This window comes from Gavia stellata, chromosome 1, assembly GCF_030936135.1.
Source record: "Gavia stellata isolate bGavSte3 chromosome 1, bGavSte3.hap2, whole genome shotgun sequence".
Lineage (NCBI taxonomy): Eukaryota > Metazoa > Chordata > Aves > Gaviiformes > Gaviidae > Gavia > Gavia stellata.
Window position 1 is genome coordinate 97,185,064 of NC_082594.1, and position 288,358 is coordinate 97,473,421.

Sequence of the window (288,358 nt, forward strand, 5' to 3'; positions counted from 1 at the left end):
TTGTATCTCTGGCAGCAGCTTCTCAGAACATCAGTCTGCCAGTGAAGAGGCCTGTGTCTTACGGGCTTTGAAATAGCCTGTTACCACAGCCTGCACACTGGTAAATTAAATATGAAAGCAGAGAATGTAACCGGTTTTCCGATGTACTTTACATTTCTCCTTGCTTGAACTACAGAAAACTCTTGAAATTGTGACTGCCATGACTGCTTTTGTGAGCTGGTTTTTGGTCTAGCCTACTGCTCCTTTATGTCCACAAGTGCTTTGCAAAGATTTTCTTTTATTTTCCTCTCTGTGGCCCCCAACTAAGTTTATATGAAAACTCATTCTTCCAACAATTGTTACAAATTGTAACACTGGTAAGCCTGAGAAAGAGAAGTCCCCTCATGAAGGCACACAGTAAGGACAATAGCAGCAGATAATACCTACAGGACCTCTGCGTAAACCCCAGCAGGAGGGGACGGCTGCTATGGCAAATGCTATCATAATTTGGCCTCCCTGTAATTCAGTCCCTCACTTTGACTGTGTGCCTGTCGATACCAGTTGTGCTTTGGTTCATTAAATGGAGATTTGTTCCGCAGAAGAAGCATCCACTGAGACACTGAAAAACTCTCAGTCCAATTCCTCTAATCTGTATTAATATCTATTGACCTGCTCAGGATTTATCTGAACAATCAAGAAGGTGAAGGCTGAAGGAATTATTCATGGGATTATTCAACCCAGGCAGCTTCCAGCATGGCCATCCATTTCATTCAGAACATTTCATTTCCAGATTATTCCTCCTTGCAGGTTCTAGCAACCCAAGATAAGACATCCAAGCAAACACTACACGAGGGGCACAGGCACGAGGTTTGGCAGCCTGCAGGGGTGGGTACGAGAAGCCCAAGTTCTCTCTTCTCCCAACAAAAGCAGAGCTTGAAAATTCAAGAGCTGTGCACAATTCATAAAATCCTGCCCCTCAAGCATATTTTAGCTGCTCAATAACGCTCACATTGACAGCCTTTTCGGGCCTTACACACAAAGAAGAAAAGGAAAAATTGCAGTCATGTAAGCTGAAAAATACACTACAAAACAGCAAACACATAAAAACAGGCTTTCGTGTATTTCTGGGCCATGGCTCTTACACTGATGGCAATGAGCCCAGGCAAAAACATTTTGCAGAACCGGTTTTGGAAGTAACTGGTCACCATGACACTATAACAAGGCTACTTTCATGAGTCAACCTACTGGGTCTCCCTCCACCCACCAAAGCTGCAGATGGTCAGCATTAACCAGATTCAGCTGCCATAACTAATTTTTGGGGGTAAAATTTTGATCCAAGAATATTTGGGGCTTGCAGAAAGTAGTTATTTGCCCACTTAATATGATCTGGGATAAATGCTTTGACTTCCTCTATAGCAGGAACATGTACATCTTCAAAAGGAATGTAACTTTGCATGGGGTCAGAATACATGCCCTGAACACAGACTGTGGCTGATCTAGTATGTAGTGCCCTGTGAATCAGAGCTTTGAGAAATATCTCATGGAAATGAAAGTTTCTTGGGAGACTACTTGTCCTACAATAGACCTTGAAAGGTTATAGCATACTAAAGCAACACTCTGAGTCTTTGCAAAATCACCAAGACTAAATTACTTCCCTATAAAAAAAGCTACTAACAGCCCATGAAGGGACAGGGTATCAGAGATCATCATTAAAATGTCAACATCTGACACTAACCACCCCAGGGTTCTAAGATCTTGTCCCAGAAAAACCCTGTCCCATTGCTGTGTCAGTGGGGTCTCATCAGCTTTCCACTTTCGCTGTCACCATTTGTAGGAGAGACTACAAAAAAGGGCAAAAGGAAGAAAGTTTGTTGCTGTAACTTAACATTTCCATATCTGGTTACTGGACAAAATTTACGGATGTTTACATTAGAGGCAGCCTAAGGTGACCCCAGACTCAGCATTCGAGAGATTTCTAAGAACTCTGTAAAGGAGGTCCTCAAAGCACTGTAAGGCCACAGTTCCCCTTCTACATTTAAGGGGGGAAGCAATAGTTAAGTATTTCTAGAGTCCTCTGGAGGTCTATTTGTGCTTAAGTCTTTGCTGCAATGATTACCAACAGATACAACACACATGAGAGAGCAGGAGCAAACACTACAGCAAGCAACAAGCTGAAGCACTGGTTTTGTCCCTAAATGAAAATTCTTAGAGTGGGAGACTTTTGACACCTCTCCCAGCCATTCATACAACTCTCACACAGAACAGGATTTGCACCCCCATTTTTTTCTAAAAGCATCTTATTGCTACAGACAAAACGCAAATACAGCAATGTGGGGGAAGATTTCTTTCTTACCACCACCACTGGGGACCACTTCTGGCACCTGGCAACACTCAGAGCAACAGGAGAATTCCCATCTCCTCCCTCCAGGGAAGTACCACTGTTTATGTTTCAAGAGATTTGCTTTCTCATTTGCCTATAAGCAAAAAAGACATTCTTCAATATTTTTATCTTCATTCATTTTGTTTAGAAGCAAAATACAATGCAAACAACATGCAGGTGCTAGCCCAGGTCTCAAACTCTTATTAGTATTACCCATCTCTCTCTTTTCTTTGGCGAAAACACCCTACTTAATCCCTCTTCCCATGTACTAACATTACACACTGCTCCACAGGTACCAACCACTATTGCTTTCAGAAGGTCTAACTGGCACGTATCTACAAAATTAAAGGCGAGTGTTCTCAATTTATATTTAGTAGTGAAATTGCAGCTTCTATTCAGAACAGAGAAAGGGCTTGCATACTCAAGAACTAGCCTACTTTTCCTAGCTTTACTAATCAGCATAACAAAAGCTATTTCTTTTACCTACAAACCTTGTCTTGATAGAAGTTACTGAAAATGAGGCAGAAGCAATTATTCACTCCCCAAACACACACTTAATCCCTATATTTTATTAAGAGCGGTTTTTATGATCCTGAAGCAATTAAGTTAATCATTATTTAATTTTAGATTACTGAACTGAAGATTTACTTCAGACACAAGCTCACTTTCCACATAATTTAGTCTCAGTAATTAGAGATGTACTTTACCCAGAGGTGTCTTGTTAAAAGCATGTTATCTAATTTCACAAGCCTTATGCCATGAAAGTTTTGTGCAGAAATCTACAGATCAAACTTCAATAAAAAGAAAACCTGCAAAGAAACTCAGATTTACCAGACTGCACATTTGTTTTTCCTTAAAAAAAAGGAAAAAAATATTCTTCAAACATCTGCCCAACAAGTCAGATGTATCACAAAAGCTAATATAAAGCATTTCTTCAAGCCACCACTACCTTTAGCGAAGTTTAAAGCCATAACAACCAAAAATGCTCTTCTTGCACAAATCACTTCATTTACAACTTATTTTAACCAGGATGTAAGGTCCACAGGAAAATGTACATGTCTATTGGGATGCTCAGCAGGTATCTGCCATGGGATGTAACCAGTACTGAATCGCTCGGACACTTAAAGACTTCTGTGACGGTGTCATCAGAGGAACAGAAATAAAGACCAGGAATGTAGGATCATACCATGTATATTTACCCTGGCTATCATACCATTCGAAAACTGCTTTCCAACCTACTTCAGACAAATTTGTGTAAACATGCTGTTGAAACCAAACCATACTAGGAAATGCCAGTTAGCCATTCAGCTAACTACTACCCATCTAGCTCAGCTTCAGGTCTGTATACAGTTAATGGCATCACTAGGTGCCAGTCCATCTGGGCTGGCACATTGCCCAAGGCCAGTTTTATGTCAAAACACATTTGCTGGTTTTTTTGACACAAAGGGTATCATCTTCCACCACTGCCATTAGAAAGAAGGAAAACAGATGACCAGGCAAGCATTTAAAAAAACAAAAAAAACACACCACTTTTTGCAACTCTGTCTTCAAAATTGTCCAACAAAAACACCACACACAACTGCTCAACACTCAATTAAATGCAACCATATTCAAACCAATAGAGAACAAATTTTATAAATGTGGAAGTTGTAGATTCAATTCAAGACTTTAATGCCAGTAGTGTCTTTTCCAACCTTAGTGAATCTGTGATACTTTTATGATCCAGTTTGACTTGCCACATAAAAGAAAGGCTACACAACTCATTTCAGCAAAGATTGACAAAGAAGAATAAAGTCATACAGCTACAAGGAGATCAGAACACAACAGGTTTGCTGAAGGGAGATAACTCAAAATACATATAAGTAAGTCTCAGCAATTTGAATTTTCAGCAAACATTATTAAATACTCTTCCATGTGGTATTGCATTAAATATGCAGAGTTGGAGACCAGTAGAGGAACTGTGACACCAGTAAAGATCCTGCCCAAAAGAGATGGTGACAGACAACATGGGAAGAAAAAGCTGCAGACATCTTAGAAGTTACTAATGAAAACACTAAACAAAACCCAACAATCAGTCTTCTGCTTCATTTTTAGCTGATTAATGGCTTGCAAAAAAAGTAATTATGGCAGCTGATGACACAGTTGGGAAGCAACTTGAAGATGACGGTGTACTGAGTTGTTATACAACAAGCACCATGAACTTAAAGACTGGAGCCTAAGAGTAGGAGGAAAGTCACTAATATACAATGCACAATCACATATATAAAATAAACAAGCCCCAGCTAGACACTGGAGGATGATCAGTGTCTGAAGCAGAAGGGCCTGGATGTGCTAGCCTATCCTAGCACAAAATGGCTGTGAGTCACCACCCAGATGCAGCCGTGAAAAATGCACATGCAATCCTAGGATATATCCAGAGAAACATTTGCAACAGAGGTAAGAAGTACAGGGAAGTATATAGGAGGCACTGCTAAAATCCGATCTAGAACACCACGCAAGAAAGGTTGCCCATGTTCAAAAAGGAGGCCCTAGAAACACAGGAAGGTGAAGGAGGATTTCCAGCACTGACAGCATGCATGGAGACTGGCACGTACAGCAGAGGGACGCAGGGGGATTTACAGGGAATGCAACTGCTCTCTGTAAGACAGTAAAAATAACCACTAGGAAGGAAAATAAAGCATTAGAGCAAAAAAAGGCTGCTGATACTAGAACAAACAGGTATCAACTGGCCAGGAGTAAATTTAGGCTGGAGCCTGACAGAACAGCAAAGCTCTGGGAGAAACTTTTGGTGACAATAAACCTAGGTACTTAAGGAGGCCCTTGTTATGAGAAGGACATTACGACACACTACCTGCTTTCTACAGCTCCAACCATTTTTGTAGCTGTTCCATCTAAACATTCATTGAAGGGTCTATGGAACTATCACCAAAAGCAGGTGGTTCAGTTCTTGGTGCTGGTGAAAGAAGGTGGTACATGGTGCATGAGTTACAGGGTGGGGTGGGGGGAAGCTGATGTATAGGGGAAAATGTAAATAGTTACTGTAATCTTCCTGCATACCTAGAAGCCAAACCGATATCTCCTAATTTAAAACAATATTAGCCATTTTGTTTACATTAAAATCCTCGCATGCAACTATAGCAATAAAAAAGCATGCATTAAAAAAGCTCAGCAAGCCATGAACAGCATCTAATCCTGCTTCCCAATATTCCACAAAATGAGATCTGTAGAACCGATGCAACAGAGCATGCCACAGTTCAACAAATCGCATCATTCAAGCCAAGCTGCTCTTTGGAACAAGCACGTTCTCTGGTCTTGAAGCGATTCTGGAACACTGCCTTCATGGCATAGCAAAGGGATCTTTGCCTTTTCATTGCCTGTGTATAGCATCTCTCACGCAGACATTTTACTAAAACTGATAAAACCGAGGTCAGAGTTCCCAGAATGAAACACTGCAACTGGGAGGAGAATAATTTCTCGTTCAATACTGAAACACAGCAGTGTTATGCAAGAGAACAGTATTTGAAAGCATTGTACTGGTGCCTGCATAACAGGTACTTGAGCCCTAAAGAAAGAGAGAGAAGCTTTTCCCATTTAGGATCCTCATCTTCCCCGCTTCAAAAAAAAAACCCAACCCACCATGAACTGGAAACTACAAGTTGATCAGATTGCTTTTCTGATGTCTTCTAAGATTGAACAAACAGATTTAGGCAGCACATTGAGGATAAGAGAGTCACACTTAAGTACACACATATTTTTTCATTTCAAAAAAAGTCCCCCAATTAAATATAAATGCACGTGCACACACTTAAACACGCAGTTTCTCTCCTGCATAGTACCTTGCATTGAATTCAATATGATAACCTCCAAAACCATGTTTCCATTAGCTACTTTGATATTACTGCTTTGAAAATATTCTCAGTGCTCCAACATTTAGGACATACAGGACTCTAAAGTGGATATGTACAACTGTCTTCAGCATCATCTCACAAGTGGAACATTTCATTCCTTTTTGTCTTTTTATTTTAAAATATAACTTATTAGAACTACTGAATCCATTTTCTGGTCAGTTTCCTTCCCTCACCATAGGAAGTATCTGTATCTTTGAATCCCCTGATTATCTGCTTGACCCACAGCTCGGTCCATTCCCTAAAGACCATCTTCCATATAGCAATACCTCGAGGTTGATGGAGGAATGGCAGTTAGGGAAAAAAAAAAAGAAAAAAGTAAACAAAAAGGCTTGATAATGTATTTTTAATCACAAGTTAACTTTCTCCCTAGATGGTAAAACTGGTTTCATGGCAAAACCTCTCTCAATGTCTTAAAGAATCATACTGATATTAACAGAATGGCTTCCTGCCACCATCCTACTACTGTGCCCATCATCTCTTAGAAAGAGAGACCCTAAAAACTAATGATAATTGGAAATGAATGACTCTGCAAGTGCTTTCAGAAAAATAGGTCTTCACTCATAGTAGGAAAAAACTAGGAGAATGTCAATAAACTATGAGGAGTTTACAACAAACAATCAGAAGTGTTCCCCCCCCCATAATGCATAATTGAACCGTGAACCTTCTTGCCATGGCTGTTATAGGTGGCATAAGTAGACTTAAAAGAGAGGGACCAGAATTATTAATGAAATGGAAATTAGGAGGATATGACAGAGCAAATAGTAGTCATTGTGTTGACTGTTAAATCCTTTTGTAAGGCATCCATTATAATAAGCCAGACTACTGACCTAGACGGGCCAACGACAGACTCTCTCCCTTTTCAAGATGGAAATTAGACTTCTGCATTTAATTTTCTATTGCAACTTGCAACCAAACCCTTCAGTTTTGAGCTTATCTTTGTAAGATGGTGAACAGATAAGCAAGAATGAAGTGGATGAATATATCTGTGGCCTCATAACTCTGCAAAGTTCTCTGTTCACTCATCAAGCGAGAACTTCGAGCACCAGCAGAAGACCAGTTACATCTAACTCTGTCCACAGCCTTCTATGGAGCCAGAGCTCTGATGGATAAACATCCTCCAGCAGGTTCAACTGTGGCAGCCTAAAACATTACTGCCCCCTCTTGTCCATCCCAGCCTTCTGCTAGGGATCACTGCTTCATAGCTGGAACACCTTCACAGCCCACACTTTATTTGCTCCAATTCACAACTCAGTGGGTTAGTTTAAACCCCTGATGAAGGTGGGTTCTTGCCATGACTCTCTTACTTTTTTTATTAAAGGCAGCAAACTCTACCAGGATTTTCCAGCTGTGAACTGCTGGGATTGAAGCACCTGCACATGGTCCTTTCTGCAGTGCCAATGGCTGGTAACGTCTGGAGGAGCAAGCAATGTCCGAGATCACTGCAGCAAGACTTTGTAGACAATCCTAGTCAAATTTGAAGAGGCTGAATTATTCTTGGTTAAAGAGGTTATAAGGCTTCTCATACTTGACACCAGAAACAGGAAAGTCCTCACCAAGTTAACTCATATGTCTGTATAGCACTATAGTGCTTAGTTGGAAAGCTTTTATCTCCCTCCTAGCTTCAAATGTGACATACAGGACAGGAAACCATGGCCACATGGCCATATGAAATGATGTAAGCTGGGAAAGCCACAGCTGCCCTAAACAACATCTTTGAATCAAGTTCAGTGTGCCCTGCCCTGGGGAATGTTACCCCAGTTACAGTCCAGACAGGTTTACTCCCAAGAAATCTAGTAATCTATCTGCCATTTCTTAGAGACTAGTTACCTCTGAGGTTTTGCCACGGCTTAACCCCAACTAAAGGCCTAGATAAAAACCAGCATAAAAGAATAAGAGGGGAATTTGAGCAGGCTCAGGCAAGGTTTCTGTATTTCTGTGCTTGGGTTTTAGTTGGGTTTATTAATGAAATTTAAATTGTGAATAAATCTTAAATCTTGATGCAAGCTCATCCTTGCTTTATAAAAGAATTGCCTAAACTGGCTTCTGGGAAGAAGTAGGTTCTGAAAGAGGACCTAAATTATTTTTGTAAATGGCTCTTTAATTGTAAACGTAAGTTTTTCCTACCACAATGTACTATGTAAGTCTGTCATGTTCAGAGTAATTCCAGTGATTTTTTGTTTTTCTTTTAAACACTGGCATATTCTTTTGCTTAGAATATGCCCACTATAGAAGATGTTTATGGCAATAGCAGAACACAGTTCTGTCTAACACAGAACTACATAAAGAACCGCCTTCACAGAAACAAGGATAGTTAAGTGCTGTATTCAGTGCCTAAATATTAGAGACCTGCTGTGGAGTGAGCATGGAAAAAGTACACAGGAATGATCTGTGGGATAAGCTTGATTTCCTAATTCCCCTCCTTCTTTCACTTTTCAAGTCTTTAAAAACCCCAAAACAGTTGCAAACACCCTCTGCTGATTTCCTCTGGCTGACCTTTATAGCGGCACATTCCTCTCACTATGGTGCTCCTCCACTGCCTTCATTTTGTGCCCTGCCCCAAACCCTGGGGCTGACGGTCCCCACATTGCATTCAGGGGGAAGCCTCCATCGCACAGCTTCTCTCTCCCATTGCCCTGATGTTTTCTTTTGTGTGCAATAAATTTATAGGTAACTTTTAGAGCTGTAGGTCTTTAAATGGCCTTCAGTCAGGAAAAAAAAATAAAATCCCCAAACACAATTCTTCACCTACTAATGAGAAGCAATTGATCATTAACTTTCATGCTCTGATCTTCCACAAGCAGACTTTCCAGGTACTCCAAATTAATCATTTTCTTACAAATTCACAGATAAAGTTAATAGGAAGGAGTTACCTCGTGGGATTTGAGAATTGCAGCAAGTCTTTGGCAGAAATACCTTTCCTTTGTGGGCCTTGAATTTGTAAGGTTCCAAAACAAAAACATGGATAGAAAGCGTTACTCACCTCAGGATAAAAACTCCCAGCAACCTGTGTGTGCCCAGCACGCCAGACTCACGTCATCTCCTTGAGCTCACCCATACACACCCCTTCCCTGTCCACATTAAGTCTCTTTTAGCAAGAGACAGCCACCAGGGTCATGAGTCAGGCAGGCTTGGCTAAAAAAAGATTCTCCAGCATTGTCCCTTATCTGCCTCGCTATTGCCCACCTCTGCCTTAACGCTGGAGATCCTTCAAGCTTCTAAGTTGATTGCAAAGCGCCTGCTACTATCAGTGCTAGCACCAGCAAACCTCAGGAGACAGCCACATCCTAGCACTGGGCACAAACCTGTGTGGCAGCTATTTGTAGCTGAGGGATCCTCCTCCACAGTAGTTATTTTACTCTCCTTGGTTGGACTAAACTAACTACACGTGTTTCTGTTTATTCACTACTCAATTCAAATACAAGTGAAATTAAAAGGATCTAGAATGGCAATCTAATTAAGAACTTTAATGAATGTGAATAGCATTTTAGGAATAAAGTCTATTATAAAGCACTTGAACGAACTAAAAGTTTGCTCCCTACCCAAAATGCTTAGCATTCAGCATTAAGAAAGTAAAGGCTTTTTAAAGAAAGCTTTAAAATTCTGAACTGCTGCAGCTAAGATCTGAACAGGCAATGGTAAAACTAGCCGCATTTGCTATCCTATCTCATTCAGTAGCATAAACAAGGAAAGAAGAGTTAAATACACCTATATCCTGAGGAAAAAAATTAAATTCTTCTTTGTTATGGGTGGAGCCATTTTGCAGTGAACGAGGTGATACTTTTGGATGTTCCACATACTCCTTTCCAAGCAACAGTGGCCAACAATAAAATAATTAAAATAGTAATAATAATAATAATCTTCAGAGCTGACTGCCAAGGCAGAGGAAGCCTAACTTATCTTGTCCGGAGAACCTGTGCACTGGACCTTTGAACTAATGTCTTTTTTCCCTTGTTTACACAAGGAAAGTTTTTTAATACCATCTTAATAGCATTTTTAATTAATCAGAAATATACATAAATAATAGATTCTCAGAAGCCTGATGAAGCTAGAGCTGATTGTAACCTAAAAATAACAATGTAATTCCTAAGAGGATGCATTATCTTTACATTGTCCTAGCTTGGTCTTGGTCAAACACAGCAAGAGAGTAAATTGCTACATCAGAGGTTAAAAGCTGAGGAAAAAACCCAAGTCAAATAGAAGGGCACGCGGCTGAGGAGACAGAAAATACTTGCGATCAAAGGGTGACACAGCATGGGTGTTTTATTAATCTTGCAGGAGTCCAGCCAGTGACCCTGCCAAGGGGTTGTCCACGCTCCTCCCTGTGGTTGGGGCTGCTCCACCTGTAACAGGCGGAGAAAATCTCACCAGACCGCTCTCGCTCACGCCAGCCCCGGGGCTGGCATGGGTGGCAGCAGGGCCCCTGCTCACCCCTGGCCAGCGTGACTGAAGCAGGTGCCAGCTATTTTTATGTCTAAACTGCGATTTACATCTGACCTGTTATTAAGTTCAAAGGGAGAAGCAGACGCAGCAACGCCACCAGGAAGACAACACGATGTGCTCCCAGCTCATCGGTGGGGAAGGGGAGGCTATGGCTGGGAGAGGGCATGCAGTCATGACTCTGAAACGCCTGGCAGGCTGCAGAAACGGTCTGCAGCAATGTTCTGCTCTGCCTGCCATAAACCAGCAGCTGCCTGATGCTGCACACAACCTGTGAGATGCCAAAAAGCCCTGACCCCTTATTCCCCATGCATCATATAATCCACTTCTGACAGCACCAGACTGTGAGTGGCATGCACGTGCTGGGGCTGATCTCAGTTTCTGGATACTGAAACACATGCAAAGTTTGTAAATAAAGGAGTATGGCACTGAATTAATAAATTTTGAAGTTCTACATGACAGGGCACTGAAGTAATAGTCTAATCTTAAACTGATTTAAAAGTGTTAACTGATTCATCAGTTCATTTTCACACCGTGGATCTCAAAGGACTATTCAGAACGTAATCAAGCAGCCAACTATGTGCAAGGAATCATGTCCACAGCAGATCATCTGCAAATTGAGAATACTTCAAAATCATTTCAAGTTTTCAATCATTCTCCTGCTCTGAAAATCTCAGCTTCTAAGATTAGAGATCTTTTGGAAAATTATTCATTCCTTCATCTCACACTTAAAAGGATGCCAGAATTACTATATCCTGGACTGTAACTGAAGCCATTCAAGTGCAAGCAACTTTCCTATCAAGGGACCATCTTTTCAGTGAGATAGATTATCTATATCTTAGGGTTTGAGTGAAGCATTTAGGGTTTTTTTTTTCATAAACGCAAGAGCTGAGCAGTCTTCTAATATCTGAGATTGCAAATGCCCAGCTTCTACAGCTGCAGTAATTAAACCAACTTCTCATGCCATTACCCACATGAAGTCTCTTCCTCAGAATCTGCTCTATTCCCACATTGTACTCTTAAATCAAACCAAGATAAGCTATTTTCTAAGATCAGCTGACTTGTCTCTCCCTCGAAATCACTGCAGCCAAAATTATTCTGAGCAGATATGAAGCATCTTGCTAAATATCCAAAAGGTCTCTTTTAAAGAAAAAAAAAAAGTAGACGTCAATGCAAGTGGATATTTTTAGCACCTGAGTTGTTCTATATTTATTCCTTTATGTCTATCTAAAAAAAAGCATGATCTCTGATGAAGCATTACCAGAAAATATATTCTACTGGAAAGTCTGCTTTATGAATCTTAGCTACATGAGCACTGCAACAAGTATATTACACCACCCGTTCAACCATACAAGTTTAAGGGTTAGGAGTGTCCACAAAATAATGTTTCCTCAGTTTCAAAGAGGTGCTTAAAAAAAAAATTAAAAAAAAAAATCAACAAAGAAACAAACCAACCCAGAAAGCAAACTCATCAGCATAATCTTTTTGTCATTCTGCTTAGATGCAACACGTCAGCCTCATGCTTAAAAACTACCACTTTGAAGTATTTCTAATTGTCTAACTCCCAAAAAACTCAAGACACCTTGTGGGTTAGCTGTTCAAACAAAACAAACCCACCACCCCCAACTCCAGGACATGCCATACTTCACAAAACCTCAAGTCAGCAGCAACAGCAGCAGCTCAGGTCATATAAATATTCAGGCAATAAAAGAATACTTATCTCTTCCTTATCCTGTTTCCTTATAGCTATCACCTTCTTGCCCTGAAGACCCCTGCCCTGTTACCTCCAACGTGTTTACACTACCCCAATAGCCTCATACCTCTGATCTTATGCAAATTATTGGAAGATTTCTTTTCAAGGGCAGGATACAGGTTATCAAAGGTGTGCGTTATTTGTGCAGGAAGAGATACTTCAGATAGACAGGAAAAGAACAACTGTGTCAAGGAAGCTTCTCCCAGTTGTAGTAAACTTTCATTAAAAGAGAAAGAAAATAAAAGTAATTTAAGACAGGGTCTTACATCCACAAAAACTGGAAGATAACTTGTATTTTGAAGCTAAGGGTGTTTGAATTTCCTGCTCTAGAAAGATACCTGTTACCTACCCACAGTTATTTTAGATTTCTGAGTTATGCTAGATCTCTTAATGTAATCACGAAAACAGCAAAAGGGCAGAGGGGCAGATGGGAAGATACTGGTAAAATACTTACCTCTATATAAACTTGAAACTCCTCTCTCTTCTGACCTTGAAGGACTGTCTTCCTTCCAGATATTCCCTACCTAGAAGACAGACATGTCTCATCACTCAGGCATACGCTCCAAGTATTCTTCCAACTGGCATTACCTACACATTGACAGCTCACCCATCCCAGGGTAAACAGACGACAGTTGAGGGACTCCAGCATACGAAACTATACCAGAAACATCTCAGCACACACACACCAGTATCAAATGAATAAGTCTGGTCAGTGGCAGGTTATTACTACTTTCATACAGTACAAATCACCTGAGTCTGCAACTTGCCACAAGGTAAAAGTATGTATTTTCAAAAAATTACAGGCCTTTCCAAGTTAAAAATATGTGTCTCAATTACCTCAATCTCAGACTGACCCTTGTATATTTGTCTTTGAAGACCTTGCACTGCATCAGTATTGCACTATGGAAGGTAGCAAGACTTCAGATGAATTTTACGCAATTTTAAAACAAGCTGCTGTGAAGACTTTTAACTGAGTGAACACACCTAACTTTCCTACCCAGTTTTGAACTGGTTTTTTTTCCCTTCTGATTAAAATGTTTCCCATCCAGCTGTGGTTGCAGTTTAGTCTCCTGTAGAAAACTAAAGACAAAGAAATAGCTAGCCTGAATTCAAGAATCCTCTCCTCTTAGCCACATAAAATTCACAAAAAATGGAAATTCTCTCACTGTTGCCAGCTCCTCCCCTACTATCAAAAAATAGTATATCATTGTAAAGTACCACAAAGCAAGGCAACAAAAACCATCCAAAACCTTTGGAAGACAGAAACCAAATGCTCTATACCCTCTCTGATTATTAAAAACAAAACAAAACCCAACCCACATACTCTAACAGAAACAAAGTTAGGGTTTGCTTAAGAGAAGTACATTTGTGGGACAAGGGACAGCATATCCAACTTATTCTTATTTCCTGGATTAAAAGCCATTAAGCTCACATGACAAATTTTTTTTAGACAATTTGACTACCTTTTGTAAATTGGATAATCCCCTTCTCAAAATAGATTAAATTCCAGAATAAGCATGTCAAGAAAAAATTGTCCAAAAACATGCATTGTGAAGAACTGGGTTTTGCCTCTGGCAGTCTTCCCTTCTGCTATATTAGTCAATGCCCAAATTAAGCTGTTTTGTGGCTTTTGTTAGTACTCAGGTGTCAAGCTGACCACATAAAACCTGTGCACTTAAAGGCCAATAGGCAGCTAGGTATAACCCATTTGTAATTACAGTGTCGCTCACATACCCTTCTCAGCACTAAAGTTGTCTGATGTGCTTCTCTGAGCAGACCCATGCAGACATCCTGCAGATAAGAGCTGGTTCCTTAACGTGAGCCACGAACACAAGACTCACAAGGACACATCCAAACAAACAACTTGAGAGGTCACTCCCAGAACAGCCATGCTGCAATCAAGAGCGCACGAGCCACAAAAATAGCTTCCTTCAAAGTAATTAAGACTCCAGCAAGACTTCCAGCACCTGCCCCTACTATGAGAAGCTGGAAAAAGCAAAAAGGGAAGTCCAGCAAGAACACCACTGAGTTCTAGCCATAGCCAGCATCAAAGGCACTAGGGAAGCCGCAGGCTCAATTGATCTAAAATAGCACAATCCACAGCACCAGTCTGCTGTTGAAAGGAATGCCTTATTGCTTCTGTGACTTGGACCACAGAATGATTTTGGTGTGCACAAGCCAGATTCCCTTTGGATGAAACCAAATCAGAAGATCCACCTGGAGTGTCACTTTAAACCCCACTGGTGACACAAGCATCCAAAGCAATGGGCAGGCTGCACCTCTGCAAAGCTCTCCAGCATGTCCCAAGCAGCAGGAGACACTTCAGCTGTCACGAATTTATGCAATACCTGGAATACCTCAAGCTAAACACAGGGTTAAGTAGAGCCCTTTGCACTTTTGTAAGTAATGTACTTTTGTATTTGATGTTAACCACCAGCTCTCAATTCTTTGTGATCCACTTTGCCTTCCACTGAGACCTCTCTTGCCTCAGTGCCATTTCTCTTTCCTCAATACCTGCCCTGCCTTCTTGTGCCTTCCTCACCATTGCTGAATGCCACCACTTCTTTCAGCTTTATTTTGTATTGTACTCCTTCCAAATGTCCTTTCCTATGGCAAAATCAACCTCCTTCAGGCTCACAGAAGACCGGTGGCACCTGGAGATGCGAAACAACACTGCCCATCAAGCAATGCTGAAAGGGGCATGAGGCTTCTCCAGAGGCAAGAGGAGGCTAACCAAACAAGGAGCAAGAATGCTGACTTGCAAGTGCAAGAGGACTGGTGATGGGTGTTACAAAGATCAGGGGGATGAAGGTTGCCTTCTTAAAGGCCACAGGACATGGGGGCAACATGGCAGGCATACCCTTGCTACAGACATCTTCAAACAGAACTTTGGGCACATCATCAACCCTACCCCCTATCACAGGATGTGCATGTGCTGGGGCCAGGGTCATCACATGGAAGATAGTATAAGACAGCACAGTCTCTATGTACACTTTCCATTCCCAGACCCTGCAGGTAACTCGTATAAGATAACATCGATGTTCAGAGAACAGACACTTCCCTTTGTCCATTCTCCCCCATGGCCAACACCAGCAACCTCCTGCATTAACATCTCTGATTCCAACCCAGGTAAGTGCATTGCTTTTCTACACCCATTGCTAGGGAAGAAGGATGTGTGCACACGAGTCTTCAAGCTAAATTACAGCGTGCTGATCTTCGGTCTGCAGAGCGCCAAACAAACATCAGCAGTCTGACTGGGAAGGCTGTCATGCCTTTAAAAGCAATTCCACAAGGGCAGAAGGTTGCTTTTGCTCATAGCATGGCAAACAGCTAAACTAGAAAGCATTTCTTCACTCCTTGCCCTGTACAGGAGCCTCACTCAGTCCGGCTGACCGAGTGCACCTGCACACAGCATATTCTGCTAGGACAGCCCACAGAGGCCCTGAGTATGGCCCCCTCCTTCCCCAGTGTAGCAGCACAACCCCAGAAGCACACATGCCTAGGTCACCCCTTCATCCAGGTGTGCTGTTGTGTGGCATAGAGCAGACTCACAACAGTTACTGATAGGATGCCCTCAAAGGCCACCAGATATTCTGAACTAGCTCTCCCTTCAGTGCAGGCCAGCAAAATAAAAAAAGCCCCCAAGGGATCAAGGTTTTTGGAGGAGCCCTTTTCCTTCCTTTTTGCTCTCTGCCTGTCCCCTTCCCCCTGCTTCTCTGCCTTCCCCTGCTGCAAATTTGAGCAGGTTGCAGGACAGATTAGTGCACTACAGCACTGGCCATAGCAAAGAGGTAATTACCATGCATGGCAGGATATCCTGTTCAGAGCTGAACTTCACCTGTCCCTTACAGGAGGAGCAAAAATGTATCTATGAGTTTATACTGCCTTTCATCTCCTTCTGCTGCTCCCACTATGCTGCAGAAATCTGTCTTTACAAACCTGGGGAAACTAGTCAGAGCTTTGCATTATATCCATACAGCAAGGACCAGTGTGTTTTTCTCTCCTCCATAAGGTCCTCTGATGTAGAGGAGGTCTCAGAGGCAAAGACAGCCCCTATTCACCAACCCCAGGCATCTTATCCTGAAGCTTCTGCAGGCAGGGGGGCAATGTATGCAGTAGCAGGCCAACCCACTGTAGCACCTTTAGTCTGAAGGGATACTTAAGAGGGGAGGAAGACAGAAGAGAGGAGGGAGACCCTGGTCTGGCAGAGGGACTCACAGCAGGCCCAACAAAGGGTTTTGGTTCAGCTCAATGCCAGATGGGCAGAGCCTGGTGAGGTGGCAGCTGCTGTCAAGTCCTTCATCTCCATCCAGAGTCCCCACCTCACAATCACTGACACCAGCAGGTACAGCAGTGCAAGAGCGAGGGGAAGGCTGTCAGCCCCAGTGGCAGCTGATGCGTCCCCCCCAAATCCACAGAGCTTCTACCTAAGTTTTTAAGTTGGGCCAAGAAGACACAGCGCAACAACAGGCTCTATATAGTGATGACTGACAAGATTTCTTCTGTTATCACAGCTCTAGAAGAGGTCTCTGACCTTCTAGTTAATGTTAATAAAGACAATCCTGGCCTAATTCCCTAAAGGGAAGCTTGGGATATGGGACACCTGTAGGGTTTGTCATATTCCTTGACTATCCTCATCCTAAAAACTCTAGGTACCACTGCCTTCCCTCACCAAGCTCTTCCCTTGAGAGGGCAGCAAATACAGATCTTGCCAAACTTGCCTTCCCTTCCCCACCCCAGCAAAGCAGAGAGACACTGCCCCTCAAACCCATTCCCCTTCCTCTGAATGGCAAATCACTCTGTCAGATGAGGTCTCCTCAAAGGAACGTGACAGCAGTCACAGGCACAAACCTGGACACGAGGAAGCCCCAAAGGGCTGGAGGCCCAGCAAAAATGCTGCAAGACTAATCAAAAGGGACAAAAAGGGATGATTCATCTGAGCGCCACCAGAAACAGAGGGCACAGACATGTGTACGCACAGGCATGCAAACATGAGGAGGCCAGGTTAAGCAGATCCAGAGTAGCATCGGGAATCTCTTGCTTTTTATTCAGCACAGACACGTTCACACACTAGTAAGTCATGGCACATAGTTTCGTTCCCCCATTCCACTCTGCCTGCTCCCAGCCACTGATCATGGTGGTTTTCCTCTGTGATAAGTGTCCTAGATGAGTGTCATGCTGGGTGCTGCAACTTTTTGAAGCAGATGTGGGAGGCTGAAATTACAGCCTCAGAAAAGGTTCACCCACATCCTCAGTGTCCATAGCAGCCACCTGTGATCAGAGGGCACTGGAAATACTCATGTCTCATCTTTTGTGCAGGCAGAACCAGGCAGCACATTTCACCTCAGTAAGGCAAGATATGAGGCCATGGCCCGGAAATACCCTTCCATGGTCCAAAGCTGGCACGACTGCCAAAGGGCTGCCCGCACTGTTTACCTAACAGTGGTCCTGGGCCAGGCACCAGGCTGGATTCAATACTGCTCACACTGCCTGAGGGTGTGCAAAGGGCAAAGGCCCGGGTTATCTTGTTGATAACTCCCATTACATGGAGGTAAAAGGTTTGGCAGATAGCCTTAAAAACCTTGAAGTATACCCAGACTGGAATTGCTCACCCCACATCAGCTCACCAGTAGTGGTAGGAACTGAGGGTCATGAGACTTTACAGATGACAGTCACTCTTTTGCGCAAGGTCTGGGCTGCTAAAATTTCGTTCGGTGACAGCAGCAATGCTGTACTATCTGATGGCAGAAGGCCTTGACTGTGCCTCTTCATACCCAAAAGCTCTGTGCCCACTGCTGGTCATTTCATGTCTCAAGAGCAATGGCATCCTACCAGACCAAGCTTCTCGACCAGGGCCAAAGAAAAAGCAGCTGCAAAATTTCAGAGAAAGTTCTTACTTATTCCTTCTTCCCCAAACAACACGATGTCCCGGACGGTGAGAGTCTGGTCTTTTGGGTGTGCTTCTGGAGCAGTTGATGGAAGAAAACACCCATCTCCCCTGACATCACTAATCTCAAGAGGGGATACAGGCAGTAGGTTGCATAGGTTACTCAAGCAAGCAGGAAGAGAAATAAAGTTTGTTCCCACACGAAGCTTACACAGACACTACTGACAGGGCAATGACGTGCTAGCACCATCCCTGTGAAACAGGAAAGAGGACAATTTGACACTTCCTGAAGCAACAGTCCAAAAAGCAGAGGTTAGTGGGACAGCTTTCCTTCAGAGAGCTCTGCAGGACACAAACAGGGAGGACAGTCAGTCCAGGAAGGAGGCTAACTCAAACTCAGAAGAACTTTAAGTAGACAAAGCACGTAAAACTGAAATCTGATCTCCTGGCCTGCTCCTGCTGCACTGCACGTGCGGTTAATGCGGACACGGCCAGCCACAACTCCCCTGGCAAAGAGATTCTCTCCCCCACAGTGAAGAATCCACAGAGAGCAGCTCCAAAATCCCAGCCAAAGCCCACCCTGGCCCTGCAGGGAAGAGACACCTTCTGCTAAAAAGCATTACGAGTATTATGTGCCATACTGCAGTATGGTTCTGTTGCTTGGGGTTTTTGTTTGTCTTAACTTCTGCTTCAGGTATTGTGTGACAGATACACTTGACCCCTAGCCGTACTTTGGTTCGGGCTAAGGAGCAACAGGCCTCATGCCCTGTGGTGAACCTGCAAGCTGGAAAGCTCCTGGCTCACATACAAGGGAGTGAAGATGCCTCGGAAAAATATTCTGAAAGGTGGTTTCAAAGCCCAAAAATGCAAGATAACCAAAGTACCGAACAAGATGCCAGAGCTAAAACAAAGACATCTATCTTGTCTATACTATTGACTAGCAGCCAACTACTTCACTCTATAAATATTACCATCAGGATGGGCCCAACTGAGCTCTCCCTGAAATGCAGCTGGACTGCACACCCGCTGACTCTCCCTTTGAGCAGGGACAGCTCTCAAGGTTTGAGATTCCTTACCTGAGACTAAGAGATCCTTCCTTGTCCAAGGCGGACAGATCCCTTACTTGTGACAGATCCTCAGTAAGTGACTGGTGGCATGCTAAATTAATACTAATGAAACATTACTAATCCATGTAGCTACTCAATATTATTATAAACTTGGTATAGATAAATCCATTAGACAAACTGTTGTCCAAGTCTGAGACTAAGCTTGGACCTAGCTCCACAAGGAGTTTAGAAAGCAAGGGGGTCCACTCTGAACCTTGTGACTCAATGGGAGGGTCTTCCTTACCCTTTGCATCTCCGGTCTCTGTGTGAATCATTCTAACTTGATTCTAGCTCAATTTTCCTTTGTATGTTTCTTCCATGCAGTAATTAATAAGGTGAACCTTGCCATCAAACTTACTGAGCCTCGATAAACCACTGTTAAACTTCGTTAAATTCAATGGAATTTACTGAACTCTGCCAAATTATTATTCTACCTCAATAAAACATATTGCTGCTTCTCTAGAGTGACGTGCATTCCACTCATCCGTGATAATCTGATGGACAGGTGCGTTTTCAATCTTCCTTTCCCTCCAATACGTACCTTTGTTACTGTGGTTATAATCACCACAACTACTAGAAAAAACAGGGACTAGCACATTTATTTGAACAACTGATAAGGTCAGAAAAGCATACCATATAATCCTTTGAGTTCCAGTTTGAGCAATATCCTGAGTCTGAACATTTCACATGGCTGTATTTTCCCCCTTCCTCCTCCAAACACGACATTCAAAAACCCAGAGGTTATCAAACACAGAGCTAGTATTAATCAGCCTCTCACGATCTGAATCCTATGGGCTCAGGTCAAATTGATGTAAAAGCCTATTTCTTCTTCAGTGGACTTTGTGCTGATTCACAAGCCACATGAAGCGTTTAAGGCAAGGGTAGGACTCCATTCTGGCACACACCCTGCCAAGCAATGCAGCCACTGCTACTTGAGGCACTACTCTACAGCTAGACCGATGCTGCTAAAGGCCAGAAGGCCAAGCTTGGTCCACAGTAAGTCAGGTGGCAAACCAACAGCTAAGCAGGGTGAATGACAAGGACTCCAGTCCTTATGATCATTTTTTGGACCTCTTCTGTAGGAGTGTCCTCTTGGGTCCTCCAGGAGTCAGAGCACTCCAGCAAGTAACACCACCAAGTGCTTTGCTTTGCGTTGGGTTGATGGTTGGACTTGATGATCTTACAGGTTTTTTCCAACTTTAATGATTCTGTGTGTGATTCAGTGATCAACCCCCTGCTTCCCGAACGTGGCCCCTTTCCACCTTGCCATGAAGCACCACCAGCCTCCCACACAAGGACTCCTCTACAGACATGCAGGTAAGATGTCTACTGCCCTGGCCCTTCCTGTCCTCCACAATTCTGGATGAGTACCTAGATACTACATAAAGGAGATATCAAGGGATTGAGGGAATGTTTCCTTACTTCCAGGCTCACCCTGACATGAGGGGATTATAAGGGCTTTCCAAAACTGAGGGAAGTGAGGAGCAATATTTTAATCGAGGGGTGAAAAAACCCCAGACCTCTATCATTATTTCTAGAGACTGGAATATTTTTTCAGTAATTTCTTCTTCTGTTTCTGTGCTTTCCCAGCTCCTGCACTAGATGTGCATGCTGACCTATCCTTCCAGCCAAGAGCATTTATTAGCCACTGAAATCTGAGAGATAACAGATCTCACATACTCACACTATCACACCTAGATGTAAATCCTCTGGTGGACCTCAGTGTTTGCTCCCCAAAGAGGGAAGAAACAGCTGCAGAACAAAAGGAAAAATACCTTTATCAGGCAGCTCACTTTGCTTCTAAGGATTTGAGTAGCAGACAACAGGGAACAGGCAAATTGGGGGGCAGGGACAAAAGGAATCAAAAAGCTCAATGTAGGGAACGAACTAAGCAGATCTGGCAGCTGCCTGCAAAAGGGGACAGAAATGGTTCCACCTCCAAATGGGATAAGAGCACCCTCAGAAACGCGAAGGATAAATCCCGACCACAGCTGTTCACTAACACCTTAGCACCATCTACTCCTGGTCATGTTTGGACAATACTCTGAAGCCTGGGGAAAGGACTAATTTGAGCACAGCTAATCACTGGGCTGATGAATCAGCTCACCACTGTGCATTCTCCTTAGGGAGAAAAGAGAGAACTGGCAGAGGACAGCGCTGCAGAAGATAGCAATATGAGGAAACAGCTCCTGAATTTGATGCAGGAGCAGCCTGTCGTGCGGAAAACATTTTGGTGCAGTGTTCTTGGCCAAAATAATCATCCCCAGTCAAGCACATCCTACAGCATGTAAGAAACAAGCACATTCCCTTAGGAAATCCACAGGATTTCCAACTCCAAAATGCTGGAATAGCAAAACCCAAGGCTTTTGCTACTGTACATGCAAGTAACAGCAAGTCAGAAAACATTCTCTATCACACGGCAAAGATCAAGGGAAACCCATATCGATGCAGTCCTCTCAATGATAGTATCAATCGTGTGCATCCAAAAGCAATGAGCTTGTGACATACCTACACCTGTATTTCACAAAACCTGTACTAGTTTGAGGATAGTTTTTGCAGCAATTTGTGGTCCACTGGCTTAAAGTCTGCACTGGTAACTTCACTCAGTGACCTTTCATAAGATTAAATGCAAAATGAACTTCAAGTATTTTCTATAAAATTATTTTATAAAAACCTTAAAAAGCCCTCAGACTAAAACAGGAGTGCAAAGCCCCAGGTAAGAAAGACCACTATGCAGTCCAATGGACTTGCTGCAATTTGCAGAAGCAGTCTTCCTGCCTCTTCATTGTGTTGCGGAGGTTACTGCACCTCTTATGCCAAATGAGGCTTCCACCTTTCCCTTTTCCCACTCCCCTCACAGACAAGCTCGAGCACCGGAAAAGCAGCCCCTAAGACTGCAGCACCAAGCCTTGCCATGAAAGCTCTCCCTACAATCCTCCAGGCTGCCATCCGCCTTAGAAAAACACTGCTTGGGAAACACTGAAGTCAGGGGAATGGCAAGCAAGCCATTGCCCAGAGCAACCATAGGAAAAATGTCTTTCTACAGAAGTAGTTCTCTTCTTGTTGATGAAGATGCTAGAACGAGTTTGAGGATCCTGACATCAAGGGCGTCTGCCAGTGAGCGGATTTCCGAAAAGATTAAGGCCAATTCTCTACTGACACACCAGGAAGCCTGGTTGGGAAAGGCAAAGCTCAAGGCTAATGGCTTTATCAGTGGCCCCAAGACACTCTTGGAGCCACTGCTGCACTAATGCCCTTCAGCATACTGCCAAGCAGCTCTTTACATCCAAAGTAGACACTGTACTGGGAAGCAATGGATCAGGAGCAGTGATACACAGCAATTTCCCAGGCAGCGATGGCTGCACAGAATGCCAGGCAGAGGGGAACTATCACATCTGTGTGCTCCTGCGCAGAGCTCCCCTGGACCAGCACCAGCGCTGCCAAGCTGACCTTCAGCACGCAGAGGCTGTGCTCCCACCGGCAGCTGCCCTTGTCCTGCACAACTATTTCTCCTGATCAGGCCATGCTCATTTCCATATGCAAAAACATCTCCAAGAGAGACTGCTGCAGGTAAGGGCATCCAAAAGCAGCAGTTCAATTTCTTCCTCCATCCGGATCAGCCGTGCAGCCGTAGCAGCCTAACAGCCTGAACAACCAGGCTGTGCAATCACACACACACATGCCGCAGCTTAAATATCTTCATGATTCTCAGGATCGTGCCACCAAGCAATGGTTCCACCTTGCTGCCTGACAGCAACCCACAAACGGAAACAGAAAGGATAGAAGAATCACAGGAACCAGTATTTGAGCTCACACTTGCAAACATCTGGCATCCTTAGAAAAGCTTCCTACAACACACTGGAAAGTGAATCTCAGAGCACAGAGAGCAAACAGCAGGTAAGTGAAGAGCCCACAGCTTGCTCATCTTGCAAAACCAAGCTGCCATGCAAGTGTGTTGATTCAAAGAGAGGTAGGTTAAAGCCATCAGGTGGACATGTTCTGGATTATTTCACTTTTATGACAAATTTTGTGCAAATACTTGCCTGCACAGGAGTATTTATGTGGAACAAGCCCTTATCTAGAATGTATTATCAGTACTTCATACGAAAATCTACCACCACTATTAAAAAAAAAACTGCACAAGGTGAATACTTTACTCATCACACAAGACAAAGCTCCCAAGTACTCCTGTCTGTAAGAGGAAATTTGATAAATAAGCACTGTTCTCTAACTAGCTTTTTTTTTGGCTACAAAGATTTGATCAGCATCCTCCTGCCCCTCCAGCCAGGTCACAGATCAGTTACATTAGATCCATAATAAAAGGTACAAGCCAGCTTCAGCTTTGATGGTCTTTATTTCCAAGCTGCCTTAATGGGACAGAGAAATCTTATGGAACAAAAACTGTGTTTCACATTTTTGTTCAGCAAAACACTAGTTTACTGCTGGACTACTACCATCTTCCCACCTGCAACATTCTCAATGACTGATAATATTCCACCTCCAGGACTGATGTACTCTCCATTCAAAGGCAAAGAACCACGCAATGAAAAATTGCAACCGTGAACGTACATATGCTCCAAGGACTTTTCACATAATACAATCTATTTCACCAAGCAATTTCAGACTGAGGAACAAAAGTGGGCTTGTATTCCTATGCCAGACTGGCAGATCCTCTCCTTTCTTTGAAAAGTAAGTAAAACCTGCTCTCAATTCTGTCAGCATAGAGATAAGGATCTAACTTCAGCGAGAACTGCAAGTAACCCGACCTTTTAATTTTTCCTAATGCTTCACATGTGTCCCATCAGTGGCATACTAAAGTTTTACTTATTTGTTCTTTTTCTGCACAGCAGAAAAGAGCTTTCAGTCTGTGTGAAAGCTGATGCCTCGGGTGCTCCCCATGGGCCTCTTACTTATTGTTCACTGTAACTTCTTTCTCCTGCTGGCAACTGGAGACTCGTTCACCAGATTTCTGTGATGACAGGTATAATAAGAGACAAGCAGATATCGTCTATTGCATCTCTGGACACCTGCTCCGAAAGAGTTGTCTATTCTTGTGTGCTGTTATTTGAATACGTGAATGACCTTTCCAAGGCAAGCGACAGTTTTGCCCAGAACAGGCTTAGTCTGACTGTCAAATTGAAGGGTGGAAAAAACCCACTTGGTCTCCTCAAATATCTTCCAGTGCTACCTTTGTGAATTGAGTAATCAACAGCCTCCAAAACTTATTTCAAGCCCCGCAAATTATACGGCTTAAAGCAAATGGGGGCCTTACTGTTGTAATACAAATAAAACTATTACACTCTACCTATCTATCAAGATTTTAATAATACTGAGTCCTGTGTACGAGCCCTGTTGGTTTTTTCACTGTTTTTCTTCCAGGTGACCAAAAGGACTACCTTCCCCACAAAAGCCTTGACAGGCACCTGGAAGTCAAGAAGAAGCTTTTTTAAATTCTAAATACTGAGCCACTGAAAACAAAGGGAGGGCTCTATGAACATAGCTCATTCCCGAGCCTAGTGAGACTCATGACTTGGGATCATTGCTTCCTCCAAAGCCAGCCTGGAGAGTAGAACCATACTAACAGTCTTCCTATATTTGCTCAATGGCTTTCAAACCAGTCAGTCCTTCTGCCCAAAAGGTATAAAAATTAGGTCCTGGTGAAATGGTGAAGAGGAAAATACACGCATCATCAGACGCTGGGACAGTCCTTGAGCGAGGGGAAGCAGAGCAGGTAAAGGACATTCCATAGGAGAGGCAGGAAAAGAAACAAGAGCAAACAAAGGTGTTGAAGATGGAGTGTGGTGGCCAGGAAGCATGGGGAGGAACGGGAGGAAGATCCAGGACCTTGCTGTAGCAAGCGGCTGATACAAACAGGAGACAGTGTTATCACGCATCCACATCGCCACGTCCAGTTCTGCCTTCAGTAGTTCAAGGATTATGTTCACAGACTCAAAAGTGTGCATGGAAGAGCTTCACAAACAATTTCAACCACCAGAAAACAAGTCTTCAACAGGAAACTCAACAAGGACAGCTGTTTCCAGTTTAAAGAAAAAAAGCAAAAACAGAAAACCCACAAACTTGATCACAGTCTAAGTCCCCACATGGAAACAAGTTTTACAGCAGATTAAACCTCAGCTGCTGGAACGAAAGCTTGGTAAACAAGAGCCATCAGCTTCTGGATGAAACCAAAAAAATTCCAGTCACAAGCCAGGTACTTCAGCAAAGATCACCAGCCGCTGGAACAACTTACAGAGGACCAGGATAGTCCTCATGACTAAACCATTTTTAAAATCAAGTCTGGAAGTTTTTCTTGGAGGCAAGTTCTAGTTTCAGTACAGATTTATGAGACACAGGGTTAACCCTGGGATAATTCCTACACCCTCTGCCTTTGGCTTGTGATCCGAGAACCCAAGAGGTGGGTGTGTGAAGGGGCTGGGGAATGAAAAAGGGTCAGGAAAAGAAAGTAAGAGAGTACAGAAAAAGATTTAGAGGGAAACAAAGAAAGCATACTGATAATGAAGTAGAACAAGTAAAAGCAGCCTAAAAAGACAAAGCAAAAGGATGTACATAATCATTTTATTTCTTTTAGTTGAAGATGCATGCGAGAAAGAAAAGAAACAGAACAAGAGAAACCAATTCTGCGCAGGAGAGCAGGTCTGGAGAGGGGGCAAGGAGGGGCCATGAGGGAAAAGATGACAACTTTGTTTGTTTTCTCAGATCAGTGAGTACATCAAGGATGAGTTTTCCAAGCGCAAAATTTCCCATACCAGAGAACCCGGGTCCAGCTTGTCATGCGGTACTCTGACTGGCCTTACATTATGTAGGCAGTACACGATGCCACGTGACAATAAGCCAGAAAAATGCTAAACCTAAAATGTGTCCCCAGTCACACTCACACACAGCCTGATTCTTTCAGGTGACAAATTCTTACACTTAGTGATCCCCTGTCCAAATGAAACATGGAAGCAGATGCTCTTTTAAAGCCACTGTATTCCTTTGCATGCTGCCTTGATCAATACAACCGTTGTTTATTTACTTTGTTGTTTCAAGCTCCATGACAAGGTACAGCAGCGAAACTTTACCTGGACACCAGCTCTAAGGGGGATCAGGTGTGTGCGGGCGTTGTGATCTATGCAAAAGGAAAGGAGACACCAGGACACCAGGTATCAATACACCAAAGCACAGGAAGCAAGGGACTACCTAGCTGGGCTCTCTGTCAGCTTCTTCAAGCAACAACTACAGGATCAAATAACAATAACCAAATTAAAAGGGTTTACCACATAATGATGCAAAGATCTGCACTTTATAGTCAGGGTAGCTAAGGCGACAAACTACATAGGACAGATCAAAACGTACTGACCAATTCATTAGCCACAGGGGCTTTAAACCAGCCTGCTTTGAGTCTCTTACAGCACTATCAAAGAAGGCAATCAGCCTCCCGAAACACAGCAAGAAAGTTTATTTAGGGCAGCACAGCACACTTCTCTCACCTCTGCTAGGCGTGGGATGGTCACTTGCTGGGGAAGGCAGACAGAGGGATCAATTCCCTCATCGAATCCGAGTTTACCTCCGGTCTAAAAATCACATCCAGCAAAACACACACAAAACAGAAACTTCTAAATGGATAAATACTGCGTAAAAGCTTACATCTTCTGCAACTGAGCACTATCACTAGGCAGAAAAATACACACAGCATCATACATGCATACAAAAAGTCATGGGCAAAACTCAAACTCAGGGAGAATAAGCCTCCTAAAAGCCTTAGGGAAGTAAAAACAGAGGGTTTTGGTACATCCCCTTTTACTTCCACCTACATTTACCTTTCATCCCCACAATTTCTTCCACTCAAGATTTAAAAAACAAAAACACAAAACAGACAAAAAAACCCCAGTAACCACAGACATTCAAAGACATGTTTCCCCACCACCACCAATCCCAAATAGTCTCTTTACAACTCATGTAATACTACTCTGGATCAGCTCAGTGATCCCCACACTGCACGTGTTCACTCCAGAGATATCAGGAAGACAGACAGAAAAAACCTTGCTAATGTATAGATATACTCGACTGACTCCAGAATGGACTCAGGGAAAGGGGAGTAGTTCTTCCCGAACACAGACAGCCAACAGTTTACTCATGCCCCATGCAGAAAAGTTTTTAAATGTTAAACAGCATAGTCATAAAGAGATTTATTCCTTCTCATGTGTGCACTTCCCCTTGCTTCCAATCTCTCCGATCCTGGGAGCTCTATTACTGGTGTGAAAAAGTATTCCTTTTTAATCTACCTACTGCTTTTCAGATTAATTTCACAGCATGGTTTTTAAAATTTTAAAATCAAAGAAAAAAGATAAGACAACATTTGACTGTAAGAAAACAACACTATCCAAATAAGCCAGTTTTTTAATACAGAGAAAGAAAATAATAAAATTAATTTTTTAAACACAAAGAAGGGCAACAGAAAAGGAGATATTAACAAATACCGAGGAACCAGGCTTTTTTTTTTTTATTTCAATGTGACAGATTTGTGTGCCGCAGTAAGACTGTCTGCCTTCAAGCTCCAAGAGAGTCACGGCATCTACATATCAGAGGCCTGTTTTCACACCTCGTTGTCAGCCTCAGCATAGGGGTTAGGTTTCCTCTCATTCTCATTTCCCAGATTCCGCAAGAGGCTAAAATGGAACTGTAGAGCCACTTCCTACCCTACTAAAAAGCTAAAAGATTAAAAAAAAAAAAAAAGAAAAGAAAAAGAAATGCCTTTCTACATCCATCACATGCATTTACTTCCAGATATCATGGGAGGCAAAAACTGCCTCCTTATTATCCTCATGAGAGACAGAAATTCATATGTAGAGACAGCATTTCCTAAGTGGATGAGAGATTTAAAAAAGAATTGCTGTTTCAGGAATACAGAACCCATAAAACAATATGAATAATTAAAGGTTAAAACATTTATTGGCACATGGAAGATAAAGTTCTATGTTGACAGAGCATCCTAAGCATGGCGTGTTCAGCGGTAAGCGGATTAAGACCTCACACACACTTCAGTGGAGACACGTAGGGGCGTTACTGCTTTTCTTTTGCGAGTTCCCAGCTTCACCTGGCCCCCCCAGCACAATCATCCCTTCGAAATATCAAATCCCAATCCACTTTTAGCAAACTGAAAAATAAGGTTGCACCAGTCATGCTAGATACCAGGTAACCCTGCAGCACCAAAGACCTGCAGCTCCTAAGCAGACAGGCTTGGGCCCCCAGAGAGGTCCGTGAGAAGCGCTGCCGGCCGACCCGCTGCAGGGGCTGCTGCTCCAGGAGCAGAGGACCCGCGCGCAGCCCAGACGGGCCAGGGCCTCCAGGCACAGGCAGCCAGAGGAGCCTCCCTGACTTCACCTACGCCTGCACCTCACACGGCTCACGAGACTTAACCTCCCACCGCTCAGGCTTACTTGGCCCGAAGGGATGGCCGACTCCACGTTCACGCGTCCTCCTTAATCCAGGGCTCTTTCGCAGACGAAGCGCCCCACGGCATCACTAGCACAAGAGACAGCTGGTCAGACGCTTGCGTGTTTGCACACCCTGTTACCGCCAGATGTGTCCAGCCACACACGCCGCTAGTATGTCAGAAGATTAGGAAGGCATTGCTAAAATGGCTGGCGCCAGCCCATGCTGGTGCGGAGCCCGTCCAGAGAGGAACAGCAAGTATTTACTGACCCTTATATGTGCACACCACCACTCGCATCCTTCAAAGATCCGGCCGCAATCTCATGTTGCTTAAAATATAAATACCGTTTGGAAAAGTCACATAATCATGGTAAAGTGCAAAGGTAAAGCAAACATACAAATGCCCTCTGGATCGCTGAGGCCAACCATGGCACTGCTCATCCGCAGGCGGATGAATTTGAGAAATACTGTCATAGACTTCAGCAAGTTTTACTGACCGGCACAAGTCAGTATGAGCAGATTTCTCTTTTTGAGTGCTTTTTACGGTCAGAAGGAACGGTTATGATTTCTCACGAGTGCATTTCACCAGGTGCCACACTTGGCTTTTCAATCCGGTGTCCTGCCCCACTGCCCAGCCCTGACCACAGCGCTGCAGCTCCGCTGCCGCCTCCTACCCAAGCTACATCCAGCCCCTGGAAACAGACTCAGCCCCACAGCCGCTGGTTTGTTGTGCCACCAAGCAGCATTTGATTACAATCCTCAAACACGCTTTGAACTATTTAGAAAGTGCAAATTATAGTATTATTTACCCATTTCATTATAATGTTATGACATGCTGTCATAAGAAAGACTTTTTGCTTTTCAATTTACATACTGGTGACTAGAATGTATTTTGACCCATATACAAAGTACTCGCTGATTTTTAGACAAAGAAATGGTAAAAATAAGCACACAGTTAACACCTTCTTCTGAAATCAGACACGTTAACTACAATTGCAGCCAGCATTTGATGCACTCCAAAGGAAAGGATGTTTGCTTTTCAGCAGTGCAATAACCTGGATTAAACATCATTTGAAGTACTGGTTACTACAGAGATGGGCATGAGTTACTGAGCTGGGGGGAAGGTTTCTAATTATTTATCTCTAGGCTTAAAGCTATGCCTATTGCTTGATTCTTAAGAACAGCCAACTATGCTCCTGTCTTTCTCTTGGACATGGAAAAAATTAAGATAAAAGTAATATATACTTAAAAAAACCCTTCTCTCCTTCCACTGTATGCCTTCTCTCCTGGAAAGGTATTTAAAACATTAAATGCTTACTCAAAATAATGAGCAATTGAATCTACATAGACCATTTACTACATACAAGGAGTTTTAATAAAAACTGAATGCTTAGTGACCAAGAAACTTGCATCACCTTCATTTCAGATAGGCATTCAGCTACCAAAATCAACAACATAACAGACACTCCATGAATCTTACCCAAATTTGCACCATTGATGTGACTGCTTTTCAGAGGCTGGACTTTCTCTTAATATCCACACTAATCATTCTTTCCACAGCTCAAGATGGTTGTCGTATTTTCTATTCTAAGGTGGTTTTGCAACTGTGGCCCCTTTATGAAAGTCCAAAATACTGTTTATGAATGATGATAATAATAAAGCAGCTTCATTCAGGACATATGGGAATCTTGAAATCAAGAGGACTTAAACATGTATCTGAGTGTTTTGATGAATAAGAAGAGGATTGGAAAGCACAGAATTGCAAGCACTTTTTGCTAGGGAATGGCTTTGCTCTTCACATGACAAATATTTTTGCAAAGCTGGAAACCTCCGGAGATGTTTTCTTGCTTAGAACACCAGATTTATTACAAAAGCTATCACATAGTTTTCCAATGTATTTACGAGTTTGGAAGTATGGTGCTAAAGGACAGTAGCTAAAGTAGTAGGAAGTGGGAAACTAGGGGAAAAAAAATTAAAAATCTCACCATACCAATCCATTCACTACCTTACTCATTTTGCCTTCATCATAGCAGAGACATGCTATTTTATTAAAACAGGTATGACACTGTGGCCAGGAACAGGGAAGAAAGCAAACAATCAGACATTACTTTGCTCAGCTGCTTAGAAACTATTTAATGCATAATAAAAATCTTAATATTTTCATTCTTGGCAGATCAAGGTTTACAGCACTTGCAGTCTCATACGTATATAACTTTGAAGGCACGTTATTCATACATTTACACATGTGCATTTTTGCAATGTTGAAACCATGGAGCATTCCTTTATTATCGATTACTCGGAGATCTTCATTTCAGAGTGATTTTAACGAGTCTTATAGTAATGTAATTACATCTTCACAGGAGTCAAATAATCTCAAACTGAATTCATACACTGATGTACGTGTGTGTTTGCTTATTGGCACTTAAAGGTTTTGGCTTTAAACACATAGACAAACACTGAGGCAGGAAGGTGAAAAGACAACTGAGGTTTGAGGAAAGATCTATCAGTTACAAAGGCTTCTAGGTTAACAGGCAGAAAGAAATTGTTCCTTGAAATTCTTACCAACACTCATGGAAGAGATCTAGGTTTCTAAACACTGGCTGTTTCCAAGATACATCCACAGCATGACTGTCATATGTGACACCAGACCACCGGGAAACCTATACCCTTTGAGAGTGGTGGCTCCAGGCCAGGGGAAATACCCTAGAGTGCCTAAAGTGACATTAGATGTTTAGATACCTGAGTCCGCCCCACTAGTCTCTACAGCATTTAATTAAAGCAGGGACAATTACAACTATATTTAGAACCAGTCCGGTCCCTCCATCCTACCTCCTTCCAGCCAGTTCGTTTGGTGGACGACCACATGATTTCAGCATGCAGAAAAGAAAGTGGCTTTCTCAGAGTAAATATTTGGAATACTTTGCATGGTATCAGTCCAACAAATAACTGAAGAAACTTTTGAGAATAGCGACCACGAGAGGAAGCGCACACGCTAAAACTGAGCCGTGCAGAAGGCAAATAGAAGATAGCAGCATGAAAGCACTAGGCTTTCAAAATACATCAAGCTATTTACAACGCTATTTCCCACTATCACTTTATGAGAGATCATGATGGTTTCTCTTTTTGTTAAGGAAAGAGCAAAATCAGGCTCCAATATGTAAGAGTATACACTATGAACTCAAAACCCTGTTTTTTAGGTATTGAAGGTGTTAAGCGTTTTCTACCTGCACAGAGCTCCTATCCTGTTCTCCAAGGCCACTGTGATTACTGATGGGAACCACCAGGATACCATGAACAAAGGTGACATTAGCATGGCTAAAGAGTCAAAGTACTCCACCTTATCTTACCCAAGTGTTTCATTAAGTTTACTCTGCTCACTGGCAGGACTTCAAATTTCAAATTCATACTAGGAATGAAATAGGTCAAAACAAGCTGATTTATAGATTTATAGACACGGCTGATTTATAGAAAATACACTAAGCTAAAAGGAAATGTTTTTGTTCCCCTTTGGGCTTTATTACTTTCACCAAAGCATTTCTGTTAGTCAAAAGTACATTCAATACAAAACAGAAATTAGTGTTCAGGAATCTGAAATGAAACCACGTCGGGAAAGCCATTCATTGCCAACAGGAAAGACGACTTGTAAAAATTAGTTTGAATACTTCAGTTCTTCCAACTTCTACTGTAAGCAATGCCCAGCAACCAAAACATACTCATACACAATAAATCGGCCTCGGCTGCAGTTTGATTTTTGACCCGATTACATTCTTCTTCCCAAAATAACCTCTCAAACAACTAAAAATACTGCAGTCAAGAACTGGCCAATATAACTGGGTTCTTTAGCGAGCTTACACAGCTCCCTCCACACGCAGAAACTATCACTTCCATCACAAGAACTGCAAAGCTGTCTGTGCGAAGTTAACATCTGAACAAGTCTTAAGATAGGATCTCTACATAAATTAGGATTGCATCCAGACCTGAAGGAAACTAGGACTCCTGAGAAAAAGAAGAGATATTACCATCCTAAAAAATGGGCAGCAGCTCTTCAACACCTGTGAGAGCCCTCCAGAGAGCAGTCCTAGCCTCTCACCCTCTGACGAAGCAGCAGAAAGTGCCTCGGCAGGGTACAGCGGGGAGGAAGCAGCAGAAACAACCCCATGAGTTCATGGTGGAGGAAATAAAGAAATTTGACAAACAGCAAATTCAAGATGTGAAAGACAGATCCCGGGAAGCAGTAAGCGAGGCCGGGAGAGATGTGCTGTAGGAATCTGGAGCAAGGCAGGCAACGGGGACTCCCAGAACGTGACGGGTTGAAGAGATGAACCTGCACAGCTCCCTCCAGCATCTCCACCCACACCCTCCTCTATTTCAACCCAGACCCTTTCCAAAAACCTGCTGGCTTAGTTCATTGCTGAAATAATGGCAGCATCTACCCAAAAGTGGACCTGTTACATTCAGGTCTGCTGGCTACCTACAGGATGGACTCAGGAGAGAAGAACCACAGCCCCCACCCAAGGCAGACACACTTACGTAAATGTAAAACCAAGAAAACCCAGGAATAGTTAAAGGCCCTTTTCACTCCCTTCATGCTCCTCCTCTTTCCCCTCCCTTCCCCACATATGTCTAGTATAGAAGAAAAATGGTGAGAGGTACAATAAAGAAAACCTGATCTAATTACACTGGATGTACAAAAATGAAATACACAAAAGATTAAGCGTTGCTAGTACAATTACTTCTCGATCATGCAACGCAGCATTAAACTTACCTGCTCCGTTACTGTAATTTGGCAACTGAATCAAATGCTTAAAAGGAGCCCTGACAAAACCCACAATAAGTGGAATGAAACGAGGAAGAAGAGGAGGAGGTAAACAAGAGAAAATTACACCAAGAGATCAAGATAAATTGGAGATGCCCAAGTTCAACTGTCTGAGAAGATCCACCCACTTCTAGAGAAGATCTGCAAGCTAATGTTTCAAGCAAAAAACTCGGTGGGGAAAAAAATCCCCACTTTGTAACCAAGTTGTATGTGCTTGGCACAGCTAGAACTTGTTAAACACAGTTGCTGTCAGACAGACACCCCTGCAGAGAGGGCCCATATCACTGCTGTGGGTTTTTAATTTGTCTAACAATTATTCTTAGGTTTAGAAGCACATAGCTGATGAGGACTCGCTGGCAAGCCAGAGCAAATGTGGTATTGCAAAGTGCAGGTACTGGCTTTCTGCTGTTTATACCCTCTCCCATACGTGTAATTCCACCAGATTACACCAGATTTGTGAACTCCAAATACTATGTTATCTGCAGAAGATGGAGTCTTCCAATATACGGGGTCCATTTACCAAATAGTAACATGCAAAATGCTTCCAACGTACAGAATCCCATTTTAACGTTCTGGAATTAAGGCAGAAACACAGCAGGGCTACCCTCTCCTAAGAGCATATGGCATTTTAAAAAGCAGTGCATTATGAATTCCCAACAGCTATTGAGTCATTCAATGGAGGCTCAATTTATCTTAGTTCGGTCTCTCCTACCTAGGCACACACTCCACGGTCAGTGACAGGAAGACTGAAGTTCCTCATGGTCATAAGGAGGCCAAGTCGTGTCTCATTTATATTAAAGATATACACGGTTTTGATGAGTTTTTCAGACGCAGTTGATGACAGCTCAGCACCGCCAAGGTTAAGCACTGGCCATTGCTGGGGAGAGGACTCAAAGAACAAGAAGTTCCTTGTGTGCAGCATCCTAGATCGCCTGTGTTTTACCAACACGCAAAGACCGTATGTCCTGCCAAACAATTTTAGACATACCACATAAAAAAGAAAGCATTTCAGGAAGCTGGATGGTATTTCTTTTCTGTTCATACAGAGTAACAGACCATCACAGTCCATAAATTTTCTGGTACTTCGTCTCTAATACTTGCTAGTGAAGCGTTTGCCAGTACAGGGAGCCAGGAACTTGACTCAGATTTTAATTCATTGCTTATCATTCTGCAAAACTACTTCAGCACCCACCAGCTTCGTGCAATGGCTGTAATACCAAAAAGGCAAGCAGTAGTCTGTTGTAGAGAGAACCCACACTTGCATTGAAATTCTGCAGGCACATACCAGCTAGCTTCTGAATGAGGTTTACCCAGCCTTTCAGCTTTTGTTTAGTGCCTTCCACACATTGCTGGTAGTTACCGCTTCTGGCCAGAGCAATGCTAAGGTACTTTGGCTGGTCATCAGGAATTAATTCTGTGCCACAGAAATTCACTGAGAGCTGAATGGCTGAAAAATAGCAAACCAAAGGAAATGGGCACCACGGCCTTTGCAGTACCTAGGTTTAGGGTCCAGTTTTGAGGCTGACCTGTAAGGCCAACATCCTCAAGGATTTGCTCTACCTTCTGCATGGAACAAACGTGGACACAAGTGAATTGTTTTCACACACTTAAACAGGAAGATATGAAGCAGCCACTAATTAAAAGGACCCCTCGTCAGAAAAGCTAAAATACCAATACCCTTCCCAGGGTCAGTCAGTCTGATGCACAGATTGATCAGCATTGCCCTATGCTGGAATTCGCAGCACACAAGGCTCCTAGAGCAGAGCAGGCTTGGAGCATGAGTCTCTACCAAAATAAAATTGCAGTGTGTGCTGCTGAAGGGGATTTCAAGAGGTCACCTAACCCAGCTGTCCCCAACCTTTGACAGCTAAGCTTCTTCATCACAAACACTAATTTCTTGTCCCCCAACCCCTTCCCACCCATTTTTTGCATGGCAACTTAAGGGATGAACAGGGACAGCCAGAACTTACGTTCTTTGGCTCCTCCCTGCCCTTTGCCCACATCTTGTAAGGGTGCATTTCCCACCAGGGACCCAGCACTTCGGTCCCCAGGACAGGAGCACCAAACCCCAACTCTTCCCACAGGCATCTGCCAGGATCTTTTCTTTTTGAGTTCTTTCCAGCAACAGAGATTTCACAACTCCCATTTGGCACTGGAAAGCTTTTTCCAAAGTTTTCCAGCTCTCCCTTCTGCATCTTAAATCCATAAATTCTTGTGCTCTCTACAGCAGGCACAGAAAGCCGTTCACTCCCTTCTCCTCTTGCAGCAGGCTTTCAGGTGTTCTCTACGTATAACAACCTTCATTCTGTAAACCTTCCTTTTAGTAATGTTTTCTAGACATCCCTGTGAATTTTTTCACTCAATTTTTCTTACAGCTTTGTCTGCAGGAAAAGGTATTTCTTAAAAGGTGATGCCTTCAGTTGCATGCCGTAGTCCAGCTCATGCCAAGTAGAACCATTTTGCAGGAGTGTGTATGCATCCCCATCTAGTGTGCATGCGTCCCCACCTAACATGCTTGCTTTTTTCTTTTGGGATCAGAGAGAAGGGAAGGGGTTGGGGTGTTGTTTTTTTTCCTGAAACCACCTAAGACTGACTCACATTCAAGGTTGCAAACTGCTAAGTGGAAGCACTACATTTTTGGTCATTATCAAAACAGGTATTTGGTAGGAAAACAGGCAAGCCTAGGGCTTTCTTTCCCCTTAGATGTTTTGCCAACCTAGCTGTGTTAATGAATAGCATTAAAGAAGAGACTCCAGTGTAAGTACAGAGGCACAAATGAACATAGGCCATGATATCACCAAAAATTGAGGCTGTTGTGGTTGATCTTGTTCAAAGAGAGGGATTAAGAGTACCAGCAAACAGACTCCTCCCTTCCAGACGAAATTGCAATCCCACTAGAAAAGATGCTGCCAACCTTTTTTCAGTGTTGACATTCCTCTTGCGCTGGGGAGGAGCAAGGAGCCAACTAGACAGGAGGTAAGCAGCCAGTTTTATCTGCCCTGTGACAAAACGCTCCCACCCAGGAGTACTCCGCTATTCCACTACTCCCCACACTGGATCAGGCAGAAACCTGAACACACAAGGATATGCCTCCTTCCCTCTTTAGAGACCCAGACCGCAGGAAAGTTAATGCTGATCAAGAAAAGGACAGGTCTGCTGGAGGGGGCGGGAGGGGGGGTGGGAAGGAAAGCTGTAAATTGGTTATTTTAGGTCACCCAGTAAAACCAAAGCATCTACGTAATGCTGCAAGGTTCATATTTAGAACTGGATTCATGAGGTTCAGAAAGGGAGCTTACAAACACCACAGTATGCCTTAGAGCATTCTTAAAGCTTTTTGGCCTGAACCCATCACTTTAAAAGCCAGCAATTTTTTCACCCAGCCCACCCCTCCCACACACCTCCTTGTCACAGAGCAGCAATACAGTAGACATTTCTCTCCAAACAAATTAAATCCACTTTTTCTTGAAGGAGGGTCAAGAGGATGAGGGCACCATACTTTTAAAAAGGACATTAAAAAATAATTATGCCAAACCACATATCAGCACAAGTTAAAAAGAGACAGTAAAATGCTTGCTTTAACTTGCTTAAATATTCAATTAAAAAAGCCATCTAGGCAAGGTTTTATTAAAATAAATCAACTAAGGAAATGTTCATTAAACTAATCTGAAACCCACATTCTCTTTGGATGTTCCTTCACTGAAAAATAAGTCTTCACTCTGCCATTATAAAGCCGATCATGTCCTCCACGGGTGTTCCTTCGTTCGCAGCAGCAGGTGTGAAGAGCAACCAGTGGTAATTTCAAACACAACACCAAGTGCAGTAAAGCTTCTACCTGTTTCCCTCGTACAAAAACACACCCTCTGACTTTCTCAGGCCCAGCAAGCCAAGCTATCCATAGCTAACCCTTCCTGGTAGTTCATGACTTCCTTTGGGATTCATCAAGACAGCTTTTAAATTGGTGTCAGAAGAATTAGTGCAGATGGATGTAAAGTACTGCTTTTCCACCTGTAATGCCCTGAAAGGAAACCAAAGGTTCAACCTTCAAACCAGACCTACCATATGGGTGCTTGACAAATGTCACTGCATTGGTAGAAAATGTTTAAAGGTTTAGGACATATAAAAATTGACAGGAAAAAAACCAATGCAAGAAAAAAAGAAAGAGGACTATACCACTTTCTTTTGCTATAGAGAAAGGTACAGGCACGTTACCTGAATGAGGTAAGGCTCATAGTGGGTTGTGTACAACAGGTCCTGTTATTTCAGTGATGAAGAACAGTGTCTATCTGGTTTTTACTGTGAAATATAAGCAAGATGATGCTGTGAATGCCAGTTCATCAAGTAAACAGCAAAACAAGGAAACTTGTTTTTTTCCAGTAAAGCTAATGATACCTTTGGATCCTGGAAAGCTACAAAGCCTGCATTCCAAGCTACTCCATAAAATTCCCTTTAATATCACCACTACTTCAGTCAGCTCTTTCTCCAGCATCATGCTCCTACTGAAAAGCTAATATACTACTCCAGCAATGTACTGGAGTGTGCCATAAAAAACCTATAGTACACAGACCAAAATGAAACTTTTCAGTGAGTAAAAGTTATTTCCTTATTGGTAAGTTGCTAGCAAAAGCTTATAAATTAAGAAAAGTACCATCAAGAGGGCTTTGGTATAGCCACAGCTACACCCAGGAGAGCTTACTAGCGATATACATCTAATAGCATAAGCGTATATACATGTTTAACAAACACATCTTCATTCTAAGACTATATGCTCAAAAAACCTCTACCATGAATTAAGTTATGGTCCTCAGTTCACAGCCACAGCTACAGCTGCAACAAGCAAGCTGAAGCAATGCCAATTTTAACCAAAATTTTCATTTCAAATGCAAGGCTGAATGCCTTTTCTAGGGCTGAGCAGGACCCAGGCAGCAAACAAGCACATCTGTACCAGATCAGAGCCAAGGTCCACCCATCTCATGAAATGTACCCAGCAGTAGCCAGCAAGTGATGGCCAGGGAAGAGCAGAGGACCAGGGCAAGCGTATTGTGACCCTGCTGCTGCCTAACCTCCCAGCATCTAGCTATTTGCAGCCAATGCACTTCTCTAGGTAGAAGTAGTGCCGCTGCCTTCAGAGTTCAGCTTAAGACATGCTGCTGTAAGGTTGTTAGAAAATGAATGCAAACTCGGTCCTTTCAGAGCAGGCAGAGGGAAGGGGCTCGTTGAGTCTTTTCTCGTGAGTATTTGGGCAGGAAAGCTTGAAAGGTATCCAGCAGCAAGAGGTCTCATACCATCACAGAAAGACATTGGGGAAAAACGCAACTGGAGAGTTACACTAGCCAGTTCAGTTTCCACTCTCAAAACCAATTCAAGTTGAGATGACAAAAAGCAAACTGAATTACTCAAAGAACATCATATTTCAGATTAAGCCATCCCAATTCTTAAGAGAGATCACGTAAACATCCTTGTCGCAGTGCTAGCTATATATGAAACACATCTATTTTCAAAGAGTTGTCCTCTCCACAGATAAGAGCAATACCACACACAAATTCCTTGTGAAAACATTTACAAGTTTCAGAAGAGTTAGTTATGAGCAGAGACTGCTAAAAAGGCATGGCACTGTCCCCCCCTGCCATGGGTTGGCCAGGAAAGCAAAAGACAAGATTAAAACCTCAAAACACAAAATACCAAAAGCCACCTCAAACCCATGATCCCAGTGATGAAGATATTTCACTGGAAATTGGGGTGGGGTGGAAATCAGTAAGGATCTGGAGTCTGGCCCAAATTCCCTCTGCTTCTTTTAATTTTAGCCAAAGGTACTTTACAGGCAAGGTGAATTTAAAAAAACACCAAAAACCTTGAAATAGAGATGAGAGCCTCATTCTCCCTCGGAAGAGAGTGGCTCCAATCCTCTATACTGCGAGCAACTCCAGGAAGCTGTCTGAAGAACCAGAGGCATCACCCTCTTCCATGACCACCAGAAGGAAAAAAAATACTGTTCAGCAGACCTGGGTGGTTTGGGTCACAGCATCTTCACTGACCTTCAAGAAATAAAAGCCTTTCTTTCCCTTTGGTTTCAGCCCTCTCACAACTCAAACTTAAAGCAGAGGCTGGTTATATGGTTAATAACCTGGGGACCACAGGCACCAGATGGATATGAGAGGAGAAGTTCAGCTCAGACACGCTGGTAGGGAGCCCAAGAGTGCAGGAAGGCATTTGGAGCAAGGAGGCCCACTGAAAAGTACGCACTGTGCAGCATAACGTTGGATCAATCAATCACAACTGCAACTAGGAGATGAACGCTTGCATTTGGCATTAAAAGATGCATGTGTCAACCGTATAGCCACGCATCTCTCTCCAACTGGGAGGAGGAACAACGTCCACACTGAAACCTGATGGAAAGCTACCAGTCAGGCTAATGGGTTTAAAAACCTACCTTTAGCAAATAAACTGATTATAGCTGTGTTACTTAACAGTGTGTCAGCCGTTATCAAAATTTGGGTCCATAAGCATTCTAGCCCATACCACTACCAGGAACCTGAAAGCTGACCCAGAAGGAGAAAACTGGTAACATAATTCATATGATGGTTTAGTGTTAAGAGGAAAGACAGGCTGTTTTTGAAACAGCACGTAATGCACGCATTTCCACCATTGCGTTCCCCTGAGAAGACCAAATCTGCATTTGAAGTACCAACAACTTCGAGTCTCCAGGGAAAAAAAAAGCGTTCTTTGTACAGAGTCAACTTAGGCAAATCTCGCAACAGTAATTACAGACACTGCCTCCCCAAGCCATCTGCTGTGGCATTTATAACTCCTGGAAGGGCAGCAGGCAGAGCTGGTGGAGGAGCAGAAGAGACAAACATATCTCAGCAACCAAAGCCAGGCTGTGCAGAAAAGCTGCAATGCTGGTCTGACCCAAACAGGAACTTTCGTCCTGGTTATCCAGACCTCCTTCAGCTTGCAGGGACCAACAGTGTTCACGTAGCAGAGGAAATAGCTGCGCCTGCAGCCTTTTTGGATCAAAGGGAGTTAGGAGACCAACCTCAAGGCAACTCGTCACCCTGAGCAAGCCCAGCATGGCAAGAGCCCAGCGGGAAGCGTCCGACCGGGACCTCATCCCACAAATGAGCAAACTTGTGCTCTGAAGTCAGTCTGAGCAACCCAACTTTGACATGCGGACAAACTTCACAGTCACCAGCGCAGCCAACAGCTCTGCACACCTCTCCTCCAAGAAGTGATGCCAGTAACATGGGCAGAATAATTTAGAACAAGCTAAATTCATCCTTTATGAGGATGCGTAGGGTCCAGCCTGATGTATGCACCTGCATGCTGATGACCACTGCATCTGCAAAATTATTTCATTGGCATAGCTACAGCTAGAAGAAGATGCAGAAAGATGTCCTCACCCACCCCTTGCTCACACAACCACAAGTTTTAGCGGCAGGCCAAGCCGCGGGCACTTTGAAAACCCCACTTTCGCAGTACAGCTGGAGACAACGCCAATTAATTGTTTTGCCATCCATAAAAAATTACTACAATACTCACTTCATAGGGTTGTCACAAGGATTATTTAACATCTCTGAAGAGCTTTGAAGAAGAAATAGTGGCTATTGTTCTGAGTACCATAGAATTTGGAAAGATCTTGCATGAATTTTGCACGACCGCACACGTGTGACAGCTGCAGCACCAACAGATTATCTTGCTCCACAAAAAAGCCTCACAGAAGCTCATTTAGTCTGGGCAACACTTTAGTCAGAAATGTATTTTGGTTTGCTCATTAATATATCCTAAATGAATATCACTTTGACTATTTAATTAATAGATTCAGGTGCTGTTTCTCGTCTTCCTTAATTAAAGGAAACATTGCATTTTTGACAAAGAACTCAGTTTAGGCTGTCAGGGCTCCTAACAAACACACTATAATTACCTAAGTAATGCTAACGCACAAGAACAACAACAGGAAAAAAGAAGAAAAGCAACTAAAAATTTCACTGAAATCCCATTTCCTTTACAGCAAATGAGAAAGCCTGTCTGCACAGAGAAGAGGTGCTACACACAGAAAGAGGCCAATGTCATACTGCTTACACCTGACCATTAAAGAGCTCTTAACACTGATACAGAAACATTGTAAAGGTTTTAAATACACAAATACAGAGGAGGTATTGGATTCTAAATGTTCTGCCATACACTCGGATCTACCTCTTCCATAAGGAAAGTTTCTAGCATGTCGCTCCAAATGTATAAGGAATTTATATGCCCCTTCATCCTCATAAAACACAGGGAGCTCAACACCTACCTCAAGGGCAAGCTTTGGGGTTTTTTTTTTGAGCAGTCTCAAACTACAGCAGTAATCACAATTAGGCAACAAGGTTGTACCCAGGGTAGAGACTGATCTGGCTGAGAGAACTACCATTTCCACTACACAAAGCTTCGAAGGATCTTTAAACTCTTTGGGACATACATCACATCTTTTGTTTGGAAAGCAAACACCACATTGTTGATACTACTGCAAGATAAACTACAGTATTAGGACTAGTCAGTACACCGGCTTTCATTCCCCATCCAAGATACAACAGAAAGCTTCTTCTCTTCTTTATTTCACCCTATTTCATTCTCTTTTTTTTTTTCATCCTTTTTTTTCCTCCACCAAGGAACTGGCACCTACAGGTGCACAAAAAATGCAGCATTGCAGTAGCAAGCCTTACAGAGCCGAAGTCCCAAGTTCCCCGATTCCCAGGGGAACCAGCAGCCCAAAATTATGTGCTTGCTCTCCCTAGAAAATGCATCAAGGAAGTTGCATGCCTGAGAACAGCAAAGAGAAGAGAATTAAAAAAAAACAACCAACCAAACAAAAAAGCCACATGAGCAGCTGAGCTGATTTACCAATAGCACACAGCAAGGAGATGTACGATCAATCCCAGCTCTCCCCAGGTTTATGTCTGATAGAGATCAACAACTTTAGGGGAAAGTTCAGGGTGCCAAGACTATACTGACCCCCTCATAAAACACAGGCACGAAACACAAAGGCGAGAGCGATCGGCTCCTTTGCCCACCAGTCTGATGGGCAGCATCCTTGCCTAGTTTGAGCTGTACATCATTTCAATACAGCTTTCCCTGCCTTTTCCCTGGAAGGTATCATAACCTTCACCCAGCACTTCCTTGGAAATGCACCGGGGTACCCTGGCACAGCTGGTCACTGCCCTCTCCTACTAAAACTGTTTCGGCTTTGCATGGTCTTACAGACAGAAAAAGAGCCCCTGTGGCTCTCGGTTCTTTTTTACAACACTGAATACTCATTTGGACAAGAACCCAAGCCTCCTGCTTCCCAAGATGAACATCCCGTCTACTACACCGCACAGTTACGCTGTCTATCCCATGCAAAGTTAGACAGCTACAGATAAAGACGCAGCAGAAAGAGGTGCTGTTGTGAAGGACTGGATCCAAAGGTAGTACTCACAGATTGGTCTTGACAAAAGAGACAATCATTTATTTTATTTTTGCTGTGACTTGTGTGTAACAGCTGTAAGTGCGCACTGTCATCTCTTGCACACTCCTAAATGTGTCCAGACTGGGAGGCACAAGGAAATTTTACAGGTAAATCATAGGTATCCACTGATTTTAGGAGCATCAAAAAGATATGTAACTAAGGGTTTGTTTCCTTTTCAGCCATTTGAAATTTGGAATTCTGCAATTAATAAACCAAAACAGGAAACAGAGATTATTGGTTTGGTGCATCAACAAATTAAACACTTCCTAGATTATCCTGATTTTACCTATAGGTGCCTGTGTCCTAGCAATAACCAGTCCTCAACTTAGGTGCTGACTCACTCCTGGAATCCTGACGTGATCATGCATCAGATGGCAAATTGATTTTCATGTAACACATACAAGAGTATCTTCATGAAGCACACGGAAGAGGCCTTGGGACTAGTGTTTCTTTTTCTCGTTTTATGTTGGTTAATATCATAGGTAAGCAAGAAATGTGGATAATGCCCCTCTATTCCTTTCCTTTTAGTTTTACTTAAAAAGATGGTATCAGTTACTTATTAAGAGCTACCCACAAGCAAAAGTTCCCTGGTATTAGCCTGAAACGCAAGCGTAGACAGAGAATCCTTATTACTAGGGGCTGAGCACCAGAAGGTGGTGGAACAGTCTGAGATACAATGAAATTTTGGGTTCCCTTTGCTTTTTGTGATATCTTTTGTTATTTCTCTTGTAATACTCAAGGTACCGATTGCCCAGCCACCTGTTCTTTGTTCAGGCACTGACTATAACCAGACTAATACGCATACACCAACGCTCAGTATTAACACTACCAAAACCCACTGAAAGAACAGTACATTTTTAGTCATTACAGCTGATAATTACATTTCTTTGTCAGGATCTTGGCCATTCCTATCAAGAATTATGTTCTCGTAAGTCAAATGAGCAAGACAATGCAACCTTTCTTGGGGTTTTTTGTATTTGCATAAAGCATAGAAGCACCCTACCATAATTTATGGCTATCATAAATTTAGTATAGGTGAACTTATTACAGTTAACAGCAACACTTTATTCATACCGGTTCCCCACAAAATGTAAGCCTCAAATCCAATTATTCCGTAATAGTTTTGTAAGTAAACAAAACACCATTTGGGATTTGAAAACAATGCATCTTTCTGCAAACAGAGGCAGAAAGAAAAAAAAAGGAAGCTAGCACAGGACTATGCAACAGTTTCATTTTGTAAGGAGATTAACATAGAGCAGAAAGCTTTGGCTCTGGATGGGAAAAGAACATACACTTTGTGCTAGTAGAGTTCCCTGTAATTGTAAGTGGAATTTTGTCCTGTTTGCTGATGCATCTCTTCAAAGATAAAAGAAATTACCCTGGGAAGAGGAAATAGCATCCTTATTTCTGTCTAACATTACCTCAACTAAAGCCCATTCTGACTTCAGCCCTCGTCAGGTACGACTCGCGCAGCCTCGACTGAGCTATCTGCAATGTATTGTTAAACTGCAGTACAAAGTTTTGATAAGTGGTCCTGCCATTTCAATCGTGCTCAGCGGAGACAATCCGATCAGGTGTTTTTCCTGTGCTTGTTGAATTCAAGCTATATTCGGAGACCAACTGATTTTAATCACGAAGGTTCAGTAACAATAGATGTGAAGGGGAAGACGACTAGGGTACACAGAAGGGAACCTAAAGCCAAGACTCCTGTGAAAGTTACAGGAGAAACCAGAACACTTATGTTTAAAATCCTCAGCACGAGGAGCTCTGTAACAGCCCAACGCTCACCACAGCAAAGCAAGTTCACTGCAGGTTACAACAACAACTCCGTTTAACTTCATCATCTCGTATACAGCTGCAGTCGTGAAAGAAAATTAATGGAAACTGTACGGGTTTTACTGCTTGTAGAATCAAGCTTGGGAAAAAAAATAGACACACCTATCTGTGATTATGTTGAACTTCACCCAAACAACCTGTAGTTCAAGCAAAGAGCCTCAAGTGAAGAGCGTCACCGTGAAAGGAACACTGCCAAGACAAGTGGAGAGCTTACCGCTTTACTCCCAAACATGCTTGTACCTATCAGCAATTCGCTGATGGCAAACATGCGATCTTGGACTCTAGCCTATTTCCATTAGAACGGGAGAGGGGGAAAGGCCATGAAGTTTATTCTGGACTTGAAATTAACAAGTTTGATAACATGTTGAGCTAATGAGATTATTATTGCGCTGAAGAAAGAGCAGCAAGATCACTACAAAGTCTACCACTTCCCTTTCTCATTCCACACCTGCTCTCTGCCTAATCAAGGAAGAGAGATGAAGATTCAAAGAGGAAAAAATATTGGAGGGGAAGAATATACAAGTGCGGCATCAAAAAGGTAACACTCGGTCTCAAAGCAAAAGTTCCTTTAGAATACAGTGTATTAAAAGTTGTAAGGGGCTAATCAATGTGCTTATTGATTTAGATGCCTACACATTAGGTTAGCAGCTTATTAAATCCATCAGCATCATCTGAACAGAATCCAGGCACGACAGCATCCTATTTGGTTGCCGCTCTCAGATCAATAGGATTTGCTCTTCTCCATTTTGCACTCGCAAGCTGTGCACCCAGATGCAACCTGGCTCTTCGGAAACGGGCTTCCCTTCTATTTTTCGTTTGTTTTAAACCGCTCTCCCACTTTTCATCCATCCTTCCTCCCTCCCTCCCTCCCTCCCCACAGGCTCGGCGGAGAGCCCAGCTGCCATCCTCCCAGCAGCGAGCCGCCAGCCTGCGCCTCCTTCCCTCCGCACCCCCCGGGAGAGCGTCCATCTCACCCGGGAGGGGAGGATGCGTTCCAGCCGGGGCCCGGCCGCGCCGGCGGGACCATTGTGCCCTTCCCCGCACCGCCGCCATCCCCCCCCGCCCCGGGTACCCCCCGCCGCCGGGCCCGGCCGCCCCCCCGCGCCCGCCAGCGCACAAAGGGCTGCGCCTGCCAGCGGCACCGGCACCGCGGCCGCGAGACCGAGCCGGGCCCGGCGCGGCTCCTCCTGTCGCCGCCGCAGCGGGGGGCGGCGCGCTGGGGCCTTCCGAGAGGGGCGCCCGGCGGAGCCGCCGCCACCGCCCGCGCCGGCAGCGTGCGGGAGCGCCCGGGCGGGGGGGGGCGCTGCCCCGGCCGCGGAGGGGCCGGCGCGGCGCGGGTAGGGTCCGCCGCCCGCCTTCACGCCGCAGCCCGGCACCCGCGCCTCGCCGGCGGAGCGGCACCAACCTGCAGTCCCCGCCGCCGCCTCCTCGGGAAGAGCCGGAGCTGCCTCTGCCCGCCTCAGCCTCCAGCCCCGGGGCGGGCGGCCTTGCCCGCCTCCGCCTGCTGCTGTCCGCGGTGCCCCCCCGGCGCAGCGACGGGCTGGCTCGGCGCCACTGCCCTCGGGAGGCGGGGAAGGGGCGAGCGGGGCGGGCGGCGGCGGCTGCGGGAGCCTCGCTCATTGAGTGCGGCAGCCCAAGCTGTCGCCGCCGCTGCTCCCCGCAGCCGCTACTTCCTGTGCAGCGATGGTTCAGTTCCTCCCGGGCCGCTGGGGGCAGGAGAGCCGGGCGGTGGGGGGCGGCGGAGGAGGGGAGGGGGAAGGTCGGGTCAGATAGCGGGGGCGGCAGCCGCTCCTCCCGCCCGGGCCCGCCCCGCCCCGGCCAGCGCGGCGGGACCCCCGCCGGCCGCTCTCGCCGCCCCGCAGCGCACCGCGGCGGGACGCGATGCGGCGGAGCCGCCCGCCCCGCGGCCAGCCGCCGCCTGCGCCCCCCACCGCGGCGCGGCCGCCAGGGGGCGCCGCCGCTCCCGCCCAAGGCGCCCCTCACCGCGGCCCCGCTTCTCCGGCCATCGTTGGCGGGGGAGGGGAGCCGGTGTGCAGCGCCGGCGACTGTGGGGCGATCCCCCGGCCCGGGGACGGGAGTGCGGCGCCCCGCGCACCCATCGCTCGGCCGGGGCCGAAACCGGCTCCCCGCCGGTGAAAGCCCGCTCCCGAGCCTCAGGGAGCGGCGGCGGCGGCGCCTGCCCCCGGCCCCTCCGTGAGGAGGGAGAGCCGCTTCGCTCGGGCACGGCCGCTCGCCGAAGCCGTGGCTCGCTTTCCCGCTGGCCGCCCTCAGGGAGAGCGATCTGCGTCCTCCCGCCTGCCCGGGAGCGCGTCCCACCACCGCCGCGGCAGGGAGGTGCGGGGGCCTCCCCCGCCCGCGGGCCTGGTCCCGCCGGAGCCAGCCGGAGCCCGGCGTTGCCGTCCTTCGGGGCTGGCAGCGGGCGGGCGGCCGCCGGGCAGGTGCACGCGGAGCTCCCGGGTACGTACGCAGGGACAGGGGATCTGTGTGGAAGAAACGCGGAGATGGTACCGAGAGGAATCAATAATGGAAATTCTCAGTAACGCAGGAAACTGCTACGTAACGCTATTAATAAATAAATACACAATCCCGGGTCGAACGAAGAAAAAAGCGGTAAAGCGGGGGCTCTCGGCTGTAGGGCTGACGCTCCACATGCAGTAAATCGGATGCCCTGCCAAGGACTGGACTTGATGGAAGCTCTTCATGAAAGGAGCCTGATCTCACCTCGGTTATTTGATTTCGAACAATTGTAACGCCATAGACTGACAATATCTTTGTGTTCCTATGTGTACCGTAAAGAAGCAGGTCAGAACATATCAAAGGGAATACAAGATTGGTCTGTTTTTCAGAATAAGTCTTGAAAGATAACTTTTTTTTTTTAATCTTACTTGTTCTCAGGGTGTGACAGGACTGCATGTGGGGGCTGCAGCAGCAGCCTTTGTCCTGGCCAGAGAACTTCAACTCAGTGAGGCTTTCATGGGCGGTAATGAGTAGGGGTAGGGAGGTCTTCCTCTCCTTTCTTGGGTGCAGTATGAGGAAGTGTCAAAGCTTGAAAGTTACAGATCTTTTATAAAAACCCCCAACTTTAAAGTTGGAACTACATTTTCGAATACTAGTATCTAGCGTTATCCTTCAAACATCTTACTGATGCCACTAAATAATTGGGTTTACTTTTCAAGGTAATGGGACCTTGCAACTCTCAAAGCCTTCTAATAGAAATTGCGTATCTTCATGACCTCTGAAATCAGTTCCTTTTATTTGGTTCCAGAATACAGATTCTGGGGAAGACTAGTGTTAGGCAGTGACATTGAAAGACAGTGGTCATAGTGCTCTCTGGATCATCACAGTAAAGCAGATGCTACCCTCAGCAGTTATGGGAGACCTGTAAAAAAACAGTGGTTTTATCAGTTATTTAGGTTCCAAATGTTCCCCTCTTTTGCCTATGGTATGTGACATTCAGAGCATCATAACTGGACCTACTTTAGAAAAGTGCACACAAGTAATATCTAAATATTTATGTTCTGTGTTTACTTGAAGTGCCATTAAAACCCTTAATTGCTGTGCTTTTACTATCATCGCAGAACTCACTACTGGTTTCCAGTTGTACGTGAGTTCTATTACGAGGCAGAGATTCTGCCCTTAGGTCAGATGCTTATGCTGCTTTTTCTTCTCCCTCTATCTCCTCCAGCACAGCCTCTTACTGGCAGTTCTGATCAGCCTTATCTAACGCAGCTCAGCCCATGCCGGCTCGGCCAATCACAAAATCTTTGGCCTGTCTCCTATGCTGGTGTAGCTTTATAGTAGGCTGCCATAAATTACAGCAGCCTCCGTGGCTTCCTGGAGAACATCACAGGTGATTTCAGTCCCTTGCGTAGCTCAGAACTGAGAGAGGACAAAGGCAATTTAGCATTCCTCTATGGGTCCCGGTGCTGAGCCTCTTGTTTGTCTTCATTTTCCACACTGGTAGTACACAGCTATTTGCAGCTTATTTTTCTGCAACTTCAGGATTTGTACAAGGATGCACATAGAGTACAGCTTCCATTTTTTTCTCTGTATGAGCTTTTAGTATACCTCACAAGTCTGTTTCCAAATAAAAAATAGCTCATTCAAGGAAATGATCTAATAGAAGTAGCTTATGATGGTTTGATTGCAGAAACAGAGCATGACAATTTCTTCAGTCAGAAGACTTTTCCGATTGTTTCACTAACAGGAAGGCAGTTAAGCTTGCCTGACCTGTTTCTGGTCCACTCAAATGGACAAAATATAAATTCCCTGGTTTTTTTATATACTGGCAGTCCTACTTCGCAGTGCTTATGTGCTTATAATGTCCACTGAGAGTGTTGTGCATGCAACAATCAAATGATCAAAACTAAAATCTGAAAGGATGGTGCATTCATGGGGTATTTTAGCATGAGACAGATACAGAAGAAAAAGAGAAAAAAAAGAAAATACATTTAAAGTTTGGGAATAAAAATGGCGAATACAGAAACAGCATGAAAAAAAATCCCAAAAGGTAGCACCTATAAAGTTTGCCAGGAAATTCATTTCCACCTTCTGGCTCAGCTGTGTTCTGACATCTTACTGGCAAACAGCATCTTGTCCTTCTCAGCTGGTCAGAGAGCTCTCTGAAGGGCTGACCAGTACCTCTGGAATGAAACTGAGAGCAACCGTCTTGATATTCATCCATTATCAACCCCAGTCTTAAAATGAGCTGTTCCACAGGAGCAATGTTCGCTATGTGCACAAAGTGAGATTTCAAACAGAGCCCTACTAGCCCTTTCTATTGAGCAAAAACCACTTAACGTATTGAAGTGGTTGAAATTTACTTAAGAGCGTCAGGAAAGCAGCTATTTCAGATCACCCCAACAGGTCTGCAGGGTCTGCTGGAAAGTCTCTTACATGGATCTTCACTTCTCTTGTCAATTTTTCTGAGAGTGTTAATATAATTAAGAGAAACAGATTTTCCCTCCACCTGAAGAGACTCTCTTTTCAACATTAATGGGGGTTCAGTTCTCTCAGTTTTTGAAATGTATCCCTTTTGTAGCCATCGCACCCTGCTATAGCCCTCCCTCCCCCAAATTCTCATTCTGGTTTCTCAAACTGTTAGTCAGAAATCACTGGAGGACATTTCCATATTAGTTTTCAAGACTGAGCCATGTCTGAGTTGTGTTCAATACCTCGGTCCAAAGGCAGCTCCTCATTACTTCCCATCAACTGCAGTGAAGCCCTGATTAACTTCTGGAGCGAGCAGAAGCCAGGCAACAATTTGCAGTTTTGTACAGCAGGTACTGCACGAGCTGCAGTACGTCAGCTGCTGAAAGGTCAAGGAGACTTGAAGAAGATGCTGAATTTGGTATCATCTGTACTTGAAAATTCGGGGGCGCTCCTGCAAGTACAGATACATAGCTTTGGGCACATACATAAGTGAAAGCATGACCTAGCAACAACACTGTTATTTTCTAGTGCTGACACATCCTATCCTAAACAGAAGCTCAAATTCCTAATTAATTTGAGGTCTCAAAAAAACCCCATGCATACACAATGCATTAATGTGCATGTGATACAAAAGATACAGAAAGACAGAATTCATCTCCCTAAGAGGTTAATACTTTAAATCCAATGTAACTGAATATCCTCTTAGCTTACCAAATGTTCAACATTTCCTTTATAATGATTTCCACAGTATTCTCAGCTTTGTTGTGTCCACAGTAGTGTTGTGCTGTTGATTTTGACAATTGAACAGAAACCTGTACTATGAACATGGCTTTCTAACACTTACTTGAAAATTAATTACTGTTAGAGCTGAAATTTCTCAACTCATAAAACATTTTTTTTTCCTTTGGGAAGGTGTAGTCAGCTTTCACTTGGTCACTTTTGAGTTATACGAGCATTAAAAGAAAGCTCTATTACCATAATTACAAATACTTTCAGTATGTTAGAAGAAATATGACTAGAAATAAAGAAGCCACAAGCTAAAAATACATATATAGCAAGCATTTCAGAAGGGACTGCAGATTTGGAGTGCCTCACTGTGCATACATTAAGGGGCCAGCTTTTCAAAAGCTGTTGACTTTGTATAAACAGTATGCTTCCAGATGTCTCCATTACAGCTTGACTTTTTTTCTCTCTTCTTTCAGTTCTGGTGTTGGTCTCCATTAGGAATGAACTGAGAAAGTCTGATAGTCAGCGTTGCTTTATGAGACTGGGACGCAGGAACTGCTGTTTTAGGAATGCCAGATCATTTTATCCAGAGGTGGCATCCTTAGATTTTCATCTCCATGTGCATAGCTGAAAAAACTTCAGGCAGCTAAGCAAAACTTAAGCAGAAACTTAGGCACCAGAGTGAGGTGGAAGGCGGCCTAAATTCCCTTTGTGCACTTTAGATGCCTAAGTGCTTAACTGCCATTGTGGTGGGAGATGGACTTTAAATCATATTAAATCCAAGTGTAATTTAATTTGGATTTTCCTGATGCCTTGTACATTTTTTGAATAAAAACTTAATGATACTGCCAACAACAGATAAGTATGTGCATACTCTTTACACATAACTTATCTTTCAAAAGGATTATAAAGTTTAAATAAATAAAAAGAAATGCAACATTATCCTATTTTATTGGACAGAATTAAGGAAAATCAGATTTGTATCTTTTCCACTGGAAAATTAATTCTACTTCTTTACAGAAGAGTCTTCCAATACAAAAATCACATGATGCTGGGAAATAGGTCATGCTGCTAAGCAAAGAACAAAACCTCGCACAATACAAATACACAATCCACATTTTGCTGTAACTACAGATCCCTATACTTTCTCTTGAAATTGCATTCGTTATCTTCAGAAGCCCTGAGGTGAATTTTTGTTCTGTTCTTCTCACAAGGCACTTGGAGCCGAACCAAACACTCTTGACTTATATTGAAATTGCATTTTTTTCCCTGTAATCTAAGGGCTGTATCTCTTGCATCTTCTTACTGAAAAAATACCCATTAACGTTACTGGGAGTTTTTCCATACAAGGAAAGCAGGATCATAGTCATATACGTAATAGATCTGAGGGAATGTTGGATAAACGCTACTTTGATTTAACCCCTCTCTTAACAGTGTGTTTTCAACTTCAAAAGCCGGAGCAAGGCTTGCTCTCCTAGCAAGGCCCGTTTCCCACTGATAACACAGGGACCCCAGCTCAGTGTAAACATCTGTACTGTAGATGTTGAGTGTTAGGTGAAATAAACCCAGCACATGCTGTGTTGTGTGGCTGCAGAAGTGTAGGTCTGCAAGGGGCCCTGGAGATCACTTAGCCCAATGCTCTTTTATCTGATCCAAGGGCTACATAACCACCTCAGCTAAAATGAAGAGAGCTTTCCTTGTAATGCACCCACACTGGTTTTCATTTACAAAGAGAAAGCCTTAGGTTCAGCTTCAAGTATCTCTTTACTAAGTTTCCTTTCATGAACTCGCTTATTTTCTTGCTTTCATGCATGGAAATATGCATGTATGTTTGATACTGAGTTTTGGCGGTCTGTTCCATCAACCACTTTCTGACAACTTATGAGTCATGCATGGTTCCCAGACAAAGTGTGGAAAAGACTGGTCCAGTTGGTCTGTAGAACACATCTGTACAAAGAAGTAGGATGGGGTAATGAAAACCCCACTTAACACATAGAATCAAGGAGGCAGAGCTGAGTTTACTGGGGATTCTTAATTCTGAATTTTCTGATGATTTCCATAGGAAACAGATTTGACATTATTTGAGCCTTTAAAGCAATTATGGAAGTTTAGTCAATTGATTTTCCTTTTCATTGCCAGAACGGTGGATGGGGGCCAAAATGTGAATGCCAATGACATTCCTCAGCTTCAGGACTGCATTAGGAGAGCTTCTCTGTCAACCACAGTACCTTGCTTTCTAGCTGTAGTGGCATTCACGCACCGTTCAGTTTTGTTACATTTTTAATGGCCATCAGCACCGTAGGCAGTGCCTCCATACTTAGAGCTGAATGTTGACAAACCAACATACCTATTTCATGTGCTGCTCCAGCAAAAACCAACCCACTCGGAGCTAAGCCATTGCTGTTGGTTTTGGCCAGAGCTGCTGGTAGGCTGCCCTGTTATGTATAAACATGTAAAACACGAAAAGACAAAAGGCTGCAATCTGCCAGATCCCTAATATAGACGAAAACTTGATTTCCTACCTCTGTGTGGAAAAAGTTGCTTTTTCCTGGTTTTGGAAGCATTTGCAGTTCAGTAAGCTGCTGTTACATGGAAGGGGTATGCTTTCCCACAATGGTTTTGATATACTTCAAAATGCTGTTCTGGAGTAATCCGTGGCTTTGCCAGCCTGAAACTCAACAAACACGGTTTTAAAAGGACAAGGATTTAGTGGTACTACTGTATGTATCATAAAATAAATCTCCATTGATTTATTAATGTATGAATGAAGACAGAGAAGATTGTCCAATATTATCTGTCATCATTGTATACAATCCCTGATCTATGGACCTGAGTCCTTGGTTTCTCAGGTGTGGTTTGGTCATGTGAGCGAAGTCAGACTGGCATTACAACGATATACACAAAAGGAAAACCAGACCCTATTTGTGCCATCAATTAATGTCGTAGGCTAAGGGTATTAGATAAGCCCCCAAACCCAGGTGGGAACTAGTACGCAAGGTTGTAGCAGCATTTATGTTAGACAGGCTTATTTGTATGTTTTTTTAGTCTTTCTGTATGTGTTAATCTTTCCACATGAGTAATTTTCCCAAGACATCACAAAATGAAAACTGAATGTCACAGTATCTGTTTGGTCTGTACATCTGTTACTGATGTCCTGGTTTACATAAGACTGGTGAATTGTTGTGCAGTTTAGAGTACATACCATTTTTTATTGCAGATTTCAATGTAATTGCCACATCTGAAGCTAAGGAGAGAAGAGAAAGGAGCCAGTGGACATTCCCCTCCATCTTCCCCGAGAATGAGAAAGGCATTTATAATTCACACAGCCTTAGAAATCCCATGGCTGATGTATCGTTGCTTCAAAATCTACATTCACGAACAACAAATTCTGAGAAATGCTAGTTTTGCAGTCATGTTACTGCCTGGATTTGCCAGAAATGGAAATGAGAGTAAGGTATGGCAGATTTTGTGTCATCAGCAGTGGTTTAGCATATCTGCAGTTGGGAAGAAATGTTTGGATGCATTTGTGTCAGAAGAGAAAAGCGGCAGTTACTGATAGGGAGTCTCTGAGGCAGATCCAAGTGGATCATCGTGTGAAGCAGACTGTTTCTGCTGTCAGGTGGAAAAAAACCCCGTATTTGAAAGAACCAGGGATTCATGAAGTGCTGGTTAAGTGTAATACACAAGAATCAAATACTGTGGTGGTGCATTCCTTCCCCCCCGCTCCTTTTTTCCTGGGCTGCTCTCAGGAATTCCAGCTAGGCCTTGGCCTTTGTGCAATGAGTTGGGTGACTAAGCATCCCTTGACCGTACCAGGAACTCTTGCATGCCTAAGGTGGGGAGTAGCACTGACTGTACCAGGCATTCCTGTTACCTAGCTCAAGGTGGGTAATGAGAGCGGGAATAATCAGTCATACCCTGACAGCTCTGGAACATCCCTTACGTGGACTGTAGCCCAAGTGAAATGGTACCAGTGTTACCAGAATTCCAGTAACTTTCCGGTAACTTGCTGATGACTAAAGCTAATCATCTTACGAACCTATAAACAGCAGTCCCAAGTGAGACCCTTTGAGCTCTCCTGGACCACAGCGGGCTGCGACCAGCATCTCCCTCTGAGTGGGACGCCTCTCAGAGTTTCACGAACTCTCCAGTTTGTGAAATCTGGAGAGCTGCTGCCGAAAGCTGGTGACGGGACCTGGGCCGAAACCCTCTCCCCCTTGAGGGTCAATCCTCGCCCATTGAGAAATGCTGAGACATTTACAGTGAATATTTCACAGAACTTGAGGGGAATTTTAAACAGGTATACCTTTATGTCTCTCTCTATATATATGTATCTCTCTCTGTATCTTTGTGTCTCTGTGTGTGTGTGAATCAATTTATGTGTGTGTGTGTGAATCAATTTATGTGTGTATGTGTGAATCAATTTATGTACTCAATAGCAAGTATAATACTATCATTCCAAATCTGAAACCAAACCACTGTTGTGATTGTAGTTAATTCTATCAACTCACTTTTGCAAATGTTTAACGAATATTAAGTGCTGCTAAGATTTTATGATTTACCTTAAACTGTGAATGAACCTTAGATAGCTAAAATAGATATAATCCTTTAGATATAAACCGTTGACCAAGTCTGAGACTAGGATTAGACCTAGCTGCACCTAGACTCCTCTCTGAGAAGGAGTTCAGAAAGCAAGGGGGGTCTATTCTGAACCTTGTGACTCAACGGGAGGGTCTTCCCTACTCTCTGTATCTCTTCCACTAGTCATAAACTGTTGTCGAAGTCTGGGACTAGGAGTGGACCCAGCTGGACTTCTCTGAACCTCGTGACTCCATGGAAGGATTTCTTTGACCCTTGTACCCTTCCTCTCCTTTAGACATGAACTGTTGACCAAATCTGAGACTAAGTCTGGATTCAGCCACACCTAAACTCCTCTCCGAGAAGTTTAGAAAGCAAGGGGGCCCATTCTGAACCTCGTGACGCAACAGGAGGGTCCTCTTTACCCTTTGCTTTCTCTGGTCTCTCTGTATAAATCATTCTGATTTTCCTTTATATGTTTTAGTAAGTAATAGAGTGAACCTTGCCATCGAATTCTGTTAAGTCATGTTTTTACAAACTTCTATTAAAATCGATTTTGCCGATATCCTTGATGGTGATTCTTTAAGTGGCCTAAACCACTCATTCATGACAAATGCCCACGTAAGAAAATCTGCTGCAAAGAAAATGGACAATAGGTGCTTCACAAGTTTCAGTAGGCAGATTGGGGCTGCAAAAGCCTGTTATCATTGTTCTTGCTCCCATATATACACTGAGAATGAAGAGATCATGATAGCAAAAGAAGTGTGGGACTGATAATCTGGACTCTAGATTAGAAAGTGCTCCTTATGCAAAAATTTTCTGGTTAGAAGTAGTGTATCCATTAATCCAAGTGCAGAAACTATAACTGACTTCACAGTAAGACTTATACCTCTGTGAAATCATATATAAGTCAGTAATTAAAGGATTCATGGAAGAAACACTTCCCATTGAAAACCAGAGACTGAATTTGGAGAACTACCCCTAAACACCCTTGTTGAAACAAAAAAAAAATGCATCCAGACAACTTGTTTCTAATATGCTTGCTTTCAGACCTCAAACCAAGCAAATCCAAAGTAACATACAGGCAAGAGGTTTTGAGTAGATTTGCACTATGGCTAAGAGTTGGCTTCACTCGTAATACCATGTGAATCACTATGAGAGAAAGAGGACAGGCAGAAGAGGACAGGCAGAAGAGAACAGGAGGCCAGCTGAAACCATCCCAGGAAATAGCTCTACATTACAGAATGAATCTAATCAAAAGGATGAGTGGCTATTCACAGATCTTCCAGAAGATCTCTGCGCATTAGCACTCCAGAAGGGAGGCTGGAAGTTGTAGATTTGACATGGCATTTGACATTTGCCAGGAGAGACCAATAAAGGCACTGCAAGAAGCAAAAAAAGATACTTCTCTTCTGTAACACACCCACAAGACACATGGTCTAAGAACAGAGACTTTTTTTTGTATAGCCGTATTTATAAGTCAGGATTCATCAAATTATCACTTGAAGAATTGAAAAGATATTAGCAAGAATCTGCATGACAAAGTTCATTGTCCCACACATGAATCCTTCTGCTTCAGTCTCACTGAAGACCACTGAGGGGAAACTGAGCTTCCTAACTCATCACAGGAGGCCACACACAGATGTACTACTTCTCACTTTCTCCAGGATGATGGGACCAAATCAGTTGTCACTAAAGGTACAGAAGCCTTGTACGGTGCCTTGGATTCAGCAACGCTGCACTGCACTGGAGTATTGGAAAACTACTGCTGCTTTCTTGTTTTTTTTCTGAAACACAGTACTGGGCAAGATTCACTGACAATAATAAGAATAATGCATATTCCCTGATGAGTGACTTTTGGGATGATCCAGCTCATAAGTGTTTCTGCAGGCAGGACAGCATCAGGAGCCTCGCTATTTACAGACTTTTTGCAGGCTTGGATAATCATGGGGCTTCCCACCAGAAACTGTGGGATTCCCATGTCGCAGTGCAAAATGCAGTGGCTGGTGCCACTGGGCGCTGCTAGAGACTCACCTGTGCCAAATGCAGATGTGGGGAGAGCCAGGAGTTAGGAATTAACTCCAACCACTTACTGCTATGCAACAGCTACCAGCACTCAGCATCCCTTGAATGGATGCTTGGAAGTGGGAAACTGGAGACAGTCCCTGGGATGGGACTGGCTGTGCAATGGCCCCTTGAGGTACACGCAGGCAATGTGAACCCTGTGTGACAGGCTCGCCACAGACCAAAGCCACCCTCAGGCTGATGAGATGGGACAGTAACTGATGAACGTGGACACCTTAGCAAACAGACCAGAGTGCACCAAGCTATGCAAGATGTCAGTCCAGACCAGCACAAAGACTTATGATAGACAGTGGTATAGTGTGTTCACTAATTAATTTCAGTGGAGTTTTGAAGGAAAAGAAAAATTACAGTGTTGCTTGAAGTATGCATCTTGTGTCATAGAAGTGCCTTGCAGTATACATTATGGGCTCTCACCAAGGGAAAATAATATGTCATTTGCTTATGGTGCATTTAAACGGTGAATATAGGTACATGTATCAAAATGTTCTCTTTTAATTGTAAGTGTTTGCAGTTTAAGCATTATTGCACCAAATACATTTGTCATTGAGGGGAGGATGTCACCATAAAAAAATATTAATCACTAATAAACTACTAAAAAGAAAAGGTTATAATATCTAAACCAAGCCTGAAAACATAGATGTCTCCAAAAAAGCATCTTTAGAATTTGCTGCCTTTAGTGATACCACGAGTTGAAATTTCCAAACTTGTCTCTTTGCATGACCTGTAAAGTGTAAAAGAAGCAGTGTGTTGTGGCTTTGCTGTTATTGCATTACCATCTCAACAGAATTTCATAAAGAGACACTTTTGCGACACTTTTGCCCTTGTTAAAATTGACAGTATCCTCAAAACAAGAAACAGGGAAAAAAGGCTACATGGCAAGATATTAAAATCAGCAGCTGCTCAGTACTGGAATAAGTGTCATTGAAAGATTTTCTTACCGAGTGACTGAATAAAGTCTTGGCAAATTCATAAAATGTGAAGTAGTCCAATTACTTGAGCACCTGGAACATCCGAAAAAAACCTTCTGAGGTTTTTAAGTGAGAGGAAAGGAGTGGGTAATCTTTCCTTTCTTTAATAATTTAAATGCAGACAGGTACCAGTGAAGGTTCTACAGCAAATAAATCATAAATATGAAATATTGACTTCCCACATTTTTAAATTAGTTTCATGCTTTATCAAAAGTGCTTGGCACAAATTAGTATCAAATTACTTTTCTTTTTTTACTGACATTGTATCACTCAGTGCATTAAGAATGTAAAAATTAAGCATTTGGATAAATGTATGTTAAAGTAGGTAATTATTTTAGTAAGTATATATACAGATTCTGTTTGCAAGAAAGAAGTATGAAGTAGTATAAAGCTACATATGATTGCAAAATGACCTATTTTTATAATTTTAATGCAATAATAATCAACTTCTCCAAATGAAAAGAGCAAAAAGATAAAGGACAAAAAAAGATTAAGATTGATTATATAAATCAGTGAACATCTAACTATGCCTTAAATCATGATTGAAATGACTGTGGATTCAAAATAGAATATTTGAGTACCACAGTTTCCAATCTACGAACAACTTTTGCCTATAAAAAAGGACTTTTTTCCTCATACGGAACTTGACATGGGAATATTTCTTGCAGCAGAGCTTTTAAAATGCTAACTGTTGAAATGCTGAAGATAGGTGGGATACAGGCACGTACACATACACCTGAATATATGCAGGTACGTTTTGCTTGGCTTGCAGCTCCCCAGTTACACTTCAAGACAGAAGAAATCGGTAGGCTGGGGGTGAGCAAACCGCATCCCCCACCTTGCAGGCAGCCCAGGCAGCCTCTCGCCTGCAGGCTATAGAACACAGCCCAGGGAGCCAGCCGGGGCCCAGAAAGGAAGGTTCGGATGCGCGGGTAACACAACAGCCCGCGCACCTACTGCCATGTGCTGCGGGGAGCCTGCAGGGAGGACTGCCCGCTCTGCTTGGGTTTGCATCACAGCTCTGGGGAAAAGAGGTGTGACAAAGCGAGAGAGAAACTAGTCAAAACGAGCCATCAATTGCAACCTCTTGTGCTTTCCACCTGGCTGAGCAATTTCAAGTCAGAGCTGAAAGCTGAGCTGTGTGCCATGGTTCCTGGCACACTGAAGGGTCATCTTAGAGGTCCAGTGCTGTGATACCATCAGCTTTTCCCAACTTACTTAAGTGGCAATAAAACACAAAGGAGAAACAAATCCCTCAGGTTTGGATCCTGAAACAAAAAATCATTGCCCTAATGTCATATATCAACCTGCTTTTGTTTCATGTGTGTACAGAGCAGCTTTCCAGTTGCAGGATTAACTGTTGAAAGTACTGAGAAGGTAGAGAGTAAAAGTTAATATCCTGATTTATTTTGTTCAGATCAACAAGTTATTACTTCCTTACAATATATTCCACCGTGCAGTTTGCAGAACAAGTACTGATGATTACAGCGTATCATAAAACAGTCTGAACACAGGTTTTTGGGAAAAACAGTAGAAGTTGCCATTTCCAACTGGGAGACAGCTCATCAAAAGGCATGAGATCAGCTCAAATTCTGCCAAGAGGGAGAAACAAGAAGGCAAAAAGATCCCAAGGTAGTCTGTTGCTAGTATGGATTATTTGCCTTGCTTGAAATTTAAGACATATTTAACAAAGGGGATGTTTTCAGTTACTCTTTGGAGACTTTAAAAAGTAATCTACTCTGCTTTCTATATTTTTTCCTTGGGTTTAATTGCTCAGGACTCCTGGGTTCTGCTGTGATAGCGGTCATTAAATCAGTGGATGATGCACACCAACATCTCAATGTTGGTTTACCTACTTTGAAACTTGCGAAGGTTTTCCTAGTTTTTAGTGGGCGTTAATTATTTGATTGTAAAGTACAGTGGGATACCTGAGCCTGAAAAATGCCTCTTGTGCCATTTGATTGCCTTTTAAGTAAACTCTCCCAAGCCTCCCCAGTGTGGCAACCTCACTAGTTAAACGGAAAGGCAATCCTAAATTCACTCAAGGATGTTCAATGTACTGAACCCACCCTTCCCTGCTGCGTTTCTAGCTGCTGGTAACTGGCTTGTCTCACCAAGCAGCACTCCACAGCCTTGGCCCTGTCGCCAGTACTTATAGACAGCCCTTGCTTATGGGGGAGGGGGAATACAGACACCTTCTCACAGTGGCTATCTTCATGGAGGTGGGTTTTACCTTGCTGCATGGAGGTGTTTTTTACCCAAACTCCCTCCTTGTAAGCCTGATTCAACACCTATTAAAGCAATAGGAACCTTTGTGTTGACCGTAATTATGAGGTGCAGCAGGCTTGGACTGCTTGGGTTTGGGTTGTTAATAGGTTTTCAAAGCTTCACCAGCAATGTTGGACTATCAAGTGCTGTACTTGTGTAGGGAGTTTCTGGCTGTCAGCATGGGATGACACAGAAGAGAGGAGTTTTGCTTAATTTGTGCTTTGAAATGTCACTGAGAAAAGAGGAAACATCTGCAATCTTGAATTAAAGGTTTCCTAGGCTCGCTGCCTGACGATCATGTGCATTTCTGATCATAATATATAGATATACAGAACTAGTCCCTTAACGGTGTTCAATTTTATAGCTGTTGTTTTACAAAACCTACTGTTCAAAGCAGTCTGAAATTATTATCAGGAGTTTAAAGGCAGCTTCTTTCAGAAAAAAACCAAAACCCAGCAACACAGACAAATGTACTGCAGAAAACCAGAAACAATTAAGATAGGTCTTAAGAAAGATTAATTCAGTGTAATTGCCTTGTCAGAAAGAGGAAGAGAATGTCATGTTCATGTCATCTTCTCTTCCCCTAAATCAGAAATGGAATTAAGTGGAACTGATGCAATCACGGCTCCGATTTGGCCATGATCTTGCGGCTGTGCCAAACAGTGACAGCTGTAATCTCTTCCATGCATAGGGCCATGGCACAGTGCAGGGAGTGAGGGAGGCAGTTCCAAGGAGCCCTGTATTACAGCTCTCTCCAAAGAAAATACCTTCATTTTCCCTCTTGTCCACTTGTCCCTTTCCTTCTTTTCCAATTTGTGTACACTAAGCATTTTGCATGGTAGTGTTATATTCTATAATGTGTCAGAAAATATGCACAAATATTTACAGTAAATACACACAGTATATGGCAGGTTTGTTTGACATTTGCCTGAATTCATCCACTAGTTAAAAATAAGATAAAGTTCATATTAAATTGAAGGGCAAAAGTTGCTTTCTGAACACTGCTGTCATCCCAAATTCAAGGCACAAAGGAATGAATCATGGAGAGAGGAGGGCAAGGAGGTGGTCTTGGCAGCCAAGGGGATGAGGCAGTGTTTTTTGTGGTGGGGGTGAACAGAGGCCCGTGAGCTGTGGGAAGATGGTCTGGGGAATTCTGCACAGCCAGAAGTCATTATTAGGAAGCAAATAACTGATGATACACTTGATCAAAGACAGTGGAGAGTGGCATGGGATAAAATTGTCAACGATTGCTCAACAGAAACCATGAAATAGTCAAGTCTGCTTTCAAAACGGCAATCTGGCTACCCAAGAAAGACAGGCAATACTTGTTGGGAAGTTCACTCTAAGAAAAAAGAAACCAACATCCTGCCCAAGGCAAACACAGAGACCACAGAAGTGGTGCTCTTCCTCTCCTGGGGCTGAGCCTTGTGAGATAACTCAGATCATACAGCCTTCCAAAATTAATAGGCCATTCATGTGTAACGGTGCACACCAGCATTAGCATCACAGCCTCACATGACACGTAACAAATCTTAGGACTTTGGGGGAATTTGGAAACTACTGAAAGAAAATAATTTCTGAATTAGGAACAGGAGCGTGGACAGGCAACAGCTATGGAAGCGAGGCACACCTAGCAAGTGTGATGTGGGCTGAGGGATTCGGTTTTGATGCTCCAACTTGTATGTAGGCAGAAACCTGTGCAGTCAGAGTGGCCTCATTGCGGAAGAAGGAGGACCTGTCTTCTGAGGAAGTAAACCTGACTGAATCATTCAGGAGGGCAACATGGTAACAACTAATGGGAAAGAAGAAGAACAAATAAGCATTGGTCTAGCATAAAGCCATGCCTGAAGACAAATTGAATCAAGACACCACAGGCATGACAAGAAGAATGTCTTCAGTTTCCTGTACAACAGCTCTTGATGACTGGGTAATAAATAAGGTTTGGGATTTCTGAAGTAGCTCACACTGTTTAGCTTAATAAGGAAAGAGTGATAATTAGATTATAGGCTGTAAATATCTATCTACAGGGGAAGAGAAATCTGATAAGCGAGGGCTCTTCAAACAAAAAAGTCCAATTGACTAGCTGAAGCTATAAACTCAAACTAAAAATGACAAGCAAAATCTGAAATGTGAGGATAGATAACCATTACCAAGCTGTACTAATGCTGGATTTCCTGTTTCTGGCAATCCATTAGAAAGCTGTACCACTGGCTATGGTGGACTTCCTGCTTCTGACAATCTTAAAGTTGAAAAAAAAGCTGTGTTTGGGGCTTTTTTTGAGTGGGTTTTCCCCCAAAAGGCATGGTTCTAACACGGTTTTTGGGAAGGTGGGTTTTGTTGTAGAGATGCTCACTCTACATAATCACAACTCCCTGTGGTTTATAGTGTGCAAATCCCTCTTTTGTGCAAACTCATCTGTTCAAGGTGCTTAGCAGGGTCTATCACAGGTTAAAGTGGTAAAATTCTGTGGGAACTACTTGTCAAAATATTGGCAGCCCCTCACTAAGGCATCCTCATTAAATATAGCTCCCTTTGAAATCACAAATGTGTGTGAGAAAGACCCAGAACTATGCAGACCATCACTGTTAGAATTATGATGTTCTGTAGAGATTTTTCTTAAACAGAAAGAAACTTAAATCATTCAAAAGACGAAGGGGAAGGTCTGCAGTTGAAATTAACTGTCACATCCATCGAATCTATGGATGTAAACCTGGTAGTTTACACTAAGCAAGAATTGCTCCCAAATTCCCACCTGTCACAAATGGATAGGCTGGTCTAAACAGACCATAATGTGAGTAACAAGAGAATAGATGAAATTGGACAAAGGGTGAAGGGAAGGCTAAAAGCTTGATAATTGGTGTTTTAGAAAAAGAAGAAAAGTTTCAGCAGAGACTGGCCAGTAGCTTAATCCAGTCGCAGTATAAGTGAATACATCTCTAACATCCTGAGGTGAGTGATGTGGATGATGCAGTTGCGCCATAAGATGGACTAATAGCACTGCCTGGTCATGCAAAGTGTGAACATGTCTGGGATTTGCCTTGCTGTGCAAAAAATCAGGGCAGATATACAATAAAAAGGAGAAGTTTTCTGCCCCTATTCTCCCTTCCCATCTGAGGCATGTGGAAGCATGTTGCTACAGAGTCTAGAGGCCAAGGGTTTGGGCAAACATGCATGACCATCACTGATATATGAAGTGTATGTTGACATTTAAGAACAGACTACCCTGTAGGACTGCCAAGACATAGAGTGCGCTCCTTGGGTTATTTCTACACTTTATTTTTGCAGCTTTTCAGAACAGTACCAGAGTTTGACCTCTTCTCTTATAACTAGCATGTATAGCCCTCTTCTTAATATGGATTCGGTGAAAAGCAAACTGCTCTTGTTTTTTTGGGAAAGGGATTTCACAACTGAGTTTCAGGCATACTGATTTGAAATCTCAGACTGAAGTCACTTTCCGTGAGATATTTTTCCAGACTTGAAGCATTATTGATTGTGCATCAAGGTTCAAAATCAAATCAAATGCATTGATTTGCTCCCAGAAAATTTGTGTACAAAAAAAGCTGTTTCTCTAAGTGAGTCTTCTAAAATTAAAACAAAACAAAACAAACTCCCATTGCTTAATAAAAACTCTTCCTATCTGACAGAGTCTTTGTCTCTTTAGAGAGAATTATTTTTAACTTTGATTGTGAAGAATACTAGTGGAACAGCTCTCATGTGAGTCACAGCAGGTAAGCAGAAATACTAAAAATGTAGCTAGGATTTTGCTGCGTTGCTGGGATGGTAACAAAGGTGATGTTTTGTCACCTAGGAAGATAAAAATTATGCACTTTTTACAAATTCAGACAAACATGTGATAGCAGTCAGATTTTGATAAGGAACATTTCCACCCATTGTATCAAACTGAAGCTCATTTTCTACCCTAGTACAGTCTGGTATATTTTGGGATATTTTCTTACCAATCTTTTTTATCTTCTCCTAGGAATGTAACAAACCAGTCAGCTTACAGCATTATACATCAGCAGCCAAGGAGAGAACAGGGAATAAGACATTTCTACCAGCTCCTTTTGCAAAAGTCGTATTAATCAAAATCAAGCACTGTGGCGTTTTTAAGCAGCCATGGCTGCTGAACCCTGGAGCTTTAGCTTGTCATTTAAACAGTGGGGTTACTGCTTGTGTAAGCAGTCGTGTCTGAGCTCTCTGTAATTTGGGAAAACAAAAATGTGAAGTCAAACTCCCATTTTATTTCCCTTATTCTCTCTCAATTAAAAGGGCTGTGATTCCCAGGGTGAGATCCTGCTGAGCAATGCTGTCGTGGTATTTGCATTTCATTCAGCACAATTAATAGATGATTTGTAGCAATCCATGGTGGTGAGGGTGAGTTCCTCCCCACTCACTGCCCAAAACCTTGCCCCAGATACCAACCCTGTTTCTCGGAGCAGAGCATGTGTCCTGAACCCTTGAATTAATGCTGACGTTAGCATCAGAGCATTATTTCCCTAGAGATATGGGAACCCCTGCCCCAGCTGCCACAAAATCCCCACTGGAAGGAGTTCTGGTGGGAAAGGGGTCAGTTGCAGAGGGTTCCCACTGTGGGCAGGGGACAGTCTTGTTTGGAGGAGGCCTCGGTAGCAGACTATGCCTTTGGGACCTGAGCATACGTATAAAGAGAAAGAGAGGTTGATCAATGAAGAGGTGTGGGGTAGCTGGAGAAGGGAGGTTCAAAGTAGACACAGAGGAACAGGTGGATGAGGTGGGATGACACAGCTGTGACATATAAAGAGGGAGGGGAGGCGTTCATCCTCCTTCTGCCCCAGCCTTCTGCATGGCTGTGCTGCATCACCCTCAGCTGGGGTAATGCAGCACACCCAGGCAGAAGGCAATTCAACTTCCTTCTGTACACCGGTGGGGACTCTCTTTTTCACGTTAGAAAGCATGCTGCCCAGGGCCTAAATTGAACTTTAATCTGCAATTGAGCAGCACTATAGGGGCTCTGCTCTAGACTGGAGTATCTGGGAATTACTGCAATGTAAACAATAATTTGGTAATATTAATGTAAGCGTGTTGTTAGATTGCAGAGTCACATATTACCATTTAACATTCCTGGCGTAAGGTTGCTTAGGCGTAGTCTTGCAGAGGGTTTAATTGGGAGGGCTAGATAGCTATGAAGGGTTACTCTGATATTTCCTCTGAGGGTAATATGGGTTGCACTGCCTCCAACCCAGTAGATCCATATGGAGGATTCTGCATTAAAATTGGCTATTATTCAAGGCTCCTCAGAGAATTTCTCTGCTTTGCTTTTTAAATATGGACACAAGAGAAATGGAAAAAAGTATCTGAAAAATTTCTCTGTTGTCACTTGTGGGAGTATTTTTTCTTTCATTTTGCTGTAGCTGCACACTATTTTCCTCCTTTGTAAAGTAGTTTTAAAATACACAGGCTAAAAAGTGCAGAGAGTGTGTATTTTTATTAAGTATTACTAGTTACTGCAGAGAGCTTATGATTTGGATAAATTTCCCAAGTGAAACCTTGACCTCACAGCAGTCAGTAATAACTCTCCGCTGACTTTATGGGGCTGAGTGGAGGGAAAGCAATCCAATGGTGTGGTATTGTTGGTGTGTCCTCTTTTCCAGAGATACTATTTCAACACAACCCGCATTGAGAAAAATCTAAGCAAACCTTAGCTTGACTTTTGGTCTTACCCTTGAAGGTCACAAGCCTCAGTTTTGTTTAATCTGCACATGGACCTACTTCTAAAAACAGTGGACTCTTCCCACAAGCTCATTTGGTGTCTTATCTCTGATGTCCAGAGAACGAGCCTTCCCCACGGCTGTCATACTGCTATGTTAATAAGGAGGTTTTGTAAGATACCGAGAATGAAAACCATACATGACTTTGTTAATCAAAAAAAAAGAAAAAAGATCTTGCACTGTGTCTATAAAAAAACACCCCAGGAAGGTAGCGTAGGTGAAATACTGAAGGGCTGTGGAAATCAGAGGACTCCAGAGGGCACCAAAGCTATCATGCTGTAAAACTGATGGATGTCAGGTTTGTGTACATCGACCTTTTGCTTACCTGTTATGATGGCTTTCTGTTATTACCTATCACGGTGTTGCAGATATTCCCAAATTTGAGTAACAAACTAGAAGTTGTTGCTGAACTTCAAGGAATGCAGCAGTAATCAGTGAGATTCTATTTCCACACTTTGCCTATTTTGCGTTAAAGCAATTTCTGTCACAGGTTAATTACTTCTTTTCTTTTTCTAATGAGTTAGTTCAACCATCTTGGTAAATTATATGTGCATGTTCCAAATTCTGCTTATTTACAGCACTGAATGGACAACTCCATAAATGTATAGCTTAATTTTGCAGTGAGTTACGGGTGGTGGAGGCCACAAGTTGTCCTTTATTAGCCTCGACTCAAAAGCTGTGACAGTGATTGCTGTAAGGCAATAAAGACTGAGCAGGATGTTGTAAAAACACAACAGTGGCAATAAGAAATGTAAGTATTTATCAATAGCTGGAGACCAGATTGTCTGTGCAGGCACTGTATCGTGTTATATACATTTGTAATATTTCTCTCTTTGCAACCCATTGCCTGCAGGAAACTTAAGACTACAGAAAACTTGACTCTAACTCTCAGCAGGTCACTCCTCCCCAAAACTGCAGCAATAATTTGTGCTGCTAATAGTGAATAAATAACTCATAGAAGAAAATAAGTATTAACAGTAGAAATATTTGAATGGAGGCCGGGTAACAACCCACAGCAATGCTCACAGTCTTTGCAAAGAACCTGCCTTGTTACCATGTTAAAAATATGTGAATGACTCATTTCTTACGCTCTTTCCCAAAGTATCCACTATTTCGCAGAGCTGGAGACAGGGTATTAGGCTAGGAAGACCTTTGGTCTGACTCACATACGTGTGCTTACACACAAGCACCAAAGATGCACAAACCGTTCCTCTCCGCTTCCTGTTTGTGCATCCCTCGCTCCCTTCCCACCTTGTTTACAACCCCTTTGTATGCACTAGCCCTCGCTCCCCACAAGCATACACACCTTTGTTGAGGAAACAATTAACTGTGGTTAGAAAATTGTCTTTCAAGAGGTCTTCCCAACCAGCAAGGGGGCAACTAGACCAGGACCTTGCAGTCAACAGTGAGCAGGACGTCGAGGAGCTTGACGAGACACAAAGCAGACCAGAAGTCAGGCAGAGTAATCCCGAGAGTCTGTGCGTGCTGCGTGATGGGTGGATAAAAGTGGAGTCAGTGTGAGCCACTCTGCCCTCTCGTCAGCTGAAAAGAGCAATGTGAGCTGAATAGCTAGGAAGACTATGAAAGAAGACCAGGAAAAAAATGGGTATCATTTGTGCTCTTCAAAAAAAGCCAGAATCTCATCACTCCCTTCTTGTGGGATAGGTGTTAGTGGTAGATCTATAGCCACACTGCTCTGCACAAGACCCGGAAAGTCAGTCTCTTTTTCCTAATGTAGGAAGTTTCCTACGAAAGACAAAAATGCAATAATTTGTATCTTGTTCCAAACCTACCAGCCTACTGCAAGCAAGACAAGCGTTACTCTGGAAGAGCTAGAACGGTGCCTCTGCACACGTAGACAAAGCTTGGCAGTGTTAGAGACCAAATACCTCAATTTTGCTGTGCCTCTGAGTCATAAGCCTTAATGAGGTACAGGCTCTGTAGCTGCAGCTCCCTGAGCTGACATTAAGGAAAATAAACATTGCTCTGCAAGAAGCAGAGCTGAGGAAGCTTGCTTTTCTACAGTCTTGCATCCTACAACCCAACTCTCTGCTCTCCACGCAATATCATCTTCTTCCTTCCTTATGTCCCCTGTGATTCACCCTTTCCCTCTTATTTCTCCAGCCCCCCTCACACCTACTAATTGCTGCATCCCATGGATGGGCACATCCTACCTCCAACCTCTTCCCCTGTGACTGTCTTAAGTCAGAGGCAGTTTCTGTTGTGGACAGTCCCAAGCCACAGATGTGCTGACCGCTTGGGCAGGATGCATCTGCCCACTGACTGCTCCGCAGGGCAAACAAAACCACTGACTGCCAGTGCAGGCTGCAATCTTTCCCAAAGTGGAGCACACGTGGGAACTTCAGTATCTCTGTGTTTTCAACTCATCTCTCAGATTTGGATGAACCTGGTCAGTTTTTATGGGGGCAGTGACAGACAGCATGATCTCATGAGTTTTAGGAGACCTGTCTAGAAAGTACAAGAGGTTTTGCAGTTGCAGTCATGTAACTGGGCAATGCCAAGATCCAGGCCCGTGTGACATTATGTAGCCAACCTATCTGGTTTTCTTTTAAGCCTTCTTAAAGTTTCTGCGTCCATATCAAACACCCCCAGACCTCCGAGGCCGTGGTTGCACAGTCACTAGCAGAACTGCTTTAAGCTGGCTTAGTACTCCACGGTGGGGTCGCCCTCATCCCTGTCTTGTAACATCTGTCCTCTTGTAGCAGCCCCTCAGGTGGGGCTGACTCAAGTGTCCATGCAATCGTGTGAGGGACTGAACCTGGAAGCTGATCTGACTGCAGAAAAAAAAAAAAGTCAAAATGGGGTAGGCACAAGTGGCCCAGGAGCAACAGAGTATGTGGCAGTAGTTGCTTAAGCCAGCACCACTGCCAAGGAGTTGTTTGCCAAATATGCCCGAAATGTAGGGGCCCAATCCTCGGAGCTCAGGGAGACGAAAGCTGGCCTGATACTGGCATTGGTCATTTGCCCCAAATAAGAAAGGATGGGCTGCAAGCATCCCTGCCCTTCTACAAGTCCCTTGGCTGTGAGAGGCAGGGGACAAAGCAGCACCATGCAAAAGCAGCTGTCTGAGCCCATCTGCCCCCTCTGTACGCAATGATAGCAAAGGGAAAGAAACAACACCACCACATTTCAGTGACTGAGAAGATGATACACGAAAATTCAGCATGTTAGCTGTTCTAATGCAAACCCTGGACTATTCCTTAGGGGAGAAGAAAAGTGGCTGCATTCCTGCCCATTTTGCCACCCAGGGCTTTGTGCACAGAGGCAAGCAAGTAACAAGACACTGCAGAGCCTTCATCAGCGTTGTGTTGTGCCTAAGCTAATAAGCCTGACTGAGAGACTGAGCTTGACCTTAGGCTCATTGCTGCAGCTCGGAGCATGTGTGAACTCAGCTCACATCCATCTGCAAAAAAGGCTGCATGGGTACACTCAGGCTTGAGAGCTTGACTTGCAGAGCAGCTGCAATCACTGCTTAAAATGGAGGTGATTATCCTCAAGCAGATGAAAAAAAATAAACCAATGAACCAACAAAAATTCCCGCAAAAAGCCCAGGGACTTCTCTAAAACATCTACTGGGAAGTGGTGAGGAATCCAAAAGCACACAACATGCCCATCACCAAGCAGAAGTTACTCCTCTGTGGAGGTTTGTAACAGAAATAACTCTGTTCTGAATGAAGTATGAATGGAAATGAGTGTGTGAAAGCAGCAGAAAAAACAGCAAAACAAAGGTTAAAAGAGTAGCCTCTACCAAGGACAAACTGACGCAATAATACACTAACGAAGGTGTTGTTTATGCCAAGACCAGAAGGCCTGTGCTCAGATAAAACCACAGCTGCGATGGTTCGTCAACAGCAGATCCCACAGGAGGGAGGCAACAAATTTACAGGATGTTGCATGGGCCATTCCTCTTGGTGGTACCTCTAAGATACTCCAAATGTGGAAGCACAGACAAAGCGCATGACAACATTCGTGGAGGAATAAGTAAAATTCTGCAGCAGAAGGGTCATACCGTAGCTGTTGGCTTCTAATGGGTATAAAAGGCCTGTCCAAACCCAATTTGCCATCACCAGTGAAGAAGAACTTCTAGCCTCTGTCTATTGTTCTCCACGTTACACACAAGTAGTCCTTGGCCAGACTGCTTGAGCACATGCATCTACCTCACTGTGCATGACTGTAACAGAGTGTGAGTATAGTGGGTGAAATCTGGCCAAAAATGAGTGTGAGTGAAATTTTGTTTAGTATAAAATCCCTTATATTTCTCTTAGACCTCACTTGGAGGTCTGCACTGGTTTCCTACACCTGAAAGCATAAAGACGAATAAAGAAAAAGATTTGTAACTCTCAGACACGATCTATTCACCAGCTAGTCGCCTCGCTCATAGTTTTATGGTCTCATAAAAGATTACACTTACCAGCTGATTTCTATATTAGCACTTATCTTTATCTATAACTGGAGTATCTGAAGAAGTGGAAAGGATTTTAAAATGGAAAGGGTTTAAAAGTTGGCATCTTTCCAAGTCCGTCTCTTTCATCTCCCAGGTCTTCTCTTCCTCTTCCATCTGCTGCTTTACTAGAAGGGGTGGGCCATGTCCCATGTTCCAGATTCTCCTCCCTAATCTCAACTATAGACCACTGTGGTTGGGAACTGTCACAGCAGTGAGGTAAATGATCCTTTTCTCCTAGGAGTTTCCCATTTCTGCCTTCACCTGGTGACAGCAGCAAAAAATGGAGCTGCAAGAAGCCAGATTTCCATCAAGATGACTGAAGCATCAGGCTGTGACCTGTCCAATTCCTCTGAAACCTTCTTTTAATTGCCTTTCAAAACAAGCACTTCCTGCAGAGTCCCTTCTTACATTCAATGCCTACTCTGTTTTGACCTGAGTCTTCCTAATGCTTAATGTAATCTCCAGTACCCCATGATAGTTACATACAAGACACAAACCCCATTTCTTGGGTTATCGGTAGTTTTTCTCCACTTAACAGGTACAGAGCTGCTCTTCCCTGTTCTGCAGGAAGTTGAGATTCAGGGTCATTAGAGAACAACTATCTTCTTGCTGGGCATCTTGCCATCTTTTAATGCGAGGCGTGAAAGGGCTTTTACCATGAAGCGGTTAAAGCAGAGACATGGCCTAGCTGGGGTGGGACAAAGGCATTTAGCAAGGGTCAGAACTGACTGAGACAAAGTGGGACATCTCCCCACCTAGGACCCACTGCGCTGTGCCCAGCTGCTCGCCAGAGTGACCCACAGCTCCCTGGGCTCTCCACTGCTCTTCCCCTCTCCCCTCACACCTTAGGGCGATCCAGAACCAACCACCTCTCTCGTCTTTTTGAAAGAACGAACTGTGCTGTCTCCCCGTTCCTCCCTGTCCTCTTGAAGACCTCCACGACCAGCCTGAGACCCTGCACAGTTTCCTGCCCTCTTACCTGTAAACCTAAGCTAAGGGTTTTTCTTGCTGCCTGGTGGAGTACACTAGCGAGAAGCCAAGCCGAAGTCTAGGCAGAAAATCACCTATGTGAATCCTTATTTGTATGCCTACCGGGGGATTTTGAGCTTTATATCTGTGCTGCAGCTTCTTGTAAATAAAATAGTAAGAGCAGGGAAAAAGCCTCACGATTCGATCCCACCTTTTCACAGACTTGCTTTGTGACTGTGTATAATTGAACCCATCAGTGCCCCCCTTTGCCTACTGGTAAGAAGAAACAAATAATACATGTGATATTTGGGTTTCAACCAGCACGAGCTTGCAGAAGTGTGAGCAGTCTGGTTAAGGAAAAGGCTCTGTGAGTGCAAAATTATGGTTCCCAGTAGTCAGCAAGAAGAATTGTTTTATGGCTTTACTTGCCAGGTGCTTTGTAGAAACAAGTTCTGGCTTTGAAAATTGCTGTGTCTGCTCAGTAAAAGTGGAGTATTTCTATCACAACAATGATAGGCCTTCCAGAAAGAATGGCAACGTTCACGTTTCATCTTAAATATTTATCTATGCATGATAGTACATCACTTCAGAAGAAAATGTTGATACGTATTACTAAACAAAGGTACAGCCAGGGCTCAACTTGGCCAAGGCATTAAAGCTAATGCCTCTACAAGCTGAAGGCAGTTCTACCTACTTTTATCTGAACCTGTGTAAATTATGGAATAGTTCAGCTATGCAATAGTGTTACTGAATTCTCATAATCCATATTATCACTCTGGACCACACAGTCATCTGTGATAGCTATTGTACTTCTGGCTAAACAGAGATCTTCTTCCCCCTCATATTATTCATGTTATATGGAAGGAAAAAAACAACTTTTCACTTTTCCAACAATTTTCAGAAGGTGAGAACTCCTCTGCTCCACAAAAGACAGAATCATCCTTTCAGCACTCACATTTCTGGAATAACAGGATGGATATATTATTTCTTGCAACTGTTTTACACCATGTGTTAGCAAACCTACACAAGAGGAAGTTGCTTATTCAAAAATCAGAGATGTGATGTAGGCTTGCTGATACAATGAGAGGCATATCTTCTATGTGTGAGGGGCTGTTTTTTGTTTCCTTTTTTTCACTGCTGAGTAATATTTGGATGCTAATTGGAGAGGTCTGGACAGAGCGTTTTCTGTAGCTGAGTTGTTGATAGCTTTCCTATTGTAGAAATCACAGTTGATCTGCAGCAAGTCTATACAGCAGAGGGTCAGTGACTTAGAAGAGCCAGAATATGAACATGCTCTGCCTCATTCCTCTGCATGTACTACAAAGAGCAACAGGCTATCCCATATGATTTTGCAACTCAAATCACTTTTCTCTCATTGGACACTCATACCAGTGTTTCTCAATATTTTTTAATTAAAAGGCTTCTTCGTGCTTTGTGAAGGAAAAAACCCCAAGCACCTGGACAGGATCTCTACAAGGACTTTCGTTTCCAGCAAAACTAAAATGCACCTATTTCCCTTTCACCCACTCCTTTTTCCCACTTACTGGAATGCATTGGTGTGTGCATGTTTTATTTTACTTCAAATAAACCCAACCCGTTCGATTATTTTTTGTACCACCTCGGCGCATTTTAAGACCAACCAGTGGCCTGGTCTGAAACCACTGATTCATACAATTTGGCTGTTTCACAGTTCAGACATTAAGACTGTTAGAATACTGCTCAGAAAGAATTACTGCAAGCCTCTCGCACTTCTCTGAAGAAAACAAGTACTTGGCTGCCCCAGCTCTCATCAGCATCACAAGGAACTTTCCCTTAGACCAGCTGGGTTTCATTTGTGAACAGTTGAACTGTCACCTCAGTCTTAACACAAAAAAATCATTATTCTTTGTATAATTATATTCTCTGTCGAGAAGATAAGTGTGTTTTCAGGTAAGAAAAATTAAGAGAGAGCCATTATATAATCTCAGAGTGTTTTCTTCATTAAAGATAATTTTATCTTCTTTAAAATGCATCAGGAATTAATTAAAGCCTAGAAAATTATCATCTTTGGCACGGGGAAGGGGCGGGGGGACTAGTCTTATCATTTAGATTTAAAAAAAAAAAAACAAAAAAACCAGAGAAGAGGCAAATCATATACGGTATTGCTGCTTATTATGGAAAATCAGAGTTATTTCTGCCAGCATCAGGATCCTGCTGAGCTGGATAATGCTGGGCAACAGAGATACCAGGCAGGAACTTTCAGACCCAGCAGGATCGGCTGCTCTGCTGTCCTATTAGTCAGGTGGATGAAATGCTAGGACTGCTTTCCTCCTTTCTGGAAAAGGAAAAAGCTGCATTATCACATTTGCCAACATGTGAATGCAAACCATAAAACTCCACACTTTAAGTGCTCTTATGGATTGATGATGGCCTCTGGGGTGTGCACCCTGTTCTGACAGCTATTTATTCTCCAGAGCTGCCTCAAGACTCAAATGTGAAAGAAAATGGTAAAACTTTTCTGCAAAGTTTCAAGACTCTTGCGTAAAGGGTTCCTGAAGCACGATGCCCTCAAAAACCCATGGCTCTCAGAAGAAATCCTTCTACTCTTTTAAAATCACTTCTATGGGAGCAGGGAAGGAAAGAAAGACAGATTTAAAATATCCTTGAATGGGAATTTTGCCAACCCTCAGCTAGGGCCCAAGAGCAAAACCCTGTGAATGAGATACCAGTGGGACTTAGGTGCCCAACTGTGGGTCACCTGTGACTTACCTTCTGCAGTCCCACCTGCAAGGCACAGCACCTCTCTCTTTTCTGGGTGTGCCAGCATCATAGTGAGATTTGTCCTGGGTAGATTTGTAGGAATTCTTAGGATGAACACCTAGGGATTACTAGGAATTAGGAAAGCATCCTGGTTCCCCCTTCAACCCAGCCCATTGCTGGTCACTGGCTCTCCTGGCAATTCTCGTTCAGCTCCAAAGCTGCAGTTTTCCATCTAATACAGCATCGTACCCTGCAGCACTCCAGGTAGGTCTGCTGCTTTGCCCTTGGCTGGGGAAAACAGCCATCTTCCCAAGACGGCTGTCAGGGTAGTGTGCTATCATGTAACGGTGATGAAGGAGTGTTGAGCTTTGCTAGAATACCATTATGTCTCTCATCATACTTATCATTAAAACAAACCAAATCAAACCACCTAAAGTCTTGTGCACTGTAAGGTCAGATCAGTAGATCCTTTCTTTTTGTTTTGCCTTTGCCCTGAGGCGGGATGTTCAGAGTTTGTGTGCCATTTCTTCACCCAGCTCAGACACCACCGTTCCCAACATTTCTTGGAAATAAACATGCTGAGCAACTTCTAATTTGCTTTCATCTGAGAAAGGATAGTCTTCTGCTCCCATTCCTACTAGTCACTCTGCTTTTTCCTTATTTGTATTCCTCCCTGGTTCTTCTGAGAACAAAAGCAAAATATTAATTTCATTTTGGTGACAAACTGGCTGTATTTATTTCCATCCTGCCCTCATCACGTGACAGCCCCACTTCTTCACTTTCCTGATGTCTGAAGTTTTTATATTGTTTTTGCTGGGGTTTGGTTGGTTGTTTTTTTTACTATTTCTATTAATATCCTTTGCAACATCTATCTCAGCTTGATTCTTGGCAATTTTTACTTTCTTCCCGCACTTTGTTAATCTCAAGCCATCAGTCTTGCCGTAGGCTGGCTGTTTACTCTTAATATCTGTCCTGTGGCTGTTACTCTCCTCTGATGACCTTAGCTTTTTCTTAAACATCTTCCCCCATTTACTCGGATCCAAAGTCCGCATTGTCATTAAATCAAAGATGCAAACATTTTCAAAGCCCACTCTGTAATTAAGCTTTCAAGCACACCACAACAGCCAGCTTCACAAAAATTGGCCCTTTAAAATCAAAAGCATTGTTTCTATGCCTGTTTTTCCTTTCATTTAATTTGAAGAAATCACTTGATCCAAAGTTAATTTCTAAAACCAGCGCATTATAATATTCTTATTTTTTATGAAATCAAAACTTCAATGTATCCACACATTTAATTTGTTCAGTGGCTGTGTGGAAAAGAATAGGTTGATTTTTACTTCCCAGAATATCTGGATTCTACTGTAATAACCAGCATGTACTTTAATCTGGCAGGTTAGCAACAGTTCTCACTAGTATTCATCCAGACAATGCTAGAGAGACCGTTAGAATCATAGAATAGTTTAGGTTGGAAAAGACCTTTAAGATCATCAAGTCCAACCGTAAACCTAGCACTGCTATGTCCCCCACTAAACCATGTCCCTGAGCGCCTCATCCACACGTCTTTTAAAAACCTCCAGGGATGGTGACTCAACCACCTCCCTGGGCAGCCTGTTCCAATGCCTGATAACCCTTTCAGTGGAGAAGTTTTTCCTAATATCCAATCTAAACCTCCCCTGGTGCAACTTGAGGCCATTGCCTCTTGTCCTGTCACTCATCACTTGGGAGAAGAGACCAACACCCACCTCTCTGCAACCCCCTTTCAGGTTAAGACAACCTTCACTCTTGTGACAACTTGGTTTATTTAAGGAAGTCACTTCACCAGAAGCTTTGAGGAATCCAAGTACACTGTGTCTACTGGATTAGCTTCATCTACGTGCATGCTGATTCTCGCAAAACAAACTAACAACAGATTTATGAGCCATGGTTTCCAAGCTGTGCTGACTCTTCTCCATTATTTTGTATTTCTCCATATGCCTACTAATTCTCTTCTTTATAATGCTTCTCACAAATGCCCCTCAAATAAAAATCAGATTTATGAGTATGTAGTTCCTTGGGTTCTTCTAGGGACCTTTTCAGAAGTGGGCATCACATGTCCCACTTCCTCTAACCTTGAGGCTAATTTAAGCAAAGCCAATTTAAGCAGTGGGTTATTCGCCACAGTTAATAGTTTGGCATTTTCATATCAGAGCTGCTCTGAAACTCCTGTGTGAGTGCCATCTGGTCCTGTTGATCTGTTGTTATCCATTTCATTGGTTTGTTTTAAAAAGCTTTTTAATGTCACTTCAGTTTGAGACCTTTCATCAGACTTGCCCAATTAAAGTTTTCAGTATGGTAACTCCATTGAACTCCTAAATTGGAGCAAGCACCAATGCAAATAATCCCTTTGGCTTCCTGCTATTGCTTTGCCTTCCTTTTACACTTTGATCATTTATCAGCTATACTGAGTTTCTGCCAGCGACCTTCTGTTTCTGACATGTTTGAAAATTTTCTTATTATTAGTTACATGCCTTTAGTGTGCTGCTACCAAGAACCTTTTTATTACCTATCACTTTGTTATGGTTTTACATTTCCTTTCCCAGAGTGTGTATTCTCTTACATTTTTCTCATTTTTACCTTCCCCTCTGTTCCGCAAGGTATCTTTTTTCTTCCATTTCCTTCACTTTGCTTTTTATCTGTGCTAATGCTGAAAGTCTTTTTTCAGCACATATTTCCCTACTCTGAATTTTCAGTATGATATCTTTAAATGTGTCCATGACATCTGCGAGCATTTTATTTTTTTAACTGTGCTGTTAATTTCTAAAAAGTTTTCTCATTTGTAAGTTTTTTTCCTTTCTGAAGCTTTACACTGTGGTCTTTGTGGGGTTTTTTTTGTTCTTGTGGACTTGCTGAATTTTGGTGCGCTGTGGTCACCGTGCTGAAATGCTTGGGTGATAGTTGTGTCCACAGCAATGCTCTTCTCAAGGCTCAGGTCAAAACCAGGTGCTGTTTTTTCTCAGTTGTGTTCTCTGCCTAGCTGCTGCAACAAGCAGTTAGTTATGGCATCTGCAAATATAATCTCTGCCTCATACTTTCTCATAACATTTACCCAGGCTGCAGGACATCACTGAGACCTCCAATCTCTGTTTTCTGCCATTTCATGCTTTCTCATTACCCTTCCCATTTCTCAGTCAAGGTCACCAGCCCGGTCAGGTGGCTGAGAGCATCCCTCTGTTTGATATTTTTCCCTTTTAGGCACAGTATTTCAAACCGCAGGGATTCTCCGTTACCTGTATGCCACAGATGACTTATTTACCTGGTTTGACTCCAAGCTCTTTTTAAACACAGACTAGCACAATGTAATCTGCAATTCCTTTATCAGTCGCAGCCTACAACTATGCTATCCCGTGGCTCAGCTTATTTTCCGAGTTTCTGGTATGTCCATTGCATCAATATCATCATTTAAAAGTCCACTTATTTTAATTTTAGCCTCTACCCATTTAAATTTTGGACTTCTAGCTTTTGTAGAAAAGCCAGCACATATCCGTTCTTGGCTTTGATGATCAAGGTTTGGGGCTTTTTATTCATGACTGCTCCTCGCTGTCTCCCTCATTAAATTAATCAGCTTCAGCCCTATCTTTTTTAGTTGCTGTTATTTTTCCCAAGTAGGGATGTAATTGAGCACTGTATATGGTCAGGAAAGATCTTCAAGTAAACCGAGAGAGCTACAGGATGTTTGCTCACTGATGTCTAAAAAAAGCTGGAGAGCACTCTGGCAGTCCCCGGCTCCTGCAGTGTGAGCTGTTACAGTTTTGTGGTATTACTTATTAATTAGTAGCACAGAACTGGGCAAAATCAGTCACATCAAGAAGCAAACCAAGCAGGATAGTTTTTCAAATGCTCGTGCTGTATCCTCAAAATGGACTACTAATGAAAAACAGCTATCAAAGTACGGACGTATCTCCAATGTCTGGGCTCCCAGCAGCAGAGCCTGAGAAAACCTGCAGCTGCGTGACAGGAACACAAGCAGAGCCAGAAAGCTGATGCTTTGACAGGTTGTCATCCTAAACCAGAGTCTCAGGGCTTGTTCTGTCAGAAAATCTCCTGGAAGTTGGGTCACCAAAAAGTAAGAAGGATTAAATGTCCAAGAAACCCCATTTAACACCAGAGACATGATCACACAGCACTTGCTATCCTGCCAGATCTCGTTGCCCCAGGGTAAAAACATATTATTTACCCTTACATGACAAAGCCTACAGATTTTAACAGATTACTTTCACTACGGCAGCAGGAACTAGTTTTGTGCACCATCTGTCGCATCTCCACCTGAGTGTCAGCCGGCTGCAAGCCATCATAAACGCGTTATCATTATTCACCTTCCATGTAACAACAGCAGCGATGACCCTCCCACAGACCAGAAGCCCACTACAATGGGGGCTGTATAAACACAAAATTATAATGCCAGCCCCCCCCCGAAGTCTGCAAACTGTGGAGAGTGCAGGCCTTTTTATGGGTCGGTGTATTGCAGGCATATAACGCTCTTTAAATTAACTAACTTGCTAGCTAGCTTTGACCAAATTCAGCGTGGGATGCAAAAGGCCCTGAGAAACTCATCGAGCGCTCGGGAGGTTGGACCACATGAGTGCTGCTGTGGTTATTCTGCTCCGGAGGAGCTCAGAGCTGGCCTTGGTGTGGTTACGTTGCACCCAGCTGAGCGCACATGTACTCGCCAGCCAGGTGATGCTCGGTGGTCGTACACAGAGGAAGGATGAGAGAGAGTCAGCAAACACGACTGACAGTCGTCTTGGCAGACCAATGATCTACTTGTTGTCAAGTTCATTTTTGGCAAAAGAGACTTTGCAGAACGTGGAATGGATTCATATGTATTTGCTGGGAACAATTCCTCATTGTGAGGAGAGGTATGGGGGAAAACACATGAAAGGATGTGTTTTTATAAACTACTGAGATCAGATAAAGTCTACCAGCGAGTATCATGACTCAAAAAAATCCATTAAAAAACTCACAATGTGGCAGTAAGACAGTCTTCTGTGGAGAGAGAAGAGCTGAACTTGCACCTTAACACATTTTCGCCCTCCAGTAATGAAGCGATTCCTCCTTCAGACCCAGACACCTGTGTAAGCTCCACAGCTCATGAAATTACTGTCTTTTATAGAGTGAAAAAAGACAGAGGAGGAAGAGGGAGGAGGGGGAAGAAATAAAGGAGCTGAGCTGAGGTCTTCTCATCCCACCCATTCCATGATAGAAATACCGCCGTGAAGAAAAAACACTCCCCAGGAGCATCCCTGCACAGAGCTCTTCTGGAGTCATGTTGCCCACAGCACAGTCACAGTTTCGGGTACAGAGGCACAGGCTGGACCCTTCCATCAGCACAGAAGGAATCTGCTAAGGGACATCCTGGAGACCTTGAGAAGCAGCACTTGCTCCAGGCTTTTGGGCTGTCCTCTTTTCCGTGGTGAAATTTCAACACCAGAAAGGGGCTGTCCCAGGTCTGGAGCTGAGGGAGTGTTTAATGATAAGAAGGTATTTAAATTCCCTTCCTAAACCACCCTCCTCCCAAGTGCCTTGTAAAGAGGCTCCTTTGCATCTTCCTTTTTATGGCCAGACATGAGTACAGCTAATTTAGAGTCTTCCAGTTATTATTTCTCATTAGTTTTTAATTCAAGAGAAAAAGCTTACAGTCTGTTAAATGCTTTACTTGCTGCCTTGCTGAGACTCTCATGTGATTTACTGATGGGTTGTGAAGACATTCTTATCGATTTTCCTTTGCCCTTTTATTGTATTACTCTAATACAATAGTAAAAAGATTAACTGTGATCAAGTGGTTAACACAATTAACGTGTTAGCAGAGGAAAGAGAAGCCAGGCTAGAAGAAGACAAAGCCGTTCTGGAGCCACCAAAGGAGCTGGTTGAGGCACTCTTATGGCTATTAACATTCACTTTTGAGACTCCATCAATGACAGGTGGGAGACACTATGAAGCCTGGAAGAGGACAAAAGAAGAAAAGAGAGAAGCCAGGGACTGGCCAAAGCTTCACTTCACTGAAATGAATGATGAAAGCCTGGAAAAATGTTACAACCCTGTAAAGATACAAAAATGAGGAGGCTGATTAAAAAAAAACCAAAAAATGTATACACATTTTTAAATCTCGGAGCTTTGTATTATACCTGTAGTTGTAGAGAGAGTGTAAAACAAAAGTTTCTTAATACCTGGGTGAGTCAATACTGCCGACATCAAGGGACAAGGTAACCTCACATTCACTGTGTGCCTGGGGAAACGTGGGCTACCGGGCTGTTTCTTTATCTCCGAGATGCGGATATAACCATCTCCTTTTGCTTAGTGAAGTCCTTTCCCATGCAGACCCTGCAGAGAGCACACGGTCAGTCTATACATTAATTCCCAGTTCTATTTTTTCTTTTTTTTTGTTAAAGTTGTACCAAACACCACACAGCTTTTGTTCCATGCAGAACACAGACAAAGGAAAAGGCAAGGGGACATCCCATTTGGGACAAAGGAGACAAATCTGGGGCAATTAAAATAGACACCTTCCTCCACCTGGAAGCCTGGGCAGCTAATCCATACTAGCAAAGCTGTAATCAGGGAAAAGAGGGAGAAAGAGACTTTTAGAGGGAGGCAAATAAAAAATATAGCAGCAAGCTGCAATTATTGAACTATCTGACCAAATAATAATGTTTTTCCCAGACCAATTAGTATTCTGTTCACCTCAAGTAGCAGTGAAAAAAAAAACACCCCAACTCTGATGTCCCCTCCACTTCAAGCTCCATTTGGCTATTTATAGCATCTCTGTTTTCAAGAGTGCACCAATTACAACAGTTCTGCCACGGCCTTCGTATTTCAGCGAAGCCCTGAAGAAGGGAAGCTGGCCAAAACGGAGTGTCACAAATCCTGCATCTTTTGCTCTGCTTGACCTCATTAGTGGCAGGCATATTTCATACCGTGACTTTTCTGAGATAAGGGATGCTTTGTGCAAAACTTGCAATGCAAAGGAGAAGGCGACCTGGCTACTTCGTTTTGGCTCAGACCCTGCTCCCCAGCTCTTGCCATCCGTAGCTAAGCCCATCTGAAGGCTGCCAAGGGCAGCTGCTGGGAAGCCAGGCCAAGGCAGCTGCTCTAGAAATCTCCTTGCCTCCCCTTCTCACTTCCTTGCACAATCCCCCCGATGCAGCCCCAGAGACGGTGCGTGGGGCCAGGGCAGCTGCTGTGAGGCAGTGGTTGAAGCTTCTTTGATAAAATAAAACTAAAGAGAGCTCTGAGAAAGGTGGGAATGTCTTTCTTATCCATATCCCCCGGTCGAGAGTTGGAAAGTGTCTTAAGAACGTAACCAAAAACAGTACAGAGTTTTATGAATGAAAGCATGGTGTAGGGCTTCATTTTATGAGCATCCTTGTTCCTCAGAGAAAAGTATCAGATATTGATTAGAGGCAGTAACAGTTTCCAAGAAGAAACATAACTTTTGCTTTTTCTGACTTTTCCATGTTTAGAACTGACTTCTGTAACTCAAAGGCAACGACCCTTGCTGTAGGACTGTGTGATTTAGGGTATATTTACTTTTTTTGTAATGTTCATTTTCTCTAGGGTGGGAAACGTTCACGTGAACACCTACAGACTGCAGACCTGTTAAAACCAGTTGCTCAGCACCACCATGTCCTGCACGCCTTGGAGGATAAAAAGGATTGCAACAACAGTATTTTGACTATGAGGACAACTGCTGTTTCTCTCTTACTTACAGTGCCCAGAGCACCCCCAAAACCTGACTGTGAGCATTGTAGTTCATCTTCTTTTTAAAGTCAGTTTTGGGGGTAGCATCCCAGTCTTCACACCAGGAGGCAGCTCGCCCAGGGAATCCTAGTAGAATGAAAACCTCTAAAGATCACGACAAAATATGCAGCAGCAGTTCTCCAGATGTAGTATTTGGCAACAGACTTTTTTAGCATTTCAGCTCACTTCAGCTCAGAAAAATCATATTCTTTTCACCAAATAACTGTTGATTTGATAGAGCTTCTTATGCTCACTTCATTCAGCATTTTGTGTGCTATTCATTTTAGAAAGACATTCTTCTGCTCTTGGCAGATGGAGAATCCTGTAGCTGAATAGTTCTGGATGTTATCCCAGGCCTTTTTTTCTGCCTTTCTCATTCTCCTTCTTTCCTACATCTTCCCCAGATTGAAGCAGGCTTTGCACATCTTTGGAGGATTTTTAGTTTCACAGTGTGTTTGAAAAATAAGAGTGACTCAGGGGATACAAAACATATGAAATGAAGCAATGACTTCAACTATAAAATTTTGAAAGCCAATGCCTTCTCATGCACCACCTGCATTAATTTGGTTCAACAAGTTACTGGTGTTTTCTGTATTCCAGCTATTCCTACAGATGCCTTCCTATCACAATTCCCAAGAAAGAGCATAAGTAAATGCATGAATTTTCAATTATTTCCTCTTCTGCATTTCCTGAGATGTCCTGTTGTCCCCTCATCTCTTACCTTCACCCCTGTAATGGCTAGCAAGACTACCCCTGGGCTCAGAGCTAAGCCTGCAGAGAAGGGTTTGCCAGACTTCAGTTTCTAGTCTGGTGTTAATTCATATAAGTGTAGAATACACTGCAGGTACCTACGGGCAGCAAATTAGAAACAACTGCCGTAGTTTTAGTCTTGCTACAGTGACAATGGCTCTAACTGCTTTGTTTAATATCTTTTGGATTAGGAGACAGCTTCTCATCTCTTGCAAATTGTGGGACATGGTTTAGTGGGCATGGTGGTGTTGGGTTGATGGTTGGACTTGATGATCTTACAGGTCTTTTCCAACCTTAATGATTCTGTGATTCTGAATCTGTGAAAGGGACATGTCTCTAAGGTACTCAATGGAAAGAGTCTGAATTATCCCAACTAAGCAACTATGCCTGTATTTTATGGATCAGAGAAACAGCATTTTCTTCAGTTATTTTCCTTCCCCTTTTGTTTCTATGAATTTCCTTCTGGCAAACGTTCCCTCTACCCACATTTTTAGAGCAACTGAATATCTCTCTCACACATATATTACTGAATGTACCTGTGCCCATCTCAAATTTCCCAAGATAATTTCCTGAGACATTCCTTCTGAGTGTTTGTATTCCATGTGCATTTTAATATTTAAAAAGAAAATAAAGTGAGAAACCATTTACCCATCACCTCCACATACCTCATTTAATGCCCTTCTCACTCAGTTCGCTGAATATTGTCTTCAAACTTCCTAAAGATTAGGGACAAACAATCTTCTTGTCCAGTTAACTGACTCTGACTCTAACAGCTTTTGCTTTCACCTTTTGTTACAGAGAAAAGCCATGGCAAATCAACCCATCTAGAAAAAAAATAAAACAAAATAGGGAGGACAATGCCCCAGAAGGACAAAGAGCCAAGAAAATACTGTTTACTTGAACACACGTGTTTTTTAGCAATGTGTTACTGCCATTCAGGAGCTCTGGCTCGAAAGCCATCATTGAGGGGCTGCATCATGCAATGCCTGTTTGAACCTCCAAGGAACGCAAGCAGACATGTCCAGCATCTGTAGCAGGAATCTTTCGTGGTCAGTCTCTGCATCCAGGCAGGCTGATGCCCCAGCAGTGTCCGTGTAATGCCCCTCCAGTGACTCAGTGTCTTCTCCCTGCCTTGAATGTCATCTGTTTCTCCAGTCCCGCGAGGGGAAGTCCCACAGACTGACCACAGGCATCAAACTGAATCCCAGAAGCCTCCCAAAAGTTACTTGAGTGATGATCAGTTATTTACCCCTCATAGCAGTTGACCAGATTTGACTGCAGGCTGAGTTTTGACCATCTGGCTTGCATGACATGACATTAGTGTTGTCCTTAGCCATTAAAAATCATACTGTGCAGTTATTGAAACCCATCCTATCAGCCCACACAATACACCCTGCAGGGGCTGTGTGATTACCATCAGAAACCTCCTCCTCCTACCTTCCACATAGCCCAAAATTCCTAAAAATAAAAGGTTTATCAGGTGAAATGAGTACTATGATATCTTTTTGCAGGTAGGCACTCCCACACACCTGCGCAGTTTCCCCCTTCAGAAACAGGCTTCCTCTGAAAGGACGTTCCCAGTTGCTCCACAGCCTGGGACAGCCAAGGCCCCAGTCTGTGCTTCCCTTCTTTCCCTTGTTCCCTTATTTTCTCCCGCAGGATAAATCCCTTTCCTTTTCCTCTATATTGTCCATTACGAATGCACTGTCAGAAAGCCACGGTACGAACAGCAAGGGATGGCTATTGCATGTGGCTGGTCCTCTATCCTGGGCCCTCTGTCCCTTTCTGGAGTTGCAGAAAGGACAGAAGGAAAAGAAAGAGAAAACAAAGATTCAGAAGTTACCTGTGACCACCACCTGAGGAAGAAGGGGGAAATGCAGACAGGCATGTCGCTCTTTGGAAGCAGGCTTGTTAAGCACAGTGCAGTGGGAGCCCTGCCTAAATGCCTACAAAAGTTGGATAGGAGAGAGAGGACCTGGCAGGAGGGCACCACCGGGGCAAGCAATCACTAGGCATTGTGAGGACAAAGAAAATAATACCTGCATGTTTTTGTCTCTAATTTTGAACGGTGTATTCAGTAGCCTGTAATTTAGAAAGGAGCGTGCACCACGCCATAGGGCCGTTGGCGGGCAGTGCGTGCCAGACACACGCTGCCGCTGGGCTTTAAGTGTCGAGGACGGCTTCAGTTGTGTCTGACTTACCAGCCACAAGAGTCACAGTAAGAAAGAGTTGTGGAGTCATAGGAAACATATAGGTAACATATGCTTCTTATAACAAGATATGGTTTACCGAGGAAGCCCATTCAGGAAGCCAGCCAAAGCCTGGCAGTCAAAGATGAGTAAAAAGGGGTGCATGACCTGCACGGCCGTGGCGTGCTGGTGCAGAACAGAGGGAATAATTCATTCTTTTATAGAAAGCCAGTGTGGGTCCAAGATGGGGGAAAGGATGTGTAGAAAATAACTTGCGGCTATTTTAAACTTAATGCTTGGTTCCCCGCTTGCTGAGCAGTATGCTGATGAAAACGACCTTACTCCGGCTGCATGCTGCCCACTGAGGAGCACAGCGGGGAAACCCCAGATACCAAATAATTGTTTCCTTGTGCTCAACGTTTCATGTCAAAAAGACATTAGGTAACCCTCCTGATTATTCCTGCCTTTTCAATTTCTCCAGGCATCTTCATCTGCAACTACTCCATTGATTTTAATGCTGGGCAAAGGTGTCAGAAGAATAGCTCTAGGGAACGACATCCCTTATACGACTGGGGAGCAGTACCTGTGTAGCCTTCCTTTCAGTGCAAGATCAATGAGCTTACCCAAAGACGGATGACAACCACCAGGGCTAATGAGGGTGGCTCGCTCCCTCTGCTCACACGTTCCTTGACTTCTTGCCTGAGATTAAAAAGAAGAATCACACAGAAACTCTGATAAATGGTTTTTTTTTCATCCTGCCTTGTTTGCTAATGCCTAAATGCAAGAAGCTTAGCTGCTGGAGCTTGCTGTTGTTCCAGGCAGTCAGGCCCTGGGTTTGCTTTTGGCTCTCAGGGCAGCCCTAGGTGTTTTATTCCGATGACAGCGTGGGAGCTTTCTGGGAGCCACTTGAAATGCACATGGCTTCCACTTCACCTTGCTATAATTTTTTAGTAATGGGAAGGGGTATCAGAAAATAGCTCATTCTTACATTTTGTAGAATTTTCTCAGTTATTTATATAAAGATTCCTGATCAATCAGTCTTGATCTCTCATTGTTTAGACCAGCATCCATTGAAACAAGTCAGTTATGTGGGAACACCACCAAAGCTGTGCCTTTGCCTGGAGCTGTGGTTACGGACACTCATGCAGAGTTTCATGACCAAGTCACTAGAGAAATTCTTTCCTCCAGAAAACAAGAAAGTGCTGCTATTGAATCAGAAATTAGGAAATGTTTTTGAAAGGGTAATTTGATTTTCCATTTTCAGATTTGACATTCTTTTTTTAAAAAAAAATATTGTGAAAGTCTCTCCTGGTACATATTTTTTAATCTTAGAAGTACAGTTACCTTTGCTTTTGGTTATCACTTTCCAGGGCTGAAGTTGAATTTATAAGGATAGGATCTAACATTTGATATCAGCTTATAGTTGCAGTACATTTGAAAGACCAGCTGTCCAAATGAACCACATATGCGCACTTGATCAGTTCATTTTAAAGTACATGTGAAATGTAATGTATATGTTTCATAATTATTTTGCACATTGAATAGAACTTAAACATGCTTTGCATTATTTTAACATGATCTGACTTGACAAAAAGTAACTGGTTCAATATTAAAATTACCTAGACACTATTTTCCAGTAAGCATACTTACCCACTTTCTACTACCTCTTGGTAGTGAGAATGTTTGGTTTTTCCACAGAAAATTTTTCTTATGAAAATAATAACTTTTCCTATAAAACGCTTTGAGCTACAAGTTTCATTTCATAGAAATGTGCACACACTGAAAATAAACGTATTAAAATGAATGCAAGTGTTAAAGTGAACATGGCAACAGTCAAGAGACATCTAGAGACCTGCACACAGACACCATCCTAGGAAATACGAGAGGCAGTTACACAAATGACTGAAAACTTACAGAACTTTATAGAGAATAATACAGTTTTTGTACCTCTCCTTAACCAGCCTAAAGCCACAGGGATGTAGTGAGCCATCAGTAAATGTCATAGGCATTTCTGGCGGTGGCAAACTTTGTTTTGTTTCATTTAATTAGCTCTCCTCCTAACGAAAAATAATTTTGTACATTGAAATACCTCAACAGTATTAAAATATAGCTCAGCATTCTGGCCTCGCTAAATCAAATGGCAGATTTCCAAGGCAGATTATAACAGGACCAATATCTCATTTCCAGATAGAAAATAAAATCCATCCAGCACCTCAGTTTTGAGTCAGACATTTTTAGGGACCTAGAAGATAAAAAAGAAAGACCTTAGGTGAATACTAGTGCATCAGATTTATGCCACGTGGCAAAGCAATGAACAAAGTCTGTTATGCCCGGGCTGTGTCTGAGGCGGGGGCTTGGACTGCTGTGAACTCCGCTTATTCACATCCGCTGGTGAGGCCTCTGTGGCATCAGGGTGCTGCAGGGGCGTCCCGCGGGAGAAGAGGAGGGGAGCACGTCCCTGTGCGAATGGCCCGATGACATCCCCTCCTCCGGAGGCTGCATGTCTTTAGATCAGAGGGGTAGGCAGGGGTCGATGAGGAGAGACGAAAGCACTAGATACCCAGCTTGGCTAAGGAAAGATGTAAAACTCCTCAGCTATTTAAAGTATGGGCTTGGCAGTGAGGGAGGAGAATTGCCTGTTTTACCTTGAAGGATGGAGCATAAGCAGAGTCAGCTGATCATAACCAGAGTGGAAAGCAGTGAAACATTGTGCAGGCTCCCTGGGGAAGTTTTTCTTCTTCAGGAGTTACGCAAAACAGGTCTAGGCACGGCAATGGGCATCGCAACTTTGGCAACTTCAGTAGCCACCGGGGAACCGAAGGGGAGAAGGGTGGACTTGGGAGGGGACAGGGGCGTAGGCAAAAGCAGTCTAGATGAAGCCTTCGCATTTCCCAGCTAGCAGCCATCCATCCATGGGTTTCTGCATCTTTATGGTTTGCTCTGAGCGCCAACACACAGGCTGGGCTTTTAAAGAAAAAATAAAACAAGAAAAAAATGTTTGAGCACATTGAAGAGAAGACACGTTATTAAAATACCACCGGAGGTCACAGAAAAAGGCGTTTTGAAGCTACCCAGGCTGCCCCGTTGTAGAAGCTGCCAGGTTTTTGCAGCGCTGCCTCTGCGACTGCGACCAAGGCACCGCTGGCAAGCGGAGCCTCTGAAGCTCATTGTGGGCAACTTGGCAGCGACGGGCGGTTTCTGGCAGGTGAACAAAACTCTTGCGGTTGGCAGGCCTCTATCAAGACTGTGGAAGTAGAGGATAAAAAAAGAAGACTGTTTTCGGATCAACCGGAGACACGGGGCTGCGCTTGCAGACAAGCTGCCGGTCGCCCGGCAGTGCGGGAGAGCTGCTTCCCCGAGGCGCTTGGCAGGGATGCTGGTGGGAGCAGGCTGAGACATCCGCTCTTCGTCGAGCCAGGACGAGGTCTTCAAGGGTTATTACTAGAAAAAAAGAAAACCGACATGGCTCTTCCAAAGTAGCTGATGTGCTGTGAAACCAGTTATGAAAGTACTCTTAATTTTATGTACGACTTGGCAACAAAATCTTATACTTTAATCCTCTCATTTCAAAGTGCCTGGGGTAAAGAACGAGGTCTCCTGAGAAAAGCTTCAGTTTAATAAATTTTATGGCAGCTCCATCAGGTATTTAGGTCCAGTTAGTTTCTTATAAGGTAAGAAAATTTCCACTGACACCTGGATTCCCGTTTTCCTCCCGCAGGCACACTGTGCCCAGTCTGTGCTCTCATCATAAAAGTTTGGAGCAGGTTGAAAAAAAATCACCTGCAGACTTGTGGGTGAGGAGGCAATCTTTGGTTGAAAAAAAAAATTTTTTTAAATGGCAGCCTTTCCCCCAGCTGAGCTCTGAATCAGTTAGTGGTAGTTCTCATCCTCAGCTGGCTCAAGAACCCCCTCCTGAACACTTCAGGGCTCTCATTTCCCCATGAGAAGGATGTATCGTTGCCACTACATCATTTCTTTGACAGATATCATAGGAAAGGCTTGGGTTTTCATCACTGAGTGCAGCAGACCACAATTAGGCTTCTGGATAGATCCAGCACCCCAGTCTTTTCTCATCTGCTGTCCTTTTCGACCAAGTGAGGTGCTCAGGTTATTCTAGTTGTGAGAAGAAAGAGAGACCAGCATCAGATGACTTTGATGTCAGCTTATTTGTTAACAAGACCACACAAAGTCCTGCTTTGATGGAGAAATCATCAAGCTTTCCTGCTAGCCATGTTAAATCCCCTCTAGGCAGCATCCCGGCCCCTCCCAGGAGGCCTGTTCTTTGGGTCACAAAAACTTGTTCAACCTCCATCAAACTCCTTTTCACATACTCATATGCGATACTTACACATCCCATCCCCTGAATAATACTCAGCTAAAAAAAAGTCTCTCCAAAGCATTAGATTCCTCAGCATTTGCCTTAACTAAGCCCATCATGAGGACCAAAACCAGTTTGCCCAGTAAACTCTAGATAACAGTGTTTGAATTCAGAGTCAGCAAGGTATTCAATCTGTAACAACAGTGAAGACAAAAGATCTAAGCTCTCCTCTGAAATTCCCTGTTAATGAGCACATGCATCAAGAGGCAGAGTGGTAGACCATGCTACCTGCCAGACTGATTGCTGCTGCTAATGAACAGCCCTGATTAAAAGCTATTCTTTTCTGTCCATAATAGTATTCTGAAGGAAGTTCCTCTAGTAAATTAGATCTTGAGCAAAATGAGCATTAGAGGGTGTAGGTCATTAAAGTATATCGGAAAGCTGCTAAAATGGGGGTAGAGTTGAAAGTACGTTTAATTAATTTAGGGTCAAAAAGTCCCTGGGATGTCAAAGTGATCTGTCACTATCCCCCCCAAAATGACACCTCCAAGAAATGGATGAGAGGCACCAGGATTTATCAGCTAACAAGCGGCAGGAGGTAATTAGCTGCTCCACTTCTAAAGAAGAGGCAGCGGAGAGCAGCACGCACACTCACACCAGCGTGCAGAAGGTGTGCAAGCACTGACAGCTGGGCTGCCTCCGCTCGGGTTACCGTGGGCTTCTCGCTTCAAAGCCTGCAAGTAACTTTCAGGTGCCGGAAGGCTCCCAGGGGCTGGCTGGGGCTCGCAGCACTTGCCAGCCCCTTGGATCATCAAGAGCAATACAAAATAAGAGACTTGAAGTGGTAACGAGCTGCAGACCTGACACTATCTGTAGGTACAATGTGGATCTAAGAAATGTGGACAGCGGTACCAGGGAGTCGTTAAAAACAAATTCAAAGCTTCAGGGAAGAGTTGGCATGGGAGGTACCACTACGGAGTTGAAAACGATCAAGGAAACAGGAGAGAGCTGCAGGAGAGGACCGCTCTTGCCCCAGACTGCCCAAGGCGAGCTCTTCACACCGGAGTTGTTGTAGTGACACCGTGACAGCGTGCCACGAGGGTTTCAGCACGCCCAGGCACGCGGATGAGAAAGGGCCTTTTGCTTGCAAGGGAGCTGGGTGAAGGGGGTGTTTCATGAACTCCATGGTTGTGCAAAGGAGAGAGAATGGAAAAGTAGGAACTAAAACTGACTTTTCATTCCTCAATAGAGCCAACACAATCCCATCTTCTCCATGCTGGTACAAGGGGTGAGGAGTGAGATGAGTCGGTACAGGCTCCAGAAAATAAGTTCCTTGTCCATCGTATATGTTTGAGATCTGAGGGAAAAGTGATTAAAATGCCTAGATTTTTAAAGGTTTGAAGAAAGTAGCTAATCTTGCATTGCAGGATAGCCTCTGGGTTGTACTGGAAGAGGCTGGGAGCCTGCCTGAGTTTTTAGCACCGCGTTATGTTGAGGAATGAGAAAATAGTAACATCCGTCCCACTGCAGGCGGGGAGTGCCCCTATCCTGTGGTCCTTTACCCCTTTACTCAATCATTCCCGTTTTACCGAACAGAGGGAATTTACTTGCCTTGCACTGATTATTTGGATATGTTAATAAGTTTCCTGTCATGGCTAGATAATTGCAGGAAGCATCTGAGACCTTAAGAACTGCATCTATAAAACCAGATGCTTAGTTAATGAGGTCTTCAAGAAAGCCAGCTAACAGTAATTAAACAGATAACAAGTTTAACATTTAAGAGCACCAATTACTAATTTCTTTCTTTAGCAAATTATTACTAAATTAGAAATTGCCATTGCTTTGCTCTGTGGATATTTTTTAACTCAAAATGACAACTGGGGGGAAAACAGGCAGCTCACGAAGCCTTTGCTTGTCTCAGTTTTTAGTGTGGATGCAAAGCAGGGAAAGAAGGGAGGCCAAGTAAACATCACCAAATTTGAAGTAGAGTGATGAGTACCTGGGCACGGAGAGGAGTATGTGGAGAAGATCAAATACGAAACTGCAGGAAAGTATTACGGAATTACAGTAGATTGGGTGGTGGTCACTCAAGGAGAGCAAGATCTAAGTGCTCCTTATGGGAATTACCAGTGGCTGATGACAAATACATCCTCAACAGGCAAAGGTGGTGGCACAAGGAGAGGTCAGGGACTCCTCTGAGGCTGGAGTAGCAGGGAGGATGAACTCTGAAATACGCAGCAGGGCACTTGCTTGGTGTCAGGGTTTCAATTCACTGCCCCAACATACACATTTCCCACATCATCTCAGGCAACTCACAGACCTCCTCTGACTCAAAGAGCAGCCATGGAAAGGGGATATGGTCCCTTCCCAGTGCACAGGGTGGTACAGCATTTTTGGGACATCCACGTACCTTAGTAAAGCAGGAGGGTGGGCATGGGAGAGCAGGAATATAAAAATTAAAATTTAAATTCAAAATATATCAATATTACAGAACAAAGAACAGCATTAACACTGCTCCCTATTGACAGATCAAAGCAAAACCTAGGAAACACTATTTTTAATTTTTTTCGCCATTTCTATGACACTATTTAATATTGTTGGTACCCCACTGGAATGTTACTATATCATTGGGGGCTATTACTGGAGAAGGTAATGAACCCGCGGAATTTCATGAATGAGGGAAAGGTGGTGCTGAACAATGAGTTGGCTTTTTTTCCTACCAAGTTTCCCATAAATGATGAGACACCTGCCTGGGAGAAGGAAGCAAACACAGGTCCCACGGCCCTCAGGACTCCTCATCAGCTTTCCTGCTTTGGGTGGCACGAGTCCCAGCTGGCCAGAGACAGGGAAGTATTGACAAGAAAGTCTGGCAATTTTGTGGACCCTCAAACAGGGAGCAGGTGGGTCAGTCAGATGAAGAGGAGAGGAGTTTCTTATGCAGGCTGGTTTAGTTCTTGGCCTTCCCAACAGAGACAACAACCAGTGCCAGCTATGGGGCAGGGAGCAGACCGATGTGAACATTGCCCAAGTAGGACCGAAGGCTATTTACTTTCAGTTTTCTTTTTTCAGTTAAGAACATAAGGTATGCTAAATGCATGACATGAAATACACACAAAATAGCATTTTTGTAGAAAGGCAAATGTTAAGACTAAACAAGGAGAAGGAGGGCTGTAAACATTCTAAAGTCAAGCAACTCATTGTTTGGTGGGGACAGAGTTGTTTCTATGAAAGCATCTTGGAGAACCAGAAAAGACGGTACCTTGCTACTACTAGTAATAAAATATTGAGAAAAAACCGTTTGGTGGAGCAGTCTGTCTGTAGTTGTCTTCCCCTGCATCATCAGTGGAAGTTCCCAATGTATAAGCACGGGGGAGACAGGCTGCAGAGCATTAACACCTTCAGCTGGTATTGCTAAATACCCTGGCAGAACAATACTCCGCATCCCCTTCTCTGTCTTTTAACTGTTTCCAGCCATGCATCCTGCTCCCCACCCGGCACTGCACCAAATCAAGGGCTCAGCTGCCCTACTCCATCTCCTCTGGGGCCCGTTCTGGCTACTGGGAGTAGCCCGTGCGCTCGGGCATGCCACCACCCTACCCACGCTACGGTTTGCCATGGGCACGAGGGCTGCTGATCACAGGTTGTTCTTACAGGGGAGACTTCCCACGCAAGGGATTTAGCTGTGGCTCCAGCTGCTCTCACCACTGGAGCAAACGCCAGAACCTGGTATCACGCCTGCCAGCTCCTGTTGGTTTCTCTGATCCTTACTCTAAATGTACTCTCCCCTACTGCAGATCTAGACTGCTGGGACCATCATCAAGTGCTCGACAGCTGTGCATGTTGCCCTGTCCTAGAGGCTACATGGCCACGACCAGCCGGTTGTCTAAAGGAAAAATTTGATCCAGAGTCCCCAAAAATACAGGAGTCATTCTCCATATCACTTCAGTGACACAAAGCATAGACAGCTACAGCTATTTACTAGCACAGAGCAACATGGAGCCACACAAGCTCCCACCAGTAGGTGAAAAACAGCAAAAAATTTAAATGGAGGGAGCTTAAGCAGGTAGGCAGAAAACCTGACCCAGGACAGCTTCTGGATAGGATACCGCTGTTAAAGTGCTTATGCTTAAAATACTGCCTGTGGTACTGTATCGATCAGTTTCAAGTGAGAATTGTCTGGTGTTGATGATGCTCAGCAGCACAGCAGGTCCAGGTGCTAGCGCCCAGCCATAGTCACTATAACTCAGTTATACTTATAGGCTCCCCGAGTTCTTTGTGCCCCTCATTTCTTTAAAACTGCTGGGCTTCAGTTTCCCACATTATTGTTTAGTCCATTCCTGGCTCCTGGCTCAATCATGGGACTAAACACCCCCATCACCTCAGAGCACATGAGAGCTCAATGAGGTGAGAGAGTCCTTGCTCCAGTCCCAAGGTTGGTACGAAACAGCACCTGAACCACTTGCATGTGTTTGAGTGGGCAGTGAAAGAATAGCAGAGATTTCTCTTCACTGGGCATCTTCTGGGCAGCATTATTGTAGCACCTGAGCAGAACCTGCTGGCTGCAGCCACGACACTTACGAGACGCAGCACCGGAGGTACCTTCCACATGCATGCATAGGCATTGGCAAGATGATGCACATCATTGTGATGGTTTCTGGCTACTCCATCTTCCCTCCCTGAGGTTTATGAACAATTTCCCTAGGCTGATCCCATGGTTCTGAGGTGGGGTAAGAGCCCTCAAGAAAAAGATGAAGAAACCCCCTGTCATTTAATAATTAATTAAGACCAAAATTAATTTATAATCATTGAGGTCATGAGTTAATGCCTTGAATTATGAGTCACTCACTTACTTAATTTTAAAATGGAAACCCCCTTACACTTCTCTCTCAGCCTTTCCTTGGCCTTTTGCAAGCCCACAGTCTGTGTGGCAGCTAATTAAAATGTCACTTTGGGATGCAAAAAGTATAAAAGGACTTTCTAAAAGCCAACTTCTCTCTTGCTCCCCAGTATCCTCGTGCTACACTGCAGCTCCTGTGCTCAGGACAGCACGCAGGACCATACGGTGTCAAAGTCAGTGCTTTAGGATAAGGTCCGTTAATTGCTGAACCACAACCTGAACTTCTTGACTACACAGCACCCTCAAGATGCGGTCCAGATTCCTGGACTGCCACAGTAGGCACCAGCCAAGTATCGGGATTTCCCATGGGGGCTGAAGCTTTAGACAATTAAGTACATGCTTTACACATCAAGGTCATATTTGATAGATAGACTCACTTAAGTGAGCTTTCTCAAAGAGCGGGGGGGAACCTTTTACTTTATTCTAATTTATCCTGCTTTCTGCATCTCTGATATAATGACAATTTGCTATTTTTAGATTACTTTTGCACAGTCTTGGGCAATTTCTTCAGTCAACTAGTTAGAGCCCTTTGACATTTTCCCCCCTCTGCTCTCAAGCACTGGCAGGAGACCTCCAAATGACATGAAGAGTTTATCAGTGTCAGATCAACACAATTAGCCTATACTTCTAATGATAACTCTGGAGGATAAACTCTGGCTCCACTCAGTAGCAGTTCTCCCACATGCACTAAAATTTAAACCATTTAATTTATCATTTGCACAGGTTCCCTTAAAATGTGCATTCACCATAGATTAATGAAAGTTAAACAATAAACAAATTGCAGTAAGAGTACCCAACCTGGTCTACAGCCAAACTCTTTTTCTTCTGAAACACAAGGGCCTCCAGTGCCTTAAAGAAATTTGCTGCATATGGCATGAAGGCACAAATGCCTACATTTGCATGCATATACGTGCACGTTATTGAGGTACCCGAGCATCCCAGAATCATTAGTACAGCTATGAGAGGCAAAGTGTACTCATTTCACAGAAAAGCCGAGGTTACAGAATCATTACAATAGAACAAGAGATGGTTCAGATACAAACCTCCTTTTGCCACCTAATAGGGGTAATAACAAGAAGATGGGCACAGCAGCACAGAGCAGTGCTTTCTGGCAAGCTAGTCCAGCCTGGCCCAAAACCCATGCCAGCAGAGCTGTCCTTAGTTTGCTGTTTGAGTGAGGTAGATCAAAACCCAGTCCGAACAGACCCGAGGGGGACATCCCAGGGCTGACCAGCTCTGGTTTCTGCTCTACAGCCCAGAGAAACGTTCCCTTTGACTTCGTCAGGCTCAGGGGACACCTCAGGAACACGTTAGTGATGGCAGTGGGACTCGACCCTGCGTGGGAGAAACCAAACCTGGGCCACGGCTCTGCAATGCTCAGAGGGAGGCAGCCGACAGCTGGAGGTTCATTTGCTCTTTCCCGTCTTCTTCTGGCAGGGGACCATAACCCACCACTGCTCCCTCTTGTCCATCTGTCTGTCCTGCCTCGGGCACTGCAGGGTCTGAGCCCTGCACAGACACAGTGAGGTGTCCATCTGGTCAGCGCCTCAGCTAAAGCGTCTCTCCACATCACCAGCGGGTTGAACTCACCTTTCCATGGCTTTTTCTCACTTGTTTCCTCTTCCAGAGCATGACTCATGCCCCCCAACCTGTTGCCCGCTGACGGACATCTCAGTCAACAGGAATCAAGCGGAGGGTCCTCATCTGCCTTTTCAGCAGTCGAGCAGAAAAGCAAACCAAACCTCAAGAGCTGCCTAAGATCCGGGTGGAGGTAAGTATCCTGCCAGCAAGGGCGGGTGGACATGCAGCGGGTGGCTGTGCGGACAGCCTAAGCCCCACGCCAGCACAGACAGACGTGGCCCAGCGCAGGGAAGGGTGGGAGAGGGATGCAGCTGGGGGACAGGCCCCCAACATGTCCTTCAGTGTGCACAGAGCAGCCGGGAGGACGGGGCAGGCAGCCCCAGCGCGAGGGCTTGCGGTGAATCTGCACAGCCATGCCACCAAACCCAAAGAGCGGGGACCTGTTCGGCACCTCCTGTCGCACAGCAGACAGCGAGCACGTACCCAGCTCCATCCTGCCTACCTGAGGAGTGACCACTGACTCCTTCCCAAGTCCCCGGCAGTGATGCTGCCGTGGCTAACCCTCCAGATGACTCTGGAAGTAATATAAAGGGATGGAGTAAACCCTGACCGCAGGTGGCAGATTTAAGTGCCATAACAGTGAGAGGGGGGTTAGGGGGGCTTTTGTTCTTTCACAGGCTGAAGATAGGAGGATAATGTCTGAACAGCTGTACTATGAAATCACCAAAGATGAGCAAAGTCAGGATTTCCTTGAGAAGAGGGCATCAATCACAGAATTCTGCGATTCTGTGATCAGACTTGCTCACGGGCTCCAAAATAAAGAGGGTGAGGGATGGTACCCCTAGCATACCCTGACACCACAAACCTGTCCCACTGACTGCCACGTTTGCTCGCCTGCTTGCAAATCCCTCATCTCTTTGATGTTCAAATGTCTTGCACAGAAGTGAGTTTACCCCAAAGCTCTTCTTTAAGACACAGAAATATTACTCCCTGTCTACAGACACAGAAGCAAGGAGGCACAGAGACAACACTGACTGCCCAAGATCACACAACTGTTACCTTCACAAAGCCACCAGAGTGGGGCACCACATCTCTGTTTGGGAAGCAGCAGGAGGATGATGAAGAGCACCCCATTGCACCTGGGATGCTGTGTGGTGGTGTGCAGGGGCAGCTGCGCGCCTCCCGTAACAGTGTTTGGCCGTGCACCAGACACCCTCTGCTCACCCGCCCCTGGGCACCTGGGGAAGGGTGAGCAAGGGAGAGGGGAGAATGTGGTCTGAGTGCTGGGTCAAGATGAGGGGGAAGAGGGAGAAGAGTCAACAGAAACATGCAACATAGCTGAAAAAAGAAAAGGTGGAAAAATACGGGAGGGATGAAACAAGGAAGAAAAGAAGTAGGAGGTGGGGGGCAGGAGAGGCAGCTTCACCCAAAACCTGACTGACTGCTTCAGGGTGCGGTAGCAAGGGAGGTAGGGACTGCTCCCGCAAAGCAAGAGCATGTCACTGAATTAGTCGTCACCGGTAAACTTCAAATAAGTACCTGTCACTTATAAATAAATAAACAGAAGTTTTAAAAAGTAGGTTTCCTTTATGAGGAAGCTTTAAAATCCTTGCTCCTCTGAAAGTTGCCGGCAGGTCCGTGCTCCCACACCAGGCTCAGCTAAGATGCAGACCCTGCAGACACACACACACACACGTGCTCAGCTTTATGGCGGGGAAGAGCCATTAACTTCGCAGGGGAAAACTCACCAGCTTCAGCTCAGTACCATGTTTTTGTGAGACTTTGGGAGGGAAGAGGGAAAGGGTAGGTGGGGATGACCTGGACATACCATTTTTACCATGGAGGGAAGAAGCCCAGCATCCCCACCTCCCTTAGGAAGAGTCGCCCAGCAGGGATGCTCAGAGGGGAGCGGCAGTAGCGCTGCCACCAAGCCCCGAGCCCCGAGCCCGGCCGTGCTGCCTTCGCTCTGCGGTGTGACCAAGGTATTTCCAGCCTTCGTGCAAGTGCAGCGCCACCGTGACAGACCAGGAAAATGCAAACTGACTCCTCTGCTACATTTTCCAAAGCCATTAAATACACCATAATAAAGGTAATTTTCTTTTAAACACTTGGAAACAAAGCTCAGACCTTTTTTTCTTTTAAAACTGCTTTTTCTTTTTCGCTTTTCTTTTCCTTCTGTTGCATTTTTGTCTGGTTAACACTGTGGAGATTTTCTCTTATATTTCCAGTGCGCCATGCCCCTGTTTCAAAGGTTATTCCCACCCACCTCCAACACCTCTGGGTTTCCGGGTAGGCACCTCTCAGGGTTATCCACAACCCTCCATCTCAGGCAGTGAGGAGCACCCCTCGCCTTGGGGAGGGGCAGTGCTGAGCAGCCCAGTATTTGGGGGGCTCCTGGGGGTCTCTGAGAAGGGGGGAGCAGAGAGGGAGAAGCTCCCCAGGCTCTCCCTGGGGCACCGGGACCAAACCAGGGAATCCATTTGGCTGCTGGGTGCCTTGCAGGGGGTGGTTAGCTCAGGTTTGGCAACCATCAGAGCTCTTTGCCATGGCAAAGGTTAAGTCAAACATTTCCTACTTAGCTAATAAATCAGCGGCTGCATTATTTCTTCGCTATTGCATCATAATTATTTCATGCCTTACTCTGCTCTGCAGGAAGCCATTTAACAGGCAATAAAACAATCCCTGGGGAGCGCGGGGGTAAGTCAGCTCCACCCAGGCTCTCTCACAATATTCCCCAAAGGCAGGGCACCTTCCTCCTCCAGTGTCACCCCAAAATCACCATGTCCCTGGTCCCAAAAGAAAGGCAGGAACAACCCACTTCTTAACCCCATCTATCTGCCTGTATGAGACGAGGGTCACACTATACGTCTTTACATGAAACGCCAGGATTACCGCAGAAAGAGCCTTTATGCTGAGAGTTGAGCCCCCGGCCCAGGGCCTCCCAGCGAGCTAATGAGTTGTTAAGGGCTCAGCCTGGTGTTGAGAATAGTCTTTATCCACCTGAGTCTCAGGTGAGCCTGCTTGGGCACAAGCCAAGAAATGCTAGCTACTTTGAGGAGCTCGGGGCAGACTCCCTGCTGCTAAGGCTGGGCTGGGGGAAGGACTTTGAGGAAGCTCTGGCTTGTACCCCACAAGCAGCTGGAGGGTGAGGCTCTCTGCTGGGTGTCCTCCTGGGCACCTCCCAGGAAAGTGTGTGACAGCTCCTCAGCTTGCTCCAGAAGAGGAAAACAAGCCTCTCAGAGATGCTTTGAGGGTAAGGTCGCAAGCAATTTCTTACATGTCTGTGATGGCTTTGTTTAAAGACCTTTGTAGCTGTGCTGACTATTTGGGCTTCAATAAACAAACACCTCTCTCTCCTCCTGGTGGGAGAGTGGTTTCTGATAAATTTTCCAGCTTCAAAGCACATCACATATAGATGCCCATTCTCACATGTGATGCTCCTCTGTGTGGGTTGATTTCAGCCCCAGTGATGAGGGGAGCAAGGAGGTGGGAAAGGGTCTTTGGTGAGGGAAGGTCAGGAAAGGACTGTGGCGTGACGTCAGGTAGCAGGTCGCACAGCTCAGCGGCACCGTTCTGGCTGAAGCCTGGGGCACCTGGTTTGATGCATCGGTCCCCATCTTGGTCCCCACCTCCGCCAGGATGCTGCAGTCAGTCCCTCCTTGCTCTCCTTCTGCCCCATTGCCCCTGCCCTTTTGTGCCGGTGCTGCTCCTGGCAGTGTGGCAGCTCAGGGAACTGATCCAGCCGAAAAGCAATCCCATATTTCGTTAGTGGTGTTTTCCAGCAGGATCAGCTCCTTGAAACAGCTCACCCTGGGCTTCCTTGCCAGCTGAAGGTAGAGCTCTGGGGGGTAGGGGTCGGTGGGGCCACAGCAGCCCTGCACTGGATCCACCTTCGCTGACGTGTAGCTGCATATCCTCAGCTGCTTTGAACCATATGCATTTCACTAGCAGACCACTTGGAAAATTCACCACACACCTGAAAACCTTGTCTCTCCCTACCCACACCACCCTGACCCCTCCGAGGAACATACAGCCTGTTGCAGCCAGTGCTGCTGAACTGGCTGCTTGCTCAGAAGCTGCAAGAGCCTGAATTGTGACAGTGGGGCAAAAAAGCCAAAGTCTTGAGAATTATTCAATTCCAGGGAATAACTTTGGTGACCTCTAAAAGCGGGCCTTAGATTATTTTGGCATGTTTGCTCTTACTGACAAGGGCACCTGTTCTTTTGCAGTACTAATTTAGTAAAGCTTCATATAAATATTAAACACAAAACTTAACTTCTACTAGCATTAGTAATTTTTTTTGCATGCGGGCAGGCTTGCTCCATCAACAGCACAGCTTAAAAACCCCAGCTGTAGGAGCCCAGGCTGAAGATACCCAAGTGGGTTAGTCCTGTATCATCACCCTCAGCACCTGGGACCCAGCCATGAAACTCTGGACGCTGGGTACCGGTGAAGGGAGTGTTAAATTCCTCCCCGGCTTCCCTGCCGTTAAGGTATTGCTGAAAGCAGGAGATTTAATTGCCTTTGTCTTAGCAGGCGCAGCTAATGAGCGTTATGAATAATGCCATGGCTTTCCAGCCCTCCTGCAACCATTCACCTGACCTGACACATAATTCAGCTCAATTCAAAAGGCTGCCAATGCTGTGTATTACCCTTCTGTTCATTTTTTACACATCTTTGCTTATTATTCAAGCTAGTCTTTGGGATAAAAGGGGGGCGAGGGGATGTGGAGGTGGTGGCAGCTTTTATTATTTCCTTAAAATTCCTCTTGGTTATGTGGCCTGCAACAATCTTCTGCTGTGTTCGAAACTAACCTTACTTACCAGAGGAAAATGGGGAAAAAAAAAAAATATTCACCATGTTTCTATGACAGGGCTAACCAGCCTGCTCCATGGAGAGGGCTCGGCTTTGGGCAGCCACAGTCCATGGCTGGGACAGGAATGTGAGGATGCCAGCTCCTTTCATCTGCAGCAGCGCTCCTGGGGCACAAATAGGACGAGCAGAGCTCAAAGGCAGAATGTGACCTTTCTGTAGCAGTTAAACTCCCTGTTCAGAAGCTGAGTTACATCCAAAAATACTCCCCGGAGTCATACCTACCTCCTGTGTCTTTTCCTCCTTTCATTTTGTTCCCCCTCGCTGCCTGGTCCTGTCACAGCTCCCGTGTCCTGCCATCTGCGCTGCCTCCCCCCCACTTCAGACCGCTCAGACGACGAGTGATGCGATGGCTCAGTCCCTACGCCACAATGGCAGCATTCAAACCCGCAAAGGAGGCAGCAAGAACTGCGTTTGTCACCCCACTCTCAGCTCTCCGGGCTGCCGGCTGGCTCGGGAAAAGACGTGACTGCCCTGGTGACCTCCTGTGCATTCATGAGATGCTCTTTTTTTTCAGGAGACGCTCCTTCTTTTGGGACACAAGAGCCCTGTGTCTTGTGTCAGCCACACAGATCCCCCGGAGGCTGGCGTGCCCCCACGGACCCCCCAGATCATATTGCTGGCATGGGGGGGCAGGTGGGACTGGGCAATGGAGAGAGCACATGGCAGCCCCCACTGCTGCAGAGGGACCTGCTGGAGGCTCTGCTGGATTTCCCCAGGAGGAGGTACCACTCTTCTGAAGTCTCTCCTTACTTTGCACATGCTCCACTTCTTTTCCTAAGCAAATTGCAAAGGACGAGAAGAATACGAAAGGGCCACTGCTTATGACAGGAGAGAGCCCCAGCTGGTGCGGTGCCCCATCTTTGAGGGCAGCAGGGCTATGACGAGGACAGCAACTTCAGCACTTCCCCCTAAAACATTCAAATTGCCTTTTCAGCCTCTTTCCCCAGTTCCCTGTCTCTGTCCCCCCCCAAGCCAACAGCTGCCAGAGAAAATTGGGCTGTGCTCCCCTCCCCTCTGCACTCACTCCAGCCATCAGCTGGAGAAGCCAGCCAGGCTGGCTCGACACGTCTCTCTTCCAAAGGCTGTGGCGACAGGCTGCTGCCGTAAATCAGGCACAGGCTGGACCGTGGGCTGGTAGAGAAGGGCACTGTCACCGTGCTGTCAGGCCGTGGTGACAGTAGCGCCTGCAGGGTCAGCACCGGCTTTGGGGAGGGAGCATTTCAGGAGGACCCTGGGGTTGGGAAGGTTGAAATTTTCTGGCTGGGTTAGACTGTTGACAGTATCCCCGATGAAAACATAGAAAGCAGCTTTCTAACATGTATGAATGAGAAGTACGAGAAAGAAGTATGAGCAGTATGAGCAACAAACAGGATGAACTGGAAGTGTGGGTCAGCTCCCAGAGCTACGGTATCATTGGTATCAGTGAGACTTGCTGGAATGAGTCCCACGATTGGAGTGCTGGGATGGAGGGCTACAGGCTGTTCAGGATGGATAGGCAGGGCAGGCGAGGTGGAGGTGTTGCACTATACGTAAGGGAGAGGTTTGATTTTACAGCCCTTACTGTTAGTGATGAAGTGATTGAGAGCCTCTGGGTGAGGATAAGGGGGATGGAGAACAAGGGGGATGTTTTAGTGGGTGTCTACTACCAATCACCCAGACAGGATGTAAGCACTGATGAGTTACTCTATAGGCAATTAGGAGAAATTTCTGGATCAGTAGCCCTTGTCCTTATGGGAGATTTCAACTTCCCAGACATCAACTGGGAGTATCATACTGTTGAGATGAGCAAGTCTTGGAAATTCTTGACGTTTGTGGGAGATGATAGATAACTTCTTGTCACAGGTACTCAGAGAGCCAACAAGGAAAGATGCCCTCCTAGACTTGCTATTTGTGGATAGAGAAGGACTCATGGGGGATGTGATGGGAGGCGGCTGTCTTGGCCACAGTGATCATAAAATGGTTGAGTTTAAAATTTTCGGTGTAACGTGAAAAAAGGACAGCAGAGTTGCTACCCTGGACTTCAGGAGAGCAAACTTTAAGCTATTCAGGGAGCTATTTAGCAGAGTACCCTCAGAATCTGCTTTTGAGGGCTTAGGAGTCCATGAATGCTGGTCAGTCTTTAAGAACTACCTTTTAGAAGCACAGGAGCAGATAATTCCACTGTGTTGTAAGTCAAGCAAGCAGGGCAGAAGACCAGAAAAAGAACAGGGAACTCCTCATGGAGCTCAAGAGGAAAAAGAAATTGTATGATCTCTGGAAGTGAGATCAGGCTTCACAGGAAGACTACAGAGCCATGGTTCATATATGCAGGGAGAAGACACTAAAGGCCAAAGCTCAATTAGAGTTGAAACTGGCCAGTGTTGTTTCTGGTAACAGGAAGGGCTTTTTTAAGTATGTTAATAGCAAGAGGAGGTCTAAAGAAAACATTGGACCAATACTTGTAGAAGATGGTCATCTGACTAATAAGGATGAAGAAAAATAGAGTCATTCAATGTGTTTTTTGCCTCAGTCTTTACTAATATTGATAGACCTTGGGCTGTCCAGTCCCCTGAGTCGGAGGACCATGAGTGTGGGAACAGTGGCTTTCCATTTGTGGACACTGAAAATTGTAAGGCACCAGCTGTATCAGCTGAATGTTCACAAGTCCGTGGGGCCTGATGGGATTCATCCCAGAATACTGAAGGAGCTAGTGGGTTTTATGGCAGGATGCTTCTCTATCATCTACCAAAGGTCTTGGGAGTCTTGGGGAGGTCCCTGCTGACTGGAAGCTAGCCAATGTTATTCCAATCCACAAAAAGGGTCTGAGGAAGACCCAGGCCACTGCAGACCTCTTAGTCTAACCTCAGTTCCTCGAAAAATTGGAGAAGAATGTGGAGAAGATTATACTGACTACTATTGAAAGGCATTTAAAGAACAATGCAATCATCAGGCACGGTCAACATGGGCTCACAAAGGGGAAGTCCTGTTTAACTAGCTTGGTATCCTTCTATGATAAGGTCACCCACCTAGTGGGTGAAGGGAAGGCGGTGGTTGTAGTTTTTCTGGATTTTAGTAAGGCTTTTGATACTGTCCCTTACAGCATCCTTCTGGACAAGTTGTCCAACTGTGGGATGAGCTGGTTCACGGTGTGCTGGGTGAAGAACTGGCTGAAGGGCAGAGCTCAAAGGGTTGTAGTGAATGGGGCTACATCTGGCTGGCGACCGGCCACCAGCGGCATTCCTCGGGGTTCAATTCTAGGGCCACTGCTGTCCCATACATTTATCAATGATCTGGATGCAGGGGGTGAATGCACCATTAGCAGGCTTGCTGATGATACCGAACTGGGAGGTGCTCGACTCTCTTGAGGGACAAGAGGTCTTGCAGAGGGATCTAGATAGATTGGAGCATTGGGCAATGATTAATGGGATGAGATATAGCAAGTCTAAATGCCAGATCCTGCACCTAGGATGGAGTCAGGCTGGGCACAAGTATAAATTGGGAGAGGAGTGAGTGGCTGGAGGGCAGCCCTGCAGAAAGGGATCGGGGGTGCTGGCTGACAGCAGGCTCCGTACCAGCCAGCAGTGTGCCCCGGCAGCCAAGAGGGCAAACCGCGTCCTGGGGTGCACCAAACACGGCATGACCAGCTGGTCAAAAGAGGCGATTATCCCGCTGTATTCAGCGTTGGTGCGGCCTCACCTTGAGTGCTGTGTGCAGTTCTGGGGCCCACAATTTAAGGAGGACGTGAAGGTCCTTGAATGCGTCCAGAGGAGGCCAACAAAGCTGGTGAAAGGGCTGGAAGGAATGTCCTGTGAGGAGCGGCTAAGGACCCTGGGTTTGTCTGGTTTGGAGAAAAGGAGGCTGAGGGGTGACCTCATTGCTCTCTACAGCTTCCTGAGGAGGGGAAGTGGAAAGGGAGGTGCTGATCCCTTCTCCCTGGGATCCGGTGAGAGGATGCATGGGTATGGTTCAAAGCTGCACCAGGGGAGGTTTAGACTGGACATTAGGAAGCATTTCTTTACCGAGAGGGTGGTCAAACACTGGAACAGGCTTCCTGCAGAGATGGTTGATGTCCCATGCCTGTCAGTGGTTAAGAGGCATTTGGACGGTGCCCTTAACAACACTCTTTAACTGTTGGTCAGCCCTGAATTGGTCAGGCAGTTGGACTAGATGATTGTTGTAGGTCCCTTCCAACTGAAGTAGTCTATGCTATTCTATTCTAATACTTTTTTCTCTCCCGTGGTGATGGATGTAGTCAGATCATTAGCAGGGAGACACCTGGATCATTCAAGAGCCCACCTACACCTGGGATTAGCATTCACAACGTGTCTGGAGTAGCCATGTAAATAAAATTAAATAAATCAAGGCTCACAAGACAGGATCAGGAAGGCGCGTAGCTGTCATGGTACTTCTCCTCTTGGTCTGCTGTTCAGGAGACCATTCAGGAGACCTAACCCAGCAGCAGCCAGCTGGCTAGTCCCCCTTCTGATGCTGGCCTGAGATTTACTGCCCATTCTTACCACATAATTTACAACCAGTGAAACCTCAATAACTGCAAGCAGGCTCTATTTAAATACCTCAAATCCCCAGAGGAATCCAGCGTGTTTTACCTAACCTTATTTCTCACAGTGAGGTTTTGAAATGTCCCAGCACAAGCAGGATTAAATACTTTCCTTCTGGGTTTTAGACATTCTTCATAACAATTACTTGAAATTACCCAGAGCTGCAGGAACTGGGGGGCAATTGGCAGTTAATAGCAAGGCACTGCATCAGGGAGTGAGATATCCTTGGGCGGGATTCCCGGGAGGAAAGCTCCAGCTGGCCGGCTGCAGAGGCCACCGCCCCGTGCTGCAGCTCCCAGAGGTTGAAGGCAAGCGGAGGAGAGAGGTAACACGGAGCAGGATGGGCGCAAGCTCAGCTTCAGGTAACTCACAGGAGGCATTTGCGAGAAGGGGGCAAATGCCAGCACGTGAATCCCACAGTTATCATCTCCGGTAAAGCTGGGCACTCCCACTTAACTGGGGAAAGAGAAACATCACCAAGGAAAAAAAAACCAAAATAGTTAGGAAAGGAAATGTATTTTATTGTGAAAAAAAAAATTACATTTCACTTAGACACCATGAAAATACTGAGTTGTGTGTTATTTTCATAAGAAGAGGTTAAGACTTTCACAAGAAAACCACATTCTGTATTACAGGGTTACTCCACGAGATGAGGCTCTGGTGGCATCTGCACTGAGCGTTTTCACTAAACAGTAGAGCAAGACTAAATGTGCTTTGGGCAAAAACCCTAAATATTGGCCTCTTCCAGATGCTACTCCCTGTTGAAGACATGGCACGCATTTGGTCAATATTGAATTATTTCTGAATTGGAGACAAAACTCAAATTTTCTCTACTCACTTAGATCTCAGGCAAATTCACGGCTATCCCTCCCCTCCATTTTTAACAATCTTGTATTTCCCATTTAGCCAGCTAAAAGCATATTAAACCAGCGTATAGGCTGTCACCCTCCCATCTTCCAGAAAGAAAACAATACTGGAGGGGATACATTGCACTAACAATCACTAACAGCAAATTACAAGATCACTGGATGGTCCTAAGTCCTCCAATGTTTCCTTCCATCATTGCATCTCCAGCAACAAGCCCTACATTTCTTCCCTATATTGCATATTAGGCATGTGAATAGATGTGCTGTCCTAAATGCTGGCCACAGGACAGGAGTACCTGTCTGCAGGTGGTATCCCAACACCATTCGTCACAGGCGTACCACAAGAAGCGTGCTGTGCTCCCAGCCAGCTGTGACAGGCTCTATCACATCGCTTGGCAAGGCATCTTCTGAAAATCCCTTATGAACTAGAGACCTTTGCTCTGGTAAGATTCAAAATTCTGTAGGCAAAAATAAACACTAATGCCGCTTAAACTCCCAGGTAACTTCCCTTATTTATTTACTTGCTTATTTTTGTGATTTCTTCCTTACTTAAAGGGGACAGGAAGGGAAAGAGCCAGACCTGGACAATTCTGACCCCACGCAAGTGCTGTGAAAGCGGACTTGAAACTTTCTCCACCTGGGTCTTCCTACTGTGTTCCCTAGTTAGATAACTGCTTTATTCTACGCTATTTTCTACTCCGCTAGGCACAAGCATCACATAGATCATTCAGAACAGTCACACAAAATCTTCCAGTACTATAATGTTTTTGCAACACAGGGGATGGGCTGGATTGAGAACAGCAAACTGATTACTAAACCTGCAGCTCTTCTCTCAAGTACTTAGCTGACAAAGACCTCTTTTTTCTTACCACTAACAGTGCAGCTTTGCAATTAGGTTCTGCTTACCCAGCATCTCACTGCCAGGAAAAGAGGCAACCCCATTCTCCCCCACTTCGTCCAGCTACATCTTCCCAACCCCTCCCTAGCAGCAGCACAATCGCTTACCTGTTCCCAGGATGAAAAAGTTAAGGCAACTAAAGGAGAAGAAAACTTCAGGGGTTTTGGCTGGATAAATCCCACCCCACTGGTTTTAGCTCCTTCACTTCACTTCACTCATTACGGGGACAGGCAAATATCAGGGCCAGCAGAAGTGATGGGAGAGGAAGGCTATGGCGCAGTTTTACGGTGTAGCTGAGCTGGACAAGTTAGATCTATCGTAGCAGCTGATAATTCTCTACCTTTCTGTTCCAAAACAATAGCCTAGCCTAAATCATCTGAATAATTCACTTTTACAGTCTCTTGTTCTCCACGGCCTATAGATGAAGTCTAGGGAAATTGCATGGCTAAACCAGGTTCCTTAAACAGGGAGGAGAATGAATACCCTGCCACCTTATGCCGCAGCCAGGAAAGCAGTATGCTGTTCATCGCACGCTTTAAAGTGCACAGAGAGTTGTGCTAAACCAGAGCTTTGGTGCCGCGCTTAGAAATGAACAGCCCAACAACTTCACACAGACCTCATCTCCCACTTGCTCAGAACAACTCCTGCGCACTTCTCCCAAGGGAGGGTGCAGGCAAAACAGTCACTCTGCCACCACCATGGGTATACCGCACCCACAGATTCCCAGGAGAGGAAAAGCCAGGCAGAGCAAAGCATGCAAAACATAGCTGTTCCCTTCCGTAGCCTCTCTCCTCGACAATGCATTATTAATCTCGGTGAAAGAAAAATATTCTTGCTAGCTCAGCAAATCAGAACTACTTCTCTTTTAATAGATGTAGAACTCGGGAACTCTTGAGAGAAAAACTTCTGATAAATTCTCCTCTACTTTTTGCAGTAGTGATTTATTCAGAAGCGTGGTGAGGATGCTGACATGTTTCTTAAGACAGACATAATAAACGATGCTCAGTTTTTCCAGATCACCAACTGTTGCAATAGGAGCACAACATTCAGCAGAGGGCCACACTCTGCAAACTGATTTATGTTGCAGACCCTTGCACTTTATAGAGAGCCCCCAAATGACAACCAAAAAAATAAATATATATGGACAGTTATGCTTTAGCCCTGGTCTCCCAGCCTTAAGAAACAAAGACTCAAGTCAGTATAGCAAGATGAAAAAATCATGCGCTGATTTTCAAACATGCTAACAGCTTGCCTTTTGACTGAGTGGGATTTTGTTGGTAACTCTTCTGAAAGCTAATATATTTATGAATTTAAATTCAGATCACCCTACTAAAATTGTTCACATTATTACAACTGACAAACTACAGAGAAAAAAAAAAATCTTTACATTCTCCTGTTCAGCCTACTCATTTATCTCTTGCACGCATTCAGCACCAGCTATGAAGTTAGCTCATCCAGGTTCATAAAATGTGAAGGAGCTAGTTTTGTTCCAGCCTCCTGGCTTGTCTGTTTATATGTTGCTATTAAGCACTTGTAAGGTCTCCCAGTCTTATTTAATTAAATAACCAAATCCCTCACCTATTTTTAACCTGCCCTAGATGTATTTGATATTTTATTCCAAGGCAAAATCTAAATTTCAGGCTTATGCCACAACTTACCTGATTGTATAATGGATAAGGTAGCAATATTTAGGGTTTTCTTTTTAAACAATGGTATCTACCATCCTATTGCCTCTCTCTACAATCAAGCATACAAGCCTTACTGCAGAAAGAATACAACTCAAAACCGCCAACCAGAAAAATACACAAATACTACAAAAGGCTACAGTTTCATTAGAAATTAAATAATTTGCTATTACACAGAACTTCATTGTTTTTCTGGCATAAAAGTCATTGAATTACTACATACGCCTCAAGGACAATCATTAAGATGTGTAAACATATAACAGGTCCACCTACTCAGTACAAAGCACCACACAAACTTTAAGTACATAGAAAGTTTGCTCATAAATATTTCTTTGTTTAACAATTCAGCACTAAAAAAATATTACTTAAAAAGGCATCTTTTATTAAGTTATTCAGTTTGTCCAGGGCTGGTGGGGTTGTACTATCCCTACGATATTACAGCCACCTGACTCTCTTTCCAAACCATTTTACTTTTCTGGAAGAAAAGGCTATGTGTGGCTGGGACCCGAAGCTTCAGCACAATCTATAAAAATATAATTCTTTAAGACCTTCTGCTCACATCCTGAAGGCCTACACAGCCAGCCCCCAAATTCTGTTTCCCACCCCCACCACATTGCAAATAAAGCTTCAACATACACACACACAGAGTACATATATTACACTCTTCTACACACAGATTTTTCTAAATAGCAATGCAACCACAAGGGCAATAGGTAAGGAGTACATGTGATTTCAGTGGTAACATATGGCACAGCCTTCTCATATTGCTGGTTTTCCATCTCTGAATAATGTGCTGCCTTATTCACTGCACTGCAAATTGTGCATTTATTACTTTTAGTTGCACTGTGGAGGCACTAAGTCAGGAATGCGTGCTTATTTAGGAGCATACTTGGGAGCATCCCATTTGCCTCGAGGTCCATTGCTGCTGGAGCAGTAAAAGCACCAAAGTGGTGGCTGGTGGCGCTGGGGCTGTCGCCTGGCACTGGTTTCCTGGTGAAGCAGACGGCAGCTTTCCTAGGCTGTTGAAAGCCAAACCACACTCCTCCCTTCTGGAAAATGTGAGAACTAACTTGGGCTCTCCTGAAAAAGCGTGCCGACCATAGCAGCTCCCTTGCATTCCACGTTCAACACCCTTCGCCAGGCATTTTGGGCACATTCCTCCAGTTTCTGACTGAACCTCGTGGATTTACCTTAAATCTGCTCCTCCATGCATGTATGAACTTGCTGTTTTACTCACTTATTTAAAAGAGAAGAGCTATTTTCAGGGCTGTGATTGAACATCTCGAAGCTTAGTTTCCATGGTTGATATGTGTCTTTAATGGACGTGTTTTAGAAAGCTACAAAACTGTTCAGCAGAAGGCTCTCACTTACCAGAAGCAAATGTCTTTCATGAAGAACAGCTCTCTGAATAATCTTATCCTGTGATTCTAATAGGAGTTGAATGACTAGTCAGTGAGCCAATAAGGCTGCAATGGGATGTAAAAGAAGGGGTTGTGTTTCCATTTATGAAGAAATATTTTGGTTTCAGAGTGACCAAAATTTGTAACAGTTAGGTCTCAGCTTCTAAAAGTACTCTTTAAATAGGCAAGGACCTTTACTCAGGAAAGGTGGTTTTCTTTAGTACAAATATTAGCCAAACTTCTCCAGAGGGCATAAGCATAATGACGTAGCACATTCTCAGTGCTCTCATTAAACTGGATACCTGCTCTCTTCCTCTTGCAAAACACTGCCCTAGCAGAGACACTGCAGAGTGCTGACAGAAGCACTTGTTCTCATGCACAGGAACAATTGTTTCCTACTGTATAGTCTTATATGCTCTAACCTACGCAGTAAGATAAAAATTACTCTGTGAAAGGGAGTGCAGCTAAACACTGCGCAAGAAACAGACCTCAAAATGAGTTGTGGTTCTTATTCCAAGCCCCTTGTCTCACCTTGTATGCAGGAATAAAGAGCACAACACAGAGAGGTCCTACACATGCAAGTAAGAAGCATACAAGAGCAGCGGTGCAGAATGCCAGCAGTTGTCTTCCCATGAAACTTCTTTAAAAAAAAAAAAAAAATCAAGACAACAAGGATGTTACTCGCTTCCACATACCTACTATCTTACAATGAGATGATACAGTGCACAAATGTGTGCTCTTCCATTATTACCCTTTCTCTATACTAGGCTATAACTAAGGAAACCTTTAATTACATCCTCTTTATTCAGCAAGACTATCAAACTGTTCTTGTTCTGTTTAATTCTGAAATTATTAACATATTCAAAAATAGGATCTAACAATTTGTGTGTGGACGGTATATTAAATGTAAATGCTTTTATTACAATCTTCCTTGCCACATACTTTAAAATAAAATAAATCAATACAATCACCATAAGTATCTCAGACAACAAATTAACACCATCCAATCAAGACACAGTTAAGATACTCAGAAAGGCAGTATGAATAGCTGGAAACCTTGGACCTCTGATTCTTTTGTATAACACATGATTATAGATTTCTCCTGCTTATGATAAAAATCAGCAAACAAATATTAACGTTAACAATTCATACTGCAGATTTCTTACATGTTTGTATCAAGTGTGAATAGCATTGATTTTAGCACAATGTCTTTATGCACGCCTCCCAAAGAGGTACATGGGAATTTTAAGCACGTAGAGACTAAGCCAGGCCCAGAATAGAGTAGATCATTTGTAAACAACTTTTGGTCTCTCCTGCATGATGGGTCCACAAATGAGTAGGCCTGCAGTAATCAAAATGGCTGACCACAGACACTGCAAAGTTCATTCCAGAAAAAAGGGATCCAACACAAATTACTTCCAGTAAGTGAAAAGAAAGAATGGTGGGGACGGCGACTGGACACAAACACAAAGCATTTCCCACTCCCATGCGTACGTGTACTTCAGCATGAGAAGCGTCCTTCACTAACTACACACATACACATGGGAGTACGCGTGGCAGTGAAGTTAGCAGTCCCTAACTTGTAAATGCTGGACCGATGGGTTACAGACACCTTTCATGCTGTTAGGACAGTCATGGAAGATTATTATTATTAGTTATTGACTCCACTCTCTGTGCTAAAGTGTTTGTTCTTCTGTAATGGGCTGGGACCTAAACTAGTTTAGAGTAACCATTTTTCTTTACCTAATAATCTGCAAGTGGATCAGACAACACTGATAAGTCTCCTCCAAGCCCTTAAATAAATAGTGGGCAGCTATCTAATACTGAGACACTTTCCAGCTGCACCAGAAAGACAGTAGGAACTGAGAAATAGATACAGATATTATATGCAGGAGGAGAGGAGGGAATAAAAGATTGGACAGGTCTGTGCTGTCTTTGAATTTTGTTCTGCAAATATTAAAAAAAGCGCTGTTTAACTCTGAACAAATAAAAATGCATCCAAGTATTAAGTATGTATACCTTGACATTTAAAAATACCTGTTAGCCTGTTGTGACTACAAAACGTTAGCTACAGAATATATTTACAGATGATTTCTGATGTTTGTTCCTGGTAAGAGATGTTAAGCCCAATTCTTCATTGAAGACATAAACCTGACCTAATTTAGATCAGATCAGTGGGAGTTTAAAACAGGTATCACATGAGCAACTCCCAGGGACTTAAGCAGAAGCAGCTCGCAGCCCATTGCTACAGGATCCAGCTACTGCAAAATACGAGCTTTTGCAAATTGAGCACGTAGTATCATTATCCTTTTTTTTTTTTAACATAGATACGTCACAGATTCTAAGGAAGGTGCAAATTACTGAACTGATCCATTCTTTGAAGCAGTGGGAAAAGATCACACCTGACAGGTATAAGCTGCTCCAACAAACATACCACTTTCTCTTTTATGGCAAGATCACAGTTCATTACGGTTTACAGATAAAACCTTGTCTGCAAGGTAGCTTTAAGTTTCCTAAATTCCAAGCTTCTTTATTTCAGAGAAAACCAGCCCTTGCCTTTCTCTCAATTCCCTTGTGAAAGTGTATTTTTTTTTTAGCGGTAAAAAAAATTGTACGGTCTCACACTTACTAAAAGGGCTTTTCTGTAGCACATGGTTACAACAGGTAGGGTTTCTCTAACAGCAAATTTTAACAGTGCATACTTATTGCTGCTTAAAAAAAAATTAACAGGCCAGTTCTGAGCTTCTCTCTCCTGTTGATCCCCTGACGTGAAGAACTGAGGAACCTCGATTTTGGACTGCACTAGTGCAGGGATGGCCACCATATGGCGCTCTCAATTCAGCCCCATGCAGCTCCCACGCCAGGCCGTGTTACGTGACTGGCTATGAAGCTAATGCTGGTGCAGGGGGTGCTGGACAATCCACAGCTTTGGCTATAGGAGACAGTGCACCAGGAGCCACTTCCAGACCCAGCTAAGATCTGTGCTGGAGGCATGGGACCGTAGACATCAAATGTCATTTACTGCACGTGAACTGCTCCTGGGATTCATCTAATCCTTGGCAATCTGAGGGACACAGTTGAGGTCTCAAAGCTTGGCCATCTGAAAGATTTTTGTATGTGATCCGTAGGAGCTGCAAAACTGGATACAGCTGGGTAAGGGTGTCAAGCATAATGCCACAAAGTCAACCGTAATATATACAGGCGGGGAAGTTCAGTATGTTGATCCCTTCTTCCCAAGAGGATGGTAGGGATTATACGCTTCCATGTGAAAAAGTCTATTTTAAAAGATAAACTCATAGTTATGTTTGGAATATGGCATGCAACACTTCTTTAACCAATGCTAGAAACAGTTAAAATCTTTTTGTGTTCAGCTGTTGAAATGCATCACCAGCTACAGTATTTAAATATCTTTGCTGAAAGCAACTATCTCAAAAAAGGCAATTGTATTCCTGGCACAACTGCCCAAGCAAAAAGCAGCCTGTCTAAAAAGGGGGCAAATTATTAATACTGAGCTATTTCCCAGCCTATCTGGAAGTTTGTGTCTCAGGAAGGAAAAAAAATATTTGCATCAATTTAAAAACACAGCGCTGCAAAGAAAGGCAATTGCACTTCACAGAGTCACAGAATGGTTCAGGTGGGAAGGGACCTCTGGAAACCATTTAGTCCAAGCCCACTGCACAAGCAGGGTCAAATACAGCAGGTTGCTCAGGGCCATGTTCAGTCAGGTTTTGAATATCTCCAAGGATGGAGACTCCACAACCTCTCTGGGCAACCTGTGCCAGTGTTTGATCATCATCACACTGAGTTGTATTTTTTTAATGTTTAAATGGAATTTCCTGTATTTCAGTTTGTGCCCATTGCCTGTTATCCCTTTGTTGGGCACCACTGAGAAGAGCCTGGCTCCTTCTTCGCTGCTTTCCATCAGATATTTATACACACTGTTAAGATAGTTCATGTCTTTTTACATGTTGGATATCAGCCATGAGCTCATCTCTGTTACTGACTGTTAATTTTAGCAACTGTTCACATCACCAAAATTATTATTGCTAGAACATTATTTCATGGCAGTGGTTACTAAAAACTGTGGCAGTAGAGTCACGTTTTGTAGGTCATTTCTGGGGTTTTTTTTCCCCTTAAAATTCTTAAGTCATATGAATTTTTTTTTCATTTTTAATGCCAAATGCTTGAGAGGAAATAAAATTATGAGTAGTTGTTGAGAGTGAAAGCCTGAAGTTTGCCTCTTACATTTACTGCAAAACATGTTAATCTCTTAAATTTCATGTGCTTTCAGAGATACTGAAAATGAGGGATTTCAGAAATGTATTTATTATTAAATCTTACTCTATGAAAAAAATCTATTCAGTTAAAAATTCACTTTAAGGACAAATTACTCTTCTACTAGGTGAAATCAATTATCTTTTACAATGGCAGAAAATCCACAAAAATGGTGGGATAAGTGAAGGCTTCAGTGGCCAAAGCAATCTCCAAACCAGCTTTTCTGGGGTCTCCCAAGCTATGCAAGTGACACTATCAATTAGGCAGGTGTGATGAGGAAGATGCAGGAAAGGTACCTGGGAGATACCCAAGAGTGAGTTTCCTGAGCATACTCAGGTAATCAAGAAAAACTCAGCCCTTTCCTCTAATGCAAATTTGCTTCATGTCACTGCAAGAAGAAATGCAATTTTAATCTCCCTAAGCCATCTGAGACAAATAAAGCTCATGAACTGAATTTGGATTTAACAACACACTAGATCTCATCTTGGGAGAAGCAAGAACCTCAGTCCCATACAGAAATCATACAGAAGTACGAGTGGTCAGTACCTGTCAGCGTATCTGCCCTACTGGTATAATATGTGGCTGTGATGTATAGGATGCTGAAATTATTAAGAATCCCATTTTGAAACCTTATGAAGCAGAATTTTGCAATAAAGATGCATTAATAATAATGCATTTCTGGCATCTCTAATCAGCATAGGCTGCAGAGACTTACATTACGAACAAACTAATTTTGTATGTTTCACTGAATTCGGTAAACATATGTAACTTACTAAACCTTACTAAACTAAAAATATTAAGTTTCACCACACTGCTTCATTGATAAGCCTGCCAATAGTGCTCATTATTGTTAAGTATAAGTACCCTATGTAGTTTGTAAATACATCCACCTATGAAGAACAAACTAGGGTAGCCAGCTTTCAAAGTAAGAGCTGCTTTCTCTTTTGTCCTTACAGAATGTTTGTCCTTAGTTAAAAACTGAAAAAAGAATCAAACCTGGCCTCAGAGGTAGAACTACAAACTTCTAACCAGTGCTACTGAATAAAGATATTATCTTATTAATGAAGATGTTTCTGGAGCAGCTTTTGGAAGAAAATCATATGCGCACCCACAGACATTAGAAATAAGCAGCCAGTACCTGCAAAAACTGCAGCTGTTCATAGACAAGAAACAGGAGCAGTTATCAGTAACATGAACAACACCTCAAGGTCACTTTAGAGTACTTAAATGCCAAACATCTTTAAAGTACTCCTACACACAACCAGAACTTTGTGTGTAGTTTTAACCCTGCTTAGTTTCATAGCAGCTGAGATACTCAATACCAGTGTAGGTAACCAGATATCTCCAGGAAAAGGGAGCATGGAGCCAGCTCCATCGGCACTAGATGCCATCTTGAAATACATTTTTCCAGTCAGTCAAGCATTCCATTAGCAAATTCACATCTAAAGTCTTTGGCAAGGCAGGAACACTGTACTCTCTTGCCCTGGATAACTATACAGACTTAAGTGAATTTGACAGCCATTTTGATACCTGGTAATATGCTTCAATGCACACTAACTGTTTTGTTTTTAAAACTGAGCAAGGCCAGCACATATGTCTGAGAGTGGATATCTGCCTATGCTGGGCACTATTTCATGAAAGTCAGGTTTCTGTCACAGATCTAAGGCAAAAATTACAATTTACAGGAAAGAAATGAGGACATCAATACATTGTGCGTTATTGGAGACGTATAGCCTTTATAACACAGTGGCTTTCACTATGATCTCTGGGTTTTCTATGTCCTTTTTGCTTTGGACCATTCTCAGTTCCAGCTGGGCTGAGTTTGGTTTGCTTCCTTCTCCAGCTTGTGCTAAAAAGATGACATCAGAATGTCATTAAAACAGCAGTATAAAAAGAAACAAGTTACATTGTTCTGTTACCCCACTGTTGTTTCTGCCCTCCTCCCCTCCCCAATTTCCCTTACTACCCCCTGCTAAAGACTTCCAGGATGGAAGATCCAGGTCAGCACTGTGATTTCTTCTCACCCCCATTCTGCACCTCTCTCCAGGAAAGAAACACGGCTCTGCTGTTATTAGAAAGTGACACAGACATACTCCCAGACCACAGATCCCATATAGATCTCCCTAGGAACTGAAAGACATGGGAACTCCAAGGGGAGAGAAGCTGGGGGGGGGGGGGGGGGGGGGGAGAAATCACTCCTCACATGGCCAACACAGCAAACAGACAGTTTATTATTAGTTGATAAACCTCTCTCAATACTAAACACATGCACTCAAGGGGAAAGTGAGTGAGCTACACTTAAAACAGCAGCTCTCTTACATCTTACACATCGAACTCAGCATTTCCTCAAGTTCTTCCACCCCTGTTTTGCAAAGCAGTCAAGTGCAGTCAGCACGACTGTGGTCCCCCTACAAGCTGAACAGTGACATCTTCAGTTGGATGTTGTCAAAAATAGGCTTGGAGGACAGTAAGGAACATGCACTGACAAGACTACCAAACTCTCATTCTGTAAATTCTCTGCCTGCTTCTGCACTGAGGGCTGCCTTTAGTCAGGAAACCCAGAAAGCTCTTTGAATGTTTCTTCTGATGCAAATGCCGACAGAACATGGGAACACAGTTTGAACTGATTACCTTTTGCACTCTTAATGGTCCTTTGCAGAACATGTTGCATGGCTGACACAGTCTTTTCACATGCCACCTGCATTAACACAATATATTCAGGTTTTAGTAAAATTTCAGCTGCCTAGTTTAATATTATTATTTCAAAACCACTGCTATTAAGGGGCAAACATGACTGACAAGACACAAACAGGATGACAACTATGTAATGTAGAGTTTGGGAAAAAAAAATTTTAGACTCTCTTAATTCTCCCGAAACAGGTATTAGAAACCATAGACCCATATCAAGGACTCTATGTCCTTAAGGTAAAGAAACAGAAAAATAAATCTGGTAAATAATTTTCAGTACTTATTATGACGTGAGGGCAGAAAATATAATTACAAACATGCATGCAGTCTCTCTCTCTAGAGACAACAACGTTTTACTTGGCAAAATTACAAAGTCCATGTGACTGAAATGTGACCGTCCAAAGCTGTACAAGCTAAAATGTTTTGGCAAAAGGGAAATTCTGCCTTTTTCCCCCGTTGAGGTGAGGGAAAAAAGCCAAAAACAGAAGAGATTCTTTAAATAATGTAATAGATTAAAAGTAATTTACAAAAAAAGAAACATAATCTAAACTTGCAGAGAGACGAATAACTTCTCCCACACCTTCAAATTGTTTGGATGCTTATGTGTCCATGCCAAAAGCATAGCAGCGAACAAGTCTCCTGTTCCAACAAAGACAGCATCCACTTTAGGAGACTCCACTCGAATTCTTTGTGTCATCTTGGTACCATCTGCTTTAGCTACAACACAGATAGACAGTTAAGTAATAGACGCAGCAATTAATACAATAGCATTTACTATATTTTAGAAGCGTCACCAGATTTTAATTCCTTTGTTGTTTGGAACGCAAAGATGCTAACTAAGGATTATTGTAAACTTTGTACCAGCTCTTTTAAAAGGTACAACCTTTCAAAACTGTGCTAAGTTGGGATAGCATTTACAACTTATATACTGTACTTCACTTAAGAGGGAGCAAGTAGCTAGCACCTTCATTTTCATGAAGGATTGACAGCCACCTATTTTCGTTTAGACAGCAGTAGCAGCTTACTCAGGAAACCACATTATTTATGGAGACTGCCGAATCCTAGATGGGGCATCATAAACCATAATCTAGAGTATCTCTCGGTTGTATGGAGGCACAAGAGCAGCTGTAGACATGAGCAGAGAATATCTGACCCATGTGCCATGTTGTAATCACCACCGGAATGACCAGACTTATTCCAGACCCGGCATGTACTGTGTGCTAAGACCCACCAACTGATTCTTAGTGGAGTCTCTTTTAAATATCAAGACATTTTCGGTCTCTCAGCAGTCCAGAATGTGATGCCCACATTTAGATCCCATAGATGAACAATAAAATGAGATCATATACTATCCCATATAACTATGCCCTTCTCAGGTAAAAACATCCTGCGACTGTGCAAACACACAGTGAATCTTGGTGACAGTATAGAAGGGGATATAAAGAAGAAGCAGGAGGACATTTTACAACCCATTAGGGGAGGAACAATCTACTAACAGGACAGTGTGACTTTTCATAAAAGCATTCAAAATATTAAAAGTTCCTGTTTTACACCACTACTACTTGTCAGGGACACTACTAGGAGCTTTAACAGTCCTGATCAACCTCACCTAGGACATCCTCCACCCATGCACCCTCTGCCCACTTGCACAGGAGATGTACAGAAGCTCAGGCCCAGGCACAAGCATCCTTGCCTGAGATATGCTGTAGGTGTACCCATGTACGGCCCTGCTCTCCTGACTTACGGATTGGATTTTCCAGCTTAATCTTGGACCTGGTTTGTCTCACCTTTCTCCGATGATCACTAGACTGTCAAAGGGACCTGACCACCATCACCACCCCTGTTCTGCTCACCTTATTCAGATACTGTGAGCCTGTGCCCTGTTGGTGAGGGCAGTGCTCTGCCTGCGTTATGATCATGCTCAGCTCCCAGCTTGTCTTCCCTCATGGAGCAGCCCCATTCTTACCGCTCTGACATTACTGTAGAAGTTGTTCACTTAGGGATCTGAGCTCCTTCTATGCACTACAGATGGGGCTGATGAAACTACTTCTTCAAAAAGTAACTGAAAACACAGAACAAGTTAAAAGAAAGCACAGTTTAACAAAGGAGTTCATGACTTACTTTTTCTGTGGCTACCCAGAGCAATTAGGTAGTCATTTCCTAGAGGTGCCTGTAGATCCGAGCTTGTGATCACCACAGTCTCTGGTCCCATGGCATGGAGCATATCCATTACCTTTCCATGTGCAAAAAGGCAGGAATCAGTGACTGCAATGTGTGTTGACTAAACCTTGCATCACTCATAGTACTGAGGATTTTTGACAAGCACCTTATTTTGGCATCTTTTGTGAAGAGAAAAACCAGTTTCTACTCAAAGAATTCACTTCAATTAAGGGGAATTAATTTGAAATAGGGGAATCAAAACATCTGTATTTAAACATACACACTTATTAAAATATACAAGCATTTCTGTTTGTATTATCTTTGAATGCTCCTCTGAAAAGAATACCATTTCAGCTGTGACCAGAATTTTTGTCTGCATCATGTTTTCAGAACATATTATCAAAAGAATAAGAGAACAAATATACAGACACATGCACTTGAGCTGGCATCTTGAAACACTTGCTAGAAAGCCAATAACTCCAGGTCATGAAGTCTTATTTAGCTACTACTTTAAGAGTTAGCAAAAATGAAGAGTTAAAGAGCTAAATCAGAGGCACAAGTATGTCCGTCTCAATCTTCTTTTCTCATTCTGTTTCAAACCCCAAATTACACCTGTAAATTATGTACCTTTGCAGGTGTATTTCCACTCAGTGTGTTCCTCACTTAAACTCATTAATACTCTACTTCTGACATCACAATTGCTTGCTACAGAAGCAATTTTGATTTCACAGAAGAAAGAATTACTTCAATAATGAGTTTAGCATAAAACACAGATAAAATATTAATTCTCCCAGAAGAGTTTAACTAAAAATCCTCTCAGACTAGCTATGACTCATGAACAGCTGCATGAGAAGGATTTATTTCTGCTATTTTTTAATTCTCTGTTGCTCTTCTTTCTTGTCTAAGCCTCCAAGTTTCTTCAACTGTCAGACCTCTTTGCACAGACATCAGTTAGGTTTTAAAGAACCAGCAAATCCACCAGCATATGCTGATATAATCAACCTGTGAAGTAACATTAAACTCAATTTCATTTCTCAGTCACAATTCACCAAGAACCTAATCACCAATGTTTCTAGTTGTAGGACTTAGCCCCTTCTACATTAATATTACGTCATATTTAATTTTATGTTAGAAGACTACACTGTCGTCACTAGTCTTGCTAAAGAAATGAATGAAAGCATGTCACCATGGAAATGGATGCCAGAATTCCTACCACCTCCAAAGGGGACAAATTCAAGCCTGGATTACCACTCAGAAGGATAGACCTATATATGACATGCAGCTGGGGAGACAGACAGATTAAAATATAATATCCTGCAAGCAACTATTTTTAAAATGTTTCCATTCCTAAGTATAATTCCATCTCTTTAGAAGAGATTTTTTAAACCCCATCACAAGTAAGAGCTATCACATGAATCAGACAGTCAGAAAACTAACTTGTAAAATTGTTTAGCACATGCAACTCGTGTTTGCAACTGAAATATGCAAACCTAAAACTAACGGCTGCTCAGTTAACAGTGTTGTTCTCAAGACTGTGGTTCCACTGGCAAGGATGTGAATAGAACTGAGTTGTAGTTAGCAGCTAGTGGCATGAAGCATAGTTCAACACCCCTGCTCAGCACAGTGGGGTAACATAAAACTGGGGGGTGGTGGAATTAAAAGAGCTGAGATCTTTGGAGCTGCTTCCTGCCGTGAAGAGATGGTAATCAACCCATGTTGTATGAAGTTGCTGGAGGAGAAAAAAAACAAACATTTGGGCTGACAGACCCCAGCTACTCTTCAGGGTGCCGCTGCAGCTGCTGTTTGTTTAAAGATTTTGTGTTCCTTTGAAGTTCAAAACCAAACTGGAAGAAATAACATCAGTCCATTATGAAACCATTTGACTAGTCAAAAAGAGCTCAGCCCTTCTCAAGACACCAGTAAAACCACATTCCTATTTTTGTCCATCATCACCAAGCCCTGCAGCTTTTTATTTCCTTCAGTTTGTGTAAAAGGGTAAATCCTTACACCTCAATACGTAGTATATTTGCAGACCATCTATCATCTCTGTATGGCAATGACAGCAGCTATCAATGCTGTGGATTTGTCTGTCTTTCACCAGGAAGTACCGGAAGGCCATCACTCTCAGTCTGGTTTCTCATCTATGCAATCTATCCTTTTGCAACCCAGCTCTCTTCCCCTTTGAGTGAATTTAAGGAAGAGAAACAGAGCACCAGCAAACATTGTCAGGAAGAGATTCAGAGTGTATTCAATCAATCCTTGTAAGAATTTGCTAGTAAGCGCTCTTCCTTGCAAACAGTCTGTATGGGAGAATTAGAAACGGCTGTCCTAACACAGCACTGCTGTTGCACGACTCACATGTGGACAGCAGAGGGAGCGACTCATGCAGGTTTCTAATGCCCAGGGTCACCTCGGGGTTTTCACCCCAACCAGTGCACTTCCACAGCACTGACAGCGTGTGGTTACTTGCCATGTGTGCTGCTGCTACCTTTCTTACACTCCAGGAAAAGAAGCTCACACAGATCTACTCATTAGCACTGTAATGCCTTTATCTGTAGTTCTTTCGGGAAGTTTCTTCAGAAGTCTAACACTAGAACAGCAAGTATTTTGCTCCTGGAGCGCACAAGCTTTAGCGATAAATGGAGAAAAAGGATAGAGGCCAAAGTGACTTCAAGGTTAAAGACAAACGGCAAACTGCAGCATTGCAGGCAGGAATACAGAAAGAGATCTTAACACATCCTACCCCTTGCCTCCTTACCTCTAAAGCTTCTTTTTCTGTGTGAATCTTCCTGCCCGTGAGTAACCTGAGAATGAAACAGAAATCTTAAAAGATCACAAGTTTTCCAGGCAATGACTGCATTGTTTACTCTTCGAAAGGAGGAAAGCTTAGACTGCACCATACAGGCCTAAATGGTTTGTAGCTACAAGTTCTGCTGTACCAGACCGCTGTCTTTAAAGATACGTGCACAAACACACAGTGTTCTGAAGTGGGCTCATACCAGTACTAACCTCCCTCCTGTACCACAAAATCTCCTCACAAATGTCTTCCCTCCATCTCCCATGTAGCTGCTCCCTCCCCTTAGGGGGACAGCCTGTGATGTATGACAACAGATAGTCTCCTGACCAGAGTCACAGCTATGTAGACAAGACAGGCAGGAGGCATTTAAATTCTTAACTCCTATGAGATGTTGCCATGGTGGTATTTCTAAATCTAATTTTGGGGGTTTGAGTCAAACTATTTCAGTTTTGATATTCTGACATATAATAAAAATTTTCCTAGGAATGGGTAAGGACGAGGAAGGGAAGAGAGGTATTTTTTCCAACCTGCCCTAGATACAGGCCTCTGGAGACAACAGGAAGTAATCATGAAAATGAGAGACTGGAGAAAACAAGAGAAATCTTTTCCTCACATAACTCCCAGATTTTTTATTGGTTTCAATACGGAACAGTTGGAGGTTTGCTGAAAAGAACCACTTGAAAGTAACAGCTAAAAACCAAAACCCAACACATACATACATATGTATGGCACTGTATTGAGACAAATAAAAGAACGGGTATCGGTCTCCCCTGCTTTTATCCCCAAGTTTATTTGGCTATAAAAGGAAATAAGTACTTACTCAGCTTCAAACTGGTTAGGAGTAATGATATCAGCAACAGGTACAACTTTGTCCCTGTAGACTGGGAGGAGATCCTTGGGCACATACTAGGGGAGAAGAAACAGTATCAAATGTTGTCAGTGGCATCCAAGATGTGGGACAGCAACTCTCCTTCTCTCAACTACCATTCATGCTATTCATGAGTAACCTGACAGCTCCCAGTGTACTGTTACACAGCAGCAACTAAAGTTGGCAGTGCCTCCTCCAGCTGGCGACAGTACAACCAACAGCCTTTCTTTCACTGGAGGCAATGGGAAGCACCGCTAAGCAGACAGGCCTGAAGTGGCAGCATGGAAGTGCTGCCTGGATGAAGAACTTTCAGGTTCCCTCTCACCAAGGTGACAGAACAGCCTGAGGAAATAGTGTCCCAGTATGGGAAACCCTTTCTCATGTCCCTACCTCCAAAAGAAACTACTTTATTGTTGTACCAACAGTACAGAAGCCCTTTGCTGTGGCAGCGTGTGCCCACACTGATTGTGTTGCATTGTGGGGCTTAGGAACAAGTGTCATCCATGGTATGCATTATTTTGCCTCCTTTCTTCAGTGCAGTATTTCTAGGGTGTGCTGTACATCAATATGTGTGAACAGGAATCAGATTTGTAGTTTGTTGGTACAACTTAATCTATAAAGCAGTTCCAATAAGGACATTAAAAAGATTTTGCTTGTATTGCACCCAAGTCTAACAAAACGGTAGCATACTTCGCTGCCTGCAGAATCAGCTCTTCAAGTAAAAAGGGCCAATGCTCCCCTTTCTGCCTATCTGTTCCATCTCTATCCCATCTTCATTAGCTAAATATGGCCCATCAGCAAAGGGAGATTAGTTGTCTAAGCAGGTGACATACACTAAGGCGTAACAGGAACCCACCAGGCCGTATGCTCTTCAGACTCAAAGATGAAAAGTATTAGCTGTTTTGGCACACACTGGAGCTCAGCTAGGAGTTTGGGTTATATGGGTTCAGGGGTCAGCTCACCTTCCTGAGTGCTGCTATAATTCAATTTAACAAAACCTTTAATAAACGTTCGGTGATTACTAGCAGCTGATATTCTCTGACAGAACCCCATTTGCTAAAACAGGATTAATACCCCTGTTTGCCCATGTTTTATTTTCTCTGTTAGTCTCGTAAGCTACGCAGGCCAGGGTGCATGTATACATGTGCCCGTGTGTTACAGCCTCCCATTCCAATTCCATCGGCAACAGGTACAACCCCACCACAGTGTTGACCACTAGGTGCTACCAGAACACCCGTCATACAGATACTGAGCTCACTCATGCAGCCGTGGTGAAGCGATGATGTCACATGGACGCTGCCTTTAGACAGAAATGCAAGACTAGGTCATGTCTAAACCAAGGCATTTTAAATAATGATTTTATTACTTTTTATGGCAGGAATGAGTTGGTGGGTTGCATGTCAAATATTCTCCTCTTCTTCCATGTACCTTATCTTCCACCCAAAAGACTTAGGTAGGCCCATGGCTGTAACTTCTCCCAAGAGCTAAAGCTTTGCAAGGTGGCTCTACAGCTGCTAGATTTCTGCCTTGTTAGAAAAAGCCAAGGACACTAAATATTGCAATAGATGTAAAATGAAAGAATAGAACACAAAAGCAATGGCAAATTTATTACTAAGTGCCACTTCATGTGATGTTTTATAAGCAGGTAAACTGTAAAATGGTACAAGGACGAAGAGGAATTCACAGTACATGACTAGCTAAGGCAGAAGAAAACATAAAATACCATTATTGCTGATGTCTTCCCACATTGCATTTTTACCGAAATTATTTGCTAGTTTTGATCAAAAACGAATGTTTCTTTGTCAGTATGCAGTCTGGTATTGGCACACAGAACCCTTCTGTCACTGATCACAGCCCAATGCCTAACAGCTGTTGGATCTCACATGAAATAAGTCATCTTCATTTAGGTTCAAGTGATATGTCAATTCACACTATCACTGACAATGCTAGCTAGGCTACCAGCCAAAACAGAGCTCTTGACAGAAGATGAGGTAACTCCAGTGAGACAAGGAGGGGGAGCAGGGGGATATTTTCCCGTGGACAGGGTCTGTATTCCACCTGTTGTCTCAGCAGAGAGTTAGAAATAATCCCAGGGCTATGCAGCCATCATTCTTCTCAGATACTAAACTCTTCCAAATACAGGAAATTAAAGTACAAACTTACTTGTACTTGGGATCCAAAGCCACACTTAGATAAAGTAGCTTAGTTTTGGTGTTCAAAAATTAATAAATCTTTATACATCTTTATATAGTAAATATTCACTATACGGAGAATCCAAACAGGTAAGTACTAACCATAGAGCCTTCTCCATTCCATTTGTCACCCATCACTGGATCGCATACTGTAACAGAATAAATCTAGCTTTAGAAATAGGGTACAGTTATAGAGACCCTGGTGGGAGGGAAAAGTTTTAGCTAACAGCAGTGGCTATGTAACAGCACTGACCACCTGATAGCTTATGTACTCTCACAGTTCTTGCAGCATACTCAACCTGAAATTTATTACTGGTTGCTACCTACTCAAAGAGTAGGCCATGTGTCTTAAAAAATTGTCAGGGGGTTGTAGTCACCCTTTCCTACCTGCTTCCATGTTGTTATGTCTGAAGGTGATGAGGATAAGAGGGTCTGACTGCTGGGAGTAAAGGGGCTTTTGTTACGGAAAATGCAGAGAGCCCTCCCCTTCACTCCCCCACCCAAAAATCTGGAATAGTAGTATGGTGGGGAAGAAATGTGGGAGAAGCTAATAGCTGTGAAAAGAGTCCTATTTTTACTTTAGCATAAAAAGATACATGCCAAATGTACACACCAAAATGCTGTGTGTACACATAAAAAAAATTATGTGTAATATAATGAAACAAGAAGAAAATCCATGACAAAGTACATAAACTCATACTTGGTGTAATAATATTAACACACATTTGGCACAGATTCTGAATCATCAGCAGTATTAACAAAACATTCCAAGTGCCCTCAGTTTCAAAGTGAGGATGGAAACAGCCTAGCCTCGTACTTTAAAAAAGAACATTGTTCATTGTATTAAAAGAGCTTTTAGCAAGATAAAAAAGAGATACAAATCAAAAGGTATCAAATCAATGTCCAATCAGTATTTCAGGAAGTTTCTGTCAGTAAAAAGAGGGTAATTTGTTTTACATTTTAGAAGTATTTTCCTTACATTATAATCTATTTATTAAATATAACGGATCTTAGAAGCCTAGCTGTGTTCTCACCACCTGACCACATCCTTCCTGTTCTATACGGCTAGATGTTTCTTTCTGCTCATAGCTCGAGTTTTTAGCTTTCACAATGCAATAGTGTTAATAAAACCTAAAAAGCAACAAAATCTGAGCTCATAAAGATATCTCTGCTACATTTTTCTAAATGAGACCTGTGCTTTGTTAATTTTAAGTCAGATATCACACTCTGCATTATTACACCTTGCAAATCCTGTGAACCATTCTACCTGTTTCCTGAACACACAGTTTACTGAACCTGAAGATGACAGGCTCAAACCATCATTCACAGCTTTTTATCCCACTAAATCTCCACTGGCTTTGCCCTGTCACTCTAAATGTTTTGCTCAATTCAACCCTATGCTGGTTATGTTCAAAAGTCCTGAAACACTCAGAGAGTAAGGAAGGAAAGAGGAGAATCTTTTCTCACAGGTTTAAGCCTGACGTGACATGTTAATGACAGTAGTTGCTACAGTCTCTTGCTCCTTTAGTGCTCCTAGGTAATCTTAGCAGAGGGCACCAGAGTTAAAAAAGCCTTGGAGTGTAAGCTAAATTAGGAAGCTTCTAAGGCACAGTAAGACGCTTCTTCTGGGATGTAACATGAAACAATGGCAGGGCAACAAGGGAGAGTCTATCCTGCTTTTGACTGACTTGGAAATCAAGCAGAGGCTTCAGCTATCAGCACTTACAGCCTATGCCTCTGAACTATGAACAATGGCAGCCGGCTGGGATTTTACAAGCCTTTCTTTGATACAGCAATCAGTCCTCAAGGCACATTCTCCTTTGGACAGCATAACGCGAGAAACATACTGAAAGGCATAAAATCAGAAAGATAAAGAAACAACTCCCTCAACACTTAAGCAATGCTGAAATGAAACTTCACTGGAGCCTCAGCTGGTCCCAGCCAGATCAGAGCACAAGATGATTGTGAAACGCTGGGTAACACCAGAACAGCGTTTTCATCCTAAAATGTGAAAATGATGAGCATATACAATGACGAAGCAGAAAGAATCATAATACACAGCTTTACCATATACTAGGTTAGAATTCTGTTGCTTCAACTCCTGGACGATATCCACCACCATTTCAAGAAACGATGTGTCTCTTGTATACCCTTTGGAAAAAAAAGACACTTTTGAAGTCTATTTTCAGGAACGCCTTTTTTTTTTTTTTTTTTAATTTTGGATAGGAATGCTGCATACTTCTCATTCTTTGGAACAATGCATTTTTAGAACTAAGGTGTTTTAGTATTTCATTCACGAATAATAGGTGGAAGACAAATTCAGACAGTGCTTGCACAACTACAAATATAACCTTAAAAATCCATTTACTAAGTATGTTATATATGAAGGGCTCATACAACTTCAAAAGGCTTCAACATATATACAAAAAGGTCAGGATGAAAGGCAAAAACATTCCTTTTCTTCAAAACAGCTATGTGAATCAGTACTATTTATCATGTAGTAAGTAAGAAATATTTTAAATTCCATATACTTTTCTCATACTCTGGTTTGAAGCAGGTTTTTTATTATTATTAATATTGGTGCTGATACAGTCCAACACATTAATGCAATGGAGAATTAATCTTGAATATTTTAGAGCAATGGCCAATATATCAATAAAATTCCTATTATTAGGCTTAGCAGTGAAATAAGTGGGAAATAAGTTTTATTGTATCTGAAGGACCTAATCACAATGCTAGCACCACAATATTCTTATTTCATCATTAATTTCTTTATTTTATAGATGTTTCTTTAAATATTTATTTTAGGTATTAACTTTATTTACAACATTTATTAATTAATAATTTTATTTTCATTTATTTTAGTTCATTTAATAGTATTATTTTTAGCAAGGTAGGTTCTTCAACCTTCAGCTTGGAAATGTCCACTCTACTATAAATATTTAAAAACATATTTTGAGGATTATTTTTTTTTTTTTACTCACAAAATTGATCAATTCTTAGATATTGCAGAGAAATGGAAAAAGCTTCCAAGATTTTTGGCCAAAATGCTTTGTATTATATCTATGAAATCCTGATAATCAGTCAAAAAGGCCAAGCAAAGATTTTTGTTTAAAATCACCTGTGCTGGTAGACAACAACTCTTCAGACATGCCATACCCTTCAAGCCAGAATGACTGCTCTGGGGTCATAAACCATACACTTAAAGTCCCCAGTTTTCTCTGTGTATAAAGCACTTCCCTACATGTGGAAGCCATGAAATCAATCAAATCTGGTGATATAGTTCTGCTTACCTTTAAAAAATTACTGTTCACTGCTACAAAAAACTGATACTGTAATCTAAACCATATGTATAGCTCTGACTGAGGTGAAACCCGATCAGTAATCTACATTTGAGAAGCAGGAATTGGACAAGAAGCAGTTTTTAGTAAAAACTGCACAGAGAATCTCTCCTTCCTATAAAGCATTCTAGAAGAAATTCTCTTTGCTGATGCTTATAAACACTTTGCACCTCGTGGCAAGCAAAGGAAAACACCGTACAGTCATTATATCCTGCAGAACTGTATCCACTCAGAGGACCTACATAGTAACAAGAGCAAAAAAATCAAGAGATGTGACAGAGTCAAACCCAAAACCCAACCCTGCTTATACTTTGCTCTGTATCCAAAGCACTACCTCTTAAAGGTCAAGTAGAAAAAACAAGGACAGACATCTGTGTATAAAATCATGCTATAGTGCCTCAGAATGTCAGTACTGCAAATTTAGGAGAAAGGGTTAAACTCATGTCTTCATAATAAATTTTAAAATAATACTCTGACATTCCTCATCCTTTTTTCAGTAGAGGCACTTCCAAAACATTAATTAAGCCTGTACATGACTGGCCTGTACAAACCTATAAATTATACAAGGGATCAACTTACCCACTCAATTATAACCTTCAGGCTGGAAAACACTGGCTGTTTCAAACTAAACACCATGAGCAGTTGAGACTATAATACACAGATGAAATTGCAGGAGGAATGAAAGGAGGGAAAATGTAATTGCTTTGTTTGGAATAAGAAGGGATATGGTTTATATTTCATTACTTTTGTTTACATCTCATGGGAACTCCAAGGCATAAGCTCTTCTTACCTGTGAGTACATAGTCATACCGGTTGACCTTGTTCAGCTTTAGTCCTTCATACAGTTCATGAAGTTCATCTGAATTTAACACTTGACCCTTCCAGTGGGCATAACCTGCAAAGTAAATGCCAGATAATTTTTCAAGAGCTCGATTTTCTATTTAGGATCACACAGATTATACACTTGAAGGGACCGTATCAGGTATTAGCACCAGAAGGCATTTCCATCTCCTCTTCTGTAAAACACTGTTGCCAAATGAAAGCTGCTGTCAGCAGAACAGTTAACGTGCTCAACAACTTCTTAGCACCTCTGTTTCCCAAAGGAACTAGAGTGACTACACTGGAGTTTGCGACTGTCCATTTATCAGCACATTGAGCAGAGCACACACAAGCTCCTGCAAGTTTTCCCACAGAGCCTATGCAACTATTCCTTTCCTATGTGGAGGGGGACAAACGTATGTTTTAGACTTCACTGGAGGAGGGTGTCAGTATAATCTATCTTTGTTATTTTCTACTGAAAAAAGAATACAAAAGAAAATGACAGCTAGGTGACAAGCTTAAACAGTCTTGAGGATCTGCCTGGACACAGGCATGCAGCACTGCTACACCCATCAGATAGGGCATTCACTGCGACCTGCATGTAATGAACAGTGACCACAGCAGAACATTGTCATGGATGCTCTTTAAACATACAATGTCATCGGACAGATTTTCTTCCAGAAATAGCACAGTTTTAATGCTGAGGATCCCAGAGAAGGCAAATGAGTATCAGAAAGACACTATAAACAGACAAGTAATATCCATACACTCTCATCCTTGAATGATCTCCAAGAATTACAAGCCAATATTCTTGGCTGAGAAGCAGATGGAAGGTGAAGTTACATGGGAGAAGCTGAACTGATTTCAGCAAACAATGGACCAAGCTCCATGGCAGCCCATTTCAAGGCGGGGGGGGGGGCAGGACACTGACTTCCTTGACAGACTCTAAACATTTGTTGAAAAATGTAAATGCACCTTGCACCTCGTTGTCAAAGCCTGTCATTCTAGATGGCAGCCATCATTCCCTTGTAGAAAGAATGGGGCCTCCTCCAGCATATTAGATGAAGCACCCACAATTTAACTCTTCCAACCTCCATAAATTCAGAGTTTGTTAAAAAGCTTGTATTTTTTATTAGCTGGAATTAGGAAAAGTGAAATGTTAAATGAGGTATCTTCTTCCACACCACCCCCATGTGAAGACAATGGTATTTTGTTTTAACTTCTGCTCTTGGAGTTAGAAAATTCTGTGATAAAAACTGTTGGCTTTGATTATCACTCTAAACTGTGTTATTAGAGTAACTGCCAAAAGGTGCCTAGAGCCTAGGATAAGCACATTTTTCAGTTTTCCTTCTTATGAGTGCAAATACACCCACAGTAGGGTGAGCAGATGGATCATTTTGTTCTCCTCAGCTCACAAAGGCCTAGCCTCCAAAACACGACTCGGTGCCAGCTGGCTGGGGGACTGACTCACATCAGCCACTACAATTCTCTCCCTAGGAAATGCTTTTTTAAAAGTCTTTGTGAAGAAACAGAAAAAGTGAGGGATTCCCGTATGTTACAGCTGTAGCTCCATTCCAGAACACAGTGATACTCAGAACAGCCATGCCTAACACCTAGGCACACGTCTAGCTCCAAGTCTATGAGGAACCCCTGACTACAACTAGCTCAAATATTTGGCTTATTTAACACATATGCAGATGTTTGTTCTGTCATATCTGCAGCTTCAGAGAGAAATAAGCTGCCCTCTCCTCTTCCCTGAATCTCTTACTTCTATTAGCACCACAAAGCCAGGCCGTAGAGGGACTCAGCAAGAGTCCTTTTTATTCCATTGTGCCCATCAATGAAACTGAGTGCAGTTTTCACCCAGAATCAAGGTCAGCTGGCAAAAGAGGAGTCATTCATCTTACACATGGCCATAAAAATAACTATGATGGATTGTCCAGATACTCTCAGGAGCCATTTCTACAGAGGGACCCTGCACCTTCACCATTTAACAGAAAGTTCACCTTCCTATATCAAGCCATCTTAAACAGTCAATGCACAGGGTCAGTGTCACATTGATCCTCCACTGAGGGAGGGAAATAAATACAGAAACAAAATGTTAGGTAGCAGCCCAGCTTAGCTCAGGAACTAGTAAATTACCCACATGAGGCAGGGACATAGTCCAAACTCTGTAGCAATGCCTTCCAAGGTTATCTAGAGGATCCTTTTTACGTCCTGGTAACACATGTAACACAACCTGAAGTCCAATCCCATGATAACTGGAAGAAAAAAAAAAACAAACTAGGGAAGCTCTCATGGAAGCCCCACCTATTCAGAGAGAAAAAAAAGGGCAAAGCCTTCACTGGATCTGCAAAGAACCATGATTTTACTAGGAGCTGGATTATGTTCCAGTGAGAACAAACAAACAAACAAACTCAAAACAGGCAGCAAGAATGAAACCACCCTACGCCCCTTCCCCTGGGTAACTTCATGTAACATGATGAACAAGGGGCAAATCCCACAACCCTGCATTTATCGTACCCTCCTGGTGGAACATACAACCGAAAAGTGGCTTCTGTAGAGGGACAGAAGAAAAAGCCAGTTACTCATGTTCAGAAGAGGTTTACTAACTGAAGGATGGCTACCTTGGGGTCCCAGGGAGAGGGACTATGGTTGAAAGGGGAAAGGCAAAAAATCCAGATAAATACCGTGTGGTCAAAAAACCACTGCATAGCCCTGAACCCAAAGCTAGTTAGCAGGGAATGCCAACAGCAAGCTTAAACACATGAGGTCCAACTGGCTTTAGGGAAAAGCATGAGTGGTTGGAGCTAAGGATGATAACGAGGAATCGCTGTCTTCCTCGGCTAGACATAACTCAGCTGGCAATGAGCACATTTGAAGGCCCAGAGCTGCCTTGCAAGACCTAAAAGAAACTCAGCTTCCTAGAAATGTTATCCCTATGCCTACACCACTAATATGAATAGCTGAAAAACAGCAAGAGAAAACTTAAAATCTTCTGTTTAACTGTCCACTTACTATAATTCCTACTATGCAGTAGTATTTCCATTGTGGCACTCAACAATGCAGAAGTTCAAAGTCTCACAGTACCTGGCTATTTGCACACAATATACAATTATTACAGCCAAGAAAACTGAAGAATGAGTTTCAAGTTTGTACTTGGCAAAACAACTGCATCCCATTTGGAGACTACAGAGCTGGTTACGCATAGCAGCTGGATCAAATTATTACTCTTTTATCTTGGATATTAAGGTGATATGTTGGCTTGTATCTTCCACAGAGGAAGGAAACTTAGTCTTTCTTGTTTTGGTTACAAAACCACCAAGTAATTCCCCTCAGTACTGGACTGAGAGAGCAGACAGAACACTGCAAATCATGACACAGCTCTCCAAAACTGCACTTGGCTCAAACTGACTGCATTCTTCTCCCAGATTAGTAACAATTTTAAACGCATACATGAACATAAACATTTAAACAACTTTATACCCATTCTGCTTACCTGTTATGGCCTTTTATTGCAATTAAATGTTATGGATTTGCTTTTGAGCAGACAAGGGAATGAAAAACAGGTAAGATATGATGCCTCTTGTCACTTACCTCTCTAAAATGATAAACGTATTCATTAGTCTCCAAGGAAATCTCTTTGTTCATGCAAAAAAAAAATCCAAAACCACAACCAAGAGAGGCAGCTAATACTGCACCCAAGATGAATTTACATACTTTTCTTTCTTGCCTTAACCTCCACTGGTACTTTTTTTTTCCTCCTTTGCAATGTATTTATAAACCTCTTAATTACTTTCAAAAACAAGGAAAAAAGAAAAGAATAAAAAAACCCAGGCATACTAGAAGGAAAAAAAAAAAACCCAGACAAAAAACAAGCTACAATTTAAGTATAGCAAGGCATGTAAGATTTCTTTGTTTTCCAATCAAGAACATTCTGTTCTGAGGTTTGAGTTCCTCCTGTGGTGCTCCCTGCATAACTATTCCAAGTGGCTTCAGTAACCAAGTATTTTACATGGGAAAAAGGAAGAAAGATCTAGTGTTTAAGGCACATGATGGGCAGGCAATCTGGGCCCAGCTGTGCCACAAAATTCACATGCAAACTCTGGCAGACAACCTGGTTTAAACACATGACTTAATCTTCAGCTACCCGGAGGCCTTCAACAAAACCAATTTCTCCATTGGATTTTTTGCAGCTGGTCCGTGTAGGAGTAAAATACTACCAATGTTAGGCACAAGTGGAGCTCTTTTCTTTTTGTCCCACACTGCACAGGTGTGAATGACTGCATATGGGTGGTAGACTGCAGAATCACATCAACGAGACATAATTATAATTTCTCCTGTATTAGACCTACCAGCCAACCCAACCACACACTACACACCCACTTAGTGGAAGTCCAAAAGTGCTTTGCTTAAAAATAAAAAGAAAAGAAAGGGAACAGAAAAAAAACCAGGCTATTTGTTCTGGAGCAGTTTGAAAGGTAGGATCTGGATGACAAAGCACCGTATATGCTTACCATTAACTTATGAATTAAAAACAAAAATGCAAATCACTGAAGAATTAAAAATGCACCCCAAAAAATCAACAATAACAAAAAAAAAAATCTAGAATTTTATTTTTGCACATCAGATAACGAGATGCTTCTGCAAACAATACAGTAAAATAGAATAAAAAGCACAGAATCTTTATACATTGTATGACCGCTTCTTTTATTTGTACATGAAGCATGATGCCATTCAAGGGTGAGTCACTCTAATCATAAAAGTTCCTCACCAAGCAACATGACAAACTGTTCTCCCAGGGGGACTAATTTAAAGCACATTTTCCAAATTTCAGGATTATCAGAGACTAAAGAAAGCTGAATTTTCTGAGCAGGAGTCAGCAGAAATAGGCCTGTGTTAACTTACTAATTTAAAGACAGGGCAAAAAAAAGCAATAATGATTCACCAAAGAAAGCCTGTTAGTCATAAATTCTCTCTGTGTTGCATCTTTACTGACAAGACCACGTTTAAAGGCAGGGATGGGGAAAGAAAGAATGCCATGTCCAAAACCTCACACCCTTTTCTACCTGTGCCCCCTCTGGTATGTCACATTCTTTTAGAAACTGGAGTTCACAGATTTTGAAGCAAAAATTTGCCCTTCAGCTTTAATGATGATCACAGAAAGGGTTCTCGTAAGATCTTGTTCACAGAATCACAAAGGTTCGAAAAGACCTGTAAGATCATCAAGTCCAACCATCAACCAACAAACACCACCATGCCCATTAAACCATGTCCCACAATGCCATGTCCACACGTTCCTTGAACACCTCCAGGGATGGTGACTCCACCACCTCCCTGGGCAGTCTGGTCCAATGCTTGACCACTCTCTCAGGAAAGAAATTTTTCCTAATATCCAGCCTGAACCTCCCCTGGCACAACTTGAGGCCATTGCCTCTTCTCCTGTCACTTGTCACTTGGGAGAAGAGGCCAACACCCACCTCTCTGCAACCTCCTTTCAGGTAGTTGTAGAGAGTGATGAGGTCTCCCCTCAGCCTCCTCTTCTCCAGACTGAACAACCCCAGCTCCCTCAGCCGCTCCTCATAAGACTTGTGCTCCAGACCCTTCACCAGCTTTGTCGCCCTTCTCTGGACACGCTCCAGCACCTCAGTGTCCTTCTTGTAGTGAGGGGCCCAAAACTGAACACAGTATTCGAGATGCGGCCTCACCAGCACCGAGTACAGGGGCACGATCACCTCCCTACTCCTGCTGGCCACACTATTTCTGATACAGGCCAGGATGCCGTTGGCCTTCTTGGCCACCTGGGCACACTGCTGGCTCATATTCAGCCGGCTGTCGATCAACACCCCCAGGTCCTTTTCCGCAGAGCAGCTTTCCAGCCACTCGTCCCCAGTCCTGTAGCGTTGCATGGGGTTGTTGTGACCCAAGTGCAGGACCCGACACTTGGCCTTGTTGAACCGCATACAGTTGGCCTCGGCCCATCGATCCAGCCTGTCCAGATCCCTCTGCAGAGCCTTCCTACCCTCAAGCAGATCAACACTCCCACCCAACTTGGTGTCATCTGCAAACTTGCTGAGGGTGCACTCAATCCCCTCGTCCAGATCATTGACAAATATATTAAACAAGACCAGCCCCAGAACTGAGCCCTGGGGGACTCCGCTTGTGACCGACCACCAACTGGATTTCACTCCATTCACCACAACTCTCTGGGCTCGGCCATCCAGCCAATTTTTTACCCAGCGAAGAGTGTACCTGTCTAAGCCACAAGCCGCCAGCTTCTCCAGGAGAATACTGTGGGAGACAGTGTCAAAGGCTTTACTAAAGTCCAGGTAGACAACATCCACAGCCTTTCCCTCATCCACTCAGTGGGTCACCTGGTCATAGAAGGAGATCAGGTTGGTCAAGCAGAACCTGCCCTTCATGAACCCGTGCTGGCTGGGCCTGATCCCTTGGTTGTCCTGCACGCGCCCTGTGAGCACCCTCAAGACGAACCTCTCCATAATCTTCCCCGGCACCGAGGTCAGGCTGACAGGCCTGTAGTTCCCTGGATCCTCCTTCCGGCCCTTCTTGTAGAGGGGCGTCACGTTGGCATTCCTCCAGTCGTGTGGGACCTCCCCCGTTAACCAGGACTGTTGAAAAATGATGGAGAGCGGCTTGGCAAGCTCCTCCGCCAGCTCCCTCAGCACCCTTGGGTGGATGCCATCAGGCCCCATAGACTTGTGGGTGTCCAGGTAGCATAGCAGGTCATTAACTGCTTCCTCCTGGATCATGGGGTTTATTTTGCTCTCCATCCTTGTCTTCCAGCTCAGGGGACTGAATACCCTGAGGATACCTGGTGTGGCTGTTAAAGACTGAGGCAAAGAAGGCATTAAATACCTCAGCCTTTTCCTCATCCTTGGTGACAATGTTCCCTCCCACATCCAGTAAAGGATGGAGATTCTCCTTGGCTCTCTTTTTGTTGTTAATGTATTTATAGAAGCATTTTTTGTTATCCCTTAATGACCGTGGCCAGGTTGAGCTCTAGCTGGGCTTTTGCCTTTCTAATTCCCTCTCTGCATGACCTAAAAAGGTCCTTGTATTCTTCTTCAGTTGCCTGCCCCTTCTTCCAACAGTGATAAATTCTCCTTTTTTCCCTGAGTCCCAGCAAAAGCTTCTTGTTCAGCCAGGCCGGTCGTCTTCCCCGACAGCTCTTCTTACGGCACATAGGGACTGCCTGCTCCTGTGCCTTCAAGATTTCCTTCTTGAAGAAGGTCCAGCCTTGCTGGACCCCTTTGCCCTTCAGGACTGTCTCCCAAGGGACCCTCTCAAGCAGCGTCCTGAACAGGCAGGATTTTTCTTCTAGAAAAACTAGGTTATCTTCACCAGGTCATCCAGCACACAATTCCTGTGTATTGCAGCACTGCTCCAGACACAAGCCACAGCCCAGCACAGCAGTCTCTGTTCATAATCCCTGCAGTGGCACAGACTGCATGTACATTGATTTGCAGGTACTAGTGCAAGTTTGTGTGTAGGAATGTGTAAATGTTCAAACTTGGAAAAGTCTTCGTATGAGGACACCACATGTTTCTACAGGCGTCTCTCAAAGAAGAGGTGCAAAGCCACTGGGCTTAGAAACTACCTTTTGATTGAAGAAAGGGCAGAAAGGATTTAATGGATAAACTGCAGTGTTAGAAAACCAGACCTGTCATAAAAGGGAATATGTGCCCTTCCTTTCTTTTCCATTCCTTCCTCTTTCAGTCAAATAACCAATACTTCTAAATACAATCTCCAAACACTTACTGTATCATGGTTTTTTTTCTGAAAGCTCTGCTTCCCAAAGTCATGAGGCTGTGCACCCATCTTTGGGATTTCTTAACACATTTACTAAGACAATCAAGATTACGGAAAAAACTTGATAATGTGACTCCTAAACACCAGGAGATAAAATAAAAGTTCCAAACATTTTAAAGACTTGTGATCTTTGAGACATTTTTGGTTTGGGATGTTCGTTTAGGCCTTGGGGTGGGGGGGAATCACTAATTTGTTGTTCCTTCTACTATCTTCATTGTCTGCCAAACCTTCAATGAAGCACTGGTAACCTTTCTCCAGCTGTGATACTATTTAAAAAAAAAAAATTCTTTCCTCTTTTCCTCTCTTCTGTTTTAAGGATCTGGTCATCCTGTTGGTAATGTAATTTTCCTACCTTCATAAAACATTCAGTTTATGGTCCAACAAAAACTCTATTAAGCTCTTTTAATGCCCTATAAAGCTGATTTAGTCTTGAAACTGAAAGCCAACAAACAACAGGTGCTCATCCATTTTGAGCACTGAGTTATTTCACGTAAAAAAATTGCTTCATTTTTGGAGGATTACAAGAGTTTTACCTAGTCAAAAACAAAACAACGAAAAATTCCAAACTCCAAAAGTAAACACATTAAAGAAATATAAGTCACATCTAAACATCTCTTAAAAACATGAGAGAACCTTTGTACTGTGCCAAAGGGTACAAGCAGAATAAGCAGCTTTTTCCCAAGCCAGGAAAGACCCCCACCCCTTGTTTAATTATTACTTCTTTCGTGCCTTTCTTCAAACAGAGACGGCTTTCTAGCTACCCTTGAAACATTAACTTCTTCTTCCCAGGGTGACACTAAATTCCTTCTGTGATAGGAACATCTTACAACCTTTTGAAAACTGCATGGAGCTCAACACAGTAAGAGAAGACAGAGGCTTCCTGGTCTGCTCTCCGTTCCAAAAATTTAGCAGCTTATTAATAGAGCTGTAGCTGGGAGATACTAGGAAAGTATCTCAACTTTTGTCTTTTTTTTGGTCAGAAACAATTTTTGCTCTTTTACAAGATGTTAAAGTCACAATTTTTTCCTTGTGTTTTAAGACACCCTTAGAGTAGATCTCCCCTCAAACAACCTGCCACCACCACGACAGTAGATGTGTCTCTACTGATTCAAAAATAGCAAGTCACTTGGAGCTCCTTTATGGGTGAAAGATATTGCTAAAATAAACATAAATTTCACCTTTCTTTTGAAAAATAAAGTCCTCTAGCACTGTGAGCGTTAAGAAGTCTGAAAGTACGATGAGAGTGCATCATGTTCAGGCTTAGAACCTAAATGTATTAATATCCCACCCCCTTCCTCCCTCCAGAATGTAACTTTAGGATAATTGCTAGCCTTCCGGGTGCGCACATAAAGAGATGAAACATTACGTCTAGCTCAGTATTCTTCTGATGTTTGGGTTGGTAATATTATTATGAGTGTCACACGGACATACTGCACAGAAAACAGTACTGAAGACTCTCCCATTCACAGGCCTGCCTGCGTAGATGGTCATATTTGTGTTATTTCACTGTCTGAGTTAATTATTGCCTAACAAAAGAAACTCACACCCTGAAGTAGCAGAACAGGACATTACCACATTATATCATGTCCTAATCCCAAATCCAGACTTCTGTGAGACTTGAACCAAAACATAAAATTACATTTCTGTCATACATCCTGAAAATGTGAGGGAAAACATAAGACCGATCTCCTTTCCAATGTCATGTGATGAGGTGAGCCACATGTTGAGTAGATCTGAGTGACTGTGGAGTGGTTTCTGAAGATGCATGTAAAATTTTACCTGTGTGGTTTGAAAACTGGACAGAGTTCACTGTATCAACTTCAAATCCCAAAACCTGTAACAGAACACAGGAATACTTCTTTTACTAACACAGCTTTGTCAATATGTTACCAGTATCACAAAACACAAGAAAGAATTCTTATTTCCCCGTGCATTTTTAAAAATCTTGAGCACTGTTTTAAAGTGAAAGCTGAGTAAACATACATGCAACATAAAGAAACAATGCAGTACTTTACTACAGCAGTAGACATGGAACAAAAGTGACACTGGCAACCACAAAAACAGTGCTCTGGATCCTCAGGCTAGAGGTCATCTGAGGATAAGGGCAGAGAGACTGGTCCAGCAGCAATCACTGAATCCCTGAAGAAAGCCTTGGCTAGTCTTTCTTTGCAAGAAAAGCAGTCTAAATTTCAAGGTACTAAATTAATGCAAAATATGGAAGGAAGATGCTGTTAGTATTGCAGAAAGGCAATCTTTCTAAAGGGAGGACAAGAGAACCTTAAAAGGGATCAACGTTATGAGCCATACTTGGATTTCACAAGCAGTTTCTTTAAAACTAAAAAAGAATAGAAAGAAATCACAGATAATTAATTTGGAGCATGATCAGGCAATCAAAGGGAGAGAGCTCTTAAAAACACAAAGTAAAAAAAGCCTAAAGTATGCTGCAAAAGCCACCTGCTACTTTGCATTACCAGCAATCCAAATATTGAAATACCCAAGAATTTTCTAGTGCAATCAACAAACACATTCTTACTGCCCCAAAAGAGATAAATGTTATGAAAATAAGAACATTGAATCAGGAGAAAACTAATGAGGATTTTTAACCTGACAATACCTGCTTAATACAGACAGGCATTGCTGTTCAAGCCATTTTTAGACATTTTTATTTGCCACGAAATAAATTCTAATGCTACAGTGACATAACAGTCTGACATTTAATATTTGTTTCCACGTCCTACTTGCTCTGAGTAAGAATTCTCCTCAAAAGATGAGCTGCTATATATGGCTCAGTGAGTCATACTGGGAGATAACAGTAATGATGCATCGCTGTTTATGATACACTTTCAGGCAATTTGCTGGGGAGGGGGAAGTGAACAAATGAAGCTTTTGCCAGTCACATTTTTCACTGAGATGCAGGCCTCTCCCTTTTCATCACGAAGGCAGCCCGTTCATACATACTGAAAAATCTCTGGGTGTATGGTGCCAGACATTAGGTTTTCCCTGTGCACGTATTTTCTCTCGCACATGAAAGCCGTTGAAGTGATAAGCCCCTTATTTCAAACCCTGGGCCATTACAAGATGGAGGTACGTGCTGCGACGGGTATTTCCTTCTGCCTGCAGGCACTGCATTTCTGCCGTTTTACAGCTCAGAGTCCACACAGGTCTTTGCAGAACCAGTCTCTTCTTTCAATATATAATACTGGTTTCTTAATTCCTAACCAGAAAGCAAAGTAATCTTACATTAATGATAGACAGAATGGTGTGTTGTTTCAGCCTGATCAAGTTAAAATTAACCGCAGCTTCTACTCTCACCCCAGTTTCTTGTTTCACCTGGGTGGATTTTTTTATTTTTTTTTCGACCCAGGAATGAAAGGGGTGAGAACACAGCAATACTATTATGACCTTATCCTCAAGGTGAAGAACATGTTTGCACATGTTCTTCAAAGAAATAAATGAGAATAGTGCTTCTAACGAGACTGTCGTCCCATATTCAACTCCCCTCCCTGCAATGAACAGACCCAAGAAGTTCTAATTTCCTTCAAACATCTTGGCAACAATTGTGAATTAATCCAGTTCTGTGCAATGTTTAGCTCACATGTCTCCAACTATTAAACACCTGACACTACAGAACACGCTTACTATGATTTACTAGCTAATCAGGTTTAGACCTAGTGCTTCAGGGAAGAAGAGCATGCACAACTGCTTGTAGGGAGGGCTGTTTTCTAATAAGGATAAGCACTGTACCAACTGATGGTCACCAGAAAGAGCAGTCCTTTATTGTCTCCACCAGCACTAGCTATCATTTGATTTCTCAACAAGCTTTTCTGTAGGATTAGGGATTTTTGGTTTGTTTTGGCCAGTTTATCTGCTTCAGCCAGCAGAAGGGAAAATACAAGGGAGGCCACCTCTAACGTGACACCTAGCTGTCTCCAAGAGCTTAGCTGTACACTTGGTAAAAGAGAGTTAAATAAAGTGCTTTTTGAACAGTCAAGGAAAGTCACAGACAGCTCAAATTCAGCAAAGGAGCTTTCTCATCAGTGCAAAACAGGCTAAAAAGCCTTTAAACATCTCCCTAACAATCACTTAATGGTAGTAGTCTACTCCGTCACAGTTTCTAATTTGCCCTCAAGTTTTGTTTTGAATAAATGTACATGACTGTAACCTAACACACCTAATTACGCAATTCTCTAGTTCCGATTCAACCCTCAAAACACGCCATGGTTGCTCTACTTCAAGGAATTTCCTTTTACAAAGATTCTTATCAAGAGAGAGTAATTAAAAGACATAAAGTGTCATTTAAAAACCAAAGTACAATTAAAACCCCTAATTAGTACTACCTTTGGAATGAGATCAGCAGATTTTGACTATGTTGCATAGTATAAACAGATGTTTCTTAGTATAAAGTATTAAAATAATCAAAAAGAATGTTGAAGTCATATTAAGCCAGTACGTGTTTGCTATGAAGGCAAACTGTATTGAAAAGTCTCGTGGAATTTAATCATCAGAAGATGACCTGAAAACAGGGTATATTGAAGTGCTAAACGCAGCTTTTGACAGCAATCATCTCTTCTATGGTTACACAGAAAACTGTGTCTTAATTTTGGTTTGCGTAGTTCATTTTAACAACCTGATCATTTACAGTGGATAAGGAAATGTTAGCTTCCTCCTTCAACCAATGATTAAAAAACAGTACTAGTTAACTATCATCCTTGCATATCTAAAGGACCATACATATCAGAAGCAGTTTCTGATTCACTGAATGATGAATACTTTCCCTGCTTACAAAGGGAGCTGTATTCAAAAGATGCCTTATTGAGTCTTTTTAATATATACTCTTATTTTTAATTTCTTGGGCAGAGCTAACCAAAAGGACTGATTTTGTGGTTTTCTTCAATGTAGTTAAAAATTTCTACCCAAACCAGAGGTTAAATAAATCTTAAGTGAAAGTTAACTACATAGTTAGAAATATATTATTTTTGTATGTACAGACCTAGAAGACTGCGATCAGAGCAAACGTATTGAATCAGATAAATCATACTAAAAAAAAAAAGTCTATCTTATATTTGCACACAAAAGTCCCAAATATCACCTGAAATTATGCATTTACTTGGATATCAACAATTTTTCCAATGTCATAAACCAGTAAGAATCAACCTTTCCTTCAGAAAATTACTAGAAAGTACAAATTCAAACCAGGACTAAACTCAATTATTTATATCAAGTTTCTTGCTTGTTGATATGAAACACATTTAAATAACTTATTTTAATTCATGGATTTAAAATCAATCCACTCTGGTTACTGATGTTTTTTCTACATAGAAAAACAAACCCCTCCATGTTTCTGAAGTACATATATATATATATATATATATGCACCAGTTAAATTGTCACCTCAACACCTTTCCTTATTTTGTGAGCAAACAAAATGTTGTAATTCATTAAAGACTGCATGTGAAACAGTAAATAAATATAAAGTGAGTTTCGCGGTGTTCAGTCCACAGAGAACAAATTCAAGCTGGTAATGGTTTATCATGGTTCGCTGAAGTCTGCAGTTGTCTCTACGCTTTGCTCAAAAAATACAGCAGAAGCCACAAGTAGCACTTTGTCAGGTCCACCCGTGGGACAAAAACCTTTATTGAGATATTGACAATTTCACCTTATACCCACTGACACACCACTTTCCCTTCGCTTCCTGAATTTCTTTACATATCAGTCTGCTACGTTTGCAAAACGACCCAACTTTGGGTGTTAAAACTCATTTTTCTGTGTGTATGCATGTATGTGTTCCTTGAACCTCTGTGTAAATAAACTGAAGGAACTCACTCCACTTGAATTTTGCCTATGTCAGAACTAATGCCCTCAGATCCTATTTGATTAGTGCGAGGACTGAGCTTACTAAAAAATGTACAATAATGCTTAATTTACTGGTTCTCTATACCAGCTTGTAAATAGTCTATACCTGTGTTACTTCCCCTGCTCCCTATAGAAAGGGTCCTGTGGTGATACTCCTGCCTCTGGCTCTTGAAATGTGGGTTACGGCAGGTACTCTGCAAGTGTCCATGGTTCCAGCTGCCAGGGACACACATCTTCTACATTACCATTATCCCCTGTTTTGGATGATCTGGTCTTTTACAGGCCCTCCAGCAGAGAACAATTCCTATTTTCCGTGCTCCCCCTCTGCTGTCATTCTGTATATATATCATTTGCCCACAGAACTGCAAATCCTGAGCAAATCTAAACCCATAGCCAGTTTGGGTAAGGATGCTAAGTGCTCTTCAAAGGAAAAAGATAACTGAGTTCATCCTAAATCTCTCAGCCTCCAGTCTAAACACATGTCAAACAATGTTCTTAAGAGCCAACCTAAGGTTGCCTATATCACATCACATTGTGACATTTACTGCGATTGAAGGCTCAGAGAAAAATGGGTGATTTCAACATTTTTTTTTTTCAGTATCTTTAAGCAAAGGAGGCAGAACTGTTACATTTCTAAGAACAAAACATCAAAACCAGAGCTTTGTATTTGGAAGGCATGGCTGGCAGGTCTGAATGACGCATTTCAGAAAAGTATTTGGAAGTTCAAATCAAAATACACACACTGGAGCAGAATGAGTTTGAAGAAACAGCTAGCATGAAACACACGCTCCAACATTATGCATGAGATCAAATTGGGCTCAGTTCTTCCTCACAAATAACTGAAGGAAAGGGAAAAATGTCATCCAGTTCTTCCCACAGTGTAGAAAGTGCTATCCCAGCTTTGCAAATAGAAAATGCATCACCCCTGCAATCTACAGGACTATTAAAATGCCCATCTTTGAACTAACAAGTGCTCAAGTGAAAAATCAACACACAAGAAAGGAAGAGACTTCAAAATACATGGACAACCTCTAAAGGTGTTGGCTCTTTTTGGAAAACTGGACCAACAGTCTAGTTTTTTCTAAAAGCACAGAAGTAATTTAAACATATCCAGCCACCAAGCCACAAATAAGAAGCCAAAAAATGGATCTCCTTCAGGTTTCAAATTTTACCAATACCAATTGTTTTACTAGTAGAACAACTTAAAGACCTAGACAGACAGAAAATGCAACCTTTTGGACTTTGCCACTGTGTTAACGTGTGAATTAGAGCTTTCTTTAAAATTTACAGTCTCTCTTCCTCTTCCTTCCAGAAAACATTTCAATCATACATATAGTGAAGCATGCTATTTCTTAACCGCAAAGAACGAGTACCTAAGATTGTTAGAAATGAAAGATTACAAACATACATTTCCTTCAAGAGGACAGCCTAAATTGTGCCTGTTATGTAACAGGCGGGGGGACTGTAAAACAACAAGAGAAAGAAAACTATTCCACATCATGGAAAATTGTGAGTGTAGCAACAGAGAAATTAACAGGAAGATTTTGAAGCAAATGCAACATCTCAAATTCAGTTTTAATGATTGCTAAGCTTTCTGTTTACATTTGTGTAATCTACATTATGTACCAATGGTCTGGAGACAAATAAAAGTACTAATTTTTACCTCCTAATCCTATTTGTTATATGATTGTTAACACCACTTGATACTGAAAACTGTTAACTTCAAAGATTAGCTCTGCCTCAGAGTAACTATTAATATAAATTCTTGTTTAATTATTTACTCTGAGAAATGCTTAGAGAAATGTGAAAAGCTGTTACTGAACTGCTTCTGTTTAAAATTTGTACTGCAGCTTTTACTATGCTTCTGCAGGGAAAAAAAGTAAATTTTCAAAAGTATCACACATTTTATAGTACTCATGAAGTTCTCCTTTTTCCTTGCTTGTATTCAGCTTGGGAAAAAAAAAAATAAAAAAAAGATATAAATATCTCAAATCTCCGAAGTGTGTGAGAAAAACTGTCACTTCAACTACATTAACTTCTGAACTGAACTACATTTTATTGCTTTCCTGGGTACTAAACATTAGAAACAAACAAAACAATTTCCAATGCATTATATGTACATATTTAGAGAAAAAGAGGTTTAGAGGGGAGTGAGAGAGATGTTGTGGAATCGCTGTCCTTGGAGGTTTTCAAGACCCAAGAGGACAAAGCCCTGAGCAACCTGGTCTGAATTTAGAGCTGACCCAGCTTTGAGTAGGAGGCTGGACTGGGGACCTCCCGAGGTCCCTTCCAGCCTGAGTCACTCCCTCATTCGATGATACTGCTACATACAAAAAGCTCAGCTTTACTCGTTGTAGAATTCCATGTGTAAAATTACACAAAAATATCATCACTTGCTATCCATCCTAAAGTTTTAGTTATAAGGATAAAATTAACTATGCCAGCTTTGTCAGTAAAGATAGTATGTTCTTTGCTGTTAAATGATCAATGGACCAATTTCACTAGAATGTTTGAGTTTGTACTTAATTTAGACAACCTTAGAGAACAATGACCTAGTTTTGCAAGAAAGAAATTCAATTACAAATACCTCTCTATTCTGCAACATGGTCGGTACATATTTCCCTCTTTGGGCGCTGGCTTTATGCCTCTGGTAGCATTTCATTTTAAGGTTTGAAACTAAAACCACAAAGCAATACTGCAGCTCAAGTTAGAGGAAAAATCTGGAACAATGAGTGAAATGCAGAGTAAGAAAAAAAAAAAAGCAGTGTGAGGAAGAAAAGAAAAAAAAGATTGCATAAAAACAGACTTTGTAAACTGCGTACATGTTTCTTCCATAGTATTTATGTCCCCTGATACATGTGCACAGGTTGCTATCTATATTTCATGAAACAAAGCCGAGACCTCCATCCAAACTCTCCAGTTCCTTCAAAGTTCTTAATTTTGGAAAATGTTAGCTTTACCATACCAGAACACATCAAAACCAATTTCCCTGAGTGAGCAGATAAACCAAATGGTTTGTAAACCCATACCCACGGAAAATACCAGATGTTGAAGTTGCAAATCAAGCTCAGCCAATCATTCACGCAAATTCTTTTATTGTAAACACAAGGTACCTAATTTCTTGTACACATAATTAGACCTTCACATTCAGATTTGAGCTACAAATGTGCCACAGGTGAAAATACTGCTATGTAATTTGTTTGTTCACATGTCTAAAAGGTGAGTTTATCTCCAAGAGAAATGCGGTTTGACAGGAAAAGGGCGCTAGCTAAGAAGAAAGAAGGAACAAGATCCTGCTAACCAGGAGAAGAGAACTCTTGAGACTCCACTTTAAAAAGGAGGATTTGACTTTCATGCATCCAGATCGCATCAAAATAAATGCAGCCTTGTATTAAAACACCTAACTTCCTTCAACTTTTCTGCTTTGTAGCAAGATACTTGCTTTGTAAGTAAAGTTTATGGAAAAAGGATGACTCTGTTTCAATTAATATTCAAATGATGAACCCTCCAAGTCAGGTATGTCGTGTCCTTTGTGCCAGCGGATTGTAACAGACTGATCAATCAGCGCAAAGTAGCAGTAAATACTAAGAATAGTGAGAAGAAGGTTAACACAGAGTAGACAAGTGAGCCAAAACCATCTAGACAGAACCTAAAAAGGCAGCATGGTGAATTATGTGCAGGATTTTGAATCAAGGATTCAGGGATGACACTCAACTGTGCTACTGATTTGCTTTCCTTTACTGGGCAAGATCAACATGCAGGTACATTTTTAGAAACAACCACTAATTTCAGCTGCTTTCCTACTCGATGACTAAATTGTGATGCCCATGAATGATTCACAAAGTCATGAAGCCCAGGCAGATCTCACTGCTTTCACTTAGAAGCGATGGTCAGGCTTGTCTTTATTGCAAGCTGGCTCAGACTTTGACCTACGTGCCACTAAAATCTCTTGCCTGAGTTAAGAGTGATTGTCTCTGCAGAGAAAACATGTCCTTTTGGAGAGCCTGAGAAGCAAGGAACCATGACAGATACTAGGATGTTGTTTTAAACCAGTTCTAAAAGGGTATATTACTCTCATACCTTTTAGCGTATGCACTCATCCTCCTGGTAAAAATAAGCAGTTAGTGCTACTGAAGGATTTCTCAGGTAGCTGCACTCTTTATCAAGGTATGTAAGTTCTAAAGCACAAGAAGATCACCACAGTCTGACCTCCAGATCATTTTGTATTTCCAAACCCTTTCTAACCATTGTGCTGTCATTTAAAGAAGTAGAAGGAAGGCATCTGGAGAATATGGTCTATCCTCCTGCTACCTTAAACATAGCACTACTACAGTTTTCAGTGACAGAAGTTGTAAAAAAGAAATGCTGTTTTGAATACTGCACATTTGCCTCCTTAGAGCATTAAAAATAAGTCTTCATAGAGACCTGTGAACTGGACAACTGTTATGCTCCTGTGAAACCATATTATCAGTAAACGGTGACAAAGACAGGTCACCATCACTCTGCAAAGCATTGTGCTTAAACCAGTAACACTTGAAATCAGATGTAAAAGCCAAGGTCCTGGTTCCTCACACACACAGTAAGACGACAGCTAGGAACAAGACACTGGTCATTCCCCAGCTGCCGAAAAAAGAGCTTAGGGAATTTATGCGGTGCAGAATTAATTATACTGCATTATATGTACTCTATCTGTGTGCTGCCTTGATCTGTACAGTACTGTATAATGCATGCGGCCTTGTACTTTATCAGAACACAGACCATGCCACCTGCTGCTGCAATAACTACAACAGACTCAAAAAACCTCTATTTTTCCTCACAAATTAATGGCTTTTTATGGAAGCCTTCCAATATACTCAAAACAAAATGTAGCGTTTCATTTTCAAAAGTTAATGGAAGCACATGACAAGACTAGGGGCTCTACAGAAAGGAAAAAAACGAAGTCCTCAGTTTCAAGAGCCAGTCAAGCTTTCCAAGTAATGGGGAAGTGCTTTGATTTATAACATTTAAAGCACACAGCAGCGTTTTAAAAAAACAGAAATGAATATTTAAGTGCAAATCCTACATCTCTAATATATACACACAAAATACAAATAAACACACACACAATTTTTTATTAAGAACATATGACGTTTATCCCAATACAAACATCTTGACTGTGACTATGAATTTTAATTAACATACTTAATAATTGCCTAATTACAATCTTACTTCTCTGCCTCCACACCACCGTTAACATAAGGAAATTCAACAACAAGGTGAGTTGGCATAAGGCACTTCAATAAATGGATCTGGGCCAAAAAAAGAAGCTAAAAGCAGACACGTATACTAACAGAGCATATCTGGCGGCCCATGAAAGGGGAAAGCACCTCAAAAGTATTAACCAGTAGCCCACCAGAACCACGATGTACATACTGAAAGCAAAACAGTTGCCCTGCTCAGGACTGCACAAGGCACACTGATTAACTTCAGAGGGCCTTTACCTGAGAGTACATGACAGCAACAGAAAACAAATCAAAGGCTTGAAGAGCCCCAGTAGATGATCATATTTTCTTCCAGAGGACCTCCCTCCTCATCCAAATTTATATCACAGCTGGCTTTATTGCTATTGACAGGACATACATATGGTAGGCCCTACATCACCAGGAAAATTACTCTTGTAGCAATGTAACACTGACAGATGCATCAGTCAAAGGACAAAGTTTTATAGCATAAGGACATACATAAGTAGAGGGGGTTACAGAGACTTAAACAGACAAAATTTATGAAGAATTTTCAAGAAATCTTGTGGTAAGTCCCTAAACTGCTGACTTTTGGCAGAGCATGGGTACAATCCACAAACTGAATTAGCCAGTAATACCTGTATTTGTCTACAAAAATCACCATATCACGTAAACTAAAACCTTTCCATCCCTTCCAGGTTTTTTAGATATAATAAAAATGAGCTTAACTGAAAGTCATTAACAAAATTAACTTTAATGCCACAGTTAAAATTACCCTGCCAAACAAGGTAATTGAATTTTTGGCGGTTTTTTTGCTAAGCAATGGCAGCAATACTGTCCAATAAGAAAGTCTCTGTATCCGGCCATGAAACACTCTAAGTATCTGTTTTATTACAAGTGATTTGCATGTATGTGCTGGTGTTTATGTACTGCAGTTTGGAACTTTACCTTACCCAGCCATCACTGTAGTTCCAGTGAACATCATTGCTCCACTGTATTCCTCTGGACATGGAACAGAAACATGTTTAAAAAGGCTGAATTTCTGTAATCAACTTAATTTGGAGGGGGAGAAAGAGAAAGGATTTCCCAGTTGCAGCTTGCATCTCTCACTGTGTGCCAGCTCTTTCACTTAATTGCATCTCCTTCCATTTGATACTGAATCAAAAAAACATACATTGTACTGGGTGTAGAAAATTAAAACACAAATTCAGTTTGAGAAAAGGAACTTGGGAAAAAGAAAATGCATGTCCTGGCAATTAGTGAAGCAGGCATAATTGCTGGCGTGGGTTGATAAACCGAACAGAAACTGCTATTGACTAACCCAATCTCTTTTTTCTCCTTCTGAGCTTTTTAATAAACCATACCAAGTAGATAATGAGAACTCTGTACTTATAATATAGCTGTATTTTTGTGCAGCATTTGACAAAGCACTGCAAAGAAAAATCATTAAGATATGGGAGACACTGTGCCAGGATAGAAATACAGGAGCAAATAAACCAGCTTAGGAACAGGTATGCTGGAGATATTGTTGGTGATTCATTAATCCCGAGTCAGGTACCAAACAGGCCACTTCAGACTCTGAGGTTAGAAATAGACAATTACAAAACAGACAATAAAAAAATACAGCAGTTGACCTTGAGAAAAAAAAAAAGTTATTTCACCAGTGACAAAGAGAGACATATAGAAGAATAGTATTTGGATAGTATCTTCTACTTGTTAAAAATGAGAGAACTTTATACTCTTAAAAAAACTACAAAATACACTATATGAAGACTATACAAACAATAGACACACATATACAAAAAAAAAAAAAAAATCACAAATATACGCACAAACTACCTGGTTAGAACTGTTCACCCTCACACTAAAAAAAAAAAATCCCTGAAAAACTACAAACCACCATGCCTTTCGCTACATGAACCCACCTTTCACCTGAACTTCTTGTACTCTCAAGTCAAACTCCATGCATCTCTTAACTGTTTACTTTCCTTCCCAACTTAGCTTTCCAGTTACAAAAGAACAAACATGAGAGGAAGCTAGGCGTGGAGGAGTCTGGGATATTTTATATATGCTGCAGCCACATTTATTTGATGCTTCATTGTTGCTCTATGGCCACAGGTTCTCAGGTCCAACAACAACTAGCCCCACATCAGCAAAAACAAGACAAAATGATCACCTCAGGTAGCCTAATGGCCTGACTCCCTTTTCACCTCTGATCAACTGCGTACCAATTTTCAGGATTTACAAGCTGACTTCAGCACTGGACACCACAGAGGACATACTACAGACTGGAGCAGAAAACAAATGCCTCTCTCTTCTGCCAGAACAGACTGCAATTTCTTCAAAGGGCTCTGGCAAAATTGTTACTTACTGAGAATTTGCAGATGGGCTGATCTAGCTGTAACATCATGACCATCTGAACAGAAAAGACTAGAACAGCCTGAGAGTGCAATGAATTCATTCTCAAATAGTTTATTTCTCGATTTTTCTGAAAAGGCTCACAATGTAAGTATATATCTGAAACATAACCAGGCCAAATTCAAGATAAGGATAATAACAGTGCCTTAAAGATGCTCCTCCAAATAAGCCTTGGAGACACAGGAACACTTCAGAGCAAATACCACCAGGTCACCCAGTTTTATTTTCCACCCTGACTGACTGACATGCATTGCTAACTATTCAGTGCAAGATACTAAGATGACAAAAAATACATGCTTTTATCAAAATTCCCCCTAAGCCGTTTTGTTCAGCACTAAGAAATTCCCGGTTCTATGTCATCAGCATTTTTTCATGGGCTACTCAAAAAACAGCCTCTTGTGCCTGCAAGACACACATGCTCATCACCATTACTCCATGCATTACACCAGTTCAGTTCAGGATCGACTTGACTGCAGAGTCAAAAGATTTGTACTACAGCTGCTCTATTAACCTTCCTATGGGCAGGAGGTCATTCCTTCCATCCGGGGTGGGATCAAGTGATGGATCTGCGAGACACTGATTTGTAAGGGCTAAGGTAATGAAAGACAAGGAAAGAACAGCTTCTGTTCCCACCTTCATTCTTCCCACTAAAGGACAAACATAAAAAAAAGGAGAATGAGGTGGTGCTGTGGGTGTCTGATTGCCTTCCACCCAAGAAGGCACTCCCCCCCATCCTGAGATTCTGTTTACTGTTAGGTAAAAGTGACTTTAGATACTAATTTCAAATGGAGAAGTTGCAGTTCACATACTCTTTTGAAGAGTTACAGAATCTGCAGGTTGACTGCAAATTTCAGATTCATCATCTTCATGCTGCTTCCTTCTACACTTGGATGTAATTTGACAAAAACACCATATTTATCACTGCAAACTCCTGCCAACTAGAATCATGCACAGTCCTACACAAGGAAGTTTACAAACATTGATGAGGAGAGGCAGACATACACAGCAGCAATAGGTCCAACAGGCATGGACTTAATCTCTTGTTTATTTTAGTGAATGAAATGGTGGGGTGGAATCCCACAACACATTCTTTTCCTCTGATTTTTATTTTATTTTTAATCCTGCTGTTCGTATTTTGGATAGCTAGCTCTCTAACCGCCAGTCATTATGTACATCTAGGGTGAAGTTATCCTACAAGAAAGATACCTGTTTTATCCAGCCCATATGCTTTATTTGGCCTTCTTAGGTAGGCTGTGAATGGATTCCACTCTCCTACCAAGGCTTTACATGTTAAACTGCAAGATAACAGACGCTTGTAAAAACAGAACAGGAAACAACTCCCTGAAAGAGGTACCACGTTATGTAAAGATCACACCAAGGCCACCACAGGGAAAGAATGAAGCTTCTACAGAACAGTTAAAAGTCTCACCAATTCCTTCAGAGCAAGCAGATGTCTTAAATAAAAGCACACTTGGAGGAATGTTTCCTTCAGCGGATGCCAGGTGCCTGGGGCTTGCTCCTGCTCTGGCACCTTAGTTATGCCAAAAAGAGCTGTCTGTGGGGCTGTGTAGGGAACTGGATGGGGAAATTTACTCAAAAGATAAATAAACATTTTCTTCTTTTTCCCTCTTTGTCAAATTATTTATAACCGGGATGGCTTCTCAGAGCAATTTACCACACGGCCTCACAAAATGACTTTCCTTGAAGAGTTGAAGTAGACAGCAAAATAGTGCAGGTGGAAGAACCAGCTGGAGGTGGTAAATGAAGATCAACAATTTCTCAAGCTGGCTTTGCTACTGAAGCCACCAGATCATGAAACTATACCCTAGAAGATAGCTGACAATATAAAATCTCTCAAATGTAAACACTAAGTTGCCACATAGTTGTTTGGTTGTTGTATAAACAAGCAGAGGCACAATGTTACTTCCACTAACTACAGTAAGAACAGAAACAACCATCCCCAATATAAAGCTACCAGCAATATTTGAGTACAAAAGGAGTCAGCTGTGACACAGGTTGTAGCTTGTGCTGGTCCACAAACAGCAACAACAAATAATTAATGTGCTGCAGGAAACACTATCCGTGCTGGCCTCAGTTTTAACCATTTTTTAAACATTTTTTTCCATTTCTGTTAGCTGCTCAGAGCGTCTGATGGTTTCCACAGGTAACGTGGTGCCCACCCCTATGAGACAGGGACTGTATTCTGCCAGAAAAGTGAGAGTAACCACAGTAAAGAGCTGGATGGATGGAAAAAAGAGTTTTCTTTCAGACTAAACTTTTTCAGTAGTACTCATCACCCAAAACAAATGCTGCAAAATACATGAAGATACACAGATTTATAAAAAATAGATATATATTTTAATTGATTAGATTACATATCACTATAGAGTCTGGTGTATAATTCTACAAAAACAGTATCAGATTTTGAGAATTTAGCCAACATTTTTTTCTGTTGTAACTTATTTTCTTTTTCTTTCCTCTTCCAGAAGATGGGGACAGAATTACTGTGTAGAGGAGCTATGAACAAACACAGTAAAATTCAGGAAGAAAACAAATAATTTAGTGTTAACAATAAATAAATAGAGAACTATTAAGGGGAGTATGAAAGAAAAGATACTTGGCTTTACTAGCTAGCAATCTGCCAAGTTAAGTAAGAGAAAAAATGTTGCCTTATTCTAATATTGTGGGACAGACCAGCACTTCACTTCTTTGGCGGTTTCAAGTGCGATGACCTACTGAATGCTATTCTTGAAGACTGCCATGGATTCCTCCCTTCAACTTATTAATGTCATTGATAGCTGTGTCATCCTTGCTTGACATGACCACACAGATCCTCTTCTGAGAGGTAAAACATGACTGGACCCCACAGTGGGGAGAAGGGGAACAGTTGTGATCAGACTGGAAAGGGTTTGCTGGTCAGGAAAACCATTTACTTCTGTTTTCAGAAACAACTGCATCTACAGATTAGAAAGTGGCTCTCCAGCTTTTGCTTTGTCACAAGGGAGACTCTTACCATTTTTCAGTATATGCTCTAGCACCTCCTCAATCCCACACATCCTTCAATCCCACACATCCCTCTAGCAAGAGGTGTTTTGCATTCCCAAGAGAGCAAAGTTAAATCACCATGGAAGGATTTCTACTCAGCCCAAACTAGTCCATATGCTTAAAATTTACATAGCATGACAGAAGGTGAAGTGAGGTTTGGGTTTGTGGTTTGTTTTTTTTTTTAAATGAACCATGTAGGAGGTTTTGGTATCACAGTTCTCTCTCCTGCTCTATGGATAATTGTTCCAGATGTTAAGGGAACTGGAGCTCAGAAGTGTCACAGATGAATTAGCATCAACAAATACAAGTCCTGAACAAAGGCTTGAAAAAATTCAGGTAGCTCAGCATAGCCAAATTTCAGTTCCGTAATACTTTTTTGCTATGGCAAGTTACGCCACGGCTGCCAAGCCACGAGATGATGAACTAGTCTGGCTTCTGTTGGGGCACGTATTATCTATCAACATGGTTCTGCCTGGCATGTTTCAAATTTTATCCTCATCAATTTTTTTTTCCTCTGTAGATTACTATACAGCTGCATACTCTATCACACATAGTAATTTCAGAAGAATGGACATTTTATGTACCAGGACTAATGTCCAACTCCTCACATTAACCTTGCTTCACCAACTCAAACCTGTTTTCCACACCACACAAGCAACTGAAGTGGAACTTCCACTTGCATCTTTTCAGCCTGAAGAAGCTAAAAATATCTGCCTGGCATGGTTCAGTCAGCCATGGATAATGGTGTATCCCTTATTTAAAATGACTAAATATGCTCTTCAAGGAAAGGTGACCATCATTTTGGTTATAAATAGAAAAAATTAAAAGTAAGAGACAACACATTACTAAAAGGAAGATTTTAGAGAAGTATCTGTAGCTTTGTATGTCACCTATTTTTCTCAGGTGTAGCTTCATACCATCCTTACACATACAATTAAAGATTCATTTTATTATTTCAAATTATACTTTGATTTTTTAATTTATTTCAGTACATTTTAATATATAAATTAACTTTAACTTGAAGCTCACTTTTTTCAGAAATCTGATCAATATTGACTCTGTTGTCTGTCCTTTTTTATTCATACAGGAAAAAATATTCTCTCTACTGTTTCATTAGGAGCAGAAATAAGACATAGTAACTGCAAGAATTCAAACAATCAAAAAACCTAAGGCCTAAAGATAGAACATAAGGCCATTTCCTAATGAAAAAAAATGCCTTAAGCAAGTAAACACTTGCTACTGAGTCTCTGAGTACACAGTATTCTCCACAAGAACAGTGCAAATCCACCTTTAGGCAAGGTTTTCCAGATCTTTAATAAGATTTGCAATTTCTTGATGACTCAATTTTTTTTTTCAAAGAAAGTGGGTGAATCAGGGTAAGGCAGTTTTGCTTGCTCTTAAGTCAAATATTTGCATGTGCTTGTAGATACCAAATTGGATCCTCCTTAATCTTTCTACTTTGCTGTGTTGTGTTAGATCAAAAGATTACATATATGTCCGGGAAAAAGCTACTATTTCTTCACTACAGCACACATTCCACGTACTATGTCAAATATCAGTCTATGCATCTGCATAATTCTAATTTTCACAATGTACCATGAAAAAGTTAGCAAATTCTAGTAATAATCATTGTAAATATTTATCACCTCCTTTTTAAAAAGTTTAAAATGGCAACTGATCAACTGGCCCCATACACACACTGCAAAATAAACTTTAATGCATCTTAAAATGCTTTTTTCAGCTTTTCAACTGTAATATACAATCAACCTGTGGGAACATCCCTCAGGACTCGACCTCAGGTGATGACCGTTCAGTCAGTCCCGCTCTCTGTTTAACAGAGACTGTCCAGTCTTAGAATTTAGAGTCCACAGCACATTAGTCCTAGCTGCACTTTTTAGGCAGGCTGAAATTACTCTAATTTTTCAAATTTATTATTTTGCATTAGTAGTTGAAAAGATTTCTGTAAAAAGTTTGTAAAGAAATTTGGGATCTCTTAGTTCTCAGCGCCACACAAACATGAACTACTGCTGTTAAGGGAAATCCCAATATTTTTCCCAGTTCTTTGCCTCAGTCCAGTCTGTCTTCAAGCAATGTCAAGAGCTGAAAGAATGACAACCACCACCACTCCTATTTTATTTTATTTAGTTTCAAGTAGTTTCCCACTTTCTTGTCCTCTCTCAGACCTGTCCTACTCCCCTTCCAACTTGCCATACAGGTCGAAAGTCCATCTCCTACAGTCTTCTCAGAATTTCGAAGTTCTCACAGTACGTCTGAGCTCCTAGAGGGCCCAGAGCTATCCTTTCCTCATAGGTGGGTTAACCTGGAAAAGCACTTCTGGAAAGTTCCGGTAAAGCCTTTTCCTAGAAATCCAGACTGCCAGGAATAACCTTGTTAGGACCTTTTGGATTACAAGTCTGTTGCAGGGCCTCAACTTGCACGTGATACTCACCAGACTTCGGCAACTACATATACTGACATCCACATAACAAGAAAATGCTGTTTACATAGCTATGAATAAGACTTCCCAGAGGGGTCAGGAATTGTTTACGGTTTTTTTAAAAATCATCTGTCCCCTGTTTACCTTCCTTACAAGAACAAAAACAGAGGCAAGGAAGAAAACCATGCTTCCGCAAGCTTCCTTTGAAGTATGAATCTAGAGCCACAATTCTTGTTTCAGATATGTAATTTAGGACAATCTTTGGATATTACACAGAGAAAATACATTCTTTTGTTTTTGTATTTATTTTTTGTTTAAGGGTTAGGCTTTTTCAGCCTTTGATCTGTAACAAAAATAAGGGCTAGCCAGTAGGAACATTTCTTACTGTTATTCTGTAAAGACTTTTGATTGATTCATCATTCTTCTGACGCATATAATTAGCACAATAAAAGTAGGTTTTGAAAAACAGAACAAGCAGTCATCTTAAATAAGAGATGCTCTTTATCTATCTCTCTTTCCGTACAATACTTAATCCATTTGACTACACTGTTCAATAAAAGAAAGAAAGAAAAAAAAAAAGGCTTAAACTTTTTTGCTAGGGCAGCAGACAATCATTAAAGATAGGTTGATAATGGTTTTGGTCTCAGCATATGAAAGCAAATTATACCCTTGGCTTTGAACAATGCAGTTCAAGACTATCCTTAAATGTCAAAGAAATTACCAATTGACCAAAGTTGTTTTCCCATCTTTTTTACAATTAAGAAGGAGCTAAAAATGTAGACTTACCGTTTCTTTTGCAGGAGGGAATCACTGAGGACTAATGTAAGAATGAGAATCATCTGCCTTTATTAATACCTCAACAGACAACTAAGTACTACTGTGTGCCCTTCTGCTACCACAAAAATAGCTGGGGGGGAAGCATAATTTAGAGATCATTCTGTTAGGAAAGAAGGGGCAGCTGGCCTGCAGATCATGACAGCCTTTCAGGCATGGGTCTCCACATAACACAGATTTTTCCACAATAAATGATTTCATATGTACATCATCCTTCACCATATACTGATTTTCAAGAGACTTGGTTACATTATAATTGGATGGTGATAAGGGGGTGTGATGTTAGCTTGTTGCAGGCCTGGTCTCAAGTGCATCATTGATCAGAGTATACCATCTCTCGTGTCTAGTCAAGTGAGATACACCATCATCTGTCAAGCATGTACCAAGATAATCAATGTCACAACACACTGTGTTCTGACAATGAGATTCTTCAACAGCAAGCTTCGTACAGCCACATGTGTGTCAAGGAACAAAGACCTCTTGATGGTAAGGCCCCAAATTAGCCCCTTGCGATACAGACACTTCACAAGGGAGAACAGTGAGACATACAAAGGCTCGCCCCAAAGCACACCAATGTTTTCCCACTGTCAGCTAGACCTTAGCAAGCAACTCTGAAGTCAGCACATGACAGCCAAGATCCAATTACATCCTCAAGCCCCGGGCCACATAAGCTGGTTTCTCTGGCCCAGCCTTGTACAGTCCTTAAGAGGTCTTTATACTCTACTACAGCTTCCCTAGGTCCTCAGAAACCCAGGGGTGGGGGTTTACCCAGCTCCACCACCCACGAGGACTAGAGGGGCTTAGCTCTGTAGCCGCACAAGGCCACCGGCCCACCAAGCCCAGCTCCCCGTCCCCAGTGCGGGACACCCAAAGCCAAACCGCGGACTCCTGTTAACAGCAGGAGCGCCCGGCCGATGCCGGAGCACATGCCTCGGCGACAGGCACAGGCACCCGCAGAGCGCCGCAGTGTGAAGCCGAGCAGACCCACCAGAAGCACTCCCCTCACCCCCCACCCTTTTAAGCCCGCTCGCCGTACCACAGCCTCGAGCCAGCAGGGAGAAGACATGATGCCAGCGGCAGCCGCGGGCCGGGCTGTGCGGCGCGGGGCCGGCGGGAGGCGCAGCCGCACCGGGCCCGGCTCCGCCGGGGTGCGCGGGGACCCGGGACGGTCACTGCCCCCGGCTGCCCCCGCCCCAGCCCCGCGCTCTGGCACTTGAGAGGGCGGGGAGGGCGCCCGGGCGGGCTGCTCTCGGCCGTCCCCTGACCTTACCCCCGCTTGCCATGAGGCGCCCGCCCGGGCGCCGGAGCCCGCCGGGCAGCCCTGCCGTCACGCCACCTGCCCGGCTCCCCTCGCCGCCCCGCAGAGGAACAGCGGCGCGGCGGGCGGCGGCGGAGGGCCCGTCCGCGCCCGCTCACCTGCAGGGGGAAGGTGGCCGCCTTGTTGCCCACGTAGCCGCGGACGACGTGGCTCTGGATGGAGAGCACCCGGCACTCGCGCTCCGGCTCCATGGCTGCGCCGCCCGCCCGCGCCGGGCCGAGGTGGCGGCGCCGGTAGCAGGAGCGGGGGGCGGAGCGCGGAGCGCGTCACGCGCTCGCCCTCCCCTCCTGTCACACACCCCCCGCCCCCCAACGGGCGGGAGGCGGGGAGCGCGCGGACCCGCAGCCGCGCCGAGGCCGTCAGGCGTTCAGCGCGGACACCTAACGCCTGCCTCCGGCCTCGCTGCTCGGTGGAGGCAGCCGCCGCGGCGGGGCGGCGCGAGGGGGCGCGGCGGCCACCGGTGGCGCCTAACGCTCCCCCCACCCCGTCCCCGCCCCCGGCGCTCTCACTGCAGGTCCCACCGCAGCTTCCGCCCCCCCGCCGTCACGCGGCACGCGCCGGCACGCGCCTTAACGGCCGCCGCTCCCGCAGTCGGCGGCGCGGCGGGCGGCGTTGGTGCCACAGGCGCCGTCCCGCAGGGGCAGCGACCCCACCGCCCGCGCCGGCATGGCTAAGCCCTCCTGCCCTCGGCCGGCCGGGCCGCCGCCTCAGCCCTCTGGCGAGCAGGGCGCCGCCTCCCCTCGCCCACCCTCCGCAGAGGGAAAGCTGTGCTCCCCCCCACCCCCGGTACTGCTGCGCCCGCCCAGCCCTGCGCTGAGGCGCTCGCTGACACCCACAGAGGCAGTGCCCCAGTGTCGCCCGCCCCTCCTCAGCACAGGGCCGCCGGTACCGCTGCAACCACTGCTGCTTTGCATGTGCTGGCGCTCCCACGTGCCAGGCCCCGCGCCCCTTCCAAACACCTGGTACCCACGGCCCGCACACATGGTCCCCCCCTTCGCCCGGTCTCACATGTCACCCGGGCTGCCACCGTCGCTTCCCTCCTGCCCTCACGACACAGCACCACGGCACCTGATACCTCAAGCACACTTCCAGTGCCCATAGGTATGTCCAAACGTTGGCCCGTACACACAGCGTCCGCCTCCCAACCCTCCCGTGCCACCCATCCTGTGCACCAACCGCCATTTGCTGTCCACACTCCCCAGCGCCACGGTGCTAGACACACCTGCCTCTCCGTGTACTGGGAAGCCAAGGGCAGCGCACACATCCCAACGCTGCTAGAGCTTCCCTTCCTCGAGTATCCAGAAAGCCCCGCAAAGCCATGGATACCACAGGCAGCCCGACGCAATGCCCTGCGGTGGCACGCCGGCCCGCGCTGCAGGCACCCTGACAGAGCACCACCCTCACAGTCCGGTTTTGAAGCGAGTTTTTGACACAGAAAAAAGACCCTTTGGAGGGCTGCCAAAGAGTAAAAGAAGATGTGTTGGCTGGCAAGTGCTACAATACATCAAGACTCTGCTGAGATAGGACTTCCGAATGGGTTTGGAAATTTCCTCTGGCCATTTGTCACTATTGGCCGTCACAGGTTCAGTCAAAGATCCTTTCACTAAAAGAAATCATGCCCAATGCCTCTTGTTCTTCTTAGTGGATAGATTTAAATCGACTCTTGAAATAGCGTGATTATTTCTCAGCAACATGAAAGCATATTTTCCTCATCATCAGTAATCTGTTGGAAAATGAGGGAACATGCTGTTCTCTTTTCTGTTGTCACTCCAGTCGCAAAACTTAGGGCTTGTTCTAGGCTGGCCTTACCACTAACAGTTTCTCCATCACCTGTAAATGTAGGTATTTTCTTGAGTTGTAGAAATTGGTGCATCTCCATGGAGTATAGATAGGGTCAGAACAATGAATGTTGGGAATGATCTGCACCATGTATGCTCTGGATCCAGCAGTCTGGGAAAACGTTACAAAACAGCATTTCACGCAAGGAGGTTCTCTTGAGGGGATACAGGTCTGGAGGGCAGGGTAAGCCAGAAGAATTAGAGACAGAGGTGTATATTGGGATGTGATGTTCCTCAGTTTCTGGTCACCCATCTGCATTCTCCACCTTCGGGCTCCTTGCCTGCTTTCCTCCACTCAGTCATTCACCACATCCCTCAACCTGCAGGATCCCAAGTCCTAATTTTCCTCCTCTCACTATCTTAGTATCGTTAGAGCCAAAGCTGCTTGCCAGGTCTCTTACCTCTTTTGTGTTTTCTTCCCTCGCATCTCACTTTTTGTGCCAGTCTTCCCTCTTGTTTTTCCTCTGACTTGAGCTATTCTACCCCCCACCCCCAATAACTCTACCATCTATCCCCAGCAACTCCATCGTCCTTTCTTTCTCTTTCCATATTTCTCAAGTCCATGTCCTTGACTATCTAGTCTCAGTTTTCAGTGATCACTCTTAACCTAGTGTCATTTTGTCTCACCTTCCTCTCCCGCTTCAAACTTCTTGACCCATTCCCACTTGCACTCTTCCCACCAGCACATGTCTTGCTCTGGTCCAAATCCGGCAACCTGATTGAGGTCAACGTTTTCTGAACTCACAAGGGAGGAAAAGGCAAGGCTCCCTGCTTCTGTTTGCAGTGCTGAGACCAGACAGGATACTTAAGAGTCCAGACTGGCAGCTGCAGGTCAAATCTACTTTAAAGAAGACAAAACTTTGAAGAATTTAAAGCACTAGCAAATCTTAACAGAGCATAGACCATGACTTTTTTTCCCCCCCACAAAAGCTAATGGAACCGGGTTACATTTGGGGTTGCTTTTCATAAGTTGAGCGAAATGCACATTCTTGTCATGAAAGCATCGTTTTCCCCCAAATAAGAAATCCAGGGCTCCAAAGCATAAGATATCATCTTTTAAAAGAAAGGTTGCCAAAAATACGGGGGGGGGATATTCTGTATCTTCTGCAAGACTGATTTCCAGACATGACTCAATTGTTCTAGCTTATATTCTTTCCCTCTGTCCTCTCTGCTTCTCTTACCCCAAAATGAACCTGAGACAGAAAATTTGTCTGAAAACACTCAAGCGTTGGCAAATTTATAAACAACTAAAAGTAAGGCCTCACATGTAAAAGGCTAGGCAACTGTAGAGAAGTTTCCAGCCCTGTTTATGTTTGACACTCGTCATAATGAAACAAATACAGACTGCACACACTATAAAGAAAAACATATACATGCAGTAAGCCATATGCCACATCCAGGTGCCGCTCCCGTCATGCACATCCAAAGGACACAGCCTCTTCTGTAATACATACCTGTACAAGATACACACTGCAAGCAGTTAACATGAAACCTACTTACAAATTGTTCATTCAGCCTGAAGTCCAACCACTGTTTGTCATTTAATAGCAATTGCTGCATGTGTCCTTTGCTTTTCAAGGGAATGGCTACTACCTATTATTTGGAACAGAAGGCATCCGTACCTCCATTTTGCTGCTCCTAAAGCCTCCACAAACATGATGCCACAAATGCTGAAGCACTATTATCCTGTGTTTTTCCATGTATCTTGATACACTGAAGAATAAAGTTTCTTTAACCTTCCTCTAGCTTGGAGGGCAATTGTTGGAATACAGATGTTGTCCTTTTTCCTGCTTTTCCTCCCTTGCCCAGCAATAGGGCTTAATGCTCCACTTTGACCTTGTAAGCATATGATACATACATACTGGCATATGCTCCTTTCGGGGATGACTCAAGAAGATCTATCTTGTGGGTTCCACAGCATTGTCAGGTGAGGCTGAGCCTCTGTTAAGACAGTTGTGCAGTGACATTAATGGTTTGTCTCTGTAGTGCTTACTCCAACTGTATCTTTCCCTTCCTCATAATGATATACAGTCCAAAGAAGGTGCCAGGAAGTGTTCTGGCATTTACAGCTGTTCTTTCTGAGAACTGACCAAGCATGTCTGACATTCTCACTGGAGCAAGTTCCTCCCCCAAGAAGGAAAGCACACCTCATACGTTTATTAATGCCTGCCCTTAGGTTTTGTACAGCCGCTAGTCCTGCACCTAGTAGACCCCATAGACAACGTAAGGAATAGGCTCAAAGAAGTCTCACACTGCAGAGCACAGCTGATACCAGATTGCTTGTACACCTGAGCGAGGAAACTACAGCATGGGTAGCAGTCATAGAATCATTTCTGTTGGAAAAGGCCTTTAAGATCATCAAGTCCAACCGTTACCCTAACACTGCCAAGTCCACCATTAAACCATCTACCTAAGCGCCACATCTACATGTCTTTTAAATACCTCCAGGGATGGTGACTCAACCACTTCCCTAAGCAGTCTGTTCCAATGCTTGACAACCCTTTCAGTGACGAAGTTTTTCCTAATATCCAATCTAAACCTCCCCTGGCACAACTTGAGGCCATTTCTTTTCATCCTATCGCTTGTTACTTGGGAGAAGAGATCGACACCCATCTCACTACAACCTCCTTTCAGGTAGTTATAGAGAGCGATAAGGTCTGCGAGAGCAATAATGCTGAGGCCCTTTGTAGGAAGGCAGGGAGGGTGCAAATGCAGAGCTCTGCCTTCCTCTGCAGCTGCTGAGAGTAAAAGAGTATTTGTTACGGGGGGACACATGCTGTCTCTCCAAGCAAGTGGAGAAACCCATTCTATGCAGGATGGCTACCTTTTTCCTAATATTCTGAAAGGTCCAACAAAGGCAAGTACTCCTAGCAATCTTTGTGCTTACCCCAGAGGAACATCTGAAGCCTCCCTTTATACTCTAAGCTGTAAAAATTGAAGCCTTTTTCATGGCTTAAGGAGTAGAACCTGCATATACAACCAAAAGTAAGCAAGGGAGTGACTCAACAGTATCAAGACCCAACATTTTGCAAAATATGGGGGAAACCTATATGTTTATACACTAAAAAAGTTGCCACAAGGAAAACAAAGGCCAGAAAGCAATTCTCCTTCCCTTCCAGAAAGCAGCTCATCTAAATATGAGCACCCAGTTTCTGAGCAGTGTTTTTTTACAGACTTTGCCCTATTTATTCTTTAAGAAGTCAGGCCCCTTCCTCATAAAAAAGAGTGTGTGTCTCAGAAAAAAGTGAAGCTAGACTTCAACTCCATAGTCATCATGCATTCTGCTATGCTATCTTTCTCAATGCTATTCTGTTTGAAAAAAATTAACTCCCCTCCAAATCTAGGGGTTCCTAGGACTACTCAAAGAGCAAATAACCATTCAATGTGTGACAGAGGGCTTCATTAGGAAAAAAAAGAAAAAGGCAGGGCAGGTTAGATGAAAAGTAGGCAATAGAGAAGCTGTCCTAGGCTTCCTACTACAGCTGCTGCTGTAGTACTACTGGGATGATACCTTCTCAAGCTCCTGACCTTGTCACTGGTCTATGCATGGAGTTTTATGGTTTATTTTTTAAGGTAACCTGACCTCTCAAACCACTTCTGCTTGGTCAGAGCAGAGTATTTTCTGGAAATCATGAATGTTGAGTAGAAGATTATCATAATTTGACCAAGAGAGAGGATAGTCAGAAAGACCACAACTGGCAATGTTTCTTCCACAAACGTTCCTTGTTCCTTGTATGCTCTCCTTCTACAACTCCCCTAAACCCTTCTCACATCTCCCCACTCCTCTGCTCAGCCTGTCAGTGCACCAAAAAGCAATACAGCCCGTGGCAGACCTGAGGCAATAATACACAGACAGTTGGCCAGCCAGCAATCCAGGAAGATACACATCTTTACCTACCTTCTTTGCTCCTGGGTAGACAAGACAAACATGTTTATGGGCCATTTGTTGCACAGGCTGCTGCCTTCCTAGATCTGTGTTGTCACCCTTTGGAATTCCACCTTGCTATGCATGAAGAAATCGTGAGATTACAGTGAATAACAAGCTTAACATGGGTCAACAATGTCACAATATTGCAATAAAGGTAATCACCTTTTGGACCGCATGAACAACAATATAGTCTGCAAGACATATGAAGCAATCCTTGCAGCATATTCAGCACTGGTAGGGTCTCTAAAGGAGTACTGCCAAGTTTTTGGAACGACATTTCATGAAAGAACAATGTGAGAGGCCGTAAGAAGGATCCAAGGCTCAGGACACACAGCCTTGGAGGAAATGGTTTCTTTAGCTTAATAAAAGCTCAACTCTAGTAACAGCCTACAAATACATATAACATAGAGCTATGAAGGAGCAGAAGGGAATAAACTGATGTCCATAATGGAGGGCTTACCTCCATTATGCAAAGGATTATGAAAAGCACAGGAAGAGATTGCCTTGGAAGATTGATGAGTTTTTTCAGTTTGTTTGTTTTTCATAACTAGTGGAAGAAATGTTTTTAAAACTATTGATAGCTATATTTAAGTTTGAATTGGAACAGGGAGGCAGACTATGTTAACTACCAAGGTCTCCTGAAGTCCAGATTTTCTACATAAGCACAACAGAAAAGATAAGGGGCTGTCAAGAATACGACACACTCAGCTTGATAAAAGATGCATAGAGAAAGGGTCTTAAATCAGATTTTGTAAATTGTATGTGGATTCTCTAAATCATCATAGGCATTGACAGAAAATAAAAGGTCAAGGTTATGTAGAAGTCGTATCAATAGCCTTTCCTTTTCTTAACAAGTCTTCAAGGTGGCAGAATTGGACCAGCACAGAGTAATAATTGTACACTCCCCAGTCAGAAGACCATCTGTAGTTAAGATACTGATTTTTTCTGATCAGTTGAATGTTTGCCAAGACAGATTGTAAAGTACCAATTTATGATTGCAATAGTAATAATAAAGTATTAGCAGCATTTGATGTAGGAGGGGAGCGTTATTCTTGTTTCAGACAAAATTTTCACTTGGCCTGTATTAAAATGATTAACTGTGTCAGGAATTGCCAATGATGGCAGAGAAGGAGCCGTTTTCTCAGCAAAAGAAAGCAGATTATTGAAAACTGATCTTGCCATTAAAGCTGCTCTGCATGGGGGAATTAAAAAGGCCATTCTAGACCCTTTGACAGGCAGGTGGGGCTGCTGTCTCTAGTACAAAAAGAGCACCCATCAGTGCTATTTCTCCAAAACCTAGCATGAAATAGAACTGCAAACTAGCAAGGTTGACACGCTGTCAGCTTTGGTGAAAAAACAGCCTACAGAAAAATTGTTGGACTTAAATCCACATTGACTTCGCTAGCAATTACAATGCAGAGAATGGTACTCATAGATGCCCCAACTTTTTTAAACAGAATTGAGAGAAACAGTCCTCATAACAGGCAGTAAATAATGAAAGTGGTATGTCTAACTCTGTACTCCAGATCCAATCATGCAAACTCCTGAGTGCTCCCTTCTCTTATGGCCTTTGAAACTTGCAGAACAAGGACCTATACAATCTTTCCCATACCCCAGAGTAGCCTGGCTTTGTAGCGATTTAGAAAAAAAAAGTCATTTCATATATTAAGACATTACACAATCAGAAGAGTAACACTGGGCTATCCATTCTCTTACACCTCTGACTCAAACCTGTTCTCTATCATTGACTTGCTGAAGATCCATATATTCTGAGCATTTTTGCAAAATGGGGCCTCAAGGAGGAGATCATGCAATGGATCAGCCTCCAAATGTCAGGCCCAATCTTGCAATCCTCACGTCAATTGTTTTATTGACATAAATGGAACTGCTCCTATCAAAAACACACAAGGGGCCAGGTGTCAAGTTGAGAGACAGGCCAGTGATAACAAAGTTCTTTTTAAAATGCTGTATCACTGTCACAAGTTGTCACAGTTGAACAGCATTGTATAGCATGGCATTCTGGATCCTCATCTCCTTCAGAAACCTAAAAATATTCCTCTTTTTAAAACAATGCAAGACGCCTCTGCTGTGAAATTCTAAGCAGAAACACCCCTATTGGTACAATCCCCAGTAATTGTACACAAATATTTTGGTTGGTGCTGTTGTCTGCACGTTTTGGTTCCAGTGTTCATTTAATAAAATGGTTGAAGCTAATGAAAAGGAAGCAGAAGGCCTCCTTTGCTTGGCTAAGGGAGCCACAGCGCTTAGGATCAGCTTGCAGTTTTGTCCTGAATGCTCATGCTTACGCCCTCAGGATCCAATCCTATTGCGCTTAGCATCTACTACCTAATATTGGGGAAAAGTAACTCATTATTATCAGGAGTTTAATCCCAGTTACCCCTTTTTGTCCTTGAATAACATTCACCAGCATTAAAGAGGTAGCAGAGTAAGTGCACGTACCTCTTTGCCAACCCATGTATTTCCAGCAGCAGACCGAAACCCTGCTCTGGAAAGCAAAGAGGTATGAGATGCAAGCAGTTACGGTGCAATACAGCACAACGTGGCATATGGTCATGATAACAGCTTTAGAGAAATGCATACAAATGTTTTCATTTTGCTTTTGCTTCATTTTTAAGGCACTTGGGGAAAAAGAGGGAAGAAATTGGTGTTATTTCATTGCTTTTAATATTTTGATTTCACCGACACTTCTGTACCTAGTTTTTAATTTTTAACCTTGAAAATTGTTTGATACCAATTTTGGATCAGAAATGCCACACTATGTATATTTGTTTTATAAGACATGGTCACAGCTGGAAAAGAACAAGGCCTTTCCTGGCAGTGGGAATAAAGCTCTCAGTCATGAACTGCATCTCTCAGCAGTTTGTCCTGTGCGTGTCTTGCATCACATGCTGTCGTCTTGCAGTCATGAGTCACTTGCTTCAGCTCCCACAGCTCAGCGATATAGGCTTGGCGAAGCTATGTCGCTACACAGCTTATTCCCTGGGGAAATGTGCACACAAAGGAGTGGGAAGCCAGGCCACTGCTGTGCTCAAAACAGAACAGATTTGCATTTCAGTTCAAGCTGCAGGGAGTACATGCTAAGCTGACTAATACTGCATCTATTTCTAGTCCTGTTACCTGGGCAATGGTAATTTCATTTTGTTCTTTTCCTTCAGTGGTTACAAAACAATTTTTGACTTTAAATTAACCCTTAAAAATCTAAATGATATTAAATAAGTTCACAAACTGTGTAATTTTTTCCAATTAGCATCATTTCACTAATTAGCAAAACAGTGATAATGGAAGACAGATTTCAGGAGTCTGAGAGATGTTAGTTCAGTTCCAGGCTGGAAATTCCTTTCTAATTTGCTATTGCTTTTGCCTGTGCTATTAGGGGACAATTCTCCCCACTATTGTAGCTTTGACCATTGTGACTAGTACCAACGGCTAACCTATGTAGTTCTGAAGGTCTCAACCTATGTAGTTCTGAAGGTGTCCTAGTTTTTCCTTCTTAGTACAAAAATATAATGGTAGGATGAAATTAGCAGACATTAGTGGGACCAGGATTTCATACTAAACTTTCAAACTTTCATTAGGAGTTTCAGAATGATCCTAGGTTTGCTATATTTAGCATTTACTAGTACATTGTTGGTTTAGCACAAATAGGTATTTAAAATAAAGAAAAGAGAATCCCAAACACCCCCTACCCCCCCATTCCTCCAGCACTGCAATTCACACAGATAGACTAAGTTACAAAAATTCAGAGGAAATTAATCATTAGCTTCCATTTTTGGAACATAAATAATAAACAGTTCTTTCCTGGAACTAAAGATAAACCCAGCTAAAGATTCTCTCAGCAAACAGCAGCAATTCCAAGGCAGCCCCCCAAAACTCTAGCAAAAGTAAAAGGGATAAAATGAGAACCTAAGACTACAGACTGTTAGCATAACACGAGCAATGCAATTGTGTGCAAGCCACAGAATCTGGATTTGGGCTTCTGGAAAGGGAGGGCCAAAAAATGGAATGTTGTTTTGGACTCATTTCAGTCTCTGACCTAAGTGAAAGCAAGATGCTTCATACAAGATTATTTCTTGTGAGGACCCTTCATCTTCCCTAATTTGGTATCCAGGGACTGAAGGAGAGAAAACTTTTTACATAAAAATTGCTAACACTACATAGTGAAAAACATCCAGCAAGATACCAGTAGTTTTCATAGCAAAGGTTTTTCTCCAGGACAACCTCTATATTTAAATAAGCTAAACGGATACAGAAAAGATATGAAGACTGCATGAGGTAGACGGGCAAACACTAAAAGTTGCCATCTAGTCCTGGCAGATAATGTGAGATGCCTATCATTATCAGCAGCAATGGCAGGCTCCTTGGCAAGTTAACATCATTGACCATGGCTGCTTAGAAATAATCAGCAAAAATGTCTGTATCATATGCAAGCCCTAAACATGCCAATGGTCAACTGCAAATTCCTGTGCCTGGCATTACAATGCAATACAGTATTTCCTATTCGTGGCAAACACTGTGTTGGAGTTCAGGCCCTCAACTGCCAATTTTGCAGCCTGCGAATGTCAAACAGCAATTTCTTCCCCTCTTGCCATAAAGGGCTCCTGAGTGGACTCCTAAGCAAGAAACAGTGGGCACTCTCTCCTCTCCGTCAGTCTATTTGAAGGCAGTGGAGATCTCATGAATGATTCCCATTCTTCCTTTCAAAGGGATTAATGACAGGGAAAGACTTGAGGGCTTTCTTTTCAGAAACAAAATTACTCCATGGCAATACTCTGCAGAGGCAAGTACATGTTATTGGATTATGCAAGCGTTTACAGTTTCAGCCTTCATTTTATGGCAGATGTCTCCCAGATGTTTACCATAGTGGCAAAGCCTATGAAAATGTGGCTCAAGACTGGAATGAGACCTGCTTCCTAAAAAATTAACAGAGTGTGGAATTCATTTCCCTGGAGAGCCTAACTATTGGCACTTCCACTTTTACAAATCTGTGTCAAAGGGGTAGGATTTAATCAGGGATTCTCTCCACATACCCACTAGTTTGTAAAGAGCAAAATTTCCTCACTGAGCACCATTTTAGTATTGTATCCTCCTCTGAGCAGGATCCCAGAGAGTGGTCCAGGCTGGAGCATGACCAAGCCTTGATTAAACTAAAGCTTTCAATGGCAGAAAAATTCTAAGAAATCATGCACCCAGAAATCTTACTGGACTTCAGGGAGAAGTCTGGCTTTTTTGTTATTAAGAAGGTCTTGAACCCCAGTTTCAGTCTTTTCCCCTTCTGTTTTAATTCTTTCTCTTTCTGACCTTGTATGCATATTTCTGTGCTGAGTATTACATTCACCATCATGTTTGCCCTGTTACCCTTCAGGGAAGGTGGACCATAGAAACAGCCACAGCAGCTTTTCAGCAACAAATACTGCAGGAATGCAAATAGGAGACAGTTTCCAAGACTGCAGAACTTGTACCCGCAGTCAAAACCACACAGTGAGCAAAATTCAAACCTCCCATGGCTTTACTTTGATTATACAAGACAAACATCTGAAAGAGAAATGTAAATAAGGAACAGTTTAGCCTAGGAACTGTGTAATTGCAGCAGGTTACATGTTCTATGTGGAGCGTTGTAAAATGCTTGTGCTGAAGCCATTGGAGATTTAATTTTTTTTAAAAAAACAACTCTGAAATTGGCTAGTATCTGCTGGTGTTGAATCCAAAACATTGTGATATTTCAAAAGAATGGCATACAAATCCTAAAGGAATGTTACTAGTAAGTACTCTTCTGTTTAATTCCCCAAAAGGAGTCAACAAACAACTGATTGTTGGAAGGATTTTAAGCCTATGCCTTAAAGCTCTTCTCCAAGAAGAAACGTTCAAGACTTTTACATAGGAAAGAATCTCACAAATGCCTCCTTTAACATTTCTGTATTTTTTGCTGGTGTGGGACCAATATCAGAAAGACAGTATGGAGGTGCTAAACCTGAAGCCTACCTCTCAGAAGTAAGGAACAGCAGCAGCTCTACATAACAGTCAGCCCTATCTTTTTTGAAAGTCAATTTCTGTAAAATAATTAGTCTTCCAAGAAGAAATTAATGTAAACAGGGTTCTAAAAACAGGTTTTGCAAGTTTCTTAAACCCCCTTTAAAAAGGGTTCCTAAAGAACCAAAGATTTTTCCTCTTCCGTGTCTAATAAAAAGATGCCAATAAAGTGCCTCTATGAAGGAAACCGCCATGCAAAATGGGTTAGAAGTATTTTGACTGTCTTTTGGATTTTATTTACAGAAATCAGCTGTATTATTTGCAACATGTTGCAATGCTTTTGCAGATGAAATATTTGTTTTTCCTCCTCAAACTGGTTTGTGCTTTCACACATACAAAATGCTTGTTTGGGTCCTACAACAGAGAATACTCTCTCTCTCCCCCTCCCACCTCCCTCTTTCAGGGATAAGAGGAAAAAAATTCTTTCAACTCCTCTTACCTGAGTTAGACTTTGTATATCTGGGATGCAGCCATTACAGATGCCTGACTGCAGCAGACTGGTCAAATATGCTGTTATTTTAGAGATAACAGAATTGACATGTTAATAAATGTATCTGTCCAAAATATCATGACAACTGTTCCAGTGTTACGTTGAAGTAACAAAATCCATACTTCTTTATTTTAAAGAAATTTTTCCCTATGAAGGGTGGTTTGTATGGTTCACCTTCTAGTTTTGCAAGAGTATATTAATCTTGAAAGAGGCACTAAGTTTCTCCTAGATTTGCACGGTGGGAATAAAATGTGAAATATGTTTGCGTTACCTTGCAGACTGTTGTGCAGACAGACATTTTCTGCCTTCTTGGAAACGCCAGCCAGTATGGATCACTGAAATGTCAATCCAGGTCCAACCTGCTTGCATGGATCCCATGAAGAACCATGAGGGGCACCGAATCTTACAACGATCCCTTGGAGCACGTTCAGGGCAGGCACCACAAGTTTTGCTGTAGAACACTCCACCAGAGTAAGATCCTACATGGTGTGAAGGTGGCATAATGTACTGCAGTAAGTCCTATCTTGGCCCCACAGCTAAACTACAAATGAGGATTTCTACCTGACACCATGTATAATATAAGCACATGCAGCACTTAATTTACGGTTGTATGCTATCACTATGGTCTTCAACACTGTCAAAACATAGTACCATCTAGAAATTTAGATATGTGAATTTTTTTAAACATGTAACAAGAATGTCATTTTTACAGGACTTTGTTCCAAAGGAAATCTGTTTTCGTATTACCTGAGGATTTATGTTTTAATTTTACTAGTGCCACTGCTGTGGATAGGTCACTTTTCTTTGTCTGAATAAAGTTTTTTGCATTTCTGAAAATTCTGTGCCTGTCAAGAAAACATGATTCATACTTTTTATTGATCCTGGGCAGTTGCTGGGCTTGTCAGTACCTGAGATGGAGACGCAGCACTCTGTGCAGGACTCCTGTATGTAACTCCACATGGTGTGCTACTTCTAACCAACATGAAAACGTCTTTCAGAGTCCCCATATCTCACCTACTTTGGCACCTGCAGAATTATACCTTTAATGTGCACCTCTCACCACATCATCACTTCAATTACCAATTTTAATTGTCAAGGAATGACTCTGTGTGATCTACTTAGTTTCTCCTGAGCAATCTTTCAGCTGCTGGTGTCTACTCTATGGCCCAATTACAAAGGTCAGAAGCTCAAGGTGTGTGAACAGGTATATCCTATCACAACCCTACTCACTTCTGACAGGTGTATGAGTCTTCATCAGTTTTGGTTATTTATATAATAAAAATAAAATAAAAAGAGAAGGAGCACGTGCAGGCATGCAAGAACAACTTCCTTTGTACTTTAAAGTGGTCCCCTGGATGCTACTCTCCCATCTCCCACCTCCCAAATTTACAGATTTATCCAAAATACAGTGACCACAAAAAAAGATGGTTTATTGGACTAGACTAAATGATGTAATGCTTAGACACTGTATTTGTATTAACAATTCTGTTGCAGAGGTACATAAAATGACACATGGATTTTTTTTTCTGCCTGCAATTAAGTCTAAGCACAGGAAATAAATGACAAAGAGGGCATTTGATGCTTTCCAAGTCACATAGCTTTGATAGACTATAAAAGAGATTGCATACCCAATAATTTAAATATAATTTCAACTTTTGCCTTGCTGAATTAATTTTGTGCTTTTGAGTTCTCTTAAAGCTATAAAGAATTATAAACTATTAGAGCTTGAGAAGTACAAAGTTGATCAATTCATAACAAAAATGTAGAGACAATCATTACAAAATACTGTCCTTTAAAAGGTATGCTGCATTAACTTCTTTGACTCAGAGCACAATTGGCAGCTGCAGAGTTGAAATAACACTCTGAAAACCCTATGAAGCAACATCAAACAGGTCAGATCAGTTTTTCTTTTCTCTTTTCCTATCGATACATCTCTCCTTACAATACCATTGTGTCTGTGCAGTGAATATCTCAGATGTCCCATCTATTTCTCCTTTTTTTGTCTTCAGCATTTATTGAAATTGTCATTATCCAAACATTGTGGGTAATGTATTCAATTTAACCCAACAATGCCGATTAAACTGCGTTGACAGTGCTTTTGATTGTAAAGTTGTCCTGAATGAAATTCCAGACACCACTGAAGACAATACACACAAAATATGTATATTTACAAACCATTCCACCAGTTTCATGGCATAGATGGATTATGCATGAATCCCAACAAGCAATCAGATCACTAAAATTTTTTATGAAAAACTGACTGCCATTTCTGCCCTCTCCATTTAGCACTGTGGGCAGCAAAATATTTGGACAAGCAACAGGTTCAATGGATCCACAACCGATAGAAAAAGATCCAGACAACCATTTAAATACATTTCCATAATAGGTTATATGTATTAAAACCAAAACCAAACAAAACCAAATCCCAATGCATCCTGATCCTGGATTCTTCTGTGCACACCAGATCCACCTACTGATTGTTTGCATCTATATTCTTGAAGGAATATGGCATCTCCAACCTAATGCATTAACAACCATGCACATACAAATGCTTTAATGCATATTCCACAAGAGACTTCTCACCCACAGTACAAGATAAACAGTACAACATATTGAACAGTCTTTGTTAAACCCTACTTACCATTGTCTTGTCAAAAAATGCATTATGATAATATACAATGAGAATTTTTAAAAAATAAATGAACAATAATTGCTCAAACAGCAAGTATCAGATGTATTCTCCAGAGTTCTTTACTGATCAGTCAAATGAATGCAAATTAAAACAAAACCAAACAAAATTCAGTCCTTCACTTTAAATGAGAAAAGACGAGCAAAATGACTTTCGGGCAGTACTACAAACCAAACCTAGTGCAAGAACTGGCATGGATTAGAATTGAGCAACTGAGACCAACCAGTAATCTACAGGTACACAAGTATTTTGAAGAAATTCTAGGTAAGCCATGAAAGAGCAGTTTCAATCCAGTTGCTTATGGGGAGTGATCTGGCAGAAGTCAGCATCAAAGACTGCTGAACAGTAGTTTTGAAGTATGAAAATATATTATGTCACAAAATTTAACTTTGCTGGCTGAAGTAGCCAAATGTTTACCAGTTATCATAAGAGAATGTAATGAAGCCGACCTACCCTCTCTCTTATAGGATCACAGAAGTAACTGGTGGGAAGCTTCATTAATAGCTTTGCTTTGGCACCAGGTTGTGCTTTGAAGCCGAGCACTAATGTAGAGATCTGCTGCAAAGCCTTTGCCTTATTCTCATAAGCAAAACTTTCAAAGAAAGATTTCAAATCTTCCAACCATATCAAAAACATTTTTATTTTCATTTGCTCTCCCATTCCTCACAGTTCCCCCTCAGAACACATTAATGGTTTCTCGCAGAAGTACACCTCATTCTTTACCAAAGCAGCAAAGAAAAAACAAAACATGCGCAGTAGTAATAAAATATCCAAATAAAAACTTAATGCAAGGAAATGCTGTAGAAAGAATTCTTCTGGTTCTACATCAAAACCAAAACCAAGCTGTCTGGGCTGTAAAGTTTTACCCTGTATTGAGAGGCACCAAAGCTTTTAGAGAGAGATGTGTGTCCTAACCAAAGACACACTACACCAATCTAGCTCACTTTAGGACAATCAGAGGTTCATTCACTGAATGAGATCTGAGTTCTGGTAAAATGTGGTGACACCAGCTGCTAAAGTAGAAAACTAGGAGTCTTGTCAGACCTTCAGGAAAGACAGCAGTGGGGGTAGGGCAAAGACCTGGAAATAGCAAAGATTTCTCCTGTGCGAGAGCATAATTTCAGTTACAGTAAATAGAAGAAGCCAGCTTACAATATGACAAGTGTAAGCCAGCTTTGGCACTTGTGTTACTGAAAATAATGTGGTGACTGTTCCCAACTCAGCAGGCAACCAGCTGTGAAGGGTTATTTGCCACAATGACCACTTCAGCAGCTAGGCATTTCTTATCCCAGGGGAAGCTTGCTTATTATCTGTAAAGCTACCCAAGTCCAGCTGTTATTAAATAGAGACATGAGGTAATCATTATTTCCAGAAGAAGAATTAACAGGATGCCAAGGGTGACACACAAAAAATGATGGGCTAAAATTTTAAAATACATGAACAACTAGGAGGTTTAAAATCTACATTGTCTTCTTCTGTTTTAAGCCCTGTCCAATGAAAGTTTAATAGCATGAAGTGCAAGTTTTCTGAAACTGTCTCAAAAAAAAAATCACTGGAACAATAAAACCCTGAACATTCCCTAATTAAATGAACAAATCTCTCAGGAATGAAATGGGCAGAGACCATACTTTTTGTAGACCAAACCTGAGCAGAGATTGGGCTTTGTTTCTTTTCTGTAAATAGACAAAACAAGTATTTCAAGATACAGCTGAAGCGGTGTCAAAATAGCGATGACCCAGGTCACAATCAGAATTTTGTATATACAATTTGTATTAACTTAAAAAAATAAAGAAGTTCAAAATACCTCCAGAGAACATTCTAGGTTAGCAAAATGTCCTGTACAAAAGTAGGCCACATCTGTTGGTTTAAAAGAAGTCCATAGCAGTTGGTCTCTTCTTAGCTGATACAGTAAATGGTTTCTTCATTTGAGGCTCTCCTGCTGGGGTACCTGTGGGTGACTTCAGCACCCCATGGCGGGGTTTCTGTTCAGGATTGAAAGCCACACGGGAGGGTCCTTCTGGGCTCACTAATATACTTTTGTCAGTCTTTTTAAATTCTGTTGAAAAACAAGCAAACAAGTTAGAAGAAATACAATTCCTGGAATAATTTGGCCTGTCAATCAATTGTGGAATGGTCCAACCCTGGAAGTCTGGATCAGAAGCCTAAGACTTTACAAAAAATGGACGGATGGTGGTGAAGCACATCTCTTAGCAGAGTCCCTTTGAGAATGGGGTCTGCTGCAATCCATAGAGAGGCTGTGAACCACTACCCATGGTTCCACAGACCACTGGAGACTCTGAACCTGCTCCTCAAAAACAGGTGTTCCACCTACCTTGAAGAACACCACACTTTAGTTTAAAACATGACGATGGGTAAGAAGTGGCTGTACTCTGTTAAAGAGCACTGTTATAGAGACTCTTGGTTATCCCTTCTGCTGGCACGTAGGCATTTTTCTTCTCCTTTTGCAGCTATGCACATTAACATAAAGACATATATCTAAACCCACTATTCTCCATTTGAACTTGGCCTATAGCACACCTCAGAGACTTAAAACAAATAGCTAAATGAATACATGGAATAAACTTTTATGCTATGGAGCAAAACATTTATTTATCAGAGAAAACACTGCTTACATGTGGGATTTAGAAGGGAAATGACATTTATCTACTCATTACCATTAATAAGGCACCAGGCAGCCAAGATAAAACTGAAACTTTGCTATTATACAGCCTGAGTTCATCAGCGTATCAGCACCTTTGTCCTGCAAAACAGAAGTGATCAATGAAGACTGAAGTGCATGTGTTTTCCCTAAGAGGTGCCCTGCAGAACAGACAGCTCAGGAAGGAGAGTTTGTTGCTCTGCTGCACTGTTTTCTATCTGTAAGGCTCCATCTGCAAGTCAGTAATGCAGCACCCTGGAACTGCGCAAGTCTAGCTGTTGGGCCGAGTGTCCTAAACATTACAGTCTCCTCTGGACATGAACTGGAGGGTGGTTTCTAAACTATATACAAATATTGAAGCAAAAAAGAATCAGAAGCATCCTGTTCTAGAGAGGTGAAGAGTACAGGTGTGTATGAGTGCGAACAGCTTCCCCCCTCCTCAGCTACAAGAGAGACTGTGGAGACACATAGATTTATGAGACTCACCAGCAGTCATGTTTTTATTCAAGCCAAACGTGACTTTTTTGGAGCTGGATGACTGCAGCTTGTTCAGCTATAAAGCAAAAGACAGACATGAAATAAAATAAGATTTCTGAGGCAATGCTATAAGTTCTTTTACCTGCATCCCATCAAAACTGATGCAAAGAAGCCTACTTCCTTCATTTGATTTAGAACTTCCCCAGTCCTCGAGCACTGACCTCTTCTAAAACAGCACTGTTTTCCTTAGCCAAAAGCAAACATATTCCATTTGTAGAGAAATCACATACTCTCCCTAACATCATTACGTAATTCAACAACAAACAGGAAGATATTTGTGTATTAAATACACTGGCCCCACTGCACTCAGGCCTCAAAGTGCAAAGAGGGCTTGAAAAGATATTATATGTTAAAAAAGGTTTAGAAAAGAGGGCAGTCTTTTGAAGTCCTGTACTGTTGCCAGACTCCACAAATGGGAGGAAGTGGAGGCTCAAAGTCCCTTAGCAAGACTGAAAGTCAGATTATGCTTTTGCTGTCTTGTGAAATGAGCGAGTTCAGAATGGTGTCCTTTCAACAAGAAGGTATTTCTGAAAGCAGGGGGGAAGGAAGAAGAGATTTTAAAGATGGCTAAAACTAATTTTCTGCAACTCTGGAGCCATGTGTGACTCTGTCTACAAGGAAATGCAACAGCATTTCCAGTTCTATCTGCCCATGTTAGGAGACTAACGCAGAGTGGAAAAGACAGCATGAGTGAGATCACACCTTCTGCTTGGGCAGGTAGCTTGCGAAGAGACCTGTGCCCACATTCAGCTGCCATCTGTGAGAACACATTACCTGCATGGATCCCCTGGTGGAAGAGATGGTGCTTCTGGCTTTCCTGAAGAATACTGACTTTGGTAAAGTCGATTTTTCAAATTTTAAAAAATCACTTCCTGGTTTTGCTTTCTTTTTCTTTAATGGTGATAGAGCAGCACTGCTTTCCTATAAAGGAAAGGAAAAAATGCTGTTAGTCCAAAACTACTGCAGTTAACTATACCTAGTACAGTGAACAGTGCTCAGAGCTTACCACATGCAGCTTCTGTAAATATTGCCACAGCTGAGAGAGAGCTAGTTGGTACTCACGTAAGCTAATCATCATGGTTAACTCTAAGAAGTTAATTTTGAATTGGCATGACCGAGAACAGAAGTATAAGGCAGGCTCTGCGCAGAAATAGGAAGGTCATTGCAAAGCAAAGAAGGAAGAACTTGTAATACATTTGCCTGGCCCGTCGGAGTGCAAAGAAAGATGTTTTCTTTATGTGCGTGAGGCTGCCCTACAATTGATGCAGCTCTCCTGCACACAAGCACTGATGCGGGCTTTTTTCTTGCCTTTAAGCCAAATCTCTTCTACATCTATACGGATAAGATATGCAACTAATGAACAAACTCAGCATTAGGCTAAGATGGAGACTTCGGAGAAAAAAAAGCGGAATATGAAGTCCATATGCATTCTCAAATATCCAGCTACTGTGTATTGCTACTAGTTTGCTGCCTCAAATTCATACTGAATATTGCCATTTAAAGCAATCTTCTTCAGCACAAAGGAATTCTTAGGACCTGTACCAGCAGCGCCGCTAATGAAATGCACCGCTCCAGAGCTTTCCAACCTGTTGTCTATGGACCCCAGGTATTTGTGAACTACTGTGAGGGGAAGTTCAGCTATGCTTTACAGCAACCTACAGAGGTGAAATTCCTAAAGCAGTTTGCAGCCATTTTGTGCAAAATGTCCAGGGATATGGCCTCTTTTGATTTCAAAATCACTTCTGCTTTAAATAAAGTGAAAAAGCATGTCCTTTAGCCTTCTGAAACTCCAGGGGTCGTGACTCAACCACTTCCCTGGGCAGCCTGTTCCAATGCTTGACAACCCTTTCAGTGAAGAAGTATTTCCTAATACCCAATCTAAACCTCCCCTGGTGCAACTTGAGGCCATTTCCTCGTCCTATGCTTGTTACTTGGGAGAAGAGACTGACACCTACCTCGCTACAACCTCCATTCAGGTAGTTGTAGAGAGCAATGGGGTCTCCCCTCAGCCTCCTCTTCTCCAGACTGAACAACCCCAGCTCCCTCAGCCGCTCCTCATCAGACTTGTGCTCCAGACCCCTCACCAGCTTCGTCGCCCTTCTCTGGACGCGCTCCAGCACCTCAATGTCCTTCTTGTAGTGAGGGGCCCAAAACTGAACACAGTACTCGAGGTGCGGCCTCACCAGCGCCAAGTACAGGGGGACAATCACTTCCCTACTCCTGCTGGCCACACTGTTTCTGATACAGGCCAGGATGCTGTTGGCCTTCTTGGCCACCTGGGCACACTGCTGGCTCACATTCAGCCGGCTGTCAATCAACACCCCCAGGTCATTTTCCGCTGGGCAGCTTTCCATCCACTCATCCCCAAGCCTGTAGCGTTGCCTGGGGTTGTTGTGACTGAAGTGCAGGACCTGACGCTTGGCCTTGTTGAACCTCATACAATTGGCCTCGGCCCATCAATCCAGCCTGTCCAGACCCCTCTGCAGAGCCTTCCTACCCTTGAGCAGTTCAACACTCCCACCCGACTTGGTGTCGCCTGCAAACTTACTCAGGGTGTACTTGATCCCCTCATCTGTTTTTTCCCCTTCTCCCCCTCCTCCTCCCTCTCAATATTTGAAGCTATTTCTTTGGGGGGTGTGTTGTCTTTGAAATCAAGAATCAAAACATGCCCCTCATGATTTCTGGGCACAAGACTGGTATTACATAACTAAAACCAGGAAATAAAACAACACATTATTTCTCAAGCAATGAAAACAAAATTAACAAAGCCTAATTTCTTCCACATTTGTGCATTTTAGCTTTACCCTGCTCACTTCTTTCTTATAGCAATACTCTCATGCTCCTCCTGACTCAACTCCCAACTTTCTCTCCCTGTCTCCATCGTCCTGCTCCCATTGCACACACACATATATGCAGAGCTACCTGGATTGGGCAAGAAACAGCAAATGCTGTAGTTGCTTTGGTATTACACATGGGAAGAGTGGCCCACTAGCCCATGCACTGACTGGCCAGCCAGCCAACAGACAAGTGCTAGGGTCATGCTGCTCTCCTTCCCTCAGTAGCTACACTAATTTGTGCCAACAACTAATTTCCGTGAAGCTTCCAGGAACTTCATCTTGAATCTATCGCAGGTCTTTGAACCTGTTGGTCAGTTGCAGCAAAGTTTCACAAATGGGGGTGGCATAATCAGATTTTCTTAGAAACTAAGCTTTTATAGAGAAAGAAAGACAAGGTATGGAACATGGAATATATAGACAACAGGAGACAAAGCCAATGGTTCCCACTTGGGAAGCCCTGCAGTGAGAAAAATGCAGTTTGCACACTGGGGAGAGAGAAATGTTCTGGTTCTTTCCTCTCAGTACTGTATCATAAAAACCCAGAAAATGTCAAAACTATTGTAATACTATTTCAGCAATGTTTCAAAATGCATTTTTTCTCCCTTGAAGGACTGAGTGGTTATATCAAGTTCATATATAAGCCTGCACTACTTAAGTTTAAAACTGTATGATTAGTTAAGTCAAACAGAGGTGAGTTGATAGGCTAATAACACGCACTTTTTAGTTAGAGGGAGATGGATTTGTTTTGTATACTGAATCTCATTTACGCTTTATGAATTTTCTTTCCACCAAAGTGAGAATGTCAACAAGACTTCCAACAAAATAATTGAACCTCTAAATGTTTCAGAGTGAATATATACACAGAAAATGAGCAGTTAAAAGAATGTCAGTGGCAGGAGAGGAAAGAACCCCTGCACTGTCTCTCGTAACCACGCTACCAAAAATACACTGTGCAAAATGCCCCTTGACTCTCAAACCGCTGAGTAAAATCAACCCTATTCTACTTGTTGCCAAGAAGAAAATGGGGGTGGGAGGTAGAGAGGGGGAAAACTAGCTTCTTCCCAAATTGCAAGACACAAATTATTGAAGATGCCTACAATCATACCTTCCTAGCAAAAAAACCAGAACTGTCTTTTTAAGAAACTGGACCATTCATAAAGTGAGCTAGCAAAAGAAGCCACTATTGGAACTGCTGAGGGCAATTTCACAAGGAACTTACAGTAATCAAGTGTGTGCTGCTGCTGAGAAAGGGATGTTCCGTCTTCCATGCTCATCCTTTTGCCAAACCATGCCCTTTGTGAACATGCTGTAAGCTCAACCAGAGACCCCATGCAAAAGAGTATGTAACCCAGAGATCAAAAAAAAAGAAAAAAAAGAAAAAGACAACCCCATGCCCTAACAACCCAAGCTTCAGCTAGATGAGTTCTTTCAGCTGAGTAGCTGGCACAGGCTGGCGTAAGACTGTGGCAGTGGCTGTGGATTTCTGGGGAATTGAGTTATTTCTGGTGACAATGCATGATGACATCAGCATGCAGCCTGCTCGTGAAGCCCCACACTCAGAAGGCTAAAGCCAAATTGAAAACGAGCCCGGCAGTTCATGAAGAAGGCAGAGAAAAGAATAAGATCTACATACCCTCTTCCTGCTTTTCTTGCATGCAGTCTCCAGAACTCCATTGGCTTCGACAGAGTTTAACGCCTCTTTTACTTTTCTCTTCTTTTTCAAGGTTGCTGCTTTCTGGCTGGAGACCTTCATTCCTTCCAAACCAACTAGTTTTGTCTTCAATTTGATCTTTCTGGAGGGCGCAGATTCAGAGTCTGCATCTCCTGACAGGGTCCCCAGCAAGTCCTCCTTGTTGGATTTCATGTCAGTCTGCTGCAAAAGGGTATCCCCATTCACCAAGACGGCCCCTGCTTTCTGTTTCTTTTTCATGACCTTAGGCGTTAATGGTGTGACAGATGGGCTGACGTCCTCTGCCTCACTGGCATTAGCTGGTCCATTCTGACATGTTGGCTTTACAGGAACATTTTGCACTTTTGGATTCACTTTCTTCAACTGACTCTTTTTACTCTGTTCTGCGTCACTTGCACTGTTCTGCGCAGAGATACTGTGATTTTCTCTGGTGTCAGTTGCTACATTTGTGGTCTCATTTGCCTCATTTACTAGCAATTTCTTTTTCTTCCTTTCCTTGTTATTTTCTGGCACCTTTCCCTTGCTAAAAACATTAGACCCAGATGTTTCAGCTATTGCCTCCTCACAATTTCCATCAGCTGTTCCAGAATCAGCACTTGGGCTGTCCCTCTTCTTCCTTTTTTTCCTCTTCTTCTGGGGAACTGAGGCCTCCTTTGCATTTGACATCTCTTGTTCATCCTCTAAATCCACCCCAAAAAGAATGCCATATAACACAGATGTGAAACACAAAGGTACTTACAACAACTGAATTCTATTCTATTTTTTTTCCTTTTTTTTCCCTTTTCTTTTAAGATAGGCATACCATTTTTCTGCTATCAGCCAGCACAACAATTTTACGATTACAGCTGGTCAGGACATTTCATTCCTCTGATGCCTAGCCTAATTAATATTTTGCTGATCTTGCCTTGTCACAGCTAACATCTAAGCCATTCCCTCTGGTAACCCTATTTTGTACAGTAATATTGCTAGAAAATGTTGTTATTACCCACCTGTTAAGCTCATAAGAAGGGCAACTCAGGGGTTCAGTAGTTTGGTGAGATATTTTTGGGTGTGATTGGGCTTGTGCCATGTCAATATAAGCTGTGATGCTAGATATACTTGCATGTGGTTCTCGGTAACTCTCTTCACCTTTCCAGAATCATCCCCAAATTCCTATATTCTAACAGCCATCCTATTTTAAGAAGACTGACATGTTTCTGTTTTCCTACAGTAAATGGAACTGCTCAATGGAGCAACACAAACAACTGCTTCCAGTTCTGCTTTTGAATGAAATTTTTGAGGTGATGCTTGCCTCAAAATTGGTAACAAAATTCCCACCACTTTCAGAGAGATCTTAATTTCACATTTAACCTTCATCACAACACGATACAAATCAGCACACCCTGAACAAGTTTGCCTTCTTCAGAACAGCTTGTATCTGATACTTCGCCAAATTACACAAGTGACTGCACATCGTCTCTCTTCAAAAGGTTGATCTCACCTTACCTTTTACTTTTTCCAACTTGCTTTTCTCCCAAGGCTTGACAGCTTTTTTCTTTCGCCTTCCCCTGCTGAATTCATCATCATCTTCATCTGTAGAAACATCTTCGGGAAAATCTTGGGGGAAGATTCCTGTTGAGGAGGAAGGATATGGTATCTGAAAACTAAGTATTTTCTATTGAACAGTTTCTATGTTTCTAGTTCTATTTCTATGAACAGTTATGCTGTTCATATAGAGAATAACTCCCACAGAAAGAAAATCAAGTCCTTGTTCCCCACTCAATCAAAAAAAAAAAATCATACAAATGATTCCTATTTGTTTAAGTAAAAATAATCATCTTTCATTTAAGAACAAAGTACACAGCTGCTCAAATTACGAAGGGGATTTGGCCATCTCACCAAAAACGTGTAATGTGTCCCCACAAAAAACCCCAAAACAGTATCCTTGAAATACAATTAAAAAAAAAAAAAAAAAAAAAAATTTGCAATACACATTGTACGGGAACATTATATATTCTTTAACGGAAAGAAACTACTGTCTCTGTATGCTGCTCAGTCCTTACCTTCTGCTAAGTCCTGGAACCTGGAGGAGGGGTGGAAGGGAAAGAAGGAAAAACAAAACAGTATTACTGGTTTAGTACCAATAATAACACTAGAAGCATAGTGTCACTGTACTTATTATGGTTTTGTCAAAATAGGAACAACATATTTTACACAGGAAATTACAAAGAGCTCATTCCAGAAGAGATCTGCCTCAGAATCCAAAAACTCAAACCAAATCACTGAAATTACTGAGAAAAGAGCAATTCAGCACTTCTCCCATATCTGTAATTTGCATCACACACAAACGTCACATTCCGCAGTACAAATCCACCCAGTGTAGATACACCTCAGCTAGCTGGAGTTGCCTAGTACCAATGAGGAACAGCAGCACAGGTTTCAGGCACCTTATGCATGTTATCCAGGGCTGTAAGACAAGCCTGCTGTCATGACATTGTCACCGGGACAAACGAGGGTGAGGAGAAAGCAAAGTAAAAGTTGTTTAGGACAAGGTGGCACATGCAAGGTGCATTTCAACAGAACTCACTTTTTGACCAGCTTGTACAGACGCTTTCTGTTAAGGGAAGGTGTATTTTTCTTGCTCGCCGATTCAAAGAGTTTGTCAGCAACAGCCTTATAATCAAACTGATGGAGAAAAGTATGATACAGCTTTTCTTAGTGAGCTTATCCATGCAAGATAACCCAATGCAACTCATATTACCAACACTTCAAGTAGCATACACATCCTTTAAACAGCCACTTCCTTTAAATCCAAATTATTTTTCTCTATTGAAATTTATACCCCCTTCACACATGTATACTGACTTTTACAGATGGTTGCTTCATTAACAGCACAGTTGAACTCAGTATCACTTTCTCAAACATTCCTAACCTTGATTCTTACTCAAGAGAGAAGCCAACGAACTTCAAAACTCCCACAAATATTTAGCTAAATATCAGATTTAAAGTGTGTCATGTCCTAATTCTTGCTTAAAAGCCACAGACACATGAAGCGTATCTACCTGCATGTGTGTTTGACTGGTGGATCTGTCAAAACCACTACACTGCACTGGAAGAGGGTCTAAAAAACCCCAAATTGCAACGTTACACTCTCTCCTATGTATCCCATCATCCATTAGCTTTATTCTTATTGTCAGTGAAACTTATGCTGATTGCTTCACCACCCACAGTGACTTGGCTTTTGCCATACATTTTTGAACTCCCGAAACAGGAATGGAGGAGCAGAAAAAAGAAAGTATGGGAGAGAGGAAAGAAGAATTCAGAATTTAGACATGGATTTATTTTCTTATGAACTACTCACAGAGTACACATTACATAAATACCACCTAACATTAAAACTGAAGGACATTAAAATTTTGTAACGTGTTTATCTAATTAACACCCTTTACTTGTGTACCTCTTGACAGGGATAGGAAAAAAGAAAACAGCAGGGAAGTATCAATAACAGAGTAAGCAAGTCACAAACCTGAAGAACAGTCCCGATACCACCATCAGCATTTTCATAAACGTCCTCTGTTTTTTCAGAGCTCTGCACTGATCTTCTTGACAAACATCTGTCTGCTATTATACAAAAAAGACTGAACATTAATGTTTTGTTTGTAAAAGCCAAGACAGCACACACTGCTCTGATAGACGGAAAGTCAGGTGCATTTTTCTTCATGGGATCTTGTGAGCCTGGACTGATTTAACTACTTTATGTCACCATTATGCAATACACAACTGTGACATTATCTGAGCACCTTTTAAAAAATTGCCTCTGTGCCAAAGTATACCTGGATCGAAAACCTTCCTGTTCAGCCTTTTTTTTTTTTTTTTTTTAAATTAAAACTCCCACAGAATGCCAAAACCTCATCTTCTTAAAAAATGTTAGGGACATCCAAGAGCCAAAAGCCAGACCGGGTTATCATCTAGCACTGTTGCAGAAAGCTGATATTGCCTGGTTTTATAGACACCACTGATTTTTGCAGTCACTTTGTTCAAGCACATGTGAAGGGCAGAGAGGAAAACACAACTATCCTTACACACCTTGAACATGTGTTTGACAGGTTCAGAGCAGAAATGTATTTTTAAGAAACAGATTTTTAAATCCTAGCAAGTATTACCAAGGCCATTTAGAACTTCCTCCTCACCTTTGGTTTGAAGCACCTGTTCATCTTCCTGTTTGTCTTCTTCAGACACATCCTCCTCATCACTGTTGCTACCCAGTTCTTTCATTAGGTCCTCGATGGCGTAGGGGGACTGATCCACAATCATCTCAAAGATACCAGCAGCTACAGCATGCAGCACACATCGACTGTGTTACAAGAGAGCAGGGATGAGAGTCAAAAGGCAGAAGCATACACACCCTCCCCTCTCACATTAAAAAAATGGAAATTTGAGGGATACAGGGAAAATGGATAAGAAAGAAGAAAGTGGAAGAGCATTTAGCTCTCCAGATGAGGAAAGTGAACCTGTTACTTCCTAAACAGCAGTTCTTTAATCCAAATAGTGTCCTGCCAATGTTCCCCTCTTAAATTTCACTGTGTTTATATGCTGCTCTATATTACACTGCAACAACAAATAATCCAACCAGCTTAGCTGTTCTATGCATGTTTAAAAAAACCAAACAGACAAAACCAACCAACAGAGGTTGATATAGGTCTTAAAAATCCATGAAGATTATCTATAGCTTTGATAAACACAAGTTATCTCCAAATGACTGGGCACATCGATTAGTAAAATATCCTTCTTTCTCTACATTCTGAAGTTATACTATGACCTTTCTTCAATCCATTTACTATGATGTGGAGTAGTATATGCAGAATTTCTTAATTCTTAAAAAAATATTTATCCTTTCATTAAACTTACTCCTTTGATTTGGCAGCAATTTTGCAGAAAGGTTCAATGAACTTGAGATTCTGGTCTGCTGTGAGCTGTATGATTAGAAAGAAAAAAATAATTAGTACAGTAAATATTGTATGTGTACACTCAAATTCCTTGAATATTTGGTGTAGGGGGATCTTCTTTAAGAAGTTAAGTCAAAGTCTTTCAGCATAGTGTCTAATTCCAACTGACAGGAGTAACCAGTGACTTTTTGTTACCACTGCTACCACTAACTTCCAGATATTCCCTAGAATGATTAGAAAAATGTTGACTGCTTTACAGACTTTAATGTACTGAGTACAGAAATATAACAAAGCTTCTTATTTTAGATATGGAAACATGAGGCAGAGAAAACTTAAGTAATTTTGTGCTCTTTCACAAAGAAGGCCTGTAGCAGACATGAGTAAGACCTGTGTTTCTCTTAACTGCATCGCTTGCACCAAAACACTGTCAGTAGTCCTAAAGATAAAAATCCTTCCCTAAATTCAATTTATGAGCATCAGCTGTGATTTCAAATAGTCTAGGGGACTAATTCCCCATGCTTCCTGTGAGTGGCTTAGCCATGGAATGAGGGTTTTGTGACTGTGGAGCTGCAGAAATTATTTGGGCTCCAAGTACAGGCACTTCTCGTGCAAACGTCTTCTCTCTCACATTCCACAATCCAGAACCACAGAAGCTGCAGGCAGGATTGCTTTCAGTACTGACTGCAAAGAATACAAATGGAAAATTGTGAACAGCTTCATCCATTGCGAGGAGATGTATCAGATGCCAGAAACAAGAGGAGGTAAATGAGCAGAAGCCTGGAACGAAGTGTGGGGCAGCAGGCAGCTCGCCCTAGTGGAGTAACAGGAGATGGACTCTTCTGAAGAAGTTGAGCAGTGACAGCTGCAGTCACAGGCTTTCAGTTGCTGCAAAACTCTGCAGCACTGTAACATCAACCAAAATTAAGGTCAACTGAAACAGCAATACAGAGCAGAGAAAGACAAATGTCATCAGCAAAACGAACGACTGGAGGTAGAGGGTAAATTGCTCAATGCACAGGCAACAATGTTTGAAGCCAACAATAAGCAAATAATAGACAACTTTGAAAGCTCACTTTCTCCCTCTATTTAGCTGTATTACACAATCAGCCAAGAGCAGGCTTTACGTCAGTTTTTGCAAAAGCAAAGACTGGCAAACACGTTAACACAAGGGAAAAGATGTTAAGTCCTTTCTGTTGAAAAAAACAAATGAGAATGGTATAACTTTTCTATTGCTATTTCCAACCTCAATTTGGAGCAGTATACCAGTATTCAGGAATTTGAGAGAAACTACTATATTCTCACTGTCTACACTAAGACATGAACAAAAGTAAAAGCATACATTGTAATAAGTCACTTTCTTCATGCTTATTCAATGTTGCTATGTTACATTTAAAACTGTTAAAACATACATAATCTAAAAATTATATTTCTTCTAAAATGCTGCATGCCACAGTTAACATTAACCAGGAAGAAAATTACAACGTATTTTCTAACCTCCTTTGCACCAACTTTAGCCAATTCATCCAAATAGATATCAATGAAATGTAACTTTATCCCCGTGGGAGCATTGCTGTCTGGGTCCATAACTTCTTTCATTAGTAGCTGCAGCAATAATTCGATTAAACTGAAAAAAAAAAAAAAAGAGAAAAAAAAAGAACAAGATATTCATATTCAATTCCTCATGTTCTATTTGCTCTGAAAACAAACTCTAGACATTTACAGTTTTACAAGTTCTTTAAGATGGCTGTCCAACACTTGTAAGATATAAATCCAGTGACCAATTTTCACACCTTAAAGCAAACTTTTAAAAAAATCCATCCATAATCAGAAGTCCTTACAGTCTAGATGATTTTGTAGCATCAGACAATCCACTCAACGCAGTTTGTGACAGTGAAAATCACTGTTCTAAAATTCACACCTTAATTTGGACTGAAGTTTACTATGCCATATGATTGATGGGTAGAAGGAGGGATTCTGCCATTTGAGCAGGGCATTCCGACGACACAGCTGTCCAATTTATCCATCCTTGATGGGCACCACCTCGTAGCCTTCCATTTTATGACTCGATTTTCATTTTGGTGAACATCCAAGGGTTAAATTTAATACTGATCCTTCTCAAACTCATTTCAACAGTGCAGACTTTGTCTTCATTAAAGCATGTTATCCACTGACCAAAACAATTACTAGAACAGATTGAGGGCTAAGCTAGGCATAAAAAAACCATCATCCCAATAGCTCAAGCCAGAAGTGACTGAGCTGTGTACAAGTAGGACTGTGGCTCTGTTCAGTTACTGACTTCTGGAATACAAACAAATACTGCTGGAATGACATGGCTCAAAGAGACATGCTGTCATTTCTGCATCTAAGCAGCACTTGGGACTTTTTTTTCTTTTTTTTTTTTTTTCCTGAGGATTATCCTTTCTACCTTTCAGGGAAGTGAAGCTTTGTATATTCCACACTTTCTCCCCTGGTGTTCTGTGGGACTTCCTGCAATTTTGCCCAGAGCAAACGTTTCCAGCTCCAAAGAGAATTTAAAGCATTCCAAAACCATAAAGATTATTTCAGTTTTACTTTAATACTCCTTTCTTTAAAAGCATTTTAAAAGAAAAGAGAAATGGAAGACATGCTAGGCAGCTTCTAGGCTCCACCTAGGAGGGAAAGGCAGGAATTGAGCTCCCTCACTCTGCAAAGAAAAGAACCATAATCTTCTCTTCCCACACTGCCTCCTCTGGCGGTGAAGGGCCTCCAGGCCATCCTTTCAGTGAAGCTGGAAAAAGGGAGGCCAAAGCCCTGAGAAACCTTGTCAGACATCAGTTTGGGTGACCGTGTCTCTGCCATGGGAATGTGTGTGGGGAAGGAGGGCTTTGCTTTACCAAACCTCCTCCCAGAGTTTCTGTTCCTGTCAAGGAATGTTCTCATCTCTTCAACCTGTGGGCATTTACCCAATGCAAAATTAAGGTAGAACAGAGGGGATGGGGTGTACTTTAGCTTTGCACACCTTTCTATTTACACAAAAACATGCCTATATGCATTCCACATTTCAGAAAGCAAGAGAAAGGATAACCTTAATACTAGGTTATCAAGCACTTTTAATTAAAAGACTTAAAGCTCTTCATCAATTTAAACACAGAGCAAGCTTAGAAGTGGCACAAGAACTCTATAGAGACCAAAATGACTGCAATTACTTGCCATTTAATAGAATATGGAAGAAATACAAACAAAACCACTGATGTATACAACAAACAGGAAGCCAGTTTACAATTATGGAGTTCTGTCTTATCAAAAGACAAGTCACCACGATTAAAGACAGTAAAATAAAAATTAAAAAAAAAGTTACAGCCTATCAGCAAAACAACAGAAACAAAAAAAATATATCCCTTTTCTCTATTTTCTGGGATGCAGGTTCCCTGCCTAATCTCTCCACAGGTGATATTCCGTTGATAGATCTCCTGGCTAAATCAGTCAGATCTAGCAAACTCCATTACAAATTTGGAGCCCTCAGATTTCACGACTGCTTGGAATACCACACAACAAGCTCCTACGTTCAGGTTTTGCATAAGCATACATGAATTACTTTCTTAAATCTCTTTCTGTGAAACACACACTAGATGGCTTAGGTGAACGTAAGAATTATTGATTGCAGCATGTATTTAACTTAATGCAGCATAACACCTAACTTTGTTTCTAAGCTACATATCAAAAGGGATCTGGAGAACAAATACGCCTTAGTGTTAAGACTTCATGACAGCGCCATCTATGGAGAAAAAGGATCTATTAAATGGAAATGTATTTGATAAAGGTAAATTGGGCAACTTCTTTATGATGCAACTACATTCAGAAATCTGCTTACCTTTCATCCCATTCATTTCTTTTCAGCACTTCAAAGGATTGCCTCAAAATGATACGCATTAGCTGCAAAGTACAAAATTTGTTATACATGTTGTTCATGAAAACAGAGTTACTGTGACTGTAATATGAATAGACTTCTTAGTAAACCTCTTCATAGCACAACAAGGTGGAAAGCTTCCTCATATGAACATTTTGACAGACTTGTCTATCATGTCAAGCCACAGAAGGATGCTGTGAAGTTCAAAAGACAATAAACTATTTTCACATCCTAAGCCCAGAAAAATCCATGACCATTTCTACCATACAGCTTTCTCTTGCTCCATCACCCTGATTTCTTCATTAAGTGCTGCCAAATCTAAAAAAACCCACAGCTTAAACTGGAGACAACAATATGGGACAGATGGTAACAATAATAATTTAATTTACCTGAAACTTGCACTGAGACAGCTGTATGTAAAATAGCTACATTAAACTGGCTCAAAACACTCCACTTACTGAAATACCTGGTTTCTGCTAACATTGAGAAACAAAAAAACCAGCAGTGAATGTGCCAGCAATTAACTTCTTTCAAAGAAGAATATTAATGTGATTTTGTTCTTTACAAAGGTAGGTCTTTTAAGATTCTTCTCTCACTGATTTTACTATTTGTTTTAATATAGTGTTTCCTATAGAAAGAATTCTGATAGCTGAATGTACTACAGTGGATACTTTAGGGGTGTAAAGTTGGGGTTCTAGTGACAACTACTTTACAAAGTCATAAAAAAGTCTTTAAACAGTCTGATCTAAATGACTGATGTTGATGCAGTGTCCTCTGAGACAGTATTTGTATTCTGAATAGAAATCAATGAGAAACATCACTATGTTATAAAGAAAGGCAAACAAGAATGCACTTGCAGCATGACATAAACTGTAATGGCTTTTAGATTTGCATGAGTGAAAGCCTTTAAAACAAGTATCTCTTGCAATGTGTCAAGAAGATAGTCACTTGTCTTCTCTTACAATATACATAAATGCATGTGCAGACAAAGCTGCCTTCCAGCACACCACCACCACATCTTTTCTTGAAGAAAAGATCTACAATAGAGTTAGCATTACCATATAGTACTTATCAAGACGCAGATTGTCTATCCCATTCCATTCACGGTTCATAGTTTGCCAAAATGTCTGAATGAACAGGTGTCCTGTAAAAGAGTAAGAAAAAATAGCTGCATGTCTGGCATAACAGTTTATACTGCTAACCTAAAAGAATCTCAAGAAATCACTTCAACGTGAGAAAGTGATGCATTTCCTTAGGGATTTTCCTAGTGACAGGGATAGAGCTATGGGAAGAGATGCTTGAGACGGGTACAGGGACAAGTCAATTAAACTTCAGAACAACCCAAGGAAAAGCTACTTTTAAAGACGAGTGTAATTACAGGGACAGCTTTGTATCTATTCTATGTTATATTCACACAAGTTAGAGCAAAATATCCATTCTGCATTCATTTCTACCCACGCAAGTTCTGGCATTGACTAAGCACTCTATTTCCAGTGCATTTTGAATACAAGGTGCTTAATAGCTCATGAAACAAGGTTGGTTTTGAGTAGGAAATACACAGAACAATTAAGTCTGTGCAGAATGGCAAAATAAGGGGACAAGTTCACTTTGCTACCCACCCTGCAAAGTCTCACCTTTATCACACTGGAGATATAACTCTTCCCCTGCAACAACCAGAAATAAACTGCATCTCATACTTCCCTTAATGCAATCACACACACCAGTTGGACAAAAAGCAAAGAAAAAAACCAAAGCAGCACCCCTATCTGGCTGTCTCTCTTCTGGCACTGTGATAGTGGCCTCAAAACTCCCAAAGGTGAAAGTACCTTACAAAGCATTTGAAAATTAAATAGTACTTACGAGCCTCTGTATTCTGAATCACATGGATAAGCTGTGAGATATTGTCTGCAAGTTCCTCCTAAAAGTAAATAAATATAGTTAGTATAGCACATTTCAGAGCTTGGTCTCCTCACTAAACACAGAACCAGAAAACAGCAAGAAGTATGAATATCATGACACACCCTTCAAAATTAAGAATATTCTCTTAACAGATGCTTTAGTACTACAGTTATCCTTCTACTGGGATTAGGTCAGTTGTAAGAGAAGATTCAAGGGTATCAAGCCCTGTTCATTTCACCAGATCTCTGCACAAATCATCTTTTTGATAGCAGACAAAATTAAATTAGGAGGAGAAAAATCCCACGTATTTGAATTAACAAACGATGTAAAACTTTAGGGGTACTGTTTTCATATAGCTTATTTGTAGGTGGAGCTCCCTGTGATATGTATGAGATAAACCTTATTCATGCAAACAGACATGTGATTTGAAAACTGATTAAGTGAGGTTACTAAGATCTGGTACTCCAAAACTGGTATCTTTTGAAAGTAGGGAGACAAACTGGTAGTAGTCAACAAAAGTCAGTAGTAGAGACAAACCCAGTAGTAGTGAAAGTACCACTGAACTAACAAAAGAAAAGGCAGTGTGAAACTTCCAAAGGAAGTGTGAAACTTCCAAACTAGGCTAACTAAAGGTTGCACGTACATTGTAGTTGCAGTTAAGGGCAACCTGCTGTTACTGCTTTAGTTCCACCAAATCAATGCACTTCATAACGGTATTTCAGTTCTGGTTTTGGAGCCACACCTGCCATTCAGAGGGTGACTCCAAACATGATGCCGTTTAGGCTTCTGTTCATGTGGTGAGGATCACCGAGTTAGTCACCTCTCCTGCACGTGCCACATATGAGCAGCAGGGGAAGGAAAAAAAAAAAGGTAAGCAAAACTCATTAAGGTCATTTACACTATTCTAAATTAGTATGTCCCTATAGTGTGTTTTAGAAGAGACTTGCTCAAGCAAATATAAAACCAGTTACTATACCTGTAGCAGAGGTTTATCCTGCATCCACATACAATAGAACAGGCCCTTCCATATTTTTAGCAGTTCTTCCTGGCTGAAGCCACCTACGGTACAGAAGTCTGAATGAAAACCAAAAATCCCACATTTCCATCAAAATGTTTTCATACAGTTCCTTCTGTTCCCTGCTTTCCTCTTTCTTTTTGTTATATTCTCTTAGGCAAACGTTGGTTCCTACTATGAACACACTAATTGGAAGGCAACTTGGAGTAGTTCAGTGATTCCATGACAGTAAGCTTCTACCTTGTACCAAAGTAACAAAGATTTCAAAGAAATCACAGATTAGAGACGAATACTAAGATAATTCTGATAAATCTCTCTGGCATATTTTTAGCACCAAGTCTGAGAGATATTTTTAATGAGTGCATCATATCTAATTTTGCAACAGAGGTGATGTGCAAATCTTCAAACATAACTGACAAGGCTTTTTGGGGTTTTTTTTTCGTTTTTGTTTTTTTTTTTTTTTTTTTGGTTTGGTTTTTGTTTTTTGTTTTTTTTAAATAAAGTCTTACTTCACCAATAGTTTTGTTCCTTACTAGGGACTTGTTCTGACAGAATATGCTTCTAGCAGTCAAAAAATTTACTTCTGTATTAAAATGCATAATCAAAGAGCCTAAGCAACTATAACGAAAATATTTTCATTGCAGTAGGTCTTGAGTACAGTACTATCTGAATTTTAACAGCAAAGAATATTTTCACTATGAACAGTATAAAAATTCACATTCTAGTCAAAATCACACATTATAGAAGGGAAGTACTACACAGAAAATAAAATTCTACTAAGTAATAGTTGTTCAAGAATGTTTTAAAAACTGGATTATTCATGACATCAAATACATTTCTGGGAAGTAAAATTATAATGACATACTGTTACAAGGTAGCTACAATAACCTACTACAGCTATTTTCAAACTGTGGCCTATTGAGTACTCTGAAGTAATTTCAAGAAAAAACACATTGAAAAGGTAATCATCATCAGTAAACTCAAATTTGCCCCAAAAAGATGACTGTCACTTTTGAAAAATATTCAGGGGTCTGCCAATCAAAAAGCCTGAGACCCAGTACTAGGTCTAAATTTAGTACCTCCTCCCGGGACCAAATGATTTGAAAGCAGTTATCACTACTGCATCATTCTCCACTCGGACAAAAAAATTGTAAACATGTTAGTCAAACTGTCTACAGTCATGCTTGGTTAAAAAGAAAGGAAGTAGAGGTAAGCGAAGGAAATATGCAAAATGCTGCATAGGAAACAATATGTCTAGTAATATTAAGCATTAATTATGAATTTAACTTAGATCTGTCAGTAATATTAAGATTAAATATGAAACAATTTGATTCACTGATTTAATATTCATTGAAATATTAAAATTAATAACATTTCTTAACAGAATTATATGCTACGTATGTAGCAGTAAGAAGCAGGCTTAACCTCACACGCAGCACTAACTCTACAGAGGCATCAAGATATAAGGCTTATGTCCACAGGATGTCAGCTGCTACCTATAAAGTTCTTCCCTGTCTAGGGAACAGATACTTCCATGGGGTTGCCTTTCATACATTGACTGCCAAGTGTCCTAGGCAGTCCTTTGTTCATTTGACAAAGGACCCTGACCGAAAGGTTTTAGAGCAAGTCTCTTATCCTAGTCACTCAAAAAGTAGTTTTAAGATCAGGTTTTCCATTTTTCAACTTTATGTGCTCTGCCATCTACAGCTGGCAAATAATAATCATTCAAGCAAAGTTATTTTAAACTGAATCTCTAGTATTAAGCAACCACGGTGCGCAAAACTGAAGGCCTTCTTTACCTCAAAGCTACCTTGAGAAAGATTTTGGTTTTAGTGTTTGGATTGTAACTCTGTCCCCATGTACAGTGTGGGAGCTTGGATTAGTAATGTTACAACCACTCAGTGAAGACGTGCTCCTTTAATGCAAGCGTTGTTAGCATTTCTGTTTGGGAGTTATGCTGTTTTGACATTGCTATCATTAAAATTGTTGCATTTTTTCCTGTTCTAGATAATGTCCAAGGACCAGATCCACATGGGCTCATTTCAGCAGAAACGAAATTAATCCTTTATAGATCCGGGCCTAAATAAAAGCAGCTCTGTCACACAGGAAACCACCCAGCAATCTTTCCTTGTTTACTGGAAGTTACTTTTATTTACTATTCTTTTACCAAATCATTTACTGATTGTCTCCATAAAGCTACCCTCCTACTATCAGTCCAGTACAGCATGCTCTTTTTCTCTTTCAAGGTAAGGACTTTAAGAAGAATGAGTTAATACAAAAAAAAAACCCCACTTCCAAGGAATAATGAACTCATCCAAGTTCAACTGTACACACGATGACTTCAGAGCTTCAGTAGTTCTGTGGCTTCTATAGAGCTTAACTTCTTGTTGAAAATTAAAAGCTCTAGCTCTTTGAAGAAGTTTCCCCAGCATGACCTGTAATTCAGCCTTAGCACGGACCACACTGAGCAGTCCTGCCTACTTACGAAACATTCGACTGAGGTGAACGTCAGGTGAACTGCACCACCTCTTCCAAAAGTTAGCATGTTCTCAACTGTTCAAGTTAGAGCATCTAGCTGGGTTATCTAACATGCGAGCCTCATCTCTCAGAATGCTGGATGGATATAAGACTGCTAATTAATAAATAACTTTAAAAAAATCTTTCTCCTGAACATAATGCTTTCTCTCCAAGTCCAAAGAAGTTAACCTTTATTTTAGTATTACTAGCTTGAATAGTACGAAACAGTAAGTAAATCTAAGAGCTCTGGAAATTAGTCACCTTTGTTTCCTACTCATTTGCATTTCATGGTAGGCTGACCTGAACATGCAAAAGGTTCACATCCCAACTGACAACTTCCTTGTGGTGGTTTCCTAATATCTTAAGGCATTAGCTTAACCTGCAACCTTTTTCCCTTGGTTAGGGCACTCCTGTCCATCTGGCAGGCTACTTCCACAAATTTAAAGGAATCTGCACTTTGCAATGAGATGCACAGAGCACTACTGAACACAGAAGCCATGTCCAGCTTAGGATGTCTCCAGAGCTAAAAATAACTGGAGGCTCAGAAGGTACTTGGGAGGAATACAACATACACTCGCATGCTCTTACTAGTCCCTAGGCATCCCCTAGACCTATGGTAACTGTCAAAACTGGGATAATGGGCTATTTGACTGTCTCGCCTGACCCTGTAAAGCTGTTCTTATGTGCTCTTCCCTCTGTCAAATGTGGCTAATGGGTCAAATACCACTTGGAAAGGGAAGATGGTACGGGGAAGAAACAACATCTATTCCCCAGTGTCTTTTCAAGGAATTAACTCAGGCTCAACCAGCATTCCAGTTTCAGTTCAGCACTCTTGAGGTGCCAGGTCTAGGCTGGCTTCCTCAAGCCAAAGGACTGTCTATGCCTAATGCTCAGTACCACTTTCCCAAATGCTGCAGGAAGGTTTACTAGGTCAGACACAGTGCTCTGCAAATGCTCATGACCAGTTTCCCTCCCATGTTGTGTCCAGCTTGCAACACAGTGTGCTGGAAAAAGCAGTCCAGAAACATCACAGAATCTCTTGGGCATCTCTGCACCATGCTCCTTATCACTCCAACAGGAAGGTTTACTGAACTGCATCCATGCATTCACGCAATGCTATGACTGACCTCATAAGCCTCCTATAACCTGCGTCCCTAAGAAGAGGGTGCACAGGAGGCACCTTCAGGTGCAGGCAGCTTCAGACTGGCACGGCTAGACACAAGCTGTCTCCAGGGACACCACTGAAGTGCCCATGCACTGGACTCTTGGTTCTAAGGTGGCAGTACACAGCTCCAAGTAGGATAATAAATCTTGTTGGAAAAAAGCTTTTGATACCATGAATGTGGAGGTAACTGGTAACCCAGACAATCTGAATGGGTAGCAGAGAATTGACTGCAATTATACAAGTGCTGACACACTCCTGAGCTTTCCTCAATTCCCTCCAATGCTCCTGAGTATCAGTCACGGAAACAGGCAGCCACCACCTCGCCAAGTGACATAGCAGAAAATGAAACTATGTGCTCCATATACCGGGGTGGGTTCAGTCTGGGTCAGCTCAGTGCCTTTATGTCCTGTTCCTGGGAATAAGCGTGTGAGCTATACGGCTCTCATCCCGGCAATGTTAATGCCGCCAGCAAGAACCGCCCCCCCTCGGGCCAAGCAGATCCTCCCCGAGTCCTCCAGCCTCCTGAGCCGGCGCCGAGCCCCAGCCTGCCCGCGGAGAAACGTTATGGGCCAGGCTCCGAAAGGCCCTCTGCTCCTCTAAGGGCTGCCGGCAGCGCGCTCGGCGCTTGCGGGGTCACCGAAGCAAGTACTTCCTGTGACGAAATACAGGCGTAAAAGTGAAAAATTAAGACCAACCAAAAGAAAAAGACAATTTACAGGAAAAAGAAACCCCAAAAAACCCAAAGGACCCCACCGGTGGCGGCCCCGCGGCGACGGACCGGGCCGGGGACCAGGAGGCGGGGCCCGGCTCTCCGCCGCACGTGCTTCCCCACCCGCTGCCAGCCTGCCGGGGCCGCCGCTTCACCCGCGCCGCACCGCTGACGGCAGCGGCCCCGGCCCCGGTTCCGGCCCAAGCGCAGGCCCAGGCCCGGGCCCAGACCCCCGCCGCCGCGGCCCCCCTCGGCTCCGCCGACCCCGAGCCGGGCCATGCCGGGCCGTCCCGCCGTGCCGGGCCCTACCTGCCGGGCGCTGGGTGCGGACGCTGATGTACCCCCGCAGCTTCTTCAAGGCGCGGTCCCGGATGCGCTTCTCGTTGGCGGCCAGCCGCTGCGCGAACTGGACCTCGGGCGGCTGCACGGCGGCGGGAGCCATGGCCTGCCTCCGTCCCGGCCCGTCCCGTCCGGGCCCGTCCCGGCCGCGCCGCGCCCCGCAGAGCCGAGCGCCGCCTGATGGCGTCACCGACACCCCTGTCGCCCGCCCTTGCCGTCATCACAGGGCGGGCGCCGTGGCGGTAGGGAGCGGAGGGGAGCGGCCCCGCCCCGCGGGGTGGCTGCTGGAGGCGCTGCGGGAGCGTCATCTCAATCCCGTCTCGCACAGTTTGAAAACTTATCGGTATGAACGGGACAGAAGCAACCAACGGAGGCACCTGCCCGGGCCCCGAGGGCCCCCCGGGGCTCCTCTACTCTGCCCGCGGCCCAGGACCCCGTGTCACCCGACGGGGTCGTCGGCCCCTGCCGCAGCGACACCACAGCAGGGCCGGGCTCCTGCTCCCCACAGCCCCGCCCTGCCGTGGGCGCCGCCGAGCCGGCTTCACGTCCCGGCCCCTCCGCCCGCGGCCGCTCCGGGCTGGGGGTGGGACGGACCCTGGCTCCAGGCCCCGCCCAAACCACACCCCCCTCCCGGGCCCCGCCCATCCTCCCCGCGGGGAGGGAGGGGCTACCGCGAGGGGCGGGGGCAGTGACGCGGCGTGACGCCAGAGGCCCGCCCTTCCCGCTCTCACGCCCTCCCACGAGGCTGGCGGCGGCTGTGGGCGCCATGCGGCGCCGCGCCGGCCTCGCTGGCGACGCGCAGGTAGCGCGCGCGGCCCTCCCGGCCGGGGGGCACGGGGCTGGGCCCGGCCCGACCGCGGGACTGCCCCTGCCCGCCCTGGGGTCGGGATGTGGGGAGACCCTGTCGCGGGGGTTCGGCTCCCCGGAGCAGCAGCAGCAGCAGCAGCGGCGGGGGGGCGGGGGGAGGGAAGGTGTGTGGCCGTCGGCGCTGCCCGCTGGGCCTTGTAGGCCCCTGAGGGCGCGATAGCGGGGCTGCGGGGAGTGCTGGGCAGGGCAGGGCCAGCCCAGCCCTGGGGAGCAGGCTGTGCGAGGCACGCAGGAGTTCGGCCCCTGGGGCTCACCGTCTGGGGCGGCGGCGGCCGCTTGGGTGGGCTTCTGCCCGCAGCGCTGGCTCGCAATACGCCTGTGGGCGAGGATGATGGGCCCTCCCCCTTGTAAGGGCGGGGAGCGTGGTGGGGACTGTGTAGAAGAGTGCCAGAGACACCCTGGGCTGGTGGAGAGTGGAGAAGGGGCTGGTTGTGGTTCTCTGCTGGGTGTCCCTTGCCAGCTGGGACCTCTGCCCTGTTCAGCCCCCTGCCAGGCAGGGAAGGGGGATTCAGATCGTGCAGGTCATGAGCTGAGGTACATCACTAAGTGACTTGACCATTGTGCAAGAGGTCTGTGAGGGCTGAAGTCGAATTTCCTACATCCAGTCACCTGCCATGACTCTGAGGGGCTGGACAGAAAACTACTGTTCTCCACTGTCTCTATTTGCTTTTAACATACTGTTGTAGTGGGGGGGAGCTGTTGAGTAGCTACTTAAGCAGAGAAAATAAAACTTGTCTATTGGAACTTCAGTATTGCAAAGACTGTTTACAGTGGGAACTATAAATGAGAATTTTCTCATTATATATTTCATATCTCAATCCCAGTACTTCAGTAGTTTATGTTGTTTGAATTTAGCTTCTGCTAGTGAATAGAGCTATTTTTATGGCTGTACCAAATTGTGCTCCATAATTTTGAGCAATACTGAATTGTCTCTCTGTCCCTCCTGTTTGCTGACATGCAGACGGTATTCATCTGTAGCCTCCTGTTGCCATGTGTTTATTCCATACTTTCTTGAGACCTAAATGGGTTGTATTTTTCTTGAATCATGTAATGTGGTGCTACTTGGCCATACTAACTTGGCCATACTAACTTTGCCATAAGCACTTCCTAAATGCAGCTTAGAGCATACAATTCAAGTTAAAAGTAAAATCTTTCTTCCATACCTTTATTGTGGCTCTGATGCCTCTCAGCTGGGAAAGCTGGAACTGGCCTGTTCTGTCCCTACAACCGTCTGGGTTTGAAAGACAGCTGGGAAAGAAAGAAGAGTAGGAAGCAAAACTGAAAGGAAGTTTTTAACCTGAGGAAGTAGGGAAGCAGAAAGGGAATTGTAGGAAATGGTTGGCAACGACAGAAATGCCAGGGTAGCACTGCCTGTACCAGTGATAATGACCTCCATTTGTCTTGTGCAGCTGGACTTGCAAAGACTTTGGGGATGGCATGTTTTGTACCTGTAGGAGATAGTTTCTTGTGTTGTTCTGTAGTACCCTCTTCCCTCTGGAATAAGATGTGATACGTAAAGGATCTCATTTTTTCTGCACCATTCTCAATGGGGTGCAAAACAGTACTAAGATATGTTATAATTTTGCTTTGTGAAAGCATATTAGATGATTAATGTTTTAGGCAAAGGACGTTAAATCTTTTCTATGTCTGTGTGTCTATGGTAGCCTTTTTTAATATACAGCAGTGTGCACGTGTACATACGTCACAAATTGGAGTTCAGGAGGTTTTTGGTATAGAAATTTCTCTATAATTTTAAAATTAATGCACATTCTCTTGGGCTGTGGAATTAAAGTTATTTTACAGCAATAGCTTGGCAGAAGAGGAAACTAGTAAACATTGTTTGTCTTGACTCAGGATTAAATTACTTTTATGTGGGATTGGGTTGCAAATAGTTGCAAATATTTTTGCTCCTCACAAAAGATTAATTCTTTTGAAAAAATACAATTTCCTCCAAAAAAGCTGTTGTAATTTAGCAAGGTGACTAAGGATCTTGCAAATATTTGACTTAATTAAAAAACTGAGTTATTATATCCTTTACAACTGTTTTGAAACAATAGTTTGGCATATGCATAGCCGCTCACATTTTAAAATGTGAATGTTAATTTTTACATTGCACACATTTTAGGTGAAGAAACAGATACAGAGGGGTAATACGATTTGCTTTAGGTCAGAGTGGCAAAAATTAGATTACAGTCAAAGAGTGCATCTCAGACTTTTGGCTTTAGTTATTACTGGATAGTTGTCTTTCAAAAAGTTATGAATTTCTGAAATGGTGTAATACAGAGGAATATTTTCGTCTGAGAGAAGGGATTCAAGCAGAAACGCACTGCGAGGCTGTAACAGTGTCTTTGGTTGGTTGTTGGTTTTTGTTTTTGGTTTTTTTTTTTTTTTAATTTCAGAAGGCTGAGACCAAAGAGGAATTTGTTAAAGTTAAAAGGAGGGATTTGGAAAGGCTGACAACTGAGGTTATGCAATTGCGGGATTTCTTACCCAAAATAGTAAATGGGGATATCCTGGGGACATTCCAGAAATTGGATGCCATTGAATCAAGTGAGTAGTACCATATTACAAGCTCTTGTAGTTTCTGCCAAAACTACTTAGAACAAACTGTCATGCCCCTATGAATAGTTGTAGAGTTCATGGAGGTATTCCAGATTAAACTATGATGATCAGTGTCTGCTTCAGTAAATTAATGTGTTTGTAATGAAGAAAATTACAAACTGCATTAGAAATAATTAGACATGTCAAATCTTTAAAAATATTTCACTGTGGATAAAAACATACTTAGTTCAGGCGGTAAGGGAAGCTGTATCAGGAGAAAAGTGATTCCTCTGAGAAAAGGCAAAAAGCATTCTGTTTTTCAAAATGTCACTTCAGATGCACAGCAAAAAACCATGATAAATACCTGTGGATAAAAAGTTAAATTTAAAGGAAGAGATAATACCATTGTATTTAGCCTGTCTTGATTTTTAGCTTGTATGCTTTTATTGCCGTAAGTATTAATAATAAAAATGTTGAAGGCTCTCTGTTATAAAGGTCTTTTTACTGCTGTCCCCAAAGTCCAGTTTTTCAGTGTTAGGATTCTCTGTGCATTATTTCTTCAACAATTGCACCGCTCCCAACATGACATCAGGACCAAATCTGAGTCAGCTCCATCCCTAGCCTGTGCTTACATGCAGCAGTACAATTCACCTGTTCTCCTAGGGATTGGTTTTGCCTGAAAAGACATGGGACAAGCACTGAGACAGACTACAGAGAGTGTATATCTTCTAGAATATCAAGTGATTAATTGAAAATTAATTTGCAACAGCTAGCTAAGAAAGGGTAAGATAGAGTCTCAAGGCCTGTCTCCGATACCAAGTAATATATTGGGGCAGAGCTTCCAGCTGCCTCAATGATCCACTCTTCGGAAACATTCTTCCGTGCCATGAAATCCTAACAGAGATGAGAAGACTGTACCATTTCTCCTACTGCCAGTCGAGACGTCATCCGTGTCACAGGAAGTGATGTAGGATCTTGGAAATGTTCCCTTTATGCTATTGCAAGGCATCAAGAACTGTTTCCAGTTGCATTAAGTGTTCAAGATCCTCAACTAGTCAGATCCTTGTTTTATCTACTTTTATCAGAGCTCAGTCTCAAGATTTCTCTCACTGATCCTTCTCATACTCCTGTGCCAGGTATCAAGGAGACACTGTCGGGGCCTTCCAGCAGTAAGTTTGTGGCATCAACATGGGGATTTTAAGACTTTCCTTCAAATGTTCTGCTGGCTGGACAGCATTCTCTGGGTCTTTTGGAGGAGTACCTGAAACTGAGTCAGCTTTTGAACTCTCTTGAGTATATCCCCACAGTGGAGGTTTCTCTTGCAGTTAATGAGGTCATTTGAATATTTATGCAGGCTCTTGCCATTGTTTGCCCCTACAGCTGGACAAGTCAAGTGGTGATTTTTGCTACTCCAATCTGCTTCTACCTCTGCAGCATGCAATAAGGCAGACTGAAAGGAGGCATTGGAGCATACAGTTCACAAAAGGTTGGACATCACAGGGACACAAGCAGTCTTCAGTCTCAGAATGGTGAGCTCTCTGGTGCTGTTTACTAAATACAGTCTCTTGATCTTGGCATATGAAGCTTACAGGAGTCCTGGCAGCTACTAGAGATGTTTTTTGACGTTGTTCTTGCAGAAGCCTAATAGGCGATTTGTACATCTCTCTACATTTTAATCAGCAGTTGTAAACATGAAGTGGTTAGCTGGTTCTCCTGCTCCTCAAGAAGTGCAGATTTTGGTTAGAGACTTTCAACACCTCTGGCCCGTTCAGTTGTGAGACTGATGGAGTCTTGAATAGCTTTGAGAAACCTTGAGATCTTTGCATGTTTCACTTGGATAACTAGGTCAATAGGATACCCGTTTGCTATAGGAGCATCCCATAGGTGGTATCTGAGATCTGAGCTGGCAATGGTTAATGCAACCAACACCTAGTTTTCTGGCTGGTGTTAGGGTCTTCACTAAGGGTTTTGCCAGGGTAATTGTTCATTTCAAAAAGAAAGGTCTGTTTTGTTCTTACTCCCTCCTCAGGAAGAGTGTTTGGCTCCAGGAATCTCAGAAAAATCACTCCAACAAATTTTCTGTATTATTATGCGTATGTTTAATGGAACTCGGTCCACTGGGAAGTGTTAAAAATTGCATTTAACATTGTTCTAGCATTTGGATTAGTAGAATTGGAATTCCATCACTTGTTGGCATTCATTGTAATTGTACTTAGTTCTCCACCTCCCAGAGCTTCAAGATTAGATCTCTGGTCCAGAAGGTCTCCTTATGTGACCTATAGCATAGATGAGAATAAGTCCACCTCATGCCTGAAATGTGGGCCTCCTCTTCTTTCATTTTGCCCAATGCCTTGTTCTGCTTTTGAGTCTGCTGTCTATCTCAGGAGCAAATGCCGCTTCTTTCCAATTGACCAATGCAGTGGTAAAGTTATGTATTGCCTGTTGGTATAAGAATGCCATTTCATATTTTCATCCAAGTTGATAGTGAATGCTGCTTCTTCACTTGGTGGAGGTAGACAGTCTGAGCCTCAAGATTTTAGTGTCAAGAGGGAAGAAACTTTCTTACCAGGGCCTGGGACTTCCAGCTGGTGGGAGAACCTCTCAGGCTTCCCTGTGTGCTGCTCAGGACCACAGTGTGCGGGAGTGAGCGGCACAGTTGCAGTCTTCAGTGTCAGCAGAACGTCTGTTGCTCATTCTGCTGCTGTGTGTTAAGAGGCCATCAGATGTTGGGACTGGTGCGTGCAACCTTAAATTCTCTTCGGATCAAAGGTGTGCACAGCTGGAAAGCTGACTGGGGATAATAGGGGGAGATTCCACAAATGAGGCACAGCTAGAAATAGGTCTCTTTTCAGCAGCTTCTGATATTACCCACTTTTTTTATTCCCTTGACATAAAATATCATGATACCTTAGAGAAGTTTGACACATCCTTCTTTATCTGGAGGACTTAAAAAATACAGGTAGCATTGCATTAACACTGAGTAGTTAATGTTATTCCCCTTCTTCTGGCTCAGTTTTGGTTCCAGGACCTTTGAAGTCTGCCAGTGAAGGATGTGGCATCTTTGTGTGTCTGCTGGCTGCGCTGATGCTGGGTTTAGGGTGGATTCGTCCTCTCAAAGGCTGGAAGTGATTCTTCTCATTCAGGAGAGCTTGTTTCCTTGCAGTGAGAGAGATTTTCACTGGATGGACTTACCTGGCAAGGATGAACAGGTTCTTGGTCTGTTGATGAGCAGAGCATGCCCTACTCATACTCAAGGCATCTTTCTGTCAAGTACTTAAGACTCACACCCACATAGTAATAGGTGCACGGGACTGAATTTTCTTTACTTGATGGAAGGAACGTTAGTTTCCTGCCACTGACCAGAGTTACTCCTCAAAAACCCAATGAATCCGTTTCCCTCTTCATTCTTTTCCTTTGGATTGTGGGTTGGAAAGAACTGAATGCTCGGAGAGCATGCCCTGGCACATATGTGTTTCCTAGGAGTGGACTCTTGCCTTGCCTCTTTGGTTTTTGCTAAAAAGTCTTAGTGTTGATGGCTTAGAATCATGCAAGGGCTGAGTGGAAATATGTTCCACCTCTTTAGAAAAGCTGTTTGTGGCTAGATTATCTTCTTTTATACCTGCTACTCAAAGCAATGTGTATATTTTTGAGATGATAACATTTTGTCAATTAGGACCAAAAAAGAAAGGAATTTATTTCCAAATAGTGTAGAATTACTAAATAAAATGCCAGAATCCAAGCTATGTGGATAATAAGGACTGCTTTTTTAATGATGTTATCTTTTTATGATTGAATTTGATATGCTTTTTGGTAAATACATTCAAAAATACTGACCACATGTAAGGGGAAGTATTTGAAGTGTGTTAAGCCATAGACCTTACTCTCACGATCAAGGGTATGGTGCTCGAAGTTGGTTGTAACTTGTTTTTTAAGCTAACCAAAATTATAGTAGATGCTGTTTGGACATTACTTTTTGGAATTACTTAAATGTATTTCCTTTTTTCAGTATAAATACTAAGCATGTAGAACTGTGGGTTTTAAAGTAAAATATAATACACAATTGTTAAAAATATCCTTCAAAGAGAATTTTTTAAAACAGACATCATGATTGTGAAATTTAATACTTTTAACTTAATATCCATTCACTAAAATAAAGTGTCTAAATTGGAATGTATTTCTGTTAACATCAGAGATAAATTTTTTAAAGGGAATCAAAATTTGCTTGTCACTGACATAATGTTTAAATAGTTTATAATGTCTTATAATACCTTATAAACATTAATTTAAAATGTTTGGAGTAGTTGCATTTCATTCATACTATGCGTATAATTTGTACATTGTATATTGAAACACTCACTTTTGACTGAGCTTGGTATTCTTTTTCTTAGATTTTTCACTATACTAACTGAATTTCAAAGATACCAAATGTGAAAACCATCATCAAAACAAACAAACAAACAAAGTAGAAAATTGAGTAAATTTTTAAAAGTCCCTGAGGAGCTGGAGCTCAGTTTCAGAATGATATCTTACTGGCACACAGTATTTAACTGTATGTGTATTTAAGTATTTAAGATGTGATTCTTTCAGTCTTTTCCCTGGTTTAAATCAGAAACATCATGTTCGTTTAGTTTCTTGTAAGAACTGTTGGGGAGTGTGGCAAATTGCGATATACCAGGTTAGCCACAAGGAGGTGATCTAACACAAACAAATATTTAAAGCACCTCATTAAAGTTGCGCTTAGTGGATTCTTTTTTCTTTAGTGCAAGCCTGTGGGTCATAACTTCTTACTGTGTTTATCTGATTTATCCTATCACAGACATGGAGAAAAAGGAGGAGGAAATAGAGCAGCTGAAAATGGATTGTGAGCACTTCAGAGCCCGTCTGGAAACAGCCCAGGCAGATTGCATGAGAGAAAAGAAGGTAGATTTGCTGTCAGAATATTGGTATCTGTATGCTTGAGTTTTAATGTCAAAAGCAGTAATGATCAGTTTTTCATGTTCATGTCACAAAATACATCCTCAGCCTGAAAAACTGTCTGGGTTTTCTATTCATATAGTCAAGTGATGAGTAAATTGCTTACCTATAAGTTCATAACAGATACTTTTTCCCCCCTGATATTTCTAGAGCAAAAGGGTCAATATTATAACTAGACAAAATATAATATGATGCAGTACCAAAAAGTATTCAATGTGTACAAATAGAGGTACCAACTGACAGTTGGTTTCCCACTTAGGTACATAACTCTTGCATAACTGCATAGATCTCTCTTAATTTCCATACTGTGTGAGGTGCGGTTCTGTGGGGTTGCATTATGGGCTTCTTGGCAGGGTTTGTTTTGGTGTATGTAAAGTTAAAAATCAACCATTAGTATTTTGTCTATATTAACACATTGAAGTAAAACATTGGGTATTCGGGAAGATTGTGGTGTAGCTGGCATCAAAAGGTCCTTCACAGAATCAGTTCTTTTGAATGTAATGTAACTATAACGTATATTCAAAGAGAACGATAATGTAAGCAAAGCAATGTACAAAATGAAACCGGTCTCTCTTTTGACTTGCTGTAAGCTGTGTACCTTTGTTTAGTTTTAATAGTCTTTCTCAATGCACCTATTGATCCAATTGTCATGTACAGCTGTGATTCAAAGAGCAATTACAGGGCTCCTTTTGCTCTGTCAATATTGTATTTAGTGATTATGAGAGGGGAGATTCTTAACAATGAAGTAATAGCAAAGGCTGTGACTTCTCAGACTGTGGGTCTTCTGTGAAGCCCTTGGGGTTCAAATAGGATCACACAGACTAGCGGCTAAATTTCTGAGAGGTGTGAGAATCACTTGTGATTATTTGCTTTAAAAGTTCATTTCCTTGGAGCTGATAGCTATATTCAGTAGTCAACAGAAACTCACTTTGTTGGGTTTCTAAGAGTTAGCATCTGCCAGCCTTGGGATTGCACAAAGTCAGATGAATCTACAGAAATTATTTCCTTTTTGAAAAGGATAAATGGAGAGTTTGGACATGCAGTTTTAGGGCACATCTGCGTGGACAGGTCATTCTGGAATGAAATTTGGTATGAATGTTAAGTATGATGGAATAGTTGTCTATCTGGATAGTCCTCATTTCGAAATAAGTATCTTCTGGGATAGCTATTGCAGTTCGGCAATAGGTACACGGTTAGTTTTGCTGTGCACCCAGGTCTTTAGTTGTATAAGCATCCAGGATAAAATCTCTGTAAAATTTAATGTTGCTGCTTTAGATATTAATGAAGTGGGTCCCCCACCCTTTATTCTTTTTGATATTACAGAATAAATGGCAGGTAGTTTAGGTTTGTGATTTCTTCTGGATGGAAGTTTTACTTAAAGCGTGGATAGTTTACTAAGAGTAGTTGTTGTCTTGGTGTTCCTGATCAAAGCTTTTTTCTTCATATCTTTGCTATTGTGCTGTATACACTGGTTGTCTAAATGGCTTCTGTTGTATGCCATAAAGGTGTATTGGAGTGGATTGTGCTTATGTATGTTGTGAAATCCTTTAGCTCTTCAGCATAAGAGAAGATGTTGTATGCATATGTGTGATTTTTGTTCCTGTTAGTCACTTTGCATGGTGTTTTTCATTTGGTTGCTGTTCTGCTATAGGCATCCTTGCGTATAGTTTCTGAATTGTTTTCTATATATTTATCTTCTGAAAGAAGACGAAACGATTCACTGAAACAAACATAAAATAAATGCATTTTCTAGTTGAGCAGTGCCCTTTTCTTAAGGGATCATAAATCAACATTTTGCATTCCAAAATTTCTGTGCAGTGTTGTATCACTGATTAGGGAATTGCTGTGCTTTCTGAACCTGAGCAAAACTTGAAGTGCATGTGTTATTCTTGGCTAATGTCTTCTTTGTCTGTCTTTTCATAGCTATGTACTTAAGCACTGCTGTATTCTTGTGCCTTGACCCTTTCCTGAAGATGGTGGTGTTGCATAGCACAGTGATTGCTTTGTGATGTGAACTGTCAGGAGTGTTGCTTCCAGCTAGGTTATTTGCTTTTGCAGGCTCCGTTTATTTTCCTGGCTCTTGAATCTACTATTTTGTTTTCCTTGCTTCGTATCTTTGTTCTGATGTTGCTTTTGATCTATTAAAAATTCTGACATTTCTTGGCTGGCTTTGCATCCTTGTTGGGGGATCTAGCTTTGGTATTACAGAGTCTTATGTCTTACTATTCAGTATTAGCATCCAAATGCAAAATGCAGATAAAATATATTAAAAGATTCATTTTCCTAAGACAAGGACAGTGCAGAAAAGAAAGACAGGGACAATACAGGGGTTAGACAGGAAGACCCCTGTGGACATTTTGTTCATGCACATGGTGGCAGAAAAGCTGATACATCTGGCAGTGAGTTATATAAAAGATAAAATTTGGCTAACTTGCTTAAAAATGATCAAAGTATTAAGAAATAAGAGACTTTTCCTGGGACTTCTATAACTAGGGAATCAGCAGCAAGTGTCAGTCTTTTGCATATATTAAACTATAAGGTGAAAAAGACTCCAGAGAGTAAATATGTACAGAAATCTGCTTGATAAATTTAATTTGAACTTTACAAATCCTAGCCTGTGTGTTCCATTAGGACCATGATAAAGCGATGCAAATCAGGCTGTCAGGTGTGATACAGGAGGCTAGGTAGGTAATTGATGACAAACAAGAGTACAAGCAACTTTATGCTGGTTGATACCATGTTATGTAAATTTTCAGATGAGTTCAAATTTCTATTCTTTCCAAAACCTCAACACAAAAAATTGAGGTGAAATCCAAAAATGAGAAGATACTTATTTTAAAATCTTGATGGGAATACATGGTTGAAAGTTTTATTCTCTTTACTTGCTTTCAAAATTGGTATGGAAAAGATTCCTTCTCATTTCCCCATACTTCATTCTGATAGGTAAACACACAGGGGAGGCTGGGCTGATGAGGGTGCCTTCTGTGGTGAATCTGAAAATCCCATGCCCATAAAATGGGCAGAGCAAGATCCTTCTGTTCTTTTGACATCATGTGATCTGTGATTCTCTTTCTCTCTCTCTTTTAATACTTGATTTAGCATCATTTTTCTTGACTGGCCTTTATCTTTCCCTGCAGCACTAATACGATTCCACTCAGAGTGAGCAGGGAGCCCCCACCCACCCTGAGAGACCACAGACTGCAGTATCCCTGCATTGATCTCACTGTCCACACTAGCTCTAAGCTGAGAAATGCAGCAGCTTTGCTACCCCTGTGGCAGTTGATAGGAAGCCAGTAAGACCTAGAATCATAGCTAATGTCATTTTACTCTTCTGGCCAACTTCCCTGTGATTGGAAAAAAAGTACTGCCAAATTGAAATTGTGTCCTGGTCATGTTGGATTGCTCTGTTCTCTCTTTACGCTTTGTGGCAAGGACCACTGAGCAGCTCACTTTGGTGATGGATGCACAATGGTGCCTGGGCTTTCTTGGTAAGAAAGGCCTTCCAAACTTCAAACCTTAGGTGTGTTTTTCCAGGGACTCTTACTTCGCCACTGCTCATCAGGAATATGCCAATAGAAAAAAGTTGAAAGAGACAACGGTATTTATCCTAGATATGCAGCAACTCTACCATGTTGGCTAAGGCAGAAATCTGTTTTGAAGAGCAAAACACCCCTCCCTTCTGTGAGATGTTTCCAGTATCTTTTGTAAGGTGTCTGGAAAGGCTGACCTCTGATGCTGAAATCCCTTCTCTCTCAAAGAGACACGTAGCTGTTTGCTTAGGAGGAGTAGACTCTCCTATCAGACTTCTCTAGGTGCCACTCAGTCTCGGTGGGTCACTTGGTCTGACCTTGTGGACAGACTTCTGGTTACTGTCAGCCTCCATGATGTACTTACTACTTAGATATAGCTCAGGAGAGAAGGTATATATCTGCAGCTGCTGTGAGTTTGCCACCCCACAACCCTCCGTCCCCCCACTTCATATATGGCCATGATGTTGTTTCTTGTTCTCTGCCTTAGCCTAGAAACTTGTTTTGGCTGATACGAAGTGCAACCAAAATTTCCTTATGCTATTTCAGGAGAAACTAGACCTCCGCCAGCAGCTGAATGAGGCCAAGCAGCAGCTTCTGCAGCAAGCAGAGTACTGCACAGAAATGGGTGCAGCGGTGTGCACATTGTTGTGGGGTGTGTCTAGCAATGAGGAAGCTGTTAAAACCATTCTAGGAGGAGTAAGTATGGCAGGTGAATACTTACCAGCGGTAATTCTGTTAGGCCTTTAAAATAAGGACCTTGCTCTGTAACACACTTTAATATAAGGATGTATTTCAGAAACTAACTGGACAGCAAATATGTTTTCTGGATTGTATGTTCTTTGGGAATCATCCATTCTAATTTCAGAAGTGTTGCAACTATAAAGTGGTACAAAGCAGGCTGGGAATAAATACAGTAATTAATTCTTATGTTACCAAACAAGGATTATCTGTTTTCCACCACACACAGTTAAACTGGAAGCAAGGCTACAGCTAGCACAATGTAAATATCTTCCTAAGTTAACAGAAGAAGAAAATAATTCTTGGGCACCTGCAGCAGTTCCATGCCTGTAGAGAGCTTGGAGAAGCTATTTCCATGGAAGGAATACAGATCCATTGATTCTCAACTTCTTTAAATGTTTGTGCTGCCTTAATACTTGCATGACGCTTGGTAATTTAGAGGGCCTAGCTGCTGGTGAATCTTATTAAAACTTCAGTGTTAAATGTGGACAGGTAGCTTATTTGGAGAAAAAAACAACCAACCAAACAAACCCCAAAACAGTTAAAGACAACGGTAATATTACAACTAACAGTTTCACTGCCGAGTGCAGCTGATGGAATTAGGAGGGATCAGAGGAACAGGCCTGATTTCACAGCCAACATGAGAAGGAATTGTTGTATTTAGTCTGAGTGAACTGATGCCACAGTTTCTTCTGGCTTGATTTTTTCAGCAGCATGATGAACAGCTGAGTGAATAGGATTAGTTCATTATAGTAAGTGGTAAACTAGTGAGTTTGTAAGAGATTTTCCAGTGTGGGTGCACCAAAATAAAATTATAACTTTATATTGGATAGTAGAAAGCTGTACGGTGATACATTTTGGTGATCACTTCTGATAATTCAAGATCCAAGCAGCACCAGTTACTAAGGAAAAAAGTCTGTAAAAACACTGTATAAAGCAGTTAAAATAAAATTAAAAAAGGCAAGTGGGTACTACAGAGCGCCCACATAGCAACAAAACCAGTATAAAATTACATTCTGTATTTTCAGGACCGTTTATAACTGTAAGAGTGGACAATATTTAGTGACTAGCTGTTGTTATTTGACTTGTGAAACAGTATTGAAACGGCATGTTTCCCACAAACAAAATGCTAGGGGTGATGAAAACAACAGTATTTTTACAGGATGAGAGTAAAATTAGTAGAAGCCTTGTTGAAAGCAGTCCTAAGTATCAAAATTAAGTAGAATTAGGTAAAACCAGAACTGTTACCTGATGATTTGTATAAGGGTAAAAAGCCCAACTGTGAAGATGCAATACTCTTGTTTCTAGGTTTGTTTGAAATGCAAAATACTTCTACTGTAGTAATTCCCAGCAATCACTAGAGCCCATTGAACTGCAGTACTTCTGGTGAAGGTCATAGCAACATTTTTGGGCATCATTTTCTTGTGATGGTGCACATAACACAGTAAGAAATGTGCATGGGTTTGCAACAAGACTACTAGGAAAAACAAACAGATTGTATGGCACTGCATCAACCACAGATTACAACTGGCCGTGAGTCAGGTCATTAAAAGATGATGGAGATTTGTCATACAAAGTTTCTGGTTTGGGTTATTTTTGGACAAGTTGTACAGCTTGTAGCATCTTCTCCCCTGCCCTGAGAAGATGGTATGAACTACAGAAATGTATAAGAACATCAAGAGTGCTTTGAAACTGTTGCTTATATGTAAGTATGTGGGGAGGGTGGCATCAATTCAAAATCATTTCATGCCTTAAGGAACAATGCTCAAGCTTTTTTCAGTCTTTGCACAGATACTGAAGTAGGTCCTTCATACAGTTCTATAACGCAGATTGACTGAAGTGATGTTTGGGACCAATATACCATTTGTGTCCATATAGGTTGGGAAAGTCAAAACTCAAGCAGCAAATTTGAAATGTAACACAAGTAGTTTTCAAGGCAACGGGAGAGAGATGCCTACTGTTTCTGCCCACGCGTAGCGTTTCTAGAGAGAACTTGAAGAAACATCTAGAGAAGCAGCATGAGAGTGTTTTCAAGGATGCCTACCTGCATGTGCCAAAAAAGTAGTAAATTAATTCCCATGAAATTGTTTTAGATGTCTTTCAAAAAACTTCAACCAGATATCCACATGACAGGGCTCTCACAAGGAAACACAAACTGAAAGTTTCATTTCAGAACAACATCAAGGCTTGCTTCAACTTGAGGAATTTTGGATCCTACAGGGTGGTCTGCTATTTGAGTTACCTGCTGTGGTGGCAAACAGCTTTATTTTATGGCAGCAATTTAGCACATTAACTGATGTTTTCACACAGAAGTTACTTGGACAGCAAAGGGTTCATTGCACCATCTGAGCTCAAGCACCTTAATTGCTGCTCTCAGAACTGTCCTTATCTCAATGTCTATGGGTGAGACATTCTTCAGTCCCATGAAAATACTGTCAAGCTAATAAGTGACTGTATGGAGTACTTAATGTTTGCTGTTTATAAACCTGATTGGCCTCTGCTGCAGCTCCTCAGACCTCACTGCTAGTTAATTAATGGCTATTTGGAAAGAAGGTTCAGCAGAGAGGGTGCCAGTGGCACCTTAGGAGACTGGCAAATAGAAGACTTGCTTGTTTTTTTGTGCAACATACTGACTACTTGGTTTCCTTAGTACGCTATTACGTTCCCATGTGAATACATATTTTCATAATAGCTTATACTAGTCTGTTATAGGAGGCACTCTTCATTTTCTCTCATACCCTCTTCTTGAACTATAGTCACTGCTTATGTTAAAATTGCAATCTTTGAGGCGTGGTGTCCATGTAAGTATAAAAAGTACATCCAGCACATGCAGAAGTGTACTTTTTTCCATTCTTTTTCCCCAGGATACCTTCATTCCTGTTATTCTAGGACCACAGTATCATTTGTGAAGATACTGAGTATTGATGACCCTGCTTTTTATGCCCTGTTGCTGGAGTCACCCCACAGGAACTGTACATCTTTGATGTGGTGAATGTGCAGCAGTGGAGGAATAAATAAATGTTACCAGTAGATTTGCACATATTGTGAAAGCAGTAGTTTTGACAAAATATTAAGATTTTCAGTTACTTTGCAAAATGAATAAAAGTTCAGGCATTTCTTGGGCTGCCCCATTGGGTTGCTGCCGGGAATGACTGAAAGTTTCAGCTGCTTCATGAAACAACTGGCAAAATTATTAAAGACAGTGAGAAACCTGGCATTATGGGCTCTCTGCTATGCTATTTTTGTTAAGAAAACCAACATCCGCTGTGTGAAATAGGGTTCCAGCAATGTTTTACAGGTCAGAATTATTAATAAACAGAAACAGTTCTCGCCATCCTTCTTTGTGGGCTCTGTCTGCACCTCTGACCAGGCTCTTTGACCTACCCTGGGCTTTGTACCAGGTGGCTGCTTCCTCAACCAAGATACCCCAAAATGGACCAGTATTCCAGGTGAGGGGAGAAGACTGCATAACATAATTATGGGCTGTACTCCTGTTTGTACGCTCTGGTGTGATGATCGTCTTTCCACGTGACATTGCTGACTTAAATTCAGCCTGTGACCCAGGAGAAACCTCAGTTTCCTTTTTTAAAGAACTTCTACCTAGCCCATTGTTCTCCATCCTGTATTGAGCAATTAATGAATCCTGTTAGGATCCAATCGCATTCGGCTTATTTTCTGGGTATTTTTTTGGTTTTCTTAGGAAGTTCATGTCAAGTCACTATATGAGGCTGCTCTCCAGTCTTCAGCTGGATAGGGTTTTGACAAAAGCTGCTGTAGTAGCCCAGGTAAATGTGAAATACCTGGTGCAGCTGTTGCAAAGCCAAGAGATAACATTCTCACTTTTGAAAATAAGCTTTAATTCTGCTGTTTGTTATATACTATTGTGGATTTAGGAGGAAAATATGCAACGGTTTAGTTTTATAAATAAATGCAGTATTGAGTAGTTTCCCATTTTCTTCTGAGATAATGGTTTCAAATATTAGGGAATCAAACATGTTACTTAGTGCATACCTGCTATTTTCTGTTGTTTATTGAAGTAACTGGATGGTTTAGTAATTTTGAAGATTGTCCCGTTTTACTGTAGCATGTAATAATCATAGTTGCTGTAGTGTGTATAATCTTTTTTTCTCCTCTGTGCTTGCAGAGTAAAGCAGTAAAGTTTTTCACAATCACTGCACAGACCATGGAGAGCTTTGTGAAGTCATTAAGTGAAGACATGAAACAGCAGGATTTGGATTCTGATGAAAATCAGTTTGTATTAGCTTTGGCAGGGATTGTAACAAGTAAGTTAATGTTATCTCTCAGAATAGCATTCCACGCATACTGGGAATTTCTATATTGCCTTATATGTGCTGCAGTAAATACAGCTTTTCAAAGTCAGGTATTTAGTCAATGTTGATATCTTGGGTGACTTCCTAGTCTTTTAAAGTTCTAACGGACTTTGTCATTGACACTTCTGTGAGGCATTGTACTGTTCGTGACACGGTTAAGGATTAGATGGGTAAGAGCCATTGAGTTCTGAAATTCCCTAACACATACGTTCAATCTGGAGTAAAACAAGGACCATTCTACCAGTCCTGTATGCTCACCTTAGTTTGTAAATGTCAAGCAGTTTACTTTCTGAATCGCCAGTAATGCTAACATCTTCAAAATGTATGAGTTGCTGATGTGAGTAGATCAGCCCCATCTTAAGGTATGTGCTCAGTGTTTTGAAACTGCTTAACAATTTTATTGCTGCCAGAGGGACCCCACCTTCACTGTCCTGAGTCCATAGTGCTAAGAGAAGTAAAAGGTAATAAAACCTGTCTTCAGTACTAAATGTTTCTTTTTAGGGTTGGAAAATAAGTAGAAAGCCATGGATCTATCTTAGTATTGCTGCCCTTGGTTTGGAAGGCTGTGAGAAACAGTGTTGATATGTCATCTGCATTTTTGTCAAACTGTGCAGCTGTCAAAATGATACTAATGACATGATGCAAGATAGATGAAACAGTGGGTATTTATACAAATAAGTGAACGTTACATTAACAGCTTTTTTGAATGTGTGATTTTAGGTGTTGTGGTGCCATTAAAGATTATAATAAAAAACAGTATGTGATGCATTATGCCACTGTACCAAGGCAGAATCCAGTTCTGTCCAGTTGCTTCATTGAAAAAACCAAAAAAAGCATAGCAGAAGTACAGTCTGAACAAAGAAAATGTTTAAAGGCTGGGGGTGGGAAGTGTTGGGGTTCTGCCTGAGGAGGAATCAGGATGGTGCAAAGAAATCTTGCTTCACTGAAGCTGATACAAATTTTGCTAGTGAATTTGATATTACTAAGATTTGTCTCTTTGTCTCTGTAATTTGGAAAAGGAGGTTGATGAAACTCAAATGTGATGAAGGATACAGTCAGATGAACGATGTAGAAGGTACCAGTTTAATCCTCCTAGTTATGCTGTAACGTAGTATTACGCTAGAAAGTGATACTAAAAGAACACTGAGGAGGTGGTCATGAAGTGCCAAGTATTCAGAAGTTAGAAAACACCAGAACAGAAGTTCTCAGTACAGTCTTAACACAGCCCAGTGTGCACAAACATTGGGTAACAGTCTTTAATTATATGCTGTGTCCATAGTACCTCTGCTTATTCTGAGGTTAAAATGGCGTCATGATGTACGTGCATAGGAAAGAGAATCTGAGGCTGCATGGAAGTGGAAGAACTGTATCATGCAGCAGATCCCCAAACTTGCTGTGAATGGGAAGCCAGGGAACCAGGTTCTGTCTCTAGTTACATACACAGCACTTCACGCATTTGGAGAAGGCTCGGCCAGTTGCACAGTACAAAGAAGCTCGGGTTGTTGGAAGATACCTCTTGCACAAAAGGATGCCCTAAAGTATGGGGCAAGAGTAAGGGAAAATACTAAACAGAAGTCTGCTTTGGAACAGTAGTCTTTGGAAATATTTTTCCTTTTTGGTTTGTGCATGAATGATGCAGCACTTGGAGAGCGGTAGGAAAAGAGCTTTTGAGTAGTTGGCCGTGAGAGTTTTGGTTGTGTAATGTGTCAGGTATATTGGATTGAGCGATTGTAAAACAATCTGCTATCTCTTTTCTTTAAAGTGGGACCTATAATGGTCAGCTTTCCTTCAGTCTCACATTTTTTGCAGATGAATCTAACCTTTTGTTTCATAGTTCACTGTGTTACTATTAGGATACTGGCCACTCTGAATAAATATTTTAATTATCAAAGTAGAATTATGAAGGAGTTTGACCAGTATATATTTGCTATGTAGATGAATATAGTTTGAAGTTTATATAGATGCCATAGTTCATTCTTCACAGCTGACATATCTTTTTAGTGGTCCTGATAATTAGCATAAACTTTTGTTTGAAACATGTTTTTTATGGTGATGTTTTGTGTTCTCTCACAGATGTGGCTGCGCTGGCATGTGGCCGTGAGTTCTTGGTTAGTTCAAGTCGTGAATTACTGGACACAATGATGCAGCTCCTGGGAGACATGAAGCCGGGACTCTGTACCAAATTTAAAGTGTATGATTTTTTTTTTTTCCTTTCAAATGAAATGCATTATCTTGCAGAGTAGGCCACAGTGATGACAGTAGTTTTCCCACTCTCCCATTTTTTCGTTTCCTGGAGAGGAAACATAATTTTTGGAAACTCTTTTCACAGTAGGATTCCTTGCAGATACACCAGGCTTGGCTGTAAGGCTAGCTTCATCTGGGTTCTGTGTCTCTTCGTAAGTCTCTTAAGCACCATAATATTGTAGAGATGAGCAGGGTGTGCACTCTTCTACTTCAGGAGGGGCTTGTGAGTTGAGGGTCAGATAAGGAAGGTGTGAAGTCAAGTTTTAAAACAGAAGATGTGGGAAATGTGAACTCACATTTAATCCCTTCTAATATGAAGAATGTAAAACACTGTATCTGCTCAGTGAAGAAAGTGAGTTATGTATCTGCTAAGAGCAAAAATTTAATTAGTTTATGCTACTTAGTAGCTAGAAACACCACGCACTTAAGTTTGTGAAAGGTAATGCCTATAAAGGGACCTTGTGATACAGCATTGTAAAGAAAAGGCCATGTTATGCAGTTCAGATGCTGGAAGACTTGTACTTTCCAACCGATGGAGAGCTTAAATAAACTATTGTCTTTGCCTTTTTCTCAGACCTGTTACAAGCTGAGGATATATGTCCTTGACTGAGTAAATTACTGTGGCTTAATGAGAACGTACTCATCTGCTAAGCTGTGGGCACTTGCCCGTACACCTGGTTAATTTGTTCATGAAGATGGCTTAAGCCAGTGTGGTGTTTTTTTCATAAGTGGGACACACACACACTCTAAGAATTCATACCCAAGCCAGCTGTCACAGCTCAGCTGACAAACAACAACCCTGTCAGCCACAGTAACTTGACTGTGTCCATGCATGCATTTAGGCAGGTGATAGGCATGAAATCAGGCTCAGTCTTAACTTTGGATAGGTTTTTATCTCGCCTAACCTCAGTTATCAGAAAGCTAGATGCCAAGTATCTGCTATCTGTCTGGGCTCCTTCCCACAGTCAGTAGAAGGAGATGGTGTTGTCAGGTGATTGCTCAGCCAGTGTTAGGGGGAACGAGTTAACCTCTGAAAGTGCTTGCCTTTCCCCATTGGGTAGCGAGGGAGAAGCAGAATAGCCTGTGCTGTAGGTAGTGGTTAGATACTTTTGTGTCAGTCATTTACTGTGTTTCCCAAGCGTTGGGCTTGAGGGCCAGCACTTAAAACAGGGTAGTTAACTCTTGAAACGGTGGGGTTGGTTTTTTTTTTTTGTAAAGCCCCAACTAAAAGATTTGTATGGCACTCTCAACTGAAGAAAGAAAAGGTAATTTGTGCCTTCATGTATATAGCAAAAAAAAACCCCAAACCACACATGAAAAGAGAACCTAGGCTGTTTCAAAATCTGTACAGAAAAAAAATAACAAGAGAGGACTTTATTTTGAGAGGCGGAGGGAGGGGAAAGTATTCCTAAACACACACCCACACACAAACACACACTCTGAATTTCAGGTGAACGTGTGTCTATGCATCCAGATAAAGTATTTTTGATCGTTTCAGATTGTATTGATGTAATTGCACAATGGAATTGGATTTGAGGGCCTTCCTTTTGAATTGATCTTTTGGGTGGTTTTTAATTATATTTCAAAATCTGCCTGCTTTGCAGAAGAATTACACATGGTGATATAAACTTGGCTGTCATACAGTAATACTGATAAAATACACATAAAACAAACCCATGAAGTGGCTAGGGATTCAACAGGGGCCAGCCTCTTAGGCTAACAAATTGAGTGAAGCTTAAAAAAGAGATTGCACAAGGTATTTGATAAGTGAGAAACATTAAGCATATGTTACAATAGCTTGAATTCAGTGCAGTGATAATGTTTTCTGATGTTGCACAGAACCAACCATTATTTTCCTTACTCTAAACTTGCCATTTGATAAAAAAAATTGCTGTATTATGATATTAGAGCAAATGCCAGAAAGGAGATTTCTTCATGGCCTTTTCATGGAATGAGAGATCCTAATCTGCTCAAATGTTTTAGTGCAAAATGTTTCCCCTGTGTTTGTCTTTCATGTCTGTGGTCAGGTTCCTTTTTGTCTACGAGCTCCCTATGTGTCTTGTCATTGTTCACTTCTTAAAACTTGTTGCTAACACTAGATGTCTTTCCTGTCCTTTTTGGGGATTTTTACACTCTCGCAGCCCAGCAAAGAAGGAGTTTGGGGGTTGGTTGGTTTGTTTTTAAATTGTTCTCTGCATGTAAGGTTTTTTTAGCTGCTTGTTAATCTTAAGTAATCAACATTTTCATAAGCAGATGCGTCAGAAGAACTCCCTTTTCTCCCTACCGTGAGGAGCATAAGGCAGTACAAAATGAAAGACAATTGTGAGGATAGTTAACATAAATTGTAGTGAAATTTCAAAGTTATGTATAGATGGACGCTGGAGTCATCATAAATAATGTTTACACACACTCCTGTATACATATACATACGGACAGACACATTTTTAAAACTGTACCTCACGGATGAAAATGTCTGTTCATTATTTTGGAAATGCAATGTGTTTTTTCTCATGTGGTATTACATGGAAGGACGTCATCAACTTAAAATTTAATCAGTTAAAGAAAAAATTTGGCTTACTATTTTTAAGGATATGTTTGTCCTTTGCTCAGTTTGAGGTTTTACAATTCTTTTCTAGCTTTTATTTTCAAAAATGTTTTTCTTTACTGTGTGACAAATCAGGGGAAAGTGTGAGTCTAAGTCTACACACAGCAGTATCAAACAAAGTAAGCTGATAGAAGAGTTCTCTTTCCTCTTCTAGTTCTAGCAATCCTGTATTTTACTTGTACCGATATATAAATAAAAAATTTACAGGGAAAAGCTGTGATTTATTCCAGCACTGCTACAATAGTCATTATAGTCCATGAGTATATAATAAATATATCCAAGGCATCTACATGAGTGCTGGGACTGAAATCTCATGGATGTCTTTGCCTTTCTGAAACAGCAGTGGTGTGAAAGAGTTTAGGTTTTCTTCTTATGGGTGTAGGGTTTGTTCAACATTTGTAATTGTTAGGCAGTAAATAAACATTTACACAATTGTTCATAGCTATAATTAAATTCCTAGGAATATTTAACTTTGGTCATGTAGCAGTTGAAACTAGCCAGCAAAAATACGTACTTTAATACATATTAGCACATTTTATGTAGTAATCCCATGTATTAAGTAGACAAGAAGGGGCTTTAGTTGTGCTTTTAGTTCTAGATTTTAAAGAAAGCATTGACAGATACAGTAGTACAAGATGTTAATTAAATTTGGCTTGCTTAAATAAGAGGACTATGAAGTGCATAATTAAAAAGCCCTCCACATTAAAAAAAATCTAGAAAGTATTGTTTATCCAGTAATTATGTGTGTCAGGTTTGCTTCAATAAGCACTTTTGCAATAATTATTGCAAAAAATACTTATTAGAATGTACAAGTACTAGAGGTAAAGGTGGTATAAAGGTCCTGGAAATGCTTCTATGTTGTGCTCAGGTGAGTGTGTTTAATTAGTAATAATATGCTACTACATTGGCTGGTGGTGTGGGTTATGTCGTCTTCTGACACTCCAAAACCACAGCACTTCCTTGGATCACAACTACTAGTCCCTTTTGTCTGCACAAAGCAAACAAATGAAATAAAAATACAAACATAGCAATATCTTTTTACGTCACTTTACTTCTAACTGCAAATGTCAAACAGATTAAGGATGAAAGACGTTGTCAAGAAATGTTAACACTTTCCATTATAAGATACTGTTTTATTGATCATTTTCATTCTGGCTGATTATAGGTAATTATGGCTGTGCTCCTTTGTCAGGGCTTGGGTTCTGGAAGCCAAGTAAGAGCTGCGGAGGCTCTATGAAAAGAAGCATATGGGCTTTACAAGCCGCAATTTCAGTTCCACAGCACCCCTCACTGCTTGTCAGTGGCCACTGATGCAGTAGATTTAATAATCTACTATTTCTTCTTCTTACTGCTTAAGAGCCTAGGTGATCAAACTCTCAGTGGTGCAGCATGTAATATAAGTTATGCCTCTGACAACTCAGTTTAGCCTGCAATGCGTTACTTTCTTTCCTGCTTTCTGAAGGTACACACAGAGAGTGTCCGAAAGTCTGCTGGTGGCATAGTAGCTTAAGCCATGAGAACTCCTTTGAGAATAGGATATGAGGTGTGAAGTCCATTTGGAATAACATTTCCCTTTTGTTTGGAAATGGTGGCAGTGCAGTGGCATGCAGGTTTATCGCAGTCATGAGAGATAGCAGCAGCCAAGCTGGCCCCAGAATGGAGGAGAACATTGCAGCCCATTCCTGTTTCTCTGTAACTGTTTTGTATGCAACCTGGCACCCAGCTGTAAGTGGGTATGATGACATGTTCCATAAATGTTAGAGGAGCCCTGCTCATTCATCTTCCCTTTTCATTGTCCAGAAGGTTGATTTGCGTGTTATCATCTTTGAAAAGAAATAAAATAAAAAGTAATAGCATCCATCATAGCACATCATAGAGTGCACTAATGCCCCGTCCCCCCAGCTACTCTACAGCTGTAAAGATGATCAGCATAAAAGGCAGGACAGGAGAACATCACAGGAAGGGTGAAAGAATTTGTAAGACAACTTCTGACGCCAGAGTATAGCTCTTTTTTTCAGGAACATCAAGGGCCTCTTGGCTCAAAGTTCGTAGTACAGCAGTGATCTGATTCTGAAAGAGGCTGAGCGTTAGTTTGTCTTGTTAATGTCAGTGGGGATTTTTTTCTGGATGCTTTCTGCTTTTGAGTGTCAGGTCCCATTCCTACTGGAAGTTAGAGGGAAATTGAAATAATTTGCATTAAGCCCACTGAGACTCTGCATAGCTGAAAAAGAAGGTTTTATCCACCAAAACCATAAAAAACTTGTATCAGCAATGTGGAAGATGGTGTAACAACATCAACATCAGATGTTTGGAAAGCAGAACTTAGTTCAGCAGATACTGCAGGAGAAGATTTAATCCCAACTAAAGGCTCTGCATTGAGTATTAGTGATTGTTCTGGATAGCTTTGGAAAGGGAGACTCATTTTGAGCCCCAAGTTACCATACTTGTCTGACAGTCGAAAGCAGCTAAAAGTAAATCTTGATCCAGGCACTTTATCTGCATAAAGAGGCAAAGCTGCCATTTCTGTATGCAGCTTCCTGTCCCTTACAACATTGCCTCAGCTCTGTCGTGGCTAAGGCTGAGGGGGTACCAGTAGCCAAACCCCCTTTCCCTGATGGGTTTCAGATTTTGCAAGTTACTGATTATACTGAAGCTTTTCATGTTTGCAGTAACTTCAGCGTGAGCTGCCATGGGAGAAGCTGGTGGAATCGGCAGGCTAGAGCAGTCCTTTTAAAATGCAGAGCCTTCTCCAGCCTACCTGGTTTTCTCTCTGTAGAGAAGTTGAGACTTTGGTTTAATTTATAACCTGTGATGTATGCAGCCCCAAAATGACTAATGAACTTCCTATTTTAGGAAGCTGATAAATTAGGAAATCCTGAGTTTGGAAGGTTTTGAAAATGTGGCTGAAATGAACGTAAACTTACTATCTGCATTTTTATTTTGTCATTTACACGCTGATGTGCAAGGTTTCGGTTTGTCAGAGATGTCATCTTAGGTTTTTTCAATGCTGAATTAAGGAAATGCTTTCTAGCTGCCAGGCCATTGATCTTCTCTGTTACCTGGAAGACAGGATATGGGTTCTGTCCTCCTTCAACATCAATGACCATAATAAAAGACTAAAAGAAATCACCTTTCAGGAAAAAAAAATAGTAATGGCTTTGAGCAGGCCCAAATGTTATTTGGCAACAGTTTTGAAGAGGTGCGGGTGAGAGTACTGTTTAGGCCTGTGTTATCCTGGTGTTGATCTACACTAAGACAAGAGCACAGTTTACAGCCAAATTGAATTCCAGTGTTACTGACTTTAAAAAAAAAAAAATCCACTTGTACATTGAAGATAATAAATCTGGATTCCTGAAGGCAGTGTAAATAGGGAAGTCCATGATGACATTTTAAATGACAAGCAGTCGTTTCTTTCACAGCAGGGTCTCACTTGATGGCCCACATTGTATGGCCCTGCCTGACTGCGAGGGGCTGGAGAGCAGGCAGAGCAAGCCGCTTCTCTGCCTTGCTCCCATAGCAGAAGGGATGAGTGTAATTTAGGAGGGAGTGTGCTAAGCTGATCTGGGACTACTAATACCTTCCTTTTCCCTCCTTCAGGCCCATCCCCTTCTTCCAAATGCTTCTGTAGGCATAGTAACTTCCCCTGCCAGCGGAGAGAGACTATATTGGTGTTTGCTGTATGCTGGCTAGGTATTGCGTCTGTTCCCATTTGCAGGAGGAACAGGAGGATGTGTGAAAGAGGATGGCATAAGCAATGTGTCTGGTGTCTGTGTTTCAGCTGACTGAAGAGTCAGCATGCAGAAAGGCCGGTGTTGCACAACTGATGGAGCAGAGACTTCCTTTGATGTTGCTAGTACTCAGTATACAGTCCTGCTTTCTGTGTTTCCTAGTGGCCCTTTCACTTGTCAAGGCAAAGAGCTTATTTGAGATGGTCGTCTGCCCAGGGGCGATCGTCACCATGAAAGCTCTATTGTATAGGTGTGCGGTCAAGTAAAGCCATGTCCTGGTTTTGCACATCTCACGCAATGAATCTCATGGATTTTGATGAGACTTTCTTACTCTTGCAAGGCGTATTTTTCCATGTGTTTGAAATACATGATTTCACAGCAGAAACAAGGTTTTGCACAAGACTGCTTACATATAATTTGAGAGTTGTTTCTTTTATCAAAATACAAAGTATTAGAATAGGCTTCTGCATCAGTACATGCTTAGCATAAATAGCAAAAGATGCTAAAACATGCAAATAAATGGAAGGACATCAACATCATTTTTTCTTTCAATTCTAGACTAATGCTAATGTCACTTTACAATGTGAGTATCAACTTGAAAGGCTTGAAGTACATCAGTGAAAGTCCAGGGTTTATTCCTTTGCTTTGGTGGCTATTGAATGGTAAGTTGCCCTAACAACTTTGTAAATTGTGACTTTGGGGATTGTAGATTGGCAATAGGTGTTGCAAATAACAGAAATTTGTATCTGTAACCTGGTGATGTATAGCTTTTGTCAGACTAAAAGTAAACAAAAAGGGCAAATAGCTAGAGGGAGAAGATGTGAGTTTCCCACAACATTTTGGCACTGTATGTAATATTCCATTAATATAAAATTTATGGCTGGTAGAATTAAAAATAGGGAATGGAGAAATTTGATGAAGTGGATTAAAAAAAAACCACCTGTATTTTCACATACCAACTTTAAAATAAACCCTGAGGGGAAGCTATGTATCAGTTCGCTACCATTTAACAAAAGAATATGTAACTGTGTTCTGACACATTTTGGGGAAAGAAGCCAACCTGTGTAACTATGCTCACCCATGACAAAAGTGACCCTTTCTACAGCTGAAGAGAGGCCTTGTAGTCTAATAGGATTTGGGCTTGCAGGGCTTGAGTACTATTCCCAGCTTTGCCTTTGGCCAGTGCAGGACTTCAAGGACATCAAGGACTTCTGTTGCCACTGTCAGGTACGTGAGTGACATCAAGGCTCTGCTCTTTCAGAGGTTTCAAATCCCTGTGTAGGAGCCAGCAGAGATTGACGTTGCCAGTGTGCGTTGGACTTGGCTGGCACCTGTGTGCACTGCTTATAAGGGACAGTGAGGACAACAGTAAGGACAGAGCCATGACATTGTCCTACCTATGAACTGCTCCTAGAGTTGCTCTGTCTTGGCTTTCTCAAGTGTTTGTGGCTTGCCTGTGAGAAGGTTTTGGCATGCAGTTCATAGGACTGGGGAGGTTAGTCATCCTGGCACTCTGTGCTGCTATGCAAAACCCTGCTAAATACAACTCGTAAATACTAACAGCAGCTGAAGTGAGAGAGGTTGCATCTGCTTTTTCAAGGAATTAATCTGATATTGAAGTTTTGGAAAAGCTTTGATTTGGTCTGGTAAACTGGAAGCTACTTGTATTGCTCACAGTTCCCTCAACTATTTTACAGAAAATGTAGGTACTCATGCTTTTCACCATACAGTTTCCTGCTTTGCGATGCCATAGGCGCTGTCTTCTGAGATCTCAGAAAATTAAGTAACCGTTGTAAGACTGTTGGAAAACACCAGTTTTACAGTTTTTTTTTAATATAGCTGGAGAAAAATTGTATTCTCAGAGAACACTGAATACATGGTCCTTTGTTCTGCTGTGCTTAGAAATTTAACATATGTTAGTCCAGATTTTCCTTTTACTTTATGTTTGGTTAATGTATACATAAGCTGCTGTTCTAGGAAAAAAAAACCCAAAACACCCTCAAAAACCCTGTCTAGCTATGAGTTCCCAAATGTGCCCTTCTAAATGCTGTGATAAAACAAAGAAGCTAATAATTTGATGCAGTCTGTCATTTGAAGAAGGCTCCTAGGTCACGTGAGAGGATGAAATGGGGCATGTTTATAATTAATTTGCAGCTGCTAATGGAAATAAGAAATGGAAAGGCTACTCTGCATTTTGAAAGTGTTAATTGTGTTTGGCTAGGTTGTAGAAGGATAATAAAGTTCTCCAGTAACAGCAAAGGGGGAAGATTCTCAGATAAACCACATCTGCTGGTTCAGATTTCTGACTTCGGAGGAAGTCTGCTTACTGTCAAGGGAGAGGGGTTGACTAGTTTGTGTATCAGATGAGAGGTCAGATCCAAGACCCGATCTTGTTTCCAGCATTTTGTATGAGATCTCTGTAGTTTTCTCTACATTTAAGCTATGTCTAAATGTTTCAACTTGCAAAGGAGCTTCCTCCCACTGTTGCTCCTCTTTCCGTGGCAAGCATCTTCAGCCTCTGCTAGCCATTATTCAGCTTATAAACACCTGGAGCTGCTACAGCATAAGGTCTTAACAGTTTTCTCCATACAAGAGTAGAGCACTACACTCTGCTGGCAGGGTATCCTGTGTATGCTGCCTTCCTGCAGGAAGCTTCTTCAGAGAGTGTTTTGGTTAAGGCTTATGAGATGATTCAGCTTTCCACAGTTCTGTAAGCTTTTATCAGCATTCCCACTAAGAGAGGCCCCAGAAGTCATCCTCTGACCTTTTTTTTTTTTTTATTTTCAGAGAATCATCCTGTTTGCTTTTCCATTGTCAGTCTACAAGTGTCTGTGACCTCAGCCTACACATCAAGGCCATTTTTCTCCCACTGGCTTGTATGCAGCTGATGAATCCCTCCAATTCCTTCTCTGAATTCTCAGTCTCTGCCCAGTCTTCTTGTCCCCTGAAGAAGAATGTCCTTCCGATTAAGTGAAGAGAGCAAATAATTAACTTGATTTTCTTTATTCCCCTTTGTTGTATCTGAAGCAAAGAGGGATTTGATTCAGGTTGTCTAGCAGGCTTTTTTAAGAGACAGAAATATGCCTTGACATTGAATACATGGATTGAAAGAGAGGAGGAAAAAATCTAATAAAGATTTCTAGTGGAGTTAAGAATGTTAACAGCAAACTGGGTTCATCTGTCCTACTGTCTTTGGAAAATTTGGGTGAGCTGGTATGACTTCACACTCGCTAACAAGAATTCTTAATAGCTCTGCTGGAGGCTATACTGATAATAGGAGAAAAACAAATGTTTGACACAATTTTTGAAGCTAATGCAGATGTCTGTAGTTTTAGCACTTTATGAGGTGGGCTATTTTTTCTTGTTTTTCTGCCTTTTTAAACACTGTCTAAAAGATGGGCACCCTTTAATCAGCAACACTGATCAGTGAAGAATATACTCTGATAGCTTACGTAGCTGTTTTATTCTTGTGTGGGTATCAGCTATGCCTACCTATACCTTCCCAGCCTGGTGCCAGCATAAAATGATGACTCAGATTTCTGTCCATGGAGCAGCTTGTGGGATCAGTAGAGTTCTTTTCTGTGGAGCACCATTTGTAGAGCAGCTGTTCCCATCTTGGAGAAAATAGGCAGCTTTAGTTTCCTCCATCAGCTGCTGTCCCTTTTGTTGGTGTCTTGGCTAAGGGTTTTGCATAACTTTGATTTAAAGAAGCTCTGTTCTCACAGTAGAAAAAGAAGTTATATAATTCCGGGTAGAAACCCACCTGTGATTTGTCAGTATTTTTTCTGGTGCTTTACTTCTCTAGGTGCAATAAGACTTTAATTCTGTAATTCCCAAAGAGGTAGACTGGGGCTTTTCTCTGCCAAGGATCTCTTGAAGAATAAAAAGATGCAGTCAGCTCAGGTAGTAATAATAAAGACCAGATTTATGTTTTTTATTTTTGATCATACAGAACATCTACCAACAAATGGGTGCTGGAGAAAAAGAGTTTAGGCTCTTCTCTGTTTGGTTTGGTTTGGTTTTTTGGTGGTTTTTTTTGTGGTTTTTTTTTTTTTTACTATTCTGTATCTTTATTTTGGTTTTCCGCACTTTTCTTTTCTTTGAATGTAGTTAAAAAAATTGCTCTCCTTGGATACATGAGAAAGTGTGGAATTCAGAGAGACTATGTCAGTGACATTTCTCATCTATAGCTGGGAAATTGCTCCAGGTACTTCATGAAACAAAAGACAGCAAGAGAAGCGCAACTAATTTTAGATCTTGCCCTTCAGTTTCCTCCACCACAGTTCCACATGGAAATCCAACCTTGTTTATCCAAATTCTTTGCAAATGATGGTCTCTGTTATAAATGCCTGTATGAAGTACATTCTCATTTTGCTAATGCTGCCTGCAACCTTCAATATTTGTTTTTCATGACTAACCCTGGAGGTTTCTAATGCCTTGCTTTTCTCTCTGAATTGATTATGGCTGTGAGAGTTTTTGAAAATTCAGGTTATTTGCATGGCAGCGTGTTATTGAAAAGACATCTGGACAAACAGAACCCCCCTATTTATAAACTGATGTCTGTATTGAAACAAATTTTGGTTTGTAAATCAAAACCTCAGTTCCTGGTCTTTCAAGGGCTCAACAGTTTCATGCTCTTCAGACTATGAAACTAATCTTAAAAAGAGGATTGCCCTTCTTGCCCTTTAAGACCACATCCATTTTCTTAAATGCAAAGATGTCAGCTCTGACGCAGAAAGTCCCTGAACCCCAGTTAGCTGAGAGGCTGGAAGAGTGACTGGGGAAAGTCTCACTGAATGCTTGCCCTTTTCCATGCCCTTCTCTAAGCAGCTGCTGCTAACGATACTTGCCCAGATGGAGCTCTGTCTGGGCATGGTGTGTCTGTTCTTGCCATCTGAGCAGGAGTTTTTTGACTAAGTCCTCGCCCTGCCTAACAGCAGACTCATGCAAACTGACGTTCTTCTGAGGAGCACAGTGTTTCTCCTTCTGTGAATATGTGTAAGAAACCTTAACTCTGGTAAACGCATCTGTCACTGTAAAGCATTGATTTGTTCTTAACGTTGTTACTCTCGTTCAGTAGCTACTGTGGGAATCCTCAGAAGCCCAAGCTAGGATTGATGGGAGCTGGACAACGTATCGTAACAGCTCACCCACAAATCTGCCAGCTGTAGAGCGATGTCTGTGCAAGCTCCTTTTCACTTGCAGCCCCTAAGTAGCAGTCAAGGCAAATTGGGACTGAATTGCTGCTTCGATCTGGACCCTGGGAGTCTCTCTCAAGGATTTCCCTGATAAAAGCATGACAAGCATGTGTCTTGTAGGAGAGTGGGGAATTCTGGTTAGCTGAACTCCTTGTGAGAGCAGCCACCTGGCCAGGGAGGAGACTGAAGCAAACCCAGCTGTTACACAGGAGCTGAGGCAAGTATGTTGCAGAGAGAAAGTGCATTTGTGTCCGTAGCAATTGCAGCAGCAAAGCTCAGTCTTTTTTCTGCCATGGTGTTCTCCCCTCCCTGCTCCTTCCCACATAGTGTCTTTATTGTAACACTTCTTGTCTCTTCAGACCTTATCAGCATCACAAAAATGTCTGGAAAACTCTCTGCTGCTGCAGATACTGGCTTAGCTCTGCCAGCATTGGCAATGCGAAGAGATCTTACATGGGGCAAGCTGTGGCCCTTGCTCTCTCCATTAGACGTGCTGTGAACGTAGGTAGTCTGACAGGTTCATAAAAAGCAAAGGGGGAGTGGCAGGTTGCCCCTTCATGCTAGAATCAGACAGTAGTTGAATTGAATGACATTTACGACAGTGGTGGGAAGCTTTTGAAATACTGGTCTTGTACATCGGCATAGCTGTAAACAGCTTGCTGGTAATAAATCTTGCGTTCAGGTGGCCAGGGAATGGTATGGGCACGTGCAAACTGAGTTCACACAACTCAGAGCCAATTGTCGATAAGCTGTTTAGCATTGATGTAATGCAATTACTTAAATCCTGCTGTAGGGAACAATTTGTCTGAGAGCACGGTGCTGATGACAGATGTGACTAAAATCTGTCCACGTATCAGTTGCTTTTGTCAGTGACTGAAAGCCAGTGACATCAAACCGTAGTGCTGGCAGCTAGCAAAACGTCAGCAAACTCCAGCAGTTTCAACCCCTTGTTAAAATTGCATCAGCATTTTATGATGGTGGTAGGCTTACACTACACTTGTGATTCCTGACTGAGGCAAGCAGCTTGATTTCTTTCCCTATTCCCCAGAAATAATGATTGTAGTTTTGAAATTTTAGTTGAAGAGATGTGTGTGCTAGTTGTTGGGAAGATATGATACAGTGATTTGATTACAGCTGAAGGATTTTTTTGATCTTGTACAAACAATGTTACTCAGCTAGTGTAGAAATGACTAAATCTGGAAGCTACTGAAATAAATACAATGCTGAATAATGAAGATTCCTTAAAATTTTTCTGAATATTTTTCAGACAGGGTTTTTAGAAAAAAATTTCTAATGATATTGCAGAGACAAGAGAAAGATTGCTAGGGTATTTTTTTAAATCCTCTTAGAAAGCATGATTGTCTGTAATAAGTAGTAGTCTCAAAACCACATGTAATCCTAAGGGAGTATATTTTAAGGCATATGTATTTATTTAACTTGAAGAGTCTCAAAATACATGCAAAACAATGGCAATCAGAGGTTAAATGCATATTAAGTCATCTTCTGGTGCAGGATCATTTCCTTCCTTTGCTGTATGCCCGAGTGCCTAATCTGTTCTTCATTTGAGTGACTCAAGCCGTTGAGCTTCCCTGGCTGCTGCTGGAGATTCTTCCTAGAACCTCTTTGCTCTTACTGGAAAATGTTCTTGCTCGTCAAGCTGGAAATAATTTCCTGATCTCCTGCAGATCCTAATTTTGCTAACTCCCCTGCTAATGATTCTTCCCTGATCAATTCTTTACTTTCCACAGCCTTTAAACACTTGCAGATAATAGTAACATAGATGCCTGTAACAGTATTAATAACAAAGCACTTTTCATCCAGGGATTTAAAACATCTTACATATATGAAGCTTCCCAGCAGTATTGCAAGCCATTAAAAGTTATTAATGGCTTTATTTCATGGAGGAATAATGTCACACAGAGGAAGATTGTAATGAACTACACAGATTTCACTCCCCAAAGCTTCTTTCTTCTTACCTAATTGGACTGTGGTTTGTTGCTGCTATTTCTGGTGAATAAACATAGAATAATACTAAGTACAGAGAAAGGGGGCAGGTGATAGGTGGAGAGTTTGAACATTGTATCTGGCAAAAAATAGGAATAAAAAGAAACCTCTGGCAGGCATGAAGCCAAAAATAGAAGGAATGGGAGGACAAATTCAAGGCTTTTAGCTGTATTTTGATTGGGTCAGAATAAATCTGAAAACCAAAACTTGCACCCAAGTTTTTTCAAGAGGATTCACTGAAGTGTTGCTGCCCAAGAAATTGGACATAAAGTCTTGCTGTCTGTGAGACTGAGTTGCAGCATTTCTCCATGAGTTGTGATTGCTCATCACTCAGAAAATTGCACCTGCAGGTACTGCTGGAGATGATGATGGAAAGAGACTCCTTAGAGCCTTCAGCCCAGGTGGCAGCAATAGGAGTGGCTGTGCTATAGGCATGTCCCCTTCTGCAGGGTGTGCAGCACTAATCATTGTTTTTTTAAAATGCTGATTTGAATGTCTGAAGTTCTCCAGTATGCCCAATAGCTACATTCTTGTTGCACAGAAGATCAGAAAATGCATGTTATTTGGTTTTGAACAATTTCTGTGTCCTCAGATTATAGCCTACTCTGCTGGTTTCCCAGGAGAAAGTAGAATTCCTTTCTTAAGAGGTTTACTCTTTAAATAGGGAAGAAGGTATGGCATCTCATCTATGATGGAAAATAAAGGAAGGTAGAGAGATAGTACCTGGCTTGTAGGTGTAGATCAGATGTCACAATCTTTAATACTGTACTTCAGCCATGTGCTAGTGGGAATTACTTAAAAATTCCCATCTCAACCGTCAGTTTCAGGCTTAAAACCATAGTCTTCTTCACTATCCATCGCATTCTGTTTTCTCCCCTGGGTGCGTTCAACGCTTCCCCTTATGCTTTAATGAATAATTCTCCTTAGTCCTTTTTCAGGTCACCAGTGTTAGGTTTTAAATAAGCCAGGAAGGGAAAGAACTTGCCTCAGCCCACCAAATGCTTCCTTCAAACTCAGTATAGTGTGGTTTATTGCTGAACTGCATTTATGCTTCTTCAGGAAGATTTTGGTCTCTGTGGTGATTTTGTGTGCAAAGTGATCTGAATTAATTTTTCTCAACATTTCTGCACAACGCTTTATCAAAAGCTCACTGAAGACTAGGTATGCTAATGACAAACACATTAAAAAAATGCATGGCACGTGGAATAAATAACTACTTCAGCCATAAAAATGTTATACATTTTCATTCGGAATATGCAGAATAGAGAAGTGCAAAAATGGGGCTTTCTACCAGATGCTTTTGATAAAGCTATAAACAACTAAATGCAAATGGGCTGTTGTGAACGATTAAAATATAATGCTCCTATGTTTCAGTAATTAAAAATGCATCCTGTGTTCTTAACGGTAGAGTTGTTATATGCCTTCCTAGCTTAAGTCAGTCAAAGGTCTTTGCTACATTTCTCTGACGCATTCCTAAGCAGCAGTGCTTAGCTCCAGTACCCATTTCAATTTTGTGTAGACTGAATTAAACACTTGGAAGGTTGATACATGGTTACCAGAAAGTTTTATAAAGATTAATATTTCATTGAGCTTTGAAGAAATCTGAAAGCTTGTATAAAAAGAAATTAAAGAAAAGCCTGGTGATTTACTGCAGATTTGATTAGTTGGTCTGTTTGTTTTTAAAGTCTGAATAGTCATGGGATATAGCTTGTTCTGCTCTTAAATCGGATTGCATCCAACAGTACATCTTGGCTACTGACTGGATAAATTCCAGTTCATAAATTCCCTGATTTATAGCATTTTCAACATTTGAAAAACAAGATAAAGGTTCCTGGTTATCTCTCCCTCCCTCCCAAACACTGCTGAGCACAAGGTGCTGAGGAGGGCAAAGAGGTTGTTTTCAGGTTCCTTCTAGAGCCAGCCAGCCAGCACCAAATGGCAGCTGTGAATTACGAAACTTCAGTTATTCCCTGTCTGCCTGGTGGGTCTTTAGCAATGGCACTGTAGACCTTTAATGTTACTTTTTTTGACTCGCTTCTAATAAGCACTGGATTTTTTCCTCCCCCACTTTTAGACCCTGATACAGAAGTTTGTCTTCATGTTCTGCGGCTCCTCCAGTCTGTGATTCTGGAGCCAGAAGTATTAGCCAAGTCAGCCTCTGAGATGCGTGATACTTTGCCATTTCAGCGTATCATTGCACTGTCAAAGAGCCGCAATGCGGATCTGCAAGCACTTGCAAAAGAACTACTTGAAGATCTTAAAATACTTGAGTATGAAGCATAGAAGAGCTCTATGACACCAACTGCTTACGTCTTTCCTATATTTTTATGCTGCAAGAGTTGTTGGAGATGGGCTTGACTGAAAAAACCTCTGCCTAAGTTCCTCTGACAAAATCCTTTTTGGAAATTAGGTAACCCAACTAAAGTAATACTTGGGAAAACGTGTTGGGTTTTAGCTGCCCAAATATAATCTTAGGTGATCTGGTACAGATGGGACAGACTTAATTTCTTTAAGTAGGATTTTGTTGATAATGGGTTTCCAAAATGATCGTTATGTTGTCTGTTTACCGTATGTAGGGAGTAAAGTAGTCATCTCATTCATTAATAATACATAGTTTATTGCAGTGGTAAATAATCCTTGTGGTAAATAATCCTTTTGGTCCATCCTTAAGAATTATTGTACTGTGAGGAAAACTTTGTTGCTTTTCATAACTCTTCTGTGGCAGAACACATCCCAAGTTCCGTTTCTATTGTTGTTATTTCTCACCTCTCTTTTTCTGTTCTAATAAAAGGAAACTTAAATTCTGTAGCATGTAATGGATTCTGCTTTCAAAATTCACATTCAGGTTCACTCAAACTGCAAGTCGAGCCAGTCTGTGGCTGCCAGGCATACTAGAAGCCGAGCCATTGTTTTTACAAAAGCCCTGAAAAAAGGAAATTAATTACTGTTGTCTGTGGTACTTAGTTGTGCGCTGAAGAGGCTAAAATGAACTGCTTCTCTGTTGTGAGCAGCATTACATTCCCTCACCACTGTGGTGTTTATTAGAGCTTCTGTGTACAGCTTGCTTATTACTTCGGTGGTAAATACAAACATTTGTGTGTTTTGTATTGGTAGAATTTACACATTTTTTACAAAAAAATAGCATCCATTTCTGTGATGACAGAAACACAGCCAGTTGGGTGATGCTATTCAAGGGAATAGCAAATGAGAAATGCAGTTCTGTGGTGGCAACTTTTTCCATACTAAAGTTATGGTATCTCAGCTGTGAACCCAACGTATTAACAGAATACAATTTGGACTTCTAATCCAAATGTATAGAAAACACAAGGTAAACTTCATAGGATTTAAATATTTAAATAGGATTCATAGGATTTAAATCATGAATATTCAGAGCTAGAAGTGTAATAAATCAGCTTTAAATTACTTGAAATAATTGGCTAAAATGCTACAAACGGTAACAGTCTGATTTGGGACTGTCTAAAATGAAGATTAAGATACAGATCTCATATACGTGAAAGGGTTGCATGGGGTTCTGCCATGTCTGATTCAACACTATATTGAACTTCCCAAGTGCAGATTTTTGGAAGGCTCTAAATCTTTAAAGCATGCTTTCTTTGGATTTGTTTTCTTATCTTGCTATCCTAGTTAAACCTCCTAGAGTTTAATCCTAAAGGAATCAAAGTGATAAACGGTAATTTCCTGGAATATCAATTTACGAAAGTGTTCAATTTTAAGAAACACTAAAGGGCACCCACTTTCCATTTAATTGGTATCTGCTCATGAGGGTCTTTCATCAAACTTTTGGAAGCCCGTAAATAACAGAAAAAGAAAAAAGTTGCTCTCTGAGCAGAAGAGCCAGTGAAGCCTCATCTCCTCTGGGTTTGAGATATTTCTTAAAAATGTCCCTGTCCTTCCCTGCCCTTCCCCCTAAAACCAAGTCCACCCGAGGGGCAGCATGGAGTATACAAGCTGAGGGAGACATGGGTGCTCATAGCTAGGTTAGGAAGCTGTGGCAATGGGCTAGTTAGCTGCTGCCAAACAGGGTGTACGCCATTCTGCCAGCTTTGCCCTCGTGAAGGTTTTAATTTAGCTCTTTTCTGCTGTTACCCTAGCTGGTCATGGATCTTGAGGGAGCTTAATTATCTTTGAGAAGTCTTCTCCCTCTGTCAAGTTTGCTGCAAGCTGACTGACAGATTCAATGTTACGAGGGGGACTGGCAATGCAATTGCACCTCATTTCCATATGGAATCAGGAAACAAAACACTCAGGACTGTTCATTTTAATTGTATGTCCACTGGCATGGTCAGCACTTGAAAGCCATGCTAAAATAGGTGATTCAAGACACTATGGTTTTTCACTAGCAAGCTGTTCAGATCTAATGAGAAGTCTTTGAATGCCTCCTAGATGACTTTATTTTCAGGTGTAGCTCGCCAGGACTGTGTCTTCAGAATCAAGCCATCAATGATCCACTGACCTTGAGAAAGTCTTTTTTCTGTACTAAGTGTTTCATTATGCAAGACTGATAAAAAAAAAGTCACCCCATCTGTGAAACACAGTGTATCTTCAAAAATACCAGAGAGCAAAAATATCAGAAGCATCAGAGAGAAGCTGTGACAAACAGTCCTGAAGGAAAGTCTTTATGTTTTCCCTAAATTGACTTTGTCTAGGCGTTTGCAATTAATACTATAGTTTTAATTCTTTATTTGGGTTTATGGAAAAGAAAAAGACAATGTTTGAGGGGAACTTGTTATCACAGGGAAGCAGATTCATAATACTTTTTGGTTTGGAAAATGAAAAGGGTCACTGGAGTCAAATTATGCTGAAGTAAGGCAAGTGGATAGAAACCAGGGATAAGCCTGACCCCTTAACATTTCAGTGTGTTTGAAATTTCATTAAGGTTTCTCATACTTAAATATTTTAGTAAAATAAGTTGGACATTACCAGTTACAGATTGCATTATGAGCTCTTGTATCTTTTTGCTGTTTTTCAGGTTCTTTTATTCCCCAATCCCCCATTTGATGGAGCCAGGGACCAGCCCCCTCCTCCTGCTTCTCTACAGGTCTAGGGCTGTGTTGCAATTAGTTGAACCTTTTTGCTGTGGGAGAGAAGCCTGCAGCTTTCCATACAGGCGTCTGCTACACCCTGTGCATACTATTGGACATGTCATGGTGGGATTCTCCCAGACCTTTGCATCTATCATAAACTAGTGATCTGTACTCTCCAATCAGCAGCATCAATGCTTTCTTTGTTGTTTCTTTCTCCATGCTAAAATTGGTGGGAGTCTTATGCCATTGGCTGTAGAGGAAGCACCAGTGACTTGCTGAGACAAGATGCCGACTGTTTAGATGGCTAAAACTAGGTGAGATTAATCCTACCCTTTGGTGTCTATTTTGCAGTAATAGATACAGAGCAAGTTTGCAGGTTACCCTACTGTTTGCAGACAGCGTTTTAGAATCTTGTTTGTTGATAAGCCTGAGAAATCCCTGTTTGGAGAAGAGCGTTTAAATTCTTAATTTGTCTTCATGTGGCTAGTGCCAGAAATAAGGGTGTTAAGTAACTGTGGATCTCATTTGGCTTTCCCTCTTCCCTGAAACACATCTTTTTTGAGTTTATGAATAAAAGAAAGTCTCTAGATAACAGGTGGTGCTCCAAAAACTTAGAGTGTACCAAAGCTTTATTTACAAAGTTGAACAACGGGTGAAATACAGAACAGAATGTGACACTATAAGGTGGTGCTGCTGCTGTTAAAGACTGGTTAACATATGCATTATAAATCTCTGGTTTTACTTTGCTGTGAAGATTTGCTTCAGTCTGAAACTATGGGCCATTAGGGAGTTTTACTGGTTTAAAATCAAGAGTTCAGCATATGCTTTGGAAAACACTGGCTTTAGAATGTTGCTTTTTCTGGATCCTGTTGAAAAGTTTGGGATTCTTCTGCATAGTAATTGATTAATTGCATTACTAGCTTGCAGGAGAAAAGGGTTCACACAGTCAAAGCACTAGTTTCACTAGCCATGTTCAAAGTCTGGAGTTACTCCATCATTGCCATTTCCTCTGTTGCACAATCTTGGAGTTTCAGTGAAGAAGAAAATGTGAGTTTGCTGTTGCTTTGAGATTATCCGAGTTACTCCAGATTTATACCCATATAACTGAAAGCGAAATATGACTCTTACACTAAGCCATCTCAAAAAATGAAAAAACTGTTTTAAAAATCCTTAGAAGAAAGCGCCTGTTTATCTCACAGTATCAGCTGCACAATTAAAATTGAACTTTACTCCTTTCAGTTTTATATACTGCGTACAGAGCTGCTGAAATGATGTCAGTTTGCTGACGCTCCTGGGAAATACTGTGGCTTTTCATATTTGATGCTGATGATAAACCAAAGGAAAAATAAATGAGAATCCCCTAAACATATTTCCTGTAACTTAGGAAATTTAGCTATGTAATATACTGCCTCACCAGTTCTTTGTGTGGTATCTTAGGTTGATGTTTGGCCTGGACTGTGAGCTGGCTGAAAAGAAACTGGAAAACCTCAGTAGAAGAAAGTAAGGCCCAGTCTGATGGCAGATGTTCCCTGGTGGCTCTGTGCCCCGTGCTGAGTGGCAGGCATGGCAGCATGAGTGGCCTGGCATCTCTGAAAGGGTCTGTGAGATCTTGGATGAGAACAGCAACCAGCTGTCTAGTTCCTGAGGGAAGCTGGTGTTTGGTTGCATGCTGACGCTAGCCCACTCCCAGGAGCTCATGACAAAGGCGGTGAACTAGAGTTCAAGGCACATCATCCTGTTACGGTTGTTTAAGAGAGGGAAGTAAGTCGGAGGAAGAATAGGAGAGGGTGGCGGTTTGGTCATATGGCCACGAGTGAACTTTCGGATGATTCAATTTCAGTGGTTTGCACCAGTCATTTAGTTGCTCCTTTGGGTTAACATTTGCACTTGTGATATGCACTGATTAGCACAAATTGGACTTCAGAATTGATAAGATTTTACAAGTCTTGCAGATGTTGTATGATTCATCTCCTCTACTGCTTCCCGTCCTGCAAGGATGCTGGAGGTGAGGAGAAAGGAGTTTTACTGGGGAGTAAGGAGCCTCTGTTTCCTCTGTTACCGCTGCCCAATGCATGCACTACAAGTTAAGGGATATGCAAAGCACGTCTGCCCCTTCCCTTCATAGCATCTAATTTGCAGCTGCATCTGGCTGTGTCTGGGTTGTTCTGTAGGTGATTTTCCTGATCTGTAAGCAGGAACTTTTGCAACTGCTAGTTGCTTCTCGTATATGTGAGTTACAAATTACAGCTGATAAAATGTCATCAGAAAACTCCTGAGGTCATACAGATTTTAACTTCTCCAATGCTTTATGATGACCTTTACAACCTATAACTCGCTCGGTCGGAAACCTTAAAAAGACTTTGACCAAATTATAGTTCCACATGTAATTTATAGGACTATAATTTTTACTGCGGGTGCGACTGCAGTTAAAGCACTTCTGATGCCAGGTGCTCAGTCTTTTTGCATGCATGTTTCTCATTTTCTGTCCTGTTGGGCTGCAGTCATGAGAGGCAGCAATCACTGAGGGCAAGGCTGGTGTGGGCCTGGGGAAGGGCAAGATGTGCGACCTGGGTGGTTCTGCCAGGTGGATGGGTAAGGTCAGGTCCGACTGAGCTGTGCAAGTGGCTTTCACGCCACCTGGGTCTTGCTTTGAACTGAGGCAGGGGAATGGGTCAGGTGTTAGGCAAGCAAGTGAGCTGTTTGGAGGTCTCTGCAGAGAGATAAAGGCCTCCTTTCTTCTGTAGCTGTATCACCGCTGGGGTCAAATAAAGTGCAGCAGTCACCCTGTATTAGCACAAAACAGAAAATGGAGAATGTAGGAAAAAAAGCCCAGTTCTTGGGTCTGCGCCCCTTCCACCTGAGCAAGATCTGTGGTGTCCAGAATCAATTTCAAGGGCACTTTGGCTTAGCCATGGCATGTGCGAAAGCTGATCAATGCAACCAGCCCCTCGCTGCTTGCCAGCGTAGTGCAGCTTTAGCAGAGGACTCGCTGCTGTGGTTCCTGGTGTTTTTACAGCTGTCATAGGGCTCGTTGGGGCCTTCAGTGCAGCACAAGGATAGGTCTTCAGGAGGGCTTCTGCCGTTTTCTCAGCCTGTGGGTTTCTGGGAGCTGCTGGCATGGGGAAGAGGGTGGTGGGCATTCAAAGCCCAAGGAGAGTCAGGGCCTCCTGCTAGGGTAAGAAGTCCTCCACGTCACTGTGATGGGAGTCTGGATCTGTGTCAGTACTCCTAGGCATGTGCCAGAACGTGTAGTTAGAGATGGAAGATCTACAAGGTGATGCCATGGTTATGGCAAGGAAGGAGAAACATGGGGGACGGGTCTTCAGGCTGGTCTAAGTGGGGAGCAGAGCACTGGGGAGCTGAGGGCAGGGGGGCCTGGGGCCCTGCAATGCGGTGCCGTTCCTGCCAACAGGGCTGCGAAGCTCCCAGTGGGGTTTCACTGGCCTGGCATGAGGGGTGCAGTAAATGGGGAAGAGACTGATTTTGGAGTGGGGGGGTGGGTGCAAGGCAGCTTTGCCGAAAGGCAGGTTTCCGCAGGGCCAACCTGCTGGTGGGGAGCTGCTGCCTCAGTCCTGCAGCAGGCCGGGAGGGAGCTGTGGCATGGCGACGTAGAGCTGGCACACGTGGCTCCATGGGCCTCACTCTGCCTACTCGGTCACTTTTAAACATGGCCAACGGCACCCTGGGACTGGGCTAAGCGGGTGTCAGCTGGCTTTGGTGCATCGAGGGCATCTCTCCCATGCTCCTTCATGCCGCTGTTGACGGCACTGAGAGAAAACATCAGGGAGGTTTTCTGATGAAAGGACCACTTCGCGTGTGAGTGAATTGTCTGAAGCTTTTCAAGTCTTTTGCCTCCACAGCTTGAATGGCCATGAAAGAGGGTTAATACGAGCCATTATCGGCCCAGCAGAACCCCGGGAAGCCCGCAGTCTGCAGCCAGGCACCCCTGCCACCATGCCAGGCTGTGGCTGGACCCTGCTGCTTGAAAGCGGGCTGGATGCCAGGGTAAGAGGGGGCTAAGTCTCTGAGGAGGCGACAGGCAGCGCAGGGCAGAGCGGCCGGGCAGGGCAGGGATGGACATGCCCGGGATTTGAGCAATGCTCTGGGCTTTTTTCTCGGCAGCAGAGCAGGCTTTTTTCCACCCAGGTCGGGGGCACTGGTGCCTGCGATCCTGAATTAGCTTTCTGATCTGCCTTACTTTGCGGAGGGTGGCTGAGAACACCAGGGCCTTGCCTGTGCCAGAAAGTGGCTCTAGCATTATGCAGGATGCCTTTTCCGAGTAACGAACCAGGGGCGAAGGACAAGGTGGCCAACCTGAAGGACAGACAGACACTGTAAACCCATGTGCTGGCAGAATCACAGAATCACTAAGGTTCAAAAAGACCTGTAAGATCATCAAGTCCAACCATCAACCGACAAACACAACCATGCTCATTAAACCATGTCCCACAATGCCTCGTCGACACATTCCTTGAACACCTCCAGGGATGATGACTCCACCACCACTTCCCTGGGCAGTTTATTCCAGTGTCTCACCACTCTCTCAATAAAGAAATTTTTCCTAATATCCAGCCTGAACCTCTCCTGGTGCAATTTGAGGCCATTTCCTCTTGTGCTGTTACTTGGGAGAAGAGACCAACACCCACCTCTCTGCAACCCCTTTTAGGTAGTTGTAGAGAGCGATAAGGTCTCCCCTCAGCCTCCTCTTCTCCAGGCTGAAAGTGGCAAGTGAAGACTCTCCAGCTGGCCCCCATCAGGTCCTCTGCCCGCCCCGGCAGACCTTGCTGGCACTGGAGGTGTGAGGGCAGAGCTGCTCACAGGGATAACAGGGGAATTCTGGGGGATCTGTAATGCATAATGGGCCCATAGTCACAAGACGTGTGCGGCAGATGGGCATGTGGTTACCTCTGCTTTGCCTGTGTAGGCTTGCTGTAGTGCTTGCAAGATCCCCAGCATGCACATGCAGAAATATGTGTGCTCTTGTGACTGTTTTTTGCATTTCACAGCTTGGCTGGGTGCAGCTGCATTTTGGAAAATACAGTGGACGTTTCATCCTGTGCCTGACACAAAGAAGCGCAGAGCTCTCCATGCACTTGGAAATTGTTCAGCAGCAGCAAGCTACCAATAGCGATTGCTGCTCTTCCCAAATGTATCCTTTCTCTTCTTTTTATTCCAGTAATTGTTTGTTCTTGCAGAGTGATTTTCATGAACATCATTACTACCCTGTTGCAGCAGCAGCTTAATCTCTCTGAAACAAGAGCAGCTGAGTAGGAGTGAGTCACCCTCGTTCCAGTAAGGAAGCTCCTTCAGGAAGCCTCTCTAGCAATGATGTCCTGTACAGCCCTGATCCACCGACGAGCTATTCAGCTTTAACAATGCTGACAGTGTGTAATACTGCCCCGGAAACCTTCAGAGATTGCTTGTCAGACATAGCCAGTGTCTCCAGTGCCCAGGCAGCTAATCTAGTAGCAGACAGATCTCGGGTAAGGAAGCCAAGGGAAAGGAGGTACCCTCTTGGCTGTAAATGGCAAGGGACCAAAAGGTGCAGGAGTCATTTCATAAGCACCAATGGCAACCTGGAAGACAGTGAGAAAAAAAGAGTCTGCTGCTGGGGATCTTAAAGTCAACTGAAAAGCTGGGATGCTAAAAACAATAGTGCTGCTGTAAGTGTCCTAGGGAGCGGGGAGGCTTCAAGGGCAGATTACAAGCATGAGAGCACAGTGCAACTGATGTGGACGCTGCCACAGAGGAGGCAGCTTTTGAGCGTTGTACTGAGCCTGTAACAGAAAGGGCTTGGTATCCCACAAGCCTTTGGCCCTGGAATGATACACATTTTTCAGAATGAAGGAAGGGAGAAAGTACATTTGCCATTAATTTTTAATTATAATGGAGTGTTCTGTAGTGATAGGTAGTTTCTACTGAATAGGCTGTCTACAGCAGGGGGTGGCCCACTGGCAAGCTTCTCACTGATAAGGCTGTCATAAGAGGAGCACAGAGGAAAGGACTGGAAAATGTTTCTAAGGTACTGCTATAATGCCACAAAAAATGAAACATTACTACACAAACTGAGCATTTCCACTGAAGTGCTCTGCTGCTACTAAATTTTAGTTTCTTAGACCTGCATTTCAGTTTCTTTGGGCACAAGAAGATCTTACAGCTTGTGCTTCACTGGGGGCCAGGAGATACTGTCTCCATGGTTCCTGCTGGGGCCTGAGATGCAGCCCTCTAGTACAAGGTAGGGCGGAGCTGCTGTGGTGCTCATCTGGGACTCAGGGGATGGGGATTCGGTTCCCTGTGCAGTCACAGGACTCCTGTGTGCCCACGTAAGCCACGTGGACTGAATTTGCCGAGGGGCTGAGCTTCTTTTGGAGCGTTCCTGATTTCAGAGGGTGTATGCTGGAGGGTTCAGTCCTCCAAATTAGATTTCTTCTTTGGTTCTCTTTTCATGTAACCCCTCTGTTCTGCCTTAGTGTGACCACTTTTATTTGGGTTGCAAAAGTCTTTGGGATAAGTATCTAAAGTGTCTGGCAGACACAAAGGGGCTGTCATCTCGCTTGGCTAGTACTGCAGTCCAAGTAATAGGTGGCAGAGGGAAGGAGAAGAGGGAGCCTGAGGTGTTGAGGATACCCAGGCTACTGCTCCCAGCCTCCAGCTGGCTCCTGGCTCAGCTGGTTGCGTAGCTGTGACATGACCTTTCTGCTGACCTGATAGTCCACCCATGGGTAATGAGGGAGACCCATGCAAGCTGCTAAGAGGACATGTCTTTGCAAGGTCCTATGAGTCCTTTCCAGCCCAGGAGATGTTGCTCCTGCCAAGTTACAGAGAACTCAGTGGAAAAGAAGGCCCTGGGCACACTGCCCCTGCCTATCTGCAGCCCAGCTTGCACATAGCAGTCTGGATTTGGGCAGTGTGGGCTCTCTTGGGCTCATGCTGTGAAAGCAGGATACGGGTGCCAAGAGGAGCAGCTCCTATATTGCAGGGAGGGCTAAAACTGGTGTTCCTGCTCTCACCACCATAGGTTATGGGAGGGAGAAGTACTCCAGACCTGTGCTCCTCTGCCCCTCCAGATGGAAGACTGCTAAGACCCTCAGTGAGGATCCTAAGATCCTAAATGAGATGCTAAGATCCTAAATGAGAATGAAACAATGCTTTCTGGATACTTTGAGGGAAGACAGAAGGACAAAGGGCATTCTGGCACCGAGGGGAAGAGAAAAAAGAAACTTGCTTCCAAGGATTCAACCCCTAAGCACGGTGATGTAGAAAGAAGGAGATTCTGTTTACAAAGGAAGTGAGAAAGGAAATTAAAGAGTGGGGAAGGAAGAAGCAGCTCGCCAATGAAAGCTTGTCCTTTGGGGCAGGGCAAAGAGGTAGGTCTGTTCCCTGGGGAGCTCGTTTCCCAGAAGCAGAAACCACCATGTCTGTCTGCATTGCCTGTGGCACTGGTGCGCTGCTGTTTGCGGGCCAGGCTTTGAGGAGGCCCGTGTGTGCACTCATTCATGCCGCAGCACAGCCTGGCCTGGCTCCCTTCCCTCCCCTGGGGGGGCGGGTCAGGGCAGGATGCTTTTTGAGTATTGAATCTGTTCATTCTTGAAGAGCTTAACTTCCTTGGAAAGTAAAAGATACAGTCGGGGAGCAGGCAACCTAAGATTGGAGTATGTCTTGGAAATTGGAACATGCCCTGTGTGTTTTGTTCATGCTGCTAGAGGGAGCCTGGAGAAGCTGCTTAGGTCTATGGCATCATTCTGGCTGCAGATCAGCACATCTCCCAGACCTTCAGCCAAGCACACCATGTGTTAGTGCTGCCCCTGCAGCCCTCATCTCCCTGTCAGGTCTCAAAGAAATTCCTTCCTTCATTTCACAAGGTCTTAGAGCAACCTCCCCATACCGCTGAGCCTGCCGGTGGCTTTGGACAGTGTATCTAATAAGCTGACAGCAGGGTAGCTGCAGTGATGCTATCCCCGAGGGGTTGCAAATCCTGTCTTAACAAAGCAGGCTGATATTTCATCTTCTCTGCATCAGCAATGAGTGTGGGATTGCTGCAGGGGATAGAGCAGAATTGAGAAGGGAAAACAGCAGCAGCAGTGATGGGAGTGCTGCGTAAAGTTAGCTGGCCTGTCTTGAGGAACTGAGCCGGGACACCAGGAGCTGCCCAGCTGCGGCAGGGTGCCTTCTTCTGTCTGCTCCATGGCCACAACCTGCAGAGAGAGGAAGGGAGGCAGACAGGTAGGTGCCGTGACTTTCTGTTTATCCTGACCTCTATCCCAAGGGCTCGCTGTGGTTCCCTTCCTTCCTCTGCCCTGCAGGGGATGCTTTGTCTTTTTACTTTGAAAATCTCACTGTCCTTGAATTCAGAATAGCAGCCAAGGCCAAGGGTGCAACAAGGACAGGGCAGAAGGTCTTCTAGGTGTCTGTGACTGACGATGGGAACCTTTTTCCATTTCTTGACCTTTTCACTCCTTTCCACAAAGATAGGCACCTTCCTCTGTTCTGCTCTCTTTCCTCTCCTGGGCATTAAGCACTAGAAAATGCATATCGGCCTTTGTAGTGAAAAAGGCTGAAAACTGCTGTAGCGGCTGGGATATAGCTGTCTCTTGTCAGCAGTACTAGACGTGATGCTTGTCAGATTTGGACTTGTGCTAACGGGCATGCAGAAAGCACCTTCAGTATCATGCAGATATCGCTATCAACCACAGAGCTTGAGGTGCCTATGCCACGGTGGGAGGGGACAAGGACAACATCAGCAACAATAAAGTGTTACAGAAGTAACACCTATTATGTATTGTTGAACAGATTTTCTGCACAAGGCCAGAACTAATTTGCAGTTGAGCAGCAGAGGAGCTGTCTGCAGGCAGCTGGCTGGATTCAGGGGTGACTCAGCTCGCTAAGCATGTGTTCCCTCAGATCTAGTAATTTCCCACCTCCTGCTTGACTTCTCTATCTTACAAAAATATTTGAAGAACTAACTGAAAGTATGTGCTCAACAGTATGATACAGGGTATGCGTTTCCGTGAATATCCCGGGTTTTCTCGTGGGAAAAGCAATATGGAAAGTTTGAAAAAAAAGTTGGATTAGTTTTTATTCTTTCTCTGTTTTCCTTTGTGTGGTAAGACTTATAATATGGAGCAAAAGCAACAGTACAAAAGGACAGAAATGGGAGTTTGCCAATAGGGAACTGAAGAAAAATGTAACCTCAGCATTGATGATGTCATTTTTCAGATGAGAAGCACTGAAAGGCATTACCAAGCCATTACAAACACTACTCGTTACCTATCATGTTTGCAGTCAACCCCGCGCGTGAGCATTGCTAAGCAAATCTCCGCCTGCCTTCCTGCAGTACGAATGTTTCTGCACTTGCCTGTGTGTACCTGGAGCGTATCTCGTGGCTCTTTGGGCTAAGACGCTCTACGGCTCTTTCCCAGACAGTTGAAAGGAAACTTGTCTGTCCTTCTAGGACAAGATCAGGGAAAGCAGTGGGAGATTTTGAACACTGGATTGATTTCTTTCCACACCTTCTCTGTGTAGACAGGCAGCTCAGGACATAGCCTTTGCCCTTGGCCACACCGGCTAGCAGAAGCTTCCTGGGCTGGAGTCCTTCCATGTGGAAAAGTAGTGGGGTCAGAACAAAACTTGTGTGACTGCAGAGAAGACAGTTATTGATCTCAAAGCCACCTTTTGATGGCCAGTGTGATTTTTCACAAGAGCGGGCTCCTTAGAGTTTTTCATAGTAGGTAAAAATATGTCCCTGTCCAATGAGTGTAAATGGGCTTCTTGCACCTGTAAGATGCCCTCTTCCTGCAGGTTAGGAAGAATTTGATGTCTTCTGTACCAACATCTCAGTGAGGATGTTCCACTGATCTTTGCTCCAGCAGAATTAATATTTGCTTTATCTGTTTTGAGATTAATAGGAAATTCCAGCAGCTGCCATCTCAGAGGAGTACTGCAGAAGGGTATGGTTAAAATCCAGCATTATGTTGAACTCCTGGGATTGCCAGGCAAGGCATCTCTCTACTAATGATGACATTTTAAAAAACACTCTGAAGGTTTGATCTTGGTCCCATTGGGCGTTTTGCCATAGATCTTAATGGCTCTGTGGCTGATCTCTTAATCTCTAATGCACCTGTGCAAACTTGACAGTTTATTGCAATTTCATGCTTTTTGGAAATCGTCTCACACTAATGCCATCAGAGAGAGCAATTTTTAAGGTCATTAGCTCAGGACATAGCAAATAAATAGTGAGAGAAAACAATCTGTAAATGTCGTATTTGTTTAACACACAAAGTAGCTCCTGAAGAGCAGTTATCCTTATGTCTAGAGACAGCATGAAAATTACATTCTGTGGCTTGAAAATGTGGGGCTGTTGGAAGTGAGAAGAGTATAACATGGTTGTTTATCTTATCTACTCTGTTCCCTATCTCCTCATTGTTCCCCATGCACACGTCTGTTTGACTTATTCACCAATATCTTTAAATTCTTGGACTGCAGACCAGGACTAAAGGCCTAACCAAAGAACTGCAGGTTCTGCTGCTGAGGTTTGATAACAATGTTTTTTGCTCTGAGGATAAGTAATACTTTTTAGCTGCTATTCCCAATAAAAGGAATTGGGGTAAGTGGGAAGAGTTATCCCTTCTCCACATCAGTAGAAAAGACACAGGCCCACTAATGTAACCTGATGTAAATTCTCTCCAAACCAAAAAAGGCAGAAACAGGTGAAACCTTTATCACTTGAATCAGGTCTGTTCTGTCAATAACTACACTTAAAACTGACTTCCAAGTTTGCCAGTGTTTTGCTTGTGGAGGCAAGCCTGAACCCATGGCCATAAATGGGCATTAGGACGGGAAAATCTGTAGAAAGACACACAGATGTTCCCTTTGCTAGGGATTAGATGGGGGGAACAAAAGGAATGTGGGCGAGGGGACTGTAAGCCCCCTGCCTTCCTGTGTTGCCATCAGCTCTGCCTTGTGGGGTGCATTTGTTATGCGGTGTGATGGGGAGAGGCTATGCAGTCCAACTGCTGCTGAAACATCAGCATCTGCCTGGCTCTTTGCCACAAGTATTTTGTGGTCACTGATACATTTTAATTTGGTCTAGAAAAAGGCTTCCCTTTAGGTGGTCTTCCAGGTGCCCTGAAGAGAATCTCTGAAGATCAGAATAGTAGTGTCACCACAGCTCCAGTGCACAGCATGGTTTTGCCAGTAAAACCTTCTCCTGTGGCCCATATTGGTCCATTCCAACAAGGTAGGGTGTCAACACCGTGAAAGCAGCTGAGAGCACTGGCACACTTTTAATGGCTGGTAAAGGTGGTCTTAGTCAAGATCTCTTCCGCTTTTCCCTGGGTGCATGAGCAGGGCATCGTGGTATCGTGTTAACAGTTCCCCGAGTAAGAGGCTCTGTCCTCCTCTGTCACCATCTACCCTTCTTCTCCCCCATTCTCAGCACAGGATACACTCTCCGGCAGTCCTGGAGCATCTGCTTGAGGGGCAGCACAGATTCACAGATTTAAAAGAAACCCTGACTTCTTTCTGGGTAATTTTTTTGAAGATTTAAGGGAAGTCACTTACAATGGCTTTCCCATTGGTGAAACTATAAGTGGGGGACCAAACCCTCAGCTCCTGAGGTGGATATTTAGTAAATACTCACCCTACCTGACTTTAGGCATCTGAGTTGATAGATTTGTCAGCTCTCCAAAGACTGACTGTAGCCCCAAGTGAGTCATTCAAAGCACTCAAGTGTTTCTTGGTTTATGCTGAGTATACAGACAGCCGGACCTCCTAAGGTGGTGGGTGGATTAAATAAGCTTGGTGTCCAAGATACATTGGGTGAAATAGACATTTCTTTATGTGCTACAGGAACACCAGGCTATCAGCAAGCCCATATAAGCTTCAGTAATGGATAATTATTACAAGGCATTGTGTCACACTTGGGTTAAGCATGACAAGAATTTCCCCAGTGTAAGAAGATGTTGACGTTTGCTGAGAGTATGTGCCTTTTTTTTTGCTTGCTTAAAATATTTGTTTGTTCATTCTGGAGAAAGTTAACACTGTAAATTTACATTTTACAATGTAAACGTTAGCCTGCTAGCAAGTTTTTCTTTTTGGCCAGGTTTCTTTAAATATTAGCAACACGTTTAATGGTTGTTTCATTCATTACAGTTTTATACATTCCTTTAATTAATCTTCTAACTCAGCAGGGCAGTAGAGGCTTGAAGTGCGGCCTCACTCCCGTTATGGTGACGTCTGTTTGCTTTTATCAAGCCCAGTGACTCAGTTTCAATTGATTTGTACATCCAGAGTTTCAGGCATGCTAGGATGTAGATGCAATTTCAAATAAAGAGAGGCAAACTAAAGTGAATATAGAAATGCTGTCAGTTTTGTCATGCTAGAGGATTTGGTGTCTTTGAAAATTCAGCTTCTGTAAAGGGATTAAAGTTTTGTCCGGTGGAAATGTGAAATGCCAGGATTTGCTCTCCAAGTGGCAGGTGCAAGATGTCGAAATCTTCTGGATGCTTAACGACCTGACACTCTGCCATAACTCACATCAGCAGTAATCCATACAGTCCCGCTCAAAATGTGCAATCGATCAGCACTAAAGAAACAGCAAGAACTGTGTCTTCTATGGGCAGGTTGTTTCCACTGCGGTGGGGACTGTGCAAAGACAGCAGCAGCTGTATCGGGCAAACTCACAACCCATAAGCCAGAATCCCATCTCCAGCAGGGAAGGCCACCAGATGCTCTCAAGGAAAATGCTGAAAATCTGGGGAATAGGTACATTTCTTAGGAGGATGAGGGGGATGGGACACTTCTTCCTGAGTCCCGTTGTTTGCTCTGATCTGTACTCTGAAGCTTGAGCTGGCCCCTTGGCCTTTGCCACGTGTTCCTTGGCCGCTACCTCATGCTCTGGCCGGAGAAGACACTGCACCGTCTCTCCTGCCCCGTAACAACCCCTACCATCGTGCCCGATGCAAGGGGTCAGCCTGACCCATGGTCTGTGCCGCATTTCCCTCAGCCGGGCCTTGCTGAGTCCTGCAGGGAGGCACACGCTCCCTGCCTGGTCCTCCTCCATCACATGGTGTGGTGGTCCCATCCCATGACCTGGTGGTGGAGGCAGCTCTCTCCCTTACGGGGACGTTGTAGATGCTAAGGAAGCTTGTGTGGATCCAGGAGGAGGTTAGACAAGTTTGTGGAGGAAAATCCACTGAGCGTCACCAGAAGGGTTATAGACACCACGGCTGGCTCAGGAAATTCCTGAAACACAGGTGGTTGTAGGCTGGAAGGGCATTCAGGAGAGGCGTCATATACAGTTGCCCTGTTTATGGAGAGCTGGGGAAGCTCAGCCAGGCTGTGCTTTTACACTGCCTCGTCTTTGGCAGCACGGCTGGCTTCAGTGGTGGATGCCCTCGGCTCTTCACTTCCACCTCGCGCTGGGGCTTGCCTGCCTTCTCTTGTGCTGCCCACCTGCTTTTGGCCAGTGCTGTCAAGCAGGTGGGACACCTCCGCTGGGTCAAAACCCAAGGATTCTTTGTTGTGTTTTTTTTTAAATTATTTTTCTGCTGGATCCATTCCCTAAGCCAGTTCAAAATGTGGCCCAACAGACAACGGTGTTGGGTAGTGTGAGGGGATGACACAGGGGACAAGAAGGGACGGCAATGTTAATTGTCTGAGCCAGGGTTGCTACTGATGGCTTTGTGTTGTGAAACCATAGCCTGTTAGTCCTGCTGTTACTATGTCCACGGGAACCTTTGCAGCTAAAACCTCAGCTGATGGCAACAGCTCTCTGGTAAAGTTAGAAGAATTGTGCTAATTTGCAGCAGCAACAAGTAATTTTAGAGAATATCCCGTGGCTCCAAATACTCCACATCAATCCTACCCAGCCTGTGAACACTGTTGCTGTCCTGTGGCAATGAGTTCTGCAGGCTGCCAGAGCTGTGCTACAGTCTTTGTAGTCATACAGGTACAGATCTGAAAAAATATTTTCTCTTTCTCACAATTCACATTAATAAAGCTAACAAAACTCTCCCCAGCGTATCCACTACTGGCATTTTTCTAGGTTTGAATCCAAGGTTTTTAAAATCCCTGTGGATTTTTTTTGTATTTCTGTTAGGAAAAAAGAAAATATATACCTATATATGTGTATGCATATGTATGTATGTATATATATGTAACTGCTGAGAAGAGTAAGTCAGTCCTGCTATTGTAACAATTTTAAGCAAGAAAAGGTTCTATGAGAAGCAAAGAACACATCAGTCAAAGAAAACGGTGGTATAAAATAATTGCTGCAGATTCCTCTGTGTGTTCTGATTGCTGTGGAGCTTTCCGGGAATTCAATACAGCCATAAACCCACCTTGTGGATGGGAGCTTATGGCTCAGACCGGTGGTTCCAAGCGTGTAGTTGGATGAGTAAATCTGTCCCTATACAAAGCAGAGGTTTTGCAAATGCAGAGTGCAGCCCCATACTGCTTGTGAAGCCTTCCTGCGAGTCCTGTCAAGGCCCCAACGATCAATACATGACACGTGACAGCAATCGTATATCGACTGTGTATCTTGTCTATTTTAATGTCACAAATATTGTCTATTGTATATCTCCCCTTTTGCAGCCTGACATCCCACCATTCATTGACCCTTTGGGGCAAAATTTCCCTTTGGAAGTGGAGCAGCCTTCTGCGTCTCCAAAATCACCAGTCACTCTGGAAACCTGAGAAAGAGCTCACTGTAGAAAACACAAATGTAGGTCTGACGTATTTTTTACACCTGAAAACCCCAAACCAAGCAGCCGCTTGCTGGCTTGCTGCAACAGTGATGGACCCAGCGTAGGGGGATAGGGTGGGACTTACTTCCTGGCGGTACATTCCTCGCTGAATTATGGGCCTAAGGCAGAGACGTCATTTTCTCCAGATGACTCTCAGGAAATACCCTCCCCATCAGCTATTATTGCCTAAATAATAGGGAGGGAAGTGCAACAGACTTGAGCAATATCTGAGGTACTCCATGGGGCACATCCCAAATCTGGTGTAGGGCAAGGCTGCTAAGACAACTGATAATAATGTTACCCGGTGGGTGTATACGGTTCTCTTTTTGCCCGCGAGTTAAGAGGTCATGTGGAAAAATACAGATACTTGTTTAGAAATAGGTAAGTTGCCGAAAAGAAACATTACAAAATCTCTTCCTAAGCACAGGCCTGTCCTGTCAACATTCGTACATAGATTTAACTTTAATAATGGGGCCTCTAGGTAGGAAAACATGCGTACAAATGTTTGCAGGATTAGAATCTTAAATGTTAATTTTCCAGAAAGTCCAGTCCAGGAAGGGAAAAGCCTGTCAAGGGAGAGGTCTGCTGGGATTTGATTTATGAACAGGACATCCTGCTTAGTTCCGAGATCTTGAAGATACAATTCTAGTGAGACCGCTGGGTTATTGTGATGGCAAAGAAAAGGAGCTTACCCTCTCCCTTGTCTGCCAAAGGCACTCAAACCTGTCTGGGCATTATATCAGTGCTAAACATTTGGCATTCTTTATCACGTTTCATCACCACTGTTTACTAAGCGATGTTAAAAATGCACGGTATGTGTGCAGCTCCATGCAAGCAGACTGACATGTCTGTCGTTAATGAGCGAGTTGCATGCTGTCATTTGTGCAATTAAGCTCAGGCTTGATTCCATGACCTAGCCACAGAAGAAGACTGTCTAGAAAACAGGGGCAAAAGGCAGAGGAGAGGTAGAGCTCTTAGGAGGATGTGAGGAGAGGTAGAGCTGTTAGGAGGATGTTTCCCAGTTCTTAAAGATCCCTGCAGCTGCATCCACATTTTCCACAAGCTGTGGCATGGGTCTAGCTCAGCTTGTGCATTCCGGTTTCCTTTGTGTGGGAACTGGGGTGCAATGGGGATGAGAGAAAGGCTGTTTCACTCCCACATCATTCTCTAGTAGGAGATAAGAGACGTCCAAGACATGTTCTGGGGCAGTGATGTTGACACATCTTCTGTTACTCCAGTGAGTCAATCACAACAAAGAGGCTTTAGAAAGCTGGTTTGTTCTCGTTGCCTCGGAAGCTGGTGCTCAGCTCAAACCGCTGAAGGGCTAGCTGCCAGTGGCTGCTTGAAACTGTCCCCCGGTTTTAGCTGGAGTTGCAGTACTTCAGCACCTCAAGCTACTTCTCTGCCACTTAATTAAATGGTGCCAGGGCACATTCCCAGACATTAAGACTGAGTCATCTATACTGTTAAATTGTTAGGATGTCCAAAGCACGTCTGTGGTCCTTCAGATGTTTCCCAGGCATGGGTTGGAAGCCAGCAGGGCCTAGAGACCATTCTCGGTAGACATTTGAGATGAAACTGCCTTGTTTTGGCAGATAAGAAAGTTCAATAGTCTGGAAGTGGAGTATCTCATGCTGGCTGGCCTTACTGCCAGAGGACGGACCTGGGCATGTCTGATACACTGTTATGGACATAGCCTGGGTGTCTCCAGCTGCCTGTCCTCAGGATAGAAGGCTCTTTTATTTGCAGGGGGGTTACAAAGAATTCTATAGTGCTTTAAAGGTCAGTGCTGGAGCTGGTTGTTCAACTAAATATAATACAGTGTAGCTTGGTGGGAGCTGGTGAGGAAGGAGGTGGGTAAACTCACTTGTCTGCCTGCTTCCTCATGCATGAAGGAAGGAAGTGTCTAAATTAGAAATGGGTAAGCTGTGTTTACCTGTGTTTCCTTCTGGCTACACCACTGACAAAGCTAACTTTTTACCTTGTTTTATTCCTGATATGTCATTTATTCACCTCATTCCTTTACCTGGCCCCACGTCCCCACAAACTAGTGCTGAATCTCGTACTTTGTTGGACATTGCAGAAAATCTGAAGCCCACTCTGTTGTCAGTGGACAATATGTGCATGTTATCAGGAGGAGTAATTCATCCAGCTGCGGATTAACAGAAGAGTCCTCCAGGCAGAATTTCCTCCCTGCCTCGTTCATTACTTTGTCACTGGCTGAACCCCTGCAGTTCATCTTTGTGCTTTGTCATTTTACTGGGAGTCATGGCACTTCACTTTTACCTCCAGACAAAGGGAAACCAAATCAGAAACCCCAGGCGGATGACTTGCAGTCACCTCTTGGAGCTGTCTGTGTCTTCCAGTTGCTGATCTCCAGTCAGCTGCGTCATCTCTAGAACGAAGCAGCTCTGGGTGGGTCTGGCTACCCACAGCTTTCACTTGGAAACCCTCCGTTCTAACCTTGTAAGAAGCCCCGAAAGTATGTGGGGCTGCTAAAATTAAAACCGGCTGACCCCAGGAATGGGACGGATGATATGACAGCTGCGTGACCTTTGAATCGGTTGTTAACCTAACGAAGGGTGATTTAGCTCTACCAGTCACACGTATACATCGCAGCTGCAGCAGTGCCTATTGGAGATGTGATCAGAGAGCCACCCTGCTGCACAGGGATCCCTGCTCCCCCTTCCCCAGGGCTGTCTCCAGCATGGGCATAGCCTCAGGTGTGGGGCCATGCATCCACGAGGTGGCAAATCTGGGTTTAGAGCACTTTGTCCTGGGCAAAAGAGCACTGCAGCCACGTGACACAAAGTGCTTTAGAGAAGTAATGTTTCTCGGCTGAATCAGAGAGGTTTGAAAAATTCAAGCTGGTGTGTTGCGCTGCTCTGTGCCTACATGGCTCTTGACTCTTCCCCAGGATTTTGCTCAGTCATCCTATCTCCTTTCCCTTCTCGATTCTCCAGAGCCATGGTTCCAGGTGTGGCCCCCCTCTTTTAAGCAAGTTTGTGCTCATACACACCTTCTTTTGCTCGGATGCTCCCCTGACTCAGATAATTCCTTGCTGCCAGCTGTCTTGTGCAACCTCATCCGCAGCCAGCAACTCGGCTTGCAGAGTCCCAGCACCCAGACTGCTCTCCTGCCACTTGGCCTCATTATACCCAAACTCTGGAAAAGTGCTCTGAGAAAGCGAATGCAGGTGCAGGTGTGCAACCCGCCTTTGCCTTTTAAGCTCTGAATGGAGTTTCAGGCGGTGAAGTGGGATGGGGCAGGTCATACCAGGACAGGGGCACATAAACTCTCTGTCCTCAAAAGCTGATGCGCTGGATAGAGGGTGGATGAGAGGACAAGCTGTGGTGTTGGCATGGGAGACGGGAAACTGAGACACAGAGGGCTCAACTGTCTTCCCTAACCTCATGCAGGGAGTCCGCAGCAAATTCAAACACCAACTCCGACTTCCTGTGTCTGGGCCCCAGCAACATAAGAGCAGCTTTTGGTATGATAAATGAGGAGAAATGCCAGCACGTGTGCCTTATCAGCTGGCTCTGTCTGGGACAGGGTGGTGAGGCTGGATCCGGTGCTGCGCGGGGCATCCTGGAGGAATGCGGGTGAGAGCTGGTGTGGGCTGGGTGGGAGACAGCGGGCACTGGGAGGGATGCATGTGACTGGTGGCAAGCAGCGGACCTGCCCCCCTCTTTGCTCACAAGCGATTTCAAGGTGACTTTGAAGCGGTCTGCAAGATTTTGAGCACTTTGGCCGGCTTCTGAGGGGAAACTTAGTGTCTGCCAGTGGAGACTCCAGAAGTGAAATAACATGCCTGATAGCAAACCTCATGAGACAGATCCTCTGTGGGTGTAAATCAGCACTGTTGCCTTGGTCCCATTTAGAGCTACGCTGGCTTACAGCCCGTGCTCCCAGCCGTCCTCCCAGGCGGTAAGAAGCACTGGAACAAATTCAGGTGTAATTGCTTCTTACAGAAAAAACTGTAAGGAAAGGCAGCTTGCTTAGTGAGGATAAATCTAGGTCTTATTGTTTTCTTTTCCTTGAAGGGAAGCAGAGTTATGATGCAAAGGCAGAAAGGCAGGAATGCCATAAAACAAGCAAACAAGGGTGGAAAGGTTTGCCATCTCATTGCCTTTTTTTCCTACATCTTCCTGCCACATAGCAGCAAGCAAAATGGACTTGAAGAAAACCTGAGGGAATGGCTGCATGAACAGCCTTTGAAAGAGCCTGGGCTAGTTCTCCTCGTCATTACGTTGTTTTTTTTTCATCAGTGCCACTCCATTGATTTTCACTGCAGTGACACAGCTGTAAAACAGGCTTAATGTAGTGGAGAATCAGACCTTATGTATCTAAATTTGTTTTTCAGAACCGTGCTTTTCTTACAGGGAGAAAGAAGTGCCTCGAATTTAAAGGTAAGCTCCAAATCTTCACCACACCGTGAAGATTTGCAGATATAAATCCCGTTTAGATGACTTTATAAAACAGTAAAGTACTCCACAGCAGCAGGATTTAACCTTGGGATGTTCACTTGCTGTAATGTGATTAATGAGCCTTTCCCCATGCATAGCAGATATCTAAGCAATTTTTTGTGTATGGAAGTGGAGCAATTGTCCGGCTTTACGCAAATGAGGAGCTACTTCAGTGTCTGCCCTGTGAAGAGACTTCACTTTCAATGGGCTTCAAGATTGCACTTTTGTGTTAAGTGGAACTATGATCTTTTTCCAATGAGTGTTGCTATGCAGGGCCAATTTGTGACGTCCATTATTCTAAAATAAGTAACTTCTGCACAGCAGAAATATGCTCCACTTGCACTGCTAATCTGTCTCTCACACAAAGACGTGCTTGGAAGAAAAGTTATTTATTGCAAGTAATAAATGCAGGTTCTCAAAAGCATTTATAACTTAGTTTCCAGAGTCAGAGCGCTCCAGTGTGAAATAATTTCCTTTCCATTTTCTATATTTTCAATCTCTTTCCTGGCTGTTTTAGACCGTATATTGTGTACTTAATTATTCTCCGAGGGAGAATCTCAGCCACTGAAAATGGAATATACTTAGCAAAATTCTTCATGCAAGAGTCTGTTCTTCAGGTATCAACTATTGCCTGTTACAAGAGAGGAAACCTGTATCTGTTAAATAAGCATGTTTGTTATGTTGAAGTCTCCTGCCTCACCCGTGCAAATGGTTATAGATCTCATCTGTGTAGTTTATGAGCTCTTCTCAGTCATTGGTATAACAGTCCTTTGAATGTCCTCTGGTGGAAAACGGAAACTGTAGTTAACGCTTACCCAGTTTGTCTGAAATCACAGAGGAGAGCTGGGGTGCAGTGGGATTTGAAACCAGCTCGTCTGTGTTTTTATATGCTATCTTTCCCTACAGATAAGCTCCATCACTGTAAGACCATACTGGTTTAAATTCTTCCCAAAAGGACCCAGAAACCTTAATTTCATTAGAAACCACACGAGTTACTAGCTATTGAGGATTCCACTTACTTGAGGAGTTTGTATGGTTTTTTTGAGACTGTTCTCAGCTCTTGCAGGGGGACAAGGGCTGACTCCATCCTTGTGCAAAGAGTTTGCATACAGGATGAAGTACAGCTGCATCCCTCTCTTGTTTATAATCATGAACAAATTTATAGCCGTCCAAGTAGGTATGTGAATAATTAGCAAAGTAGAAAAGAATGTTTGTAGCAAATAATTCATCTGTTTAAAATTCCTACCTGTCTGTTGTGTTAGACTTACTGATGCTCTTAGAGAGTGAGAAGAACTGGAGGCATTCCTGTCATCTCTCTGCCTTTGGAGGAAGGGAGAAGTTATGGTTCAAAGGGGGGGTTAAACCCCTGTTCCAAGGTCACACAAAATCTCTGTGGCGGTACTGGAAATATCCACATTTCCCTCTCGTTTTCAAAAGCCTTCCAGGGTTTCATCATTTTTGGTAGACTGTGTTAGTTAGTAAAAAGAGGTTTTTCCTGTTGTCTGAAAGATCTTCTGCTTGACAGCTCTGTCCTCTGAGGAAACATTTCTTCATAACAAGTTTGCCTTGAATTGGTTTGGCTTGATTTTCATTTTTCTTATAGCCAACAGCAAAACTTGTACCCCAGTGTAACTAGTTGTAACCCTGTATGCAAACCCTTTGCACAAGGATGGAGTCAGCCCTTGTCCCCCTGCAAGAGCTGAGAACAGTCTCAAAAAAACCATACAAACTCCTCAAGTAAGTGTAACCCTATAAAATGCAGGGCAAGCTGTGCTGACTGCTCCATCTGGGAGTGGAAAATGAAAGACAGCCAGTCCCTTAGCAAGGTGCAAAGCCTGTGTGGGACCCTGGTTCAGCAACTGAGTTCACTGAGTGTAAGGATACTGCACATGCATCAGGCACCGGGCTGAATGCCAGCATCTATACGTAGCGGATCGTGGAGTATTAGTTTGCATATGCAGCCATTTCCAAGGCATCGGTGCATTGCTGTTTCAGCCCATTTTAACTGCGTGATATGTTGCACGGCTGGCATGTGTTATTGCCAAGTACAGTTATATTTACATTGCTTATGGAGGCTGCTAAGTTCCTCCGGAAGACAGCTTTCTGGGGATCTTTCCCTCCTCAGCAGTCAGGCTGCTCTAGTCACCGTTTAAAAGGAGACTGCAAAAAGCTGTGAGCTGATCTGTAAAGTCACGGCTTGCTTCTCTTTCACTTCCCTCCTCGGGACATGTCTCCAGTATGAAGCTGATATTTATGTATATGTAATGCCTGTGCCCTGGGGGAGGCACTCCTGAGTGAGTCAGGAATTTGTTGTGTGCCCAATTAGCACGCTGCTGCTGTGCCTGCTCAGTCCTGCCACCCTCATTTTCCATCTATGCCACTGGGAAGAGAGAAGAAAGCTCTTCCCCTGGTGCTGTCACAACTAATATTGCTGGCCAGACTGGCTGCATCCAGGAAGACAGGGAATGCCACCGCTCCCGAGGGCTCGTGACGTCTCCTGGGGTGCCGATCAGTGCCCGTGCTGATGTGGACACCTGGGAATGACACAGAGGACAAACCTCACTGGGGTAACTGAAATAAAAAAAAACACTCTAGGCACCATACTGTGGTCACTGATTGTCCCAGGAGTGGTTTGAACCCAGCGAGAGGAGGCTCCACACTCCCCCGTGAATATCTGCAGAGCTCTTGAATTCTCTCATGCGTACGAAGTTTATAGATAACTCACCAGGACTTTTTTGGGCTTGTTCTGGAGGCTGGCAATCCAGCTACACTTCCAGAAAGCTTGAGCTCTTACTTTGGTGTTGAGCTAGCAAGTATAAGTAAGAGTTTAAGTTAGTTTACTGATTCATAAAAGAAGTGCTTTATTTTTTATAGCTATGTATGTGTGTGTGTGCGCATGCACACATATATATCTAAAGAAGAAATATGGGCTGTTCCCTTGACCTGATCCCACTTACCATGAAAAGAAGTGTTCCCCTGGAAGCTGTAGCCATTCACATCTCACAATCTGCCATCTGTCAAAGCAATTTGAGATTTGCTAGTGACAACTGAGTGCTAATGTCTGCCATCCTTACCCTGCAAATAGCCGATGCATTCCAAGTCCCATGGCCCTTGGCCCTTACGTCAGTTCTCCTCCCCAAGATTAGTTCAAACTCAGCCAGTCACCCAGTGGCCATTTGGAGTGATTCACTCTTAGAAGTACATATCTTCAACTCTCACTAGAACTTCAGGGGGAAAATGAGTCATTTCACATTATAGAAAGTCATATCTTGCCCTTGGTATTTCTATGTATACATGAGTGATAATAATTTATTTTTAGATAAGTTTCTCCGTATAAATGCTGCTTCCTTTGATAAAGGTCGTCTTGAGAGCCACATGCTAATATTCTGCTTATTGCATAAATGCTATAGGAGATTATTTATTTATTCCTGTGTTTGCAGCAGTGCAGTTGAATGACAGGGAGCTACAGCAGTAGCTGATTGTTGGGAGTCAGCCTGCAGACAGGGTCCCTGTTGCTAGGCTTAGCTGTCGAATATGTGTTCAATAATGCAGTGAAATCATCCCCTTTCTAGCGTTTGCTCGCTGTTTGAATCATTTGTGTCTGCCTCCTAGGCAGTCCGGCAATGACTGTTTTCAGGACGCAGAAAATCCTGACTTTTCAGGGGGAGCCATTAGACAAGGTATTCGTCAGGGTGTCCTGGAGGAGATCTTGGCACTGGCTAACCAAGACCAAGCAAACAGATAAAGCAAAGCCTTGGGCCTCATTAGGTCTTGTCACCATTCCAACAAACCAAACCACCCAACATGGCAGTTGTGGGTGGATGTGGTTTTGGTCTAAGTGTACCCTTGTGCCTGTGCCACCCACAGCAGATCTGTGTTGGGACCTGAGGCAGTTTTGAGACGTGACAACCCTGATATTGCACCCAAGTGCTTCAGCTGCAGCACCCTCTGGATAACAGCCTCACTTTTTTTGTACAAAATGCAGCAGCACTCCTGCCTTGGGGTCACCCAGCCTTGCCTCACCCAGTTTCACCCTGTGGCAGGTCCATCCCCTGCTGAGCCTGTGTGAGGCGGGCAGCACGAGTCCCTTGGCAGTTCCCAAGGGGCTCCAGCTCTTGAGCAAGCACAAACCTCTGCCGCCTTCTCGAGACATCTGCGGAGAAAGGCAGGGAATACCATCTGGCCATGAGAGGCGTTTCAGGGCCCTGCCTGAAGGGAAGCGGGACAACTTTCTACCGCACTTAAATGTCTTTAAAAAAAAGTCTTTTGAGTTTTATATACATATGTGTGTAAATGTATGTTTGTATTATAGATAACGTGCAAATCTATATATAAAAACCCAGATGCATAGCTATGTGTCCCAGAGGGGAAATTTGCAAATTATTGAGAATTTCTTTGCTGCCCCCCCGAACTGAAGATGATTTAGATACAATTCCTTACTGAAGCAGCTTTCAGCCCACTCATTAATGAAACCAAAATAACAGCAACCTTTACATCAGGGGCTCTGTGTGGCTCAATAGCCAGACGGTGAACGCCTGGGGGTGTTCAGAGCCCCCTGTGCCCAGCTGGCCCCTCAGCAGCCTCTCTGGAAGCCGGGGTCAGCTGCAGTGGCAGGACCCCATTTCACAGCCTGCAGCAGGGGACATGTTCTCACGGTTTCGAAGCTTGGCCCCCAGGTTTTGGGCTGTATCCCTGGCAGAGGAGATGCGTGGTGTCCTTCGGCACGGAGGGAGGGAGCGGGAGAGGAAGCTGAGCAGTGCAGGCAGTGTGCGTCGCCTGTGGAGCCATTCCCGTCTCCTCCTGGGGCAGTGTGGTCCGTCGAGCTGTCTCCTGTGCCAAGCTTGGCCCGTGCCTTTCTCATTTGAGCCTCCTGCCCTGTGGCATACATTCCGGGGGGAAATCCCAAGTACCTTTGCCCTTCTGTGCAGACATGTTTTTCTCTCCCCGCTCCTCTCCTGCCTCTCCTCTGGCCTCCAAGGCCAGAGTTCGTCCCGCTCTGGAGCCGTTCTCCAGGTGTTGTTCCCCAGGAGGAGCATCCAAGAGGCAGTTCCCAATGCACCCAGTAAAACCTGGTCCAAACTGTGACTCGCTCTCCTTCCCATCCTCCAACAGTTAAATGTAATTTTGGATATAAACAATCCAGATTAAAGAGATATCTGAGATATTTTACTATCATGCTGGCTCCTAAGTTAAATAAACACGATAAATTGTGGGGCCAGATTCAGCTCTGGCTGAACTTTCACATCAAGCTTTAGTTTGATGTTGAAATAAGGTGACATACTGATTTCAAGAGTACTGACTTATCCCCTGTTGGTGTTTATGTAAAGAGAGTTCAGCTCACGGGCTTCTCCCTGTGTCGTGGAGATACTGCCGATGTTATTCAAAGTGGTGTTTCCTGCTCTGTCTTGCACTGTTCACGAAATGTTCAGAGGGAAAACGGGTCTCAGACAGCATCTGTGTAGGAACTGTTTAAGCAGAGATGTTATATCATTTTGTCTCAGGGTGACAGAACAGAATTATCAGAAAACCTTTCTACGTAACAGGCTCATTGTCTGCTCTATTTAAAATCATTTCTGGCAAATGGTCATATCACAGGCAAAAGACCAGCCATCTTCTTATGGCAGAATAGTCTGTGTAATGAATATGCATGGTAAAGATATAGGACCTGAGTGAGAATCAAATCTGCAAGACGTCTGTCTGCTTACAGTGAAGCTTTCTTGCTATGTTACAGAGAAAAGAAGGAAAATCAAAAGAAAAGACAGACTATATATGACGGAAGATGTATGCCCCAAATGTGATGTTCGGCAGTTTGACCATTTTTACTACAGCAGCAAAACACGTTCTCAGCTGGCTTAGCAGAGAAAGTAAGGCAAGTACTTTGCATGCCTCCATTAGGACAAATTTATGTTCTATGTGACTGTATGATATAAAACACTGGTTCTCATTTCTTTCTGTAGCTGTGAAAGCTGGCCGTGTCCATGCTTCACTAGGCCTGCTGGAGTCAACACATCAGTGAGGATCTCTGTTGTTTGGCAGCCATGGCCATAGAAATTACCAAAACACACGGAGCGGTGTAGTGCTTCTTGGTATTTTCCCTGCCTGCAATCCAGCTGCAGAGCACACTCTCCCATTCTGCTTCTCCGACATTTTTGACAGAGGCAGAAGCTTTTCGGATCTTTTAAATGATTGTATTCATAGTCTTCAATGTTTTTATATCCTTTGTGATCACCTTGATTGACCTTTGTATGACGGAGGACTTTGACTGTTACCCTCCAGTTCCTAAAATCAAGCACAACAGCTTTTGGTTGAACAGTGTCTCTTACGAAAGTTTTGCCAGTCTAGATGTAAAGGCATCAAGTAATGGGGATTGCATGGTGTGCCTTGGTAATGAGTCCCTTGGCTGCTCTCAGTATTAGATGTTTGCTAGCATAATGTTTTCCTGAATTCAGTTTCCAGCTGCTCATTTTACCACTCCCTTGCCTGCTTTGTTAAGGAACCATCTCCACTTTATACTGCTTCCTTGGCAAGGCACCTGGACACTTCCCTTTGGTGAGCTGAGTAGAGATCCTGACTGAGCTGTTAATCAATGACAACCTTTGACAGGGACCTATTCCCACTGCAACTTGACAGACCAGGGGGTGCATCTGCAAACTGGAATTACATATAAGGCCCTATGGCCATGCGTAGGCTTGTGCTCTTAGGACTGGCCCCTGTGGGGTGCTTACCATGTCTGTGTGATGCCAAACATGCTCATCTCCCATCAAAATATTTGCTAGTGGAGGACATTCAGCATCTTTCAGGCAACCTGGGCACCTTGGATGATCAACTTGTGTAAAAGGAGTTTACTGACACCTGGACTTTCCTGTCCCTGCCAAGGAAAGGGCTGTTGCATTGAAACAGCCACACTAGCGGTTGTCTCTTGGCCAGCCAGCAGCCTGTTTGAAGGTAATTAGGGAACCCTGGGCATATTGCAGATGGTTTGTTGGGGCTGTTTTAATGGAGTTACATGAGGGAAATGGAAGGAGGGAAAGACGACAGTAGGTACTTAGAAATTATTTGTGTTATTTATTTATTTATGGTTGTTTTGTCATTTTGGTTTTAGTTTTTTTTTTTCTTAAAGCAACCCCTGACAGTCTTTTATTTGCAAAGAAACATGATGTACTTATCAACAGTAGGAACACAGAACTGTTTGTTGAGCTGTGGCATTTTTAGCTTCTGCTCCCTTGAGCTGCTGATGAGACATTGAGAAATACTTGTTTAGTGGCCTTAGAGTTGTGTAAATCATTTTAGTCAACAAATTTGGCTGCTCTTTCAAGTTAATGTGCCCTTAAAATGTAACAACATTAGACTATTTGTTTTCGCAATGTTAATGTAAGTACTTTTGCTTATAAACAAGAAGCATCTATAAAAAGGACTCCGCAAAGCGACAGTCAGTCCATAGTGTGCAATAGTGCTCCTTCCACAGTGCCAGCCCTTTCCAGAGAATGAGCTAAATCACCATCCTGCTGAAGCCCGTGGAAGTGTTTCCATTCACTTCAACCTAATCAAGATTTGGCACAGTAAGAAAACAAGCTCTGGGTCTCAACCTACTCTACCTCTCCCAGATGCTCAGACATGTATTTTGGCCCTCAAACAGAGTGCATTTTATAGTTAGGCACCGGTTTATTAATGTAAATCCTAAAGCATTCCTTAAGTCCATAAACAGAAAACGAAGATAAAAATCCTAAAGCTCTCCCCTTAGTTCAGAATCTCCTTTTTCCCGTCAATGACAGTTGCCTATGTCATGGAAGTATGTCGGCAGCTTTCCTGCTGTACGGATTATATCCTCTATTTTGCAGCTTAAACTTCAGTCTTTTTTCCTATTAAAGCCCTGCTGGGAGTATTCAGTTGTACAAAGTCTTTAAAGTCAGTGGCAAGGATTGTTATTGACTTCAGTGGAGTTTGGATCAAGGCCATATAATTAAGCCATAGAAAAAGCTGTTTTGCTGTAGTAGCTTTTCCTGGTTTAATAGTGTTACCTGGATAGGATCATATAATCTCCATCCTATATGGCTAATAAAAATGGCACCAAAAGCTACAGAATAGCCAGCAAGTTGCTGAAATGTTGCTGTTATCAGTTGAATTATTTGTTGCCACTTGAACCTATCTTTTCCTCCTTTTTTTGTTGTCAAAACATCCTATAACTTTCCCTTTTACTTGGGTGACAGAGTTTTGCCAGCTGATGTCTTGGCTACATGGACTGTATTCATATACCTCTGAAAGAAAGGTCTTTGGAGGAGCTGGAAGAGGAGCGTGTCCTGTTCCCTATCCGTCTTCTACCTCCATTTTGCACATTGGACTTCTCCAATGACAACCACGAAGATGCTGGTACGGGCAAGCTTAGTGGTGTGATAGCCTGTTTTGATGTGCTCATGCACAGGGAGTCTCTCCTGCTCTGGAAGCTTTAACTGTGCTGGAGGGCAGAGCTGCTGCTTGGACAAGAAAGGGTCTGATCTCAATGGTGGTCTCAGTGCTTCCCTGAGGACATGGTATGAAAGCTCCTCACCCTGATGTAAAAAAGCATGCAGCCTTCTGTGTTGTAGCTGTCAGCTGTCGATCACTCTCTCTGGCCACAGCCCACTCCTCTGAAGTGTGTTTCATCTGTGGTAATAACAACCAGCTTCTGATTTGGGGACTCAAACTCTTCAAAGGAGCCCCAGCTCCTCTCTGAAAGACACTCAGTATGATTCCTTCCTCCTGTGATGCTCATCCCAGGTATTTCTGAGCTCCCAGACACCGGAGCAGAGGCAGTCTGAGGAAGAAACCCTCAGGGTGCCCAACCCTGCAGATGGCTCACAAGCAGAGGGCTGCAGGAAGAGGAGGGGAGGGGGAAGGACCTGGAGGACTGAAGGACTGTGGTGTCCTCTTCTTTCTTGGAGAGGTGGGAAACCCAAGGTTTTTGGTTAAGTATTAGCAACCTGCCCATAGAGTCGTTGCAATGTGCTAAACAGCATGTGCAATGTTGCAAATAACAATTCTTTTGATTACACTGTGGTGTGAGGGGCAGCGTTTTTTGCCCTACCTCAGCTGCCTTGCTGGAGAGAAGGGAGGCAGCTGCCCGCAGACCTGAGCAGCGTGTCTGGGAGCACCAGGGAGGGAACAGTCCCCTCCCTTCCCCATTCCCGCACCTCCCGCAGGAACTCTGCTTACAGCTGTCTCCTGAGTCAGCCTCAACAGCTCAAGGCACAGAAAGGGTTTTGGAGAGGCTTTGACTGTGCGTCGCCAGCCCCCAAGAGCGGCCAGGCCTCCTTCCTGATGGAGGAGCAGGAGGAGAACAAGGAGGAGGAGAAGGAGGAGGTCTCAGAACTCTGGTGGCTGGAGCAGAGAAACAAAAGCAAAAACAAAACAGGGAAATCTATTTCCCATGGAGAATTATCAAAACAAAAAATTGCCAAGCCCGTCCCTGCTGCATCCGCAGTGACTGTATATGAGGATAAGGTAACTGCTTTCATAGCAGGGTGGGGGGGGCGAGGCCAGAAGCTTGGGAGGACATTTGAGGAAGGCATTCAAATAAACAGCAGGTAAGAGAAAGGGGCAGGCACCATCTTCAATAATGCAGACTCCAGAGAAAGGGGAGAGAGAAAATTCAGAGAGGAGGTAACAGGAGTGACTGAGGGTGGAAATGCCCAAACCACGGACTGCTGGGGATGGACGTGAGGAAGAAGTGAACAACCCTTGTGAAGGCAACAGCAAGAGGTGGATTAGTAATGAGCTGAATGCGAAGGGATGACTCAGTAGTGATGCCTCCATTACGAGAGCAGCTGAGGGGGAGTCTTGAAATGCTAGTGCAGGGAGGAAGAGGCCAGGCATAGGTGCAAGAAAGGAGGAGGAGAGAATGAATGCAATAAAACCTTCTGATGAAAAAAACAATAATCTCCCTACCCAAAGCTGTAAGCAAATGAATTCAGAGCTATTCGTGGCACTGACATCAATTCTTTGCTCCTGAAACAATAATGGAAATAAGGGGAGAAAGCGGGAGGAAAAAGAGGAAATTAAGGAAATTAATTTTTGGCAGTAAAATTTATCAGAAGCACTTAGGTATTTCTGGAAATGTTATTCAGATTTCCCAAGTAGCAGAGGCCATGGCTCAATGAGATAGCAAATCAACTTTCAGGGCGGTTAGCACTGACCCAAATCCATTGCAACTATATAGCACAAAACAGAGAGCTGCTATTTTGAATCCCCTTGCTGCTTCTTATTCACTGGACAACGTGGTTTTGGATGGGTTAAAGTTATTAAAGCAGCTTTCATGCTAGATCAGGTGCTACACGTCCTCCTGAAGCTGGCAAGAGGCCAGGGTGACGGAGTAAAGCTGCACAGACGTTGGGCCATGTGTTGTGGCTAATTCAACGGAGAGGCAATCGTGCGAGCGTGACTGCTCGAGCTCAGCTTAGTCCTGCCAGGTGACCTGCTAGCGCAGAGAGCTGACGCTGATGGCAGCGGAGCCACAGCCTTCGGGGCTGAAAGCCTGCTGGTGGGCCATGCCAGCGGCTCTCAAAGGCCAGATGCGCAATGAGCTCCTGTGGCAGGGGAAGAAATGGGGCTTTGGGGAGCCCCTTGGTCCCCAACTTCCATTGAAATAAATGTGTTGGGAGACTGGGATCTTTTGAAAACCCCTCTGGGTGCCTTTGCAAATGTGCCACCATGTGCCTAATTCTCACCAGAAACCACTCAAATTGTGAAGTTCCTCCGTCACTTCCACAGACTCGAACGTCACCGTACCCTGTGGCCATGCTTCCCCAGGCTGGGCTGACCTGCTGGTCCTCATCTCCCGGGGTTGCCTTTGGCTGGCAGTTTGGAAGATGCCATCAAGAAAACTTGGGACTTGTCTAATTCACAAGGGCTCCGAATGGCCCTTCTCCTCCGAGGGTTTCCCTCGTTGCAGGGATGAGGTACTTGGGGAAGCCGCAGCGGCCGCACTGCCTGAACACCACTCCTCTCTGGCCCGGGGCCAGGGCTGTGGTGTACAGGAAAGGCCTCATTGACAGAGGCTGAAATCGGATGTGGCTCTTCAGCCTGGGAGAAGCATTGCGGAGCCTGATGGCAGCTCGCAGGGGTAAAGGAGTGCCTCTTTAATACCTAGCAGGATGTGGGCATCTTCAAGGTTTCCTTCAGCAATCCATAGTTCTTGGAAACTGGCAGTATATGTTTTGGGGTGCTCTGCAGAGCAATGATATGATCAAAGCCACCTTAGGGTAGGAACTTAGTTGCTGTGAGAAGCTCCAAGGATTGTGCGGTGTAGAGGGAAATACCTCCTTTTGAAGAATTTCTTGTCACGAAGCTGAAAAATTTTACACTTCAACAAGCTGAGGACCTTGAAAGAATAGTTTCAAGGCAGGAAGAGAAAGCCCCTGAGGTGAGCTCAGGTCCATGAGAGACATTACTAGTGCTGTATCAACATGACAGTGATGCAAGGTCGGGTGAGGTTAGCTCTAATGCCACACAGCTAAGAGGATGCCTGGGGAGCCGACGTGAAAGGGGCGCTCCAAGTTGCTAATGCCTTCATCTGGGTCAGCAACTAATAGTCAGACACTGATTCACAGAACTTCCCTTCCCTAAGAGGTCCTTTAAATATATGTATTGTTTTAAACAGTGGGGAAATGAATGGCCATGCTGAGGATTAAGTGCTCCTCACGTCTGACCTCAGGCATGTTGGCTTTACCCCAGCCGGAGCTGCCTGCTGCAGAGGCGCTCCTCTCTGGATTTCTCCACGTTTTCCCCTCGCCCTTTCCCCCGCTCCCTTCTCCTCCCTCCTCTCCCTGTGTTGGGGCCATCCAAAATTGAGTTCCTGCCCTGGCATGGGGTGGGGAACAAGTGTCGAAATCCTGCTTTTAAGCTTTTTTTCTGCAAAATGCAATTCTTGCTCACTGGTCGTCTTATTCTCAGTATATCCCCTGCTGGACCCCTCGCCCCTTTCCCTGATCCCAGCTCTGCACAGCTGCACAAAGATGTCGGTCATGTTGCAAGAACAGCCTCTCCCAGGGGCTTGGTCTGGCCCTGAAGACACCTCACTGGTGCCAGCTCCCATGCTCAGGAGATCTCTGCTTGCCACAGCTTGAACTGGCTGGCATGGAGGTTGGCTAGAGCCCACTCACACCCACCACCGGCGGCTGTAGCCAGCTCATGCCCTGGGCTACACATGTGCACACCATAAATATTCACAGGGCTTCTGGTAAAACCCTTTAATTGAAGAAATGCGGTTATTCACTTTTTTTGGGCTATTCCAGTTCAGGCTTTAAATACCGAAACAGATATCTCAACAAATTTCAGCAAGATCCTTTAATCTAGGTCTCTCGCCTTCCTTCTCATCCCCAATTGCTCTGTCCTCCAGAGCCTGGCCATTTCTAACAAGGACATGACCTTCAGGGCAACATTTTACGCCTTTCTTGATGTCTTTTGTTTGTCCCCTAATGTAAACTCTCTCTGTAACAGGCTTTTAGCATGACTCTTTCTGGGATAAGCAATTTAGCTTTTTTTTCCCTTTGGGTTTTGTCTGTAACAAAAATGATTTACCATTGGGAAGCCTTTCCTTGCCTGTTTTTTATCCCAAATTTCCTGCCTCTTGTCATCTTTATATTTCATTTCTCCTAGGCTGCCCTCTTTATGTGTGTTTTCCGCTGCATCGGTCTCCTTAGTCAAGCTGATGTTCTGAGGTTTTTCTGGGGAAAAGAGATTATTTCCCAAACCAGGTTAGGTAGGTCAGGAAAACCCACCGAGTAAGCAGAATTTAGACTAGCAGAAGAACACAGCTTATTTTATTCAGGGAGGACATAAAGATAAATCTTCCAAATCACTCCCTTCCAAATATAAGCTTAGTCTGCTTTAGGAGACGCTGCTGTCATAAATCGGCCAGCTTAGATGCTGGTAAAGGCTTTGTAGTGTAGACAAGTGCTCCTAAGTGAAGCTGACTGAAGTGCCAGTGGTTTGACTCAATTGCCGCACATCAGTTAGGTAAGGTCACCGCTTTATTCATGCAGCGTTTCTGCAGATTCATGTAGACCCCCAAGGGAGTAACGCTCTGCAGCGAACCTTTCTGCATTTGTTATTTTCATGTCCTGGGTGTCTTCTAGCAGTCATCGTATGCATCACTGCTCTATTCCGGCCTCTGATGTTCTTAAGTCTCCTTTACAAGCAAGGTGGTATCTGGCTTGCGGAGCTCAGGATTGTCTGGGCTTGAGTGAAGTGAATCATCCTCACACAGTAATCTCCATTCTCCACTGACGCTGAATTGCAGCAAGCCATTCCTATTCAGCAAAGCACATAAGCCAATTTTTGGCTCCATTTCTATTTAGGAGAACATTTAACCGTGAGTTTAATATTAAACTCATGCTCAAATCCCATGGCTTATTATTGGATTTAGGTGAATGTCCTCACTACATCAGTGAATGAAAAGGGGATTAATTACAAGGAGGGGGAGCTTTGCTGAGCTGGGTTCAGACAGAAGAGTGGTGCACTCCTGCCCCAAGGCTTCCTCCCTCCACCAGTTGTGCATTCAAGTTTATTCCCAGGGCAGCGTTGATATTTTAGTCTTGCTCATCAGGGGACATTTTTGTAGAGTTGGATTTGCCAGGTGAAGTGGTCTGTGGCTTTGCTCAAGACCTTGGTGAGCATCTCAACTTTGCTGCGTGGGAAGGGTGATGGCAGCTGGGTGATCCTATGCGGCATGCAGAGGGCATCCCTCTACACACCCGGTTTTTCTCATCTCCGGCTTCAGACAGTGGAGATGGAGGAGGCATATGAAGCACAGTGGGCTGATCTAACTGCTTTTCCATAGCAGATTTCACACAAGCTCAGAAGGGTAGAAACTGAAATACTCAGTTGCTGCAGTGTGGTTTTAGAAGGGAGGAGGTGACAGCTCCATTTGTATACAGTGCAAGAGCAGTTTGGGCAGGGCACCACACACCTGCTGGTCTCTGTAAAGGAGATTCCTCCCTCCCTGTTTACTCCTTGTAGAAAATGCTAAACTGAATATGTTTTTAGAAGCATACTGTCTTCACGAAGTCCTATGATTTAGACAGATCTCTTCCTCTAAGGCAGGAGATGACATTATATTCATAAAATGTTTCGCACAACCTTGTCTTGTCCTTAACTGCTTGCCATAAAACACACTAATCCCTTACAGAGCTGCATTTCTGTCCCAATTGCAGCTAAGATGAGCACAGCCCAGTGTCATGATAAAACAGTGTTGTACTTGTCCCTAAAGCCAGATCTCAAAAGAAGTGTAAAAATGCCTCATGACCTGAGCAGGGTGCATTATGAGAGACGGGGTCTGTAACAGCTAGCCCACACAGAAGGGAATACAGGAACAGCTGTTACGAAGGTCATGCTGTTGGGATTTGATCGGTTAAAACTGGATGCTAGATAAAGCAACTCTTCTGCAAGCTATCTGGAGCCCTGAGCAAAAGCTGGACACTGCATAAAGGTTGATGATGTCAATCCCTGAGTGCTGACGAAGAACCCAACTCTATGGGCACAGACCAAGCTCTCAGTCTTTGCACCTCACTTTTCCCAGCCTTTACAATGGGAATAATAATAGTTGCTAACCTCCCAGCAGTGTGGTATTGGCTGTGTTTAAACAGTGCCTTAAACAGAAAGTCTAAGCACCCTTGGTGGAACTCCATTTAATTGCTTATGGTCTTAAATTCAGCAATTGTTTTTTCCAGTGTTCCCATTGTATCCATTAGCCTGAGAAATCTGCACTGCCTCTGACATGCAGTGGCAGTAGGGGACTGATCTGTGACTTCCAAGGGTGCAAATCAGAAGCCCTTCCTTCAGCTGAGCGGAGGTGCTCCATTGCTGGCTGTGGTAAGTGAGAGGACATTCACCACAGACTGTTATGATTTGTGGAGAAAAAACATAGAGCTTAGTCATCAAAAACAGGAGTTAGTCATCAAAAGCAATCTACCTTCCTCTTAAAATATAAAAAGGCTTAAAAGTTTGGTAGGGTTTACAGGGCATTAAAAAACCAGTGCTATTACAATTGCCGGCATTAATTCTCATCAGGTAGCCTTCCTTCCCCATTTGACTTACAGCTTCATGTCTGCTGCCAAATGCTTTAGCTCTGGTGCCCATAAAAGGTTTCTGCTGTAACTGTCTTGTTATCAGACCATCAATGTCCTGACACTTCCTAGTGATTAATCCTGTGTTGAAATGAAATTAAGTTTCCATATATTTGGCAGAATGACCCCAGGACTTCCTATTTGGGGAATACAAAGAATAAAGCATCTGCAGCCTACAGGAAGCCAGAGTCTCTGATTTCCTGCAGAGGCAGAACAAGAACAAACAGGGAACACATATTTCACAGTGGCAGTCGAAAGCGCACGTAAGAGCCCTGGCGGCCCCATGATGAAAACAATTAGAAGGGGGAACATCCCTGGTCCCAAAATTATTTGTGGGTGTTTTGTTACATACACAATATGCCATTAGAAAATAGATGTAACTCAAGTTAATGTTTTTTCCAGGTGACTATTAAACTTTCCCTTGGCATATGCCTTTCAGTTTACATCAGCAAGATTGTACTTGTAAAACAAGTGAGTTTTACATTGCCATTTGCTAAGCTAGGCTCTCTAAATCCATTTGTGCTTAGCAAAACACAGTGACTTTTTTTTGGATGGCTTTGTTTAAATGAGCCAGGCCAGATTCAGGCTGATGTAAACTCCAGTGAAAGGGGCAGGAGGAGGTGATAAGGCAGCAATTCCTACTTGTGTCCTAGCTCTGACTTGCAATGAAGGGCACATGGGGAAGTGGAGGCACCAGCCTGCCTTATGGGACTGTGCAGCATGGTCTCCCTAAGAGAGAGCCATTGCTGCCTCTACAATGCAATTTAGCAGCTGTACACCCACAAAAGGAAACACTTCCAAGTGCTTCCAAATTGCTGGTTACGCCTTGCACTAATGGGAATCATCAGCTTAAAATTAGACCTCTGTCTGAATAATGCTTCTACCTGAATATATATACTCACATGTGTGCATGTGTATCTATAGATGTGCGCGCGTGTATGTACAGACAGAGAAAAACCTGTTCTGCTCACCCACCACATTGTTGGGATTATCTTGATTGTTGTAGTGTATTTGCTTAGCTTTGTCAGATGGCTCCCACTCCTTCGCCACAGCCGGTTTTGCCAGTGTCAATGGTTCTGTTGCTGCCGGTTCTTGTCAAAAGAAATTGTCTTATTTCTGTCCTGCAAAGGTACCATATTACTGTAACCACTGTGTCTAAGAATATCTTGTTTCCTACAGTTTTATATCAGTCAAGCCTCTTTCAATGCTTCCTAACCCAAACTGGAGTGAAAGAGAGGAGACCTAGATGCTGCAGGATGTTAGGCTTGGTGTGCTTCCATGGAGAAAGGTCTGACTGGTGGTTGGTTAAGACAGCTGTCCTTCAGCAGGCAGATGATTCCTGGGAAGTTGCTTGTCTTGGCATTTTTAATAAATGGCTGTCTAGAAACAAAATGCAAACTGTTGCTCTCCATTAAACCGTGACTCCATATGCGGAACTGGTTTTGAATCTCCAGACCTGAGAGAAGACTCAAAGTGTCCAACCATGATATTTTTCTGAAAGGGCATCTTTAACTTTTTCTTTGAGATGTTAGCCTTGTAGTGGATATTTCTGTAGCCCTGAAAGTATCAAATGCATGAGGAACACAGGATGTGGCTCACAGGTCCTTCCTGTGGTGACATGGAGAAGATCATGTTATATCAAACAAGTCCCAAGAGAGCCGCAGAGAACTGTGAGTGAACTAAGGACAAGTTTGTACCACAAAACACTGCTTGCCACTGAAATGCCAGAGGCAGTGGGAATCAAAGCTGGTCTGCCCACATAGCATGGGGAGCATTTACTGGATGCAGTCTAGACACATTAACTTGGCGACTGCCTGGAGTTAATAAGCCCTTTTTCTTAATTCATGCTCTTGTCATATGGACTTTGTTTCCCCTGCAATTTGGTAAAAGGCTCAAGGAGTACCTGTTCGTGCTGAAATCTGCAGGGATTTGGGGACACAGCAGGGAACAAGTGCATTCACGGAGAGAGACTAGATCCACAAGACTCTCATGCTGCAATTCTGCATCTGCAGGGAGTTGGGCTACACTACCTTTTCACTTTGTTCTCTGCTCTGAGTTTTATAAGGCACCATGTGTCCCTGTCTCTGCCAGTGGGCTGGTTAAGTCTCTCCCAATTATTCTGGAATGAGTAACATACAGACAAATCTACGCAGTGCTGCCAGCTCTTGTGATTTTGTAAGTCTTGCAATATTTGCTTTTTGTTCTCTTGGCTTTTGCTCCCAGATTAATGCAATGGAATTCCTCTTCCCATTAGCAAACAAGAGGAGGGGAAAAAAAGCACTCCAGGTGTCCAGTCTACCTGGCAGGAAAGGAAAGCCAGGACCTGTGACACAGGAACCCCCTGGCTGTTAGAAATGGGCTCAGACACGTCACCCCCACGAAAGCCGCAGCTCCATCATTGCACTGTGGATATTGTTGTAAATAACCCCTGCTCTGTAAATCAGACTATCAAATGACTGCTCTTCTCTCTCACTGCTGCCCACCCCCATCCATGCATTATCTCATCATTCTTTTCTCTTACAATTGCACTTTCCTGCTGAGAGCTGCTGGTGGTTTTCCACTCTTCCAGGGGGAAGCCTTCAGGGAGAGTGCTCCCTTCCCCATGCAGAGGTGGCCACAGCCAGATGCAGCAGGACCCAGACTGAGCCTCAACAGCCAGAGCAGGAGACCAGCCAAGGCAGACGTCTTAAAATAGGCAGCTGACCTTCTTGGCAGCTCTGGCCTGAAGAAAGCCCAGTGGGGAGGCCAGGTATACCCTGCAGCATCTTTCCTCAGCAAACATAGGGTGCTGCCTGCGTGGTGGACAGGCCCCCCCCAGGATTCATGGGTGCTGCAGGTGGGAGCCACTGCTGCATACCCCACCTTGCACAGGAACCGCACACCTCTGCCATTTTTAGCAACGGATGCCCTCGTCCATCAGTCAGGGCTAAGCCTCTCAGCCACCCGTTCCAACACAGATTTCCTGTATTATACTGTCAAATTCCATGTCCTGTATGAGAGGCACATGGAACACAGCTTTTCTTGTATGCTTTTGCCATCTGGCCATTGCTTGCAGCAGAGGCTCTCTCCGCACGTGTGACTTAGCAGTCCAGATGTCCCTCGTTCGCGAACACTTTGGGCAGCTCCATGACCGAGGACGTCACCCTGGCCTACCCTGAGCATGGTGTGCTTTCTTCCACAGCCCCAGGCTAATCCTTATCGCAGCAACACTTCAGTTTTGGTCAAAGGGAGCATTAACTCTCATTGGGGCACCTTGATCTAAAGGCCTTGATCTAAGATCTGAAGAAAGATCTTCAAGGAAAAGGTAGCTGGATTGCAAAGGTTGCTATATACAAACTCAGATTGTGCAGCAAGTTAGTACTTTTATTCTTCTACTTCCTGTTAAAACCCACCATCATGAATGATTCAGTGAATCATAGACATGATGCATATCTGGAAATGGAGAAGTCATTCTCCTGCTGCTTCTTTTGGTCAAACCCTGTTCCTTCCATGAGCACGTCAGGTATAAGCACCCCCTTCCCTTTCTCTCTCACTGGCACCAAGCTCTCCTGGCTGTGGCTCTCAGGCTTCAACTGATGAGAAGCAGTAGTCACCTGTGGCACCACTGTGACTACCACTGTTTGCTTGTAAGCTGTAATGTAGTAAACCACCTCAAGATGCTGTTTCTGCGTGAGCAAATGGAGATAACTGTGAAGTTATGCATTGCCTTGACAAAAATGCAGGCATCTGAACTCTACTGCTTCACTTCTACATAGGGATTACCCCATGGAAGTCATCATCGCTGATATTTAATGTGCACCACAGATGGAAAATGCTGTAGTTTTTTTCAGTGGTGTAACTCTCCTGATGTAATTATTCCCTAAGGGTTTCATCAAAATCACTGTTGTGTTACAAAGGTGTCAGTGAACAGAGAATCTGCCTGATATGTCAGAAGTGATAATGTTTTCCTGATACAGCACATAAATTGCTAAGCAAGTGTTCTCTTAATTTACATTGCTTTTACCCCAATGTAACTCCATTAATTTGACAATTACAGGAGAGGTGTGCATCTCCTGGGAGGAAGCTCACCTTTACGGTTCTTGAAACTGATGACATGTGGGTTTCCAGTAGCTTAGCTGTGATTGTTCAGCAAAAATTAGCTCTACACAGAGCTGATGAAACTGCACGCACCAGGGTCATTAACAGGCAATGAGCAACCAAGTCTTGTTTGCATCATTTCAGAGACTGTTTAGAGTTGGAAACCCATAAATGAATGATAAGATCCTTTGAGGAAAGAGAGCATTAAACTTTCTATCCTTAGCCAGTCTCTAGCCTGAGTAGGGACTGCCGTGGCAAGAAACTTTGGGCTATCTCCAGTCCATCCCTTGCTCAGTGGCAGAGCGGAGATCAGCTCAGAGGAAGGTCGACCCTGACCTCTTATCCTATCCCGCTTGCAACACCATGCAAGGGATATTTTTGCCTTGACTTTTGACAGTGTGACCATATCTCTTGTATTCATTTTCATGTCCCTTGGGTCTGAAAAGAAGTTAGGATTTTCTGCTTACAGTTAGAAATGTGTAGATCACTTTAAAGATTTTGTCCTAGAAAAATGCACTCTAGGAGTAAAATACATTGCTGGATCTTGTGTGAGGTTGCATGCAGTTTATACAATGCCTCATGCAAACTGAAAAACTTTGAGGTTTGAATGGGGAAACTTCTGGTCTGCACTGTAGGTTTGGCTGACAGAAAGCCCTTCTGTACTTCAAAGCTTTTCTAAGATGTCAAACATTTTGAGTTAATTAGGGTTAGGAGCTGTTTCACTGTTTGAATTTGTGACAGCAGAGAGTTAAATAAAGCTTTGCTTACAAAGTCTCTCACTTGGAAATACACACAAAGCTGTTCAGTATTAATTCCCAAGTTTGCTTTAAGGTTTTCAGGTAAACATTTTCTCTCCTCTCAATCTCTATGAAGGAGCTCTTCCAGGTCTTTATTTGCCTTCCTTTCACTGCAGAGTTTGTCTAGGCTTGGTGGGGATTGTGCTAACTTTGCCATCAAGTCTGCAGGAAGACAGTTAAAACACTTTCTACTTGTGCACCAGCTCTTCAGGATGATTGCTAACAGAGGGCTGGAGATTCAAATATAATAGCAGTACTGATATGATGAGTTAAGAGTTTACAGGTGACTTCTGACAGAGCATTCAGAGAGAGTATTAGGGGAGGTTCACCACTTTCAAGTTGAAAAAAAGCATTCAAGACCATCACCTGAACTAGATGATGGTTTCTTGGTTAGGTTTATTCCTGACAGTTTCACTAGCCCCATAAGAATTTTACAGAAAATATCTGTGGTCTTTCTTTATTATTAGGGGGAAGACCCTAAAACACAAAAAGGAAAATGTATCCTGGGGTGATGTGAGCAAGCCCACTTCTCTATGCCATCTAAAGGATTAATCAGAGTATCTTGGGCCTCTAAGACATATATGATACCCTTTGTCTTCCCAAGGCCTGCCATTTCAGGCAGGTCTCATCCCCACCTTATGAGACGACACTGAAGGAAACCACTTGGCCAGTTCCAGTTGGTGTCCCTCACTCCACCAGGAATCTGTGGGACTGTAGCCCAACACCTTTCTGGAAGCCTCCTCAAGGTAGTCCCCACCTGCTCTGGCAGCTTCTCCTCTCTCCCCTGACCATGTGCCAGTGCATGGCCTTTTGCACAAGTGGTTGCCACGCACCTGTGCCTGGAGAAGGAGCTCTCCCATCCCTGTACCCTGCTGTGATTGCCACAGTGCATGCAGGGTTTCCGCCAGGCAGGCCACATGTTCTGCTGCTGGAGGCTGCAGTCCAAGGTCTCCTGGTGGCTGAGAGCCCAGCCTCATACTGCAGCCCCCAAACCTTGCCAAGCCATGTCCCCAGTGCCACTAATGGCTTACCTACCAGTTTCAACTGCTTAGGAGGTACAAGCAAATTTTCATGTCTCCTATGAGATGTCTTGCCCGAAGGTGCTCCCTTGGATGGGTCGGAGCCCCTGGCTGCAACCTAGCATCTCCCACTGCCTGACTGGAGGCATCTGTCCTGCCCCAATAAGTGAGAGGCCATTCCCCATCATGTTTTTAATCTGACATGCCAGAGGTACTGTGGGTGAATAGAAGATGAGGCAGAACCAGGGACCACACCAGCCATGAGTCACGCCGGGTTGAGGTCCCCTCACTTACATATCTGGTGTCAGGGGCATGTTCAGCTCTTCACAAAGCATTTGTCCCACAGTAAGGCAGGGGTATAAACTACGGGCACCCTGCCTTATCAGCCTTATCCTTTTCATCAAGGATGAAATAGCTGAATGTCGTTTTCTAAGAAGCAGCTGATTTGGGCAAAAATTTACTGGAAGCCCGGCCCAGAAATGAGAAGTCACTTTCAAAGATGTTGCGAAGTGAATCGGTTGTCCGCAAATTAAGAACATTTATAGTTGTAATAGCCACTACTAGTTCTTAAGATACTTGAATGGCATTTCAAGACTAGAGCTTAGGATTTTGTTAGTATGTAGAACATTCCTCCTCTGTTTGCCTTTTTATTTAAATAATCACTGAATGAGATATTAAGGTCTTGTCTACACTGGAAAAAAATGCAGTAAAATGTTTTATATCAGAAAACCAAAGCAGGCAGCTTCATGCAGACACTACTATGTGACATTAGAGTCTTTTATTGATTTCACTTATGCCTCTTGGGAATAGCTCACATTTGAAGTTAAATCTAAAAGGTCATTTTTATACTCGAATAGGGGTATTTACATAGGGAAGAGATCATGGTGTAACTGCACCATATATGTTATAGGTAACTGCTAACACTTGCATAAGTAGACAAGATCTTTGAGATTGCGTGAGGGAGTAATTCCAGATCTAAATCTTGGCTGAAAGACAGGCTTGAGGCTTATTCATACACATTAGGGTTCAGGCCCCCAACAGGGGTAAGCTGATGCCACTCTATTGATTTCTGAAAAGCTAAACCAATTTACAGCAGATGAGAATCTGCTCCAGATTTCCCAGCTGCCCTATCAAAAATCTTCTCAGAGCATTGACTGAGGAAAGAAAAAAGGTCTCAGCCTGATTTCAAAGAACATAATAGACCGTTAATTTAATTGACTTAATTTTATTGTCAACTATTGTATGATGAAATGAAAACAGATGATCTGGATGAACAAGAAAAGGTTATATGGGAGTAACCCATTAGCAAATATCAGGGCATCATCCTATTGTCCTCATTTAATAAAGGAACGGGTCAGTAAGTATAATCATAAACATTTTTACATTTTAGTGAAGATTTATTCGACATCATTACTAGTGGAGAGATGGATTCTTGGAAAAGCAAATGATGAAACAGTCTAGCAGATGAGAAGCTAGCTCCTTTATCTGGCATAAAATGGCACAGCTCTACAGACTGACCTGTTTAATGTCATCTTTTATAGCAGCCAAGCTATTACTTCGGACTGCTGTGGGATATTTGATATTTTTTAAACTTTTCTTTGACAATTTTTCTTTACTTACAGCTTCTCTTGCCTGTCTCTAACGTCCTAAGCAATCTCTGCGTAGATGTAACTTGATGTACAGTATACCTGAGAGAGAAAGACTCGGAGAGGGAGTTGAGTTTCTTCTCAGGGCTCCATCATCAGTAAAGCATCAGGTCCAATGTTTATGAACATTTAGCATCCAACTGCATCAGTGCTTGGGACAGCATGGGCCACAGCTCAGCTTGCTGATCAGCACGGCCATCCCTTGTCCTGCTAGTGAGCACGGCTGGTGCCGGGATCTCCATAGGCATGTCACCGAACTGCATTGTCGGGGCCACCATCCTTTCCTCCACCCCAGGTCTTCCACCTTCCTCCCAGCCCTGGGCATTGTCTCTGGGTGCTGCCAACTTCTGTCAATTTGGCATTGTGCTTGCTGGCTCCTGAGAGACAACAGGGCCTGCCTGAACATGCTGCGATGGCTGGGCCATGAAAGTGGGTGATGTGGCTGGACACGGGGTTCTGTGGAGTGGGCCAACAAAGCAGGTTACCTGCAGCCCCCCAGGAGAGCAGGGAAGGGGTGGGCTGCTTTGGAAACCTGCCCACCTCAAGTGAGACCTTGTCTGAAGAAGCAGCTTCTCCCCATGCCTGCTCCATGTGCCACGTACCAAATGGTCCTATCTCACATGCTGTGTAACCAAGCTTTCAGCTGTCTGGGGCTTGCTGGAAGTCCATCCAAACAGGATTTAAGAGCAACACTAAAATCTCATCCAAGGACAAGAGTACCCTGAGGGAGAGAACAAATATCATACAATGCAAAAAAGAGAAAATTCAGATCAGATGCAGGGAAACCAGACATGATTCCTCACTTAATTCTTTGCTCATATAACTCACTAGTGGTGGGTACCACTTGTGCAGGAGAAAACTAAGTTTTTTAAAAAAGCTGTCCAGACCAACTTTGAAAAAAAGCTTTTCTGAATCACTACCTGCAAATAAATAATTAAAAAAATATATATGAACTAAAAGCTTAGCGTTTTCTTCATTTTAGCTGGACTTGGTTAGAACTAAATATTCCAGGAGTGCAGCTTTTTTTTGTGTTTACATGTGCTGGGGTTTGATTTGGCCCCGTAGGTGTAAGTCCTGCAGACTCAGCTTTACTGCTGATGGGACTGGCCGCCCCGACCTGGAGCTCCCTGCTGGGGAACACCAGCATCACTCTCCATTGCTGGCAGCTGCCCGAGGGCTGCCCCACTCCCCTCACTTGTAGAGACACAGCCAAATCTTGTATGAGCACCCCAGGCACTCAGGAAATCTCCACCACCTTAAATCACCACCACAAACCACCACCACCTGCACTGGTCGCCTCATTCCCACCCCAGGGGACACGCATACTGCCGCAGACCTTGTGTGTGCATCCCTTCGTCTGTGTTTCCGAGAGATGGGTCGGTCTTTCCTCGAAAACCCTGGGTCGGGCTTTGCCAGACCAGCTCCATCATTTTGTGCTAGGTTTGGTCCCCACGTGCCTACCCCAGTTCTTCGCTGAAGACTTCTGGCTCTGTAGCAGAGGCAGTGGGTAGAGCTGCTTGTCCTCTGGCTGGGATGACAGATGCTACTGTTGTTTCAGCGGGGGTCCTTGTCCCTGTCAGTGCAACCCTATGTGTGTGCCACAAGGAGTGCTTAGGCTGCGGTGGTTTCTTCTCACCCGTCTCCCCAGTTCCACTAAACTGCTCAAACCTGGCTCTGTGCTTTCAAGGCACCATCCCCAGCCAAACCTGAAGGGCAAAAAGGCACAGCCGTTAATGATAATGCCAAGTATTACTGACACAGCAGTACAGTGACACCATACGAGCTGGGCTGGACCACCATGGAGCTGATCACACAGCAGCAACTTATTTTTACAGTGCTCCTGCCCTTTCTCCCAGTATGCTCCCCTTGGGTTTAATGAACAGAGCCCTCATGCGCTTGCTCGCAGAGAACTCACTCGAAAATCAGCGTTCATCCTCTGGTGCCGTGACCAGGAGTGGGGAGAGGATGCCAGAGGCTCTGGTTTTGGGGAGAGAAGTTGGCAGCTCCCCTTGTCCCAGAGCAGAGGCAAGTTATGGGCATGTCCTCTCCTCCCGGGGGTGTGAGATTCCTGAAGGCAGTTATGCGATGCTAGGGTGGCCCCACTAATACCACGTTCCCTCAGGGCGAAGCCCTAACCACTGCAGAATACACTTGCTGCTGTGAGACTAGGTGTTAGCGGGTGCACTCTAGTATTTCCCCATGGAATAGCTGCCTTTCCAATGGAAAGTTGAAAACTAACCATTTTCACCTGAAAATCCAAACACTTTCTCCAAAGAAAACCCCAAATCCAACTCCTTCCTACCTCATTTAAAATGATTTAGTTTTCAGGTCTGCTCTTTTCAACTAAATAAAAAAGGTGAAAAAAGTCAAGATTTTTCTGGGAAACCAATTCTTAGTGAAATTTTTCAGTTTGGTCTGTAACAGAACATCTTGCAGTTGACCTCCCTGTTTGAATCCCAGCATTATCTGGATCCTGTGACGCAGGATCAGACCTGCTTTGCCTGGCTGCCAGGGCTCTCACCGTCTGGCTATGCACCACAAACTGTGCCTGGCGCAGGGTGGGCTCCACAGAGGAGGGCTGTTCCCTGCACTGCACCCTGTTACAGAGGAAAAGCAGCTTGTATCTTAACACGTTTTGCCTGGCAGGCATTTCAAAGGCTTCTCCTTTGAATCAGGGCTGCAGGCACTGCCTACATTTCCTTTTTGCAGAAATTGGCAGGTTAAGCTATGCAAAATGGCTTAATCCTGTTTATCTGCTGCCTCCTTCCCAAGAGGCACAAAGCTCCCATGGCCTCTCCAAGCTTTCCTCTACGATGTTACTGGAGTTATATTTGCCTGTTTGAAGGCCAAACACAGGCAGGGTGAGAGGAAGGCAACCTGGGGCCCTGAGCACGCCAGAATTTGGGATTTCAGTGTGCAGTAAGGCAGGCAAGTGCAAAGGCTCTGTGCCCCTTTAGCCTTTCCTGGAATAATAAACTCCACAGCAAATGACTTGTGTCCAGAGCAGGTGTTGGGCACATAAAAATAATCCATTGCCCAGGGCTACAAGCAGCAAAATGATGACCTTAAGGGAGGAGCGGTGCGGTGGGTCGCACTCCCACTTGCCTTTTCCCTATCACCCTGCTGTCCTGATGGGGCAGGAGGAGGGTGGGTTGAGGATGCAGGCAGGGGAGCCCGGGTTACCCATCTTCTGGGCCAAAGTCTTGATCTCAATGCCCCGAGCTGCTCGATGCAGGAATGCTGCTCTGTGCAGCTGAACTTTGTAGTCCCAAGGGCAAGGAGAAAATAAATCAGCTCTGTCCTTAACCTTTGCACAGGGAAATTCACTTCTGCACTTGCCAGGGAGAAGCGCTGGTCTGGTCCTCAAGGTTTCTGCTTGAGGCCAGGCGTGCCAGCTGGGCTACTGCCGGGGTGACTAAGGGGGATAGAGGACGAACTGGGGGGCTGAGCAGGGGCCAAGGTGGGGTCGTGGCCATGGGTCAGGTTGCAAAGGTACAAAGTGAGGTGCTGCCAGGGTGGAGGAAGAGGAAGAGCTCAAGCAAGAGCAGCATGAAGGAGGAGGAGAGAGGAAGGGTCTCACTTTTGGGGAATGGCCCAAGCCCTGTGCCACTAGGAGCAATGCTCACCTCCTTGGCTGGGACCACAGATTGTCGAAGCTCCATGCAGCTGCTGCGGGTGAAGGCATGTGAAAGCCCTTGGGGTTCTCATGTCTCACCCCTCTCCCCTCCCGGCCTACAGACAGAATCACAGAATCACAGAATCACTACGGTTGGAAAAGACCTGTAAGATCATCAAGTCCAACCATCAACAAAAAAAACCCCAAACAAACAAAAAAACCCCCAACAAACCACAAACAAAAAAACCCACCACACAGCACCATGCCCATCAAGCCACGTCCCACAATGCCACATCCACACGTTCCTTGAATACCTCCAGGGAGGGTGACTCCATCACCTCCCTGGGCAGCCTGTTCCAGTGTGTCACCACTCTCTCAGTAAAGAAATTTTTCCTAATATCCAGTCTGAATCTCTCCTGGCGCAACTTGAGGCCATTTCCTCTTGTCCTGTCACACCCACCTCTCTGCAACCCCCTTTCAGGTAGTTGTAGAGAGCGATGAGGTCTCCCCTCAGCCTCCTCTTCTCCAGGCTGAACAACCCCAGTTCCCTCAGCCACTCCTGCACGGTCCGTGCAGGCATCCCTTACTCCACAAGGTCCATGGCGGGGATCTGGGTGGTGAACTTCAAGGTCTGAATCCCACTGATGAGCGGCATGAGGGCTGGCACACTGCTGCGGGATGCTCCTGAAACAGGGCTGGTGGCACACACACACGCACACGGTGGTCAGTGAGTGTTAGTGATGAAATCTTGACTTTGCAACCTTAGCGCTGTTTTATCCAAGTTTGTATGTGGGTGTTGACTGAGCCAGGATCCTGTCTGGATATGATTCACCTTCCTTCCACCTCAAGGGAGGTACATTTGGGAACCTATCACCAGGCTGGCAGCAGCTGTGTGCAACACTGACTGTCTTCTTGTGGGGCTAAGCAGGGAGGCCACCTCAAGTACATTTCTAAAATCAGCCTCTTTCTGTTATTTACGACATTATTTTGCGTAATGAGCATTGCTCGTGAGCCTGTTCTCTGGGATGGCATACTGAAGGACCATATGTCATGGTTTGGACTGCCAACACATCAACATTGCAATCGTTTGCTGACTGTTTTATATTTCTTTGATTTGGGAATCTGTGTAATTAGCTCCCCAGAACAGCCGGGTATAGGAAATGCAGTCTGTTATTTAGGCAGAATTAACATCCTTTTCTCTGTATTGTGATCCTCAGTTTCCTAGCGCTGCTGCCAGAGCAGTGGAGAGATCAGTGCTGAGACGTTCATTCCTTGAACATGCCTTCGTTGCAAAACTATTTCTGCTCCTTTGCTAGGCTATCCCGAGGACCCGTGGCCTGGTACAAGACATGCTGATGCTGTAATTAGTAAATACCTACTGCAAGTGGCAGCAAAACATTTATAGCCACCGTCGGAGGTTTCAGCAAGAGGAAAAGCACTGAAGCACTTATGCTCACCACCAGCACAACAGTTTGCTGCTGTTTACTGTGTTCTTCTCCAGCCTCCCAGCATTTCCTAACCTTTGTACTGCAGACCTGGTAAATAAATCCTTACTGACCTGTTGTGGCAGAAGTCATGTATGAATGTGCCAGTGGGAAAGAGTTATGCTATTTTAGTTGGTTAACAAGCCCGTATAGGCTTCTTAGCTGTCAGCATTTGGCCTCCTACCAGGCATATGATTATTCTGCTACGCTTTCTGTTGCTGTTCTGGTGGTTTATGCAGGTTGGTTTTTAGCACTGCTTATATACAGCCAAAAAGCAGGAGGAGAGCACCTGTGTCAAATGGCCTCCCACTTGCCTGTAGGTGGGAGCTTCGTGCTTGTGCTTTGGAGGCAGGAAAGGGCTCTGCTCCCGGGCAGAAAGGGCAGGCAAGGTGCCTGCAGGTGGGTGGTTAGGGGTTAGGGCAGTGCTCCCCCAACCTCAGCACAAGCACGGACCCTACCTGAGGGCGTAATTTGAAATCTGTGGTGCGCATGCAAGCAAAAGGAGGGCTTGTTTCGTGCCATTGCAAGTAGCGTGTCTCCCAAACACATTACCAGCAAGACAGCGTGTCTAGTGCTTGATTGGCCTCAATGTCTAACACCATATGAGCTTGGTCAGAGCTGTTGCTGGTGTTTGGACACCTTTCTTGTCCTCTTTCTTTCTCACCCCTGCAGAGGCACGTGCACACATAGATTCTCTGTTGCTTGGTAAATGGTGAGTTTATACTGGTCTCTCAAATAGGATAAATTCTCTTCTCTGCCTGGCCAGGGCAAGTCTTATGGGAATGAAATCATCTTTGATATCATTGCCTCTCAGTAAATTTAATCAAAATTGGACAGTAAGTTCAAAAGTTATTAAAGTCAGGGGAAGGGGATCAGTGCTTTGTTTCCATAAGAAAACAGGCAGAAAGGGGTGTGTGTGTGTGTTATAGAGGAAAAATGGAAATGACTATTGCAATCTTAGCATGCTATAATTGATCTCCCTTTCAATTTTCTTCTTTTCCACATGTAATACAAACATTTTAAGTGATCATTATTTCTTCCCATTTACTCTTTCTGCTCCCTTGGCCAGCTCCACAGGCAGCATGGACAGGTTCCTTGGGTCATTCTGTATGCCCTCCTCTTCTCAGACGCTCCTTCTCTTCAGGAGACCTGACCTCGCTGTGCTGTGAGGGACGTGCTCGGCTCCTTGGCTACAAATGCAGCAGAGTTAGAGCAGGAGTGGTTTGCCAGGTACTAATTCATGCCCCCTGGCTCACACTGCATGAGCCGTGCTCTTCCAGTGACCCTCTTGTCCTGCTGAAAGGCACTGCAGACCCGTCGGATGGTTTGACATAGCACTGGGCGCAATAGCAGGAGATGTAGCCAAAGTTAGGTCTGCTGGATGCGCTGGAACATTCCCCTGGGAATTGCCTGACTCGGTTTCAGTAGCTGGCCTGTAGCTGACCCTTGGACTCATGGCGTTTCAGCCAGGGGGATGCTATTTTGACAAGGCTTCTGCAGATCTAGCGTCATTTTGGCCTTGCTCCCACTGATGTTGTGGCCACAGCTCTGGACATCAGCTAGCCCCAGCCTCTCCTTTTACTCATCTTCTTTCTGCTGCAATTTGCGTCACTATCCTCGGCCCTGGGTTGTGGGCTTTGCTTTTTCTGGGGAAGGGCTCAACAAACTGCTTCTGCCTTCGGTTCCGCCTGGATCCCTTCCTCTCCCTTGTGTTGCCTACTTTGGTTCATAATCTTGAGGTGTTTCAAACTTCAACATACTTTTCTGTTATTTAGTACTATTTCCAGAGGTGTTTGGGGGAGCTTTAGGCAGTCATCCCTACTGGTTAGTATTATTCTCTCTCACCATCCCCGTTTCAGTCCATTTCTTTTCCATTTGGCATCTACTCGACCATACAAAAGTTTTGGGTAGCTGTAGTGGTATAACCAGGCAGTAATTTGACTCCTAAAAAGGCTTCGGAAAGATTTGGACTCTGGGTTCGTTGGGAACTTGGTTGATCAGTGTAACAGAAACAGGAATTATTTACTCTGACCCAGAAGATGGCATTGTGTTTGTGAATCGGGTGAAAGGCAAGAAGGGCCCATCATGTGTTAATTTGTTTGATCAGAATCTGCTTGGAAGGTAAGGAGGTTTTGGTAAGATTTTTGTGAATGAGGCTGCTGTTAATACTTACTTATAGGTCACCACGACCCTGAAGGTTTCTGATAAGACATTTGCAAAGTCATTGTGATTCTGTGAACATACATGGAAATGAATTGGTATTTTCCAAATGACAAAAGGCCAACTCCAACATGTTGCAGAATATTTGCAAATGGATGTACAAAATAGATATTTGGGGTCATAAAAGGGCATGTTTGAGAGATTGTTTCTGGGGCTTTTCCCAGGGTCATACTCTCAGTCTGCCAAGCAAAGGAGGCTGTGAGCCTGGACCAGATAACAACTCACTAATAAGGTTTGTTTTGTAAAAAGGCCCCTTTGAGTTAGTGGTTAAAATGCTCTCTCTTCCCTTGACTTCTGCTGGAGTAAGCCTGTGACTTTCTGTAATAATTTTTATCTGTGTGTCGAGAATTTAACCTAGAAAGCATAACTGGACTGCATTAATTAAGCTTTATCTAATCTCCAGCTAAACTGATGGTCAACAAACAAACAGAGCTTTCTCAGGATGGGTATGCCTTGTGTTTACATGATCCACAGCATAGTTTCACCTCCTGGGCAGAAAGGTGTTCCCTAGGCATTTTGTGGTCCCCTCCATACAGCTTACTTGTGTCAATCAAAAAATATCTCTAGGCCTCTTCTCTCAGGAAATGTGGGTGCCAGAAGAGGTCCGTTCAGACAGCACAGCATCCTCCAAGCATCCACAGGGTCTGACACCTGAAGTAAAGTGCTTGTTCTGTAAGATCTAGTCTTACTTTGCACTTTTTTATTTCCCTCCTTGCTGCATCTACTTGACCAACCTAGTGCCTCTTTGAGGAGTGTATGGATTTCCATTTCCATCACATCCAAACTGGAAAATATTACTAAACTCATGTCTTCCACAGCCGTGTTTACACAGAGTTGTGGGTACATCCCTAGGACTGATCAAGACTGGAGTTAGTTTGCTATGTTGCCGGCAACATAGGCCAGATGGGCATTTTGAAATGGAATTGAATGAAAGACAAGAAATAATGGAGTGACAAAATATACGTATAAGTGTATGTACAGTGGGTGCCTTTGCATGTGCTTTCAAGGGATATCAAGCTGCTACCACAACTGTTTCCATTAAAATTAAACCCACCAGGACATTATGTTTTCACAATAGGATTCTTAGGGTTTTTTTCTTTCTGAAGCAATCTCACTGTTGTTCACCTCTGAACATGAATATCCCGTTCCAGCCTGATTTTAGTTCAGAGGAAGAGTCGTGAAAGATCTGGTTAACTCAGGTCTTCTCATTGTCTCTAAGTTCCAGTGAGGCAAAGGCATCTGGTCTTCCCATGGCTCTAGAGCTAGAGCTGAGCAGCCCTGCTCCAGGAAAAGGGACAGAGAGAAAATAAAAGGAAATGTGTGATAGTAAGGCCCATGGGTGCTAAGAGAGCTATGAAGGAACCTGAAAACATGCATGAAAAATTCCTCCAGCCTCAGCAGAAGTTGCATCACCTCCTTTCAATGTGTTTTCACCCTTGAAAACCTCCATGGGAAGAAATGCAGAAGGAAAAACCTTTTCACTTGTACATGACAGGATGCCAGCAAGTGGCAGCAGCTCCCTGCCTGACAAAGAGACTGTCCACATCTCACATCAGCTGCCTGCTCCATTGTTTATCTGAAAACAGAACAACAAAAAAATGTACAAATCACAAGTTCTTCTGACACTGCTGGAATAGCTTAGCCCAGGACTGACTTGAGGGGCTGCAAGAAGTGAGCTGGAAGCTGGGGGAAGAGTCCTGCTCCGACCCCCTTGTGGAGAGGTCCAGGGAGGAAAGGAGAAATGTGGGGTTTAGGAAATACGGAATTCCTTTTTTGCAAGAGGAGCTCCCATTGCTATTCTGGTTTCCATGTCTTCAATCATCAAATGCAGCTTTTGTCTTTTGATAGGGCAAGGAGGAAAGTATTGTACAATAGCTGTTCTGACAGCCCAGCACACCCCACTTCAGTGGTTTAAAGCTTTCTTTGTGCTGAATTTGTTCTTATAGTGCTAATGACCAGGTTGCCATAAATAGGCACTAAATAGTAAAGGAAAGTGAAGGTCAACGTTAGCTCTTATGTTGTACTTTAGATCTCTGCATCAAAGAACTTCATAAAGAAGGGGAAGGTGCATTTTCAACTTGGGCTTCCTTTTAGAGAGGGGGAAACTGAGGCATGAAAAAGTGGTGTGACTCTGAGTCGCACAGCAAGTTGCTTGCCAGAGCAGGATGGGGACAAGAATGGCCATGGCCTCTGCCTAGTGTCCTGCAGGGTTGCAGCCAAAGAGCAAGTCATCACCATATAGGGCAAAATTAACTCCCCATTGAAACCAAAAGTAAAACTGCCATTGACTTCAGTAGAGACAGGACTTCATCTGCAGCCCAGCTTGAGCAGCCTAAGCTTTGAGCCAAGTATCCCATCTAAATGTCCAGCATGGGGAAGGCAGATGTATTTGGGATGCTGGGGTGCAAGTGCTCTGCTGGCCATAGCAGCTGCATCAGGAAGCGATGAAAGAGGATGTGAAAGATGCTTGTATGTGAAAGCAGAGGCTAGATTTGGTGGCCCATACAGAGCTCTAGGAACAGGCTTCCTAGAGTGGTGGTTGATGCCCCATGCCTGTCAGTGTTTAAGAGGCATTTAGACAATGCCCTTAATAACACCTCCAGGGAGATGATTCCGCCTCTCTACTCCACTCTGGTGAGACCCCATCTGGAGTACTGCATCCAGCTCTGTAGTCCTCAGTACAGAAAAGACATGGACCTGTTGGAGTGGGTCCAGAGGAGGGCCACAAAAATGATCAGAGGGATGGAACTCCTCTCCTGTGAGGACAGGCTGATAGACTTGGGGTTGTTCAGCCTGGAGAAGAGAAGGCTCCAGGGAGATCTTATTGTGGCCTTCCAATACTTAAACAGGGCTTATAAGAAAGATGGGGACAGACTTTTTAACAGGGCCTGTTGCGATCGGACAAGGGGTAATTGTTTTAAACTAAAAGAGGGTAGATTCAGACTAGATATAAGGAAGATATTTTTTACAATGAGGGTAGTGAAACACCGGAACAGGTTGCCCAGAGAGATGGTAGATGTCCCATTCTGGAAACATTCAAGGTCAGGTTGGATGGGGCTCTGAGAAACCTGATCTAGTTGAAGATGTCCCTGCTCACTGTAGGGGGATTGGACTAGATGACCTTTAATGGTCCCTTCCAACCCAAACCATTCTATGATTCTATGATTCTATGCTTGAACTTTTGGTCAGCCCTGAAGTGGTCAGGCAGATGATCATTGTAGGTCCCTTTCAACTGAAATATCCTATTCTGTTCTATTCTGTTCTGTTCTGTTCTGTTCTGTTCTATTCTATTCTATTCTATTCATTTTAGGGTCCCAGCACCTGACAATGTGTCTCTTTGATAGCTTGGTCACTGAGCCTGGCATTCTGCCAGGGCATCACCATTTGCACGGGTGCCAAATAATAAATGGAGATAAGCCAGAGCCTAGCTTGGATCCAATCCCTTAGTAAGACTCTGGTGGTACAAAACTAACAAATTAGGCAGGGCAGAGTTCCTCTGAGGTTGGAAACGCATTCCTCTGGGTACTGATGGTTGGGTGGGTGGGAGAGCAAGGCACAGTGCGGCACCACCAAGGGACAGCAGCTCAGGTCCCAGTGGCAGTTGCTGCTGTGGGTGCCCAAGGGTGCCTGGATATCTCGTGCGAAATCAAGCACAGTTCCTGCCTAAGAAGGTTGGTTTTCACTTCAAGACTGTGCAAGACCATTCTGGGTTGGCAATGCTGGCCCGCACCCCACAGCCACACTTTGGGGACCACATTGCCCACCATTCCCCAGGGGTTCATGGGGCTCAGCCTCACTGCTGTTGCAAAGGGGTTAACGGATGGGCAAGGGACATGGAGCACAGAGCCGTCTCACG

The 288,358-nt window shown here is 43.2% G+C and overlaps 3 protein-coding genes across 3 annotated transcripts; 1 reads left to right on the forward strand and 2 right to left on the reverse strand.

Annotated features, from left to right (window-relative positions):
* Positions 1–115,221: 115,221 nt before the first annotated feature.
* Positions 115,222–158,547, reverse strand: PDXK (pyridoxal kinase). The gene is made up of 11 exons (XM_059836381.1): positions 158,455–158,547; positions 139,012–139,066; positions 129,374–129,478; positions 127,310–127,393; positions 125,345–125,391; positions 123,003–123,088; positions 122,144–122,189; positions 119,347–119,458; positions 117,806–117,942; positions 117,169–117,235; positions 115,222–116,386 (listed from the first exon to the last, which is right to left on the reverse strand). Exons 1-11 carry the CDS (start codon positions 158,545–158,547, stop codon positions 116,274–116,276), a joined length of 945 nt encoding a protein of 314 aa, XP_059692364.1. The 3' UTR covers positions 115,222–116,273.
* Positions 158,548–172,069: 13,522 nt separating this feature from the next.
* RRP1B (ribosomal RNA processing 1B) lies at positions 172,070–197,630 on the reverse strand. The gene is made up of 16 exons (XM_059821590.1): positions 197,498–197,630; positions 192,759–192,841; positions 191,744–191,801; positions 190,942–191,027; positions 189,848–189,909; positions 187,492–187,621; positions 185,960–186,024; positions 185,242–185,405; positions 184,578–184,672; positions 183,639–183,736; positions 183,115–183,134; positions 182,558–182,683; positions 181,016–181,752; positions 177,320–177,466; positions 176,495–176,561; positions 172,070–175,405 (listed from the first exon to the last, which is right to left on the reverse strand). The coding sequence occupies exons 1-16, from the start codon at positions 197,628–197,630 to the stop codon at positions 175,215–175,217; spliced, it is 2,262 nt and encodes a 753-aa protein (XP_059677573.1). The 3' UTR covers positions 172,070–175,214.
* Positions 197,631–198,293: 663 nt separating this feature from the next.
* Positions 198,294–232,643, forward strand: HSF2BP (heat shock transcription factor 2 binding protein). Its single transcript, XM_059824859.1, has 8 exons — positions 198,294–198,329; positions 200,794–200,944; positions 205,752–205,855; positions 209,986–210,135; positions 214,322–214,460; positions 216,582–216,699; positions 223,644–223,747; positions 232,362–232,643. Exons 1-8 carry the CDS (start codon positions 198,294–198,296, stop codon positions 232,568–232,570), a joined length of 1,011 nt encoding a protein of 336 aa, XP_059680842.1. The 3' UTR covers positions 232,571–232,643.
* The last annotated feature ends 55,715 nt before the right edge of the window (positions 232,644–288,358 follow it).

Coding starts and splice junctions, on each gene's coding strand:
- PDXK (XM_059836381.1), bottom strand. CDS start 158,547: ATGGAGCCGGAGCGCGAGTGCCGGGTGCTCTCCATCCAGAGCCACGTC. Junction 125,392..127,309: donor GAATTCTAACCTAGTATATG/GTAAAGCTGTGT, acceptor ATTCTGTTACAG/TATGCGATCCAGTGATGGGT. Junction 122,190..123,002: donor CCTAACCAGTTTGAAGCTGA/GTAAGTACTTAT, acceptor TTTCATTCTCAG/GTTACTCACGGGCAGGAAGA.
- RRP1B (XM_059821590.1), bottom strand. CDS start 197,630: ATGGCTCCCGCCGCCGTGCAGCCGCCCGAGGTCCAGTTCGCGCAGCGG. Junction 189,910..190,941: donor GTCTTGATAAGTACTATATG/GTAATGCTAACT, acceptor TGTACTTTGCAG/CTAATGCGTATCATTTTGAG. Junction 183,737..184,577: donor GTATCGGGACTGTTCTTCAG/GTTTGTGACTTG, acceptor TTTCTCCATCAG/TTTGATTATAAGGCTGTTGC.
- HSF2BP (XM_059824859.1), top strand. CDS start 198,294: ATGCGGCGCCGCGCCGGCCTCGCTGGCGACGCGCAG. Junction 205,856..209,985: donor ATTGCATGAGAGAAAAGAAG/GTAGATTTGCTG, acceptor ATGCTATTTCAG/GAGAAACTAGACCTCCGCCA. Junction 210,136..214,321: donor TTAAAACCATTCTAGGAGGA/GTAAGTATGGCA, acceptor CTGTGCTTGCAG/AGTAAAGCAGTAAAGTTTTT.